The 246,730-nt window shown below is 37.4% G+C and overlaps 9 protein-coding genes across 22 annotated transcripts; 5 read left to right on the top strand and 4 right to left on the bottom strand.

The window, feature by feature from the left end:
• Window positions 1–9,802: 9,802 nt before the first annotated feature.
• Window positions 9,803–18,088, bottom strand: Smim9 (small integral membrane protein 9). Its single transcript, XM_046452446.2, has 5 exons — window positions 17,645–18,088; window positions 13,420–14,133; window positions 12,558–12,760; window positions 11,352–11,481; window positions 9,803–9,948 (listed from the first exon to the last, which is right to left on the bottom strand). Exons 3-5 carry the CDS (start codon window positions 12,697–12,699, stop codon window positions 9,921–9,923), a joined length of 300 nt encoding a protein of 99 aa, XP_046308402.1. The 5' UTR covers window positions 12,700–12,760; window positions 13,420–14,133; window positions 17,645–18,088; the 3' UTR covers window positions 9,803–9,920.
• Window positions 18,089–18,241: 153 nt separating this feature from the next.
• Window positions 18,242–116,652, bottom strand: F8 (coagulation factor VIII). 5 transcript variants are annotated; one of them, XM_046452400.2, is made up of 26 exons: window positions 116,304–116,651; window positions 102,658–102,779; window positions 99,566–99,688; window positions 95,098–95,310; window positions 93,872–93,940; window positions 92,371–92,487; window positions 91,012–91,233; window positions 88,191–88,449; window positions 87,359–87,530; window positions 83,218–83,311; window positions 81,252–81,466; window positions 79,861–80,011; window positions 78,272–78,481; window positions 74,724–77,478; window positions 66,798–66,951; window positions 64,013–64,225; window positions 63,519–63,747; window positions 63,147–63,329; window positions 61,864–61,980; window positions 61,413–61,484; window positions 60,458–60,543; window positions 59,309–59,464; window positions 36,200–36,344; window positions 35,644–35,792; window positions 34,303–34,479; window positions 18,242–19,147 (listed from the first exon to the last, which is right to left on the bottom strand). In XM_046452400.2, exons 1-26 carry the CDS (start codon window positions 116,447–116,449, stop codon window positions 18,992–18,994), a joined length of 6,705 nt encoding a protein of 2,234 aa, XP_046308356.1. In that variant the 5' UTR covers window positions 116,450–116,651; the 3' UTR covers window positions 18,242–18,991. The 5 variants fall into 5 exon arrangements, 3 of the variants coding, with proteins under 3 accessions (XP_046308356.1, XP_046308384.1, XP_046308365.1); XR_006853386.2 differs by lacking the exons at window positions 18,242–19,147; window positions 34,303–34,479; window positions 35,644–35,792 and having other exon boundaries at window positions 36,212–36,344; window positions 60,458–60,538; window positions 116,304–116,652; XR_006853387.2 differs by lacking the exons at window positions 18,242–19,147; window positions 34,303–34,479; window positions 35,644–35,792; window positions 36,200–36,344 and adding an exon at window positions 54,336–54,795 and having other exon boundaries at window positions 60,458–60,538; window positions 116,304–116,652.
• On the top strand, window positions 50,776–51,237 carry LOC131424478 (histone H2A-Bbd type 2/3; the record flags this gene model as incomplete). The annotated part of the gene is made up of 1 exon (XM_058582177.1): window positions 50,776–51,237. A coding segment is annotated over one exon (327 nt), but the record flags the coding sequence as incomplete, so codon positions are not given.
• On the top strand, window positions 52,556–54,122 carry F8a1 (coagulation factor VIII associated 1). Its single transcript, XM_046452435.2, has one exon. The coding sequence runs from the start codon at window positions 52,608–52,610 to the stop codon at window positions 53,757–53,759; it is 1,152 nt and encodes a 383-aa protein (XP_046308391.1). The 5' UTR covers window positions 52,556–52,607; the 3' UTR covers window positions 53,760–54,122.
• Window positions 116,653–119,007: 2,355 nt separating the features above from the next.
• Fundc2 (FUN14 domain containing 2) lies at window positions 119,008–137,724 on the top strand. The gene is made up of 5 exons (XM_046452394.2): window positions 119,008–119,164; window positions 122,196–122,346; window positions 126,262–126,337; window positions 131,253–131,384; window positions 132,773–137,724. The coding sequence occupies exons 1-5, from the start codon at window positions 119,035–119,037 to the stop codon at window positions 132,848–132,850; spliced, it is 567 nt and encodes a 188-aa protein (XP_046308350.1). The 5' UTR covers window positions 119,008–119,034; the 3' UTR covers window positions 132,851–137,724.
• A 1,074-nt stretch (window positions 137,725–138,798) lies between these two features.
• On the bottom strand, window positions 138,799–156,688 carry Cmc4 (C-X9-C motif containing 4). Of its 4 annotated transcripts, none has more exons than XM_046452385.2 (3): window positions 156,556–156,688; window positions 149,781–149,848; window positions 138,799–139,160 (listed from the first exon to the last, which is right to left on the bottom strand). In XM_046452385.2, the coding sequence occupies exons 2-3, from the start codon at window positions 149,836–149,838 to the stop codon at window positions 139,018–139,020; spliced, it is 201 nt and encodes a 66-aa protein (XP_046308341.1). In that variant the 5' UTR covers window positions 149,839–149,848; window positions 156,556–156,688; the 3' UTR covers window positions 138,799–139,017. The 4 variants fall into 4 exon arrangements, with proteins under 4 accessions (XP_046308341.1, XP_046308324.1, XP_046308330.1 ...); XM_046452368.2 differs by lacking the exon at window positions 156,556–156,688 and adding an exon at window positions 156,301–156,439; XM_046452374.2 differs by lacking the exon at window positions 156,556–156,688 and adding an exon at window positions 150,975–151,109.
• Window positions 138,972–156,417, bottom strand: Mtcp1 (mature T cell proliferation 1). 3 transcript variants are annotated; one of them, XM_058582267.1, is made up of 8 exons: window positions 156,301–156,417; window positions 151,863–152,014; window positions 151,559–151,729; window positions 151,426–151,477; window positions 150,873–151,339; window positions 149,781–149,848; window positions 149,368–149,462; window positions 138,972–139,160 (listed from the first exon to the last, which is right to left on the bottom strand). In XM_058582267.1, the coding sequence occupies exons 2-4, from the start codon at window positions 151,965–151,967 to the stop codon at window positions 151,430–151,432; spliced, it is 324 nt and encodes a 107-aa protein (XP_058438250.1). In that variant the 5' UTR covers window positions 151,968–152,014; window positions 156,301–156,417; the 3' UTR covers window positions 138,972–139,160; window positions 149,368–149,462; window positions 149,781–149,848; window positions 150,873–151,339; window positions 151,426–151,429. The 3 variants fall into 3 exon arrangements, with proteins under 3 accessions (XP_058438250.1, XP_058438256.1, XP_046308308.1); XM_058582273.1 differs by lacking the exon at window positions 150,873–151,339; XM_046452352.2 differs by lacking the exon at window positions 156,301–156,417 and having other exon boundaries at window positions 151,863–156,294.
• A 280-nt stretch (window positions 156,689–156,968) lies between the features above and the next one.
• Window positions 156,969–197,216, top strand: Brcc3 (BRCA1/BRCA2-containing complex subunit 3). Of its 5 annotated transcripts, none has more exons than XM_058582222.1 (12): window positions 156,969–157,234; window positions 157,861–157,877; window positions 158,801–158,858; window positions 162,752–162,872; window positions 167,897–167,983; window positions 170,508–170,596; window positions 172,129–172,184; window positions 180,543–180,617; window positions 192,094–192,225; window positions 193,353–193,396; window positions 193,725–193,893; window positions 195,776–197,216. In XM_058582222.1, exons 1-11 carry the CDS (start codon window positions 157,112–157,114, stop codon window positions 193,874–193,876), a joined length of 954 nt encoding a protein of 317 aa, XP_058438205.1. In that variant the 5' UTR covers window positions 156,969–157,111; the 3' UTR covers window positions 193,877–193,893; window positions 195,776–197,216. The 5 variants fall into 5 exon arrangements, with proteins under 5 accessions (XP_058438205.1, XP_058438213.1, XP_058438226.1 ...); XM_058582230.1 differs by having other exon boundaries at window positions 156,970–157,234; window positions 158,804–158,858; XM_058582237.1 differs by lacking the exon at window positions 180,543–180,617 and having other exon boundaries at window positions 156,973–157,234.
• LOC124097776 (ribosomal L1 domain-containing protein 1-like) lies at window positions 176,735–178,578 on the top strand (the record flags this gene model as incomplete). Its single annotated transcript, XM_058582262.1, is given in 2 exon segments — window positions 176,735–177,135; window positions 177,137–178,578. Coding segments are annotated over 2 exon segments (1,449 nt in total), but the record flags the coding sequence as incomplete, so codon positions are not given.
• Window positions 197,217–246,730: the final 49,514 nt, after the last annotated feature.

Here is a 246,730-nt window from a genome sequence, read left to right as displayed (position 1 = left end):
GATATACTGGGAAGAAAGAAGTTTTCATTATATGGATATATTATTGTCTATGTAAGATCTTATAAAATAGAGATTAATCATTAAAATTAATAAGCATTATTATAAGGTTGCTGACTCATCATTATATAGAAATCAATTGCATTTCTATGCACCAACAACCAACACACATATAACTTTAAAGGATATCACTTTATTATGGCATCTAAAACTATCAAATATCTAGGAATAAATGAACTATATATATGTATTTTATGGAGACAATTACAGAACTCTATTAAAATCTATTAAAGAAGAGCTAGTAATGAAGAGATAAATCAATATTCATGACTTGGAACACTTAATTTCTTTTAGATGTCCATTCCCCTAAAATTGTTAATGAAACAAGAGAGAGAGACTGGAAACAAATCAGACACTTAATGAGAGAAAGGAAAGGAAAGACTGTCACTAAGTGGTACTGGGCAGTATGACTTTTTCATTGATTATGTTCTGTGCCTTTATCACACTCCTGGTCTAAATTACTTTGGTTTTATTCTTGGTCATTACAACTCCACACAAACTTTGAAATTATCTGGCAAATTCCACAAAACAAATATACCTTTTGACAGCACCACATCAGAATTGCACTAAATCTATAGGACAATATAAAAATTTTACATGGACAATGTCTGTAGATAATGATATCAACAGATATCATTAGCAATGAGTCAAGAAGCAATCAACTCACCTCAAAACAGAAACTGAGACTAGCTAGAGGTAAAGCAATCAATTTTATCTAAACTACCATAGTTGGAAGAACTGAAGAGAGCAAAATTTAAAGTGTTTGCTGAGGCAAAGCTCAAGAATGGAAAAATACTAGAGGGCAAGGCAGCTGACTCAGAGAATGGATGCTCACAGAGTTTATCTTTTTTCAACATTCCTATGCTTTTTTATGGTTGGCCGGCTTCCAGGGCAAGGTGGTCATTGTTCAAAATCTGGTTTAGCTCCATGGAATTTATTGCTTCTTGGAATTTATGGCAACTATTTGCTTTCCTGCATTCCTAGAACTGCCTTTAGGCACAGAAGTTTAGTTCAAAGTTCATGAATGGAAAATTATGTATTTATATAATATGAAAAAATGAAATTGGACTCTACCTTATACCACAAAGTAATTTTCAAGTAGCTTAATGATTTAAATGTGAAAGGCTAAACTACAAAACTTATAGAAGACAATATAGTAGAATTCGTTTATGACTTTGAGGTAGAAAAGGATTTCTTTTTTTGGGGGGTGGGTACTGGGAATTGAACTCAGGGGCACTAAACCACTGAGCCACATCCCCAGCCCTATTTTGAATTTTATTTAGAGACAGGCTCTTACTGAGATGCTTAGTGCCTCACTTTTGCTGAGGCTGGCTTTGAACTTGAGATCCTCCTGTGTCAGCCTCCCAAGCCACTGGGATTACCATTGAAAAGGGTTTCTTAGACACCAAAAACACTAACATAAAGGAAATGATTGCAAAACAGCACCACATTAAAAGAACTATTTCTTTTGTAAACATATTTTTAGCTGTACATTAACACAATACCATTATTTATTTTTATGTGGTGCTGAGGATCAAACCCAGTACCTCACATGTGCTAGGCAAGTGCTCTACCACTGAGCCACAACCCCAGCCCCTAAAGAACTATTTCAACTCATCAAAATACATATCAAAGTGAAAATACAATTCTCACATTGCCAGAAAGTATTTTCCATATGTATATCTCATAAAATATTAGCATACAGAATATATAAGGAATAAGCAAAACTGCTTATTAGAAAAATAAGCAGAATCTATTAGCAGAAATTCCATAGAAAAGACAACTTTTCAGCATTCAATATAATTTCTAAAGTTATTAATATTAAAAAATAGCCTTCATAGAAGTGATAATGTCCATTTCTATTGTTTTCAGAATTTACACATTCATGTATTCTGAGAATTGTCTATGCACCAGGCTTGACCTTGGATGCTGGAGAGAAAGTGATCAATAGTGGAGGTCCTGTCCCCACCCCCCAAAAAAGGAAGACAATTGATAGATAAACACATGAAAAAGTCTTCAATCTCATTGGCTATCAGGGAAATACAATAAAACAATAGGATGTAATGTCTCATCCACTGAGTTGGCAAAAAATTAAAAGGCTGCTTATATTGCCTGTTACTGAGGTTATAGGACAATGGTATGATGACTTTGGGAAATTGGCATTGTATCATAACAAGTTATGTTCACTTACTCTTTGACCACCTGTTTAACAACAGGGTATGTTCCTTTAAGAAACTTGCACACGTGTACTGAGATAGCAGCTTTATTTAGAATAGATAAACCCCCAGAAGCAATATAAATGTCCTTCTACAGGTAATAGTCTAAAGGGTAGAGTTCTTTTCATGTCACAGGATATTATACAGAATGAGTTAAAATGGGCTGACTATAATTACAAGCATCTACCATGCATGAATCTCAAAACATAATGCAAGTAAAAAAAGAAAATTGGCAATAGAATAGAAGGTGACAGAGGCCCCAGGTCAACATCATTCTAAATGGAGAAAAATTGAAAGCATTCCCTCTAAAAACTGGAACAAGATAGGGAGATTCCCTCTCTCACCACTTCTATTCAATATAGCCCTTGAAACTCTAGTCAGAGCAATCAGACAGAGGAAAGAAATTAAAGGGATATGGATAGGAAAAGCAAAACTCAAATTATCACTATTTGCTGATGATTCTATACCTAGAATATCCCAAAAACACACCAGAAAATTTATAGAACAAATAAGTTCAGCAAAGTAGCAGGATATAATATCAACACCAATAAATCAAAGGCATTTCAGTACATCAGTGAGAAATCCTCTGAAAGACAAACTAGGAAGGCTACCTCATTTACAATAGCCTCAAAAAAAAAAAAAAAAACAAACAAACTTGGGAATCAACTTAGTGAAAGGGGAAAAAGGCCATTACAATAAAAACTACAGAACACTACAGAAAGCAATAAAAGAAGACCTCAGAAGATGGGAAGATCTCCCTTGTTCTTGGATATGCAGAATTAATATTGTCAAAATGATCATACTACCAAAAGTACTATACAGATTTAATGCAATTCCAATCAAAATCCCAATGACATCCCTCATAGAAATAGAAAAAACAATCATGAAATTCATCTGGAGAAATAAGAGACCCAGAATACTTAAAGCAATCCTTACCAAGAAGAGTGAAGCAGGTGGTATCACTATACCAGACCTTAAACTATATTACAGAGATATAGTAACAAAAACAGCATGGTATTGGTACCAAAACAGACTGGTAGACCAATTGTACAGAATAGAGGACACAGAGACTAACCCACATAATTACAATTATCTTATATTAGATAAAGGTGCCAAAAACACGTATTGGAGAAAAGATAGCCTCTTCCACAAATGGTGCTGGGAAAACTGGAAATCCATATGCAACAAAATGAAATTAAACCCCTATCTCTCACCCTGCACTAAAGTCAACTCCAAGTGATCAAGGACCTAGGAATTAAACCAGAGATCCTGTGCATAACAGAAGAAACAGTAGGCCCAAATCTTCATCATGTGGGATTAGGCCCTGACTTCCTTAATAAGGCACCTATACTGCAAGAATCAAAACCAAGAATCAATAAATGGGATGGAATCAAACTAAAAAGCTTCTTCTCAGTAAAAGAAACAATCAGTGACGTGAATAGAGAGCCTACATAATGGGAGAAAATTTTTACCTCATGCACCTCAGATAGAGCACTAATCTCTAGGATATATAAAGAACTCAAAAACCTTAACATCAAAAACAAACAAACAACCCAATCAATAAATGGGCCAGGAACTTAACAGATACTTCTCAGAAGAGGATATACAATCAATGAACAAATATATGAAAAAAATATTCAACATCTCTAGCAATTAGAGAAATGCAAGTCAAAACTACTCTAAGATTTCATCTCACTCCAGTCAGAATGGTAGCTATTATGAAGGAAAATAACAATATGTGTTGGTGAGGATGTGGGGGAAAAGGCACACTCATACATTGCTGGTGGGACTGCAAATTGGTGCAGCCAATATGGAAAGGAGTACGGAGATTCCTTGGAAAACTGGGAATGGAACCACCATTTGACCCAGCTATTCCACTCCTTGGTCTATATCCAAAGGACTTAAAAACAGCATACTCCAAGGACACAGCCACACCAATGTTTATAGCAGCACAATTCACAATAGCTAAACTGTGGAACCAACCTAGATGCCCACAATAGATGAATGGATAAAGGAACTGTGGTATATATACACAATGGAATATTACTCAGCATTAAGAGAGAATAAAATCATGGCATTTGCAGGTAAATGGATGGAGTTGGAGAATATTATGCTAAGTGAAGTTAGCCGATCCCAAAAAACCAAATGCTGAATGTTTTCTGATATGAGGATGCTGATCCATAATGGGGATGTGGGGAGAGCATGGGAGGAATGGAGGAACTTTAGATAGGACAAAGGGGAGGGAGGGAAGGGACAGGTCAGGGGGTAGGAAAGATGGTGGAATAAGATGGACATAATTACCCCAAGTACATGTGGTGAAGACACGAATAGTGCGACTCTACTTTGTGTACAACCAGAGACATGAAATATTGTGCTCTATATGTGTACTATGAATTGAAATGCATTCTGCTGTCATTTTACTATGTAAAATGTCAGCCTGCTGCTGAGGGCAAGGCAGCACAGGCAGAGAGGGAGAGAGAGAGGAAAGCATGGCAAAGAAAATTGGCTTGGGGAAACCTGTGGAATAGAGAGCAAGGGTGAGCTTAACTGACCCAGAGATGGCGGGGGAAGTTATTGTGTTAAACGTGACTAAAATTGTTCAGCCAAAGGGGTGCGAACCATTTTTGAGTGGCCACACAGCTACAAGCAGAGGCTGGAGATTGGAAATTGATAAAGGAAGTCGCCTGCCTGTCTGTGCTAGCAGTCACCTGTTGTGTAATCCAGAGTATGCCTGGTCCAGTGTGGTTGCAACAGGCACAGAGAGAAGATATGATGATAATAAATATTTATGTTCCAAATGTCAGTGCATCCAATTACATTAACAAATACTCCATGACATTAAATCTCAGCTAGACCCCAACAAGATATTACTGGGTGATGTTAACACATCCTTATCACCAATAGACAGGCCACCAAAACATATAATACAGGTATTTCCAACCTAAATAATATCATAAATCAAATGGATCTAACAGACTCTACAGAATATTTCATCCCAGAAACAACTGGATTTACCTTCTTCTCAGCAGCTCATGAAACTTTTTCCAAAATAGGTCACAGGTAAATAGAATATTTGCCTAACTGAATTAAAAAAACAATCAAAAAGATAATACACTATTATCAAGTGTGTCTTATTCCAGGGATGTAAGGTTGGTTCAACATACATGAAATCAATTAATGTAATTTACCACTTTAACAGAATTAAGGACAAGAAATTACATGATCATCTCAATAAATGTTGAAAAGGCCTTTAATAAAATCCACCACACATTCATGTTAAAAATGCTTGAAAAGCTATGGATGAAAGGAATGCACCTCAACATCATAAAGTCTATTTATGAAAAATTCAAAGCCAACATCATACCGAATGGAGAAATACTAGAAGTGTTTCCTCTAAAATCAGGAAAGAGGCAAGGATGTGCACTCTCAAAACTTCTATTCAACATAGTCCTTGAAATTCTAGCTAGAGCATCAGGCAAGAGAAGGAAATTAAAGTGATTCAAATAGGAAAAGAAGTCAAACTATCTGAGTTTGCTGATGACATTATCATATATCTAGAAGACTGTCCCCTCCCCCCCAAAAAAACCCCCAAAATCTCCACCAGAAGACTTCTAGCACTTATAAATGAGTTCATCAAAGTAGCAGGATACAAGATCAACACCCAGAAATTAATAGCTTTCATACACTCCCACAGTAATTAAGCTGAGGAAGAAATTAAAAAAATCATCCCATTCATAATAACCTCTAAAAAATAAAACACTTGGGAATTAATCTAACCAAGGAGGTAAAAGAGATCTACAATGAAAATAACAGAACACTGAAGAAAGACATTGAAGAAGACCTTAGAAGATGGGAAGACATTCATTCCTCCATATTCTTGGATAGGCAGAATTAATATTGTCAAAATGGCCATACTACCAAAAGTGCTATATAGATTCAATACAATTCCCATCAAAATACCAACGACATGCTTCACAGAAAAAAAAAAGTCCTAAAATTAATTTGGAATAATAAGAGATCCAGAATAGCCAAAGCAATCCTGAGCAAGAAGAGTGAAGCAGCAGGCACCACAATACCTAATCTCAAATAATACTGTAGTAATAAAAGCAGTGTGGTATTGGCACTGTAATATACATGAACACCAATGGAATAGAATATAAGACTGAGAAACAAACCCACATACTTACAGATAATACTTGACAAAGGTGCCAAAAATATATTTTGGAGAAAAGACAGCCTTTTAAACAAATGGTGCTGGAAAAACTGTATGGCTATATATAAGAAATGAAATTAGGTCCATCTCTCTCACTCTGAACAAAAGTCAAGTCAAAATGGATCAAAGACTTAGAAATTAGACCACAAACCTTGCAACTGCTAGAAGAGAACATAGGTCAACACTTTATCATATTGTTGCTAGCTCTGACTTCCTTAATAAGACCCCTTAGGTGGAAGAAATAAAACCAAGAATATATAAGTGGGACAGCATCAAATTAACAAGGTTTTGCACAGCAAAGAAGACAAGAATGTGAAGAGAGCCTAAAGAATGGAAGATCTTTACTAGCTGTTCCTCTGACAGGTGATTAATATTCAGAATATATAAAGAACTCAAAAAACTCAATACCAAAAAACAAATAACCCAATCAATATATGAACAAAAGTAATAAACAGAAACTAGTGAAAACAAACACAAATAGCCAACAAATACATTAAAAATGTTCAACATCCTTAGCAATTATGGAAATGCAAGTCAAAACTAAATTGAGATTTCATCTCACTATAGTTATAATGGCAATGATAAAGAATACAAACAATAATAAATGATGGTGAGGATGTGGGAGAAAAAGTACACTTGTACATTGCTGGTGGAACTGCAGACTAGCACAAGCACTCTGGAAAGCAGTGTAGAGATTCCTCAAAAAACTAGGCATAAAATCACCATATGGTTCAGCTATCCCATTCCTTGGTATTTTTCCAAATGAACTGAAATCATCATACTATAGCAATACAGCCATCTCAATGTTTATAGCAGCACAATTCACAATAGCTAAATTATGGAATCAACTCAGATGTCTGTCAATAGATTAATGATTTAAGAAACTGCCATTATATACACCATGGAGCTCTACTCGACTATAAAGAATGAAATTATGGAATTTGCTTGTAAATGGTTGGGACTGAAAGTTATCATGCTAAGTGAAATAAGCCAGGCTCAGAAACTCAAAGGTTGAATGCTTTCTCTCATATGTGGAAGCTACAGTAAAATAAAGGAGGGAAGGGCTAGGGTTGTGGCTCAGCGGTAGAGTGCTCACCTTGTACATGCAAGACCCTGGGTTTGATCCTCAGTACCACATAAAAATAAATGAATAAAGGTATTGTGTCCAACTACAATTAAAAAATAAATTTAAAAAAAACAAAGGAGGGAAGAACAGGATATCATATAGACAGAGGGAAGATCAGTAATACAGTAGAAGGAGATCTAGAATTAGAGTAGAAGGATAGAAATGGGGAGGCAGGGCTAGGGATACACCTCAGTTGGTAGAGTGCTTGCCTTGTATGCACAAGGCCCTGGGTTCAATCCCCAGCACTACTAGAAAAGAAAAAAAAAGTGGGAAAAAAGGGAAGGTAATGCAGAATGAATTGTTAAAAAATCATGTTACGTGAATATAATCATTATGGTTTTGAGAAAATAGTAATTTGTTTTATTTTCATTTCACAATCATTACTTTAATATTATTTAACAGAATGTTAAATATGGCATAGTTGATATGTATATAGTCTTAGAGGCAAATACCTGTGTTCATCTCAATTTTATTTGTTTCTATCAAATATATTTGGACTACCATTTTAAACCATGAGCCTTGTTTGTATTCATAACATATGGCTTATAAAAATAATCTTATAGTGTGAACATAAAGATATGAAAATGCTTGATATTTGTTGGGTCTAAAATAAAAGCTACTTTTCTCTTTTAAAAAATCATGTTATGTGCATACACAAATGTACCACAGGGAATTTGACCTATATGTGTAAGTACAGAGAACCAATCAAAAATAAATAGATGAGTGAAAGTAAGTCTAGCAGAGTAGAGGAAGGAGAATGGAGGGACGGGAGGGAGGATGGGAAGGAACAGGGGGATTATGAGATGAAATTGAGTATCATGTATGTTTGACAGGATGAACCCAACTGCTATGTATAACTGTATTGCTTTAATAAAAAAAGATCTACCTTCAGCATACACCATGCAAATGGCAACCAAGAGAGTAGGTGAGGCAATAGTTATATCTAATGAAATAGATTTCAAGTCAAAAGCTATTGCAAAAGCAATAAATATCATTATATAATGCTAAAGGGGTCAATTAATAAAGAAGACATGATAACTGTAAATTTTATATTAGAGCACCTAAATGTATAAATCAAATATTACTAGAATTGCAGGACAAATAAACAGCAATACAATATTAAAAGACTTCAACACCATACTCTCACAAAAGAACAGATTGGGCAAACAGAAAATCAGTAAGAAAACAGTGAATTTGAACAACATGCTTAGTCCCGAGTTTCCCCTTGTCTTGCCATAGTAGACCATGTCCTGCTACTCTGCTTTTTTTTTTTTTAAAGAGAGAGAGAATTTTTAATATTTTTTTTTTAGTTATTGGCAGACACAACATCTTTGTTTGTATGTGGTGCTGAGGATCGAACCTGGGCCACACGCATGCCAGGCGAGCGCGCTACTGCTTGAGCCACATCCCCAGCCCCAGTGCTACTCTGCTTTTCCCTACCTTATCTTCCGTGTCCTTGCCCCCTTATATTGTTAACATGGCAGATAACATGCCCCTTTTAAAACATGTGACAAATTGCATCCTTACTCTGATCGAAACCTCCTTTTGGCTCCCCTATCACCCTGCTGAAAAGCCCAAATCATTCCAATAGTCCACAAGGTGCTACTCTGCCCTGCACTCAAACAGGACATACATAAAAAAAAGGTTTGTGTATGCCACTCAAACATACCAGGTTATTGTCTGTTGCCTGTTTTGTAACCTGTGCAGAACAAGGGCCTGGCTCACAACAGATGTTTAATAAGTGTCCTGGAATGAATAATTTCAAACTCAGAACAGCAAAAGGGAAAAGCAAAATGATTTTTGAACTAATATGTACATTTATAAGACTGACTACACAGAAACACTGTATTTTTTTTTTTTTTGACAGTGCTAGGGATGGAACCCAGGGCCTCACACATACCAGGTAAGTATTCTACCACTAAGCCACATCTCCAACCTCTTAAATAATTATTACATGGGACATGATTAAATGACATATTAGATTCATTACATTAAAAACTTCCACATTCAAATTAGTTTGGGAAATCCTGCCTCTTTTTACTGTCTTGGAGAGATTTATATTATACTATCAAAGTTCTTAGAATTCTTAGAGCAAATAAAAATGTTTAAATTTGCAATAAATACTACTTTTATAATAAAACAGTAATAAGAGTATTGCATCTTTTGAAAGAAAAATTAAGGCAAAGACAATTTAAGACAGAATATAATTTAATAATTTAACATCATTTTAAGCAAACAATACATTTTCCATTGTCTTGAAATCTGGAAAACCAAACACCACAATTGCCCTAATCAGTCTTCTAGTTCTTCAGTGGACTGGTTCACCTATAAGAATACTGACAAAAGATAAAATGGTAAATGCTGAAGTAAGTGTACAGTCCTATACACTCTCTTGGTCTGCATGGAATTACCATGTAATTTTTCCAAGACTGAATTTTTAGACAGTTGCTTCTTTTAATATGAATCAAATTATTTAATACAGGGGCTGGTGTTATAGCTCAGTAGTAGAGTTCTTGACTGGCATGTGTGAGGCACTGGGTTCCATCCTCAGCACCACATAGAAATAAATAAAGAAAGGTGCACTGGTGACTAAATTTTTTTTTAATTATCTCATATACAGATTAAGTGCTTTGATGACTTGAGAAAACAGTAAGAGTGTGTTTCTAATACAGTGGGATTGGACGTAGTGATAGAGAAGTATGGTCACATAGTTTTTCTTCTTTCATTTAAAAGTATAAGTTAAAAAATGTACTGATCAAACAATATAGTTACAGAAAGATTGCAAGTTCAGATAAAATGATAAAAATGAAAATAACAATAATTGAAACAATCTATTCACTATCACATGGAGATAAAATGTCTAATATTTTGATCAAGTCCTGCACGTTTAGTTTTAAATTACAAATTGGATTAAACTGCATATCCTCTATTATAATCTGTTTTCCATTCAATATCATTCCATAAATGTGTCCACATAATTATTCTCTACATCAACATTTTATGACTATATAGTACTCACAGTATAAATGCACAATGGTTTTTTTATCCATCCCTAGAATAACAGACATTTAAGTTGTCTCCACTTTTTTCAATATTATAAACAGTACTAAAATTTCCTTGTATGTATATTTTTGTATTCTTAGTGCCAGTCAGTCCTCTGCCTCTACAGTACTGGGAGATTATCCAGGCTTCCATGCTGATTGCCTCAGGTAATAAGCTAGTGTAGAGATGAGCATAGAGGATATTTGCAATCCTTACTGTGAAATACAGTAAAAATCAAGGAGTATTATTGAGAGTCTTCTTTTATTTCTGCAACATTTAGAATTTTAAAATATTTTTCTGTTGGGTTAATTTGGTTCCTTTCATCAAAGAAATTATATGTCTTATTTCTCTTTCTAGCAACCAAGTCAGACAGAAATGGACAAGTGGTAATTTCTTGGTAAATACTGGTTCACTTAACAAATTTAGTTTAACTATATCTCTTTCCTTGGGAATCTCCTTGGCTTAATATGATTTATATACATAAATATTTTGTTAAATTTTCAGGCAACTGAGAACACAATTATACATGGTTCCTTAGCCAAGGAAAGAAAATTAGGAGTTAAATTAAGTTTTGATCCCCAAATCTTTTTCCTTAAAACTGTCCCTTAATTACAAATGTGCAACTCTTAGGGAACCTAAGTGTTTCTGTACCCCACCCCTAAAGTTTTCCCCTCTTCTCATTCCTACAGTATCTTACGTTAGGCAACAGAGGGTCCCCATTAGTGATATGGTGATAAGAAAAGCAAAAATGGCTGCTGGAGGTATGGAGCTCATGATGAGGTCCCACAGGTAATCCCAGAAGTCGCTCAGCCAAGACCTCTGGTCTCCTGTAGAAAGAGCATAGACATTCACTGCAGAAAGGTCAAGTAAATGATGGGGTTGGGATTTGAATCTCAGTTTGAGCCCAAACAGTTATCCAAGATATGTTCCTACAGTTACTCAGAATGTCTTACATATTTTGCTGTGCTGCCTCTAAGATGTTCAAAGAGTATACATTATTTTAAAGAGGTATCCTCAGGTGGATATCATGTTTGCATCCTTATAGATCAAATATGAACAATCAACTGCCCTAGATATCTCTGCCAATAGATATCTGCTCTAGATATCAATCTCTGTCCTACATATCTGAAGGGTTGAATTTATGGGGTACTTTGTGAAAGAGGAGCATAAACTGAACACAAGAAAATGATAATCTTCACTAACACATTGTTTCCTAGAGTATATCTGGAAGTTCTAGAGTACTTCAGGAGGCTTGGGGGAATTAATATCCCATGAAGAGAAAAGAAAAACCCACCAGCCCTGGGAGCAGAGGAGGAAAAGGCTAGGGCAACTGGAAAGAGAAACTTTGGGGGTATCTGCTGATCAAAGTAAAGCTTGAGATGTTGGGTATTTCCTTTAGAAAATGGGGACAGAAGAGTGAGTATATTGTGATTTGACTCTAAGGAAAGAGGCAGGGGAAAACAAAAGTGGCTTCACACTTAATTGAAAAAGTCCACCAGTCACCACAACCCTTTCCAGAACTGGAGCTGCAGCATGCATGTTGAAAGCATGGCTTTGGGAGCCTCTAGAAAGATCAGTGGACCATCATGTTTCCTTATTTCAAGTTTAACCTCCTTTTCAAATCTTCCCTATTTTTCGCCTGCCCAAACAACTTTGATTATCCCCATGTTCTTTGGGAGCATTTGTTAAATTCCATGGAAGGTTAGCATCTATGGTTTTGTCTACCCTACAAAGGGCTTGGTAGAAACTAGTTAAGTTAATGCTTGTTGAACTAAACTTAACCAAACCAGTATAGTTAGCTTTCTTGTGAACATTATTTCACATGAAATCAGTTTTTCCTGACCTGCAACATGAATCCTATGTCTTATGAAGATAGGAACATTCATCCTAACAGCAAACACACCCCTTGAGCGTGGTTTCAGTCCTGCGTTTTCTTGAATTCCAAAATCATATAATGGCGAAGGAGGGGAAGCTACTGTCACCAACAAGGAGCAAGTCAGTGAACACAACAGAAATACAATGCTCAGCAGCTTCTGGGGCTCCATGGACTCTTACTCTGCCAAAGGGAAATTTCTTTGTCCTTAGTTCTTTACACAGCAGCTTTGTCTGAAAAGTTAGAAAGCAAGGGTTTAGTTCTTCTTCTTCTTTTTTTTTTTGGGGGGGGGAGGGGTTAGTTCTTACTGAAAAAAAGCTTCCCACCTTTCACACACAGATAATTCATTGACTTATGTGGATGAATCCTGAACATGCTCAGTAGTCCAAAGTAAAATGTATTCCCACTCTAACATCAAAGCAAAACAAACCTTACTACACTGTGTCAGGTCAGATGTCTATACTGCTCCCCTATGAACCTTCCAAAACTTAATCAATGGGAAACTTTTCAGCTGTTCAAGCCAGTGCTTGTGCATCATCTTTGACTCTTTCACTTCCTCACCTTACTTACCAGAAAAAAATCCTGTCAGATTTATCTATAAAATATATCCAGAATCCTTCCACTTAACACTACTTCCACTGGTACCCACCATCATCTGAGAAGCCAAACAGATCTCATTAAATTGTAGGTCAGATTATGATCCTAGTTACTTGTCTGACTTCATAGTCTCTTCTCTTGATCATTTGGACTCACCCTCATTTTTACTATAATAATAATAAACCCCTATTTGATCCATTATATTTTGGGCTTTCTATTACTAAAGACATTCATAAGTGATACATTCATTTACTTGCTGATATACCTTAATCATGCCTGGTGGGGAGCCACTTACCTGAAAGTTAACTGAACACCAAGGTATCCAGAGAAGCCATAGAATTGGACCTCAGCACTCAAGAGTACAGCAGTCTTAAGAAGGTTGCCAGAGTCTTTCCTTTAGGCCTATGGAGTTCCAGACAGAATCCTACCACTCTTTATTATATCATCAACTGTATTTGACCCTCCCCCAGCCTCTATTCAACAGCTAAGCACCCAGACATCTTTTTTCTATCCCTGCATATCTGGGTTGATACTGAAAACCATTCTTACTGTAGTTATACTTTCTTAGGCTTGAAGAATTCTAAGACATTTTGTTTGCCACATGGTATTTGCTACATCTTAAAATAGTGTATATGTGGGACTTTAATACATGATACATGATAAATATGGCCTTTTGTATCATATGGGGCTGGGGGTGTATGGTACTTGCAAAGTATGAATGAGGTCCTGGGCTTGATCCCCAGTGCTGCAAAACAATTCTATATGGAGTCAGGATTACATGGATAAAATAGGGAATGGATATTTTTATAATCTTGGTATAGAAAAATATATTCTAACCATAACTGTTCATCACTGTCCAAAATACCTGATAAGAACAACCTAGAGTAGGAAAAGCTTATTTTGTGCTCACAGTTTCAGAGGTCTCAGTCCATGGTCAGTTGACTCCACTGCTTTACACCTGAGGTGGGTGGGACAGAGCATCATGGCAGAAAGGCATAGTTGAACAAAGCTGCTGAGTTTATGACAGCCAGGAAGAGGGAGGGAGGGAAAAAGGAAGAGAGGGAAAGAGAGGGAGAGAGAGAGCGAGAGAGAGGGAGAATGTGGGGGAGAGGAAGGAAGGAAGGAAGGAAGGAGAAGAGGAGGAAGAATAGGAGGGGGGGGAAGAAGGGAGGGGAGGGGAAAGGAGAGGAGAGGGTGAGGGGAAAAGGCAAGAGACTAGATAAACCCTTTCAGGGCATGCCCCAGTGAACAATGACCCATCCTTCAGTAGTCGGTTGAACTATCAACTGATTAATCCAACATATAGATTAATCCACTAACAAGATCAGAGCCCTAATCATAGCTTAAAATCCTTGGATATACTGGTGACCATGCTTTCAAAACATGAGCTTTTTTGGGGGGACAATAAAGAGCCATACCACAGCACATGATAAAATCCAAAGCCATAAATAAATATGCAGATAAACTTAACACATAAAAATGTAAACCTTTCATGCAGCAAAACAGTGTAAAAAGATAAAATATTAATGACAGATAAATTGAATTTCACAACATATATAACAGACGCTTATAAATTATTATTTTAATATTTATCTTTTTAGTTGTAGTTGGACACAATACCTGTATTTCACATATTTATTTTTATGTGGTGCTGAGGATTAAACCCAGGGCCTCGCACGTGCTAGGTGAATGCTCTACCCCTGAGCCACAACCCCAGCCCATAAATTATTTTTTTTTAAGTTTTCCATGTAATGGGCTGGAGTTGTGGCTCAGTGGTAGAGTGCTCACCTAGCACGTGCAAGGCCCTGGGTTCGATCCTCAGCACCACCAAAAATAAGTAAATAAAATAAAGATATTATGACCAACTACAACTAAAAAGTAAATATTTTTTAAAAAGTTTTCTGCCTAAGAGCTGGGCATTGTGGTGCATGCCTGTAATCCCGGCAGCTTGGGAGGCTGAGTCAGAAGGATTGCGAGTTCAAAGCCAGCCTCAGCAACAGTGAGGTGCTTAGCAACTCAGTGAGATCCTGTGTCTAAAAAAAATACAAAATAGGGCTGGGGATGTGGCTCAGTGGTTGAGTGCCCCTGAGTTCAATCCCTGGTACCAAAAAAAAAAAAAAAAGATTCTATGGAAGAATTAGCAAAAATTAAAAATCAGGATCCTATTAGAAAAAAAGAGCCAACTGTGTGTGTGTGTGTGTGAGTGTGTGTGTGTGTATATGATTTCTTTATAAGAATTTGACCTTATAGAATTGTACAATTTGTTTTTACAGTCTATAGGAAGCTGTTGCTTCTGTGTCTGATGCTGTCACCATTCATTTGTGGGTTCTTTTGCTCAATTAGGACAGGAATCACAAATAGGCAAAGTGTAGCTCCATTTGTGTTTGCAGCTCTCCCTACTGGTCTCTTAGCAAATGTAATCAGTAGCTATTGGCAGCTGTATGGAACTCTTCCAGCAACCAGAGCTAGCAGCTCCCACAGTTGTCCATTGCTTCCTACCAGTCCCCACTGCTCTCTGGATGTCAGCTGTTCTCACTTTTCCTTGCCCTGAGTGCTGGTCTGTTTCAGTACCAGCAGGTTTTACTGTTACCAGCTCTTAGTGCCATCAGCTTAGCCTGCTCTATTCAAGATGGAAATCAAGAATAGACAAGATAAAAACATCTGAAAGAAGCCTTATTAGGACTTGTGCTGCAGCATAAGAGGAATCAGTACATGGACTGATCCAATGATAGATGAAGTATGCTTCTATAGACAGAATGGTAGGCTCACACATGTGCAGTGTCTTGCTGGCTAACCATGGAACACAGTGGGACATCTAAGCAGCTACAAAGGGCAGAGATATCCAGAGAGGCTGCAGGGCCAATTATCGGCAACACAGCTAGGATGGAAGAAAAGTACCTTTTGGGGGAACATTTAACCCTTCTCTTCTGTCTGAGTGCTAGGGCTTTAAGTCCACACGATTGATAAGAATGGAAGATGGGGTGAAGTTTAAGAAAACAAATACACACTGGCAGTCTGTAGGTACACGCTGGAGCCCATAAGATGGGCTAAAATCTGCATTAGTTGCAAAGTTGGAAGCTTTAGGGTACTATGAATGAGAAGTTGACCTATTTCATCAAAGAGCTAAACACACACCTTTCCTAGGATTTGGAAAAGTTTAAGGATCCAGAAGGAGCTGGAGAACCTGCAAACTTGGTCATTGCCTTATGCCCATAAGTTAAGACAATAGATAGTGAGAATGTATACAAGCTAAAAATTGGTATTTTGGGCTTCTTTTCAAGTATAAAAAGAATATGGCTACTGTATAAGTTATCTATTGCTGCATGAAAAGGTAGCCCCAATCTTAGCAACTGAAAATAAAAATTGATTCTTATCTTATAGTTTCTGTAGCTCATGAAGTTTGGAGTGGATTAGCTGAGTGGATCTGGCATGGGGGTGGAGAGCTTTTGAAGAGGTGGTGACCATACCCTGAAAGGCTTCATGCTTACTTTAATGTTCTCATATCACTATCTGAAAATTTTTAGTAATTTTTATCTTTATTCTTGTATCTTTAAGTGAGGTTTGATAGGACAATGAAGCATGTGCATGAACACACTAAATAAATGTAGCATACAGGTTTCTTCCATTCTTTGCCACTCTACTTGTATGGTAGTTACAATGCCCATGAATGTGGAAGTTCAGTGAGATTCAAAATGGAGTATTAAGAAAGTATGCTACATCAGTGGCAGTCCCAAGAGGCCCCTTTCTATTTCAACCAGAAAGAAGACAATGGCATTCCAGGACCCTTATCATTTCCTTTCTTATTCCTGTTATTTTGGTGAAATTGATGACATAGAAGGAAAGAAAAAGATAAGGTGACTAGTTCTTCTTTTTCCTTTTAACCCTTCATTACTCATCTGTAAGCTAACAGTAATAAAGAAATTTAACAATTTAAATTAATTAGCATGAATTTTACTGTTCATATTGTGTAATGCCAGTTTAAAATGCAAATGTAAGAGTAGTTAACTCATTAGCTAGATCAGCCAGCTCATTATACACATTTTATGCTTTCCATGTTATTGAAGGTACTTTCTTTAATTACACAAGAATTCTTTCTCATCCAGTTTCTGATGACATGCTCCATATTTCTTTCTAAACATTCAGTGGTAGTATCCTCAAAATCTAGATTTTTTTGGGGGGGGGGATACTGGGGATTGAACTCAGTAGCACTCAACCACTGAGCCACATCCCCATCCCTATTTTGTATTTTATTTAGAGACAGGGTGTCACTGAGTTGCTTAGCACCTTGCCATTGCTGAGGCTGGCTTTGAACTGGAGATCCTCCTGACTCAGCCTCCCAAACTGCTGGGACTACAGGCGTGTGCCACTGCACCCAGCCAGATTTTTAATAACAGTCTATTATTGTACTCCACCTACTTCCAGGTTTCAAAGGAACTCTCATGTTTGTAGTTATTTTTTGGAAGAACCTCATTTCCAGGTACCAATATCAACCTATTGCTACATTAAAAATTCACCCATACCTTAATATCTTAAAACAGCAAGCACTGTCTCACAGTTTAGTTGGATCAGGAATATCCCAAAAGGCTGCAATCAAATTGTGTCAGTGTTCAATTTGGGGGAATATCTTTCCAAGCTCACTCATGAGTCTGTAATGAGACCTCATATCCTCACTAGCTTTTGGCTGAAGACATCATTTTCTTGCCATGTGGGCATTTCCATAGTATCGGTGACAATATGACACTGGTTTCCCCGAGATTGAGGACTCCATGTGAGAGATTACAAGAAGCTGAGCAAAAAGGAAGTCACAGTCTTTTGTAACCTAGTCTCAGAAAGAGCATTCCATCAGTTTTTCTATTTGTTAGAAGTGAGTTACCAGGTCCAGCTGACAGTAGTAGGGAGGAAATAGCACAATATGAATACCAGAAATCAGAAATCATTGGGACCATTTTAGAGGCTGCCTACCAATCTAGTTTTCAAGGGAATGACTCTATTTTAAAGATTTCAACATTCCTTATATTAATCAGTGAATTCAATTAAAATACCAACATGAATGCTCAGAACTGGATAACTGACTGTTTTAAATTTGGGTTGACTAGAAGCAGATTCTGAGATGAAGATTCCAGTGCATGTATTTATTGAAGGCATGTGCTCAGAAGAAAACTGTAAGAGAATGCAGGAAGGACAAAGGAAAGAACTACAAAAAATTCTGATTTCAGATGATATGCAGCTTTAGCTTGATTTCATGGAGTTCACTGGTGCATAATTTGTACCTCAGACTTGACCTTCCTTCAGATAAGGGATTCAGACTTCGTAACCTGTCCCAACTTGGTACTTGGCCATGATCTTCCAGGGGTGAGAGCAGGCTCTGTAATCTTCTGGGACCTCTGAGTCATGTCTAGTATCTTCCAGTTCATTGATCCTTCCCCAAAAGATCAAACTCCAGGCTTCTGGTAGTGCTGAGTAGGATTAAACTACTTCTCAAACAATCCAGACAGTTTCTCAAATAGTTTTTTTTTAGGTTTAACATTAACATTTACCTTGATTTCAAGAATTACTCAAAGTCACAGACTGCTTTCCCCACAACCTTTTTGAGGATTCTATAGTGTAAATCTAGTTGTTTCTTAGTCTTGGATTCAGCTTTCTTGGGTTTTCTGAGTTATTTGCCACTTACATGTCTTCATACAAATGGCTTCAGGGCATATCTAGTAGGACTGTATAGTTTAAATTCATAGAAAAATAATGAAACCATAGACAGTGTAGGGTAGTATGTAACCCAGAAGCCTGAGAGGGATATTGGCCTTAAGTTATAAATTGTCTTGGAGCTAACAAGGGAAGAGAGGGGACCAACAGGGACTGTCATGAGCCCCTCAGTAGACCTGCTGGGCCTCACATCCCAGAACCTCCAACCTCAGGGCAATCTGGTGTGTCCAACTCTGGGGGTGAATTCTAAGGTAGCGAGTCAGTAATGGTGGGTCTAGAGAGTTCACCACAGGTGTGAAGGAGTCTTGATTTCCCTGAAAAATCTGAAAGAGGAAAGACAGCATTTATTAGTTGTGTGACAAGAAAACAATTACAATGTTTATACCACTCCTCCTCAAGGCCATTAGCCTCCTACTCAGTCTCTCACCCATATTTCCTTTTCCAACATGGCCCTTATCCTTCTTGGCATCCACAATAATGCCTACCACAAAGCACAGGAATTATTGTCACTTCCAGTTGAACCCTGGGAAGTGACTAGATGACTCTGTTGCATGAATGTGGGCCAGGGAAAGTATGTGATGTGCACAAGTAAGAGCATCCTGATTGGGGCTGGGGTTGTGGCTTGGTGGTAGAGCGCTTGCCTCTCATGTGTGGGGCACTGGGTTTAATCCCTAGCACCACATTAATAAATAAAATAAAGGTATTGTGTCCATTTACAACTAAATTTTTTTTTAAAAAAAGAGCATCCTGATTGTCTGCTGTGAGGGCTTTTGCTCTAGTTATGCCTTATATTTGAAATGTTCTCAATCTCCCAAATCTCAGTGAAATTTAATGCTTTGCTGAGGGTCATACACAGCATGTATGATCAAGCCATCAGAAGACTGGAGGCAGGCCTCAGCCAGCTGACTTCTTAGTGCATTTGCCACTGCAAAAGGAGTATGCAGTAAGCACTCAATAAATGGTAGCTAGTGTTATTTCTCAGATAAGCTGTTTTCACATGTGTTGGTAGCAACTTTAGAATGATAGAAAAAGCAGCATAGCAAGGCAAACAATTTGATGGCCAGAGGGAGGGATACAGAAGGGAGAAGAAGAGGGAAGTGAGTCCAGACTCAAGACACCTTGCCACACTGGGACTTTGGAGGTAAGCCCACCTATGAGCCAGCAGATGTTTGGGAAAATGAAAGTGTGAATATTGAAAAGTATAATTCATAGCAACTCTGAAATGCTGTGGGGTGGTTTTGGTGTGTGGGGGTTCCATAGTAATCTTAGGGTAGAGACCCCAGGCAAATGCAGAGAATAAGCAAGAGTCTTGGAAAACAAGAACCCCGTATAAACAGGTGACTTCTCATCCCAGTACGTGCTCTTGTGAGGACAACCAGATTAGATGTTATCCAGAAGATCTGCAGAGATAGTCTCTGTGCAAACAAGGGACTTTGTGGGCCAAGGTAAGGGGAAAGAAGTGGTGAAATAGCAACCAAAGGGCTCCAGCTCCCTGGGGCTGCTAGAAGGACATTTCTCTGTAATCATCCTGCCTGCTCTATCTCTGCAAACTGTGTTGTGTTTCACTTCACATTCCAAGCAGGAAGGGACTTTTCCTGGCAAATGTGGTTTAAAATGTTTTTCTCAGTGTCCTGCAGTACAGATAAAAACACTAATCCCACAGAGGAAATCAGAACAAAATGGTAGGAAAAAAGTACAACGTGAGGGTAGACCTGGGGCACTAAAGTCAGAGAGGGGGAGAGAGAGGGGGAGAGGGGGGAGAGAGAGGGGGGAGAGAGAGGGGGAGAGAGAGGGGGAGAGAGGGGGGGAGAGAGGGGGGGAGAGAGGGGGAGAGAGAGGGGGAGAGAGAGGGGGAGAGAGAGGGGGAGAGAGGGGAGAGAGAGGGGGGAGAGAGAGGGGGAGAGAGAGGGGGAGAGAGAGGGGGAGAGAGGGGAGAGAGAGGGGGGAGAGAGAGGGGGAGAGAGGGGGGGAGAGAGGGGGAGAGAGAGGGGGAGAGAGAGGGGGAGAGAGAGGGGGAGAGAGAGGGGGAGAGAGAGGGGGGGAGAGAGGGGGAGAGAGAGGGGGAGAGAGAGGGGGAGAGAGGGGAGAGAGGGGGGGAGAGAGAGGGGGGGAGAGAGGGGGAGAGAGAGGGAGAGAGAGGGGAGAGAGAGGGGGGAGAGAGAGGGGGAGAGAGGGGGAGAGAGAGGGGGAGAGAGAGGGGGAGAGGGAGAGGGCGAGAGGGAGGGGGAGAGAGGTAGGGAGAGAGGGAGAGGGGGGAGAGAGAGGGGGAGAGGGGGGAGAGAGAGAGGGAGAGAGGGGGAGAGAGAGGGGGAGAGAGAGGGGGAGAGAGAGGGGGAGAGAGAGGGAGAGAGAGGGGGAGAGAGAGGGAGAGAGCAAGTCACAGCCTCATGCAGTCACTGCTCACATCATGCAGGCAGGCAGGGCATTGCTGGAAGGACACAGAAACCTGCTACACCACTCTTAGCAATGGAGTGCTTTCACTTGGCTAGCAGCTGCTCTACTTGTGGACTGTTTTGTAGTAAATGGGGCATGAAATAATACTGATCCTATGAAGAGGTTAGTTATCAAAACAAAGGACATCGAGGCCCTCTACTTTACTTTAGCTACATTTTCCTCTATGTTCCCAACCCTAGATGCTTACTGGAAAGCTCCTTTCCTAGAGATGCTGAATTATTTGGTCTACTCAACCTAGCCCCCTTAGGTGGCAGCCAGAAGAATCTTCTCAATATGATTCTGGAAATGCCATATTCCTGATTAAATCCTTCCATATCACTTAAAAAAATAACCAAACTTCTTAATTGTGGTCTCCAAGTCCCGCACAATAGGGCCCCTGCCCAGTCTCTTATCTCATTAACAATCGGATTCCCCATTTCACTGCATCACTGATCTCCTGGACCATGCCAGCTCCTTTTTTAACATGAGAGCTTTTGTATATATGATTCTCTCTGTTGGGAAAGGTTATATACCTCTGTTTCTCCTTCCTTTATCCATTATTTTTTATCCTTTGTGTTTCTGTTTAAATGACACACCTTGAGAGAGCTCTTTCTCATCAAAATAAGATTCCTGCTTATTCTAAATCTCAAAATCATATTTGTTTCCTCTGTGGAATTTACATATTAGAGACCTATTGATTATTTTCTCTGTCTTGGTTAAAATGGTATCCACCCAATCTCTCTATTATAAATTTAGGTAACAATTTCCCTTTCCTCAGAAACATTCTGTGGGGTAAACTTTGAAACTGTGTGAATGTTCTGTTCCCCAACAAGCTTTCATCCAATAGTTTTACCATCCAATAAATTTCCTTACAAGCATATCAATAGTTGCAAATTCCACTTCTAATTTTGTCATTTGTCCTACATTTATTAGTTGAAATCATTTTCTGAAGAAATGTTCCCTCTCCTCCTTTATTTATTTAGTTTTGTGTATGTGGTACTGGGGGTCAAACTCATGCCTTTACTCATGCTAAGCAAGTGCTCTAATACTAAGTTACAACTCTAGCCCCTTTTATTTTTTATTTTGAGACAGGATCTCACTAAGTTGCTGAGGCTGGTCTTGAACTTGAAATCCTCCTGCTTCAAGCCTTCCAAGTCACTGGGACTACAAGTGTATTCCCATACCTGGCCTCCTTTATTATTTTTAACATAATTATGGAGTCTTGGATTCTTTCTTTACTATGACTGCTGTAGTCTGTTACAACCATTATTCTTTTTGATGCTCAAATTGCTTCAAATTTGACCAATAAGAAGCCCTTCAAGTCAGCTGCTGTGTTCTTTTCACATGGGCCCCATTTGTCTTTGAGTGCTACTTTGCATTCTGGTACATCAAGATTTTCCAAGATCACATGGCAGTTTCTTTGCTCTAGCCTTGGAATCAGTCACTTCTCAAGGAAGCCCAGATTCCTTTTTACTGGGAAATGATAGAGACCAAGATCTGAGCATAGCATGTTCATTGCTACTGTGGTGTTATTTTTGCTAGGTTCTTTCAGGAGACAGTGCTAGAACAACTTTTTATAAATTCTACAACTCTTATTGACACTTTTAATTCAACTCTAATATTTCCTATATACTTGCATTAATTTTCTAAGGCAGTTATAACAAAGTATCACAAACTTTGTGGCTGAAAAACAAGTTTATTCTCTCATAGGTCTAGAGACCCAAAGTTTGGCATGAGGGACTGAGTGAAACATACCATCACATTTAAAGCATTTGTCATGTCCACTCACATGCTACTTACTGGTCAAGTTGAGTCATATGGCTCTGCCCAAAGCCAGTGAGGTTTTTGTAAGAAAAGAGGAAGTAAAAAGTCAAGAGCAATACAGTAATACAAGCTATCTCATATACACTTTTCTGTTCATTTACAAATCCCTTCTGTTTTCTTGTTTCAACAATAAAAGGTGATTTTATGTAGGCAAAGGTAAGAGGTTTGGGAAGCTTACTAGGTTTCTTAATCCAGAAGTACTCTCTACTGACTGCTACAATTTATTTAATAAATGGGAGTGGAAGAGGTTTGTGTGTCATGTGATTTAGTAATCCATTTCTGTTTTATAGGAGACTTAATGTCCACCATTTCTTTCATTCAGCATCTCTAGTCCCATATATTTTCACTCCCTTTCCTTATAGTTCTCCAGAAACCAATGCAGGTCTCAGAGTATTTAATCACTCAGATGAGGAATTTTTCTTTTTAGAAGTGATTTTATCTTGTCCTACCATTACTAGGCCCCATAATGACCTCTCCTCTTTTTTGCAGTCTCTGCTAGGCTCTCTCAAGAGCAAACTCTGAAGCCAGGTCTGTTACCTTTAGAAAATTTATTTCCTACTTATAAATGGACACTCACAGTATTCTTTGGCTTCTTCTTATTCTGTAGGTGAGTTATGGGTGAGTTTATTCCAAATTTTAAAGTGTGTGTGTGTGTGTGTGTGGTTTTTGAAGACGTGAAATATTTAGGTAGCTGTCAGCATCTGACAGGAATGGACAATTCAGTACTTGCAATTTTTATATGCTATTTTAAACTATTTTTCCCAACTATTTGGTTCTGGCATATATAAATACAATTATTTTTTGTATTTATTTTGTTTTCAATGAGCTTGGAAAATTCCTTTGATTCTAATGATTTATATATAGATTCTTTGGGATTTTCTCTGAATGCCACCATATCTTCTACATATAATACATTTGTTTTATCTTTTCTACACATTTTGTTTCTTTTACCTACCTCACTGTACTGCTTAGGGAATCCAATACATATTTTTAACAAAAGTGGATATGGCAGATTAAGGACTAGTATGAATTCTTTTATACTCCTCTTGTGGAAAAGTGTGTCTATTTGGTTTCATTCTAAATTTGGGCTGGCCATTGGCTCTCTGAATCATTGGAGTATGACAGAAGTGATACTAGATTAGTTCTGGGCCTGATCTTTAAAATGCACTGGAAGCTTCCATGCTGATGTCTTGGAATCTAGTTCTTATGTAAGAAGACAGACAATTCTAAGATGTTGTAAGAGAATAAAGACATGTGGCTAAGGGTCAAAAGGATAAGATACCATGTGGTTAGAAAGGTCAAGGAAAACCAAGGCACTAGACATATGAGTAAAGAAGTGGATCCATCCATCCATCCCCACTGATACTACATGGATCAGAGACAAACCAAGACAGTGTACAATAATTCATAGTCATCTTTAATCTGTTATATACAGTTTTGTAAAAAACTATATTGGATGGTCTAAGCAGTGCAGTAAGAAAAAGAAATAAAAGTTATAGGAAGAGCCAGCCAAATCCTTCACAATCTCCTGATCCACAAAATTATAAGCATTTTTGGGGTAGTTTGTTATTCAGAAATAAAACAGATAACTGGTACTGTGGGCATCCTGGTCTTAGTCTCAGTCTCCAAGACAAATCTTTCTGTGTTTCACCATAAAATACAATATTGTTTTATCTGATCAAATAATTTTTCTTCTGTTAATTCTTCTAATTTTTCTTTATTTTAGTTTATTAATTTTTAAAAATAAGAACAGATGTTGAGAGGATCAAAGATGGCAGATCAGAGAAATCCATAGTATTGTAACAGGCCTCCAACAGTGAATTGAAACAGTAATTCTGCAGCAGCAAACTGAGGTATGAAGACTGTAGGAAAACACCAGTAGGCAACCCAGAGAACTAGCAATCAGGTGAAAACCAAAGATGTTTTTTTCTAGAATAGAAGTATAATTCATAAAAGCAACAGAAGGTGGCAGCATCTGGTAAGCAGTGGCTAGGTGGGGGAGGGGAAACACCCCTCCAATAAGACAAAAGAATTTTTCTATTAAGATAGGCAGATGCCACTCTCCGGCACAGTTGCAATCAGAGAGTAAACAAACTCAGAAATAGCAGGCTGAACCAGCTGGAGAAAGCCCAGCTGGCACCCAACATACATGGATAAAGATACTTAAAAAGACCCTTTGTTTGGAGTTTCTAAGTAGCAGACTAAAAGTTGCTTCAGGTTACCTTTGTTTTTCATATTGTACTCTTTATTTTTTTATCACTTTCTTTTTTAAATTTTTTTAATGTTTTTTGGTACACTTGTGTTTTGAATACCCAATCAGCCACTGAGGCTCTAATATTCCCTGGGTTTGTAAGGGCTAATGCCTTGAGTTGATGTGGATCTATAACAAGAGACTGTAACAGAGACTGGGGAGGTAGTCAGGGTAGCCATAGCACCAGATTCATTTCAGCCTCCAGAGCAGAGAAGAGCAAAGGACACATTCATTAGCATCTGAAGGTCTGAAGTCTGGCATAAGTACTGTGACTCATGGGGTGGACAGACTGGGATGATCAGGGTCAGATGGAAAATAAGGTCTCTCAATCCACTTTATCCAATCCCAGAAGGGGCTGGAGTATCAGCTTAGAATCCTACATACCTTCCCCCAGCACACCCAGTTGAGGGACTGAGGGTCTCAGAAGGAGAGGTACCATAGAGTCTGTAAGGCAAGGAGAGCATGAAGCTCAAGGTACAGACTATCCTAACAAATTCAACTAGTTTGGGTCAGAGTTGAGGACAAATAAGTACCAGGAACACTGCAATATAAAAGTTTCCTCCTAGTAGATTCTAAAATTAAATTCTATTTCAAAAACCTCAGCAAGAAAACAAAACAAAAAACCACATTTGTATAGGACAGATATTGCATCAACTGCATATTAACCAATTCCTAGTGTCCCCCCACAATTCATGATTTTAAAAACTATACTTAATTTTATGTATTTTGTCAATTAATTGAATATTCTCTCAATACCTCTATTCTCTTCCATCTCCATTCCCTTACCCTCTCCTTCATCGTTTATACTCACCACATTTTAACTTCTTTCTCCCTTCTCTCCTCTACCTTTTCATTCCATTTTCTTTATGTTTTAGTTTTTCTATTTGTATCCCTTCTTCCATTGCAATTTAGTATACTTTCATTAATTCTTAACCTCATCTGGTTCTAAATGAACTCTCACTGATGTTCCTCTCAACAGAGTTGTTGACATCAGTAACAATAACTTGTATAGTATATGTTGATATCTGGTTTGATCATAAATAACCATGGTTACTAGCAGTTAATGTCTCCTTTCAATGAATTACTAGTAGTTGGAATTAACACTTTGGTGATGCAGATTAGATATATGAAAGCAAAGATATATTCCTAGCCTGAGACTTAGTATTAATTGAAGCCTATAACCCCTCAACAAATTCCAAAGAATTAAAAAAGCTAATGGTTAAAGTGATCAATGAACTGGGGGGAAAAAAGGAATGAACTGAGGGAGAAAATACAGGAAGTGAGAGCATTTTAATAAAGAGATAAAGATTCTAAAAAAAAAGAACCAAACTGAAATTCTGGAAATGAAAGACAGAATGAATCAAATAAAAATTCAATTGAAAGTCTCATCAATACATTAGTTCACATAGAAAACAGGATTTTAGGCACTGAAGACAAGGTATATGAACTTGAAACGAACTTACCTCAACATCATAAAGGCTATATATGACTAACCCAAAGCTAACATCATAGTGAATGGGGAAAAACTGAAAGCATTTCCTCTAAAATCAGGAGCAAGACAAGGATGTCCACTCTCATCATTCCTATTGATTATAGAACTTGAAATTTTAGCCACAGCCATCAGAATGAAATAAAAGGGATATAAACAGGAAAGGGAGATGTCCAATTATCACTACTTGCAGAGGGTATGATCCTATAGTTAAAAGAGCCAAAAACTCCACCAGAAGACTGCTACAGCTAATAAATTCATCAGAGTAGCAGGATAGTACAAAGCAACATATAAAAAACAATAGGTTTTCAATTCACCAATAATGAATTTGCTGAAAGAGATCAGGAAAAAAATTCCATTCACAATAGCCTCAAAAATACCTACAAATGAGTCCAACCAAGGAGGTGAAAGATCTCTACAATGAAAATTATAGAACACTGAAAAAAGGAATTAAAGAAGACACTAGAAAATAGAAATATCTCCTATGTTCTTACATAGGCAGAATTAATATTGTCCAAATGACCATACTACCAAAAGTAATATATAGATCCAGTGTGACCTCCATCTATATTCTTTACAGAATAGAAAAAAAAAACTGTCCTAAAATTCATTCAGAAGAACTAGAGACCCAGAATATCCAAAACAATTCTGAGCAAGAAGAATGGTGCTGGAAGAGTCCCAATATGTGGTCTCAAATTATACTGCAGAGCTATAGTAACAAAAACGGCACTGTGTTATCACAATAACAGACATGAAGACCAATGGGATGAAATACAAGACAAGAGACAAACCCACATCCTTACAGTCATCTGATTGATGCCAAAGGTACCAAAAATACTCACTAGACAAGAAAATCTTTTTAACAAATGGTGTTGGGAAAACCAGATATTCATATATAGAAGAATGAAACTAGATCTCTTTTTCTCACCATATATAAAAGTCAACTGACAGTGTATCAAAGGCCTAGGAATTAGATCAGAAACTATGCACCTGGTAGACAAAAACACAGCATGAACACTCCAACACACAGGTATCAATTTCTTCAGTAAGATGCCTAAAGCTCAGGAGATGAAACTAAGAATTAATAAACAGGATGGCATCAACAGAAAAGCTTTTGCACAGCAAAGGAAACAAGAGCATGGAGAGACAGCCTATGGAATGGGAGAAGCTCTTTGCAAGTTCCCAATGCCCCCAGTGATATAAATACCTCCTACGGGGCCCCACCTCTTAAAGTTTCCACCACTTTCTAGTAACACCAAGCTGTGGACCAAGGCTTTTCCCCATGGGCCTTTGGAAGACATTCCAGATCCAAATTAGCACTCCAGCCTTTTCCTTCCTATAAGTTCTTTAATTCAGGTGAAAAGCTGACTAACAATGTTCATGAATAATATAGGCCAACTGTGTTCCTTTCTAATATTGTCCTCACTGGATTTTGTTGTCAAGGTTATGCTAAAATCATAAGAGAGTTGAATAATGTCTCATATTTTTCCATCTTTTGGAAGAATCTTTGTGAAATTCACATGATTTCTCTCTTGAATTTTTGGTAGAACATTTTGAATACCATTTGTATCTGGAGTTTTCTTTGTGGGAAGATATTTGAATACCAATCGAAATCATCAAATGTAATAGGTGTTTCAAGGTTTTCTATTCATTCTTCAGAAAGTTATAATTACTATGATCAATTTTATAAATTTTCAAGTTTACCATTATAAGATTAATAAATACCAATTTATTACTTCAGGATCTTTATTGATGTCTCCTCTTTTATTTCTGATATTGACTATTTGTACTATTTAATCTTGATCAGTGTTCTCAGATGTTTGTCAATTTTCAAGGAACCAACCTTTGGTTTTGTTGATTTTCTTTATTGTGTGTGTGTGTGTGTGTGTGTGTATATATATATATATATATATATATATATATATATATATATATATATTTACTTTATTAACTTTAAATCTTGGCTATTTCCTTGATTATTCTTTCCTTTGCTATTGTCCCAGTTTCTTGAAATATACCTTAGCTCATTGTTTTCCAGCCTTTCTTCTTTTCCAATATATGTGTACTGAGAAGTTTATTATCAGGCAAATTGGTAAAACCTTGTATATTATTTGTTTTTTTTCTCTTGAAACCTTGAGAATCTTCTCTTTATATTTCACCTTTAAGAGCTTGATTATTTCTTGGGATGGATTTGGTGAGTTAAATCTGACTCATCACTGTTGACCTTCTTGTACTTGTATATTTGTATTCTTCTCTAGGTTTGGGAAGTTTTATGTTATTATTTCCTTTTCTTTCTCTCTTTTATAAACTTTTTAAATTTGCTCTAATTAGTTATACATGACAGTATAATGTATCTTGACACACTGTACACAAATGGAGCACAACTTCTCCTTCCTCTGGATGTACGGGGGGCAGAGTCACTCCAGTAGTGTGATCATACATGTATATAGGGTGATAATGTCTGTCTCTTTCTACCATCCTTGTCATCCCCATAATCCCACCCCTCCCCTGACTCCTCTTTAAACAAACCAAAGTTTCTTCATTATTCCACACACCCCTGCCCTACTATGGATCAGCATCCAGTTATCAGAGAAAACATTTAGCTGTTTTATTTCATTGTCTTATTTCACTTAGCATGATATTCTCTAGTTCTGCAAATGCCATAATTTTATTCTTCTTTAAGGCTGAGTAATATTTCATTGTGTATATGTACCACATTTTCTTTATCAATTCATTGTTGAAGAACATCTAGGTTGGTTCCATAGTTAAGCTCTTGTGAATTGCTATAAAAATTAATGTGGTTGTGTCACTGTATTATCCTGATTTTAAGTCCTTTGGGTATAGACCAAGGAATGGGATAGCTGGGTCAAATGGTGGTTCCATTCCAAGTTTTCTGATGAATCTTTATACTGCTTTCCATAGTGGTTGCACCAATTTGCAGTCTCAACAGCAATGTATGAGTGTGCCTTTCTCCCCACATCCTCGCCAACACTTATTATTGCTTGTATTCTTGATAACTACCATTCTGACTGGAGTGAGATGGAATCATAGAGTAGTTTTGATTTGCGTTTGTCTAATTGCTAGAGATGATGAACATTTTTTCATATGTTTGTTGATCGATTGTATTTCTTCTGAGAAGTGTCTGTTCAGTTCCTTGGGACATTTATTGATTGGGTTATTTATTTTTTTGGTGTTAAGTTTTTGAGTTCTTTATATATCCTGGAAATTAGTGCTCTACCTGAGGTGTGTGTGGTAAAGATTTTCTCCCATTCTGTAGGGTCTCTTCATTTTACTGTTTTCTTTGCTGAGAATCTTTTTAGTTTGAATCCATCCCATTTATTTATGGATTTTTATTCTAACTGGTTATATACGACAGCGGAATACATTATAGTTCATATTACACATATAGAGCACAATTTTTCATGTCTCTGGTTGTACCCAAAGTATATTCATACCATTCGTGTCTTCATACATGTAACTTAGAGTAATGATGTCCATCTTATTCTACCGTCTTTTCTACTCCCATGTCATCTCCCTTCCCCTCCCTCCCCTATGCCCTATCTAGAGTTCGTCTAATCCTCCCATACTACCCCCCCAACCCCATTATGAGTCAGCCTCCTCATATTAGAGAAAACATTCAGCATTTGTTTTTTTGGGATTGGCTAACTTCACTTAGCATTATCTTATCCAACTCCATCCATTTACCTGAAAATGCCATGATTTTACTCTCTTTAATGCTGAGTAATATTCCATTGTGTATATATACCACAGTTTCTTTCTAGGTTGGTTCCACAGTTTAGCTATTGTGCATTGAGCTACTAAAAACACTGATGTAGCTGTGTCCTGTAATATGCTGTTTTTAAGTCCTTTCCATCCCATTTATTGATTCTTGATTTTACTTCTTGCACTTTAGGAATCTTGTTAAGGAAGTCATGTCCTAATTTGACATGATGAAGATTGGAGCCTACTTTTTCTTCTATTTACGCACAGGGTCTCTGTTCTAGTGCTTAAGTCTCTGATCCACTTTGAGTTGAGTTTTGCACAGGGTGAGAGATAGGGGTCTAATTTCATTTTTCTACATATGGATTTTTAATTTTCCAGTGCCATTTGTTGAAGAGGCTACCTTCCTCCAATATATATTTATGGTGCCTTTGTCTAGTGTGAGATAACTGTATTTATGTAGGTTTGTCTCCATGTCTTTATTCTGTATCGTTGGTCTGCTATGTTATTATTTCTTTGCATATGTTTTCTACCCCTTTAATGTTCTCAGGCCCCTCTTGAACTTCAATAACCTGAGTATTGCTCTTTTAAGACTTTCCCAAAGTTTCTGTAATCTTTCTTCAATTCCCTTCATTCTTTTTTTCTCCCCCAACTCTATATTTTCAAATAGTCTGTTTTGGAGCTTACTAATATCTCTTTTGTCTGATCCACTGTGCTATTAATGCCTTCTTTTATGTTTTGGATATGAGATATCTCCCAAAAGCTCCTCTGTTGATACGAGGATATTCACAGGTGAAATGACTGGATTATGAAAGCTATACTCTAATTAGTCCACCCTAGTTTGAATGGACTAACTGGGTGGTAACTATAGGCAGACAGGGCACAGTTGGAGAAGGTAAGTCACTGGGGACATTCCCTAGAATATACCCTTTCTCTCTCTGCTCCCTGGTCAACATGAGCAGAGTAGCACTCCTCTGCCATGTCCTTCTGCCATGATGTTCTGCCTTACCTTAGGCCCAGAACAATGGAGTCAACTGACTAGTAACCACTATGAAAGAACTCTCAGAGAATTGAAAACAGCTGTTTTAAGGGAACTCAATGAGCTTGATGAAAACACAGAGAAATTATTCAATATACTATTAGAAAATTTTTCTTTAATACTGTCTGAATGTTCACGGTTGGCCACTTTTTCTTTTAGCTCTGACATTTTGTCTTCAGCAATGCCTTCTCTATAAAAGAGACTTTAAACAGAACATTTTATTTTATTTATTGTGTCTTCATTTCCATGATTTTTGTTTGGTTGTTTTTCAATGTGTTTATCTCCTTATTGAATTTTTCACTGATATCCTGTACTGACTTCCTTAATTCATTCAGTTGGGTTTTTCTGTGTTCTCTTGGAATTCACTGATCATTTTTATAATCATTATTTTGAATTCTTCATCTGATAATTCATTCACTTCAATATCTTTGGGGTCAGTTGCTGATGAATGATGAACTTTAGGAGGTATCAGATTACCCTGTTTTTTCCAAACTTTTTGTATTTCTGTGTTGGGTTTATGCATCAGTTGGAAAGATTTCTCTTCCAATTTTACATATAGGCCTTTTTAGGGCACAGCTTTCTCTTGCCAATGTGTCCTAGAGTGATATAGATTGAGACCTCCCCCCCCCCCCCGTAGGTGTGGTATCCTCAGTCAGTATTAATTCTGTTTTTTTCTGTAGTAATACACATACACAAGTAGAACCTGACCACCCATCCCTAGCCATTCCTACTTGGAGCCTAGTCAGGAGTTTGGGCTTTTGTCTCTTCTTTGTATTAAAATATAGCTGAACTATGAATGTCATTAATTTTCATATGGACCAAGGTGCACAGTCTTTTGGATGAGTTTAGTTCAGTAGGTAAGTCTCTACCTTGTGAACTTGTAGTGCCCCTGTCATTTACTAGCACCTCACAGAAAAGGTGGAAACAAATAATAGCAACACTCAATGCAAACAATATACAGCATTAAAATAAGTACTAGGTACCTACTGTAACGTATACAATACTAATTACCATGAAAACAGGAATGGTAGGGTTAACAATTGCTACCAGCAAAAACAACAAATAACCATGAACTAGATCTGGCATTAAAGCAAATAGCAGGTGTCAACTATTTCATCCACAGCACTAATAACTGCAACAAACTGGTGAGGGTAGGAGTTACAAAAAAAACAATTAGTTCTGAAAGATGGTAACAATACAGTTCATTAAGAAAAAAGAAAATGTGATAGGAAGGTGCTGGAGTGGCCTAAGACTGAGGCTGCCTGAAAATCAGCTTCCCTTCTCCCCAGTATAAGGTACGATGGAGTGGGAAGTGCTGTCATTTGGAGCCTTGTCTCCACAGACCAGATTGGTGCACTTCCAGGGTGGAGTTGCTGCAGAGTTCTATAAGGGGAGTTCCTGGGGCTAGGGCTTAGGGTTTAGGTGTAATCAGGCCTTAGGGACTTTGCTGGGTGGAATCTTCTCTGAAGGGATTAGATCGACACACCCATAAGGCCTGGCAGCTGCCAATGTCTGCTGGGAATCCGAAACTCAGAAGCCTCCCAAAGATTGTAGAGCAGCAGAGCCAATTTTGCATATCCTGTGCTGCCCACAAACACAGCTTTCCCAGGCTTAGTCCCTAAGTGTATTCATATTTACCTATTCAAATTCCCAACATTCTTCAGCTTGTCACATATATTGTCAGACTCAAAGGAAATGTGAGTTAGGTTAACCTTCATTTTCCTGACTTTTCTATATCTAATGTTTTAGATATGTCTCTTATAAAAGGAATAGAATTGCTTTTTCCTTCTGATTAATCTGACAATTGTCATGTCTTAAATGGAATATCTACTTCATTCATGTTATAAATACTTTTGGATTTAAACCAGCCATCCTATCTTGCTATTTTTCCTGCCTATTTTGTTTCTTTATTTGCTTACTTCATTAGATTTATTGAGTATATTTTATCCCTTTATAGTCCCATTTTTTGGAATCCTACACTTCATTTATATTCTATTTCTTCCTGGTTACCCTGATAATTGTAATTTGCATCAAATTATCAAGGTTTAATGTTAATCAACACTTATATCTTCTACATGACAATTTTAGAATCCCTTATTCTACTTACCCCCATCCTGACTTTTCAGCTGTTGTCACATGTTCTAAACCTTTTATTTTTAAAAGTTTATTACTCAGACATTTTTTATAGTAACAGAAAGATGAATAATACATAACATCATGGTTAATTCTTAGTAAAAAGGAATATTTAAAATACCACGGATATGAACTGTTCTTTTTTCCATTACTCACTGGATAGTAAGACTTTCTCATGCTTACGAGTGTGTGTTGACTTATTAAGCAAATCCATATCAAAATTGAAGACCATCTGGATCACTAAACTTAAATGTCAATAAGGCTTGGAAATGTAGGTTGCTGATGAGTATACAGGCATAATTAAGAATTTCCTAAATAGCTCTCATTGTTTAGTCCTCTGATTCTTGTCATCATCCTGGTTGATGTCAACCCCAACGAGAAAAATCAATTCTTGGCTCTACACTTCCTTTCGTTGAAATTTTTCTTTCTAAGAGTCACTGTATTCTCCTACAATACCCCTTATAGCATCCTGTTATTATAGGTACTGAGTGATTTTACCCTGAAATTTTAGCCACATATAAACCTGGTCATATATCTAAATGTCAAGCTCTAGGAGAGGTTTTCTGTTTTTCTTGTGAGAACACCATACCTTTACTTTGCCATTCTGTAAAAAGAGAGTCCAGTGATGGCCATCTTGACTGCTGGAGATAAGGAACTCCTTCACAAACATGCTGGTAAGAAGAGATTTCACTCCTTGTGTGATTATTCCTGTGACTTTCATTGTCTTCTGGAAGTCCACTTGCAGCCACTCTTTTGGATTATTTACCTAAAGAAGGTGATACTGTACTAGTATTCTATTGGTTATCATTTGCTTCCAGAAATCCACAAATTTCTTTTTTAGCCTTATCCAGCGCTTACCACTCTACATCTTATAGTTTATCGGTCTCCCTTATTTGACTAAGAAACTTGAGAGCCAAAATTTTTCTTACTAATCCCTGTGTCGTCAGGGTCATCTACTTAATAAGTGCTCAGTAAATTCTGAATGAATATAAAAGCCATATATAGGGGCTGGGATTGTGGCTCAGCAGTAAAGTGCTCACCTAGCACGTGCGAGGCCCTGGGTTCAATTCTCAGCACCACATATAAACAATAAAATAAAGGTATTGTGTCCAACTACAACTAAAAAATAAATATTAAAAAAAGCCATATGCAGACTGACTAGAGTATAAAAGTTTGGCAGTGTAGTATGCAAACTATTTTGTTTAAAATAAATCCCTGGAGGAGCAGAGACAATTCTATTCCCTCCCCTAAAAAAGGAACTAAGTAGGGCTGGGGATATAGCTCAGTTGATAAAGTGCTTGCCTCACATGCACAAGGCCCTGGGTTCAATCCCCAGTACATGCACACACTCTCAACTCAGTGACTGAACTGGGTGGCTCAGGAAAAAAAAAAAAAGAAAATACATATATATATTTTCCCAATGAAGTACATAGGACTATAAACTTTTCCTTTGATGTATTCAGAAACCTGGAAAGAAAGCTAATTGTTGATATTTATCTGTAAAACTAGACTTTAGCTACTTGTATTTTTAATATTTTTACTTATAGATGGACACAATGTCTTCATTTTATTATTTATCTATTGTTTAATGTGGTTCTGAGAATCAAACCTAGTGCTTCACACATACTAGGCAAGCACTCTACCACTGAGCCACAACCCCAGCTCGACTTTTTTTTAAAGATATTAGCCTAGTACTGGATACAGATTCTTCTTCCAGGAGGTCCAATTAAGGATCATCTCTCCCCAATGCATCTATGTGAAATCATGTACCACATCCATTACATGCCTGTAGGGGTGTCTGCCCATAATCAACCTTCCTAGATACTTTTTAGGAACAATATTTGAACAATCAAGCATTTCCACCAGTTTTCCCAACTCCTACCCCTTGCTCTATATCAGTTAAAAGGTAGGTAGATATGTTTCCTTTTACCTGAGGTCTCCAAGCATTAGTCCTTCCCTGAAGGTGAAGCCGGGCTTGTGAAGGAGACCAAGTGGCAAACATATTGGTAAAGTAGGATGAGGCAGTAATCTGTGCATCTGATATTAGTTTATTCTCCATTCCCAATGGTATGCTGCAACCTCAAAGAAGTCAAAGGAGAATGTTATCACAAAGACAGGCTGCAGCCTAGGTTCCATTGGACTACCTCTAATATCTAGGGCCACTATCATCATAATCATTTCCCAGGCATTAGCTTTTGCACAAATTCCCTTATTGTTAGCATGTTCCTGTTTTCTGGACAGTTCTCTTTAGCTGTTTGGCACTGAGTTTCCTTATTAACAGAATTACAGGAGGTGGTTACCGTGGGGGGAAATCCCATGGTTAGGGTAACAAATTCCTGGGTTTTCTTAGGACAGTGCTGGTTTTATTACTGATAGTTCTGTTTCCTGACAGAGAACCCCTCCTTTTAGTCTCAGGATAACAAGAACAGTTAGTCATCCTACCTAGGGCTGGGAAAGGAAAGGATACGAGATGACTTGGCACTTACTGTTTAAATCACAGCCTATCAACTCCATACGAAGAGTGCTGCGGATGCTATAATGAGTTGGGTGCAAACGAATGTACCGAGCAATAATTGGAGGATTAAAAATATTGTGTTTTATCCCAGATGAATCCACATTGCCAAAGAAAACCTATTGGGAGAGATTATCACAAATACATGGAAAGTGAATACAAAGTGAAAAGCAGTTCCTCCAATTGACATCTTTCTTCTAACTTTGCCTTGTACATCTGTCAATACTATCAAATATATTAAAACAAGGCTGGTAGCAGGGCACAGTGGCACATGTCTGTAATCCCAGCAGCTCAGGAGACTGAGACAGGAGGACCGTGGGTTCAAAGCCAGCCTCAGCAATGGCAAGGTGCTAAGCAACTCAGTGAGACCCTGTCTCTAAATAAAATACAAAATAGGGCTGGGGATGTGGTTCAGTGGCCAAGTGTCCCTGAGTTCAATCCCCAGTACCAAAAAAAAAAAAAATAGAAGGCTGTCTAGACAGATGTTAGGATAATATACATGAAGGAGAAAAGCATCAGGAAGAAGAATGGAACAAGATTAGGTCTTCTCTGGGGACAATGAAGCCATTTTCTACCTTGGGTCTCTGTAAAAGACTCATAAAAGAAGTTGAGAAAGCCATTTATGATTTTGTACTCCAACATGGTATCAACTGGGAGCAAAAAGACATGCATTATCAGGAGAGTTACATCAGTAAGTTGGTAGAACAGGAGGTCCTTAATTGTCATTCCCCACAAAGGAACAATGATGTGGCACTTATCTGTGGATAAAAGTACCTTTGTGGGAGTCTTGGGAATCAGGTAAAGGTTAAAGAGCCACATTTAGCCCCAAACCAAGTATGGCTCCTTTTATAAGGCAGACCTTCATCTTGGTGGCAAGCTTGCCAACTACAGTCTTGGCTACAAACTCAGAAGCAGGCTAACCCCTGTGGATTGAGGTTCAGCCCCACTTGTGTGTGGTCTTGACACAAGTTCCATTCACTCAGGGACCTGGTAGGGTCATCTTCCACTGGCATTCCCAAGTAAATGTGTCTAGGGTTTGGAAGTGGTTTGTCCCAAGGGTTCATGTGTTGGAAGCTTGGTCCCTAGTGTGGTGATACTAAGAAGTGGCAGAGCCTTTTAGAGTGGGAGCCTAGTGGGAAGTCACTGGGGTCATTGCTTTTGGAAGGGATTAAGGTAGTTTTCATGAGATCCCTGTTATTCTCACAAGGCTGAGTTATTATGGCTGAACAAGCCTGGCCCCTGAATTATTCACTGGTTTCTCATATTGTCACATCTTTACCTCTCATATACCACTCCTACTACTGTGATGCTCTTTGTAATTTTGGTCATCAGAGATAAGCCAGGCCACTGAACCTCCAGAACTATGAGCTAAATAAAGTATTTTATTTATAAAGTTTGTAGCTTCTGGCATTTTGTGATAATAACAGAAAATGGACTAGTACAGAGGCCCACCTATTGTGGACTTTCAAACAGACCTGTGACTCAGCTCTAGCCATGTACTACTATAGTGTGAAGGTACTTCTGCTTGCCCAGGAAACTGGTGGAAGCTATGTTAGTCCATGCCCCCAGAAAAAGGCCTGTGAAGTAGACCTGAACATGGACCCAGAATCAGTGTTGTGACCCAGCTCCAGTATTGGTGTTACTACAGTCTGGAGGAAATTCTGTCTATACATAGACCTAGTGGGAGTCATATTCGTTTGTTTCCCTAAAAACAGGCCAGCTGATCAGGGGACCCTGAAGCAGTACTGTGATCCAGTTCCAGATCTGCTCCACCATGGTCCACAGGCAGTTCTATTTATTTAGGGACCCAGCAGGAGGTATAGTCCTAGTAACAGGCCTACTGTTTGAGGGTCCTACTGTAGATTCAGAAGAAACCATCCAAATGCACATGTATCACTACAAGGCTATATAGATCATAAAGAATGTGGCAAACATAGTACCATCAAAGGAAACTAATAAAACTCCAGTAATCAGTGCTAACAAAATGAAAATCCATGAATTATTTTTTTAATATTCATTTTTTTAGTTGTAGGTGGACATAATATCTTTATTTCATTTTTGCTTTTTTATGTGGTGCTGAGGATTGAAACCAGTGCCTCATGAGTGCTAGACAAGCGCTCTACCACTGAGTCACAACTCCAGCCTCTCTATGAATTTTTTAACAAAGAATTCAAGATAATTGTTCAAAGAAGTTCAGTGAGGGGCTGGGGGATGTAGCTCAGTGAGAAAGTGCTTGTTTGTCTTGCTTACATGATCACAGTCCTGGGATCAATCCCAAGTACCAGCAAAAAAAAAGAATTAATTTGACGATATAGGAGACTAGAGAACACAGATAATTAAGAAAATCAGGAATATATGAACAAAATGAGAAGTTTAATAAAGAAATAAAAACTATTAAAAAGAACCAAACTGAAATATTGACTGTACAGAAAAATTTAAAAGCGGCTTTTGAGAACACATGTAATGTTGCAAAAGACGGAATAAATACACTTGAATACAGATGACTTAAAATTGTTCATTTAGAGGAACAAAAAAGAAATAAAAAAGAAACAGTGAAGAAAGCATATGGGACTTATGAGATATTATCAAGCAAAATAATTGACAGATTATAGGAGTCTTAAAACTTGAGAAAAAGGACAAAAGAAGGTTATTTAAAGAAATAATGGAATAGAGTTCCAAAGAGAGAACCAGCATGAAGAAAAAAAGGGGGATGCTACCGACCTGTGCTATGACAGTCTCCCGGAGTCCCAGCAACAAGATGGTACCACACCCAACTTCTCTAGGCACACATCATGCCACAGCGCCAACATAACAAGGTGCTGCATCTCAGCTAGGCCAGGTTTTCCCTCATCCCCAGCCCTGGGATCATCGTTCCTGCGCTGCCATGTTACACCTGGCAGTGCCAACCTGGCTGCAGTGGGAAGGAGAACAGAGAGACCTACGGACAGGTGGGTGCAGAGGCCAGGTTGTGGGGGCAAAAGGGTTTGAGGGGAGGACTATGGTGGGCCATTCTTCAGTCCCCACCATCCTTCGTGAGCTCCGGCCTTAAGAGTTCTGCACCTGGAAAACCCTCACCCCCCGCCTCTGCACGGGGGCTTCGGGTTTCCTTTTCTGTGGTTGGGGAGCTGCTCTTTGTCTAGTGAGCACCAGCCTGGATGGCTACGCAGAGCCCACAGTTGGTAGAACGTGATTTTTGTCCTTCCCAAGAGCTTGGTGGGCGCCCTTACTACTTGATACATATTTAGATCAGTTTGTGTACATTTCAGTTCTGATCCCATGGATCAGTATGGACCTTTTCTATGTTGTCGGTGAAATCATGTGACATGTGATGAAGAAAACCATTCCACAAATTACTTTATAACCCAGAGTATATGATGATTCATACTTAAAAAGAGAATGCAGATTTGGAATGTAATTGTTTTCTTTTTTGGTTAGCTTCTGTCTCTCCAAGAGACAACTGTTTTGTAAACATTCTGTGGGAGCTGCGTAATTGTTACCATAATTGCAGCCATTTACTTTCCCCTATTCTCACTTTATGAATATTGTTCTTATTCCCAAGAAATAGAAAAACTAGCCTGAAATAAAACCTACTGTCCTGCAGACGTGCTGGCCTCTCCCTGTTCTCTCCTTGAGAAGATAAAGGGAGATGCCGGTTTCCCTGTGCTCCTCTGAGAGATACGAAAACTGCCTGTCTGTGTTCCCAAGAAACAAACTTGCCTTCCACAATATCAGGAGATGCTTACTTTGTCTGTCAGGACTAATCCCACGCCTAGCCCACGGCCATGATTCCAGCCTCGAAAAGATGATATTAAAGGGGAGTTGCTGCTGCTCTCCCTCCTTGCTGCTGCTGTCCCTCTCTCTGCGCACAGCAGCCTTCTCAAGCTCCTGACAATGAAACGGCTTCCTATCCCAGGGGTGTGTGTGATTAGTCCTGCACCACTTTTCTTTCACTAATGACAATAGGGAAATTCAACAAATGACATCCTCTGTTTTTTTTTTTTTTTTTGACAATAAAATATACTTAAATTCTCAAAAAAAAAAAAAAAAAGGAAAAGGACAAGAATAAAAAATAATGGATGAGAACTTTACAAACTTTCCAAATATAGGGTGGGAAATGCACATCTCAATTAATAAAATCCAGAGGTTTTATTACTGATAGTCTTTGTCCTGTTATAAATATTTATTTTAATTACATTACAAAAGTCAACATCACAAAATTAAATGATCAAAAAACAAACAAAAATTTGACAGCAAGATAAAACTTACTTATCATATATAAGGAACCTTTCATAAATTACAGTACATTTCTCAGCAGAAATATTGCAGGCCAGGAAAGAGCAGGATGATATATTCAAAGTACGGAAACAAACAAATCCTGCCAAGAATACTTTTCTTGAAAAACTGTCCTTTAACAATAAAGAATAGGTAAAGACATCCAAACTCAATCACTAAAGAGGTTTGCTACTCCCGTACCTGCCTTCTACTTGAAATAAAAACACACTAAACAACAACACAATCCCTAATGATATGTATGCAGACAACTTCAATCAAGAACCACTATAAACTAAATTTGACAACACATTAAAATAATTATAATACATGAACTGGGATATATCCTTACAATGCAAGGGTGATTCAACATATACAACTCAACAACATGATATGCTGCTTTAAAATAATAAAACATAAAACACCACAATTATCTCAATAGGTACATAAAAAGCATTTGACAAAATTCAACATCTATTATAATGGAAATTAAAGACAACACAGATAAGTAAAAGAGATCCCATATTCATGGATCAAGAGAATTTCTCTTGTTAGGATATCCATACTACCTAATCTGTAGATTCATTAAAATCCCTATCAAAATCCCAACAACATTTTGTTACAAAAATAGGGGGGAAATCATAAAATTCATGTGGAACCACAAAAGACCCTGAAAGTCAAAGAAATATGGAGCAAGAAAAGAAAAACTTACAGGTGTCATACTTCCTAATTTCAATATATATTACAAGCCTATAGTAATTGTGACAGTACACTATTGTCATTAAAATAGATGTTATTAATCAATGGAACACAGAACACAAAAAAATTACGCACTTACTGTCAAAAGATTTTTAACAAAGATGCCCAGAACATACAATGAAAAAAGATAGATTCTTCAATAAACAGTTTTGGGAATACAAAATATCTACATATAGAAAAAAATTGATCCCTTTTCTCATACCATACATGAAATCAACCCAAAATGGATGGAAAACTTAATAAATAAGACCTGAAACTATAAAACTTCTAGAAGAAAACATAGGATAAAAGCTTACTGGGCTGGTGCTGTAGCTCAGTGGTAAAGTGCATGGGGTTTAATCCTCAGCACCACATTAAAAATAAATAAGGGCTGGGGTTGTGGCTCAGTGGTAGAATGCTTGTCTAGCATGTGTGAGGCCCTGGGTTCAATCCTCAGCACCACATACAAATAAATGAATAAATAAATTAATTAATTAATAAAAGATGCAGTTGGAAAATATTATGCTAAGTAAGCCAATCCCCCCCAAAAACAAATGCCAAATGTTTTCTCTGATATGAGGATGCTGATCCATAATGGGGTGGATGGAGTAGGGGAGGAATGGAGGAACTTTAAATAGGGCAAAGCGGGGGAGGGAAAGATGGTGGAATGAGATGGACATCATTACCCTAAGTACATGTATGAAGACACAAATGGTGTGACTCTACTTTGTGTACAACCAGAGACAGGAAAAATTGTGCTCTATACGTGTACTATGAATTGAAATGCATTCTGCTGTCATGTATTGATGGAGTTGTCTGAGATCTTGAGGACTTGTGCTGGAGCTACAGATGTTAAAGAGTTAATGTCCTCTGAGATCTTGGGAGGCCAGAGCAAGCAAGAATAGCAGACTGTTCTCAGGACATGCTCAGTTAACATGAGCAGACTTGTCACAACTTCCTCTTGAGACTGTGGACGTGCTTCATGTCTTTCCCTTGGGGTGGAGTTATTTGGGGAATGTTCCTGTTATCTTATGCTTAGTGGCTAGTATAGACCTTGGATAAAGACTAAGGAAGTAAATGTAAATGTAGCATTATTTTAAAAAAGATATTTTAGTATTTTGTCTGCCTAACCTCAAGGTTGTATTCCACAGTTGAGAACCCACTGTAAATTTTAAAATGCTGTCCTTGCCAATAATAAACGTTCTTAGCTGCACCAAGCTTTGGATCCCCTGAGTCACTTCTTTCGTCTCATTGGGCTCTTCAGTCCTCATCAAAAATGTATAACAAATTAGGGTAAATAACTTTTTTTAAAAAAAAGGGTATTATTTCCAACTACAACTAAAAAAATAAATAATTTTTAAAAAAGCTTCTTGACATTGTTCTGGGAAATATTACTATTAATAATATTTAATAACAATATATACATTATATTATTACATATTATGAATTATATAATAATAATTATTACTGCATATCACACCCAAAACACAGGCAATAAAAGCAAAAAGAGACAAACAGGATAGTATCAAACTAAAAAACTTTTGAAAACAAACAAAACAATCTACAGAGATAAAAGAAAACTTATAGGAAAAGGAGAAAATATTTTCGATCCAAATATCTGATAAGAGCTTTGCTATGGTATGAATGTCTTCTCTAAAACACATGTTGAAAATTAATTGATGTTGTAACATTGTTGAGAGATGAGACCTTTAAGAGGTGATTAGATCATGAGAGCATGGCTAAATTAATAATATTATTATTGCAGGACTGGGTTAATGATAAGAGTACCAGAAAATGTTATAAGATTATTGACTGTGGAGTATATTAATTAGTGTGTGTGTTAGATAAAGACTGTAAGCACTATGTCCATGATGTAATGTAAACTGCAAAACTTAGATAGATTTAAGTTAGTGATGTAAAAGTTTACACCCAGGCATAGATTCCAGACCTCACTCAGTTATCAGCTGCAAGCACAACTGAACTAGGACTTAAAATCCAGAATTCTGGGGCCAACAGGACAAATAAGACCCAGACAAATAGATCAAGATCTCTGTCACTGTTGTTCCCCCATAGCAGACTCCTCCAGCCCGGATCAAGTTCCAGTGACCTGGACTTAAGACATGTCACAGGTGTTGCCTGGGACCCATGGGTGTAGACTCAGTTAGGACTTAGATTTAGGATGTGTGTCTGAAGTGTGATGAGCATTAATAAAACAGATTTGATTGACTCTAACTGTGCCTCAGACTGAGTTGTAGAAACCACTCGTGACAGTTAGTATGTGAGGATTCTGATAAAGAATGAGTTCTTCCTCCCTTCCACACCCTGCTCTCTCCCTCCTCTCATCACATGCATGCACTCACACTCATACCCTCTCGCTTTGTGGTAACTTCTATGATGTTATTGACAGAGCAAGAAAGTCCTCACCAGATGCAGCCCTTTGATCTCAGACTTATCATTCTCCTGAGTTGTAAGAAATAAATACCTTTTATTTATGGATTATTCAGGCTGTGATATTCAATTATAGTGATGGAAAATGGACTAGGAGAGGATTACTATCCAAACAACTCAATAGCAAAAACAAAATACAACAAGTAATTCCTGTGGGAAGCCACTTCTGAGCTTTAGTGTCTTCACTTGGCCTTGAGCCAAGGAGATTTTGGTCTGGCATTGCATACTATTTTGTGGCCCCTCTCACTTAATGGATTATGCAATGCACATGACTTCAATCTTCGCTGGTCTAGGAAGGCTGCTGTTGGAGCTGTGGAATTGGGATGACCCACTGGAAACTGGACAGCCCACCTCCTACCTTATTTGGTGAAGAACATTCTATAGAAAGCCTTTGAAGTTTCCCCCAGAGAAATAAAGCAAACTCTGGCTCTTGAGCTCTTTCCAGTGTGGAACTCAACCCCTAAGGTCACAGAGCAGTCCTGCCACCATTTTCCAAAATTACTTCCTGTGTAGTGTGGTTTCTTCACCACTTCTTTTTCTTAGCTTAATTTTGCAGCCAGCCTACCTCACACAGAGGAGATCCAAATTCCATCACCACTGTGGGACGTGGGTGAAAAATTTCAATTAAAAACAGAAGAGAGCCCTGAATAATCATTTCTCAAAAGATATACAAAAGCCCTAAAGATATATAAAAAGGTGCTCAACATCACTATTATTCAGGAAAATGGAAATTAAAACCACAAAGAAATATCCTCTTGAACTTGTTAGATAGCTATTAAAAAGACAAAATGTAATTAGTGCCTGGTGGCGCTTGGCTGTAAACCCAGCAGCTCAGGAGGCTGAGGCAGGAGGATCACAAGTTCAAAGCCAGCCTCAGAAACTTAACAAGGTACTAAGCAACTCAGTAAGACCCTGTCTCTAAATAAAATACAAATAAGGGCTGGGGATGTCGCTCAGTGGTCAAGTGCCCCTGAGTTCAATCTCTGGTACCAAAAGTCAATAAATAAATAAATAAATAAATAAAATAAAAGTTAATGGGTATTGGTGGAGAAAGAGAAACCTTTGTACACTCTTGGTGGGACTATAGATTAATCCAGCCATTATGGAAAAGAATATTGCCACTTCTTTTTTTAAATATTTATTTTTTAGGTGGACACAATATCTTCATTTTACATTTATGTGGTGCTGAGGATTGAACCCAGTGCCTCATGCCTGCTAGGCGAGCACTCTACCACTGAGCCACAACCCCAGCCCAACAGTATTGCCACTTCTCAAAAAAAATAAAAATAAAAACAGAACTACCATATGATCTCTAGCAATCCTACTTGTGGGTATATCCAACAGAAATGAAATTAGTATGTCTACACTCTCATGTTCACTGAATAATCATATATTATAATCAAGATACTCTGTGTACAAATTAATGAGATGCATGTTAGTATCCAACATGTGGGATTCAGGATCTTTTTTTTTTAACAGTAGAATGCTTTTTGACATATTGTACACAAATGGAGTGTAACTTTTCCTTCCTCTGGCTGTACATGGTGCAGAGTCACTCCAGTAGTGTGATCATACATGTATATAGGGTGATAATGTCTCTTTCTACCATCCTTGCCATCCCCATAATCCCACCCCTCCCCTGACTCCCCTCTGCACAATCCTAAGTACCTTCACTCTTCCCTACTCTCCTGCCCCAGATCCATCCATATACTGACAAATGCCATGATTTCTCCTTGAAGACTAATATTCCGGGCTGGGGTTGTGGCTCAGAGGTAGACCGCTCGACTACCATGCATGAGGCACTGGGTTCGATCCTCAGCACCACATAAAAATAAAATATTGTTTTAAAAAGACTAACATTCCATTGTGTATATACACCTTATTTTCTTTTTTTTAAGAGAGAGAGAGAGAATTTTTTCAATATTTATTTTTAGTTTTCAGTGGACACAACATCTTTATTTTTTTATTTTTATGTGGTGCTGAGGATGGAACCCAGCTCCCCGCGCATGCCAGGTGAGCGCGCTACCGCTTGAGCCACATCCCCAGCCCCTACACCATATTTTCTTTATCCATTGATCTCTTGAAGGGCATCTAGGTTACTTCCATAGTTTAGCTATTGTGAATTGAGCTGCTATAAACATTGATGTGTCTGTGTCTCTTGTACCATGCTGATTTTAAGTCCTTTGGGTATAAACTGAAGAGTGGGATAGCTGGGTCAAATGGTGGTTCTATTCCAAATTTTGTGAGAAATCTCAATACTGCTTTCCAAAGTGGTTGCACCAACTTGCAATCCCATCAACAATGTATGAGTGTACCTTTTTGCCCACATCTTTGCCAACACTTATTATTGCTTGTCTTCTTGATAATTACCATTCTGACTGGAGTGAGATGAAATCTTTGATTAGTTTTGATTTGCATTTCTCTGATTGCTAGAGATGATGAACACTTTTTCATATGTTTATTGATCAACTGTATTTCTTCTTCTGAGAAGTGTCTGTTCAGTTTCTTAGCCCATTTATTGATTGGGTTGTTTGTTTTTTTTGGTGTAAAGTCTTTTGAGTTCTTTATATATCCTGGAGATTAGTGCTTTGTCTGATGTGTATGTGGTAAAGATTTTCTCCCATTCTGTAGGCTCTCTCTTCACATTATTTATTGTTTCATTTGCTGAGAAGAAGCTTTTTAGTTTGAATCCATCCCATTTATTCATTAACTTCATTTTATTTACTTTTTTTTAAATGTGGTCCTGAGGATCAAACCCAGTGCCTCACACATGCTAGGCAAGTGCTCTGCCACTGAGTCACAACCCCAGCCCCCATTAATTGATTCTTATTTTTACTTTAGGAGTCTTGTTAAGGAACTCATGTCCTAAGCCAACCTGATGAAGATTTGAGCCTACTTTTTCTTCTATTAGGCACAGGGTCTCTGTTCTAGTGCCTAACTCACTTTGAGTTGACTTTTGTGCAGGGTGAGAGATAAAGGTTTAGTTTTCCCAGCACCATTTATTGAAGAGGCTATATTTTCTCCATTGTAAGTTTTGGCACTTTTGTCTAGTAAAGAGAACCATATTTATGTAGGTTTGTCTCTGGGTCTTCTATTTTGTACCATTGGTCTATATGTCTATTTTGGTACTAATACCATGCTATTTCTGTTACTATTGCTCTATAGTATGGTTTAAGGTCTGGTATGCTGATGCTTCCTGCTTCACTCTTTTTGCTGAGGATTGTTCACTTTTTTGCTGAGGCTGTTCTGAGTCTCTTATTTTTCCAAATTTTTTTTCATGATTACTTTTTCTAGTTCTATGAAGAATGTCATTGGGATTTTAATTTGAATTGCATTAAATCTGTATAATAGTTTTGGTAATATGGCCATTTCAACTATATTAATTCTGCCTATCCAAGAGCATGGGAGGTCTTTTCATCTTCTAAGATATTCAATTTCTTTCTTTAGTGTTCTATAGTTTTCATGGTAAAGGTCTTTCACCTCTTTTGTTAGATATATTCCCAAGTATTGCCTTTTATTTATTTGTTTGTTTATTTTGACATGCTTGGTATCTGCAGAAAGGTATATGCCATGTTGAAGACAACTGGAACACAGTTTGAGAAATATGCTACTAATACCAATTCAGAAGGCCAAGATTTAACCATGGCATATAGCATTAGAAAAGTTGAAAATGATCTCTCTCATAGAATATCTGAGATTTTGTATTTGCTTAAATATCATACAATATGAATAAAACCAGGAGTGTACTTTGGAGTTTCAGTATTAGGGAAATTTTTAAAAATTGTTCTGCCAGGCAACAATTTTTGATCCTATAAAATAGAAAAACTAATAAGTATATGGCATTGTTCCTAAAAAAGTTATATCTGAAATCACAGCTTTCCTTGTTGTAAATATATCTGCATTTTTGTGTTAAGATAGGATGAATCACATATATAAATTATAGGACTCTAAAGATTCACCAAGGATTTTCTTATTTTCCCCTGTTTTCCTGTACATTTAGAGGGAAACCTGACTTTTTAAAATGGCCTTTAGACTTGGCCCTTGCAGAAGACCACCTATTTCCTCTGTCTGGCCATCTCCTACATAAGCAAGCACTGGAAGCTTTTGGTGGCCTCAATTTTATTTCTTACTGATTAAAACAACAAATACATAGTCTGACCTAGAAAGGGATAACTTGCTATTCCAGAAAAAAAAAAAAAAACACTTAAAGCACTATATATATTGACTTTCCCTTCATTTGTTACTCAATTTTTGTGCCTGGATTAGAAACCTGCTTGGGAAGACAATGTATTAAATCAACAAAGAATTAATCACTACACAAGTCCTAGATTTCATGTATTATGTGCCAGGCACTGTGTTAGGAGGCTTTACTAGTGAACTATACTAAATGTTTAAAGAAAGATTAATATAAATCCTTCCCAAACGCTTCTAAAAGAGAGAAAACTTCCTAACTTATAGTATGAGGCCAGCATTATCTGGATATAAAAGTCAAACAAATACATCACAAGGAAAAAAATTACAAACCAATATTTCTAATGGATATAGATTTAAAAATCCTCAACCAAATAAGAACAAATCAAACCCAGCAGCATATTACTAACATTTTTTTTCTTTGCTTAAGTTGAAATTTTCCCAGGAATGCATGGTGATTAAATATAAGAAATTAATCTGTTAACCACACATTAGTAAAATCTAGGTGGAAACATCCATAAGTTCATCTATGTTGGGGCAGAAAAATTGTTTCATAAAATTGAACAGAGTTTCATGATTAAAAACCCTAATCAAACTAGAAAAAGGAAAATTTGTCAATGTGATAAAAGGCAAAAGTAACATCATACTCAATGGAGTAAGAATGAAAAGTTTCCTCTAACATGAATAATAAGATAACAATGCTGGCTTAACTATTTCTACTCAAAATTGTACTAGAAATTCTAGCAAGAGCAGGTAAACAAGAAAAAGAAGAAAAAGTCATCCACATTGGAAAAAAAGAAATAAAACTACCTTATTCTCATATTATATAAGCTTATGTACAGAAAATCTTAAACAATCCACAAAAACACTATTAGAGTTGATAAATTAATTCAGTGAAAATACAAGACTAAAATACAGAAGTCAGTTGTATTTCTCTACATTATAAATGAAACCTGGGATTAAACGAAATAATTCTACTTAAAATAGCATCAAGAAGAATAAAATACTCAGAAATAAATTTAATTAAAGAGGTGTGACACTTATCAACGGAAAATGCCAAGACATTGTTAAAGATATTAATGATGACTTAAAAAGAATGACAAAGTTGGACAAACACATTAAATATAATAAAGGGTAAAGAAATAAACCAATAAATGCATTCATCAGTATGGGGGCCCAAAACTTAAAAAAAGTATTCAAATGGAAACTTGTAAGGGAATGCTCATTGTAGCATTAGGTGATCTAGGGGATCAAAATATACAATCCTAAAACATGCCATCCTGGTATATTGATTATTTTCAGTTAAAGGCACCTGAAAAACAGAAGATGAAAGAAGGGCACTATGACTTATTTTTTTGTTTTTTCCTGAAAGGAGATGATATTTTCATATATCCTTTCTGCATCCAGAGGAAAGAAGATGTTTGTATTACAAGAGATGGGGAGTGTAGGAAAAGCAAAACCTGTACAAACATTGCTAAACTAACCATTAACTTCCTATTGACTTTTACAAAATTTAATATCCTGACCCAAGCCCTCTGTATTGTCATGTATTCAGTATTTACTAGTTTGTCCAACATAGCATACACAAATTTGCCTGTAACTGCTTCTCTGGGTGTTCCTTTTTCTTGCAAGGGCTCCCATGTCAATATAAAACTTAGTAAATAAAATTTGTGTGGCCTTGCCCTGTTAGAATGTATTAAGTCCTGGTTGGATACCCTAACAAGGTAGGGAGAAATTTTTCCTCTTCCATAGTCAAAGTCACCCAGCTATCCACCAACTGATGAGTGGATACACAAAATGTGGTGTATGCATACAATGGCGTATTATTCAGGTGTGAAAAGGTACGGAGTGCTGATTCGTGCTGCAACGTGGATGAACCCTCATGCTAAGCGAATGTAGTCGGACACGAAAGGCCACACATTTAACTCTGATTGCACGTATAGTTTCCGTCCAGCATAGGCAATTCTCTATGGTAAGAAAGCACGTTAGTGGCTGCCAGGGGCCCTCAGGAGCAATGTGTGTGTGTGTGTGTGTGTGTGTGTGTGTGTGCGTGCACGCGCGAGCGCAGATGCGCACACACAAGGGGGGGGGGGCGGACAGCTTAAGGGGTACCGGGTGTTTCTGGGGGGCGGTGTAAGTTTCTTGGAAGTAGATGGTCCTGGCGGTGGTACAGCACTGTGATGGGACATACTTGACGCCTCTGACACGCACCCCCCAGTCCTCCTCTTCTTCCCTAGACTGCTCCCCTCCAGCAGAAAGTGAGAGCTCCTGTGCCAAGATGGGAGGGCCCTGGCCAGTGAGGAGGCTAGGAGGCTGGGAGGCCTGGAGGCCAACTGGCCGCCCCGTCTCGGCCCAGGCCCAGGCCCAGGCCCAGGCCCAGGCCCACACACTGCGGACCAGCCGGGGAGTGCTGACATCATCAGAGCGCGTCATCGCCGACCCACGAGGGGGCAGCCGGGGGTCGCTAGGATACGGGGCCCTGGAGCACTGGACCCAGACTACCTGCCGCACCCACCGAGCACCCACCGTTGGCGTCTAAACCGGCATCACATCGGGCCAGGCAAAGCCCAGTCCAGCCGAGCTGAGCAGAGGGAGCGCAGTCCAGCCGAGTCAAGCTGAGCAGAGCAGAGCAGAGCTGAGCAGAGCTAAGCAGAGGGAGCCCAGTCCACCTGAGCTGAGCCCAGCATGCCAAGGCAGAGGAGCCGTCGAGGAGGAGGAGGAGGAGGAGGAGGAGGAGGAGGAGGAGGAGGAAGAGGAGGAGGAGGAGCAGCAGCAACAGGAGGAGGAGGAGGAGGAAGAGGAGGAGGAGGAGGAAGAGGAGGAGGAAGAGGAGGAGGAAGAGGAGGAGGAAGAGGAGGAGGAGGAGGAGGAGCAGCAGCAGCAGCAACAGGAGGAGGAGGAGGGTCATCGTCGGGGTTGTCCGGTCCCCAGAGGCAGGCCCACTCCCGCACCGCCAGAGCTGAGCTGACCTTCTCCGTGAGCCAGGTGGAGCGCCGTCTGCGGGAGGGCCGCTATGCCCAGCGCCTGAGTTGGTCTGCGTCCGTGTTCCTGGCCGCCACCCTCGAGTGCCTGACAGCCAAGGTGCTGGAGCTGGCGGGCAACGAGGCCCGCCACAGCGCCAGGAGGCGCATCACCCCAGAGCTCCTGGACATGGCCGTCCACAACAATGCGCTGCTCAGTGGTCTCTTCGAGACTACCACCATCTCCCAGGTCGCCCAGCCCCGGCGCTAGCTGCTGCTGCTGGCTCGGGGGCCCTCGCCCAAGCACCGGCCCACCTGTCCACCAGGCCCCAGGCCCCCTCGCTCTCGGCCAGCCTCGCCCGGCCTGGCTTGTGCCTTCAGCCAGCCCTTTCATTAAAGCGTTTCAAGAAACCCTCCGCCTGCCTCAGTCACTTTGTGTTGAGGGGGGGTGGGGGCTCTCCAGGCCTCTGGAGTTGGGGGGACAGCCAGGCCAGGCGCTGGGAGTGCTGCGGGGTGGGCTTCAGGCCTGTGGCGTTAGGTACCTGGGACGGCAGGAGGAGTAAAGGGAGGAAGAGGAGAGAGAGAGAGAGAGAGACAGAGAGAGAGAGAGAGAAGAAGAAGAAGAAGAAGGAGGAGGAGGAGGAGGAGGAGGAGGAGGAGGAGGCCTTCTTCCTGGGGGTGGGAGGGGCAGCGCAGGGGGTGACCCTGGGTGGCAAGGGCAGGCCAGCGTGGGCATTGTGGGGTGGGCGTCGAGGTACAGAAGACGCCTCCCTATGGCCCTGAATGACTCAGGGCCTGCCTGCTTGCTTGCGTGCCTGCTTGCGTGCCTGCCCGCCCACCCACCCAAGTCGCCAGAAAGGGGGTGGCCACGACACTAGGGCCGTGGGTCGTGACACGACCCATGTCTGAAGGCGACCGGCCGCGGTGGGGTGGACAGGTGGCCAGAGTGGCGGGGCTGGGCGCCCACGGGGCAAGGAGCTTCGACGGCAAGATGGAGACGTGAGGGGGGAAGGGTCCAGGGAGGAAAAAAAAACAAACAGGGAACTCGGGTCAAGCAGGGTCATGGATTGAGCTTTGGTCACGTTCAGATGGAGAAGCTGCTAGGCGCCCTTAGCAACCGAGGGCCACTAGCTGCAACCTAGCAACAGCTGGCGCCTGCAGAGGCCCCGCAAGCCCAGGACCCCGCCTCGGTGCAGAGGCCCTCGTCTGGACCGCCCCGTAATCCGTCATTGGTGTAAGTACCTCGCGGGCAGCCGGCCGGCCCCGCCCCGCAGCCACTATTTGCATATGCCCCGGGCCGGGGACTCTGCGTTTGCCTTGGGGGGGGGGGGGCTACGGGAGGCCAGGCCCCGCCCCCTCGCCCTCGATTTGCAGGAGTAGCTCCCTGGATGGCCAGGCCACGCCTGCCCGGGACCCTCGATTTGCGTAGGAACCCGGTGCCAGGCCAAGCCCCGCCTCCTGACCCTCGCTTCGCAAAGGCAGCTGGCTTCACGCCTCTCCGGTCGCCTCGGTTACTGAAACCAGCCCCGGACCCGCCCGCGTCCCTGATTGGCATACGGCGCCTCCCAGCCAGGCCCTGCCTCTCACCTTTGCACATCACCAGGGCGACGGGGGACTGCGGGGGCGCCGCAGCTAGACGTGTGCTTCGAGGCGCGCGGTCGCGGTAGGCCGCTCCAGGCCGCTGCAGCGTGACGCACGGCACGTCGCGGCCCGCCGGCGGCGTGGCCGGGACCTTTGCCCACGTAGGCGTGTCCGGAAGTTCCCGGACCTGGCAACATGGCGGCTTCCACGTCCGGCCTCGGCGGTGGCGTCGTCCCTGGTCCCGAAGCCGGGGACTTCCTGGCCCGGTACCGCCTGGTGTCGAACAAGCTGAAGAAGCGGTTCCTGCGGAAGCCGAACGTTGCGGAAGCCGGGGAGCAGTTCGGTCAGTTGGGCCGCGAACTGCGCGCCCAGGAGTGCTTGCCTTACGCAGCCTGGTGCCAGCTGGCAGTGGCGCGGTGCCAGCAGGCGCTCTTCCACGGGCCTGGGGAGGCGCTGGCCCTCACGGAGGCCGCACGCCTCTTTCTGCGGCAGGAGTGCGACGCTCGTCAGCGCCTGGTCTGCCCCGCCGCCTATGGCGAGCCGCTGCAGGCGGCTGCCAGCGCCTTGGGCGCCGCTGTGCGCCTGCACCTGGAGCTGGGGCAGCCGGCCGCCGCCGCCGCCCTGTGTCTGGAGCTGGCCGCCGCCTTGCGCGACTTGGGCCAGCCGGCCGCCGCCGCCGGCCACTTCCAGCGCGCCGCCCAGCTGCAGCTGCCCCTTCTGCCCCTGGCCGCTCTGCAGGCGCTGGGCGACGCCGCCTCCTGCCAGCTTCTGGCGCGCGACTACAATGGCGCCCTGGCGGTCTTCACGCGCATGCAGCTCCTAGCGCAGGAGCATGGCAGCCATCCCGTGCAGCAGCTCCCGCCTCCACCACCGCAGACCCTGCTGGCCCCGGCGCAGTCTCATCCCCAGCCGCCGGGGCCCCAACCCGGACCTGGCGCGACCCCCTTGGTGCCCGCCGCACCGCTCCCCGCAAACCCTGGCTCTGCCTTGCCCTCTCCTGTCGCCCTGGGCGCCTTCTCGGAGGTGCTGGTGCGCTGCGAGGTGTCCCGTGTGCTGCTGCTGCTGCTCCTACAGCCACCTCCGGCCAAGCTTCTGCCCGAGCACGCCCAGACTCTGGAGAAGTACTCCTGGGAAGCTTTTGACAGCCACGGACAGGAGAGCAGCGGCCAGCTTCCTGAGGAGCTCTTTCTGCTGCTGCAGTCCTTGGTCATGGCTACCCACGAAAAGGACATAGAAGCCGTCAAGTCACTGCAGGTGGAGATGTGGCCTCTGTTGACTGCTGAGCAGAACCACCTCCTTCACCTCGTTCTGCAAGAAACCATCTTCCCCTCAGGACAGGGGGTCTAATAATCACTTTAACCAAAGACCCCTTTGCCTGGTAGTCGACCTCATTCATCCACCTTTGCATTTAGGGGGAAATAAAAGGCTTTGATCCAGGTTCTGCATCTCCTGTTACTCATTGTAATCATGGGAATTTAGTTGACTGAAGTTACCTCCCAAATGTGCTTTTCTACCATGGAGGAGAAGAAATAAAATGGAATATTATAGAATCACAGTGAAGGACATTTTATCTCTTCCAAAAAACTGCAACATTAAAATGAGAATCCTTTTAATCTTCTTTCTCTTTCACCCCCATCTTTCTTTCCTAGTGAGCACTTGGAAACATTGGGTTTACACAACTCTGAATAAGCTGTATGACTTTATGGCTCATTTCTTAGTCTGTTTCTGTGTGTGTTGGTGATCACTAATTTTTTCCTGTGTTTCATCTCACATGTTCATGGGAGTCATTTTATGGCTTAGAACCTTGTTGCTATAGCCCCAAATCCATGATAAAACTGAATACTCCTGCCTTGAGATTGAGATTTGCCTTATCTGTAGTAGACTACTTCACCAATGTGTCAGGAGGCAAAAAGCAGGACCAGATTCTTTGAGTCCCAGGATTTATTCATTCATTTCAAATATATACTTTTCCTGGTGTGGGGACCATGCTGGATAACAAATGAATCAATCTATAGCAGAGGCCATTTGTCATATTATTACTGAGAAAATACCTAAATAAACCTTCCAGCTTCCCTTGCTCTTTAATGACTTTAAAATCACTAATTTCAGAGGTCACATGACTGGGTAATACATTTACTCCCCAGCTGGCTTTGCTGGAGATGACACCTGAGTGTGCTATAAGGATAACGGTTACTTAAGTTACTCTTCAAGGGCCTGAGGCTGCTTTTGCTGAAAACACTGACTCTTCATTTGGGCCTGCAAATGTCCCATGCATGACTGGAATGAGATGAACATACTTAGCATCTCTATCTTCACTTTGTGATTGTCTCCTTTATTGCATCAGTTTTTGAGTGAAATTCTTCTCAGCACCACATGTCTGAAACTGTAATATAGGGTTAACTTGACCTAGACTTACAATTTCCTTTTAAAGCTAACAACACGAGCTGCCACGACCAGAAACAGACCATGAAAGAAATGAAAACAAATATTCCTGGAAGATCTCAGCTTATTCCCAGAACAGACATGAATATTCCTGTACTTTATAAGACTTTCCCTCTCTTCATTATTCCTATCATATATACATAACCCCTCAACGCCTTGGAGTGAGAAGCTTATTTATGAACAAGCTCTACTTCCTCCATTCTTTGACCATTGAAAAAATAACTTCTTTCTCTGTGGCACTCAGCTCACACATTGTTTTTTTTTTTTTCTTGTGAGACTAACTTCCAAACCTGGGTTCAGTAACAATATGGTTGTTACTCAGATTATTGCAACGAAAATGTGTACAGCTCATCAGTTCATCATTGTTTCTTTGCTGATTCTTTGTTTTGCAAAACTTTAAATATAAGCCATTCATAATTATGTTACCTACTTGCCTTGGAAGTCAAGGTTCTAGTATACTTCCAACAGGTACATATAATCTAACATTGCAACTTTTATTTAACTCAAGTTTGTGAACTCTGAGCACAACTCTTTAATTGTGGAATCATATATGCAAGGCAGGTCCTTGTTACCCCCAAAGCATAATGACATTCCACTATGCACATGAAATTAGTATGTACAAAAAATGCATGTTAATAAAAAGTAAACATCAAGTTTCCAAGGCTTATTGATCCAAAAGTTCCATACAAACCAGCTTAATAGATCTCGTTTGTAGTTATTTTTAATTTTTTAAAACTCTGAAATATAACTTAAAATTTAACTTTGAAAGCATGCATCCTTATACTGAAGTTATATACAATACTCATCTTTTGGAGTAATATTTACAGACATAGCTTAGTGGTAGATTTGTGTGTGTGTGTGTACTTTCTTGGGGGAGAATTATAGAGGGTTGCCATCTTGAAATGGGTGGGATTCTTGGGGTATTCTGGGCATCCATTTCTACTGCAAATGTGTGAAAGTAATGGGAAGTACAGGAGAGGTCCATGTGAGATAGAATCAGTCAAAACATTACTCTCTTGGTTGCCAGAAAGAGTAGTGCATACTCCTCAAAGCTTAGTCCAGCTGATTGCAAAGTGGCTATTTTTTGGTATGCTTCCCTCAACCCTAGCTGTGGGCCTGAGAGACTGACAAAAATATTTAGGGGTTATGGAGCAAAAGTGGTGAAGGTTTTTGTATTGGGGCACAAGAAAAGCGTATTTAGTCCTATTTAGGCCCTTGGTGACATGGAGGGAGAATCAGAGGGTCAGGAATTGGGTATATAATCATAATTCAAAATATTGTAAACTACAATAAAAATGAAGCAGTGATACTTAAAGAGGATAGAGATTCCCTTTACTCCATTATTAGAAATATTGCTTGTGAATCGATATTTTATGTGGGACTGGTATAAAGATACAAAGACATTGATGATAACTAGGATGGAGGAAGGTAAACCAGACTGAAACTGGGCAAATTTGTGATTGAAGGGTTCTGGTACCTGAGGATTAATGTTAACTGTCTAGACATCTTTTCCACCATTACACTAGACAAGCAGTCTTCAAACCTTTTTTCTTTAAATGTCCAAATAGGGATATGTTAGTCTTTACTGACCACAAATGGTCTCTGTGGTTGTTTCTTTGCTGGTTCTTTGTTTTTTTTACAAACCTTTAAATATATTATAAGCCATTCTTAATTCACAGTGCATACATAATTAGGCTGCAGGCCAAATCTATACGCTACAGTTTGCCCATCCCTGTATTAAAACCTAGAACATAAACCAAGTGTGGCAGTGCATGCCTATAATCCCAGTAACTTGGAAGTCTGAGACAGGAGAATTAGAAATTTGAGGCCAGCCTTGGCAACAGAGAGACACTGTATCTATGGGTATAGATGAGTGGTAGAGCACCCCTGGGAGGGAGGGAAGGAAGGAAGGAAGGACTGACTTAGCACACAGCAGTTGTTCAAGAACTGTTTAAAAAAATAACTCTTATGAGAGTACATAATAATTATTCTATCCTTCTCAATGTAAAATAAAGATTGAACATAAATGGACTAGACATTCAACTCCAGATTGTAGGAGTCAAACATAAATAAGATAAACCAAAAGAACATAAAAATGGTTTTTAAAGTGTTAAACAGAAATTAATTAATTATAAAGCATCACTTTCAAAACTAGGTTTCATTTTTAAAACCAGGAATTAATTCTTTAGAAGACCAATAAAATAGACAAAAACTTGCTAATCAAGGGGCAAAAGAGAAAAAAATAAATAGATGTGTATATACAGATACAGATATATGGCATGGGAAGAGAGATATGGCTATTATACACATCTTACAGGTAACATAAATGAGAAACCCAATAATCAGAGAAGGAATGGAAAAGATAGTCAAGTATCTACCACCAAAGTAAGCACAAAGTAAGTATCTACCACCTAGTTATCATCAATGTCTTTGTATCTTTATATCTGTCCCACATAAAATATTGATTCACAAGCAATATTTCTAATAATGGGGTAAAGGGAACCTCTATCCTCTTTAAGTATAGGTATACCTTCTAAATTTACTAAATGCAATTGTTACATCAATTAAGCTATTCTAGAGCAATAGTTTCATGGAAAAAAAATGGAGCTTACCAATTTACTTTCAAATTTAATATAATCCTCATGCCAAAACACAAAGAAGTAAAGCCCCTCCAAAAAGGGTTAACCAATTTTATTCATAGATAAATTCGAAATAAAATGTTGGCAAATTGGATGCAAACACATTTTAAATGATTACTACCCTATGAAAGAGGTTGTCCTAGTAATGTAGTACAGTGGTGTGTTGGAGCCCTCTTGCACTGGGTCATGAGAGCATAATAAATCCAAACCTTTCCTCAATAACCTCTCCCCACTTTGCCTTTAAGTTGATTGTTAATCACCTGCCAGCACACCACTTAATATAAATATAATTTAGCAATACAAAAGTGAAGAAATGTGGGCTGGGGATATAGCTCAGATGGTAGAGTGCTTGCCTCACATGCACAAGACCCTGGGTTCAATCCCCAGCACCCCTCCACACACACACGCACACAAATAAAAAAAAAGAATGTGATTATGTTAAAGATGGTAGAGATACTGCCATTCAGAATAAAGTAGAGGGGCTAGGATTGTGGCTCAGTGGTAGAGCTCTTGTCTAGCATGTGCGAGGCCCTGGGTTGAATCCTCAGCACCACATAAAAATAAATAAACAAAATAAAGGTATTGTGTCCAACTACTTCTAAAAAAATAAATATTTTTTAAAAATAGAAATAGATTGAAACTTTCTAAATATGTTAAATATTTGAAGCTAACAGTGAAACATGGGATCAATTCACATTAAAGTCAGGGACAAGGCAGGCTCATTTGGTGTGTGTGTGTGTGTGTGTGTGTGTCTGTCTGTCTGTCTGTCTGTTTCATAGAAGCAGGGTGATTGCTAGTTCCTGTTTATCAGGTTCTGTCAGCATAATGTCATCAACATAATGGGCAGGCATGGTATTTGTGGGATGTTAAGATATTTGGAGTTCTTCAAGTCTATGTTCTGACAAAGAACAAGGGGGCTGGCATTGCTCTGACATACGAGCAATAAACAATATTATCATTCCTACCTCATAAATGCAAATATGTTCTGATTTTGCTTCTCAATGGGAATGAAGAAAAAGCTTCTTTCTAGATAAATAGTTCCATATCAGGTGTCTGAGTCTGTGTTAATTTACTTTAAAACAGGTATAATATCTGGAATTGCAATTGTTTTTTGGTATCACCACCTGTTTGAATTTGTGGTGGTCTGCTGCCATGTTCTATCTCTCATTTGGCTTTTGTAATGGCCAAACAGGGGCAATAAGGAAAACAATTACTCTCTTGTAAAGCAACTATCTCAGTTTGGTCACTGAAAAGCTTTTATGCAAAGGAAGAATTATTGCTTTAGAGACTGGGGAGAGGTTGATTCCTCAGGCAAAGGTGGTTCAGGGGGATTTGGAATTTTGAAATTCTCAGCTTCATCCATGTCTGCCTAAGTGTCTCCATCCCAGGTCTTAGAGTTCCATTCTTTCCCACCAGTGCCCTTACCATAGCATAATGGAACTGGGGATGAGGAGAGTTGAGCATTTGTCACTACAACTCTGTAACTCTTGTCCTTAATCACTAAGTCATATCTGCCTACAACCATAGGATATAGAGAACTACAAAGATCTCTGTTCATAATTCCTTATAATAACTATTGACCAAAGGTAGAGATGGGGATATGGCTCAGTTGGTAGAGTTTTTGCCTCACACATACAAGGCCCTGGGTTCAATCCCCAGCACCATAATAATAACAACAACAACTATTAACCAAAGGTAGAAAATTCTTTTTTAAAGTTAAACTTACAGAATCTAAGACTGTTTGTCCCATATCTGAAATCCATCAGAAGATCTTTAAAGCATTCATTAATTCTCTTGAAAGGACTAAGTACATACCATTAAGGTGCCAGTAGAATTCCCTCGATAAGTCATCCATTTCTTCCCATCAAGACTATACATGATAATAAATTGAGAGATATAGAGGCTGGAGAACTTCTGACGGGCACCCTGGGTCTTGATGCCATGAATAATCATTGGTGCCAACAGATCTACCTATCAATTAAAAAAAACATTTTATTTAAATCTGTTTTTAAAAAGCATGTAATATCTTCTGAAATTAATTATGGGTTTAGGAAGAATCTACATTGCTACAGATGTGTGTATTGTTATCTTGGATATACAGGTGAAGCAGACACAAATTTTGAAAGCTGAACATATTTGTGTGGTTGTGGGATAAATGGTGGGAATGAGTAGAAAAGGTGCTTATTGAGCCCCTGCTTCCTAACAAACCAAATTCCAAATCATTGAATCGTTTCCTCTATATGAACATCCACTCTGCCTGTGGGCAAGGCTTTTTGCCTTTTAGGCCTTCTCACTAAAATAGAGGCCTACCCCAGCTTCCCTCGTTTTAGAAAATGAAAAATTAAACATGTCATTTGCGTTTGCAGCTCATGTTCTATTTCCATTGAACAGTGCTGCTCTAGAGGAAATAGGAAAGTGAGAAAATCTGAAAACCTAACCTATGAGAGGCTGGGGTTGTGGCTCAGTGGTAGAGTGTTTGCCTAGCATGTGTGAGGCACTGGGTTTTAGTTCTCAGCACCACATATAAATGAATGAATTAAATAAAGGTTCATCAATATCTGAAAAAAATATTTTTAAAAAAGCAATTGAGTTAAACTAAACACATTATTTGAAGTATTAATTCTATCTTAGTTCACCAGATTACACTAAATTTAAGTATGTATGAAATACTATCAAGTGGTGTATGATTGATGAAAAAGATCAACTTGGTTTTAGAAAGGTAGCTACGGTGTCTTTGCTTGAAAGGTAGGGGATTGAACCACTTGTTTTGTGTTAAAATGAAGAATTTTGGAGGACTGAAGGACATTTACTCGTTTAAAGGCATCTAACAATAGAATACACAGTCTTAGGTGTGATTGGAAATTACTGCAATATAAAGGACATGTATAATGCTTTGAGCTTGTAAGAGGATAATTAATGTAATCAAATATGATATAAATCCCCTCATTCATTAAGTTCTCTAACCTTGATCCATGAAAAGGGCTCCTTGGTACTCCAGGCATTGATTGATCCAGAATAATGAAGTCTGGCCAGCTTTGGGGCCCACTGTCCTTTGCCCAGGAAAGGGGAGAGGAGAGAGATTATATTCAACTAGGTTGGTCCTTAGACACGTGGAAACAAGATAGAGAAAGATATAAAAACTTTGAAGCCTAGCAGTATTGATAACTAAGACTTTTGCTTATTATTGTTGTAAACTTCTAAACTTTAATTCTTTAATAACTTTGTCGATTGTTAGCACCTGAATTTACTTGATACTGGAATTTGATACCAAATGATATTGGACAAATTATATTGTTATACTATATGCATGTATGAATATGTAATAACAAATCCCACCATTATATTTATCTGTAATGTACCAATAAAACATGGTAAAATAGAAAAGAAAATAGCCTGGCATGATGACACACACCTATACTTCCAGCAATTCAGGAAGCTGTAACTTGAGGATCATGAGTTTGAGGCCAGCATCAGCAATTTAGCGAGGCCCTCAGCAACTTAATGAGACATTGTCTCACAATAAAAATTTAAAAAGGATGGGGATTTGGCTCAGTGATTCAGTGCCCCTGGGTTCAATCCCCAGTAACAACAATAAATCCCCCAATATTTAAGAACTCTATAAATTCTATTCAACCATTACTTCTTACACAAAAGTGAAGAGAATGGGCTTAAGGGAACAATACTGAAAATGGAGAGAATATTTAAGGAGGCAGTGTCACTGTCTAGGTGAGAAATGAAAGTGGCCTGAATTAAGATGGTCACAGCACAAAATGGAGAGAACAAGATGGATTTGAGTTCCATTGATGGAGTATAATTAATAAAAGCATGGAGATGGATTAGTTATCTGCAACTATCCAACAGAAATTTTAAAAAGATACATTCATCTCAGGTTCTTGGAGTGAAAAATAATAGTATTTACCATATTGTCCTGAAGCTGTGATCTGAAAATCTCTAATGTGTCCAGAAGCCATTCCCAAGGGAATCTGACACTCTGAAATCAAACAATAATATTCAATTTAAATGTAATAATGGTATGAGCTTGTATTATATTTCTCAACAAAGGCAATAATTCCAAGGAGAAGGAAAGCTATACAAAAGTAGGCTGAGATTGGTGGCAGTAGTGCACACCTGTAATCCCAGCAGCTCAGGAGGCTGAGGCAAGAGGATCCTGAGTTCAAAGCCAGCCTCAGCAACTTAGTGTGGCCCTAAAAACACTCAGCAAGACCCTGTCTCTAAATAAAATAGAAAGAAGGGTTGGGATGTGGCTCAGTGGTTGAGTGCTCCTAAGTTCAATCCCCAGTACCAAAAAAAAAAAAAATAGGCTAGGTAGGTTAGGTAGGTAGGTAACCTCTGCCCACAGTGCTACTCACGCTTGCTGTACACCAGAAAAAGAGTGCTCATCCCTGCATGTAGGTGCTCTCCAATAAGGCATTGTATCCGCCAAATTCCAGGTTTGGATGGTAGCATTTCTACTGTCCCAAAAACACCTTTTCAAAACCAAAAGGAACAAATAAATGAGCACAAATATATCGACTTATATAGAATATCAAAGAATATCTACCAAATTCAGTTCCTCCACTGCTTTCTATGTGATTCCTCTAGTTGGAGCACTTGGAGATTGAATTTTGACCACTTCCCTCCCAGAAAATCAGACAGGGTCACTAGATGCTTTGATCATGGATACAGGAGAAGGCTACTCCTGTAATATTAGGACTGGCCTACACTCCCATGGGTTTTCAGAGCAAAAAGCCTGTTTCCTATTGATCTGATATGGGATCTAAGGGAGCCTATTGAGGGGTTGGGAGGGCACAATAAGCACAAAGCAGAGAAACAGAGGACTTAACCATGTTTCTTTTTTCCAATGCAGACTTCTAACTTGATGTAGGCTCAACTGGGGGTGGGAAGATTGAAGTTAAATCAACTACAGAATTTTTGTCAATACCCTGAAATGAATATTATAATTTCTGACTTGAACTGTATGTGACATATGAAGTACAGGTTTGTTTGTTACTTAAGAGTTACCAAGCTGGGTGCTGTGGCACACACCTGTAATCTCAGCAGCCGGGGAGGCTGAGATTGAGGATCGCAAGTTCAAAGTCAGCCTCAGGCAAAGCAAGGTGCTAAGCAACTCATTGAGACCCTGTGTCTAAATAAAATACAAAATAGGGCTGGGGATGTGGCTCAGTGGCTGAGTGCTCCTGAGTTCAATCCCCAAGTGAGGAGAAAAGTCACAGGGCTTACTGGAATATTTATGAGGAAAGAGGGGAAATTAATCCCCACTATTAAACCTGTTTTAGTGGAGGACCAAAATAGTGTTCAGTCAACATTGTCATATACACTGGTTAAATACTTAAATAAATCACTCCTTGAATAACTAGTGGTATAATACTGGATTTGAGAAGGAAAATGAAACTATTCCTGGGAAGATGCTGTGACATTAATCATCCATTTATTCTGTTCTAATCCCTTTATAATAATTTTTATATACTTGAAATAATCTTATTCATTTGCTAATTGATTTATCTTTCTGTACATTAAAGTTACTTGACTTGCTACTTGAAAGCAAGGAGCTTGTCTGCTTTGTGCAGTGATTGTATTCATGCAAAGTAAGTACTCAAGTACTATAAGTAAAAGAATACAAAGAAGGTCATACCTGGATAGAGGTTGTACACTGCCATTTTATACTCCTCTTTTTTCCGTAGAGTGAACACATGTCCACTGAAATGAATAGAATGGATGTTTTCATTGCTGCCCATGCTGAGCAGATACCATCGAATCCTTTGATCTTGAGCCATTACTAAACCAGGTAGTGTATCCATCACATAGCCATTGATTGCTGGAGAAGAACAGAGAAAGCTGTTAAAATTTATTGTAGAAGTTTCTTTCCCTCCAGACTACCAAAAATACTGACAGCTGTGCGGATTCCAGTCCTGCATCTATACTTTCAAGTCATGCAATGATCAAGTCTCTGGCTCAAGGCTCATTGGAATAAGTGCATGCTATATTTGGGTGTAGAATATGTTACCATGGAAACGATAATTCTCTTTAAAAGTTGGGTCTTCCATTTGGATATTGCAGGGTGCCCTGCAGTTCCTTTCCATGTTTTCACGGAAATACCAGCTCTTGGTCTCATCAAAGATAGTGAAAAACAGAGCAAATTCCTGCACTGTCACTTGTCTTCCATGAGCAGGGTTCAGAGTGTTAGTGTGACAAATCAGAAGGGGTCCAATCAAGCCTGAGTGCACATCTCTTTCCTAGGGAGGGAAGACATCAACACTATTAGTGTAAGCTCTCTCACTTACAAACCAGACTAGACTTCTCATCACCTTTCCTGCCATTTTAACCTGTCCCCCATACAACAGTTCATCTATTTCAGTAGGTTCTACGTGAAGTTTCTAAAACACAAAAATTTAAAGATTTTCATTGTGCTTAGGATAAATACCAAAATTTTTAGCACATAAACACAAAGATCATTTCTTTTAAACCAGAAAATACCCAGCACAATGAAGACCTACTTACCAGATCAACATCAGAGAAATAAGCCCAAGCTTTGCAGTCAAACTCATCTTTAGTGGGTGCCATATGATATTGTACTTTCCAAAAGTAAGTTTTTGTTTCATTCGGCTTCACAAAGTTTTTTCTAGGTTCTGTTCCTTGTCCTTGATCTTCCTTATAAGAAATTAGGCTAGAATAGAAGGAGTAGGGACGAGAGGCCTGGTTTTTGAAAGTTACCTGCAGAGAAAACACGCACACACATACACAAAAAAAAATCAAGATAACAACAATAACGAAACATTGAAAGAGAAAATTATTTTTAAAGCAATTTTTTAATACTTACTTTTTAGTTGCAGTTGGACACAATACCTTTATTTTATTTATTTATATGTGGTGCTGAGGATCGAACCCAGGGCCTCGCACATGCTAGGTGAGTGATCTACCACTGAGCCACAACCCCAGCCCCAAGAGAAAATTCTTGAATAGAATGGGAGAGAATGTTTGGTTGTTTACAATGTATAAAGCAAAAGACTCATGTCAAGATTATATAGGATACTTCTTGGAATTCATAAGAAAAAAGTAGATTATCCAGTACAAAAATTGGCAAAAAAAAAAAAAAAAAAACTTGGAGAGAAGCTCCACAAAAGAAGATATCCACATTACTGCTACTCATGAAAAGATTCTCAACCTTATTGATCAGGGAAATGCAACTTAAAGGTAATTTCCAAGTAAAAGGATGTATCTTCATGATACATTCCAGGATTAATGCATATTATCTTTGAAAAAGATTTGTTTTAAAGACTTTTTTTTCAATTTGAAAAAGTACACATATTATATAGCATGTGGAAAGTAAAATAAAATTCAAGTCAGAAAAAAAGTACCCATAATTTTAGATCCTTCTGCATCCTTACTATAAAAAATCAACTAGGAACATGGATGGCTATTTTGAACAGAAAATAAAACGACTTTGGTCTCACATGATGTACCAAAATAACATCTAGTTTATGGGAATTATTGATGGATTAAAAATAAAAATGTAAATAATTAAGGTATAAAAGAAAGTATAAGTGATTCTTTTAAGTATCTGGGTAGGAAGGGACTTTTATAAACATAAAGCCAATGAAAATGTCAAAAAGGAAGAATTTCTCAGATTATATCAGTCTTCACATCCACAGACCGGAATCTTCCCACTGCCTCTGTGCTTTCTGAAAACTCAGTGAAGTCTTACTAATTCTAGAAGATTAAAGCTTGTGTTCACTTAATTAGCACACCTAGAGAACATTAATTATATTTGTAATTTTTACAAAAGGGACAACCAGTTCTTAACTTGGTGTTTGTGCTTTCAGATGGGGAGGGCAAATCATTAATTAAGTTCAAAGTGAGAATGACTTTCAACTATGAATCTAGGTTCTGCATCATAAAGCCACAGAGTATTATCGTACAATAGTAAATACCTGTGACTGTTACAAAAGTAATCACTGGTACTTTTGTATTTCCTCACATGGTATGGTTATCTTGAAATACTGCTAATATAATTACTAGCTCTACTAAAGTAACATCTAAGAAATTTGCTTTACTACAAAACTGGCTCCCAGAAGTGCCCTGAAGAAAGATGAATATAGTAGAGTTCCTTTATTTATCCCAGCACAGCAAGATTTACTCTGTGTCCTGAAAATCCATAATGTACAATGGCAACCTGAAATATGTAAGATCACGTGGCCAAGTATGTCTTCTTTCTGCAATATGTTGATTAAAACTTCACTAGAAAGCTCCAGATTCTGGGGCTGGGGATATGGCTCAAGTGGTAGACGCTTGCCTAACATGAATGAGGCACTGGGTTCAATTCTCAGCACTACATAAAAAAATAAAATAAAGATATTGTGTCCACCTAAAACTAAAATATAAATATTTTTAAAAAGAAAGAAAGCTCCAGACTCTACCAAAAGAATTTTTTATATCACCCAAATCCTACAGTAGTCATTTTTCCTTAAAAATATTAATAAATATATAAGACCAATGAAAAAGGAGAATTTAATAGATAATTCATATGAAAAGGTCTTAAATTGTTCGTGGATTTTGATTGGACACTTACATAGTGAAAAAAGAAACAGTCTGAAACACTGATCAAAGTAAATGGCTAAGTAAACAGTGGTTCCATAAATTCATATAATAGATAATTATGTAATCATTCCTGCTTAGGAAGTGTTTTTGATGACATGAAAATGTTAATTATATGACATTTGGTAAAAAAAGAAGCAGAATTACATATGATATAATTTTCAATACAGAAAGAAAAACACATAGGAAAAAAACATAAAAATTAACTAAGGGGTTATTTTTCAACTTCTTTATTTTTCTGTACTTTAATTTTTTCAGTTGTTAGATTTCATCATATCTTTATTTTTATTTATGTATTTTTATGTGGTGCTAAGAATTGAACCCAGGGCCTCATACATGTGAGGAGAGCACTCTACCACTGAACTACAAATCCAGCCTTAGAGTACATTATTTTTATAATCAGAAATTGGGTGTCAACCTACTTTATATACAAACAGAGATATGAAAAATTGTGGTATATATGTGTAATAAGAATTTAATGCAAATAAACAAAGTACATGTATAAAGACATGAATTGGTGTGAACATACTTTATATACAAAGATATGAAAAATTGTGCTCTACATGTGTAATAAGAATTGTAATGCATTCCACTGTTGTGTATTTAAAAAAAATAAAATCAATATTTAAAAAAGGAAACAAAATAAAGATGTGGAATTAATTTTCTTGTAATTCCACTGTCTTTAACTCACCACAATATTGTCTTCAACTTCTGCTCTTATATATGGCCCCAAGAGTCCCAAGTGTTCATTTAGTTCTCCACGGTATAAGGGTTGAGTAAAGGAGCCATCAGTAAATTCCTGGAAAACTACCTTCTTGAACTGAGAAGCACTGCCACTCTGATCCCTGGAGAAAATGTAGAGGAAAAGTAGTATCCTCGTGGACCAAGTAGGTAGAAATGCCTCACATACTTCTTTTCCTGTATTTTAGATATATTTAATAGAATTGATGATGGATTGCAAGTGCAATGGGTCAGAGAGAAGAGAAAGAAGAATTACAGATAATTTGGGGGTTTCTGGTTGGGACAAATGAGTGGATGGCATGCAATTCACTGAGATGGAAAATCCTAGAGGAGGGGTTGGTTACGGTGTACGATTTTGGACATATGGTACATCTAGGTGTATTACATTGGCAAATACACAGAGGTAAGGAGTTCACAAAAGCAATCTAGATGGTATCCAAGTGAACTTTTATGTTCTCCTTTTACTAGACAGCTAAACAACATTGTGTTTAGTTAACCATTCCATCCTCTTGTACTACTAAGTTCCATGAAAGGAGGTAGTTTTGCCTGTTGTATTCACTGCTATATTCCCAGCAGCTGGAAGAGTACCTGACACAAAGTAGTTAGTACTCAAGAATATTTTTAAATATTGAAAGAGTATAGTTTATAAACATAGTCTAAATATGAGAGCCCCAAGATCCAGTCCTTGGACTTTTTTTCTTTACTTTTTTTAAAAAAAAATTAAATTGTGCAGCTGAGGTTGTGGCTCAAAGGTAGAGCGCTTGCCTAGTGTGTACGGGGCACTAGGTTCAATTCTCAGCACCTCATATAAATAAATGAACAAAATAAAGGTCCATCAATGTCTAAAAATATATATTAAAAATTTTAAAAATAATTTGTTGAGTTCTACAAAAGAAAAGACTTGTCGGGATTTTCATTCAAGTTGCACTGAATCATAGATTAGTTTGTGAATAATTTACGTTTTCAGATACCATGTTTTGAGTCCACATACATAGTATATCTCAGCATTTATTTAGGTATATTTAAGTTTCTCAGTAATTGTCATAGAAAATTCTTTTTTCACCCTTATTTTATTTATTTATTTTTCTGTGGTACTGAGGATCAAACCCAGTGCCTCACATGTGCTATGCTAGCACTCTACTGCTGAGCCACAAGCTTAGGCTCATAGACAAGTCTATGTAAACTTTTTGAAATACTTATTTCTAGGTATTTGTTACTATTTTATTTCATTCTGCATGTTGATTTCACTTCTGCATGTTGTTTCTCACGTGACCAACACACCTTCACCTAACTTGGATCCCAGTATGGGTTCTTCTGGAAAGTGACTATGTTAGTTTATATTCACTCTCAAGAGAGAAATCTCAAGACCAAATTATAAAGAAACCATAACAATAAAAATCATTGGACTGGGGCTGTAGCTCAGGGGTAGAGCACTTGTCTAGCACGTGCAAGGCCCTGGGTTCGATCCTCAGCACCACATAAAAATAAATAAATAAAATAAGGGTGTTGTGTCCAACTACAACTAAAAAATATAAATAAAAATATTTTCAAAAAATTATAATGGGAAAATACTTGGGAATCAACGAAACAGGTGAAAGATCTATACAATGAAAACTACAGAACCCTAAAGAGAGAAATCAAAGAAGACCTTAGAAGATGGAAAGTTCTACCTTGCTCATGGATAGGCAGAATTAATATTATTAAAGTGGCCATACTACCAAAAACAGTATATAGATTTAATGCAATTCCAATCAAATTTTCAGTGGCATTCCTCATATAAATAGAAAAAACAGTCATGAAATTCATCTGGAAAAATAAGAGACCCAGAATAGCTAAATCAATCCTTAGCAGGAAGAGTGAAGCAGGTGGTATCACTATACCAGACCTTAAACTATACTACAGAGCAATAGTAACAAAAACAGCATGGTATTGGCACCAAAACAGGCTGGTAGACCAATGGTACAGAATAGAGGACACAGAGACTTACTCACAAAATTACAATTATCTTATATTAGACAAAGGCACCAAGAACATATGTTGGAGAAAAGATAGCCTCTTCAATAAATGGTGCTGGGAAAACTGGAAATCCATATGCAACAAAATGAAATTAAACCCCTATCTCTCACCATGCACAAAACTCAACTAAAAGAGGATCAAGGACCTAGGAATTAAACCAGAGACTCTGTGTCTATTAGAAGAAAAAGTAGGCCCTAATCTTTATCACGTGGGATTAGGCCCCAACTTCCTTAATAAGACTCCTATAGTGCAAGAATTAAAACCAAGAGTCAATAAATGGGATAGACTCAAAGTAAGAAAATTCTTATCAGCAAAAGAAACAATCTGTGAGGTGAACAGAGAGCCTTCAGTTTGGGAGCAAATTTTTACCCCTCGCACATCAGATAGAGCTCTAATCTCTAGGGTATATAAAGAACCCAACAAGCTAAGCAACAACAACAACAAAATGACCCAATCAATAAATGGGCCAAGGATATAAACAGACACTTCTCAGAAAATGATATACAATCAATCACCAAATATATGAAAAAAATGTTCATCATTTCTAGCAATTAGAAAAACGCAAATCAAAACTACTCTAAGATTTCATGTTACTCCAGTCAGAATGGCAGCTATTATGAAGGCAAACAACAATAAGTGTTTGTGAGGATGTGGGGGGAAAGGTACACTCATACATTGCTGGTGGGACTGCAAATTGGTGCAGCCAATATTGAAAGCAGGTTAGAGATTCCTTGGAAAACTGGAAATGGAACCACTATTTGACCCAGCTATTCCTCTCCTCAGTGTGTACCCAAAGGACTTAAAAACAGCATTCTACACGGACACAGCCACATCAATGTTTATAGCAGCACAATTCACAATACCTAAACTGTGGAGCCAACGTAGATGCCCTTCAGTAGATGAATAGATTAAAAAATGTGGCATATATATACAATGGAATATTATGCAGCAATAAAAGAGAATAAAATCATGGCATTCACAGGTAAACAAATGGATGGAGTTGGAGAAGATAATGCTAAGTGAAGTTAGCCAATCTCCAAAAAAGAAATACTGAATGTTTTCTCTGATATAAGGTGACTGACTCTTAGGGGGGTAGGGAGGCAGAGCATGGGAGGAATAGATGAACTCTAGATAGGGCAGAGGGGTGGGAGGGGAAGAGAGGGGGCAGGGGATTAGCAATGATGGAGGAATGTGATGGACCTCATTATCCAAAGTACATATATGAAGACAGGAACTGGTGTGAACATACTTATATACAGAGATATGAAAAACTGTGCTCTATATGTTCATTAAGAATTGTAATGCATTCTGCTGTCATGTATTTAAAATATAAAATCAATTAAAAATATCACAATGGAGCCTGGCATGATAAATATCCCATGCCTGTAATCCTAGTTACTCAGGAGGCTGAGGCCAAAGTATCTCAAGTTCATGGCTAGCCTGAACAATTTAGCAAAGCCCTGTCTGAAAAAAAAAAAAGGACTGGAAATGTATTTTAGTGGTAGAATATTTGCCTAGCATGTTTGATCCCTGGATTCAATCTCTAGTATTGAAAAAAAATTCAGTGGGACCAATTTTCTGGCTTCTTACCAGAATGGCAATCACTCAGCAAACCTGCAAGCAATGTGAGCTGTGTCAATGTGAGCTGTGTCAGAATCTAGCACAGGTGCAGAACCATTATTGATTTGGTGCGCATAAGTCAGGATAATCTGCAGCCCTATTTTGTATTTTATTCAGAGACAGGGTCTCAGTGAGTTGTTTAGGGCCTCACTAAGTTGCTGAGGCTGGCTTTGAACTTGTGATTCTACTGCCTCAGCCTCCTGAGCTAGATTACAGGAGTGTGCCTTTGCGTCCAGCAGTACTTCCGTTTTTGCTGTCACCAGCCATGTTGCCACAATTAACATCTTTGCCACTCCTCCTCCTTCTCCTCATACTCCCCCTCCTACTACTCTCCACCATCACCTTCCTCTCCCTTCTCCTTCTTTGCAGTGCTGGTGGTAGAACAAAAGCCTTCTTGCTTGGTAGGCAAGTGCTCTACCACTGAGCCATATCCCAGCCCTTGACAGACACATTTTTGACACTGAGTCTCACATTGTCTTCAGGAAGAGTTTCACTCAAAACTTCATGATGTATTTCAACAGGTTTTTCTTCAATTATAACATTAATTGGGACAAAGGTGAGCACCTTGCTCAATGTCAGAGTACCAGTCTCCACTTAGCCCACAAGGACAGTATCAATACCACTAATTTTATAGACATCTTGAAGTGCTTAATATAAGGGCTTGTCAGTTGGATAAGTTGGTCACTGGATGCAAATTGGAGGTATGAGCAGCATGATTCCAGTGGCACTGGCATCTTTACAGGTGATTTTCCATCCCTTGAACCATTCCTGGTTCCAGCATGTTTTCATGATTTCAGTCAGAAATTGCCACAAAATACTACTGTGTTGGGTTGTATCTGATTTTCTTAAGGTAGTACTGACTTCCCTAATGATTTCTTCATATCTCTTCTGGTTGTAGTGTGGCCCAGTGGAATCTATTTTGTTAGCACCACCTAGTGTGTAAGTCAGAAGGGCATGCTCACAAATCTGTCCATTCTTGAAGATACCAGTTTCAAATTCACCAACAGCAGCAGCAACTATCAGAACAGCGTGGTCAGTCTGAAAGGTTAGCATGTTTTCATGTTTTTGTTTGTTTGTTTGTGGGTTTTTTGATACTGGGGATTGAACTCAGGGGCCCTTGATCACTGAACCACTCCCCAGCTCTATTTTGTATTTTACTTAGAGACAGGGTCTCAGTGAGTCGCTTAGCACCTTGCTTTTGCTGAGGCTGGCTCTGAACTCACTATCCTCCTGCCTCAGCCTCCTGACATGCTGAGATGATAGGCATGTGCCACCTTGTCAGCCTTGTAATCATGTTTTTGATAGTCTATATGACCTGGGGTATCAACGATGGTCACATGATACTTGCTGGTCTCAAATGTCCTCAGGGAGAATGGTGATGCCATGTTCATCCTCAGCTTTCAATTGATCCAAAACCCAGGCATACTTAAAGGAGCCCCTTCCCATTTCAGCACCCTCCTTCTTAATTTTTTGATGGTTCTTTGTTATCGCACCAGATTTGTAGATTACATTGTCAGTAATGGTAGACTTTCTCAAATCCATTTGTTCAATGATAATGATGTTGATATGAATCTTCTTTCCCAATTTTGGCTTACATTTTGCAGTGATTTCATGATATCTGTGTTTTGGAAGCAGACATGTTGTGAAAAAAGCAATCACATATATATTGATTTTTAAAATTTATCATTGTTTATATAAATAATGCTTATTTATATTTATCCACATAGTTCCCCGGTCTTTGCTCTTTATTCCTTCTTGCTTCTCATATCTTGTTGGAACCACTTTTGTAGTAAGTATAACATCAGAGTATTTTTTAACAAATACAACATTTTTTATACCTCCATTTTATTTATTCATTTTATGTGGTGCCAAAGATCGAACCCAGTGTCTTGCACATGTTAGGCAAATGCTCTACCACTGAGCTACACCGCCAGCCTATCATCAGCTATTTTTAATGAATCTTTGGTAGCAGGGAAGTTTGTTTCTGCTTGTCTGAAAATGTCCTTTTTTTTCAACTTCATTTGTATTTTGATGGATATAAAATTCTAGGTTAACAACTATTTCAACACATCCTAAATATCATCACCTCATTTTCTTTCTCTATAAATTTTGTTTAGCCCATCAAAAAATTCTTAGTTCTTATTGCTGTTATCTCCATTTCAGTTGTTTCTAGTCTGATCTTTGTTACTTCCTTCTTTCTGCTACCTTTGGCTTTAATGCAGGCAAGATGGTTGCAACTTAGAGACTATTAACTCAGGGAAAGCACCTGTTGATTCATCCTTTTAAATCCATTTCCCACACTTTTGTATGGCCATGGTAACACCTAGGGATCTTCTTTAGCTTATTGTCCTCTGTGACTGTCCATGGCTCTGGACCCTCTTCCTTTCCCTTCTCAGAGCTTACACTTCATGACACTACAAATGTTCTTCTGCAGGAACAAATAATATACCCACCAGGGCTTTTCTTTAAGTGCCTGCTCAAGCGGAATTTCTTGTTATTTAGTCTCTCTAATAAGCAAGAATTGTGTTGCCACTGTGAAGCAAAAGGTCAGTTCATTCAAATCATTTTCAATGACAGCAATTCATTCTGTAAATTTCCATGTACATTGACAGTAGTCTTATTCATACAGAAAGGGATATCTGATGGACAAGGCCTCTCCTTCTTTGTTCTTTTCTTAAGGCTATTTAATAATTTGTCCTCGTCTTCTCCCTCCATCTGCTCTACTTTTGCCAGGCAAGCATCTTTTGTCTTCTAAGTTTGGTGTCTCTCAACTGTAGTCCCAGCTATTTGGGAGGCTGAGGCAGGAGGATCACTTGAGCTCAGAAGTTTGAGAACAACCTGAGCAACATAGTTAGATCCCAACTCAAAAAAAAAAAAAACAACAACAAAGAAGCACACAGAAAATAGGCCCCCCAAAGCCACCACCATATAAAGACCAATGTTCCCACTCCCCACCCAGCCACCTTCCCTCTCTGTGCTGGACTGCCTGGTACTAAGGGAGCTCAGGGAAGGATGGAGGCAGCATAGTGATTAGGCCAACAGGCTTGTGAGTCTTGGGGAATGGAGTTCCTCTTCAGGGAACCACCTCCTAATCCTAGCTTGCCAGGCCAGTCTCTGATTTTATTATTTTAATAGTGTTTTATTATTACAGAAGCAGTGCATATGTAGTGCTAAATATAGGTGAATAGCATCAGCATGAAGCAATGAGAGCTCACTTCAGATAGAAAGCAAGGGGGATGAGTATATAATGAGTAATGAAGAGGGGATCTCCTCTAGGACCTGTATTATCTGACTGATGTTTGCGTCTACCACCTCATCTTCCCTCCATATACCATACCTTGGATTCTTCACTATACTCAAGTCATGTTTGCCCCATATTGTTTGGGCTGAACTCCTCAAAGAGGATTTCTCTGAGCACCACAGCTAAAGTACCCCCAGTCACTCTTTACCATATTATTCTATTCTATCTTCTGAATAGCACCATTGAAATTCCCTTATTTGTCTACTGATTTATTATCTCTTGCTCTCCTCAAGAGAGTGCAAGCTTCTACTATGCTGTACTCCAATGTCTACAATTGTACAGATACCATATAACACTTCCTGACTGACCCTCATGTTTGTCTTCCAAATTTGTCTCTGCTTTCTCTACCTTGACCAGCCTCCTTCTGCTCCCCTAAAAATCAAGTCACCCTATTTTACCCTCTGGATCTCGTACCTTGGAAAACAATCCTGCCTACATCTTCAACTTCTTTACTACATGCTTCAGTTCTTCCTCCCTCCTCTCTTACACCTTTCATAAGAATAAGATTTCTTCTGCAGCTTATGGGTTTGAGAGATGAAGATGAATTTCTTCCCCATTGCTGCTTCTTGCCCCTGACTCCTCTATTCCTCTTGTAAACTTCTCTCAAGAGAAAGAATTTCACAACATTTAAAAAAATTAGTTGTCAATGAGACCTTTATTTTATTAATATGTGGTGCTAAGGGTCAAACCCAGTGCTTCACACATGCAAGGTAAGTGCTCTATCACTGAACTACAGCCCCAGCCCCATGACATCTTCATTTGCCATTATCTATTCTCATTTATTCCTCAGCTTCATCTAGATTTTTTGCCACCTGGTTCTTAGGGTTCCTCTGTAAAGCAATCTCTGGTATCTCACTGCTACAAATTGGGGGTGCCTTTCTTACCATTTCAGCAGTTGGTAAAGTCAAAGATCACAACAGCAGAACAATGGACTCATACCTGTTTCTTAGAACATGAGGAGATCTACTCATCCCATAGTCCCAGAGCCGCTCCACTGCAGCAATAAAATAATGTCGTGTTTTCTTTTGAAAGCTGCGGGGGCCCTGGTTTTCATCCTCACCATAAATGTCAAAATCTTCCCTCTTTGTTACAAATGAGATGGTATCATCATAGTCAACGTCTTCTTGCTCTAACTGAAGAGTAGGACCCAGCAGCTTGGATGGAGTCTTTTCAGAGCTTTCCATTGCCACTTTAACAAAGGGAACTTCTCCAGGTCTATTTGTTTTATTCCCTTTGATAGGTCTTGGTGTTTTCTGAAGAAGGATATTTTCCATGACTTCAAGGTGGCCAGGAGAATCACGACTAGTTTCTCTAGTTAAAAGGTCTTTCTGATAAATGGGAAGTTTAAGAAGCAATTCAACTTTTCCAGATACTTTGGGCAAGACTGGTTTCAAGAGAACATTACTCTCATTATACTTACACGTGACTGAGTTTGTGGCACTTGTCCTCATGGAGCCAACCTTTCTTTGATCTTTGATCATCTCCAAAGATAGGATGGATAAAGAAAGGTTATTTCTTTTTGCTCCTTGTAAGAAATGACTGCTTTCTTGGGTCCTAGAACTTTTTGTCCTAAAAGTATAACTGTAGGCTAGAAAATGAGAAGAATTGTCTTGGGATGGGATCTTGGTCAAATCTGTAGGTATAATTGATGGAAATGGTGATATATTTGTAATGGGCAATGTAGAGCTATTCATCTGAGTGATGTCATGATTCATCACAGGAAAATCTGATAAGGAAGATTGAATAATGGTTTTCTCCTGCTTTTTATTATAGTCTATGTGCGTCAAATATTTCATGTTTTTGGATGACTGGGCTGAGCTGTCATTTGCAATTAGCCCCCTTTCAAGCTCCGTTTCTTCTAGTGGGAGTTTGAATTCCTTTGACGTCTGCTTACCATGTTGAACAATAACATTCTTCTGGCATGGATTAAGAGACATCCTTGTGGTGCTTATGTATTTCTCCATTATTTGCTTGGTTTGATTCACCAAGTTTGTTTCCTCTTCCTCCTTACTTTTTGATAAATGGGCCACGTGAATCTCTGTTCTATTTGTTGAATCATTTACTGACCTGGTGTCCTGAAGTAATGGTGTATATGTCCCCTCATCTAAACTTATATTCTGCCTAGTACTCAGTAAGAAAAGGTTCTTTAGGAAATTCTTATTGCCAGTCAGTGTATACCCCTGAGGCAAAACTACATTCTCTTGAATTAATGCTTCGTTCTTTTCTATATCTTCCTGAAATTTTTTTTCTTGATTGTGTGTATCGTTTTCTTGTACATTAGTCAAGTTAGTAAGAAATATGGTCCTGTTTCTCGGAAAAATCAACTCTTTGAGTTCTGTGTCCTTTGTAAATTCATCTTCTGCTATTACTACTTTATTTTTCTCTGACAAGAAATTCTGATCTTTTACAGACTTTTTTGATGCTAAGGATATTAATTGCTTCAGTCCAGAATTCAAGAAGTTCTTTGCATGGGTCTTTTGCTGCCAATTTGCTGACTCTGAATCTTGTAGCACAGGCCCCACCCTTTTTTGGTAACCTATTTCCATATTCTTTAATGGAGTAGTTTTATTTGACACATAATTTAGCCTCAAAGCTGGAGTATTTTTGTGCATTATTAGCATTTTGTCTTGGATCAAAGATGTCACTTCTTGAAGCCCAGTATTGCTTTCTAATATAGTGTCTTGCCAGACAGATGTACTATTCTCAATTAAGAACGTTGGGCTGTCAGGATAAGTTCTTCCATTCGATGTTGAATTATTAGATGTCTTGTTTGCTTCTATCAAAGACATATTAAATTTAAATAAAGCATTATCTTTGGTCAACAAAGAAGGTGTATGAATTATTTTCTTTTTAAGTAATCCTTTACTCTTCATTAATGATACATTTTTTCCCAGTGAGTTTTCTTTACTATTCATTAAATCTGCTTCCAACAACTTGGAATCATTTCTTTCACTCAAGCTCAGAGATACACCAGACCCAGTAATGGGAGATGACTTTGTATCAAATAAAATGGTGCTTAACTGACTACTAAAGTAAACTGGCATATTTGGGGTTCCTAAGGAATTCGTCTTTTCAGGACCTGCTGCCAAATTTTCTGATAGATTATTTGGAGAACCCAAAACTTTTGAATTAAATTTCTTCAAATCTACTGCTACAGTTGTTCCCAAATTCTCATTTGATCCTGATTGGAGACCTGGATCAGGAGTAAATACTATGTCTTCATCATCTTGGAGCTCAGGCCTGAGGTGTACCACTTCAGATGGACCTTCATTACTGTCTGTTGCTCCAGGTGAATAATCATCAGGAATAGTCTCATATGTGGCTTTTTGAAGATCAGATAAAGATAACCCACGTGGAGTAGGACTTTGTCCCAAGAGCATCAAAAAATCACTGGAGACACTTTGTACTTTGATGATCCCTGTTCTCTCTTCTTCAAACTGAGGGTCAATCTTCTTTATGTCATTTTCTTGTATTAAGATAGCTTTTAATTGCTTCCTAGGGCTCAGATGCCTTAAATTTTGGGAGAAGCTTCTGGGCTGAATAACATTGTTTTCATTAGTCAGATATGTTGGAATATCTTCATATGTGTTCTCATAATAATCACCAATGTTCCTGTCACAACTAGAAACCTTCAGTAAGGCTGTCATGCCTCTGTTTCGAAAGTCTGAGTTGTGGCATCCCAGAACCCACAGACCTGGAGATGAGAAAGAATAAGACTCTGGTTACTCAGAATCCAGGTTTGAAGTAAATTCTGTATTAAGAGGTTCTCTTCCATTTTTAGATAAATGAAAAAATATTGGTCAAGACCATTATATCACAAGTCATTGGGTTAAATTCTTGACACATGTAACAATCCAATGATGGTAGTAAAAGTGGATTTTGCATTGCTGCTATTGTGCCATACCTGTTTGTGACCACAAAGGGCTATAAATAAAAATGGAATAAATTGGAGAAATGTAATCAATACAAACAATAATGAAGACTATTAATAGTCACACAAAACTCTCTGACGCTGACAGTGACTTGAGGAAGGGTTTTATATAGGTTAAATGTTATTGCCATATTACAATAGTTTCTAGAGTCAGACTTCTTGGGTTCTACTCCTAGCTCTAAAATTTACTTTGAGCAATGCACTTAAGCTCTCTGAGCTCCAGTTTAAAAATTTGAAAATGAGGATAATGGTATCTATCCTATCATTCTATGCATTAAAATCACATATAATGCAATATGCTATAGTTTGGATGCAGTTTTTCCCCAAAGGCCCATGTGTTAGAAGCTTAGGAAGTCACAGTATTGGAAAATGGTTGAACCTTTAAGAGGTGAGGCTTAATGGAAGATCCTTAGGTCACTAAGGGTATGTTCTATAAAAGATTAAGGAAATTCTATGTTATCTCTTGGCAGTTCTCAGGAGAAGGTTGCTTTTATGCCTGAGCTTGGCAAGTGAGGTAATCACAGCTATTGTTGAAAGGAGAATATAAATAACTAACCTGGGTTTTCCATCGACATGAAGACAGTTTCTCCTGAGAATGGGAATAGAGTAAGTGTGTCTTCATAAACCATTTTGTGTTTGAAGGTATATCCAGAGAAGAAGACAGATAAGAAGTTGGTCTGTGCTCCAACACTTAGAATGTACCAATATGCCACCTCATGCAAACAAACTGACAACTGCAAGCTATCAAAAACATAGCCATTGATACCTGCAAAGCAATGGGGAATGAGAGGTTTAGAAATATTCTGGATTTCTTATTTTGGATTGTGTCTTCTCAGGGATTTTCCTCTATGCATGTACATCCCTGGTATATCTGTATGTCCAAATCTCCTCTTCTTACAAGATTGCCAATGAGATTAGATTAGGACCCACTCTAATAATTTAATTTTAACTTAATAATCTTTAAAGATATTATCTCCAAATTCAGTCACATGTGAAGTACCAAGGTTAGGATTTAACAAACGAGGCTCAACTCAAAGCTAAAGGGCTAAAACTTGGAGACAAGGGGTATAGCATTAGATGACAGAAGTCACATACTGGAAGGAGAGTATAACCCACTATATAAAATTTCAGGGTTCTCAGATAATGTCCATGCCCATTTTGTTCAGGATTTTTAGTCACATTTAGTGAAATAGATACAGTGACATGTGCTTATTCCATCTTAACCAGAACTGAAATTTCAAAAGGCATATATTTTTAATTTTAATGGATGCAACTACATTTGTTTCAAAAAGACTGTACCAGTGATCCACTAGAATACCTGTTTACCCATACAACCACTAGTAATAATGGTCTTGTAGTTTTGCCAGTCTGATAGTTATAAAGTACTATTTCTTTGGCATTCTATCTTGCCTTTCCCTAATGATAGAGAGATTGAAATTTTATCATGCTTTTGACCATTTAATTTGTGTGTATATATAAACAGTACACATATGTATATATGTGACAGGCTGAGTTGTGTCCTTTCCAATTCAGATGTTTAGTTCTAAACCCAGTACCTCAGAATGTGACTGTATTTGGAAATAGGTCTTTAAATAGGCAGTTAGTTAAAATAAGATCATTAGAGTGAGCCTTAATCACCTTATATGAAGAGATTAGGACACACACAGGTAGAGAGGGAAGATCACATGAGGATACAGATAGAAGATGCTACAAGGAAAGGAGAGAGCCTAAAGAAACCAAACCTGCCAACACTTTGATCTCAGACTTTCGACCTCCAGAAGTGTAAGACAATACATCTCTGTAATAATTATTATAGCAGTCCTAGAATATGAATACAATGATATAGTATATGAGAGTATTGTTATGGAGAAAATGTGTCTTTAAATTAGTGACCTAGGTATGGAAGGGTTGATGGAAAGGTATTAATATAGAAGGAGATAAAATAAAACTAAATGGGAGAGGGCAGTCAAGTAAACATTGAAAGGAAAACTGGTGACTGGGTTTTTGAAATATGTGTTATATGATTACTTTTTTTTTAAATGTGTCTCTTAGATGGCATTTAAATGCATTCATTATCTGGACATCAGTTTGGTGGCATCATCAATTTCCCTTTATCCCACTGGACTGAAGTGATGTTTTACTCACTGTGCATGACATTGGAGGCTTGGAATTCTGGATCATGGAGCTGTACTCCTACTGCATTGGGGAGAAAGCGCTGCATATTCTCGGTGAGGTACCAGCTTTGGTTCTCATCAAATACAGAAAACAGGATGACATTTCTTTTATCTGACATCATCTGTTAATTACATGTATTGAAAGGGAGAAAGAAATGCTGCTGATACTGTAAGGCAGGCACTAGAAATCTATGATGGAAGCAATGACATATATAACATATCTAAGCTTTTGGTTCAATTATATTTCCTCTTAGGGTCACTGTTATGGCATGTACCAGGACCTGGGAATGGGGATGGGTGTTACAAGCAGTGAATATATGTTTAGGCAAGAGGGTGACTGGATCCACTAAATTTAGTTTTTCTGGCTTTAAGGCCATATGCTGGCTGATTTTTTGGTATAGTCTGTAGTTTCATTCTCTCCATGTTCTGATTAGAGGATTTAACTCTTTAAACATGCATTTAGCAACTACTTTCCACAAGGCTACCAATCTATAAAAAAGTAAAAATAGAAAAACAGAATAAGATAAGGTGAACTACAAGAACAACAAACAACACTAATATCTAAGTTTTCTATTTAAACAAATCAATTTTTCAGAACAACTTATATAATGAACCAAATTTATGAGTTAGTCCAAGACAATTGAGTCTTGTTATAGTTTGGATCTGGAATGTCCCCCAAAGGCTCATGTGCTGAAGGTTTGGTCTCCAATACAGCAGTGTTCTGAGGTAGAGCTTTTGGGAAGTAACTGAATTATGAGGGCTCTGACCCCATCAATGCATTAATCCATTTGATGGATTAATAATTTCAATGGATTACAGGAGGTGATGGAAGTGGCAGTAGATGGGATCTACTTGTAAGAAGTAGGTCTGGAGGCATGACCTAGAAAAGTATATCTTGTCCCTGGGTCTCTTTCTTGTGCACATTTCTCTCTCTCTCTCTCTCTCTCTCTCTCTCTCTCTCTCTCTCTCTCTCTCTCTCTCTCTCTCTCTCTCCTTCTTGACTTCCATGAATTGAGCAGCTTTGCTCTGCTACAATATACCCACTGTGACATTTTGCCTCACCATGTGCCTAAGCAACGGGGCCAAGTGACTTATGGACTTAAATCTTTAAATAGTTAACCAAAATAAAATTTTTCCTTCCTTTAAGTTGATTTTTTCAGGTATTTTGTCACAGCAATAAAATTTTCACTTCATTCTAAGTGAAACCCAGTTTATTTCTTTTATTTTACTATAAAACAGACTACTGTATTTTATGCAGGATACAGGAGGACATACATTGAGAGAATAAAAAATATCTGGAAGTTCATATGCATCTTCCATTTTTAAGTTTTAAACCCAGAACTTGGAAAGGATAACACTCACCTGGTTTCCTCTTTGATCTACAGATTCTTTGTAGCAGATGAGGAGAGGGCCAATGAGCCCAGAAGCTAGATCTCTCTCCAGATTAATGAAACTAGAGTAATATCGGGTCAGGCATCGAGGATCTGATTTAGTTGGCCCATCTTCTACAGTTATTGTCCATTTATACTTGAATATTTCTCCTGGCAGTATTGGCAAATCCTTCAAATGTTTTACACCTACCCACAACCAAATCCAGAAATAGCTCAATTAGAATATAACAAGCCACATATTAGTAATGTTAAGTTGAATAGTTTGGCTTAAAACTGGTTCCATACATATTTTAAGTTTGTCTAAAGGTTTTCTTTAAATAGTAACCATGTTGCTATTGCAAAGGTTCTACAAATCTGTATGTATGTAAGAAATTTCTCAGTAAATGGAAACTAAAATGGCCCCTGGTATAAGATTTACTAAATTTTTTATCAATAAAAATGGGTCCAGCAGACTTTTGTTTAAAAAATATATATGAAGAAGAAAAATATTCTAAGGGCCACAGGGAAATAAAAGACATTAAAGAGAGTGGCATTCCAGAACTGATTATCCAGTTGATTGTGGTACGGAATAAGGAAGGAGAACTTATTTGATTTTTAATAGTAAAACCATTGGAATTATAGACAAGAGAATAATCAGAGTTCAGAAATAAGCATAAGTATAAAAAGTAACTTATTTAAAAAACACAAATGTTGTTTTTGGATTTAAAATTTTTAGAATAAATATTTAAACAAAGCAAGCAAATATATAATTGTGAAGTCAAAAAACAGAGAATTAGCACTATAAGCAATGTTTAGAGATTTTGAGATGAAACACCAAAAATCTAAAACAAAAATGATTAAAAATGAATGCTTCAGCTGTGAGTGGTGGTGCATGTCTGTAATCCCAGGGGCTTGGGAGGCTGAGGAAGGAGGATTGTGGGTTCAAAGCCAGCCTCAGCAATGGTGAGAAACTATGCAACTCAGTGAGACCCTGTCTCTAAATAAAATACAAAAAGTGTTGGACATGTGGCTCAGTGGTTGAGTGCCCCTGAGTTCAATCCCTAGTACTCCCCTCAAAAAAAATGAATGCCTCTAGGAAGTGGAACTTACAGCCCTTCAACAGCTTAAACCTTAAGCAACTATGATTTTGATAAAATAAATCATTAAAATTAAAATTTAGAAAGAATATTTATAGTATAAATTTCATTAAAAGAAAATATTTTACTCAAACTACTAAAAAATGAGTAATTGTAATTGAAATATAAAATTACCAGACTATCAACAAGCATATCAAAACTAACACAATATGGCCAGGTTAAAATCTCCAATTGATAGATGGTGATTGGGTAAACTAATAAAAACCATATGTATGCTTTTTATGTGGACAAGACCTAACATGAAATAAACAAACATATGGGAAAATAATATCATGGAAAAGATAAACTAATTAAGCATATGTGGCAATACTAAAATTAGAAAAAAATAATTTAAGTTAAGGATCATAAAAGACAACCAAGGACATTTTATTGATAAAAGGTGTAATCCATGACAAAGATATGTCATGAATCTTTTTTTTTTAATTTTTTAAAGTTGTTGATGGACCTTTATTTTATTAATTTATTTATATGTGGTGCTGAGAATCTAACCCAGTGCCTCACACATGCTAGGCAAGTGCCCTACCACTGAGCCACAACCCCAGCCCTATGTCATGAATCTTTAAGCAACAAATAATGAAATTAAAAGTAGAAATATTAAAATATTAGATATCAAAAGTCTGGAATGAAGCCAAAAACTAAACTCAGAGAAAAAAACATGACCTTCATATCAGAACAATCAGCTTTAAGATTTTAGGGCACTTAAGAGTTGCAATCTAAAGTTACACCACATCAATTCTAGGAAGCCTTAGGGGTGTTTTACATAAGCTATCAAAGAGTCACTTCATGTACTTTTGTTATTACCTTTTGGCAATCTCCCTGAGTATAAAGGACTGACATCAGTGATTCCATGAGGGTAGATGTTATATGGCCGGCTTGCTTGATTCTTAAATATAATCTGAAAAGTAAAATGAGATATATAAGATACCCTAAGACAAGTAAGGTCAACAAGAAAACTGTGGCCTATCTCCAGAAAACCAAAAGCTGCCTTTATCCATATTATAAGAATTTGAACCTAGATAAAATTAAAAAACTTTTTTTTTCATGAAATTGTTTAGATAGCAACTTATGTTTCTCATTGAAGGTCCCTTTCCATTTCTCCCCCCCCCCCCATTGCTGAGGCTGGCTTTGAAGTTGTGATCCTCCTGTCTCAGCCTCCATACCCCTGGGATTACAGGCATGCACCACCACCCTGGTGCCTTTTCATTTCTTTAAAAATGATTCCAATTGTTTCAATAAATATTTCCTGCACCTTCTTATGCTAATTGCATGAGGATACTGCTTCCTCTCAGTCTTTTCCATTGTTCAGAGAAGGAGACAGTGATTCAGATGATAAAATGTTCTTTGAATGAGCAAACCTGACTAGAAGGACAGTTGATTATAGCATCAAGCAGGACTGGCAAGTGGTATCATCTGATTTAAAAGAGCTTTAAAAGAGAGGAAGGAAGCAGAGATGAAGACCCATGGAGACATTAATTATTCCTCTACATCTGCAGATGTGTGATAATGAAGGTTAAAAAATCTACTTTTGGGGTTGGGGCTGTAGCTCAGTGGTAGAGTGCTTGCCTAGCATGTATGAGGCACTGGGTTCAATTCCCAGCACCATGTAAAAATAAATAAAATAAAGGTCCATTGACTTTTTTTTAAATATATTTTTTAAAAATCTACTTTCACTTGCACTCGTCTTAAAAGCCCATTCATTTGGTAAAACACATATTTCTTTTTTCCCCACATTTTTTTTGGTGAATTATATTTATACATACTGATGGGGTTTGTTGTTAAAACCACCTATTTCTTATCATATTAACACTCTTATTTATTCCTTTCAAATATTAAAATTTTCTTTCCCTTTCTTGTAAGAACACAAGCTAAGATTTCCAGTATAATAGATGTGTTACCTTTCTTGTCCTGATCTTAAATAGGAGGATTTCTGCATTTTACCAAGAATGATACTTAGTGGGTTTTTGTTGTTATTGTTTATATCTTTACCAGGACAATAATTCCCTTATAATTCCAATTTGTTGTTAAATTTATGAATAGGTGCTGAATTTTGACAAATGATTTTTTCTGCAGCTATTGAAATTATCAAATGGTCTTTTCCCTTTTTATGCTTTTATGTGTTAATATGCTGGATTACCCATTTGATTTTCTTAGATTAAGCTAACTTATTATTCCCGGGATAATTCTGTCATAATGTATTATCTTTTATATACATTACTGTGTTGGGTTTACAGATTTTCATTTAGGATTTTTTTAACCTGTGTTTATAATGCTACTGATCTGTAATTTTAATTTTAACTTTCCTTTCTCATATTGTCTTGGTCAGGTTTACAACCAATATTTGTTGAACTAGAAAAATAAGCTGTCGGTCTCTATGTAAGCTTTGAAACATGGCTCCCAAATTCATTGACATTCTTCCCATGAAGAGATGGACCATATTTTCTTTTCTTTCATGATAGGTGGGTGGGCTTTGACTAATCTCAACTAATAGATCATGTCATGAAGTGCTATGTTACTTCTGATGATGGTCATAAAAGGTGATAAACCTTATGACTTGCTTACTAGAACACACACAGTTGGAACCCTGAGCCAACATGAAAGAAGTCTCACTATGGTGTGAAGAAAGCCAAGCCAAATATTTTGAGTCTTATCCATGTTGCAGAATGTGAGTCATCTCTTTTACTAAAAGGCAAAATATTTATATAATTTGAAAAGAAATCAGATTATAGCTCATTTCTTTTAATTGCTGAATAATATTTCAATTTTATGGACATAACACCTTTTGTTTATCCATTCACCAACTGGTGAACATTTCTCAGTTTGGGTACTGAGGTTTGAATCCAGGGGTGTTTTACCACTGAACTACATCCCCAGCCCTTTTTTATTTTGAGACAGGGTCTTGCTAAGTTGCAGAGGGTTTAACAAAGTTGCTGAGGCTGCCTTGAACTTGCCATCTTCCTGCCTCAGCTTCCCAAATGGCTGGGATTATAGGGTACACCACTGAACCCAGCCAATTGGTGAATATTTAAATGATTTTCACTGTGCAGCTGTTATGAAGAGTGCTGCTATAGTCATTTGCATACACATCTTTGAATTGACCTATATTTTCATTTCTATTGGTTATATTTCTAATTCTATAGGTGTAGAATTAGTAGGTCACATGGTCATTCCATCTTGAACTTTCATTATTCATTAATGGATTCATTATTTTATATTCCCACCAGAAATTTATGAGTGTTGCAGTTTATCCATGTCCTCACCAACCCATGTCTGTCTTCTTGTTCATGGTCATCCTAGTAGATATGAAGTGGCATCTTATTGTGGTTTAGATTTGCAATTCCCTGGTATTCAGCATCTTTGCATGTGTTCACTGATTACCTTGTATATTATCTTTGGAGAAATGTCTATATAAATCCTTTGCTCATTTTTTAGTTGGGTCATGTATTTTTATTGTTTATTTGTAAGAGTTCTTTATATATTTTGGGTATTAGATCAGGTATATGATTTGCAAATATTTTCTCCTATTCAGTGGGTTATTGTTTCACTTTTTTGTTGGTATCCTTCAAGGTACACACATTTTAAATAGTGATTAAGTTATTTATAAAGGCTTTTTTTTTTCCCCTTCGGTTGCTTCTGCTTTTGATGTCATATCTAAGAAACCATTATCTAACACAAGGTCAAAAATTTATTCTTTTTTTCGGTGGGAGGGTACCAGGGATTGACCGCAGGGGCACTCGACCCCTGAGCCCCATCCCCAGCCCTATTTTGTGTTTTATTTAGATACAGAGTCTCACTGAGTTGGTTAGCACCTCACTTCTTTTGTTGAGGCTGGCTTTAAACTCAGGATCCTCCTGTCTTGGCCTCCCGAGCCTCTGGGATTATAGGCATGTGCAACCACACCCAGCTCATAACTACAAATTTCTTGTAATGAAAATAAACCACTACTTATTTAAACCATGTTCATGATTATTATTTGCAGTGCAAGCATTGTTTCTTTCTTTATTTTTTTGATACTGGGGATTGAACCCAGGGGCACTTAACCACTGAGCCACGTCCCCAGCCCTTTCTATTTGTGTGTGTGTGTGTGTGTGTGTGTGTGTATATATATGTATATATATATATATATATATATATATATATATATATATATATATAGTAGGTGGACACAATACCTTTATTTTATTTATTTTATGTGGTGCTAAGGATCTAACCCAGCACCTCACATGTGTTAGGTAAGTGCTCTACCACTGAGCCATAACCCAGCCCTCATTTTTTATTTTGAGACTTAGTCTCACTAAGTTGATCAGGGCCTTGCTAAATTGGTGAGGCTTTGAACTTGATATCCTCCTGCCTCAGCCTCCAGAGCCATTGGGATTACAGGTTTGAGCCACTGTGCCTTGTAAGCATTCTTAATACCCTAGATCAGAGGTCATCAACCATTGTCTGGGAAAGGCTAGATAGTAAACATTTACATTGTCTCTCTGTCTTCCTCCACTGTTCCTCTTCTTCCTCTCTTTGTAATCCTTTAAAAACATAAATTACCTTCTAAGCTAGTAGGCTCTGCAAATATCAGGCCATAAGCTAAATTGGTGTAGGCTGCTGACTCGTAATGTATATAATCAGGAAAAAAGTTCAGGAAGGATATGTATCAAAATCTAATCCATGAGTAGTTTAAAGGAGTGGTGAGTTTAATGGGTGATATTAAATTTTATTCTACATACTTATATAATTATATTTTAAATATATCCATATTTATTATTATCATAAACAATAATAAATATGGATATATTTAAAATATAATTATATTTTATTATTTATTATATTATTTATTATTTTTAAAAGATCATGTCCATTAGAGGCAAGGCTGAATTATGAATGTTGTATAAATTCAAAATCTTCCATACTTTTTCTTCTTACTTAATCCCAAATATTATCCTTAACTTACCAATAGTGTGTCTCCAACTTCCCCATAAAGTAAAGGTCCCAAGATTCCTGATTCATACTGAATAGTTTCACGAGTCTTAAACGTTTTATCTGTGTATGCCACAAATCGGACTTTTTTGTACTTCCTACCAATCCGCTGAGGACCATTATTCAAATATTGACTTTTATAACTTCTGTATGAGAGACAAAAATATGAGGGGTTGGGATAGAAATAGGAAAAATAGGAAAAATCCAACTCTTAAACATGTGATGTGATTTAATGGGAGTGAGAAAAATATAAGCATCTCTACTACTTAGCTATGTCTACTACTTAACTACTTAGTAGTGTCCAAATATGTTAATACCTACTATTATTTGGATCTGAAGTGTCCCCCAATGGCTCACATGTTAAGAGATTAGACAGGAGCCTGCAGCACTATTGGGAAATGGTGAAACCTTTAGAAGGTATGGCCTAGTGAAAGGAACTTAGGTCACTGGAGCTGTACCCTTGAAGGGATATTGTGACTCCTGGCCCCTTCTACTCTTTGTTTCCTGGCCTTCATGAGGCAAACAGGCCTTCTACACTAGGCACTCCTACCATGATATACTGTGCCACCATAGGCCAAAAACGATGTGGCCAAGCAACCAACCATGAACTGAAATCTCTGAAACCAAGCCAAAATAAACCTTTTTTCTTTTAACTTAGTTGTTCAGTCATAGCAACCAGAAAGCTAACACTAACCCTTGCCATTTGATTCTATACCTGTACTAACTCTTAAACATAGCTTCAGGATTTCTTGGTTTGAATAACTGAGAAACAAATTTTGAGTAGGAAAGAGTCAAAATGTGTTTACGTGTCATTGGAGGTGAGGACTGATGGGGCATAGTCCCAGTCCTCCTCCTCAGCAGCAATATAATGTATCCAAGTTTTAGGATGCTTCTTGGCAACGGAGCGAATTTGGATCAAGGAAGAAGAATTGGCATCATCAAACCTGAACACATCCATTTCAGAATCAAGATACTCATCATATTCTTCTTCCTCTTTGGTATTTTTCATCCGTAGTTCAGGTTCCTCTGGGCAGCTATCTACTTTGATGTAAGCTTCCATACCATCTGGAATCAAACAAACCAAATAAAGTCAGATTCCTATAGGATTCTCTTGCCTTAAATGAAAAGAAAGTACCTTAAATTTCCTTGTTCTATATTTTTAGTATTTGAAAGCCTAGGGCAGTCCAACTCCACATCCCCATATCAACTAATGATTTCTATATTGTTATGGTTTAGATGTGAGGTGTTCCCCAAAAGTTCATGTGTGAACTTTTGTGTGAACAATGCAAGAATGTTCAGAGGAGAAATGATTGTGACAGGTGTCATCTAATAAAGGATTAGCCCATGGAAATATATTAATAGGATGGTGACTGTAGGCAGGTGGGGTGTGGCTGGAGGAGGTGGGTCACTGGTGATGTGCTTTGGGGTTTATATTTTGTCTCTGGTTAGCAGAACTTTCTCTTTCTCCCTCTGCTTCCTGCTGTCATGTCCTGAGTGCCTTTCTTCTGCTATGTCCCTCTGCCAGGGTATTCTGCCTCACCTCACGTGCAGAGCAATGGAGTTAGCAGAGTATGGACTGAACCTCTGAAACCATGAGTCAAAATAAACGTTTCCTCCTCTAAGTTGTTCTTGCAGATCTTTGGTCACAGTACTGAAAAAAGCTAACTAGAACATATTTACTCCAGTGACTTACCATATAAACTATTGATTTAATAACAGCTTACCAGGAAAAATATAAAGTCCCTGAAGTCTCCATTTTTTAAAAAAAAATTCCTAGGCTCAAAACCAGTTCCAAAAGAGAAATATTTACATTTTTTATCAGACAAAATTAACAACTTTTTAAAAAGGAGCAAGAAATAGATGGAGGAGTGTCAGGCAAAAGGAAAATGGCCAAAGCAAAGATCAGAGGAAGAAACCAGGAAATATCAGATAATCCATTTTGTTGGTCATTTTTTACTCCCTAATGTCTTGTTAAAATTCCATAAATATGTAACTGCCAGGAAAAAGAAGTTTCTATTCTTAATTACTATAGAGGACTATAAACATGTTAACTCATAGAAAGTAAGGGGAAAGGGTGGATACACAGCCAAGATCAAATATCTTTCCTACAGTAATCAAGGAATCTGGAGAGAGGTTAGCATAAGAGTGATATGGCCAAAGGATTGCCTCCTCAACGTTTTTCTCCAACAGCCCTCTGTATGGTTTGAATATTTGTACCCTCCAGAACTCATGTTGGCATTAATTGCTATGGTGATGGTATTGGGAGTTAGAACTTTTAAGAAGTGTTTAGGCTCCACTATGTGAGGAGCCACAATGAGTTCCACACTTTCCAATCCTGATGCACCATGGGGATCTGAAAGATCACTGTAGTCTGGCACAGTAGTGCAATGAGTCAGGACTCAGTCTCCCCCATCCTCTGATAGCAAGGGCCAGTCTTCTGAGTAGGCACACCCCTGGGGTTGAGCTACACTCACCTATTGTTTTATAATCCTACCCTTTTGCTCTGTTTGGGATAGAATGTTCCATGGAAACTCCCTTTGTGTGTCCCCTTTTCTTGCTTTGCCTGCCTTTGGGTGTGACCTTCCTACATGTCAGCCAATCTGCTGACAGCAGACATCATAAAGCTACATTGAACCCCCTAAAACCTGACCCCTTGCCTGATTTGAATGGCTTCTCCTCAATAAAAGGGTTCAACACATGCATTCTCTCTCTCTCTCTCTCTCTCTCTCTCTTTCTCTCTCTCTCTCACTCGCTCTTTCCAGGGACCCCTAAGGTCGCAGGAGCCATCACAGGACCCAAAGAAAAAGGTATTTCTCTGTCTCTGTGTGGTTATTTTGTACAGCCCAGTTCAATGGAGTGACCCTGAGTGTTTTAGTCGTGAGAAATGCAATACCACCCTGATGAATAGACTAATGCTGTTAATGTGGGAATTGGGTTTCTTCCCCCCTCTCTATATACATAGGAAAAAATATATATTACCCAGTTTTGATATTGTGTTACAGAAGCTCAACAAGGACAGTAGAGTAGAAAAAGAAGCTGAGCAAGTTAGCAAGGTCCTAAAACAACTCAGTGAGACCCTGTCTCTAAATAAAATATAAAAAGGGACTGGGGATGTGGCTCAGTGTTAGGCACCCCTGGGTTCAATCCCTGGTACCAAAAAAAACCAAAAAACCCAAAAACAAAAAAAAAACATTCCCATCAGGTAGTCCTTAAAAACCTCATGTGGTGCCTCATTTGCCTAGATTTCCCACAAAACATCTCTTCACCTACAACCTATAGTCTCTCTTTCCATAGTATTGAAGGCTAGTTAATGATATCAGGCCACGAAACCAAAGAAATATTGTCCCACTCATTTTCCCCAACTCACCCATCCCTAACTATCCCTTCTTCCTCTATAACAGACATTCAACTAAAAATATACTACTAATACTCAAACCATCTTATTCTCAAGGTAAAATACTGACTTGGATACTAGCAACTAGGGGATTTTAGTTGAGGTCTAACATAATCCAAACTCTATAATGGCACTTTCTGTAACATACTATATTCCTATACACTGCCCAGTAAATCCCATTGAAAGTAGAACTGGATATTCACAATATTCATTTTTAAGTTCCAAGATATTACCATGTTGGTGGGAAGAGATATGACAAAATAACAGAAATTGTCCAAGGTCCATCAAGACTGTCTGAGCAGTAAGGAAAGTTACTGAAGATATCTCTAGGGAGGCCTGGCGATGGTTCCTCACAAGAAATGTGTGACCTTCAAGGAATATTGAGTGCACTTCAGGGGTGGTGCCCATTCCGATAACATGCCAAAAGACTGATTTCCTGTGGCATCCAATCAGACCTGTTAAACAAGAATAAGACAACTATTGCTTAGAAGTAAATAACTGGAAAATACTTTTGTTAATTGACAAACACCTGTCTGGTTCTGTTCAGACTGACCCTTCTTTTGTGACCCATTTCTGACCTCTCCTAGAACTTATATAGCCAAATTACCATCTCAAAATTCCCACCTGGATAGCTCATAAAACCTACATTTTTCAAAACCAAATTTGCTCTTTTTAAAAAATATTTTTAGTTGTTTATGTACCTTTATTTTATTTATTTATTTTTATGTGGTGCTGAGGATTGAACCCAGTGCCTCACACATGCTAGACAAGCACTTTACCACTGAGCCACAACCCCAGCCCCCAAATTTGTAATTTTCAATACCTCATTCTCTTTCAACTTCCCTATCTCAGTGAATGGCACCATCCAGCAATTATACAGTGAGAGATTTCCTTGTCACCATCGTCACCTCTCATATCCATTGTAACACCAACCATGGCAATATAGTAAATAATAGTTATTCCTTATCTTGTTCTAAAGCTCACTTCACTTCATGAAGAAAATATAGTCTAAGTCAGTTTCCTTAGTTATATACTTATATATACAATTATGTAATTTTCTTTCAGAGTAATTGTTGATTTGTAATTTTGCATTTTTATATTGATTCCTTCATTATTATCCATCTCTTAATCTATAAGGTATGTGAGAGCATGAGCTTGAATGTTTCAAAAATAATTTCTTTCTTAACTCTAAAAGAATGAATATTCATTATAGAATTACTGAAAAATATAGAAAATAATTAAGGAAAATAAACCTGAGAGGGGTGATACACACACATACACTCCTCCTAGCAACTGAGGAAGCTGAGACAGGAGGCTTGCAAGTTCAAAGCCAGCCTCAGCAACTAAGTGAGGCCCTAAGCAACTCAGCAAGACCCTGTCTTTAAATAAAAAATAGAAAGGGCTAGGGATGTGGCTCAGTGGTTAAGCACCCCTGGGTTCAGTCCCCAATACCAACAAAACAAAACAAAAACCCAGAGGCCAGATTTCAGTGGGCTTTCTATTGTGATGCACAGTTGTCTGAGAATTGGAGAAGAGAGCTCTAATGCTGAATTCAAAAAACTCTGAGGATTATTGAGCAGGCATGCACATACCTGGAAGAGACCTGTTTACGTAGCCATTGACTGTGTGCATTCTAGGCAAGGGCCCAGCAGATGGAGAATCCATAGCCTGTGTCAAGGGGCCCTTTGTTTCTGAGTGCCAGCTCTTCCCTGATGAGAGAGAAGGTTAAAAAAAAGTCACCTAACCTTTCTTTCATGAGTGATTCTCCTTCTGTTCTTTCCTGCCTCCCTCCTTTCAGAAAAAGATACTCACAACTTAAAAATGTTTGTCACAAAATGGGAGTTCATAACCCACTTGAATCAAATGTATGAAATATGATATGTCAAGAGCTTTGTAATGTTTTGAACAACTAACAATAAAAAAAAAAGTTTGTCACAAAAATAGACATGGAAGGGCTGGGATTGTGGCTCAGCAGTAGAGCGCTCGCCTAGCAAGTGTGAGGCCCTGGGTTCAATCCTCAGCACCACATAAAAATTTAAAAAAAATAAAGGTATTGTGTCCATCTATAACTAAAAAATATATATTAAAAAATAGACATGGGTGACTTATCCCCTCAAAATCAATGAGAGGAGGGAGAAAACATTAACAAACTGATTGTCTCTCCTTATATTTGTCCATAACAATAGGTTGGAAAGAATAATGACAAATAATAACTAGGGAAAGGGAGAATATTGGTTAGTTTGAGCCATGATTTAGTTAAAGGGAAGTAGATGAAAAGGGCTGTCAGTCCTTGTCTCTGTCATAATTGCTTCATTTCAGTTTATAATGAAACTCTACACACCTGAAAGCTTCTCAACCTCCTCTCTAAAATTAGAGCTAAAGTACTAGACATTTCTCAGACTGCTGTAGTAATAATGAAGGGTCAAGAACTCAAAAGTCAGGGAGACTAGTCATGAGAAAAATTATGGAGGCCTCAATTAAGAGCATAGTAGTTTACCAGGTGTGTTGGTGCACACCTATAATCCCAACAACTTGAAAAAGAGGATAAAGAGTTTAAAGCTACCTTCAGCAACTAGCCCCAGCAACAAAAAAGGCTAAAGTTTAATCCTCATAACAACTGTTTGAGAAAATATTTTAGATTTGAGGAAACAGATGCAGAGGTTAATTTGTCAAAAGTCACATACTTAATGAGAGATGAAGATTAAACAATGTATTTAGGAAGTACAATCAAAAGTCTTTGCTTATGGATTTAAGGAGAGGAACAAGGAAAACCTGTGACCTAGTTCCTCTATCTTCCTACCTCATAGCTGATGCTAGCACCATGCTCTTGAATTGTTGGAACTATGAGCTAAATAATCCTTTTTTATTTTTAAAATATTTTGCCTCTGGTATTTTGTTATAGTAACCCAAAATGGACTAAGACAAATAGCATCATCAAGTTCATGCATCTCACCATTCTATTTCTAGGATCTATCCTGAATAGTAATATTGTTTATCTTTCTATAATCACCTACTCTGAACAGAAGCAGTCCACATTCTCAAATACAAAATTAAGGTAATAATTTGACTTCTTTCAGATTGGAGCTCACTAACCTTCATCAAATACAGCAAAAAGCAGTACAAATTGGTGCAACATCTGTGTTCTTTCTTTGGCCAAGCTCCCTGGGGGAAATAGAGTGGGGGGAATATGAATGAATTTATCTTCTATATAAAATCCCATCATAGAAAAAATCACCACTAGGAGGAGACATTTTTTTATCAACTGCTTGAGAATAAGAACAAATGTAGTCTTGTTGTTAGCTTTACTGTAACACTGTTTCTTTGATATAAAGTTTCCTATTCCACAGTTTATAAAACCATCTGTGATAAAGGGTTATTTATTTAAATTTCAAATTTGTTTTGGACTATTACTTTTATAAAATACATTAAAATGAATTACTAGAAAAACGGAATTTAAAAGACATACAAAAACACAAGCCAAATATAATCTCTCTCTCTCTCTCTCTCTCTCTCTCTCTCTCTCTCTCTCTCCACACACAGACATACACGCACATACAACAGAAAACAAAAACATTACAAAATGGATGGAAAATTTGTAACGTTTATACTTTGCAATTTTAAGTGATACTACTTCATACCCACTAGGATGCCTATTTTATTAATTAAAGACAAATATTGACAAGGATGTGCAGAAATTTCAACCCTCATGTAAAATAGTGCTGCTGCTGTGGAAAACAGTTTGGTGGTTTAATCAATTATTGTTGTCATTTTAAACCACTAAATTGTGGGGTTATTCAACAATACAGAACTAGAACATAAGAAAGTTCAAATGAAGCTGATTGCACCATAAAAACAGGATTAAAACTAAATTATACAAAGTTTAATTACCTAATTTACTTTATGCTATTAAGGTATAAATTAAAAACACATGAATAAAATTAAGATTTTTTTTTAAAGATAATTAGTTACAAAAATAAACAAACATCTACATTACTCAAATTTTATATACTTTTGACTTATAAAAATTAAGCACTTGAACCACTCACTGATGTGTTTACCTCCATAAAGCTTTCCAGGAAAAGAAAAGAATCTTTTTTCAGAGAAAAGAACACAAATGCTGTTATTAAAAGATCCTGTCCTGGGCTGGAGTTGTGGTTCAGAGGTAGAGCGCTCGCCTATCATGCATGAGACCCTGGGTTCCATCTTCAGCACCAAATAATAATAAAAGTAAAGATATTGTGTCTACATACAACTAGGAAAAAACCCTGTCCTTATTTATGTCCTTATTTCATTTCTGTCCTACCCTTTCACATACTTACCTTCTCTACATACCAGCAGAGCTCCAATGAGGCCTGAATTCAGGTCTTTTACCAGATCCACATGAGAAAGATATGAGTAGGTGAGACATGGTGGATCAGAGGCCATTGGACCATTCTCTTTCAAGACCTGCCATACATAAGTATGCCTCTCGCCAGGAAATACTTTATCATCTTCTTTCTCCCTTTGGCTAGTCTGATCATCATATTCAGCTCCTAAAGAAAGAAGGTAGAAAACTGTCCTTTTTATGCCCATTGTCCACTCAGAGGAATATATCAAGCTCATTGGAACAAATGGATTCTACATAAGAAATAAACTTTAAGTATTTTTAATGTTTTTGCCATAAAGAAATTATAAATGTTTGAGGAGACAGATGTGTTTAGTGTCATTTAAACATAACACAAGGTGTACATGTTTGGAAGTATTGTCACTCCCCATTAATATGAACAATCTTTATGTTATAATGTAATAGTTAAAAATAAATTTAATTTAATAAACAATGTATAAAAACATCCAAATGTACTCCAAAGGATATGCTATTATTATCTGTTAATAAAGATCTTAAAAATTAAAAAAGAAGGAAGTGGGCTGGGCTTGTGGCTCAATGGTAGAGTGCTTGCCTAGCATGCCTGAAGCTCTGGGTTCAATCCTTAGCACCACATAAAATAAAATCAAAAAATTAAGAAAAAAAAGAATAATTGACTGTATGAAAAAAAGAAGGAAGCAATTTAATTTGAAAAACTAATAAGCAGCAGCTATAAATAGGAGAAAGCCTTATGTATTCCAGAGGAGCTTGAGACCACTAACCCTAACATAAGTGGTAAAAATCAGGTTCTTATTCACATCTCTAGATTCTGTTAATTAATAATATTGCCTCCATTCTTGCATCATTTTGATCAATTCAAGTCAATTCATCAACAAACATGCATTGGATATATACTTTGTTAACACTCTTTGATAGGCAGGCATGGTTAAGATACAGAGATTTAAAAATTTTTAACTTGGTTCTTCCCTATAGGGCCAACACTATGTTTGATGGGGAATGTAGAAGTACAATTATAATACAATGTAGAAATATTCACTCAATGATCTGCTTTGTATTTCTATAGGTTTGCAAGTCTGTCATTTTTACCTCCCAAGTCAACTCTGGTAAGCCATATTACTATTTAACCCATTTGCCCAGACCTCACCAGGTTAGGGTACACAAGAATTGTGTCTATGCTTAGCCCTTGCTACAAAATTGTAGGAACCATGACCTCTCTAAAATCTCCCTGTGGGGCTGGGGATGTGGCTCAAGTGGTAGCATGCTCGCCTGGCATGTGTGCGGCCTGGGTTCGATCCTCAGACCACATACAAACAAAGATGTTGTGTCCGCCGAAAACTAAAGAATAAATATTAAAAAGTTCTCTCTCTCTCTCTCTCTCTCTCTTTAAAAAAAAATTTTTAAAAAATGAAATTTCCCTGTATCATTCTGAAAACTCCCAAGTGGATAAAGCTCATAGAATTAGCCTAATCATCTCCAGCAAAAACATGGGTGACCTTTTCTCTATACTGTCTATCCTCTCTTGTTACTTTACCCCAACCCAAATTTGATGTGGATTCATGAAAGAAATCCAGAATATTAAGGTAATCTCATTTCAGAATAAGAACTTAGTCAACATGTAAACATAGTTAGACTGTATAATATAGAGTATATATGCCAATAATGTATTAATGACTTACTTGAATCTTCTTGACTTACATATGCTATCAACTATATGAACAGTGTCATCATCAACTTTGGCACCCTCTTCACTCATTTTCTACATTGTGAAGGTTAAGGAAATGCTAGCTAGAGTAAAGGGTATTACCAAACAGGTTGTTTGTTTCAATGAGCTCACCTTGTGCTTCTGCTAGGTGGTGAGGAAGTGCCTGGGAAGTCAGAGAAAAAGGAGAAAGAAGGAAAGTTCCTCCCTAGGAAGTTTTCTGGGCATGAGAAGGCAGATGAGATAGAATTTTTATGATTCTTGTCCTGGCTCCACAAGGGAGAACAGGAAATCTAAATCAATTTGGGGGCTTACATTAAAATAGTAATGTTCCTGACTTCATGAAATTTTCTTCCACTAGGTCTCCAAATAAATACCTTGACAAAGCCACAATGAAGATTTGGGTCACACAGCATGATGAAACATGTTCAAACATGAGTCACCACATCAGGAGCAGCAGCTTCAACATATGTTAAATGACATTGTTTTGGGAGTGTACAGATGAGTGCTGTCCAATAGAAATATAACGTGAGCACATGTGTAATTCTAAATTTTCTCATAGACATGTTAATAAAAGTAAAAGAAAATAGGTGAAATTATTTTAATTATGTATTTTACTTAACCTAATATATCCAAATATTATAATTTCAATATGTAGTCATAGACAATGAGTGGGATATTTTACAGTCTTCTTTTGTACTACGTATTTTAAATCCAGTGTGTATTTATAGTATGCCTCAATTGTGACTCACCACATTTCAAGTGCTTGAGAGCCACAGTAGCTTAACTTGGACCAATAACTATGGCCAGGAAGGAACAGGCTTTAAGAAAATGGCAGGTTTTATTTAAAGTGCATTTAGAGGAAGCGATTTTAAGGAGTGAGGAATATGTGTAATTTTGGAAGAAAAAGTAACTGGTGTGTGCAGGATTAAAGAATATGGTCATTTTTTTTCTTCCTGTTACTTGCCCATGCTAGGCCAAATAAACATTCTGTCCTCCAGGTTATAGAGACCTATATTTGTAGATACGTGACATATTTTTTTGCTTCCATTTTCCATACCACTTGACATCAGAAAGTACAAGGAAAAAGTTTTCCTTCCCACTCTTGGATCACTATCTCTAAGAACAAGGCAAGCCAAGAGCTTTTAGTGGTTTGCCATTATGTGAGAAAAGCCTGCCTGTGAATGACACTATAAAGAAGAGCTGAGATTGCAAGAGAAAAACAATCATTGCACTGTAGTGTAGTGGTTCAGAGTACAACTTCTGGAGTTAGATGTGTCTAGGTCTGGATCCTGATTTCACTACTCACTAACTATATGACCTTAAACTCAAGTACATTTTAGTCATTATTGTTATTGTTGTTGTCATATTTTTCAGTAAGTTTGCTTTCAAGAGAATGAATTCATTTCCAGGTGTCCCACTGTTATGGTTTAGATATGTTTTGTTCTCCAAATGTTCTTATGCTAGAAGTTTAGTTCTCAATGTAATGGTACTAAAAAGTGGTGGAACCTTTAAGAGGAAGCATGCGTTAGTCAGGTTTCCATTACTGTAATGAAATACCTCAGATAATTAACTTAAAAAGAGGAAAGCTTTGTATTAGCTCATGGTTTCAGTCCATGGTTGCTTTGCCCATTGCTTTTGGGCTTGTAGCAAGGCAGTACATCATAGTGGTAATGCATGGTAGAAGAAGCCTTTCACCTCATGTCTGACAAGCAGAGAAAGCAAAAGGAAGGGAGCAAGGTCTTAATATACCTTCAAGAGCTCACCCCAATGACATAACTTCTTCCCACTAGGCATCACCTCTTAAAGTCCAACCACCTCCCAATAGTGCCACAGGCTATGAACTAAGCCTTTCACACATGGGACTCTGGGGGACATTGCAGACCCAAATTATAGCATGAGGTCTACTACAAGGTAATTATGTCGTGGCAGCACCACCTTGGGAAGACATTAATACCAATGTTGAGACTATGGGTTAGGACACATGGTATTGTTAAAAAAATATATAAATTCAGCTTTCTTACCTCACTCTGTTGCTTCCTGTTTCCCCATGTGATGCTATCTGCCATGAAGTCCTCACCAAAAGCTAATCCTGGCATCATGCTCTTGAACCCTCAGAACTATGAGCTCTTAAGAAACCTCTTTTCTTCATAAACTGTCAAGTATTATTTGGGGGGGGGGAGGGTACCAGGGATTGAACTCAGGGGCATTCGACCACTGAGCCACATCCCCAGCCTATTTTGAATTTATTTATGGACACGGTCTCACTGAGCTGCTTAGCACCTCACTACGTTGCTGAAGCTGGCTTTGTACTCACAATCCTCCTATCTCAGCCTCCCTAGGCACTAGGATTACATGCATACGCCACCGCGCCTGGTACTGACATTTTTTTTAAAGTAGGTATTTCATTTTTTTCAAAGTTAAGGGGAAACTCCAAGTCAGCCCCCCCATTTCTTTCTCTTTTTAGCACCAAACTGATTTCTCCAGACAGAAAATATATGTGCAATGAGAGAGGCTTTAAGAATAGACAAGCAGGACAAAGACAATTTAAATAAGCAAGATCTATTCTTGGTCAGCAGATGCTCTGAAGGGGCTAATACCTGGATAGTCTCAGGTATTTTGTTGTAACAATCCAAAAGGAACTAAGGCAGCCACCCTCATAAACAAGTACATCTCACCTTTCTATCCCTAGCATGGCAGGACAATAGAAAGGCATTTCACTTACCCTCAGAAGCTTTCCAGTAAGATACACCAACAGCATGAAGACTGACAGGATGAGTAGCCATGTTGTTAAGTGTAATAACCACTGTGTCATAAACCTCAGCCTGGATGGTCGGACCCAGCAGACCTGCAAGAATGAGATGTCCCTCAAAGATCACTTGAAAGATAGCACTCGAGTTGTTACGAAAGTGAGGATCAATGTCACAATGGAGAGGCAAGCTCCTGTGATTATTAAGAACAAGTAGTTATGCCAAAACCACCCCAGCCTCATGGTTGTTCTGAGGAAATATTTCTGGCAATTCATTAAGTGCATTCATCAGTTCAACTAATATTTGAGTTCTTACTATATTCTAGGAACTGTTCTATGTACTGGATTTCACATTATAGAAACATTAAGCATGTAAAGAAATAACAAGAATATTTGAAGTTATTATGATTTCTATAAAGGACAACAATGTGTGCTAGAAAATAATGAAGCAGGAGGTAGGAGATACTTTAAATATAGTGGTCAAGAAGATCCTCTCTGAGGACATGGCATCTGCAAAGAGATCTGACTAATAAAAAAGAAGCAATAGTTTCAAAGACCTAGTGGAAAATCATTAAAAACAGATAAAATGCAAATCTTCTGAGATAGGAATAAGTTGGTGAAACAAGGTGAATAAGTAATAGAAAATGTGGTTATAGAGATAGGGAACATAACATGTAGGACCTTATAGGGCATAAGAGCAGGATAAATCTTGATTTTACGGAAGTAAAAGAGGACAACTTGGAACTTGTTTTGGAGTAACAGTCAATAGGACTTGTGGATGGACTGGATGTTGGAGACAGAATAAAAGAGAAAGAGAGGAGTAAAAATGATTTGTATGATCTGTGGCTTGTACACTATGTCATTTGTTAATTCATGACACAGAAAAAGCAAGAGAAAAATTAAGAGTTCTATTTTGTGGGGCCTGGACTATAGTTCCATTGGAAGAGTGCTTGCCTCACATGCACAAGGCCCTGGGTTCAATCCCCAGCAACACACACACACACACACACACACACACAGTTCTGCTTTGTGGATATTATAAGATGCCTATAAATGGGGCTGGGGCTGTAGCTCAGTGGTAAAGCTCTTGTCTAGCATGTGTGAGGCACTAGGTTTGATTCTCAGCACCACATAAAAACAAATAAAATAAAGATATTGTGTCCATCTACACCTAAAAAATTTTTTTTAAAAAAATATGCCTATAAATGGTTTATTGAATTAATAGGATTCAATGAAAACATAAAATAGCTTTGTTTTTAATTGCAGTATATGGAATTTTCCTCTCTTACACTTTGATCCTAAATCTTTTCCAGTAACTTTCAAGTGTTAGCAAACAGCAACGTTTTTAGTATTATAAAACCAGTCCAGTCTAAATATAAAATTTTGATGTCCTCTGCAATTAAAAGTTCCCTTTTTCCTCCAGCTAAATTCTGGACCCTCTAAGGTAGAAGCAAATGGAAAGAGGGTGGGAGTGGAAAAAGAGTCTTGATGATAGGGACTTGCTTTGAAACAACACTGGCAGCATTGCATTAGTATCTCTTGGTTGTAGCACATGCCAAAATTCTGCCTCTTTTTGTGGGAATATATCTGAGTCCTTTGAAGACCCCCTCCCCAACCCTCAATATGGTGACATCATACTATATCTCTCTCCATGGGGTATACACTTTTTAGCTGGTCACTTGCATCTTTCCCCTTAGTTTATGTTTCTGGCAGTACAACCCACATGGGCCTTTTCTCTTGGGCTCACCTAGGCTAGGTAGGGTCTTCTTAAGACAGGTGTCATCCTGTGAACTTTCTGGCCTCATGCCTAACAATGATAGTGCAGTCACATTCTACTATATCCCACCCTCCCTGTTATGCCATCAGGGGAAATTACTCCTAGTCTCTGACCTTGAAAGTTTTTTTTTTAATATTTTTTTTAGTTATACATGGATACAATATCTTTATCTTATTTATTTTTATTTTTATGTGGTGCTGAGGATTGAATCAAGTGCCTCATCTGTGCAAGGCAAGTGCTCTACCACTGAGCCACAGCCCCGGCCCTAAAGTTTTTAGAGACAGAAATCAGGCACTAGTCAGTATGTCAAGTTCCAGAAGTGCTATGTCTAGTCTTCTAAGTTGTTCTCCTGAAGTCTTCATTGTTATAGCTTGACATGAGGGAGATTTATTCCCCTCACATGGTAAGGGATATCCCAAAAATGCTCTCCAAAAAAATCTTTAAATATAAACTTCCTAGCCTTCTTTTATTTAGGCTTATAAGTGAGTCATGGTCCAAGGGTTACATAACTAGTTTTGAACCACTATATGAACAAGTCCTGAATAGGTGGGCTAATATCTGTTTTCAAAATATAGGAATATTTGTCACCTATAATTCTCCCAATAATTCTTTTTTTAAGAGAGAGAGAGAGAGAGAGAAAGAGAGAATTTTTTTAATATTTATTTTTTAGTTTTCGGCAGACACAACATCTTTGTTTGTATGTGGTGCTGAGGATCGAACCCGGGCTGCACACATGCCAGGCGAGTGTGCTACTGCGTGAGCCACATCCCCAGCCCTCTCCCAATAATTCTAAGACAGAGACATGGAGTATAGCTCAGTGGCAGAGTACATGTCTAACATGTGCAAGGCCCTGGGTTTGATACCCAGTGCCACCAAAAAAAAAAAAAAAGTTATGACAGGAAATGTCTCATCTGAACATCTTGTTGCATGTTTATTCAACATCTAAGTGAAAGTATGCAGTTAGTGTTCACGGAGAGGTGTAAGTGGAAGATAGAAATTTGGGAATTATTAGCATATAGATAATATTTTAAAGTCATAAAGCTGGATAAGATCACCTACGGATTGATGATAGAAAGAAAAGAAAAGAAATCCAGAATAATGCTGCAGGAGCACTGCAACATTTATAGAAGACACAAGTGTCAGCCCTAAGTGTGGCAGTAAGGAAAACTGAACAAAAGAACATTCTTTTGACAGCTGCCATATTTAACTGCACTCCCAAGATCGGAGAATCCTTGCTAGGAAATAAGATAACCAGTGTCATAATTAGCATTCAATATTGTTTTTTCATTACCCATCCAGGGTGGCCTGGGCTTGGCAATGTTGAAAAGGTGATCCGTGAACTCTACAAACACAGTCTTTTTATACATGACTGAGGTGTTGAACGGAAAAGATCTTTGTGTTCTAGGAGGAAATCTGTATGGAGAAAGGAAAAGTCATTCAAAATTCAGCTGCAACTAATGCTCCCATCCCATTCCCATCTACTGTTAACAAATGTTCAGTTACTAAATTAGTAGTTGTACATGAATTCCTGAAAGCCACCAAATCAAACACTGTTTCTACAAGTCAACTGATATATTAGGTACAAAATGATAGATCATAAAATCAAGACCCATACAGTACATCAGCCAAAAATTTTTCTGCCAAAGCAATAACTATTGAATCTTTCAATTTCACCTCTAAAACAGACTATAACTTTAACCTAAGTATCTTACATGAAAATTTGATCTATATGTACTTAAAATTATACTTTCTTCCTTAGGGGCACCAAGAATATCACAGGGACAATTAACTTTCAATGAAGACTATATACATTGAGACCTTCTGGTACCAAGCATTATAATTCACAGACAATTATACATTAATGCTCATTTTTGTGTCTAGTCTAATACTCCCAATTATATAATTATTCATGGATCAGTTACTAAATTAGAAATTATTATTATAATTAATTATATAAATGTTCCTAAAGTGTTATTTTTTTCATAAGTCATCAAAATTCTTTTAGGTTCCCAGATTTTCCTCTTTCCCTACCTGACAAGTTAGGCTGTCATGTCCTGAGCCCCCCATTTAGATTGAATAATCAAAATAACCAATGTGAATCCTAGTGAAGATGGGACACTGGACCCAAGCAAATTGATAGAAATTATGAAGTAGCTGAACGTGAATATTTAAACTCACTGGTTTTCATATGCTGGTAACTTTTTCACACCATGGAACAGTTCTGTAGCTTTCTATATGCCATAAAGAGCCTCTCTTCCTCATTTATGCTTTCAACATCTAACTTTTATTTTCCATTAGATTTTACCAGTTGGTATCATTTTAATAAGACATGGGAATTCAATTAATTCTCATGAGGAAGAAAACTTTCATGTATAGATCCTGGTCTTCAAACTTCAATCAATCAAAAAAAAAATTAAGCACTTGCCCCAAACAGATGTATACTGACTTACATATTATAAGGATAGCCTTAGGCCTTAGCCTAAGCAACTCCATTCTAAAACTCCATTTTAAAATAAACCTGCAGTCTCACCAGGCAAGCCTACAGAGCCCTCTGATATGCCATCAGGCATAGCCTGATAAAAGCAAGTCAGTTTCCACAATCCTGGTAAGAGTCAGGGTGAAGTCACATGTCATTTGTCATAACCCTGATAAGAGTCAAAAGTGTGATATCAGGGCAGAAAACACCAGACCATATGTCCTGACTCCAAGATGTAAGATGTTACTAGGAAACCTGGTAACAGCTGATGGGGACCCAAAGGGTGAACAGAAGCTCCCAAAAATTAGTATAAATAATGGAACAAATAAACAGACATTCAGCCAGCTGACACTGATGCACAAATGAGGACCTGGACTGATATTCCAACTCTTCTCATCATCAGCCTGATCCTCTGCATCATCCTCACCACTCTCAAAGTCTTCAGCAGACTTTACTCTAGTGAAAAAGGCGACCTCTCCTTACTTCTCCTTCTCTTCAGCCAGCCATCAGCTCCACACCAGGAGAAGCTTCTATGGGTTCCTGACTGGTCACTGCAGTCTGAGTGAGTGTGCATCTGCTGGACTTGAGACCTAAGACTTTAGACTTTAAATCTAGCACTTAAGCTCAGCATGCAGAGGGAATGTCTGTAATAAGTCTGTCATGATGAGGTGTGTTTGCAAACTTAGAATTGTTTGCTTTGAATTGATTATGTCTATTGCAATGCCCAGCATTAAAGACTGTCATTCCTTGATTAAGAACCTATAGAGTGAAATTGTATTGAGTGATTTGGAGTGAATAAAGCATTGAAAAGGGCATAGCGAGTGGACATTCTTTCTCTCTCCCCTCAATTGCAGATGTTGCACCTTTGCCCATTGTGACACATATTAACCACATACTATGTACCTCCTCTGTGCTACCACAAAACACACATCAGAAATGATTAGGGAAAATGAAAGCTTTTTAAAGACATAATTAAATGTGGAAAAGGTGTTGTTTGAGTCTCCTATATTATTGATTCTCAGGAGTTTTTGAAAAGTGAGAGATGTGAGAAATGGACTATAGCACAAATAAAAGATGAATGGGGGACACAGAAAAAGGAGCCCCCAAATATCAGCCAGTGAGACACCTTCACTGTTGTAAATGACCACAATAAGTATGAAATGGGAGAGATAAGGGAAAGCTTCTGATTGTATTTATAAGCCTGGAGCGGGAGTCCATCATGCCTGAGATTACCAGGATGTGAAATGAATGAAAGTAAGTCTAGGTATTGATCACTTATTTGTTTCTTTCTCAACCCTGTGGTGAAATAACCAAAGTCTCATTGTTTCTTTCGGGAGCAGCCACACCTGGTTATTTTTGTTTGTTTGTTTTTAGTTTTTATTGCAATAAAATATGATAATGTGAAAACATATAGGCCACATTTTGATTAACCATTTATCTGTCAAAAGACATGAAGAGCTATTATGAATAATGTTGGTATGGACGGCAATACACATATAACATGTAGTATATCTCTCCTTTTTGTTCTGTTTCTTTGGAGAACCCTTAATAATACAATGGATGTACAAATACCTCAAGTCCCTGCTTTCAATTCTTTTGAATATATACCTAAAAGTGTAATTGCTGGACCAAACGATAACTCTAGTTTTTAGTTTTGGAGGAATTGCAGTACTCTTTTCCATATAAGCTGTAGAATTTAATATTCCCAACAGTACATAAGGATTTTAATTTTTCTGTATTTTTGCAAACACTTGTAATAGTTTGTATTTTTAGAGTAGCCATCATGGTGGGTAAGGTGGTATTTCTTTGTAGTTTTATTCATATTTACTTAATAATTAGTGATTTATGTCCTTTTATGTGCTTATTAGTAATGTGTATATTTTCTTTGGAGGAATCTCTATTCAAGTCGTTTGTGCCCCACAATTTTGGGATGCTGGGGATTAAAATTAGGGGTTCACAAATGTTAGGCAAGTGGTCTACCACTGAGTTCTATTGCCAGGCCATATTTCCCCTTTCAAATCAGGTCATTTGCTTTCTTGTTATTGGGTTTTAAGAGTTCTATACATTGGTTAGAACTGGGCTGGGGTTGTGGCTTAGTGGCAGAGCACTTGCCTAGCATGTGTGAGGCACTGGGTTCCATCCTCAGCACCACATAAAAACAAACAAAATAAAGGTCCATTGACAACTAAAAAATATTTTTAAAAAAGAGTTCTATATATTTTCTGGATAGTAATCCCTTATTTAAATCTAACATAGTATTTACAAATAGTTTATGTCATTCTGCAGGTTGCTTTCTGACTCTGTTGTGTCCTTTTATGAACAAACTTATTTAATTTTCATGAAGTCCAATTCATCTGTTTTTCTTTCATTGTCTTTGCCTTCAGTGTTTTATCCAAGAAAGCACTGGCAAATTCAAAGCCATGCAGCTTTACCCTATATTTTCTTCTGAGAGTTTTATAATTTTAACCTTACATTTAGGTTATGGATTCCTTTGAGTTTATCTTTGCATATAGTGTTAGTTTAGGCCCAGTTTCATTGTTGGTTTTTCATATGTGGCTTTTATTATATTGAGATAATATCCTTTTATTCCTAATTTCTTTTTTTTAAAGAGAGAGATAATTTTTTTTAATGTTTATTTATTTATTTTTTTTTTAGTTTTTGGTGGACACAACATCTTTGTTTGTATGTGGTGCTGAGGATCAAACCCAGGCCACATGCATGCCAGGTGAGCGCACTACCACTTGAGCCACATCCCCAGCCCAATAGTCCTAATTTCTTAAGGGTTATTAACATGAAAGGGTGTCAAATTTTTTCAAATGTTTTTCCCACATCAGTTGAGATGATCATATGTTTTCCCCCATTCTGTTAATGTATTACAGTGGTAAATTGTCATATGCTGAAACATCCTTACACTATAGGAGTAAATCTCATTATTGTTGTATTATATAATCCTTCTAATATACTCCTAGATTTGATTTACTCATATTTTGTTAAGAAGCAACGGAAAAGTCACAGGCCAGGGGCACAGGCTCACCTAAATACTAAGAAGGAGAACTATAGAGTGCATGCCCTGCCCATCACCCCACCAACACATCACTAAAAGCCTATTTATAGCTGTTCCTTTTACCCAGTATATCATGTCCAGAAAAAAATACAAGACATTCTAAAAGGAAAACAATCCAGTTTGATGAGACAAATTCAACCCAGAACCAGAGCCAGATATGACAGGAAAGTAGAAATTACCACATTAGAAACTTTTAAAAACAATGACCTATATGCTAAGGGTTTTAATGGGGGAAGTAGAAAATATATAATAACAGATATATATTGTAAGCAGAGAGATGGAAATTCTAAGAAAGAATCAAAAAAATAATTCTGGAAGTAAAAAAAAATACTGTAACAGAAATAAAGAATATCTTTGATGGGCTGTTTTTTTTTTTTTTTTTTTTTTTTTGATACTGAGGATTGAACCCAGGGGCACTGAACCACTGAGCCACATCCCCAGTCCTATTTTGTATTTTATTTAGAGACAGAGTCTCACTGAGTTGCCTAGCGTCTCACCATTGCTGAGGCTGGCTTTGAACTGTGGTTCTCCTGCCTCAGCCTCCCAAAATGCTGGGATTACAGGTGTGTGCCACCACAAGTGGCTTGATGGGGTCATTAATAGAATAGAAGAGGAAAGAATCTCTGAGCTTGAGGATATGATCATAGAAACTTCCAAAAATGAAAGAAAAATTACTGGAAAAGCAGAACAGAATATCCACAATCTGTGGGACAACTATAACACATACAAATGTAAATACCAGAAGAAGAGAAAAGAAAGAAATAGAGGCCAAGTTTTGAAACAACACCAAGAAGCAATTGATCTCCCCAGATTAATACTATACATCAAACCACATATACAGGAAACTTACAAGAAGTATAAATACAAACAAATAAAAACTGAATTTGGGTATATAATATTCAAACTTCAGAAAAATCAAAGAAAAACTCTTGTAAGAAGTCAAAGCAGGAGGAAAACACTTTACCTACATCAACCTAGGATTGTATACTAAATGAAGTTATCCTTCAAAACTTCAGAAGAAATACTTTCTTAGATAAATAAAAATTCGAGGAATATATTACCAATAGACCCATCTTGCAAGAAATATTCAAAGAAGTTGTTCAGAGAGAAAGAAAATGACATGGCAGAAACGTGAATCTACATAAACAAAGGATGGCAACAGAGAATGAATAAGTCAAGAGAATATTCACCACACAAAAGGCACTGAACAACCAAGTACACTGAATGCCTTAACCAGTCAAGTGTTTGCTGGCTTCTATTGTTGTTACCTCAATTCTAGCAAAATGGACCTAAGAATGAAGGGCCATTGCTGAGGCTATAGTGGGCTATGCAGGCAAAGCTGATCTAGGTATTGTTGCTGTGAATATCCAACTTGCCAGCAATGGAGTCCAAAAGCAAGCCCATGTCATCATTCATCAAGGAAACTATCCAGCTGTGGGGAGCCACTCCAAATGCATGCACCTTTAAGTCCTGATTGATACACCACGGGGAATCTGCTGTAGTCTGGCTGGGTAGTGCCATGACTCAGGACTTGGGACTAGGTGTTTTCCCTCACTTGGATGATAAGGTGTGACCCTGGGAGTGGCCACAGGAATAGGCCACAGCCACAGGGGTTGAGCTACCCTCACCTACCTGTTCCCTTGTAATCCTCCCCCTTGCCTCATTTGAATGGCTTCTCCCCAATAAAAGGGTTCAGCACTCACTCTCTCTCTTTCCATGGACCCCTAAGGTCAGAGGAGCTATCACAGGACCCAAAGAAAAAGGTATTTCTGTCTCTGTGTGATTATTTTGTGCAGCCCAGTTCACCTGGAGTGACGTTGAGTGTTTAGTCATGAAAAGCGACATTTAGCCATTTGGTGAGCCTAAGTAATCAACACCAGCCAAGCCCTTCCACTAGCACAAGATCTTGCATTTTATCATTGCATCACACCAAGAAATCCATTTTAAAGCAAGGAAATACATGACCATGGGATCCAATAGTCTAATCATATACGATATTACTGGAAAATTGCGTTGCCCATCTGATAGAGTGTAGAATAGCTTGTTGAAGGAATAGCCAAGACACCAGTTTAGAGATAATATTCTGTAAGAATAAGGCACAATCTTCCAGGATGCAGTATATTCCATAGTTTAATGGCTATCATATAGTGCTATTTTCCTAACTAAATTACATGGATCTGGGAAATGAGGGGTGTCAGTAGGAGCAGCTTCAAATTAACATTACTCCCATTGACCCCATTGGGGAAACTGCCTCTAAATATGGGCTCTGAGGGCTTAGGAGCCCTGTTTTTTAAAAGGCTAGGAGTAACTTACTGTTATGAGCAGTGGCAGGAAGTGTTATACAATAGGAAAAGAGAAGAATGCATTTGGAACCAAGATCATTCACTTGGATATCTCTTGGTACTCCATTGCCCAATTTGGATGATAAATGGGCAAGCGCAACCAAGTTCTGAGAAGGGCACAATGACCAGGCACCTCATCAGGTGACCCAATTGAACCAGCAGAAGTACAAAATGAAAGGTAGTGGGAGGAATCCAGAGTGGATACTAGAGGAGAGAGGCAAACTGCTGGAAATGCTGACAGCTGATGGCTTTCATATGAGTTCCCCTTAGGAAACTACCTTTGTCTGAAGTCAGCAACTTCACCCAAAGAAATGTCCCTTTCCTGGTCAATGTGAGGGTGTATAAAACTGCATCCATTCAACTTCTCCCTCTATCCAATCCTGTTTCCATTACTTCCAGTGGATTGCCTACCCCAATAAACTTCCTGCATGCAAAAGGAGGAAAGAAGAAAAAAAAACTGATGATTTTTTTCCTATTCGCATTTTTCAAAAGCTATAAAATCACTTAAGAAGGCATACAAATTGTGAATATTTGAACAATGTTGCCTGGAAATGTTTTCATCTGGTTTACTTTCAGATAATTCACTGCCAGCTATAAATTTGTGAAGATGCTGTCACAAAAGCTTAGCAGATATGATTAACAGAAACCTGCTAAGAGATACTGAAAACTTAAATGTTTTATATAAAAAGGGTGAATGTGACTCTGTAAGATCTGTATCATGAGCTACACAGTCACCTTCCCATCATGCAAACCTGGAGGAGATGCTGTGGTAAGTAGAAAGATGCAGCTAGGCACACACCCCAACAGAACCAACCAGAAGGTCCCCAGGGTTGCAGCCCTTGCCATACTCTGATGAGGAGACATTATTTTTGCACTAGTTTGGAGAAAAATTGCATCACACTGCAGACAGCAGATCTTGCTACATGTATCTGCAAGAGTCATGCCCAATGGGAACTGTAGGGAATCCCTGAAAACACAGGGACAGACACAGACAGCACCTTGCAGAGGGAGGCTCTCTGACTCCCAGATGATGTCAAAGTTGAAGCAGAAAGGACTAACCCAACAAATGAAGCAGATTTCCTTCTAAGAAAGGTAACATCCAGAAGAGATCTCTCCAACGGTGAGCAGGACAGCCTCCACACACATAAAGCAAAAACTGCTGCAAGCACAATCCATAGTCAGGCAAGAAGCCCTTCACACCCCTTCCTGGGATCTAGCAGCAAACTGGCTGGAAAAGCTCCTTGGGGATGCTCGGTTTTCACAGACCTCTCTCAAGGGGACCAGCTAACAGGAATGGGGCAAAGGTGGTGCAGACTTCATGCTTACTTCTCTTCTCTCCCACGTTTTACTCCATTCTGGAGTTTGCAGGACACCCAAGAAAGCATGTTGCTTGGGGAGCCCTTCTGCCAACTCAAGGCCATGACAAATGACTTTCTGTACTGATTTTCTCCTATCTTAAGGGAGCAACACATTTCAAGGTAACTTAAGAAATATACATTCAAAGGAAAATGCAGACCATCTGCAGAAGGAGAAACAGAAACCTCTTGGTGTAGGCTGTTAATATTTATGAAGGAACAGAAGGAACTAGAGATGGAGCCAGGATGGAGTTACACAATTTCACTCCAGTTTTTCTAGTGCTTGCATATTGCCCTCATGTTACATTTTGTAGGCAAGGGCATGGCCTTTTTTTTTTTTTTTTTTTTTCATTTCAAAGTTTCTTGTGCATTTCTTGCATTCCAATAGCTAGGCCGCTTCTCTTTGGAGAGAAGGTCTGTCTTTTTCTGTATCCACAAATTCCTATATCAACAGGACAACAATATACAGCTTCCCAGCCTAAGACCTTTTCCACTAGAAAATATTTTCCACTGAATCAGAAATACGTAATTTATTTGCGTGTCTCAGTTTCAGAGTAATCTGCACAGTAAATGATTAAAACATTCCAGGATTCACAGGTTTTGCTCCTTCCTAACTTGTGTGAGCTTTTTGTTTGTGAGTTTCCCTTGGGATTCAATATATAAATTCTGCCAAATATATTTAGCAACAATTGTCCCTGACATGAACTGTTTTTTCACATTTTATCTAAAACTGATCGGAAAACCTATTATTTTCCTTGACCCTTGCTTAGAAGAAGCTCAGCAGCTGCAGGAACAGATAATATAAAATTGAATTACCCCAGCTGTTTATTTCAAACCTTGGCAGAAGTTTTCAGGATGTGTCCAGAGTCAGCTTATCCTGTTAATCAGTATCAAAATAATCAAGATCATAAACTAGTATTATTGAAATAAAAATTTGATCAACTTTTTCTTGGTAAATACATGTGACTGCCTACACAACAACAGAAAGTTAGGTAACAAATGAGTTTACTCCATTAAATTCCTCACACATTCCACAAAATTTAACTCAACGTGGGTCAAAGACTTTAATATAGGAGCTAAAAACATAAAACTCTTACAAAATGTAAGTGAAATATTTGTGACCTTAACTTTGACATTGATTTCTTACATATGACACCAAAAGTACAAGCAACCAAAGGGAAAAATATATAAATTTGACTTCATCACAGTGAAAAACTTTGGTTTCAAAGGATAATATTAGGACAGTGAAAAGACTACTCACTGAATGGGGAAAATATTTCCATATCATAATCTGATGAAGGTGTAATATATCAAGAATATCGAAAAACAACAAATAAAATGAAAAAAATATATATAAAGAACTTTTACAAGTCAATCCTAAAAGACAAATAATCTAATTAAAAGATAAGCAAAGGAGTGAATAGACATTTCTGCAAAGAAGGTACACAAATGGTCAATATATACATTAAAATATTTGATATCATTAATCAGATAAATCTAAATCCAAACCATTTTATCCCCTTTAGGTTAGCTAAAATAAAAATAACAACAATGATTATTGGTGAAGATGTTGAGAAACTGATACCTTTATCCACTACTAGTAGGAATGTAAAATGGTGCAGCTGTTTTGCAAAACAGTTGGGTAATTCCTGACAATTAAATAAAGAAATACCATTTGACCTAAAAACTCTACTATTAAAGAATATGCCTAATAGAAATGAAAACATATGTTCATGTAAAGATTTGTATATGAATGTCTGTACTAGTATTCTTCATAATGGCCAAAAATGTCCATCAAGACATAAATGCAGTCTTATTAAGCCAAAAAAAAAGGGCTGAAAAAGGAATATATACAGACTCAGTCTGTTTTATTTTGTTCAATAATAAATAGTGAGATTTCTTATGCAAAAAGTGAACATTTCAAGAGCTAATATAGTTGACACATTCACTTTTTGCATTAAGAAATTAATGTGTGAGGGGGCTGGGGTTGTGGCTCAGCAGTAGAGAACCCACCTAGCACGTGCATGGCCCTGGGTTCAATCCTTAGCACCACATAAAAATAAACAAATAAAATAAAGGTATTGTGTCCAACTACAACTAAAAAATAAATATTTTTTAAAAAGAAATTAATGTGTGAACATTGCATAGGTACATGCCAATAAGACAACACAGATAATGAATCAATAATTTCTTTGCTCAGTCAAGATAAAAAGAACATGATTATTACCCAAACTAGTGGAATTTCAGAAAAAGATGTATAGTTTTAAATGCCCTCAGCATCAGAAACAAAGGAACAATAAAAGAGAAAATAACATATTACTTTGTGGTGCTGAGAATTGAGCCCAGTGTTTTACGTATGCTAGGTGAACACTCTACCTCTTGAGCCACAACGCCAGTCCCAGCAATTATTATTTTAAATAGCAACATATTAAGAGTATTTCAAGGGAAACCCTGGGACACACAGGAATGCTGTGTTTATTGTTATCTAATGTTTTTCATGTTTTCTAATAAATTCTATCAGATAAGATCATGAAATAATTGGTTATAAACATTAGAAAGATCTAAAATCTGTCTCATTTTATTAATGATATGATTGAATACCCACAAATATTAGGCTAAAATTATTATGATTAATATGGTATTGGAACTAGGACAAGATGAATATGCACAAAGTAATAGCTTTTCTCTATTTTAGTACTAAGCACTTACAAATGAAAACTGGAGGTTCAACCCAATATTAAAATGGGCTTCACACATCCTAGGCAAGTGCTTTACCACTGAACTACATCCCTAGTCTTTTTTATTTTGAGACAGTCTTAGTAAATTGCCTAGGCTGGCCTTGAACTTGTGATCCTCCTGCCTCAGTCACCCAAGTAAGTGGGATTATAGGAGAAAACCATTTTATTAACAATAGCAACAGATTTATAAATGCATAGGCATGATGCAATAACAAAATTACTTAAATATATTAATAAAGTTAATGTGAAAATTTAATGAAATTTCAGTTAGAATCACAACAGCTCTTGGGTCTTTTTAATCTGATAAATAAGTTAATTTTTTTGTTCTAATGATTGAACCCAGGGGTACTCTACCACTGAAGAACACACCCAGACCTTTCTATTTTTATTTTGAGACAGGGTCTCACTAACTTGCTGAGGCTGATCTTGAACTTGCAATCCTCCTTCCTCAACCTTCCTAATCTCTGGTACTACAGGTGTGTGCCAGTGGGCTGACTGTGAAAGCAATCTGCACTGTTTATTTTGTACTTTTCTTAGTTATTCTTAGGCATTTTATTTTTCCACAAAAAAAAAAAAGCTTTAAGATATTTACCTGGCACAGTGGCACATGCCTGTAATCCCTGAATCAATGAATAAATAAATAAGTAAATAATAAAGGTTGCTTTTACCAGATATCAGGATATATTAGAGGTCCACTATAATCACCTCTATATGGTAGTGGTGTAGCAAGATGATAGTAGGTCAATGAAATAGCATAATAAATCCAAAAACACACATTGCTATGTGAGAATTTTTATAAGATCAATGTGTTATTTCAAATTAATGGTAAAGCTGAATTATTTTATAAATGATGCCATCACAATAGGTCATTGATATGGATAAAATAAAGCTATACAGATGCTTCTCTTATTCCCTATAGATAACATAATTAGCAAATGAGTTGTAAAAAGCAAAACAGTAAAAATCTTGTAAGAAAATCTGGGAGAATACATTTGCAACACTGAAGTGTGGAAGACATTTTTAAACAGCCAACTTTGAAGATATGAAAGAAAATATATAGTTGACTATAAAAATTAAAGCCATTTTGTCAAAATTATAACGAAGGGCAATAGACAAATAATAGATCTTGGGAAATTGCAATAATCATGAAGCAAATTAAAACTTGAAATAATAAGAGGGGTCTTGTAATTAATTAAAAAATTAAAGAGCCCAAAGAAAAAAATAATAAACAAGTTCCATTTTAGAAGTTGCTTAAGCTCAGTAGAAATAAAAATAATTCAATTAAAGTAATGTTGCAGGGCTGGGGATGTGGCTCAAGCAGTAGCGCGCTTGCCTGGCATGTGTGTGGCGCTGGGTTCGATCCTCAGCACCACATACAAGTAAAGATGTTGTGTCCGCCGAAAACTAAACAATAAATATTAAAAAATTCTCTCTCGCTCGCTTTAAAAAAAAAAAAAAAGTAATGTTGCAGCATCACTCTACATATGGTAGTGAGTGCAAAGATATAGTGCAAAGTGAGTGGAAAGGTGTGTATAAGTTCACACTTATATAAAACAAACTGGAAAAGAAAACCCTGGTGGGTAGGTGTGTATTATCATCTTGGGATGCCTGATTGGGATAGGCAAGAAGGGGTGTGTGTAAGGAGAATGCGGAAAATCAAACAAAGATGATAATTTAGAGCTGGGGCTATAGCTCAGTTGGTAGAGTGCTTGCCTTGCCTGCACAAGGCCCTGGGTTCAATCCTCAGCACCACCAAAAAGAAAGATGATAATGTATAACATGACTACATTTAGTATTTACATTAGCATAAATTATGTATTGTGTTTAAATCCTTATAGTACACATTTAAGGAAAAAACACAAAATTTAAAATAAATAATTCCAGCATTCCACTCAATAAAGCAAAAGTAAAACAACAAAATAAAGCCAATGAAATTGGAAAAAAGGAATGAGCTACATAAAGAAAAAAAGAATTGATAAATCAACCCAAAAGATTGTTCTTGGCAAGACCAATAAAATCAAGAAAATTCTGGAAGAATTTTGAAGACAGAATGAGAATAAACATCATAAGGAAATGAAAAGGTAATATTACAGACACAGAATAGGTCAACCAAAATCACAGAGACTGATGGGCCTGGTGGTCCATGCCCATAATCCCAGCAATTTGGGAGGCTGAGGCAGGAGGATCTATGTTCAAAGGCAGCCCCAGCAACTTAGCAAATCTCTAAGCAACTTAGCAAGATACTTTCTCAAAATAAAATCATGGCTAATATTAAAAAGGGTGAAGATGTAACTCAGTGATAAAGTGCCCCTGGGTTTAATCCCTACGACCTAAAATAAAAAATCACAGAGACTGCTATGTAACTCAATGCCAATACATTATCAAATCTGGGGATAATAAATTGCTTTCTATTATTTCTAAAACATATATAACCAAAACTGACTGGAGAAGAGGTAGAAAAATGTGAATGAACCAATGACTGCATGTAATACTGTAAAGATCATCTACTTTCCTCAGAGTAAATGAGTAAATGCTCCAGAACCTCCAAAAGAGGAAAAGCTTCTGAAATCACAGCTAATATTACGAAAAAGCATATCACATACACACATCAGAGAACTGGAAATTAAACTCAGTTCAGTTGATTGGATCTCATTGTCCTGATTTTGCCTATGAAAGTTTGGGGTAGGTCAAGGAAAGTTTGGTTCTTTTTGCTTTGCTGCTTGTCTCTCTACCACACTCTGTACATTTCAGAGTTGCAGAATGTGACAGAGATGCAATGGGCAAAACAGAACAAAACATCAAGTAATAGGTTAGATGTCTGAAAAGAAATGACACCTTACCTGGAAATGTTTTTTATCAGGGTTTAACTAAGCATTATAGCCATCCTAACTTGAGGTCAGCAACTTTCTCCAACCAGAATCACATCCCCATAATGCTGTAGGAATATAGGTATAGCCTTTACCTTGTGTCAACATGCAGCTCACTGAGCAGGTCACTTTTCATATAGTCCCAGGAGAGTTCCACAGCACCCAGGTAATATCTTCGGATGGCACTAAAGCTGAATTGTAAAAGGCACAGAAAGAAGCAGCTAGAGAGTTCTATTTGCATGGCTCTTATTGCTAGAAAATGTTCAACAGCAGAAATAAAAGTCTAACTGTTCTCTAAAATATCTTTAGCTCCCAGGAGAAAGAAGGTAAATTTTCTATGATTTTGTGAAAAGTCCCAAATGTTTTGAAGAGAAATGTAGGGGACTTCATCTGCTGGATGTGACAGCAGCATGAACAGTAAGCAGTACCAGACAGAATTGCTTCCTTTTGGGCATTGGGAAGCAGCCACAGGAAAAACTGGAGTAGGAAAAGGGTGCATGAGCTAATGCTTAACCCATTCACTTCTGAAGGCAGTAGAGGCATGAAATGTCTGCTGTAAATTAGAATTTTGGAGGAAAGGAAAAGAAGGAGGGAGGTCACAGTGAAGAGGTGCTTTAATATCTACTAATTTTCCTGGTCTACTCTGACTCTGTTCCTTAGGGGCAGCAACAAGAGAAGTTTCAGGATGTGAAAGGTTCTCGACTCTCATATTAGTTACTCTGCTTTCACCCTTGGGTCTTGTGTAACTCCCACAATGTGATTGTGTGTGTGTGTGTGTGTGTGTGTGTGTGTGTACTGGGGACTGAACCAGGGACAGTTTAGCACTGACCTACATCCCCAGGGTTTTTGTTTTTAATTTTGAGGCAGAGTCTTGCTAAATTGCTTAGGGCCTTGCTAAGTTGCTGAGGCTGGTTTTGAACTTGCAATATTCTGCCTCAGCCTCCCAAGCTGATTACAGATGTGCACCACTGTGTACAACACAAGTGACTTTAAAACTATGAAGTGGGTCATGTGAATTCTGTGCTGAGAATCCTCCAATGGCTTCTTACCTTCTTAGGTAAAATCCTGTAACTTGGACTGGGATTGTGGCTTAGTGGTAGAGCGCTCACCTAGCACAAGAGGGGCCCAGGTTCAACCCTCAGCACCACATAAAAATAAAGGTATTGTGTTGTGTTCATCTACACCTAAAAGTAAGTATTTAAAAAATTGTATAACTTTACCATGGCCTAAAGCATCTCACATTGTCTGCATGTTGCTTTTATGTACTTTTTTAAAATCTGAGCTTGCTCTTGCTATGCTGTCCTCCTTGCTTTTTCCTAGAGGCATGAAATGTCTCATGGCCTACAGTACAGTATTTCCTTTGCATTAAACACCTTTCTCTGTATCTTCATGTGATTCCATTCCTATATTTCCTTTGAGTTTTGGCTCAAATTTTGCCTGTGAGGTTTGAAATGGAACCATCAAAATTACATGGTTGAGATGTTCACTGTTATTGAATAAGTCTGTCAGTTTCATTTTTCTTAAAAGTATTCATGAGTATGTGTCATTGATTTTGTTTATTTATTATGTGGTCTTGTTATCTGATGTATTTGTTTGGTTCAGGTATAGGATATATCTCCTTACTTCAAAATGTAGCTATGCTGAGGTCAAACAGAGAGTGTATTCAGGTTAATATGTATTAGAGGGATTGAGTGCCTTCCGAAATGTCTCAAAGTGCAGGAGCTAAGGTAAAGAAAGTTTTTCAGCTATAAGAAATGTTATCATTTAGTCCACTTCTGCATGAATGAGAATGCTTATTGAGTAATTGTTGAGCTTTTGTCTAGCGTGCAAAACAAGTAGCGAGAAAAATCTGTTTGATAGACATTTGGTGAGACCTCCCATTTCCAGGAACCGGCATGCAAAGATAATAGCTGGCAGGTAGTATATGCAGGAAGTCGATGTAAGTAATTTCTAACATATCTGCTATTCTTGTGTTCATTTCTGGGGCAGTGCAACCAAGCAGAAAGGGGTTCGGGAACTTGGTCGTGGTCACAGTTTTTAAGCTGTAGTATTGAAATATATATAATTGAGCTCTAGAAATCATGCTCCTAATTAGTGTGGTAAAGTTTTCTGCCCCAGAAATGAATAAACCCTGTTGGTGTCATCTGAGGGTCACAGTTTAATGGGAACGACAAAAAAAAAGTAGACATGTACTCACAATATAGGGTGTGCCAGGTGTTTAGCACTTACTGATTTCATCCTCAGATAACATCGTCAAACGGGTACACCTAAACAACTGAGGCAGAGGGAGGTTAAAGTGTTTTCTTAATGCCAATACCCATTTGTCCTAAACAGAGATCGTTGTACGCAGCGGGTGCACAGCAAAGAAAAATAGAAAGAGACAATAAGTAGTAGTTAAGACACATAAGTATATTGTGATTGGAATGTTTTAAATGTGTAAATTGTGTTTTCCACCTTGAAACAGTTGTGGGCATATCTGAGGAGATGATATATCGAGCAGATATGTGGTCAGGGATTACAAACTAGACGAGCACGGCTTTAGGTGAAAAAAAATTGGGGGGGCGGGGGTACTGGGAATTGAACCCAAAGTGCTTTACCACAGAGCCACATCCCCAGCCTTTTTTATAACCACGTCCAGTTTCGGGTGAAATATTCTTATTAGGGAAGGGTAGCGTGGTGGTTACCAGAGCAAGAGTATCTGCGCAAGTCATTTGGGCGGGGCTATGGGGCTTGTGACGCCGACCGCAGAGCCTTGTGACGCAGCTGTTAAGGGGGCGGGCAGGTGCTGCCGCGCCTAGCCCGCCCTCTTCCGCTGCCGCCGTGGGAATGGAAACATCTGCCCCACGTGCCGGAAGCTTGCTAACCACACCAGCGCGGTACTCCGTGTCCTGCCGCGCCGATCCTCTGCGAGTGGCCTCGCGAGAAGTGCTCGCCGAAATGGCTGCGTCCAGTCAAGGTAAGGGCTGGAGCGCGCGCGAGCTGCGCCGTGGGGAGCCGCCTTCCAGGGCTCGGGAAGTGGGAGGGCTCCGCGCCTGCCAGTCCGTGACGAGCTCCCCAGGGGACCCTAGTGGCAAGGGGAAGGATAAGGCGCCGTGACCCTCCCCTGGCCCAGTCACTCCAAAGTCCGGCCAAGGTCACGCGCTGGGCTGGGGCTGAACTGCCTGGGATGTTGTTTTCGTGGCGAGCTCATGCAGGCTTCCGGTACCGCTCCCAACTGCTGAGTCCTGGAGACATTCCGTCCCTGTTGTCGGAAGCGTTCCATTCCCTCGAGAATAGCCTCTTTGTCCCTTTGGACGTTCATATTAAATGTTGGGCGGGTGTCATTCTCATTCTGGGCTCCCCATCTGCGTTATTTATGATTTTTCAAAGAAGAACCACATATGACATATTACTTTCAAATACTCCATTTAGTCAATTTACTAACAGGGACCTGACCTTAACATCATTTGCAGTAACAGGGCTTGGTGGTGCGCGACTATAATCCCAGGGACTCGGGACACTGAAGCAGGAGCATTGCAGGTTCAAAGCCAGCCTCACAATTTAGCAAGACCGTGTTTCTTAGGAAAAAGAAATTGGGGATACTGTATTAAAATGAAAGTACTCAAACCTCATCATCTCATTATTTACCATATTTTACAGTTATCTATGCCCCTTCAGTAATTTACATCTATTTTATATGTGCATTTCTTCCCAGTACTGGTTTCAGTGATGTCACAATTTATGCTCAACAAATGCACCATAGAAATTGGTATGTACTATAAATGAATTCCTACCCAAAGCCAATAATTAAGCATTTTTCAACACCACTTAATTTAGGTGACTCCAAGCAATTGGAATATACAATCTAACCATTGTTGTCTTGCAAAACAAACTGCAGGCACTCACTTAAAATGTACACCTTGATCAGATAATGCTACTTAGGGATGCTTTTGTGAAATTTTTTTTTTTGTGTGTGAGATTTTTAAAAGGGGGATACTGGGAATTGAACTCAGGGACACTCAACCACTGAGCCACATACCCAGCCCTATTTTGTATGTTATTTACAGACAGAGTCTCACTAAGTTGTTTAGTACCTTCCTAAGTTGCTGAGGCTCACTTTGAACTCGTGATCGTCCTGCCTCAAGCCTCCTGAGCCACTGAGATTACAGGCATGTGCCACCACACCTAAAGTGAAAAATTTTGAGGTTCACACACATTACAATCTTTGTCATGCTGATGATCACATGATAATAAACATGGCTACTATTTGATGAATAGCCATGTTTCATGAATGACTAAAAGAAATTAGATAAAACCCACAGTTCCCTAATTTAATCCCCCCCATTTTTAAACATTTTTTAAAAAATTTTCCCTGATTAAAATCAAAGAGTTTTGTGAATTATAACAAGTTGATTTTAGTTTGGGAAGAGTTATATACAAAACTAGAAGACAAGAAATTAAAAAAGATTTTTTTAGTTTTAGATGGACGTGATACCTTTATTTATTTATTTTAATATATATGTTTTAGTTGTATTTGGACACAATACCTTTATTTATTTATTTTTATGTGGTGCTGAGGATCAAACCCAGGGCCTCACACATGCTACATGAGCGCTCTACCACTGAACCACAACCCCAGCCCCTTTATCCCCCTTTTAACTGGAACTAATTATTGACCTTAGGAGCTTGGTAAAAACACATTGTAAGAAAACCTCAAAACTCATTCATTTTCACTGATCATTTCTTCTTAAACAGTAATGTTTTCTTGTTATATTACACAAATTTAATTACTGTTAAAATCTTACAGGATCTGCTTCTTCACTCATCCATATTATGGCTCTGCTAAATTGTGATATACAGTCTATCCTAAATTAATTTTTTTTCACTACTGAAAATAAAACCAAAGGATAACCTACCACTGACCAACATCACTACCCTTTTTACTTTTTATTTTCAGACAGGTCTCCCTAACTTGATGAAGCTGGCCTTGAACTTCTAATCTGCCTACCTCACTCTCCCAAATTGTTGGAATTACAGGCATGTGCCACTATGCCCAGCCTTCAATTAGTTCTTGAATTTTTATTTTATATATGGTACAAACTACAACTTAAAATCCTTTTGGTTTTTAAATATTAATATTTACTAGGTCTAACACAATTTGTTAAGAAAACTCACTCTATCCCATTGACTTACCTTGGTTCTTTGTTACTAAAAATCATATGACAGAATGTGTGAATCTATTTCTGGATGTGGTGTTCTCTTTCACTGGTATATTTGTGTATCCTTAGATCAGTTCAACAGGTATTGAATACTACACTTTTATAAATCTTGAAATTGGGTAGTTGTAAATTGTAGTGCGCCCTTACAATAAGTTTTGAAATTCCTTAAATTTTCTTCTTTTCAGGTTCCATGGTGGCACAGGCCAGTAATCCCAGCTACTCAAAAAGTTGAGGCAGGAGTCTCACAAGTTTAAGAGCACTTAGCAACAAACTTTCCTAGCTAAAATATCAGACCTCACAAAACAAGAGACAAGTCTTAATGGCATGGCTGAAAGTCTGACCCATAGAATCTGAGAGCATAATAAATGGTTATAGTTCTGTATGTGTTTTGTTTGTTTTCTTTTGTATCAGGGATTGCCCTCAGGAGGTTTAACCACTGAGCCACATCCCTACCTTTTTAATTTTCATTTTTAAAATTTGACACAAAGCCTTGCTAAATTGCTTACTTCCCCCCTAAGTTTTTGAGGCTGACTTTGAATTTGCGATCCTCCTGTCTGAGCCTCCCAAGCTGCTGGGATTACAGGAATGCACTACTATGCCCAGTTTATGGTAATTTATTGTACAGCCATAGTAACCAAAACACTATTCTGTCCTTGTGCACTTTCATATAAATTTTTGAACCAGTTTATCAGTTACAAAAACAAAACAAAGATCTCTTAATCTAGTTTAAAATGGTAGTGATTCACTTTAAAATGAATATTTTCTTATTTTGTATGTTAATTCTTGTAGGTAGCTTTGAGGGAAATTTTGAGTCGCTGGACCTTGCAGAATTTGCTAAAAAGCAACCATGGTGGCGCAAACTGTTTGGGCAGGAATCTGGGCCTTCAGCTGAAAAGTATAGCGTGGCAACCCAGCTGTTAATTGGAGGTGTCACTGGATGGTAAGTGATGTGAAAGATATCCAGTGTCTTTTGTGCATGATTTAGTATTGCAGTTATAGGAACCATCTTCTCTAATTAATGAAAGCACACTTGACTTTGGCAAAATTGGTCAGCCTCTGAAATTTTACAGAAACTGAGGCTCAGAAAGATTCATTTGCCCAAGGCAATATAGCTATTGATACAACAAGGAGCTAACCATTTATTAGCTGTCAGATGATAATGTGACACAAATTATGTTTTCATTTGTCATATGTATGTATATATATGTTCTTTTACTTTTATATATGACAATATAATTATGTTATAACTTACAACCATGGAATATATCTTATTCTAGTTAGGACCCAGTTGTTTTTTTGGGGGGGTGTACTGGGGATTGAACTCATGGGCACTCAACCACTGAGCCACATTCCCAGCCCTAGTTTGTATTTTATTTAGAAACAAGGTCTCATTCAGTTACCTAGTATCTTCATGTTGCTGAGGCTGGCTTTGAATTCATGATCCTCCTGCCTCAGCCTCCTGAGCCACTGGGCTTACAGGCAAGCACCACCATGTGCCTAGCAACCACCATTCTTAAGGATGTAAATGATGGTGGGATTCACTATGGTGTGTTAATATATAAGTACATAGAAAAATTATTTTGGATTCATTCCACTGTCTGTCTTACCTTTTCTTATCCCCCTCCCTTTCGTGTTAATAGGAAATTTAGTAAGTGTATATTGAATCCTTCAATTTCAGAAACTCTTTATATTTGAAAAATCTTCTTATACAATCTAACACAACTATAGAAAGTGTACATGGTAAGCGTTCATTTTCATAAATAGGGAGTCAACTCGTATGGGGGATTAATTCCAGGATCCCTCATGGATCAAAGTCTATGGATGCTCAATTCTTTTATATAAAATGATATTCACATTTAACCTATGTACATCCTCATGTATATTTTAAATAATTTCTAAATTACTTTTATACCTGAGATAATACACATACTATATAAATAGTTGTTATTCTTTATGGTTTATGGAATAATGACAAGGAAAAATGTATGTATATGTTCAGTACAGATTTTTTTTTCAAATATTTTCAATCCCTAAGTGGAGAACTCTCAGATATGAAAGGCTGAGTGTACCAAAGATACTTTCTTATGTTTCAGTTTTTGTTTTTCTTTGTAAATATAATATTACAGAACATTACTAGATCTTTTATTATTTTTATTTACAATCTATATTTTTAATTGACACATAGTAATTATGCATATTTATAGGATACAACTTGACATTGCAACACACATGCAATGTGTAATGATTAGATCATACTAATTGGCATATCTGCTACCTCAGACATTTATCATTTTTTTGTGTTGAGAATAAATACATCTCTAATAGCAAAAAAAGAAAAATGAGAGACTAAACTATGTAACAACCACTCAGGTTAAAAAAAATGTGGGGGCTGGGGTTGTGGCTCAGCAGTAGAGTGCTTGCCTAGCATGTGTGAGGCCCTGGGTTTGATCCTCAGCACCACATAAAAATAAATAAATAAAATAAAGGTATTATGTCCAACTACAACTAAAAAATAAATGTTTTTTTTAAAAATGTGGCATCTTAAGAGGATCACAAGTCCAAAGATAACTAAAGAATAATTGTTGAGTTACTTCCTTTCTTTTCTTTTTCTTTTTTTTCTTTTTCCCCTTTTGGTACCAGGGATTGAACTCAGGGGCACTTGACCACTGAGCCACATCCCCAGCCCTATTTTGTATTTTTTTTAGACACAGGATCTCACTGAGTTGCTTAGGGCCTCGCTGTTGCTGAGGCTGGCTTTGAACTCACGATCCTCCTGTTTCATCCTCCCCAGCAGTATGTATTTTTTGGTTCTTTTTTTTTTTCCTTATTCAATCAGTGTTTTGTATATTCATCCATGTTGTATGTAGTTATAGTTTCTTCATTTTCATTTGTATTTATAGTTGCATTGTGTGAACATGGCATGGTATATTTATCTAGTCTATTACTGGTATTGGACTTGTTTTGACTGTTACAAGCAATGCTCATATGAACCTCAGTTAGAATGGCTGTCATCAAAAAGACAAAGTTAAAATGCTGTCTGTCCTGTAGAGAAAAGGGTACATAGTCTGTTGGTAACTGTACAGACATTATGGAAAACTGAAAATAGAACTACCATATGATCAGCTGTACCATTACTGGATATATAGCCTAAGGATATGAAGTCAGCATACAAAGAGATATCTACATACCTATGTGTATTGTGGGTACTATTCACAAAAAATAACATGATATGGAAATAGTCCAGGTACCCATTGCCACAGTCTGGCTGGGCATAATCAGGAGCCACTTGTCAAAAGAAACTAACTTTATTTTTAGAACCACACACGCCAAACAAAATAGCCTCTCAGGAAAAACCCTCAGAGCCTCAACTGCCACCACCGGCTTTCCACAAGCCTCTCTCTCCCCCCACAAGCTTCTCTCCACCTCCCACAATCCTCCTGCTCTTGAGGCCGATTGGCTGGGTCACGTGGGCGGAGCCAAAAAAGTCCCCCAATGAGCAGCTCCGTGGTCTGAAAGGGCAGGGAAACAGCCCAATGAGCATCACCGCAGAGGAGCCAATCAGCTAGATGTTGCTGGGGCCGCTGTGAGCCAATCATCAGCCGGCAGCTGGAAGTTTGCTGGGGCCCCTTCCCCTGTGGCTCTCAACAACCCATCAACAGATGAATGAATAAAGAAAAGAGGGTGTGTATTCACAGTGGTAGATGAATGGTAAAAAATACATTATATAAACATGATGGCTATTATTCAGCCATAAAGAATAAAATCCTGCTATTTGCCTAGAACTGGGGACATTGTGTTAAGTTTAATAAGTCGGGGCTGGGGATGTGGCTCAAGCGGTAGCGCACTCGCCTGGCATGCGTGCAGCCCGGGTTCGATCCTCAGCACCACATACAAACAAAGATGTTGTGTCCGCCAATAACTAAAAAATACATATTTTTTAAAAAAAGTTTAATAAGTCATTCACAGAAAAACAATTAGCAAATGTTTTCTCTCATAGGAGGAAACTAAAAGTCAAATAAATAAAAATAACCATACAATGGTAACCTAAAGTTGAAGAGGGAGTATTAGGGTGTGAAAAGGCAGTCAAGGAGAGTGAGGAAAAGGGAAGGACATGATGAAAGCTTGATATATACATGGATGGCAGTGCAACATTGAAACCCATTAATTTATACAATTACATGTACAAACTATATGCAGGTTCTTCACGTATTAAACATAGAATAACAATATGATTCAGCAATCCCGGTACTAGTTACACATACAAAGGAAATGAAATCAGAGAGACGTTTGCACTACAGCGATCATTGTAGCACAATTCACAGTAGCTAGACAAAATCTCTGCCCCCTTGAAGCTTATGTCTTAATGAAGGTGGAGGCAGAATGATAGACAATAATAAAGAAACAAATAAAATAGTTATATTAAACTGGCAACTGGAGGTAACCACTCAGATTCGTGGACATTTCACATTCCGCATTTACAAAATAGCATTATATTTTCCCCTCCCCTTACCTACCTTTTCCTATGGTCCTCTTTCTTCTTTTCATACCATAAAAATGCTACTTATTGTCCAAATAGTCTTTTGGGACAAAATTCTATCCTTTTTACCCTGCTGTCACTCTGTCCCCAAATCTAGTCCAGCAACATTTCTCTTCTGTGTTGCTTCTGCCTCCATCTTTTTAGTCAGTCAGGATTTTATTTCTTTATGTCATGCTTCCTTTGGGACTGCCTTTCTGTAGAGGGTAGGCAGGAGGTAGATCATCTCAAGGTAAGGAAAATAAGACCATGATCAGAAATGAATATTTGTGTACATCCGACAGTGTGTCTCCTCATCTGATGTTGGTTTGGTTCTTGTAGGTGCACTGGTTTCATCTTCCAGAAGGTTGGAAAATTGGCTGCAACAGCTGTGGGAGGCGGATTTTTTCTCCTTCAGGTCTGTATATATATATATGGCATATTCCTAGATGTCTGGAAATTCTGTGTATGCCCATTGAGGAATGTTGTGTGAAGGGTTGTAGTGAAGTCCTGGCTATATTATGCTAGAATAGCTTTTACACCTTATTTTTATGTAATATTTTAAATGCTAGTAACTATGTGAGTCAAATTTTATCAAGTCCTACTCACATTTTATTTCCTCATAACATAGGACAGAAGTACATATTCTTTATAGCTTCCTTAAGAATTACTGAAATATTAAATGCATGTGATTTCAAAAATACACAATGTAGCATAAGTACCCTGTGATATAATTTATTCTCATAGGGTAATATATTCAGCTTTAACATTGGGGACATTCAGCTCCCTGTTAGAGCCCACAGTTTTCAGAACCAGTGAATGTGGGTTCTCTCAGTCTAAGGAAAGAAATAGGGAATAGCTTCTCTAAAAACAACAAAAAAATCGCTATTTAATTTTGTAGTTCTATAGCATTGGTGTTCAAATTTGATTTCATATCGTAATCACCTTGTACTTAAAAAAAAAAACGATGCTTGTAAGTAGGTCTGATTTCATTGAAGGTTGGCATGGCCTGATAGCAGAATATTTAAAACCCGCAATATGACGCTAACGTGCATCTGTATGTGAGAACTGCTACTCTGTAGGAGCCATAACTTGTTGAACATGCAGGTATCTGAATTCACAGCCCTTTGTTTCCTCCAAGAATTGGCATCCTTAATTTTGGCAAGGTAAGTTCTGTACTACAATCATAATTGCATGGACTGGGATTGTGGCTCAGCGGTATAGCGTTCATCTAGCACGTGTGAGCCTTGGGTTCAATCCTCAGTACCACATAAAAATAAATAAATAAAATAAATAAATAAATAAATACAATAAAGGCATCGTGTCCAACTACAGTGTACTTATCTGGTTTTAAAAAAAAAAGAATCATAATTGCAGTGAGTTTTCCAGACAGGTCAAGTGAAAATTTAATGTGTGGAAGAAGAAAGTTGATAACTGGCTGGGGCTTGGTTGAGGTATAGTACTGCTGCGTAACATACCCCTTCAAACCTAATGGCTTCAGACAACAATCATTTTGTTATCTCTCATGGATAATGAGAAGTCAGGAGTTTGGCAAGGGTTAAGGTGAGTGCTGTGGCTCAGGATCTCATATGGTTGGTATGGCAATCATGGCAAATGGTGGCTAGAATCAGATGAGTAGAGGGCTGGGGAAGGTCTGGGCTGGCTGAGCCTCTGTGTCTGTCTCTTTTTTTTTCATTCTAGTACATCCTGTGATTTGGTTTTATTTCTAGATATCTTATAGCTCTAGTCATTCTTGTATATGATAAAAATTTTAAAATTGCATGTTCTAACTCATATGTTGAAATGCAGTTGATATTTTATGTTACCCTGATAGCCAACCACCTTGCTGATGCCTCTTATTTGATTTGTATGAGATTTTTTGAGGTTTTATGTATAAAAATATACCATATATGAACAATGATATTTTTACTTGATAGTATTTGTGAATTTAATTGCTTCTTGTTTTTTCACCAAGCTAAAAATTGTTTCAGTTACTTCTTGCAGCTTTCCAGCCAGATTTCAGTCAATACACAGCAACAATACCCATGACTGATTAATGTGCCACTTATCAACATATCCAATTTCCTGTTTGCCCTGGTGGACTGGACTTCAGTGTTTCTCCTTTGCAGTGAGGATCATGATGCTTTGTCAGTAGAGGTGCTTCTTTTCCCAGTTTTGTTTTTTAAAATCCTTCAGTGCATTATACAGTTGTGCAAGTTGAGAGCACAGAGACATCTCATAGTCGTGGCTTGGTCTTATGGGACACTTCACCTACCTCCATTAACTCTTTTACATTTTTGTTTAAAAAAAAATCATTGTTTATTTGTGTAGTCTGTTTCTATGCATTTTATTCTAGTCCATTGATCTGTATGTGTCTCTCTTCTTCAGTACCATACTATGTCTTGACTGCTGTAATATTATAGCAAATATTAAAATCAGGTAGTATGATTTTTCCAGTTCTGCTCTTTTTCAAAATTATTTGGGTGATTCTAGTTCCTTTCCTTTCCATATAAATTTTAGAGCCTGCTTTATATCTATAAAAATCCTACTGGTAATTTGTTTCACATACACAGCATGCCTTTCCACGTATTTGGATTGTCTTTGAGTTCTTTCTTTGCATTTTGTGTTTTTCAGCATATAGACCCTGTACATTTTTGCTGGATTTATGTGTAGTATTTAATATTTTTGCAGCTACTGTACATCATTTTAAAATTTCCATTTCCAGTTCAAATTGCTATCATAGGGAAATTCAGTTGCTTTTGTATGTTGATCTTGTATCCTGTGACCTCGCTAAACTCACTTTTTTAACTTGCGGAATTTCTGGGTTTTTGTTGAATTCTTTGAGGTTTTTTGTTGAATTCTTTGAGATCCCCTGTGTAGACAAAGATATCTCTACACAGGGATATTGTGGCTTCTACCTTTTCAATCTGGATGCCTTCCTACTTTTTCTTGTCTATTGCATTGAGTATGACTTCACTTCTGGCATGATGCTGAGTAGAAATGGAGAGATGGACTCTTTGCCTTGCCTCAGCATTCATTATTTAACATTTTTTACAATGTTAGCTGTAGAGGTTTTGTAGATGTTTTTTATCCAGTTAAAGAAGTTTCCCTCTATTTCTACTTTCACTGAGAGTTTTATCATTAATATGTATTGAATTTTGTCAGATGTTTTCATGTCTTCAAGGAGAGGCCAGATGGGACTGCAGACAAAATAGGAAACATAACAAATTTGGTGGTACTTTGAATTCTGGTCTTCTCCAATCTGTGTGCTGCTCTTTTCTTGTTATAGTCCTCAAATAGCTATTCTATGTATTCTGTTGGTGTAATAAGAGGATTCTGTGGGAGGAACTGGGTGAAATGAACTGGAGCCTTCATTTAGCATACAATTTTTGATATTCAACTCTGTTGCTACTATAAGTAGCTTTATTCTTTTTAGTACTAAGTAATATTTATTGTATAAACATGACATAATTTGTTTATCCTTTCACCTACTGATAGATTTGTGAGTTATTTCCAGTTATGCCTATAACAAGTAAACCTACCATAATATAAATAACAGCATATGGAGATTCAGTGTTGGTAGATAATGCCAAGTTATTCTCTTTTAAAAGTGTCCACTGAGGGGCTGGGGCTGTAGCTTAGTGGTAGAGCACTTGCCTAGCATGTGTGAGGCTGGGTTTGATCCTCAGCACCATATGAAACTAAACAAATAAGGCATTCTGTCCATCTACAACACCAAAAAATATTTTTAAAGTCTCCAGTGAACACCCTCAGAACATAATAACAGTGTCTGCTTTTCCACATCCTCACTAACACAGGATATTTTCAATCTTATAATTTTCTCCAATCTGATAAAAATTGTAAGTAGCTCACCAGGCACTGTGGCACATGCCTGCAATCACAACAGCTCAGGAGGTTGAGACAGGAGATCCACAAGTTCAAAGCCAGCCTCAGCAATTTAGTGAGACTCTGTCTCAAAAAATGAAAAGGGCTTGCAATGTGGCTCAGTGGTAAAGTGCTCCCTGGTTCAATCCCTGGTAAGCCATACCCCCTGCAAAATTATAGGTGGCTGACTTGTTATTTTAATTTTAATTTCCTTCATTATTTGTGAAGTTGAATTTTTTCCTTTTTTGCCATCTTATTTTGTGAATTATCTTTGTGGATTTTTCAAGTGTTTTTTTTTTTTTTTAACTAATCTCTAAAAGAATATTTTATGAGTATTAATGTTTTGTGATAGTGCATATATTTTCTCCAGCCTGTTTGGGTGACTAGGTTGGCTGGTGGTATCATTAAATAGGGATGAGAAGAAAATAAGCAGCTGGAGGAAACATTAGAAGGGTGAAGAGTTTCAGTTTTAGATGACATATAAAAAATTTGATAAACAGAAATGATATTGTTGGGGATAGCTACAGTCATTGTCTTCATTCCTTGAAAGAAACTAACCCATCAGACAACTACATAGTTGAATTAATTTTATCCTATTTACAATTCTTTGATAAAATTGTGGGGCTGGGGTTGTGGCTCAGTGGTAGCACACTAGCCTCACATGTGAGAGACCCTGGGTTCAATTCTCAGCACCACATAAAAATAAATAAACAAAATAAAGATATTGTGTCAATGTATAAATTAAAAAAAAATATTTAAAAAAAATTGTTTTCACTAAATAGGAGACCAAGAGGAAAGAGGAAGGGAGATCAAGGAGAGGCACTAGGGAATAAAACTTACTAAATTATATTATTATATTCTGTGCATATATGAATGTGTAACAATGAACCCCACTTTTATGTATAGCATACCAATAAAAAATTTTTAAGAGTTGTTTTCACATACCTGTCAACATTGATTTTCATCTTAGTTTTTAAGCTAACTTAAAACTGTAAAGGGACAAGAATATAAGTAAAAAAAAAATTGCCAGCAGTTACTAAGGACCTATTTCTTTTTTTTGGTGGGGGAGTACTGGAGATTGAACTCAGGGGCACTCGACCAGTGAGCCACATCCTCAGCCCTATTCTGTATTTTATTTAGAGACAGGGTCTCACTGAGTTGCATAGCACCTTGCTTTTTGCTAAAGCTGGCTTTTAACTCATGATCCTACTGTCTCAGCCTCCCGAGCCTCAGGGATTACAGGCATGTGCCATTGCGTACCGGCCTATTGAGGGCCTATTTCTAGTACCAAACATAGGACATTTCATATAGGGTCGATGCTACAGAGATGTTGAGTGAATGTCATCCCACAAATAACTTGAGCAGCTGTCTGAAAAAATGGAAAGTAATTTATTCTGAGAAAAAGGAATAACGAGCTTATGTTTGTTTTGTCATTGTTCAAACTATAGCTTGCAAACCATACTGGGTACATTAAAGTTGATTGGCAGCGAGTAGAAAAGGACATGAAAAAAGCCAAAGAACAGCTGAAGATTCGTAAGAGCAATCAAATACCAACTGAGGTCAAGAGTAAAGCTGAGGAGGTGAGAATTGTTTTGTTCAAATACAGTATACAAAGGATATAGACAGTTTTGTATGTATAAAATGGGGTAGATAGATATGCCAGTATCTCAGAGATGGATAAGGCTTAAAACTTAAAAAGAATTTGGAGTAATGAGACAAGAGCTTTATTGTGTAGTTAAGCCTTAGTTGGAATATCTTCATTTCAGAGGCATTTTTTAAAGATACATAATTGAAGTATTTGTTGACCTTTTTCAGTCAGTGAAAGTACAAAGTGATATAGATAGTACTTGTAGTTAACTTGGATGTGTAGACGTGGGGGCACCACAGTGGATGTTAAAGGATGTATTTTCAGTGTGATCATTTTGAGTTACATTTATTTCCATGCCTGCTTATGTCTGAAACATCCATACTCTGCTTGTTCTACATGTAAATAGTAGGTAAGTAGCTGAGGGGTTGACAGACTTTTTCTGTAAAGGGCCAGATGGTATTTTCAGCTTTGTTGCTCATATGGTCTTTGTCACAAATACTCAACTCCACTATGTAGGGTGAAAGTAGCCATAGATGATATATAAACAAGGGGATGTGGCTGTGTTGCAGTAAAACTTTATTTAAAATAGCAGAATAGATATGGACCATGGGCTGTAGTTCTCTGACCCCTGATCTACTGCAAAAAGCCAGGTTAAATTATATTGGCTAGCATTAAAGGGACAGTTGGTACTTTGACCCATAGTGGAGTGTGGCAGAGGTGGATATCTATGGGGAATCATACAACTTATGGTCTGATTTAGGAAGCAGGGTGAAGATGATAACTTCAGTTTTTAGCAATAAGATGACTTCATTAAGAAGAGTTTTAGTTTGCTGGTGGAGTTAAAAGCAAAACTAGCAAGTTGAAGAATGAGTAGAAATAAAGTAAAAGTAGTAAATGAATGCAGTTATTTTAAGTGCTTTGTTTAGGGAAATAAGATCTAGGAAGAGTTAGGCACCAGAGCAGAAATGAGGCAGGAAGACATAGGCATTGTGGCAGTGAGGGGACACCAGATGGTTTGGAAACTGGTTCAAAAAGGATAGAATGGCAGAATGATGGGGAATGCCAAGATGTGAGTCCCTTGTATGGTTGGCAGATAAAGCTACTGCATTGGAGTTCAAGAAATGATTAGGATGTATTAAGGAAAGTGGTCAGGAGATTGCTAGCACATAGACAAAGGAGCCATAAAGGGTGCCTAAGTGTATGTTCTGAGCCTCAGATGAATGGGCGCTTTTGTAGGAAGGTAGGTGAATGGTGGGAATCTTTGGCAGTTTAAGGAAATAAGGACCTCACTTGTTAATCAACAACAGTAATTGAAATGATTCCTAATATTAACATTCTTAGCATCTAACTTACTCATTGTGCCAAATCTTTTATTCACAGGTTGTGTCATTTGTGAAGAAGAATGTTCTAGTGACTGGAGGATTTTTTGGAGGCTTTTTGCTTGGCATGGCATCCTAAGGAGGACAACTTCACTTCCATTGTTCTGATTTTTTTCTAATCAGCAGCCTCTACACTCCATCATAGGACATCAAGTCTCTCCTGTTCTCCCATGCCTTCCTCCCTGTTGTGTCAAACCGGAATTGGCTTCTATAGGCATCTGTTGGTACAAGTTAATACAAGCCCTGCCTGCTGTGAGCTTGATGGTGATGGAAGAGACATTAGACATTAGCTCTCCACCCAGTATACTCCCCACTTGGTCAATCTGTAGGTCAGCAAAAATGTCCTTTCCCTTATAAAATACTTACCAGAATACATTGCAAGATCATTTGCCATGAATGGGTCCTCAAAGGTTGTCCCACACTTGATTTGGAAAAGAAGCAGATAGTTACCTCATGTGCTGCATGGGAAGGAAGTGAATACATTTGCCTTTAAGCATGAAAGATTTTGGTATCTTGGTGTGTATTTTATTTCTAGTTGGTTTTAGATTACAGAAAGAGAAGCTATTTAAACCTGTTATAATTATTCTGACAAAAATGGCAGTCTAAGAATGATAAATGACAGAAATCTGAATATGAAATGAACTTATGCTAAAGGGTATATGCTGTACTGAAGGTATTGTATTTGGTAGGAAGATCTCTTAGGGAAACCAGCTGTTAGAAATACATTGTTGGGTGGTCAGAGAAATCATTTAGGAACATTAAGATACTATTCAGGAATGTTTTCCACCGTATCAGATAATGCATTTCATGGCTATTTCCAAAGATTTGATTTATGGTAAAATGAATGATTTAGATAGGAGAAGGAAGAAGCACTTGGATTTTTATTTCATAGAAAAGGCTTTGTGCTTTGAAATGTGAAGTATTATTCCTGTGTCACAGCACTAGGGGTAGCCATAGATCCTCGTTGTCAATTCTATTTCTTTATCCAGTTTGTATGAAATGCAGCATTTAATCCAGAATTTTATTTTATTTATTTATTTTTTGTTGATTTTTTAAAAATAAATGACAGTGGAATGCATTACAATTCTTATTACATGTATACAGCACAATTTTTCATCTCTTAAACCAGAATTTTAAATAAGCAACATTTCAGACATTCAGAATTAAGAAAAATAATGATAGCATACATGAAATGAATTATTTCTGTCATCAAGTGAAGTCTGTGTCACTTGATGACACTCCTCCATTTCTCAGAATTATTCTTTAAAAATTTACACACACTTAACACATTTTGTTGTAATTCCAACTAGAATATCAGCTTTGGATGGTAAGTGAAAACTCCTTGTCCCAGGCCTTGAGAGCCCTTTCCCCATTTGTGCCCTTCAGTACCTGTCAGCATGTTCTTCTTCTCCATTGTCTTCATCTTTATGTCACAGGGCCTAGCACTTAATAAGTTCTGAGTATTTGCTGAATATATGAATTTTAACCTTCTAGAACAAAAACTTACTATTAAAGGTTAGTTTTACTCAGATATAAATCTTAAAACTTGCAGTCAATCCATGTCAAAATGGGGATATAGCTCAGTTGGTAGAGTGCTTGCCTAGCATGTACAAGGCCCTGGGTTAAATCCTCAGCACCACTACAAAAAAAAAAAAAGTTTGCTTTTTAACCTATCTTGAGAATGATGCATTGAATCTGAAAATTGAAACTACCAGTGGATGTGTAGAACTTTATAGAATTCACCTATTTGCATTTTCCTCATTAAATTACAGTAACATTTAAGGCAACAAAGTTATTTTGCTTGCAATATGTATGAATCATCGAATCATAATGGTATGAGCACCTCTCTGCTACATATTTTTTCCATGAACTTAAAAATTATTTTCACTTTTTATTATGGAAATTTTCAAGCACACATAAAATTAGAGAATACACTGACTTCCCCATGTATCTATCACCCATGTAAAACCACCATGAAATTTTAACTAACCAATTATTGTAAAACAAATACCAAATAATCATTTTATTGTATTTCAGTATATATTGTTAAAAGGTAAGTACTTTTTAAAATCATAAGTACAATACCTTATTATCAAGTCAAAAATCAATAATTCTCTAATGTCAAATATCTGGTTCAATATTTCCTCATCTCAAAAGTGTTTCACATTTAGTTCAAATCAAAATTTAAGGTCCATATTGCATTTGGATGGTATAAGTCTCTTTAATTTATAGGTCCTCCTTTATTTTTGCTTGGAGTGTATTTATTGCTAACAGTTCCGATAATTATATATATAAGTTCTTCCCTTATTCCCTACATCTTTTTTCTGATGCCAGGGTCTCTGGTTTTGGTATTTACGGTGAGCATTGTCTACATGTATGGCCAGATAAACTTGTTTTGGATGTGTTTGGGGTTTTGGCACCTCCTGCTGGTGGGTATGTCTGAACATTATCCGTGAATCTTCAAGTTTGTGGACCCATGTAGTGAAAACTCCTTGTCCTGGGGCTTGAGAGAGCCCTTTCCCCATTTGTGCCCTTCAGCACCTCCAGCACGTTCTGCCCTCTCCCAGGTCACTACAGCTCTGCACTGCATTTTCACTACTCTGGCAGCCCTCCAACCCAATGCCCCTCCCAGGATGGGACAGGGTAGGATGAAAACTTGGGACCTGTTAGATCGGAGCTGTAACATTTGTCTCTTTGCTGAAGTTGTCCCCAGAGTCAGAGGAGTGAGGTTAGCGGTCAGGGGCACTTTCTGGCAGCTGCCTGCTTGGGCTCAAAAGGTTTGACTCTTAAGCTTCTAGTCTCCCCAAGCTCTGATTCTCTTTGCTGACCTTGAGTTCAAAGGAAACCTGCTTGAGCAACCCCACTGTTATAAGTGTTACTGGCATTCTGATGATATGGTAACAAGACTATCCTTCATTCAAATGGCCATTGTTTGCTTTGGACCTCCCACCACTCAGCTTCTGGATCTGAACAGTTACTATCTTGTGGATTCTGGAAGAAGACCAGACATATTCAAGATGGAGGAGTTTAACATAATTCTAGCTAACACTCCCTTAGGGCTGGTGCTTGTGGTTTTGAAAGGCAGAGTTCCTGTGTGGTTAACTATTAATGTGTTTTTTGTTCATTCTTTTGATCAATGTTTGCCAGAAAGATAGGCATAAAAAATGGTTGAGTTTTTATTTGCATCTTGTACTTTTTTTACAGTTTGGGAAAATACCATAAGTCTCTGCTTGAAAAAATAGTATAGAGATGGATTTAGAATTTTTGAGTATCAGTGTTTTGGATGATCTGTTTCTTCCATGAGGGAAACTCCTACACGCAGTCCTGTAGGAAAATTAGACTGCTCCCCTGTCATGCATGTCTAGTATGATTTCTTGGAAATTAGGTCCAGAACTAAAAAGGGTTCTCTGCCCAATAGTCACTTACATAGTATTGTTACTGCTGTTGACCGGTGACGAGTCCTTGCTTCCCCAATGTTGAAGAATAACACCAAAGAAGCACGCCGAGGCAAGGTCAGAGTAGAAATTAGAAGTTTATTAAAGGACAGCAGAAAAGACTTCTCCCGGAGGAAGAAGGGGACCCAAGAGGTGGAATCCGTGGAAGGGATGTTGTCTCCCCTTTTTATAGTTCTTTCAGTGATGGAATGTAGGTGGGAAGGCCCGAGGGGTGGGACACAGGTGGGCCAAAGAAGTAATCTGGTCAGGAAGGACTTCTGAGTCAGCACCTTTTTGCTGGGGGCTGTTCATTAACATTTCTTTGAGGTGGACTTTGGCCTAGGGCCTTTTCGGGACTTCATTAACATTCCATGAGCTGTCCTGCGTTTCCCGGAATCATTGCCAGCATGGCCTCCATTTTAGATTTCACTCGGCATTAGACCCGATTTATCTAACTACACTGGCTACCTAACTTTAAATCTGGCTTCAGTATTAGTGTGAACTCTTGGAAAACAGGATGGAAACCTAATTTATTTCTTGACCTGATTTCCCAGAAATCTTACAGTGTGGCTTATATCTGTGATGCCTTTATTCTGAAGGGATCATGAATTTACAAACTATTTTTCTAAAGAAAACAGTGTTGCACTTTTTTCACATTTTTGACTTGCCAAAACTTTTTCCAATTTTAAAATGTTAAGAAATGACATGATTATTGAGAACAGTGCTTCTCAACCTTTTTTGCACATGGGTGTATCATCTGTAGAACTGTAAAATCTACTGATGCCTGGCTTTCATCCTAGAGATTCTGACTTCAGTGGTCTAGGGTGCTGTTGTGGCAGCCTGAGGTTTCAAAATGTTGCAGATGTTTCTAATGAGCAGCCAGGACTGAGAACCACTGAAGTAAAAGAGTTGGTAGCTGGTACTAATAAAATTATAGTTCTGCTATTAATGTGACTACTTAATAGGACTTCAATATCATTATAAATTAAGTGCCCTACAACTTGAGATACCTGCTACATACTGAACAAGAGTACGATATTACAGTTCACAAAATTTGAGTAGATGCAAGGAAGGGAATTGTACTGTGGTGCTTTTTTTAAATCTCTAAGATAGAGGATATCATAGTTTCCAACTTCCCTGAAGACTGAGTTTCACTGTTAATATCAACTCCTATCACAAAAAACATTTGAATGTTAAACCTTCTCTAATGGCTATTGTATTTTTATCTACATCATAATAATGGCTAAAGAGAATGAGATTGATTAAACCAATGGCTTCCAATAGATCTGTTTAAAGGAAGGAAAATTGTTTTGAATCTTTCAAAACTCTAAATACTGGCAGCAGGGGGACATTGTTAAGAAAGCCACAACTAAAACACAGAAAAGCCATCTATTTGATTTGTAATGGTAATGTAAATCTTAGCACCACAATCTATTGATAATTTTAAATGTAATTTAGATCCATAGATGATGTAAACATTATAGTTGTAAAATGCTTTATTAAATTGTTTTACTATTAACATGAGAGTTTATTTAAATTATTTCATGGAAATTTAGCACTGTTTCCCTGGTGTGTGGACCAGACATCTCTAAAGCAACATTTCTCTTGTCTGCAAACTGGATTCACAATGGCAATACAATAGTCCTTTCCAAAGAATCATAATTCACATTAACATAGGAAAAACTCCAAAGTCCAACAGGAAAGAAACCTGTTTACCTGTGTTTAACCTAGTATTCCCCAAATATCCAAAGATTTTTTTTTTCATTACTATTCCTAGAAACACTTTCAGAAATGCTGCTTTAAAGAAACAGTTTGTCTAGGGGCTGAGGTTGTAGTTCAGTGGTAAAGGGCTTGCCTAGGACATGTGAGTCACTGGGTTCAATCCTTAGCACCACATAAAAATAAATAAAATAATAAAGGTTAAAAAAAAAGAAACAGTTGGCCTAAAATAATGGCATTTAGTCATCAAGGACCTATCAGAATTTGCTCATAAAGTCATCTTTTTCTTTTTGGAAGGAGGGGCAATGGCAGTTCTAGTATCTATTTGAGCCAAGTGGATGGCCATAAGGTAGCTGTCAATTGCCAAAAGGCTTCATTCAGTAGATTTTTATTAATATCTGGATTTATTAGAGCAGGTTTTGACTATAAGGATATAAAAAATAGGTATATGAACTAAGATTTTTTATTTTGTTCCTGCTCGCCTGACTTCCAATGGAATTTTTTTCTTCATTCACAATAAATTAGGGATCACTAAACATTACAAAAATCATTTCTATGCCTTTCATACCACTGAGTGAAAAAATATTAAGCACCTTCTTCTGACTAGGCACTGTGGTGGGGATGTAAAGGCAGAAAGAAATATTCCTACTGGCACCTAGAAGGACATTTTGTATTATTGGAAGTACAACAGGTATGGAGTTAGGTTAAAGGAAGTTTTGAGTTAATTCAGCACGTAATTTATGCTTGTTACCCTGGAGGCATGAATCTTCACCTCCTGTCTCATATGACTGGTGGTATGAATTCAAGTGCTAAAGAGAATTCATTAGTAACCTGTACTGAAGATCCTTAAAATACACTTAGTACCAAGCCAAAATTTTTCACTTAAACAGGTTTATTTTAGCAGCTCAATTTTATGACATTCTACACATGTCTTAATAAAATCATCTGTTCTGCATAGATGGCATATTCCACTAGCTCTTACAGTTGATTTTTCTTTTGCTATTTGCTGCTACCTGGCCTAAAGAAAGGAGGATAAATAAAATGTGCTTGGTAGAAACATGGAGCAGCATTTAATTAATTCTTCAGCAGAACTTTACTTTGCTGGAGACTTCAGTGTCTGGTTTTCTTCTTTTTCAAATCCTGAACAGACGAGAGATCTTCCCTTGGGATATCGAGCACAACACTTACGCAGTTCTTCGATAACAGCCTGACACTTTGATTCGATGTAGTTGTTGGCTGCAAAATAGACAGGGAGACCCCAGTCATGATCTCACATGGCTGAGAAGGTAAAAAGATCAGCACTTACTATCTCTTTTAACTATGGAACTGGAAGAAAAAAAGACATATCTAAGTCAATGAAATTCTTTTTGATTTAGATACCTGTCAATAGGTCAATTAGGGAAAAAAAGTATGATGTACAAAGTACTTGAAAACTTTTAGTACATCATTTCCTTTTACTAGTGAGTTAATAGATTATCTTTCTTCTAAGGCAGTGGTTATTATTAGTATTAGTAGTCACTGATCTCTTGGAAATTTGATAAATTAGAAAAATGTACAGGACCCACATATGTAAGCATGATTTTTAAAGGTTATAAATACACATAGAGAATATACAATAAAGACCTTATGGCCTCCATAGCCTAAAATATTATCTGCATGGCTCTTCACAGAACACATCTGCAGAGTCCCTAAGTAGGGAGAACTTGATGTAAAAGATTTTATGTCAGCTGCAGGTAATCTGAGAAGCTGCATGGAAGTTAACTATACCACTTACTAGTTATGTGACCCTGGACAAGTTACATAATTTCTGAGTCTATTTTTCCAGCTCAAAAAGGGCAGTCATAGTAGTGTCCATCTTGTGTGAAAGGATTAAATTTTTTACCATGTGTAAAGCCCTTCACATCTAGCAAGTGTATAGTCTTTTCTGCTTTCACTGTTTCATATTGCACCAAGAGTGTGGAACCAACTTTTTAACTTGGTTCTTGTTCTCCTATTGTCTTATTGTCCTTTTGAGTTACTACTTCAAATCATATAAGGATTTATTTAGGAGAAGAAATTATAAGCAAAAAAATTAAAAGCCCACATTTTTTCCTTTTTTATTAAAGTTGGAGAAAATAAAGAAAATTATGACTAAAATGATATTATTATGCTTTGTATACAATAAGAGACATGAAAAATTGTGCTCTATTTTTGTAATATGAAATGAATTGCATTTTGCTGCCATATAGCAAATTAGAATTAAAAAAATTAAAATGGTATTATGCATCAACATTTTAGAATAATCTAAAAGACTATAAAATAGTGCTTCCATCATAATATGAACCAAGATAAACGAAATAAGGGTTTTCTTTAGGTGGTGGGTATTTGGGGAATCCTTAACCATTTCTCCTTTACTTGTTTCTATAATTTCAAGAGCATCCATCTATTACTTTAATAATGGGAAAATTACCAAAAAGCCAATTTTCAGGTAGTTCTATAGCTTTTTTTTTAATTTGTTCTGGCAATAATCATTTGCTGATAAAAAATAAAATCCTCTAATATGAATTGAAGCTAAACAGGCAAATAACATCAAATATTCCTTAATAGAAATTCACTTTTCATACTGAGTGAATTGCTGAATCTGGCAGCCTGAATTCCAATTGTATTTTCAAACCACCTTATACCAAATTGGTTTAAATAAAAGAGTGGTCAGTTGCAGCTTCAGTGAAGCCTGGTTTACTCTTTTCTTTTGTCTTGCAGTGCTGGAGACCAAACTCAATGCCTTGTACATGCTAAGTAAACACCACTGAGCAATTCCCCCTGCCTTGAAGACTAGTTTTAAAATGAGTCAATTTACAAAGGACTTTGCTCCACATAAGAATTAGAACCAAAACATTAAAAATCAAAATGGTAAGAAATATTAAGCATCTCTATAATAACTTTGAACGAAAATGGTCTCAATTCTCCAATTAAGAGACAGGCTGGCAAAATGGGTTAAAAAATAAGACCCAATTATATATTGTTTGCAAAAGACTCACCTTGCAGGCAAAGACAGCCACTGTGAAAGTGAAAGGATGAAAATGGATATACTATGTGAATGGAGTCAAAACAAATTACTCTCATCTGACAAAACAAACTTCCAAGTCAAAATTAACCAGGAGAGAAAATATCATACTGCTAAAGGGAAGAATCCAACAGGAAGATATGATAGTATATATTTATGCCCCAAATGTTGGTGCACCTAATTATATAATGCAGACACTACTTTTGGTATAAAGACTTGGATAGATCCCAGTATGAAAATACTGGGTGATTTCAACACACCTCTCTCACCAACAAATAGATCATTTAAACCTAAAAAAAATACTATAAACCTAAATGAAATCTATAGAAAATTTCATCCAATAATACCTGAATACACTTTCTTCTCAGCTGCTCATGGAACCTTCTCCAAAATAGACCATATTTTAAGTCATAAAGCGAGTCTTGGCAAATATAAAAAAAAGATTGATATATTCCCTTGAATCTTATCAGATAATGGAATGAAATTAGAAATCAATACTAAGAAACTGTAGAAACTATATAAACACATGGATATTTAACAATAAACTTTTGAGTGACAGATGAAACCGGTGACATTTGAGGAGAAATTTTAAAATTCCTAGAATTGAATGAGAATAGACATAAAACAAACCAGAAACTGGAACACTATGAAGATGATTCTAAAAGGAAAATTTATAGCTATGAATGCCTCCCTAACAAAATCATAAAGATTCAAAATAAATAACCTAATGATGTACCTCAAAGGTCCCAGTGAAACAAGAACAAATCATTCCCAAATAAGTAGTAGGAAAGAAATAATTAAGAGCTGAAATTAATAGAGAATAAAAAGTAATACAAGGGATCAATGTAACAGATTTGGTTCTTTAAAAAGATAAACAAGATTGATAAGCCCTATGTAAACTACCCAAAAATAGAGAAGATCCAAATTAATAAAATTAAGAGATGAAAAAGGAGATGTCATCACAGAAAACTCTGAAATTTCAGAGACTACTTTAAAAACTTACATTTTAAATCAGAAAATCTAGAAGAAATGGATATGTTTCTAAACACATACAAGGTATCAAATCTGAACCAAAAAGATTGAAAATCCAAACAGACCTAATAAGTAATGAAATTAAACTAGCAATTAAAATCCTTCTAACAGCCAGGTTTGGTGACACATTGTAATCCTAGCAGCTTGGGAGGCTGAGGCAGGAGAATCCAAGTTCAAAGTCAACCTCAGTAACTTAGCGAGACCCTGTTTCAAAATGAAAAATAAAAAGGGGGCTGGGGATGTGGCTCAAGCGGTAGCACGCTCGCCTGGCATGCGTGTGGCCCAGGTTCGATCCTCAGCACCACATACAAACAAAGATGTTGTGTCCACCAAGAACTAAAAAATAAATATTAAAAAATTCTCTCTCTCTCTCTCTCTCTCTCTCAAAAAAAAAGGGGGGGCGGCTGGGGATGTGGCTCAGTTATGACTCAGTGGTTAAGAACTCCTGAGTTTAATCCCAAATACCAAAAAATAAAAAAAAAATCCTTCTAACAAAGAAAAGCTCAGGATCAGATGGATTCATAGCTGAATTCTATCAGACCTTTAAAGAAAAAAAAAAATAATGCCAGTGTTCCTGATAGTAGTCCATGAAGTCAGAAAAGGGGGACACCCCCAAATTCATTCCACGAAGCCAGCATCAACTTGATACCAAACCTTATAAACACGTCAAATAAAGAAAACCACAGGCCGATATCCATGATGATCATAGATATAAAAAATCTTAATAAGATGTTAGCATTTCATTAAAAACCACATTAAGAAGATTGTACACCATGATCAAATTATTTTTATACCAGGGATGCAAGGATATTTCAACATATGCAAATCAATAAATATAATTCATCACATAGATTTAAAGACCAAATCACATGATCATAATAACAGGAGCAGAAATAAGCCTTTGATGAAATCTAGCACACATTCATGTTAAAAGCACTGCAAAAAACTAGGGACAGGAGGAACTTACCATCGCACCATACAGGCTATATATGTCAAACTCAAAGCCAGCATCATAGGGAATGGGAGAAAACTGAATGCATTTCCTCTAAAATCAAGAACAAGACAAGAATATCCACTCTTACCACTTCTATTCAATATAGTCTTTTAAACTAGCCAGAGAAATTAGGCAAGAGAAGGGAATCAAAGAGATAAAGTAGGAAGAGAAGAAGTCAAATTATCACTGTTTGCAGATAGAATTCTATACATGAGACCCAAAAATACTTCAATAGAAGACTTGTGGAGCTGACAAACACTAGTCAGCTGATATTCATCAGCATTTATTGATTTTTGTATGTTGAAACATCCTTGCATCCTTAGAATAAAACCAATTTAGACAGGCGTGGTGGCATATGCCTATAATCCCAGTGGCTGGGCAGGCTGAGGCAAGAAGATCACGAATTCAAAAGCCAGCCCCAGCAACTTAACAAGGCCCTAAGCAACTTAGTGAGATCCTGTCTCTAAATATAAAAAGGGCTGGGGATGTGGCTCAGTGGTTAAACGTCCCTGGGTTCAGACCCTGGTACAAAATCAAATCAAACCAAACCAAACAACAACTTGATCATGATGTATACAATCTTCTTAATGTGTTATTGAATATGAAATGCTAATATTTTATTAAGGATTTTTATATCTATGTTCATCAGAAATATCAGTCTGTAGTTTAATTGATGTGTTTATATGGTTTTGGTATCATGGTGATGCTATCTTCATAGAATTAATTTGGGAGTCCCTACCCTTCTCTACTTTATGGAATAATTTGAGGAATACAAAATCCACTTTAAAAAAACCAATAGTTTTACTATACACCAATAATGAACTGCTGAGAAGGAAATCAGGAAAAAATTTCTTTCATGATACCCTGAACACCAACCAACCAACCAACCTATGGATAAATCTACCCAAGGAGGTGAAAAACCTCTACAATGAAAACTATAGAATATTGAAGACCTCGGAAGATGGAAAGACCTCCTGTATTCCTGGACAGGCAGAATTGAAGTTGTTAAAATGGCCATATCACCAAAAGCAATCTGTAGATTCAATGCAATCTCCATTAAAACACCAATGACACTCTTCACAGAACCAGAAAAAGCGGTCCTGAAATTCATATGGAAGAATAAAAGACCCAGAATAGCAAAGCAATTACGCGCCACACTACCTGATCTCAAATTATACTACAGAACTACAGTAACAAGAAACAGCATGATATTGGCAACAAGATAGACATAATGACCAATGGAATAGAAAAGAAGGCAGAAAACATATTCATACAGTCACCTGATCCTTGACAAAGGTGTTCAAAACATACATTGGAGAAAAGGCATCCTTTTTAACAAATAAAGCTGGGAAAACTGGTTATTCATATGTAGAAGAATAAAACTATTTCTCCGTATCTTACCCTACACAAAAATCATCTCAAAATGAATCAAAGACCTAGCAATTAGACCAGAAACACTGCAACTGCTAGAAAATAGGAGAAACACTCCATCATATAAGTGCAGGCAATGACTTCCTCAATAGGACTGCTAAAGCTCAGGAAATAAAACCAAGAATTAATAAATGGGATGGTGTCAAAGTTTCTGCACAGCAAGGAAAACAATTAAGAGTGTAAAGAGAGTGATGAAAGAGCAAAGAATTATAATGCATTATGCTGTCATATATAAATTAAAAAACATATAGTCATCTGAAATATATAACTTTAAACCAAAGAAATTTCACAGCATTTTTCAAAATAAATAAATAAATAAATGTAGGTATATAACTTCTGCCTCAGTATTTCCACAACAAAGAATATGTTCTAGATTTACAAATTCCTATGTTCAAGCAAGATACACTTATGATGTCATTCATTCCATAACTGTAATCTAAAAAATGAGGAAGGAAGCAAGCAAGCAAAAAGAAGGAGGGGATGAAGAAAGAAAGAAAAATGGAAAGAAAGGGAAATTACCTATTGATAAAAGATTGATTAGTTAAATAAATAACGCAATATGCAGCCAACTGGGAAAAAAGAGTGTGAAGAGAAAGTCTTTGGAATGGGAAAAAATCTTTGCCAGCTACTCTTCTCTAACACAGGATTTAGATCCAGAATATATAAAGAACTTGAAAGAATTATCACCAAAAAACAAACCAATCAATGAATTAAACAGACATTTCGCAAAAGAAAAAAATACAAATGGTCAACAAATAGGAAAAAATGTTCAACATCTTTAGAAATAAGGAAATTGCAAATCCAATCTACACTGAGATTTCATCTCACTTCCATTAAAATAGCATTCATTAAGAATATAAAAAAATACAAAAAGTAATAAATGCTGGTAAGGATGCAGGGTAAAAGGAATACTCATTTACTGTTGATGAGACTGTAAATTAGTACAACCACTATGGAAATCAGTAGGAGGTTCTTCAAAAGACTAGGAATGGAAGCACTACATGACCCAGCCATACCATTTTGAAAGAACTAAATTCAGCATATTATATCAATATGTATATATTGTGTTTGATTCTCAGCACCACATACAAATAAATAAAGGTCTGTCAACAATTTTTTAAAAAAAATTAAAAAGAAGAGTAAATTATGTCATTTGCTGGTAAATGGATGAAACTGGAACACATCGTGGTAAGTGAATAAGTCAAACTCAGAGAGTCAAGAGTAGATAATATGCAGAAGCTAGAGAGAAAACAGGAATAAAAAAGGGGATCTCATGAAAACAGAAGGGAGACCATTAGAAAAGAAAAAGGGGACCAGGATATCAAGGAAGGGATAGAAAGGGCAATTGTTAGGGAACAGAGTTGAATAAATTATGTTATATGCATGAGTGAACATCTCACAATGATCCCACTAATATATATAATTATAATGTACTAATAAAATGTTTTTTTAATGAAAGTAAAAAATTAAGAGTATTTTTGCGTTTTTAGATATATTAATCAAGGAGCATGCTTTAAAAAATAGTAAGAACACTAAAAAAAAAAAAAAATTGAGGAAGACCTTAGAAGAGGGAAAGATCTCCCATGCTCCTGGATAGGCAGAATTAATCTTGTCAAAATGGCCATACTACCAAAAGTGCTATATAGATTTAATGCAATTCCTATTAAAATGCCAACTATACTAAAATGACATTCTTCATAGAACTAGAAAAGAACAATCATGAAACATATATGGAAAAATAAGAGACCCAGAATAGCCAAAGCAATCCTTAGCAAGAAGAGTGAAGCAGGAGGCATCACAATATCAGACATTAAACTATACTACAGAGATATAGTAACAAAAATAGCATGGTATTGGCACAAAACAAACACGTAGACCAATGGTACAGAATAGAAGACACAAAGACAAACCCACATAAATACAGTTATCTCATACTAGACAAAGGCATCATAAACATTTATTGGTGAGAAGATGGCCTCTTCAACAAATGGTGCTAACAAAATGAAATTAAACCCTGATCTCTTACCCTGCATGAAACTCAACTCAAAGTGGATCAAAGATTTAGGCACTAGAACAGAGAACCTGTGTGAAATAGAAGAAAAAGTAGGCCCAAATCCTCACCATGTCAGCCCAAGTTCTGACTTCCTTAATAAGACTCCTAAAGCAAAAGAAGTAAAATCAAGAATCAATAAATGGGATGAATTCAAACTAAAAAAGATTGTTCTCAGCAAAAGAACAATAATATGAAGAGAGAGCCTACAGAATGGGAGAAAATCTTTACCACATACACCTCAGATACAGCACAAATCTCCAGGATATATAAAGAACTCAAAAAACTTAATACCAAAAAAAAAAAAAAATCAATAAATGGGCCAATGAACTGAACAGACACTTCAGAGAAGAAGATATACAATTGATCAACAAACATGTGAAAAAATGTTCAACATTTCTAGCAGTTAGAGAAATGCAAATCAAAACTACTCTAAGATTCCATCTCACAGGCTGCAGTTGTGGCTCAGTGGTAGAACGCTCGCCTAGCATGTGCAAGATACTGGGTTCAATCCTCAGCACCACTTAAAAATAAAATAATGGTATAAAAAAGGATAATGACTTAAACGTGCATGCAATTAAAAAAATAAGATTTCATCTCACTGTCAAAATGGCAGTTATCAAGAATACAAGCAACAATAAATGTTGACAAGGATGTGGTGGAAAAGGTACACTTATACATTGTTGGTGGGACTGCAAATTGGGGCAACCACTATGGAAAGCAGTATCAAGATTTCCTCAGAAAACTGGGAATGGAACCACCATTTGACCCAGCTATCCACTCCTCAGTTTATACCCAAAGGACTTAAAATCATCATACTAAAGTGATGCAGCCACATCAATGTTTATATCAGTTCAACTCACAATAGCTAAACTATGGAACCAACCTAGGTCTCCTTCAACAGATGAATGAATAAAGAAAATATGGTGTATATATATACACAATGGAATATTACTCAGCCTCAAAGAATAATGAAATTATGGCATTTGCCAGTAAATGGATAGAACTAGAGAATATCATGCTAAGCGAAATAAGCCAATCCCCCCAAACCAAAGGCTGAATGTTTTCTCTGATATGTGGATGCTAATTCACGATGGGGAGTGGCTAAGAAAGAATACAATTACTTTGGATTAGGTAGAAGGGAGTGAAGAGAGGGGAGGTGTTTAGGGGTAGGAAGGATAGTAGAATGAATCTGACATTATTACATTATATTACATATTATTACATTATGTCCTATGTACATAAGGACATGTGATTCTACATCACATACAACCAGAAGAATGAGAAATTATACTCCATTTATATATAATGTGTCAAAGTACATTCTACTAAAAAAAATAAGATTTCATCTCACTGTCAGAATGGCAGTTAGTTATACAAGCAATAAATGTTGCTTGTATAACTAATTAAAACAAATAAAAACAATACTTGTGGGGTGGGGTTGTGGCTCAGTGGTAGAGCACTCATGTAGCATGTGGGAGGCCCTGGGTTCAATCCTCAGCACCACATAAAAATAAAATAAAGGTACTGTGTCCAACTACAACTAAAAAATAAACATTTTTTAAAAACTGTTTGGAAGACTCCTTTCTAGGTCCTATTAGAAATACTATATAACTAGTAGCAAAAACAAATGTTTTAATGAGCTAAATGGTTATCTTTAGAAAAATAAAAATACTTTGTATGTAATTTATCAAATGTAAAATACTATACTAGATCTTATTTTAAATTAGAAACAGAACACTAGAATCACCACCCCTCTAGGAACAGTTTGGTAAAAGAATGAGATCTAGACCAAAACCTACCACATTTAAGCATGTAATCATCACCACTACATAATCATCACACTTTTTGTTTATTGGGGGTTTTTAGGGGTTCAAAAATTGGTTTATAACCTTTAATTGTGTAATCATTGCATGATATGATTCTGTTCATCACTATTATAAACAAAGCATCAATGTAAATATATATATGTGTGTTTGTGTATATATAAAGATATGTTGTAAAATTTACTCATATTATCCAGTATTATTTGAAAAGCAACATTTGATAAAATCTGGCAAATATTATGTATGCAAGATTTTTTTAAATATTTTTTTTGAAATTTATTTTTAGTTATAGATGGGCACAGTACATTTATTTATTTATTTATTTTTATATGGTGCTGAAGATTGAACCCAGTGCTTCACGCAAGCTAAGCAAGTGTTCTACTACTGAGCTACAGCCCCAGCCTCTATATGTAAGATTTTGATAAGAAAAAACTGGCTCTTGGGAGGGGCTAGGGTTGTGGCTCAGTGGGAGAGCGCTTGCCTAGCATGCACGAGGCACTAGGTTCAATCCTCAGCACCACATAAATGTAAAATAAAGATATTGTGTCCACCTAAAACTAAAAAATAAATATTTAAAAAAAGCAAAAACTGGCTCTTTAGAATAATAGACATGTGTTAATTGTAGGAACTACTTCCCAGGAATTTTTTATTCACAGTCATTTTTTGTCTAAGTTTTACTCAAATTCACTGTTTTTCTTTTAGCCTAAATTTTTCATTTTAATTATCTATTTGGCTTTTTTTTTTCAGTGCTGGGGACTGAACCCAAGGGTGCTCTACCACAGAGCTACATCCCTATCTCTTTTTTCTGTTTTTTGAGACAGAGTCTTGCTAAGTTGCTGACGCTGGCCTTGAACTCTCCATCCTCCTTCCTCAGCCTCCTGATCAATAGGATTGGAGATATGCACCACTGCGCCCAGCCATCTGTATGTATTCTTGTTGCCATGTGTTTAAAATTCCCTCAAAATTTATGTGGAAAAAACAAAATAAAAAGAACTTTGCTCAGCTCAGGAATTCTCAACTCTGGCTGTGCATTAAAATCATCTCATGCAGGACATGGTGGTGCATACCTGTAATCTCAGTGGCTCAGGAGGCTGAGGCAAGAGCATCACAGGTTCAAGTCAGCATCAGCAACTTGCAAGGCTCTCAGCAATTCAGCAAGACCCTATCTCAAAATAAAAAAATACAAAGGGCTGCGGATGTGCCTCAATAGTTAAGCACCTCTGGGTTTAATCCGTAAAACAACAACAAAAATCTGCTTAACTCTCCAGAATGATTCATGTTCAGACCCTAGCTCCAGGAATTCTGATTTAATTGTTCTAGGCAAGTCGTTAAAACTCTCCAGATGATTCTAATGTACAATTAGGATTGAGCTCCCCTAACTTAGAGCATATCACTTTTTATTTTTTGTATAAAAGAATAATTGGTCTCTTACAGTTTACAGATAAAGTCAAAAATATCTTAAAAGCATTTTACATACTACCTTGTAAACATTTCTGTATTGCACAGGCTTGTTTCTGGCACGGATCCTTTTGCGGCATATCCAGAAAACTAAAACAAGAAAAATGATTTTTATTTTGCTTTTTTACTCATAAATAAAGCTCCTTACATGGAATTTTCTTCAGAGACAATTAAAAATTACACTATAAATACTCTTCCCGTGTAGGATGAACCAACTGTATTTTTATAATATCCAGTTCTTTAAGGTTAGAAGAAATAAATAGCTTTACATGGGAAAAAAAATCCTTAAATTCAATGTACTCGTCCTGCATATTATAAACAAATGTTGGGCCAGAGGAACTGATGCTGCAGGTCAATGGGCCTAGACAGCTGCCCATTTGTATCATTCAGAGAGGAAACCCTTAATAAATGATTAAATTTCCTCAGCCTTTTTCCTCACTACTCATGTGTAAAATGAGATCATACCTACCTCAAAGGATTGATGGAAGAACTAAATGTGATAAAGATATAAAGTGTATAGAATAGTGTCTAGAAGGCAGTAAGTAAAGATTCAAAACATGGTGATTATTATTACCAAGACTCTTTTTTTTTTTTTTGAGACAGGGTCTTGCTATATTGCTGAGGTTGGTCTGGAACTCCTGAATTCAACCTGCCCTCAACCTGCCCAGGAGCTATGATTATAGGCGCATGCCACTGCACCCAGCCCAATGCTTTAAAAAAAACATTTTAATGTATATAAACTGTTATAATTACTTTGACTCAGGAAATTCTTTATAGGTGGTAAGTCCTTTCCTAGAAATCAGCAATGTTTGTCTACTATGTCCTGAGAAAGGTGCTTATTGATTAAGCAGCTAAAATGAGTTTGTGGAGCTCTTATGGAAACCAGCCTATTTAAAATATGTAACCAAAGAAGGAATTTTAGTGCCTACAATCTTGATGTGCAACTTCTAATAATTGGAAGACACAATTTCAGAAAGAAAAAAGGCCTAGAAGCCTTTGTAGCTAATTTCATCAATGCAAATAATTTTTTTTCAGAATCCCCTAAGTTCTCAATAGATACAAATTAGGTCAGTACTGGGATGGGAAACACCAGAGCAAAACCTAGGATATTTACAGGATGGGAGAAGGAAAGGCAGGTGAATGTGCTGCAGGGCAAATAAGCGACAAATAGATGTTGATGCTGCTAGGAGCTGCTCTCTTCTCTCTAAATCAGTACCAAGTCCTTGGTGATCAGGGCATCTGTTCTGTAGCACGTGCTGATTTTTGTGGGATTCATCAGATCCCAGTTCCAGCCGATGATGTCCATTAAAGGTTCTATGGCAATTTCCAAAGGAGTCAATTTCAAGTTATGTATCCTTACTAAATGCTTTTGTTGACTCATTTTGTGCCTGTATAACCCTCTCTTTGCAGTGTCACTTGCAGTATTCTTCATAACCCTTCCTAAACTTCTGTGTTCTTGATGAGTTTTTCAACCCATGCCCTCCCCCCTGGGCCCAAGGGTGGGTGCACTGCAGTGGTGGATGAAGTGATTGCCATATACTGAACAGAATAGAGGAGCATATCTTCCTAGAATCCCAGCACCTGGAAAAAAAAATCATTAAAATCACCACAACAGAATAGAGTGAAAACAAAGAAGGGGAGGAAGGTGGAGAAATAGAAATACATACCGGGTTAATCATCAGGCAAAAGCTTAAGCAACAGCTCCTGTACTCCCCTGACCTGTCAGGAAAAGAAAAGTTTATAGAGTACTCTGTTATGAGAGTTCTAATACAATGAGAAATGACTAAGCAATATGTGTACCATTAAATGATGCTGTATCTGCCACAAGCGAGAGTTGTTATCCATGTAGCGCTCCTCTGGGTAGAGTTGCCACATGAGAGGTAGCTGGGAGGTTAGAAGATGACTTGGCCTAGCTGCATTACCTAAGGGAACCTGAATTTGCTGGACTCGTGCCCTTAGGAAACTTGTCTCCTAATGGAAGAGAATGATTAAAAAAAAAAACACACACACACACACACACACAAATATTTCAGAATATTGAGACTGGTTAGAAACCAAGTTACTTGAAAGCAAAATCAAAGAAATAAGCAAAATGAAAAGTTACCTCTTCCACAACGGCCACCCATGTGCGCTGGTATTCGTCGCGGTAGATACCCTCTTGGTGAACCCAGAGGTGATCGGGTGGAGCCCCCACATCCTCTCCTGCCATTCTGGGCTTTGGGTTCCAATTCTAGCCCTGCTTTTCTCCACCTAAGCCTGTAGCACCCGTGCACAGGACACAGGTGTGACTTTTGGGGTTTGAATAACTCACCAGTGAGTAAGGTGCCCTGTGACTAGGAACCATCAATCAGAACCAAACCCCATAGATGTCTATTTGCACAGCCTAAATAGAACTAAGGACATCTGAAACTTTCTGCAAGACTAAAAGTGACACTGAGGAAACATTCAGGCAAAGCCTCAGGTAATGCTAACTGTTGACTGCAAAGCACTCAAGAATTCGAAGTGAGTTTCGTGGAAACCTAGGATAAGCAGTACAGGAGGCTAGGTACTGGTCTCATATTCTTTGCATTCACAAAGAAATGTCTGACAAAATGTAAGCAATAGAGAATGCACAGGAGAGTGCCTAAGGATGCAGTATTTTGGCAGGAAGTCAGTAACATGGACATATGCATGCCATATTCCTTAGGTAAAAGCCACTTCCAAGCAGTTTCCATTTTAATAAATGTAAGATTCTGAACCACATGCATGGATTTCTAAACTGGAATTTAAAATTTAAGGACAAAGGACCTATTTATCAGATCACTAGAAAAGGTTACTTATATGGGGATTTCTAGATGATTTCCATGTTTGAAAAAATATTTAGGGTAGCTTCATGGAGTTTCTGAGCTGCAAGAGACTTTAGGGATCATGGTGATGTAGAGCTGAGTGAGAACAAATCATAGTTATCCATCTAGATCTTTGTTTCATTTTAATAATGCTGCAAGATGTTACAAGAGTCCATTTTTTTCCCATTGAGGCATAGGTTTAAATTTTTATCTCCCAAGCCAGAAAAGCCCCTCTACCCTTTGAGAGATCTAAAGGAAGCACAATTCCCAAAATATTTGGGTGGCAGGACAAGCTCTTTGCATAACAATCCTCTGCCCAGGCTGGGATCTCATTTTAGGAACTTACAATAATTTGAGATGCATTTTGCACGAATGAATCTTTTTGTCCTAACTCAGCATTGTGGCATAGTTTCAAAGGTAAAGGTCTACCTTTTTCAGAGAAGATAGGGCAATGGGGAATCTGTTCCACTAAACAAAGACCTCCTATTCACATTAGGTGGCCATTAGGTGGGAAAGAAAATGTAGCATAGCTTGGGAGGTTGTTAGAGCCTTCAGAGTGAGATTGTCTAGAGCAAACCAGATGTCAGAACTCATATGATGCAGGAACAGGAAAAAGTCAGAAATAAGAATTAAACTAAACCAAGCCCTCTTTTACAAGGATAACAATCTGAGTCTGATTTTTTCCTTAATAATGTTAAGTTTTCCTTTCCTAAAAAGGAAAATAGAAAAATACTTTTATACAGGTAAGGAATGGTTTGACTTTTGTGAATAATTTGAGAGCATCACAGTTGTTTCACCCACCATACCCTGAGTAGATCTGATTCTGAGCCTGGCGTATGCTGCTGTTTTCACATGAATGTGCTTCCTCATTTCAAACTCATTAAAGATGAAACTCTTTCACCTTAACCAAATCCTGACAATAGTTCTCCTGATCCTGTACACTCAAAACTTACAAATTATCTTGGATTTCTTCTTCCTTCTTCTTCTTCTTCTTCAATTCTTATATCCTATCTGTCACCTATTCCAGCAAGCACCACCACTACCACTGTATTCAAAATAAACTTTCCCCCAAATACCATGTTCATTTCAAGCTTTATACTTTTCATCTTCCTTCCGACTTGTCTAAAATACATAAGTCTCTATATTTTAAAGCCATTTTTTCCATATACCAGATAACAATCATTCTGCTTCTCTTCCCCAGAGCTTTGGAAAGAAAAGTCACAAACAATATCCAGTATATGCTATTATCAAAATAAAAAGTTAAAACCTTGATTTTGAGCACCAAAAACAAAAACAAAAAAAAAAAAAAAAAAAAAACCATAATTGTTGCCAATATATTTTTTTTAAACTAGAAGCCAAGTGTTAAGGGTTTCAGGACCATATCAACTTCATAGATCCTATCACAACAACACATTAATGTTTAAATTTCTTTTGAATGAAAACAAATTTATATTGGATATACTATATTAAAGTAAAATAATTACAGTGGCAGAGAGGGTAAACAAATTGGAGATGATGTTTTGAGTTACTATGAATCAGTACAAAGGGTTCTTATGAGTTACTACAAAATATTCTCAGAAGAAAGGCAATGTGCTGTGTTGCCTTGACCCAGAGGTTAACATGCTGGGCACTAGGCAAGATAAGCCTGGAAACAAACCTCAGAACATTACCCTGAACTTGGGCTTGCTACGAATCAGAAAGCATGGTGACTCAGAGAAAGACAACAGCAGTGATCAAGGGACAGAGAAGCCACCATAACCAGGAATGAACAACATTCTCAGTAGAGAAATGCAAAGGCTGAGCAAGAGGAATCAGATCAAAGCCTATAAAAATGACAAGCTGTATGAATGGAACACCATTTCCTTAAACATGATTCTTAGAACACTTGTTCTCAACATTTTCCTTAGTCAAATAATTTTGGGAATATTGGAGAGTGATACTACCACAGCAAAAGCTCCAGCAAGTTATGCAGTAAAAAAAAAAAAAACAAAAAAAAACAAACAACAACAACAAAAAAAAACTATGCTGTTTAATGTTTCCCAAATTTATTTGACTAGTGATTTTGGGGTTTTTGCATAGATCCTTGTTCACAAAATTTAGGACTCCTTGAACCAAAATGGTTAAAACTTCAAGATAAACTTAGGTACAAGGTACAAAACAATACAGAGAATATAAACCTTTGCAATTCAATTCAAGCAATATAACCATCTGCAAATAAAAAAGTATTTTAAAATGTTTAGATATATTTATAGCTATGTTATCCACTAAAACAGATTTTCCCCAAGGAGGTTACATTGACACCAGAGACCATATTAGCCTAGACAGATTATTTTTAGGCATTTTGTAAATTAGGTTCTAAATGGATAATATATAATCTAGAAGAGCTTCCTTAGGTAGTGATCTAAGTAAAACCATCACTTTTTTTCCTTTAGAGAATAACTGTTTTGTGCCTTTTATGAAAAATATAATTTGTTTAAATTTTCAGATGTTTGAACAGTTTTTAAACATTAATCAGTTGAATATGCATATTTTATTTGAAGTCTTTTAATAAACTCATCTAATAACATTGGGTGAAATTATCAACAAACCCTCAAATCAGCCTGACCTGTGTATGATCTGTGATTCTGTAAGTCATAAACTTTGTGACTGTGGACAAGTTAACTTCTCTCCATCTCAATTTCCTGAGGTGTAGGATGAAAATTATGTCTAGCACATAATAAATTTGCTATAAATGTTAATAGTTTTTTTGCACTCCATTAAAAGTTTGGAGGTGTAAAAGGTAGGCATAAGAATTATAAAAGTTAGTTAATGTCATTCTGTTATGAGATTGACGCCCACAACAAAAAGACATGTTTTTCTCTTTGAAGATGCCTAAATAAACTTTATAAATTCAAAATATCCCATTTGAACAAACAATAACGAGAAGAATAGCTGTTGCTGTCCCATCAGGACAGGGTGCACTAGCCATATACAGTAACTGAAAATAATATATAACATAAAATGAAAACTTAAGAGAAAATGTTGATAGTTCCAATGTAATCGTACAGTTGGAAAATTTTCCAACCTTCAGTATTATCAAAATTTATCACGGAAAGCTGTGCCATGTGATCTTTAAGCATTAGGTAAAAATGGAGGTTGCTGGCATGTACATTACAGCTAGTTCACTGATTTGGAGCCCTATTTGTTGGGAAACTTGGGTTGGAACTGACTTGGGAGAAAAGAGCATAGCATCAACACCTCTTCAAGTAGCAGCTTGGGAATGTTCCCTTTCCAGTACTGCCATATCTGCCTGTCTACAGAAATACACAGGAAATAGAAAATCAAATCAGAAACATAAACGCGGATGGACTGTGGAGGCAACATGGCATGTAATTTTCTTTTATATAGAATCGTTCCTAAAATCCTCGTATAAACTTGTGACTTGGAAGATCTGTACTTTTAACCCTGGCACGATGACATACCGCAAAATAAAATTACTTTCATAATGTAATTTTACAATGTCTGGTACCATTGAGACAAGATCTGAGGAAACTTGTTTTCTGGATATCTGATGTGATATATCCGAACGTGAATACAACCTGAAGTCCCCTAATTCCTCTTCCCCGTATCAAACAAATAGATACCTAAAAGCCTTTGTAAAAAGTAGCAGCAGCCAAGCTCAAGAGTGATACTTTTTTCAGATACAGTATAGCACTGTTTCTGCAAAAGGTTACTCACATGAATATAACGTTTCTTGGGCTAATTTCTCCGCCACGAGAACAGCTAGGCTAAAACTTCCAGGTCTCCCACCCCGGGCCACTCGAACCAAGATCGTGACGTGAGCCCGGGAAAAGCCGAGGGGCAACCCCAACCGAGGTCACTAAAACTGAAGTTGCAAGGCGCTGGCCGGCAACCGGAAGTAGTCCAGGGAGAGTTGTACGAGATTCATGGGCTGTGACTTGGAAATAAAACAAAATAAAACAAAACCTTAACTGTTTTAGGACCGACTTTCAAAAGAGCGTCCCTCTGGCTCAAGAGGCCGGCGTTCGCGGAGATGTCGCCTCAAAGGGCTGTCCCCAAAGCGTGTAGGCCGCGCACCGCGCTCCTCAGCGGGCGGGCAAAATGGGCGCCGGCGCTCAAGAAGCGCCTGCCCAGGCGCCCGGGCGCCGCTCACAGACCACTCCGCCTGAGGATGGAGAGCGCCGCCTCCCTGCCGCCCCCGCCGCGGGCCGGATACCGCGACCTCCGCCAGCCACCGCCCTTAGCCCCAATGGCCACGCCTGCCCCAACCGGCGCGGGCGTTTCCCAGGTGCTGCTGGGCAGGCCCCGCCTCCGCCCCAAGCTCCGTCCCCAGGCAACCACCAGCAGTCCCGCTCCCACAGCCCCCCCGCCCCCACGCGCCCCCAAGCTCCGCCCCCGCGGAACCCGAGCGCGGAAGGCCAGGCCTGGGAGGAGCTCAGAGCGCCGGTTGCTGGAGAAGCTGAGCTGGAGCACCCGGTTGGTCAGGCCAGAGTGGGCCCGAGGCGGACGTGAACAGGGTCGGATCAAGATGGCGGTGCAGGTGGTACAGGCGGTGCAGGCGGTTCATCTCGAGTCTGATGCTTTCCTAGTTTGTCTCAACCACGCTCTGAGCACAGAAAAGGAGGAGGTGATGGGACTGTGTATAGGGGAGGTGAGTAGGTCATTCTGCGTAGCTGGAACCCTGCTAGCAGTCCCCAGTAGTCCCTGAGGCGACTGGTAGGCCACAGGAACCTATGACTTAGATCTTTGGACATTTTTTAGGTGGCTCAATCGCGGTGGCCTTTTCTTCTTGTCGCATGACACTTGCTCATCCTCCTGCAAGCCCTCAGCGATTTGCATAAACCCACGGGGTTGGGGACTTGCTTCAGAGATGATCACCCATTGCCCAAAATTGCAAGTCAGACCAGAAATACATTTGAGTGGGATGAAGGCTACAAAGTATATGAAGCAGACCTGCAGACCAGGGTTAGAGCCCCTTGCTTTGCCACCAGCCTTCCTTCTAGAGAAGTGGAGGTACCGAGAAAGCGAGAAAGCTGTTTAAAGCGTCGCAAAGATCCTAAGAAAGAAGAAACCCTTTCAGAGACTCGAAAGTTTTCTTTGTGTTGCAGAGGAGAGAAAGTGGATGAGGAAATACAATTCAGCTGTTTATTCTATAAATTCTCCAGTCTTTCTTGTTGATATGTATGAACTCATGACCTAATTTTCATATAATCTGCATCCCTGTAATCAAATAAGCATAATGTGATCAATAATATTTTCTGCTCTTTTCCACTCTAGTTGAATGATGACACAAGGTAAGACCTTTTGTTTACTCATATTTTATTATCTCTAAGGCATTCTTAAATAAAAATTATGACAGGTTTGGCAGTATTGTATATTGATTGGATCTTAAATTACCTTTATGAGTCTGGAACTCTATCAGTGATACACTTTGAGTTCCACCCCAACTCTGAAGGTTCATTTCCACCTTATTTCTTACTAGAAGGATTTTCAGTTGAGATGTATATGCCCTTATGTGAAAGACATAGTGGAGGAACCAAAATCATAAGTGAATGTATGAAAGCACTCATAAATAGAATCTTATTAACTGCAATAAAGGCAACATATTAACAACACTACCAGTGTATTTACATTTGGTACTATTATTTTTCATTTTCTTGCTTGATGTGTTTTCATTTGCTATTTTCCCTGCAATGCCAGTAACACGCCAGTATTTTTCTTTTTATCTGATATTTTATGCGTTTAGGGCTTTCCCCCTGTTAATCCAAATTCCTCTCTGTGTAAATGGTCAGTGGCCTTCTCCTTGGTGGCCCCTACAGTGATCCCAAAGATCTATAATAGCTTGAATGCTATTATAGCTTTTCAAAGTATAGTTTAATGTATTTCTCAAGCCCACCTCATATCTCATATATATATATATATATATATATATATATGTAATCTTAGTTATTGATAGACCTTTGTTTTTATTTATTTATTTATATGCAGTGCTGAGGATCAACCCAGTGCCTCACATATGCTAAGCTAGCACTCTACCACTGAGCCACAACCCCAGCCCACCTCTTTAATAGTTAGAAATCTTCAGCTCAGTTCACTTTCCCTCCTCTTTTGTTTCTACTAAGTTCGCATTGCAAAAACTGTTAATCCTGTTATTTTGCTTTAACTTCCATTTTCTATTCCAAACCTTAGTTTCTTTTTTTCCCTAATTTATCCCCAGTAGGAGTGACTCCAAATTTGCATATACCGGAACTGAAATGCGCACAGTTGCTGAAAAGGTATTGTGCTAGAATACTGCATGACAGAAAGTTGTAGCTGGGGAGGGATATCTCTATTCTCTATTCTGATGACCTCAGGAGAATATTAATAAATTTTATAGCTGCGTAGGATGTTCTTTCTAATGAAATCAGACAAAGAATTCACTCATTGAAAATGGAATGTAATTCATTGTTCTTTGAGGCAATTTATAATACTTGATCAGAATGAATAATCACTATCATACCACCCTTTTCCACTCCTCCTTGCCATTACTGCCTTCATTATGGCCCTTTCTTTAAGATTTTGACATCTAGTTCACATTGTTTGTTATCTCTTTATCCCGTGTCTCAATATCTGCTCATGCAATCCCTCTGTTCTCAAATACAGACCATCCATAGTGTCATAGTTATTAGTCCACTTTGGCTTTTCTCCTGTCTTCACTCCCACCCCACCTTTTTGCCATGCTCTAGCCTAATCATGGTATAATGTTAATTCCCCCAATATATCACACACCAATTCTTTTGTAAAAATATAATTAAAATGAATCACTTCCTCCTAGCTATTAGGTAAAAACCCCACTTACTTCTTATTCTTATATACAAACTTCTCAACTCTAAGCATTAGCCTCCTTTCTTCTTCTATGAAGAAAAAAAAACCCTCTTCCTATTCAGAGCTGCAACTTACTCATAGACTTTTCTGGATCATCAGTCTTTTCATGTCACCTGGCTCTTTTCCCTTAGGATACAAATACTCATGTTTAAGTTACTCTCATTTTCAGAAAGGAAAAAAAAAAAAAAAAACAAAAACCCTACTCGGTCCTATATCTTGCTATAGAAACTATTCTACATACTTCCTTTAATAGCTAGACTTCTTTCTTCTTTTTTATGGGTGTGTTACTGGGGATTGAACCCAGGGGCAATGAACCACTGAGCCACATCCCCAGCCCTTTTTATTTTTTATTCTGTGACAGGATCTCACTAAGTTGCTTAGGACCTCACCAAGTTGCTGAGGCTGGCTTTGATTCTGAGCTGCTGGAATTATAGGCATGCACCTGGCAATAGTTAGAGGTCTTAAAAGAATGGTCTAATATAATTTCTTCACCTTCCCCAGTCAAACCCACTGCAGACTGGTGTCCAATTCTACCTCTCCAGCTATCTCCTCGTTGCTGCATCCAACAGATTATTTCTTGATACTTCTCTTTCTCCCTGAAACTCTGAACTCTCCTGGGTTACTGATTTGTTTCTTTTACTCATTTTCCTTTCCCCAACCTTTATGGACCCTTCCTCCTCTGTGTGTGCATTAAATGTTGCTCATTACTTTTAGGCACTGAAACCTTCTCTGATGAGAGAGAGTGTTTGTGTGAATTGGTTTACCCTGAAAATATATTCTAAATCTTAATAATATGATTTTTTCCCCAAGAGTTCATGACCTCATCTTGAATTTTGTATAAATTTGTACTGTTCAAATTAGATATTAAGCTTAATGAATTTAGAAGTCTTGTCTTTTTAGCTAGTGTTGGCATCTTTTTTTTTAATCTATAGATGCTTCTTGACTTATAATTTGGTTATGTTCCAGTAAACCCATTGTAAGTAAAATATATTGAGGCCCAAATTACATTTAATACACTTAAGCTAGCAAATATCATTGCTTAGCAACATAGTACACTGTAGAATACCTGTTGTTTCCCCTGTTTGTGTCACTGATCGCAAATTACAGCTCCTTGCTGCTGTCCAGCATTGCAAAAGAATATCACATATTGCTAGCCTGGGAAAAGATGAAAATTCAAAGTATAGTTTCTAGTGAATGTTTATTGCTTTTATACCATAGTCAAGTTGAAAAGTCCTAAGTTAAAATAATTGTAATTTGAGATCATCTGTACTAGAATCTTAGGACATTTTATTTTCATGTATACCCTCCTGCCTTTTAGATTATTGCTATCCTGCATTTTAATTTTATGAATATTTAAGCCTCTTGTGACATTGTGATAAATGTTTCACACAGTTAGTATATATTATATATACCCAAATGTTTACTCTTTATGGTGTTCATCATTCCTTTCTTCATTTCTGGGATTTTCTTTCTGCCTGAAGAATTCTGTGCTGGTAATGAATTCCCTCCATTGTGCATCTGAAAATGTCTTTATTTTTCCTTCATTTTTGAAGGTTTTATTCTATGTATAGGATTCTTGATTTGCAGATATTTTCTTGTAGCTCTCATAAGATGTCATTCTGTTTAGCTTTCAAAAGTCAGCTATTTGTCTTATTGCTCCTTGAAAGGTTATAAATCTTTTTATCCCTGCTTTTAGTTTTATTTATTGTGGACAATGTGGTTGCTAGACACAACAAATAGTTGCTAGTGATAGAAAATAAATAAAATGAAGTCCCTGCTCTTAAAGGAAATTGCATTTTAGTAAGGGAGGAAATTGTATAAATAATAACTGTGGGGTGGGCATGGTGGTACACGCCTATAATCCCAGCAGCTCAGGAGGCTAAGGCAGGAGGATGGTGAGTGCAAAGCCAGCCTCAACAATGGAGAGGTGCTAAGCAACTCAGTGAGACCCTGTCTCTAGATAAAATACAAAATGGGCTGGGGATGTGCCGATGTGGCTCAGTGGTCAAGTGCCCCTGAGTTTAATCCTTGGTACAAAATAATAATAATAATAATAATAATAATAATAATAATAATAATAGGGCTGGGGTTGTGGCTCAGTGGTAGAGTGCTCACCTAGCATGCACAAGACACCAGATTCAATCCTCAGCACCACATAAATGTAAAATAAAGATATTGTGTCCACCTAAAACTTAAGAATAAATATTTAAAAATAATAATAATAATGTGTACATATGTGTGTTATAAAAGAAGTCATACATGGTAGAAAACACTTCTTTTTTTTTCATTTTATTCTTTTTTTGGGGGGTGGTACCTCAGATTGAACTCAGGGGCACTTTTGTATTTTATTTAGAGACAGGGTCTCACTGAGTTTCTTAGCACCTCACTGTTTCTGAGGCTGGTTTGAACTTGTGATACTCCTGCCTCAGACTCACGAACTGCTGGGATTACAGGTGTGCACCACTATGCCTGGCACAATTCTTTTTTTTTTTTTTTTTAGTAGGATTATCAGGAAACTTAAAAGAATTTAAAAGGTCCACAAAGTGAAAAAAGGCTGAAAAACAGAAGGGAAAGTGTGAAAAGGCACACAGCCATGAAATGGGACCATAAATAGGGAACTACAAGTAGCTGAACTTAAAATCTTTGAGATGCTTTACAAAGGTACTCTTAATTGCTTTTCAACAAATCATCACTTGAACAGCTTTTTATTTATTAAAGAAAATGTGTATTGGGCTGAGGTTGTGGCTCAGTGGCAGAGCACTTGCCTAGCACATGTGAGGCACTGGGTTTGATCCTTAGCACCACATAAAAATAAAGAAAGAAAGAAAGGCAGGCATGCTGTCCATCTACAACTATAAACAAGATTAAAAAAAGAAAAAGAAAATGTGAGGGGACTGGCTCAGCGGTAGAGTGCTCACCTCACACTTGCGGGGGCCCTGGATTTGATCCTCAGCACCACATAAAAATAAATGAGTAAAATAAAGGTATTGTGTCCAACTAAAACTAAATATTTTTTTTTAAAAAGAAAATGTGAATTAATTCAAAGAACTGTCAGCATTTGATAATGCAAAGTTTGTCTAAATACTAACTTTTATATTTTTGTTTCTGAAATATGTATATCGAGGAAGGATTTCTTTATTTGAAACATTTCATTTTTCATGAGAAAAGTGTCAGTTTCCTGAAAGGGAATCTTTAACCTGATATCATAATAAAATGCAATCCTATAACTAATTGACAGGAGATTGGAGAGAGAAGTGTTACTGGCCAGAGACAGAAGTAATGATTTCTCTGGGTTTTCCTTTAGGTTGACACCGTCAGAATTGTTCATATTCATTCTGTCATCATCTTGCGACGTTCTGATAAGAGGAAGGACCGAGTAGAAATTTCTCCAGAGCAGCTATCTGCGGCCTCAACAGAGGCAGAGATATCCTTATTGATCTAAAAGAATCTCTGGGGCTTCTGTGCCACATTGATTTGTTTGCTGCAGGCATCTGACTTTAGGTGGTTTCACAAATTTTCTTCCTGATAACTATTCCCCAGTTTTCACATTTACCCCTCAGATGCAATTGTTGGGTTAATTAGAATTTCTATTTCTCCTTTTGAGTGGCTTTTATTGGAAGAATTATATATTTATGCTCCTAAATGTCAGAAGATTCCAGGGTCAAATATTATGACAATGAATTATATGGGGAATCCCCTTCACCTTCCTCCACATTCCCCACTCTCCCTTCTTTCCTTTGTGCCCCTCTTTCCTTTAGCTCAATAGCAGCACAAGGCTAGGTAAGTAAGAAAAAAAAAAAAAACAGAAACAAAAACAAAGAACAAGGCAATAGCACCAATTTCTATGATCCCATTTCTTTCTTCTCTTTCTCTCCCTCTCTCCCTCTCTCTCTATCTCTCTATCTCTCTAGCTCTAGCTCTATCTCTCTTTTCTTTTTTGGTACTGGCCCCTCCAGAGACATAACAATGATTATCAATTTTTCCTATATACTAAAATATATATGGATATTTTTCTTTCTGAAAAAGAAAAGTATTTAATACTTATGATAGCTTATGACATGCTGTATCCATCTTTTTTCACCTAACAGGGTATCATCAGATTTGTTCAATTCAATATACAGAGGTGCCTCATTCTGATGCCATCACTTATTTCACCTGTCCTTATGAATATGTTTTAAAGTGCAGCAATGAATAACCTTGTAGAGACAGCATTTCATAAACATGTGCATATCTATAGGATCAATTCCTAAAGGTACTTTTTATTTGTTCAAAATGCTTGTTTTTAAAGTTAATTGAAGTTAAAAATGGTTTGTTTCCAATGAACTGTTAATATCCAAACATGTTAAATTCTTTATTAGGAATTTATAATAAAATAAAGATATCAATAGTACTACCTGATATTTCAATAAAAATATATACACTATACAATGGCATCTAGGCATCTGTTCTTTTTATTATAGCATAATCTCCCAATCAGACATAGAAATGCAAAAGTAACAATGTTATTTTCTTTTTCCAATGTACTGGATTTAAGTTTCTAGAATTTATAACTCAAAATGTCTACACAAATAGAGTATTTCCTCTAAGAAATTTTATGTTATAATATAAAATTTGAAATTTGAAAAAGATGGAATTTTCTGAGTTACATATACAGCTTTTACATTCTTTTAGAATGTTTTTTTAAATATCAAAAATTATATATCCATAATACATGTCCTTGCTATTCACATAATTCTATAAGTAGTCATCAAGTGAACCCTTTCAATAAAACTTTATCTACAAATATTTAATATGCGAGACAAAATCATTATGAAAAGTTAAACTGCTACTATAGCTTTCTCATCTTCCATTTTATGCATTTCCTGCCAACCATGTAATTTCCTGTTCTAGAGGGATGTTGATATATTTTTTATGTTTTAAATCTCAACACTGCTGCTTTCCCAGATTGGTATAGCCATTGGTTCCAGGGTTTCTGAGTACACAATATTCACCCTGTGTATCAGATATAGCAGTGAAATCTGATACCAGTTCCAGTTATTTCAACTTTCAGAACTACCTTATTAGCTGCTTCCAAGGGATTTATGACTGCAGCTCTTCTTTTACTCATTTCAACAAAAATATAGTTGTACTTTTTCTTTTATATCTAGATGAAAGTTTAAATGGCATTTGTAATATAGCAATCTTGTTACTAGAAAGGTTTAACTGCCAATCAAAATCCTGTAGGTGTCCAAAGAAATTACCAATGATTTTTTATTGTTATCAATATGATGAGCAAAAATTGTGCTTATTTAAGAGTCATTTGTATTTTTATCTGAATTATCTGATTGCTTCCTTTGTCCTTTTTTCTATTGATTTCATAATATTCTTTTTGTTAATAGGGCTAATGTGGTCTTTTTCCTCTTTCCAGATTTTTATTGGTGCATTATTGTTGTACTTAATAATGGGATTTGTTGTTACAGATTCATACATACACAAAATATAACAATATAGTTTGGCTAATCTCACTCCTCAACACTTGATAATGTTCTTTTAATGACTTATAGGCACTGTATATATTAAGGAAATTAACATTTTGCTATAAGGGTAGTGATTTTTCTCAGTTTATTTATGGTATGTGTTTGGGTTTTCCCTAGTTAAGTTATTGCATTATTTTATATTTTTTTTTAGTTGTAGTTGGACACAATATGTTTATTTTATTTATTTATGTTTATGTGGTGCTGAGGATAGAAACCCAGGACCTCGCACATGCTAGGCGAGTGCTCTACCACTGAGCCACAATCCCAGCCCCAAGTTATTGCATTTTTATTTAGTCAAATTTATCAATTTCTAGTGTATATCTTGTATCTTGGTTTTTTAATTATTTCTTTTTAAATAATTATGGATTCATGAGAAGTTAGTGAAAGTTCTCTGTGTGGGTTGGTGCTGTGCCTCAGTGGTAGCACACTTGCCTGGCATACATGAGGCACTGGGTTCGATTCTCAGCACCACATAGAAATAAATAAAATGAAAAGTCTATCAACAACTAAAAAAAAAATACATTTAAAAAAAAAGTTCTCTGTAACATTAATCTGGTTTCCCCCGAAGGTTATATTTTACACAATTGTGGTATAATAAACCAGGGCATTTACATGGATAGAATGTATATAATTGTATGCTATTTTGTCACATGTATAGATACATGTAATCACTACAGCAGTCAAGATACAAAATTGTTACATCACTACGAAGATCCCCTTCATGCTGCCTTTACAGACAAACCCATGTTCTTTTTGCTTACCAGCCCTATCCCCTAGCAACCACTAATCTTTTGTCTCTGTCCTCTCTATGAGTTGCATTTTCCTGCTGCTTTGTATCCCTGGTATCAGACGTCCCGTTCCACCTTCTTCCTGGACCGCTGGGTATTTCTGTATTCCTAGACAGAGCCCTGAGCTGTGTGCTGGGATGCTGTTAGAGTGACTTGGAAAAGTTTTTTTCCCTCTGGGTCTTGCTTTGAGGACGAAGGACATGAGACCAGGGCAGCTCAGTGTAGGAGACATATTTCTGCGCTGACAGGGCACGGCCCTCGTGAGTGCCCTGCCTGATGCCTCCCTGACAATGTGACCTTCCCCACCTGGTGGGTGGGGAAAGCTGCTGGTCTCTTTCCTCCCTGAGTGCTGTGCAGTTACTTGCATCCTCTTGAGGGGCAGAGCCTTTCCCAGGCCTCAGGTAGTTTCCTCACGTGCTTGTGCTCCCCTGTGGTCTGCTGAATACTCACATGGGACACACTGGGGATGTAGGGTTCTCTCCCTCTGCAGTTCCCTTCGCTCTGGTTCTCTGCCCTGGAAAGCTCCACCTGTCTAGACTCTGTGGCTCATCTCCTAAACTCTGGATGGTCCACTCAGCTCCACTTTAAATTCCCTCCTATTCCGTGGCCTGGATGTCTTCTCAAGGGCTCACCTTATTCATTTCTCATCTGTTGGCCTTCTTTGCATGATGATCATTGTCTTGAAAATGGTTGGTTCATATATGTTGTCCAGTGTCTTTGTATCTGGCTTGGCTAGAAGCAGAAAATCTATTCATTGGTATTCAAAAAACAAAGGCAAACTTGGGCAAAGTAAAAATTCCTAATTGTGTAAAAAAGATGTTTATTATTGGAAACACATATTTTACTTTCAAACTGAAATGAGCCCATTTCCAAAATTGGGTGACAGGTAGATACATTGCTCCACTTTAACATTATAATCACCATTTATTAAGTATTTTCTAGGAGCCAAGTTCCATGCTAAACATTTCCACTGTTGTGTAAAAGCATGTTTCTGCACAGTGTACAACAGAAGAAACAGGCTAAGAGAAGTTAAGTAATTTCTCTTGGCATTGGAACATTTAAAAATGCATTTAAAATATTGTTCTCAGGTTTAGTTGTATGAATAGGATTATTGTGTTTTAGTATAATTTGTAGAAAAATTAATCAACATCTTATAGTACAGCAGCAGTAGTCTTGAGAAAATTTTTTGAGTAATATTCTCATGTTTGAACTTAAGATAGTTATTGGAAACTTTTATTTTTATAACAAAAGAGGAAGATATTCTTTTAGGGGGATGTTTCTAAATAAGTAGGGAGAATTAACTGGGGTTTTTGCTCTTTGATCTCTGGATTCACTGTATTTGCTGTTGTTCACATTAATAACCTAGCTGGGCATGTGGCACATGTCTATAAAATCCCAGTGGTTCAGGAGGCTGAGTCAAGAGGATCTCAAGTTCAGAGCCAGCCTCAGCAAGGGCAAGGTGCTAAGCAACTCACTGATACCCTGTTTCTAAATAAAATATAAAATAGGGCTGGGGATATAGCTCAGTGATCGAGTGCCCCTGAGTTCAATCTCCAGTACCAATACCACCACCACAAACCACAACAAAAACATTAACAACCTGCCAAAGAGAAATCAAATGAATAAAACAAATTGTTAGGCTGAGGGGTAGAGTACTGAAGTGCTTGCCTAGCATGAATGAGGCCCTGGGTTGGGTTCCATCCCCAGCACCAAAAACAAACAACCTTTGTGTTTCTTTTTTCAAAAATGGAAGACACAAATTGGTGTCAATATACTTTACATACAACCAGAGATATGAAAAATTGTGCTGTATATATGTAATAAGAATTGTAATGCATTCTGCTGTCATTTATTTTTTTTTAAAAAATCAGTTAAAAGATGGAAGTAAACCAGAACTAGAGAGACAGGACAGAAGATTCAAGCTGATAATGTAAGTGACATCTGAGGATTTAAATAAGCTTCTTTTCATATAACAGTGGTAAGGATTTGAGTGACCAAACATTAGCTAAATCGGATTAGGAGGATTTACATCAACCTTATTTCATTCTTCTGTTGCACTTAAATTGTAATGGCTTCACTTTAAATTTTAGGATGCTTTCTGAGCCCTTAGTTTCCACCTTTTGAAAATACCTTGACAAACACACAGGTTGGCTGAATTAACAGGTCGCCCCATGAGAGTTGTGGGCTGGTATCATTCCCATCCTCATATAACTGTCTGGCCTTCACATGTTGGTGAGTATTATGGGGTTGTAGCATTTATTATCTTCAGAAATGAATATCATTTTTCCTTCATTACATAAACCATGGCTGTTTTAAATCACAAATTAATTGACTGTCCTTAAATAGATGTCATTCTTTTGATTTATTTTCCATGTTTTAAAAAGTAATGATTCATGTCATTTTTATTAGTGAGAGGGAAATTTTCAGTATTCAATTTTTATTTCTATTCAGGAAATCAAGAATAAAGCCCAACAATGAGCTGATATCAAAAGTAATGTAACTGAAATTGCTGATTGCTATCTAGTACATGCCCATTCTGAAGGCTCACAGGTGTAAAGTGTTAATTTAGCAAAATTGGTTTTTACAATCTCTGTTTATACATAATCAAGTTTAGCTGTTGGGACTATATTCTCACTCCTCTAATTAGTATAATGTAACTAAATTGCTTTTACTCTTTTTACCAACCTTTTTCTTGCAAATCATGATTGATTTTTGTCTTTTTCTGACACTCTAGAAAGAAGTAGAATAACTACTTGGTGGGTTAAGTAAGTGGCAGAACTGAAGTTAGAACCTGTATCATCTATATCACTAAGCACATTGTTTAGTTCAGTTTTTTTTTTTTTTTCCTTTAAGAAGGCTTTCTCAGGCTGTAGCTCAGTGGTAGAGTGCTTGCCTTGTACACGTGAGGCTCTGGGTTCGATCCTCAGCACCACATAAAAATAAATAAATAAAAATAAAGATATTGTGTTCATCTACAACTAAAAAAATATTTTTTTAAAAAGAAGGCTTTCTCACTGAAGAAAGCAGTACATTAATTGTACTCTATAGTTCAAGTTCCTTAGCTCCTTGGGAATAGGTAACAAATAGTTCAGAAATTTGAGTAGCACAGCATTGTTTTAAGACAACCAAGTTAAAGTGTCACGTAGATGATTGAAGAGATTAAAAAGGTAAGGCCATGGAACTAGATGAAATTCCTCAGTGAGTGAGGGCACATAGATTCAAAGACAGAAAAGTGAGCCATGACAATATTTTGAGTGGAAAGATAAGAAGAACCCAGCAAAACAGATTGGAAAAGATCAACCAAGACATTAAGAGAACAGGTAGAAAGAATGAAAACTGAGGAGGGAGTGATCAGCTGAGATACCAGGTAAATTGAGGACCAAGAATAGATTATTAGTTACCTTGACAAAAGCAATGTGAGTAACATGATAGGGACAGTCAAACAGTATTCTGCTTCTATCTAGAGGTTAGGAAATAATTGACAAAAAAGGGGTGGGGGTAAGGAGAGAAAAAGCAATTTTCCATGGTCATGTATAAAATGAAATGGAATTAATGCCCAGGAAGTACCTTTGATAGACTAGGCATTGTGCTAAAAGTAAAAAGTCTTGCAATTTTAAAAATATAAAACCCTGTGAGAGAAGGGATACTATTTATTATCATTTAATTCATGAGGATGTAAGCTTAAAGATATTAAGAATTTTACTCAGGTCATATAGCAATACAGAGATAATTTACACAATGTTACATTTTCAGTGATGTTTTCAGCAAATATTTACTTCATTTTCACTCTTGGGTGCTGTTTATTCTTGATCATTACTTGGGAATACATTGAAAAGTCCTAAGACAGATCAAAATGGCGAAAATACTAAAACTGTTGGCCAAATAGATTGCCAAAGTAAGACAGCATAAGTTACAAGACCCAGTTTTGCTCTGCAGTATTTTGTCATTATACCTGATCTTTTTTGTATCCTTTTTGCACAATGGCCTCAAGATTTCAGCTTTTCAAGTTAGCTTCTCTTTAGTTTTGGATATTTAATCTTTTAACTAGTCCTTATCTTCTTTTCAAAAATTGTGTAAATTTTAAATAGTGGGGTATTGTTTCTACTTTCTGGAATGTTTGATTCAATTATACTACAATAACTTATTTTTTTATTTTTAATTGTACATGGACACAATACCTTTATTTTACTTATTTATTTTTATGTGGTGCTGAAGATCCCACATATGTGTCCCACATATGCTAGCGCTTTACCACTGAGCTACAACTCCACACCCTGCAATCACTTCTATGATAATTTCTTCAAAGAAGTAGTTCTATAGTAGTTCCACATTTCCTGTATTTAGTAGCAATTCTAATATATTCACTGACATAGAAGCTATCCATCAAAAGACCTTTTTTTCCCTAAGAAATATTTTTGTCTCCTTCTAAAGCCTTTCTGTTTGAATCCCTGTGGAGGAAGTTATCAAGTTTGGCAAGGGTTTAACTGAAAGTTTTAATATTTTTATGATACATTTAAAAGCAGGACTATTCTTAGGATAGGCAACCTAGAGTTATTAATGTTTTATTACTTAATAGCATACTTTTCATGGTATTTCCTTAACCCAGCAAAAACATTTATACTTGGACAGTCATAGTATTCTTAGTATATATCCCTGTACTCACTATAGAATCTGAATCCTGGGAGAATTTCATACCACTATTATCTTTAAATGGAGTCTATGAAATACAATTTATTGACAGAATTTTTTTTTTCAGATGTTCGCACTCAAGCCATGTACCAGATGATGGATCAAGGTTTTGTAGGACTTATTTTTTCCTGTTTCATAGAGGATAAAAACACAAAGGTGTGTGTGTGTGTGTGTGTGTGTGTTTGTGTGTGTGTGTATGTGTGTTTCTACATAGAGTAGAGAAAAATCTCTTTGTAAAAATTTTAATAGGATGGCCAGGGAAATTTTCAATGAAAAAGGTTATTGAGTCAGGACCCAAAGAAGGTGAGGGAGCAAGTCTTGTGGATTTCTTGGGGGAAGAGCATTCCAGGCAGAGGAAATAGCCAGTGCAAAGACCCTAAGGTGAGTTTGACATGTTCAGGGAACATTGAGGAAGTTGATATGGCTGGAGCAAAGTGAAGAAAATCACAAATGTACATCCAAGTGTACGTCAGAGAGTCTTAGTTTTACACTATTACCCCAGTCTCCTATTTTCTTAGCCTCTTTTCATCTTGGGAGTATCTGGGTTTATATGATAACCCAGTTGGTTATTATAAGGTCTGAAAGACAATTGGGCCAGATCTTGTAAGATCTTCTATTTGACTCTCATTTGGGAAACCACTAGAGGGCGACTTTATGTTTTAATAGGATCTCTGACTACTGTATTGATAACTGACTAAATGGGAATGGAGGGTATGAAATCCATGGCATCAGTGAAACCAGATAGTCAAGAGATGATAGGGCTTTGATCATGTTGGTAGAAGTGGAGATAATGAAAAGTGGTGAGATTAGTTACATTCTCAGAATCAGTGTTAATAATGAATATTTTCCATGAAATCACTCTTTTCCAGAACATTAAAGTTCAATATCTAGAACTTTTTACTTCATTTGAAATGCTTTCTACATTGTTATCATAAGTATTTATTGAATGAGTTTGTCAGCTTCCTGCTGCAGTCTGGCTGGGCACAAAATCACGAGCCACTCACAGCCTTGTAGATTCAAACAGCAATTCTTTATTCCCGAACTCACACCGGCACTCTACAAACACGTTCTGTGCCAAATCCACGTTCTGGGCAAAATCCACACACTCCACCGGGCTCTGAATACCAAATACTCTCTGAATCCCGCGAGAACTCAATGGGAACTCAAGGAGCAGGCGCGCCTGAGGCAGCAGGATACGCCCTATTCCCAGCAGGGTACACCTTAAACCTGGAACCGCCCTAAACCCAAGGAGCGGGATACTCCCTAATCCCAGCAGGATACACCCTAAACCTGGATCCGCCCTGGTCCTTGAGCAAGGTCACCTTACATGCAATGCCACTGCAAATGACCTGGGTCATGCCATGTGTCATACCTACTTGGCAATGGCTCTCAGCAGCTTCCAACATAATTTGTTCTGATTCTTACTTTTTTCGGATTTCATATTTATTAGCAGTTGTATCACATGAGCAGATGTTTGGTTGTGACCATTTTATGTTGACAGAGTATATGTTCCCTCTTAAAGGAATTCATTTATGGCATATTCCATCTTCAGAATCTGTGTTAGTCTTCTACTTCCAGAAGGACCTTTGGGTTTTAGGTTAGAGTAACTAAATTGCTATGAAATTCTCAGTACATAAAAATGATCAGTCCTTCTTTCTGTGACTTTTTTTTTTTTTTTTAATAAACAGACTGGTCGGGTACTCTACACTTGCTTCCAATCCATACAGGCCCAAAAGAGCTCAGAGTAAGTATGACAGAGACATGTGTATATAATGACGGGTTAATTTCTCATTCAGGGAATTGATTGTTTCATTTCATTTTATTTCTTTCAGTGGTAATCATTAACAACTCTGTTTCTAGTTATATTTGCTAATGGTTTTATGAGGAATTAAAAGCTCTTAGCAGCTTGGATATTGAGTATATAGGAAGCTAATAAGAGGAAGACTGAGTATGCAGAGTGATACTGATTTTTATAGATTCTTGACTTTGCTATGCCATTAACTTGATTTCAGATTTACAGTTATCTCACTTAAATGTTTACATAACTTAATTTCTTCATTATAATTTAACTCAATTTAAATTAGCAAATCTTAATTGAATACTCGATATATGCCAAGCACTATGACAGACACCAAAGATACAGAGGCAAAAGACAAGTGTATTGTCTATTTGGGAGATGTAAGCAGATTATCTTAAATTTTTTTTTCTTGTAGTACATATCAATTGATTATAGCATTGTTTGAAGTAACAAAGAGTTGGGGAAAAGCTTAGATGTTTATCAGTAGAGAACTAATTAAATGAATTATGATTTATCCATATAAAACAACTATGATAAATCTTACTTGGAATACAGAAATCTCTAAGAAATAATGTGAAATGAAAAAGGCATGGTATAAGAAAAGTGTGTATAGTAGGCTACTATTTGCAAAAAGGTAGAAGAGAAATAGATGCACAAACATACCTGTATATTTGCTTATAAATACATCAGTCACTTCAGTAGATGGAAAGTGGGTATGAGGGAGTAGAGAGAGTGGAGAATTCATTATATACTTTTCATAGGTTTGGAATATGGAACCATACATAAGTGTTATCTTAGCTTGTTCTCCACTGTGACCAAAAGACCTGACAAAAACAATATAAAGGAGAAAAGGTTCATTTGGGGCTTGTGGTTTCAGAGATCCATCCATGGTTGGTCAATTCCATACCTCTGGGCCCCAGGTGAGTCAGAACATCATGGTGAAAGAGCATAGAGGAGGAAAGCAGCTCGGGACATGGCAAACAGAAAGCTGAGAAAGCTTCACTCTCCAGGGACATACTGTAAACCTCAAATGTACACCCTCATTGACCTACCACCTCCAGCCACACCCTACCTACCTATAGTTACTGCCCAGCTAATCAATATCTGTGGATTAATCCACTGATTAGCTTGTACCTCACTTAATCATTTCACCTCTAATAATTCTTGCATTATTTCACACATGAGCTTAGAGGGGATAATTCATATCTAAACCATAATAGTTATCTAATCAAGAAACATTAATTTTTTAAAATGTCAGCAAATGAATAGATAACATGCATAAAAATTAGGTGGTATAGAATGGCTTATAATAAATAGCCTCACTCCTCAAAAGGATCACTGTCTCTAATTTTGTTTTCGGGTCTTCTGATATTATCTTTGTTATCTCTAAACAGTATACTTAAACTCTTTTTTAAAAACTTTTTTCTTAGCTGTAGATGGACACAATATCTTTATTTTTATGTATTTCTTTTTATGTTGTGCTGAGCATTCTACCACCAAGCTACAACCCCAGCCCTTAAACTCTTTTTTGATTTACAAAATTTGGATAGTATTTATTATTATTAAGATAATATTTATCATCATCATCATCATCATCTTTTTAACTTGATCTCACAAATGAAGATTTACCCCACTTGCACTACCCCATCTCAATTCCGTTGGTTAGTTTTCTAATCTTAAGTTTGCCTTTTTTTTTTCTTTTTTTTTTTTTTTTTGGTATTGGGGATTGAACTCAGGGGCACTGCACCACTGAGCCACATCCCCAGCCCTATTTTGTATTTTATTTAGAGACAGAGTCTCACTGAATGGCTTAGTGCCTAACTTTTGCTGAGGCTGGCTTTGAACTATAAGTCTTCATATTCCCAGTTGCAAATACCTGTGTACTGCATTATAACCATAATTGTTTTGTCTATTGATTAATTGTAAGGGTGGGAAGTCAAGTGTTTATATTATGATGGTGTGAATATTATTCTCTGTACAATTAAGCAGTGTAAAGTAGTGTACTATGATTCCACTTCCTTTCTTTTACAGCCTTTTGTTTTTATTTCAAATTGCTTTTTCCCCTTATTTTTCTGCTTTTATCACCTTCCTGAATTCCAGATTCTTGATATTGTGACATTTTCTTTTATATTCCCAGATAAAATAATCTACAATCTACCCAGTTCATAGGAAAAATTCTTAGTTATAACTCAGTTTAGTTCCATAATTTAAACAGTTTCTTCAAGTTTAAATCAGTCTTTGAGGAGAGGAATTTCTCATTGCTTCAGTTACTTCCCTTACTTCTGCATTTGACTCTTAGATGACATCTGAAGCATTGGGGCATTGATTTAAGTGATCTATGCTATAGGGAAAGGAAGCTTCCTGGTCTTGTGCTGGTTGTGAGAATCAGGGTAGAAGTTAAGGTTAGTATTCTGCTTAACTTGTTCAATATACTTTTCTTTTGTGGACTTGCAGTCTTAGTAAGAGATACATCTCCAACTCCTCTCTTTCAGCTCTGTCCCTCTTCCTTATAAGCTATACAACAGGTCTATCACATCCTTTTTTTTTTTAATTCCTCCCCATTTTCCCTTTCTCTTTCTACTACTCTGATTGTTCAAATATTAAAGGTCCTAGATTGACCTTAGTAACACTTTTCACTTATTTTCTATCTCTTTTCTTCCAGTTTCTTGGGTATTTTCTTGACTCTTATTTTCTAATTCCTTCATTGATTGTTTTGTTTTGTTTTTTGAGACTGGGTCTCACTGTATTACCCTGGCTAGTCTCAAACTCTATACAAGGAATCCTCCTGCCTCAGCCTTCCCGGTGCTAGGACTATAGGTGTATGCCACTGCACCTATAGCCTTCATTATTTTTTTTGGTAAATTTTATGTTCTTAATTTCCCAGAATTTGGGCATTTAAACAACTTTCTTGTCTTTTTCCCCCAGTACTGAAGACACTCTACCAGTGAGCTCTGTTCCCAGCTGTTTTTATTTTGATCTAAGTTGCCCAGGCTGCCTTCAAAATTGCTGTCCTCCTGCCTAGGTCTCCCAAGTAGCTTATCCATCCATATTTAAGAACAAGGCAACAAAAAGCTCAGGAAGCTTCACTTTAGGGAGAAAGGGTTGGGAGCAAGATGTTTTATTCAGGTATCACTAAATGGTAGACTTAGATATCTTATTTTAAGACACAACTATTAATAACTGCTGTCATATTTCCTCACAGTTCATTACTTTTATTATAATTATTACTTAAAAGAACTCTTGATTCTGTACTGTTGTTGCTAATGATGATGATGTTGATAAAGCAACTCCATAAACTTGTTTATGAATATCTGGGCTCAAACTTGAGCAATGCATGGATCTGATCCTAATTCACATAATTGTGAACAGGATTAACCAATAGATAATCATACCCTAAAAATCCTGGGGTAGCGGAAACCCAGTTCTCCATTGAAAATAGGCAATGACCAGTATGCCCATGAAAAGATGTAAACATCACTAATCATTAGGAAAATACAAAGCAAAACACAATGATATACCACTCTAAAACCATAAGGATGATTACTATACTATAAAAAATGGAAAATAATAAGTGTTGGGAAGAATGTGGAGACATTTGAACCCTTGTGCACTGTTGGTGGGAATGGTGGTTCATCAGAAAATTAAGAATGAAATTATAATATGGAGCAGCCATTCTACTTCTGGCTATGTACACAAAAGAACTGAAAGTAAGATGTCTAAAAGATATCTGTACACCCAAGTTCATAGCATCATTATTCACAGCTAAAACATGGAAACAACCCAAGAGTCCCATACACAGGTGAATGAATAAGTAAAATATGATATATACATACAATGGACTATTATCCAACCTTAAAAAGTAAGAAAATTCTGCCATGTGCTACAACATAAATGAACTTTAAGGACATTATGATAAGTGAAATAAGGTAGCCATAGAAAGACAAATGCTGTATGATTTCTTTATATGAGGTACTTATTATGAGGTCCAGTTCCAAGAGACAGACAATAGAATGACACTTGCCAGGGGCTCAGGAGAGGAGGGAATAGGGTATTAGTGTTTAATGGATATAGAATGTCACTTTCGTTTGTTTTTTGGTAGTGCTGGGGATTGAACCCAGGGCGTTGTGCATGCAAGGCAAGCACTCTACCAACTGAGCTGTATCCCCAGCCCTAGAGTGTCAATGTTTTTAAATTTTGTTTTTACTTGTAAAGGGACACAATATCTATCTATCTATGTATCTATCTTTCTTTCTTTATTTTCATGTGGTGCTGAGGATCAAACCCAGGTTCTCACACCTGTGAGGCAAGTGCTCTACTGCTGAGCCGTAGCCCATCCCTAGAGTGTCAGTTTTATAAGATAAAAAGAATTATGGCAATGGATAATGGTGATGGTTGCACAACATTTTAATTGTACACTTAAAAATGGTAAATTAGGCGTGCGCACGAGGAAGCGGCGCCGAGCTTCTGCAGCGAGTCCACACGAGGTGAGGGCGTGATGGACGGCGCGGCCTCCACCCCAGCGGAGGCCTCCGGCTGCTTCTGCCACCTCTGCTTCGACCCCGGCTGCTCCGACCTCGAGGAACCAGCTGGACCAGGAGCAGATTAAAAAGGCATTGGAAGCTCTGTTGATGCATTCCAGGTCCAGGAAGAACGACAATGGCTTGCTTTTGAATGAGAATGAAAATTTATTTTTAATGGTGGTATTATGGAAAATTCCAGAAAAAGAACTGAGGCTCAGATTGTCCTTGCCTCATGGTATTCGATCAGATCTGTCAGAAGTCTGTTTATTCACTAAGGATGAGCGCCCATCAATTGAAGAGACAGAACGTTTCTACAGAAAACTTTTGAACAAGCATGGAATTAAAACCATCTCTCGGATTATCCCTTTCAAAGCCTTAAAAAGAGTATAAAGCCTATGAAGCCAAGCTCCGCCTTCTGAGTAGTTTTGACTTCTTCCTCGAAGATGACAGAATCCGGCGGCTTTTGCCCTCACACATAGGGAAGCATTTCTACCGCAGGAAGAAAGTTCCAGTTCCTGTGAACCTTCTGGCAAAGAATTTATCGAAAGAAATCAACAGCTCTGTAGGTGGAACCGTCCTAAACATCTCCAAGAGTGGTTCTTGCAGCACTATACGCATAGGTCACACTGGGATGCAGATTCAGCACATTATTGAAAACATCATTACCATCACAAAAACTCTCTCAGAGAAACTGCCAGAGAAGTGGGAGAGCATGAAGCTTCTCTTTGTGAAGACTGAGAGGTCTGTTTCCCTTCCCGTCTTTTCCTCTTTTGTCAGCTGTCAGAATGAGAACGACAGAGTGTCCTTCCGTAAACTGAAGGAAAAAAAGGAAGCAAAGCAAAAAGAGAAAGAGAGAAAACTCCGTGAAAAACAGAAGTTGAAGAAGAAGAAAAACAAGAAGTTAAGGCAACGGGCTAGGGAGGCTGCAGCCCTAAGTAAAGGTGACGCTGCGGCACCTAAAACTGGGGGTCCAGCGAAGAGCCCTGGGTCCCAGAAGAAAAAGACCAAACTGGTAAAGCCCCAGTTAAAAGCAACAGATACATCTGATGAGGAAATTCCACAGCTGGTACCAATAGGCAGCTCTCTGGCTAAAGAAAATGTTAAGGCCACAGGAAAGAAGTCTCCCAAGAAAAGTCTTGGTCCCAGCACCCCTCGTGCCAAGAAGAGAAAGGCCCCGCCAGCTCCAGAGACCCCAGAATCTGCAGAGCCCGAGACCCCAGGAAAAGGCCCAACAAAGCAGCCAAAAGTGGAACAGAAGAAAACAGAAAGAAACCCTGCACTGGGGAAAAAAGACCTGAGACAGACTCCAAAAAAGCCAGAGGCCAAGCTCTTTACCACTCCCAGCAAATCTGCAAGAAAATCTCCCAAAACCCCCAAACAGTGGCTGAAGAAGGCCAAAGTAGCCCAGTCAACCCCAAATCAGTGACTCGCCCAGCCGGAGCGGCGATCACCCCAAGAGTTTTCAGAAATACTTGGGCCCTGGGCTGGGTGGAGTACTAGAGGAGCACACCCACGGCCCTGCGTGCCCTCCCTCGCACCACAAAGAACCAATTAAAAACTCAGTCCTGACCCCCTTGCAACCTTCTCCAAAAGGGTGGCCTATACCTAAATATCTTAGAAACCTGCACTGGGGATTCTGACATGTGCTTTGAAGCCAGTGCTTTGAAGTGAAGTCTATTTTTTTAATTTTGTCCTATGTATTTGCTAATGTAATAGAGGGAAAGTAGAGTGCTTCTCCATGGTCGTGTTGGATTATTAAAAAATAATGTTAATTACAGTTTTGTTATTTTACTATTAAAATGTAATGTTGGCAGCGTCCAGTTTGACTCAGAAAAAAAAATGGTAAATTATATAATTAAAAATGTATCTGATGTATATTTTATTACAACAAAATATTTGGGAGAAAACAATCCTATTCTCTAAAATATTTTACACTTAAATAAATTTTTACTATTATTCAAAATAATACAAGCACATACATTTAATAATAAAAGGCTTATTAAAATAGTACAAACAAACAAATGAAACCCAGAACACCTGTGTCCAGTGCCTTCTGGGGAATTGATTTTCCTTATTATTTTGATTACTTCTTTGGTTTTTTTTTTGTTTTTTTTTTTTTTTTTTTTGGTGATTTTCTTTATATTTTCTACTCTTTCTTGAGTCAATTATTGTAACTTATAGTTTCCTAGGACATTGTCCATTTCATCTAAGTTTTTAATTGTTTTGACATGAAAATCTATATCATTTTTAAAAATCTATTTTGTTTTCTTTGTAGCACCTAGCATTCATTTAAATTACTTATTCATCTACTATTTATTACCTCTCCTTTCCCCATTAGGTTATTGTCTCATGACTGTGAGGAACTTGTCTATACACACAGTACCTTGTGTAGAGCCTGCCACATAGTAGCCACTCAGTAAATATTCTTATTGAATGAATGAATAATTGTGTGGTCTCTTTGTATGTCCTCTTTTCCATTGCTACTACTATTTATTTGTGTTTTCTTTTTTTTTTTCATTTTATTACCACAGACTTATCTTTTTTACTATCTTTAGGTTTTATCTTTAGGTTTTAGGTCTTTTTTGACCAGCTTTAGGTTTTCTGGATAAACTATTTCTTAGCTTTTTTTTTAATTTATTTTTTGTTCTGCTTTTCTCTTCATCAATTTCTTTTTTCCCCTTTTTTTATCTTTTGTGTTTTATTTTTGTTGTATTTTTATTGTTATTCTAAATTCTTTTGTTTTTATTTTGTCTTCAACCCAAGAATTGTTTAGAAGTGCAATTTTTAGATTGTTAGGTGTGTAGATTGGGAGTTAAACACTATATTATGGTAACTGTGGCCCGTGTGATGTCAGCTTAATGAAGTATGTGTTTGTGTTTATGTAGTTTTCCCCTTGTTATCTGGAACAAAGGTTCACAAACTATAGTCTGTTGAGCAGATAAACCTGGGACCTACTTTTCAGCTGCATTTGCAGAGCTGAGTGTTGTGATAGAGATTGGGTGGCTCACACAGCTTAAAGTAATTACTGTCTGGTCTTTACCTTAAACTTTTGCTTACCTCTGACTTAAAACAATTTTTATGGCTTTATTTGTTTATTTTTATGTGGTGTTGGGGAACGAACCCAGGGTCTCTCTCATGCGTGTGAGGCAAGTGCTCCACCACTGAGCTGGAAACAAGTTCTTCATATCCATGTTAGAATAAGCTTAAATTATGTTACACCAATCCTTGTAGCCCTCTTCATTAGTTTTGGTTTTGATTATAGATATATAAACCTCCCATCACAACTAGATTTGTCCACTTTTTTCATATTTTACTCAGGATTATCATAATATATTTTGGAGGTATTTTATTAGTGCATAAAGTGTACATAATGGCCAGTTGTTTGGGAGCCTGAGGCAGGACAATGGCAAGTTCCAGTCCAATTTCCACAATTTAACAAGACTCTGTCTCTCTCTCTCTCTCTCTGTCTTTTTTTTAAAGAGCATATAAAAGTCATAACGATTATATCTTTCTGCTGGTTTTTCTTCTTACAATATGAAAATCCCTCTTTGTCCTATATATTTATTTATACCTTGGATTCTTTCTCTCTATAGAATATTATTATTATCCCTGTAAGGGCTAGGTTTAAAAAGAATGATTTTTTTCTTTTTTCTTTTTTTATTTATTTTATTTTATTTTTTTTGAGTAGAAGTAGTCTGGAGATAGATATCTCTCTGTGATGTCATCAGAGACCCAGGCTCCTCTTTTCTGCTTCACCATCTTGGTATATGGTTTCCATCCTAAGGTCCCCTCATGGTCCACAAGACTTCTGGAGCTCCAGCCAGCACATCTCCATTGAGGGCCAGAAGGAAGAGGAAAGGTAGGAAGACAAAAAGGGACACATCCCAGCTCAGCTAATTTCCAATAAGTGACCTTGCCAGAAGTCCCAGAAAACAATTTCACTTTCATTTCATTGGCAGAATTTAGTCAAGTGGCCATACTTAAGCTACCAGAGAGGCTGTAAAATCTGGTCTTTTACTTCAGGTAGGTCTATCTTGAATAAAAATCGGCATTCTGTTACCAGGAGGAAGGTGAGAATGGACATTTGGGATAGGCACTACTCTCTGCCACTACCTGTTCTTGTGATTAGCATTTGTTTGCCTGTTATAACTTTTTCTATTCCCTTAATTTCAACCTTCCTCAGTTATTTTATTTCAGGTATGTCTCTTATAAAATATAGCAAGATCTTGAGTTATTCGGTTTTAAACAATCAGAACATCTATTAATAGGTGAGTGTAATGTATTCATTTTACTATTATTGTGTGATATATTTCTGCTATCATCTTTTTTTGCTGTGTGTTTACCATGTTTTCTTTTTCCTCTTTCCTGACACGTGTTAGATTGATTGGGGTTTTTTCTTATCTGTTTTTTTTTCCCTATTTTTCAATTGTCCTTACTGTTTTGATTCTTTTTGTTTTTACTCTTACTATTCTTTAACATTTCTGTTTTGAAATAATTTCAGACTTACAGAAAAGTTGTAATTATAGTACCAAAATACTTTATTTTTATTTTTATATGTGTAAATATTTTTTAACAATTTGAGAGAAATTGCATACATGATGCCCCTTCAGTAGATATTTCCTTATGTATTCACTAAAGAAAAAGGACATTCTTTTACATAACCAGAATGTCCTTTTTTCATACAATATTGTTACCTAATCCATAGTTTCAAATGGCTATACAAATGTCACCAGTTTTACTAGTAATGTGCCATATTTTCCAAAAAAATAAAGCAATACATAAGCACATGATAATTATACTTATTAGTTGGCTTTGATAGCATGTGCCTTTAGTCCCTGCTACTTGGGATGCTGAGGCAGGAGGATTGCTTGAGCCTGGAATTTGAGACTAGTGTGGGCAACTTAGTGAGACCCTATTTCTCAAAAATAAATAAATAAATAAGAAAGGATAGGGGTACAGTGCTTGACTAGAATGCATAAGGCCCTAGGTTCAATTCTGAACACTGCAAAAAAAAACTACATATATATATGTTTTCAGTACTGTTTTCCATGGTGGCTGCACTAATTTACATTCTAAGAGAGTACCATGTGATGTTTTGATACATGTATACATTATGTAATCTTTAAATAAGGTTAAACATATTTGTCTCCTCAAACATCTATAATTTCTTCATGGTAAAACCATTCAGTATCCTTTCTTCTTTTTGCAATAGACAGTGCATAATTGTTCTATTCTTCTAGTTTTTTTTATAGTCCATAATTGTTATCTCTAGTCATGATACTGTGCAATAGTACCCCAGAGCTTCTTGTTACTTAGTACCCATTGATCAACCTCACCCAATCCCCACTTTCCCCAACCTCTGGTTCCCAGCATTTTACTTTCAAATTTTATGAGATCAATCTTTTTTTTTTTTTTTTTTTTTGGTACCAGGTGGAGCTGCTTTTCCACTGAGCCACATCCTTAGCCCTTTTATTTTGAGACAGGGTCTTCCTAAGTTGCTTATGGCCTCACTAATTTGCTGAGGCTGACTTTGAACCTGCAATCCTCCTGCCTCAGTCTCCCAACCCACTGGAATTATAGGCATGCACCTGGCAATACTTAGAGGTCTTAAAAGAATGGTCTAACATCATTTCTTCACCTTCCCCAGTCAAACCCACTGCAGACTGTCCAATTCTACTTCTCCAACCATTTCTTCATTGCTGCATCCAACAGATTATTTCTTTGTGCTTTTCTTTCTCCCATGTATGGCCAAAATCAACTTTTCTAGATTCCAAGTATGAGTGAGATCATACAATACTAATCTTTTTGTGCATGTCTTATTTCACTTAACGTAATATACTCTAGTTCATCCATGTTGTTACAAATAATAGGATTTCATTCTTTTTATGGCTAATTAGTATCCTATTGAGTATACATACCACATTCATCAGTTGGTGCACATTTAGGTTGATTCCATATCTTGGCTATTATGAATAGTGCTGCAGTAAACATAGGAATGCAGATGTCTTTTCAAAATACTGATTTCATTTCCTTTGGATATACACCCAGGTGTGAAATCTATGGGAGGTATACACACACACACACACACACACATATATATTCTATTTTTAAGCTTTTAGGAACCTCAATACTGTTTTCCATGGTGGCAAACTAATCAACAGTTTGCAGGAGTTCCCTTTTTCCCATATTCTCGCCAGCACTTGCTATCTTTTGATAATAGCTGTTCTTAGTGGACTGAGGTGATAATTCACTGGTTTTGATTTGCATTTCCTAATGATTGATGATGTTGATTATTTTTTTCATACACATCTTGGCCATCCATATGTCATCTTCTTTGGGGAAATGTTTATTTAGATCTATTGCCCACTTAAAAAACTGAGTCATTCCCTTTTGAGTTCCTTAATATTTTGAGTATTAACCCTTTGTAAGATGTATAGTTTTCAGACATTTTCTCCCATTCTTTAGAATGTGTCTTCACTCTGATAATTTTTCCTTTGCTGCAGAAGCTTTTTAGTTTGATGAAATTCTATTTGTCTATTTTTGCTTTTGTTTCCTATACATTTGAGATTTTGTCAAAAAAAATCTGGACCTATTCTAATGCACTGCTATGTTTCCCCTATGTTTTCTTCTAGAAGTTTCAGTTTAGGTCTTTGATCCATCTTGGAGCTGTTTTTGTAGGTGATAAAAGGACAGATTCTAGTTTCATTCTTCTGTAAATGGATACCTGATTTTCCCAGTACTAGGAATGAAAAAGACCTTTCTTTTTCCAATGTATGTTCTTAGCACCCTTGTTTAAAATTAGTTGGCTATAGATGTATAGGGATGTTTCGGGGCACTCACTTATTCATTGGTATGTGTGTCCACTTTTATGCCAGTATTGTGCTATTTTAGTTACTGTACTTTTGTAGTATATTTTGAAGTCAAGTGTTATGCCTTTACTTTCTTTTTGCTCAAGATTGCTTTGGCAGCTGGGTGTGGTGGTGCACGCATGTAGTCCCAGTGACTCAGGAGGCTGAGGCAGGAGAATCATGAGTTCAAAGCCAGCCTCAGCAAAAGCAAGGTACTAAGCAACTCATTGAGACCCTGTCTCTAAATAAAATACAAAATATGGGGCTGGGATTGTGGTTCAGTGGTAGAGTGCTCACCTAGCACATGCGAGGCCCTGGGTTCAATCCTCAGCACCACATATAAATAAATAAATAAAATAAAGATATTGTGTCCAACTACAACTAAAAAGTAAATGTTTAAAATAAATACATAAATAAATAAAATACAAAATAGGGTGGGAATGTGGCTTAGTGGTTGAATGCCCCTGAGTTCAATCCCTAGTACCAAAAAAAAAAAAGAAAGAGAGATTGTTTTGGCTATTAGAGGTCTTTTGTGCTTCCATATAAATTTTAGGATTGTCCCTTCTAGTTCTGTGAAAAATGTCATTAGTATTTTGTGTTGCATTGACTGTAAATTGCTTTGGGATATATGAACAATTTAACAATATTCTTTAAACCATGAACATGGTAAGTCCTTCCTATTCTTTATTTGTATGTATCCTTCAAGTTCTTTCATCAGAGTTTTATAATTTTCATAGTAGATGTTTTTACTTTCTTGACTAAATTTGTTCCTATGTATTTATTTTTTGGTAATTATCATGAATGGGATTCCTTTCATGCTTTCTTTCTCAGCAGTCTTATTATTGATGTATAAAAATGCTACTGATTTTTGTAAATTCATTTTGTATTCTGCAAGTTTACTGGATTTTTTATTGGTTATAATAGTCCTTTAGTCTTTAGGTTTTTTTGTATTAGAATCATGTCATCTGCAACAGGGATAATTTGACTTCCTTCCTTTCTATTGTTATGCCTCTTCTTTTTTTGTCTTTCCAATTGCTCTAGCTGTTTCCAGTACCACGTTGAATATTAGTGGTGAGAGTGCACACCCTTCTTATTCCAGATTCATCATGCTACTATGATGTTTTCTGTGGGTTTCTTTTTTAAATATTTATTCTTAAGGCTTTAGGTGGATACAATATCTTTATTTTACATTTATGTGGTGCTGAGGATTGAACCCGGTACCTTGTGCATGCTAGGCGAGCATGCTACCACTGAGCCACAACTCCAACCATTCTGTGGGTTTCTTATAGATAGTCTTTAATTATATTGAGGTGTTGCTTCTGCAGTCAATTTGTTCAGTGTAGATAAAAAATGCTTTTTCTCAGGCTGGGGTTATCACTCAGTGGTAGAGCACTTGCCTAACACATGTGAAGCACTGGGTTCAGTTCTCAGCACCACATATAAATAAACAAAGGTCCATTGACAACTAAAAAAATACTTTTAAAATGCTTTTTCTCCATCTCCAGAAATAGATATGATTTTTGTCCATCATTTTGTTGATGTAAAGTATTGAATTAATTTATTGAATTGTATATGTTTAATGATATTTATATGCTTAAGGAAAATCTAGCTTAATCATAATGAATGATCTTTTTGATATGCTGTTGAACTCAGTTTGCTGGTATTTTATTGAGAACTTTTACATCTACTTTTATTTGAGACATCACGCTAATAGTTTCTCTCTCTTTCTCTCTCTGTGTCTTTATGTGATTTCAGTATTAAGATAATAGTCACCTCATAAAATGAATTTGGAAGAATTCTCTCCATTTAATTTTATGGAACAGAATAGAAGAATTGGTATTAGTTCTTTCTTAAAAGTTTGATAGAGGGCTGAGGTTGTGGCTCAGTGGTACAGCACTTCCCTAGCACATGCAAGGCCCTGGGTTTGATCCTCAGCACCACATAAAAATAAATAAATAAAGGTATAAAAATTATATTTAAAAAAAAAAAGTTTGGTAGAACTCAGCAGTGGAACCATCCAATCCTGGACCTTTATTTGTTGGGAGACTTTATTATGGATTAAACATCACTACTCACTATTTATCTGTTGGGGTTTTCTGTGTCTTCATTATTCAAATTTGATAGGTTATGTATTCAGAAATTTATCTATTTCTTCTAAGTTTGCTAATTTGTTGGCATGAATTTGTAATAGTCTCTAATGCTGTTTTGCATTTCTGTGATATCATTTGTAATGTCTCCTTTTTCATCTTTAATTTTATTTACTTGTAGGGCTAGGGTTGTGGTTCAGCGGTAGAGCACTCACCTAGCATGTGCAAGGCCCCAGGTTAGATCCTCAGCACCACATAAAAATAAATAAATAAAATAAAGGTATTGTGTCCAGCTACAACTAAAAATTAAATATTAAAAAAAAATATTTACTTGGGTCTTCTCTGTTTCTTGGTTTGTTAGTCTAGCTAAAATTTTGTTGATTTTGGTTATGTTCTTAAAAAACACCTCTTTCTTTCACTGATTTTCTTATTTTTTACTTTAATTTTTTAGTCTCATTTCTTTCTACTTTGATATTTGTTATTTTTTTTCTTCTTCTAATTTTGCTTTCCTAGGTCCTTGAGATGCATAGTCAGGTTATTTGTTTGAAATATTTCTTTTTTTTTTTTTTAATATTCTTTTAGCTATAGTTAGACAAAATACCTTTGTTTTATTTATTTATTTTTATGTGGTGCTGCGGACTGAACCCAGGACCTTCCATGCGCTAGGCAAGCACTATATTGCTGAGCCACAACCCCAGCCCCCTATTTGTATTTTATTTAGAGACAGGGTGTCACTGAGTTGTTTAGTGCCACTGTTTTGCAAAGGTTGGCTTTGAACTCTCCATCCTCCTACCTCCAGAGCCGCTGGGATTACAAGCATGTGCCACCATTTCTGGCTCTTGAAATATTTCTACCAATAATTTTTTTGTTTCCATTTTCATTTTTTTTAAGAAATGTTTAAATTTTGCTTTGCTTCAGTTGACTCATTGTTCATTAAGTAGCAACTTGTTAAGTCTCTGTGAATTTGGATAGCTTTTAAACTTTCTTTTGTTGTTGATTTCTAGTTTTATTTCATGATAGTCAGAGATGATACATGATATGATTTATTTACTTTATTTATTTATTTTGTTATTTGGGATTGAACTCGGGCACTCGACCACTGAGTGTCATCCCAAGCCCTTTTTTGTGTTTTATTTAGAGACAGGGTCTCACTGAGTTGCTTAGCACCTTGCTAAGTTGCTGAGGCTGGCTTTGAACTCACAATCCTCATGCCTCAGCCTCCCAAACTGCTGGGATTATAGGGGTTCACCACTATGCCTGGCCATGATATGATTATTAAAATTTGTTGACTTGTTTTGTGGCTGTGTGTGTGTGTGTGTGTAGAAGGGAAGGAGAGAGAGAGAATATATGTACATATATACTAGATAATGTTTCACGTGCTAAAGAAAGGAATATGTATTCTGCAGCTATTAGATGAAATGTTCTGTTAATGTCTGTTAAATCCATTTGATATATAGTATAGTTCAACTTTGAGGTTTTTGTTGATTTTTATCTGGATTATCTGTCCATTGATAAAAGTATAGTATTATGGTATTGGATCCTATCTCACCCTTTAGTTACAATAGTATTTGTTTTATAAAATTGGGTGCTCTGGCATTAAGAGCATATACATTTACAATTGTTTTATCTCCTTATTGAATTGATCCCTTGATTATTATACAGTAACCTTCTTTATCTGTATTTATAGTATTTTTTCTTTAAGATTCTTGGGAGGAATTTTAACACTAAGTGATGATCTTTCCTAAATTATTCATTACTAAAGTGGTTGTCAAATGATAGTATTCTGATTCTGTCATTCCTTTTACATTTACTAGTTATTTCTATTCCCAGAAAAAATTTTCCATTCTTTTCCTTTTTCCTCTTTGGCTCCTACAGATGAGAGAAAAGTATGACCCTTGATTATCTGAGTTTTGCTTATTTCACCCAACATGATGCTTTCAGGTTCCATCCATTTTCCTGCAAATGACATAATTTCATTCTTCATTATGGCTGAATAAAATTCATTGTTTATACATACTACATTTTCTTTATCCATTCATCTGTTGATGGACACCTAGGCTGGTTCCATAGTTTGGCTATTGTGAATTGTGCTGCTATAAACATGAGCATGCATGTATCACTAAAGTAAGATGACTTTAATTCTTTAGGATAAATGCCAAGGAGTTGTGTAGCTGGGTCCCATGGTGGTTTTCTTCTTATTCTTTTGAAGAACCTCCACAGTGATTTCCATAGTACTTATACTAATGTACAATCTCATCACCACTGTAAAAGTGTTCCTTCTTCTCTACATCCTCTTTGGCATTTATTATTGTTTGTATTCTTGATGGCTGCCTTTCTAACTGAAATAAGATGAGATCTCCATATAGTTTTGATTTGCATTTCCCCAATTGTTAATGATGTTAAACATGTTTTCATATATTTGTTGGCCCTTTTATTTCTTCTTTTAAGTGTCTGTTTAGTTCATTTGCTCATTTGTTAATTGGATTATTTGTTTTTGTTTAGTTTTTTTAATTTCTTATGTATTCTGAATATTAATCCTCTATCCAAAGAGTAACTAGCAGAGACTTTCTCCCATAGATTTTTTCTTTGTCATGCAGAAGTTTTTAAATTTGATGCCATCCCATTTACTAACTCTTGACGTTATTTTCTCAGTGAAAGTTGTTGCCTGTACCTATATGGGACTGTGGACGCTACATTTTCTTCAAGGAGTTGCATAGTTTGTGGTCTAATTCCTAGGTCTGTGATCCACTTTGAGTTGATTTTTTTATGCAGGGTGAGAGGTAAGTGTCTAGTCTCATTCTTCAACATCTGGCTAACCAGTTTTCCCAGCACCATTTGTTAAAAGGCTGTCTTTTCTCCAGTGTATGTTTTTGGCACCTTTGTCAAGGATCAGATGACGGTTTCTGTGTGGGTTTGTCTCTGTGTCTTCTGTTCTGTACCACTGGTCTATGTATCTGTTTTTATGGCAGTACCATGCAGTGTTCTTACTATAGCTCTGTAGTATCACTTAAAGTCAGTTATTGTGATGCCTCCAGCATGGCTGTCTTAGCTCAGTATTGCTTTGGCTATTCTGGGTCTTTTATTCTTCCAAATGAATTTTAGGAGACCTTTTTGCTAGTTATCTGAAGAATGTCATTGTTCTTTGGATAGGCTTTGTGTTGAATCTGTAGGTATAGGATAATATCATCTGTAAACAGTGATCACTTGACTTCTTCCTTTTCTGTTTTTATCCCTTATATTTCCTTTTCTTGCCTAATTCCTCTGACTATAATTTCTAGCACTATATTAAATGGGAATGGTGAGAGCACATCCTGTTTTGTCCTAGATTTTAAAGGAATTGCTTTTACTTTTTCCAGTTTATTATGAGGTTAGCTTTGGGGTTTTTTTGTATATAGCCTTTGTAATGTTGAAATAAGTTCCTTCCATCCCTAGTTTCTCTAATGTTTTTATTGTAAATGAGTGCTGAATTTTGTCAGAGATTTTCTCTGAATATGTTTAGATGCCTAAGTGATTTTTGTCCTTAATTCTATTTATGTGACTAATTATATTTATTGATTTGAATATGTTAAACGATACTTGCATCCCTGGAATAAAACCAATTTGGCCATTAAGCAAAATCTTTTAGCATCACATGATTTCTATGTTTTATACAATTTCTTAATGTTATTAAATATGATTTGCTGACATTTTATTAAGGATTTTTTTGCATCTAACTCAATCAGGGATATTTCTATTGATTTTCTATTCTCTATTCCTTTAATCTCTAATCTTTACTATTTCTTTCTGCTTGCTTTAGGTTTATTTTGTTCTTCTGTGTCTACTTGCTTGAGGTGTAAAGTTAGATTATTGATTTGAGATTTCTTTTTTAATGTACATGTTCACAGTTATAAAAGTAATATTGTGATTTGCTCTTAGCACTGCTTTTTCTTCATCACATGAGGCTTACTATGTTGCCTTTTTAGGTTTTCATTTGTCTCATGGTTTCTTCATATGATTTTTCTTTTGACATATTGGTTAAAAGCAATGTGTTTAATTCTGTTTAATTTACACTTCTGTGGATTTTCTAGTTTCTTCCAGCTCTTCATTCCTCATTTCCTTAGACTGTGATTAGAAAAGATAATTTCTATAATTTCAGTGTTAAAATTTATTAAGTCTTGCTTTGTGGTCTCACATGTGGTCTATCCCAAAGAGAGTTCCATGTACACTTGAGAAGACTATGTATTCTTTTGTTGTTCATTGGCTTGTTCTGTATAGTCCATTAGGCTCAGTTGATATATAGTGTTGTCAAAGTCCTCTACTTTCTTATTTACCTTCTGTCTTATTGTATTATCCTTTTTTGAAATTTAGATATTGAATCTCTTGCTATTATTATATTGCTAATTCTCCCATCAATTCTGTCAAACTTTGCTTCTTTATATTTAGGAGCTCTGATGTTTGGTACATAAATATCCTTAATTATTAAATAAACTAGATATTAGACTAAATACTATTTCCTGGAGAGGTGTGCCCTTTCTTATATCATGCAGCTCAGATAGGAAGCTTATCACTTCAATCCAATCAGAGATTGTCTATGTCAGAACTGTGTTGCTACTTTAGTTATTTTCTGGTTTACTTTGGTTTCATGGGATACGAGCACAGAGTAAGTTCTGCCCTATGATTATCCATTTTCCACCTCCTAACAGGAATTTTAGAGCTAAAAAATATGAAATAATGAAGATTTATCTGCTTTTTAACACAAATCCCAACATCCTAGGATTCCACATTCTTAGCAAGTCCTGTTGGTCAAAATGGACAGGAAGGAGAGTTAATTTTGTGTTTAGGGCTTCTGCAGATTGCAGTCTGTCACATACACACTCATGATTGTTAAAATCCACACTGGTTTCTGCTTACCCAAGCAAAGCTGTCTATGCCCCGAGATAAGACAGATGCAAGACAGGGAGAAGTATCACTACTGGTGTCTACTCAGGTTCATCTCTTGATCATGATTCATTTAAAATTGCCATTGTATCCACAGCACTCTTGCGTTATAAAAACTCTCTTGAACTTTTTATCCTTTAAATTTCGTCCTCTGGAAGTTGGGGTTGTGGCTCAGTGGTAGAGTGCTCGCCTAGCATGTGCAAGGCCCTGGGTTCAATCCTCAGTACCACATAAAAATAAATAAATAAATAAATGAAGGTATTGTGCCCAACTATAACTAAAAAATAAAATATTAAAAAGTAAATAAATAAATTTCCTCCTCTGGAATCAGAAAGTACCTTTTCAGGAAAATTGTCTTAAACTCTGAAGTTCATATCTCTGGATTTTCTTGCTTTTCCATTTATTGACCCTATAATTGCTGATTGAATCAGTAGTTTTTCCAATGATTTATAACAAATGCTCTTTTATTTGGTCCAAAATCTAGTTCATTAACAGAAGCAGATCTCTACCTTCCTTGGTTCTCATATTATAGTATCAAGTAAACTAACAGAAGCTGCAGAAGCTTCCTCTAGCAATTTATTAAGATGTATATCCAAAGCCAGTAGACTACTGGAATCATTTCTGTTCATGCTCTTGACAAACTCAAATGAATACCTGTAGACTGACTTCTTCAATATTGTTGGAACCATCAGCAATGATAGTCACTCTGTAGTATTCCAAAGAGCCTTCTTCAAAGCACCTGGCACATACCTGTAATTCCAGCATCTCTGGAGGCTGAGGCAGGAGGATCACAAGTTCAAAGCCAGCCTCTGCAACTTAGCAAGGCCCTAAGCAACTTAGCAAGACCCTGTCTCTAAATTAAAAATAGAAAGGGCTGTGGATGTGGCTCAGTGGTAAAGCACCCCTAAGTTCAATCCCTGGTGCTAAAACAAAAAGCATATAGCAGATATGGCATGTTCTTTCATGAATTTTTTCCTGACTACATGGTTATGGGGAGGGGAGGGAAGGTTGTAATTCCTCAATATTTGTGCTCCATTTAGGTTGTGCTATGGGACGTAGATACATGTTCCTGTGTGGGGAAGAGAACAGGGAATTAGATCTTATTCTGCTTTATCACCATGTACCAATGGGCCTCTTTACAACAAGTGTCCTCAACCTGGATTCTCTGCTGAGCCCAAGAGTTTAGGTGTATTTAATATGAGAAGTGTGTAGAGGTGAATTGGTTGGTCTTAGTAACATATATACCTGGTTCTTCCACTGTAGCATGAAAATGCAAGTATATGTGTATTTCTTACCTTTTTCCCCAGGAGACAGTGGGAAATGAGGGCTGCTAGTGAACACTGAGTTAGAACAAGTGACCGTTTATGAATCTGATGGAGTCAATCTTTGAAGTATGCCATATCCTAGAGTCAATTAAAAAACTATAGAGAACTTCTGATTATATCTAAGGATTAAAAACTGACCTGAACTGGTTGCCTTGCAGGTATGAGAGAATTGAAATTCCAATCCATATTGTACCCCATGTCACCATTGGAAAAGTATGCCTTGAATCAGCAGTGGAGCTGCCCAAGATCCTTTGTCAGGAGGAACAGGATGCATATAGGAGGATTCACAGGTAGAGCCTCTCTTTGTCCCTCTTTTCTACTTCTTGAGGCCTAGTCTTTTTATCTGTAGCATCTCAACTCACATGATTCCCTTGTCTTTCATCTCTCTCTGAGAAAGCTTTATAACAGTCCCTAACCATGTTTCTTACACTGTAGGATAACAATCTTCTTTGGATCATACAAGGGATAGGATATTTTTTTGGGGGGGGGTTATGAAAACAAGATAAACTACAACATCTTAGTATCCCTGTTGGCAAGCACTGGGTCTTGTGCAATGAACATGTATTATATCAAGGCTTCAGTGAGTGAGAAGCAGTGACTTAAATAAAATCACATCCCCCAAATCATTTAAAAATTAATAATAACAATGAGAGCCCGGCATGTTGGTACACACCTGTAATCCCAGCTGCTTGGAAGACTGAGGCAGGAGGATTGTGAGTTCAAGGCCAGCCTCAGCAACTTCAGAAGGCCCCATCTCAAATTTAAAAAATAATAATAATGGGAACTTGAATATCATGCAAAGGCCTGGTGTTGTTTATTGCCAGGTTTCTGTTCGCGACTAAAAGGCTCAGGGCTCACTCCAGGAAAACGAGACACAATACCTTTTTCTTTGGGGTTGCTGTGACGGCTCCTCTGACCTTACGGGTCCGCAGAAAGAGAGAGAGGGAGAGCACGCGCTGACCCCTTTTATTGAGGAGAAGCTATTCAAATGAGGCAAGGGGTCAGGTTTCAGGGGGCTGAGTCTATCTTCATGATGTCCACTGTCAGCAGGTTGACTGACACCTGGGTAGGCCACACCCAAGGGCACAGTAAGAGGAGGGGACACACACAAGGCACTTCCATGGAAGATTCTATTCTAAACAGGGCAAGGGGTTATATTACAAAAGGAACAGGTGAGCATAGCTTCACCCATGGGGCTGTAAGGAAGAGAAGCCTGGGCAGGAAGACACAAATCACTCGAACCCTAGAAGAGTGGGGCAGTCTAGCAGCTTGGGTGTCTGATGCCACATCGTCCAGCAGGGGAGTTAATTCAGTCACGTGGGAGGTTGGACTCCCACAGTTTTTCATTTTGTTCAAAACCATTTTGTTTTCCTTTAGTGCTTCTTTGCTACTAACTGTAGCTATTTTATCCCTTTAGCCTTACACATCTGGACTCAGTAACCAAGATCCATAATGGTTCAGGTAAGATTTATGTTTTAGTCAGCCTTTTTTATTGCTGTGACCAAAAGACCTGACAAAGACAATTGTAGAGGAGGAAACGTTTATTTGAGGGCTCATGGTTTCAGAGGTCTCAGTCCATAGAGAGCTGGCACCATTCCTCGGGGCTCGAGGTGAAGCAGAATATCATGTTGGAAGAGTGTGTTGGAGGGAGGTAGCTCACATGCTGATCAGCAACAGAGAAAGAGACTCCACTTGCCAAATACAAAATATATACCCCAAAGGCACAGTCCCAGTGCCTACCTCCTCCAGCCACACCCTACCCACTTAATCTGTGTTTTTCCTATTAAAGTGTTCACCAAGAATCTGTGCAGTCAGATGTCAGCAGTCAGCGGGCCTCTCCTACAGTGGTTGGAGGATAGATTGGAGCAAAACCAACAGCATTTGCAGGAGTTACAACAAGAAAAAGAAGAACTTATGCAAGAACTTTACTCCCTAGAATAAAGGAGGAGACAAATGGGGTAAAAAGCATTTTCCTTTTAACTTTGTACTGAACATCATCCCCAAATGCACACACCTCACTTGTAAGCAGACAATGAAATAGCATTTTTTATACCCCAATAGATAAGTTTTATTCATGCAGTAAACATAAGATGCCATCCTAAAAATTTCACTAGAGCTTAGGAAACCTTCCTACTTATAACTAGCCTAAAAAGGGCATATGCAAGCTGGGAGCAGTGGCACAAGCTGGTAATCCCAGCAGCTCAGGAGACTTGAGATAATCACAAGTTCAAAGCCAGCCTCAGCATCAGCATCTTAGTGTGGTGCTAAGCAACTCAGTGAGACCCTGTACCCTATATCTAAATAAAATATAAAATAGGGCTGGGGATGTGGCTCAGTGGCCAATGCCCCTGCGTTTAATCCTTGGTACCAAAAAAAAGAAAAAAAAGGCTTATGCTAGATGATTTAATTGGTTATATTTTTAATTGGTGCTTTATAATTATACATAATAGGATTAATTATGTCATATTTATACATGCACATAACATAATTTGGTCAATTTCATTCCCTAGTTCCTTCCCTTTTTTCCCTCCTCCCTCCCCCTGACCTGCTTGCTCTACATTACTGATCTCTTTTCCATTATTCTTAGTATTAGTATTAGTATTTTAATTAGTGCAATATGATTTTATATATAAGGATTCATTGCAGTATATTTGTATATGGACATGGTATAATTTAGTAGATTTCATTCACCAGCATTTTCCCATTCCCTCCTCTGAAAGTTATTTTTTAAAAGGCTGTGGGAGGTCATTGGCAAGGGATATCTTGGAGCAAAATATCTGGGGAATGAATTTTAAATGATTATTTTATCTCCTTTTTAAACTTGAAAGTTTTGATTTTTCACATATACCTACACACTAAACCCAATCAGCTAAAGGAATAAGAGTATTTTATGTTTCTATTTTGTAGTTATAATGCTTATGTTGGACAAGTAAATAGTATACTATTGTTGGTGGGAGGAAGTATAGGTAACTCGTCAATATCTTACCTCTATTCTTTGCCCTTATTAAGAAACATATGTCTCATGTCTTCCTCCTCTTTTTTTTTTTTTTTGTACCAAGGATTGAACCCAGGGGCACTCAACCACTGAACCACATCACCAGCCTTTTTTTATATTTAGACACAGGGTCTCACTGAGTTTCTTAGGGCCTAAGTTCCTGAAGCTGGCTTTGAATTTGCAATCCTCATGCCTCATACTCCTGAGCCACTGGGATTACAGGCATGTGCCACTGCACCCAGCTTCATGTCTTCTTTCTTGATCTCTACAATATATATTCTGATACACTTACCAAAGGTTGAACCTATATAGCTGCCCTTCTTAAATAGATGAGTTCTAGCATATTTGACTCTGAAGCAAAGTACTATTGAGAAGAACCTGTCTGTCTACAAATTTCTGCTAAGTGTTTTTCCAGAAACATTTAGGATTTATAATGTAATAAGAATCATACTTTTAAAAGTTTGATTGTATTATTTGTATCATGTATAGACACAAATGATAATGCATCTTCAGAAAATAGTTTAGGGGGGGCTGGGGTTGTAGGTCAGTGGTAGAGTGCTTTTTAAGTGGGAATTGGAAGAGGTTGAAAACAAAGAAAACAGAGAGCCTCAATCCCAACAACAGTGATAAAGGTTGCTTTTGAGTTTCGGTTTTTCTTTTCTTGTTTCTCCTTATATTATTGTTTTAAAAAAATCTAGAACCAATTGTATCAGAAACAATTGGAAATCAAACTCTGTCTCAGGGTGTAGAACCCAGAAATCTGCATGAACTGCCTAACTGTTCTTAGCATACTTATGTAAGTTTCAACTGCCCATTTCTTCTCTATTCTTTTTCTTTCCTTTTAGGACAGAAGAAAATATCCAGTATAAAATTAATCAAGCTAAATCAATTTTGATGAAGAAAAAGTTGGAGGACTCACATTACCTGACTGAAAGCTACAGTAATCAAGATGTTAAAGTGTTGCCAGAGGGATAAACACATAAAACAATGGAACAGAAGAGAACCTAGAAATAGACCCATACGAATATTCGAATATGCCAAACTAATCTGACAAACATAACAAAGACAATTCAATGAAGAAATCAAGCTGAAGCAATTGAATACACATTTTTTTTTTAAAAAAAAGAACCTCAACCTAAACCTCACTAAAAATTTCTATAAAAGTTACCTCAAAATGTATCATGGATTTAAATATAATATGTAAAGCTACAACATTAGTAAAAAAAAAAAAAAAAAGGAGAACAATCTTCAGGAGAAAAGTTGAAGAACTTCACTTCAAAAGCACAATACATAATAGAAGACGTTTCTATATTTAGCCTCATCAAAATTAAAAAGTTTGATTCTGTAAGAAATTTTTTAAGAATAAAATACAAGCTACAGATTGAGAGAAATTATTTGCAAACCATAGAATATCTGATCAATTTGGAGTATTGCGCTCAAAACTCAACAGTAAAAAAACAGTCCAATTAGAAAATGAGCAAAAGATATGAATATACATTCATCAAAGAGGGTATATGGATGGCAAGTAATCACATGAAAAGATGTTGAACTTCATAAGTCATCAATGAATGCAAATTATAACCACAATGATATATGACTTACACCACTTTTTAGAATGGTTAAAGAGAAAATGGTTTTGAGGATACAAACTATACTTCTCATATATTCATGATAGGAATATAAAATGGTACACCCACTCTGGAAAAGAGATTGGAAATTTCTTTTGAAGTTAAACATATATCAACATACAAACCAGCAATTGCCTTCCTGGATATTTATCCCAGAGAAATGAAAACCTATGTTGGCACAGAAGCTCATACAATAATTTTCATAGCAACTGTATTAATAATATACCCAAACTGAAAACAACTCCGATGTCCTGCAATGGGTAAATGGTTAAACAAATTGTCCATATCATGGAATACTGCTCTGTAATGAAATTAACAATAACGTAAATGGACCTCAGGGGTATTATGTGTGGTGAATGACAAAAAAAAAAAAAGAATCTTGAAAGTTCACATACTGTACAATAGTGTTCATATAACATTTTTGAAATAACAAAATTATAGAATGAATAGATTAATGGTTGCCAGGGACTAATTGGGGTGTGGCATATGCATGATTATACAAGGAGTTCCTGTGTGCTGATGGAATAGTTTTGTATCTCGATTATGCTATTGAGTACATAAATCTATACCTGTGCTAAAATACATAGACTTATACAGATATGAATGCATGTAAAATCTCTTAAACTTAATAAATTCTGTAGTCTGTTTAGCAATATTATACCATTGTCACTATTTTGATTTTGAAGTTGTACTACAATTAAGATCTTAGCATTGGAGGAAAATGAGTAAAGGGTACATGGGACTCTCTGTACTATTTTTTGCAACTTCCTGTAAGTCTATTACTATTACAAAATTTAAAACGTGAATTTTAAATAAAGGACTAGGAAGTATGATACCATTTATGAAATAAGAAAAGGGTGACAAAGAGAAAATCTGAGGAGAATAAAATGATCTGAGAATTTTTTCATGCCAACCTTGAACATAAGTCCCTTTCCTTTCCTTTTCTGTGCTTCATTTTCTTCCACCAAGATTTCTTTTAGCTCAGTATCCAGTCTTCTTTAAAATGTCAATATCACAAGGAATAGCAAATATGAATGAAAGGTATCACTTTCCCATTGGCACCAATCTGGCTTACCTTTATCCGAATATTAAATTTCAGTACAACCCTGTAGCCTCTTCTGGACCCCAGAGTCTACATTTTTATTCATAGCCAAGACTCTGATGGGAATAACATACTTGTTCTCTCCTCTGTTTTCTTCTAAACATGCAACTTACTGCGTTCTGACCTCTACCCACACCATGCCATTGAAATCACTCTCCTACCAAAATTATCAATGACTTCCACAGAGTGAAAGCCAATAGGTACTTTTCCTGCTGGGTGTGGTGGTACACACCAGAAATCCCAGTGACTCTGGAGGCTGAGGCAGGAGGATCACAAATTCAAGGCCAGCCTCAGCAACTTAGCAAGGCCCTGTGGGGAGCCATTCTCACACGTGACTGGGCAACTCCCGGTTTGGGTCTGAGGCACTCTGGCTAACTGTGTCAGAGCTTTCCCGGCCCTCTCCTGATGAGAGAGCCTGTCCGTGTGGGGGTGTGACTGACCACTGACCCCGGGGGCCAATCACTGACCCTGACCTTGGAGTGCAGCCCCCCTCAACCTTCATTGGATGGAATTCTCCCCTGAATTTCTTGTTCCCCAATAAAAGGCTACTCCCTGGCGTGCTCCCTCTCTCTCTCTCCTGCTAGCCCTGAGTAATCCTTGCTGCCCTACCGGGTGGTTCCAGGTGAGAGCCAGAGGGGGAGCCGTCAGATTGTAAGCCAATGCCCTAAGTGTGTTATTCACACTCCATCTCTGCCATCAGGGGTAAATCCCCATGGATTAAAACCAAATCAAATATGGCAAATGGATGTAACTCATATTCCTCAATTTGGTAAGCAATGTTATGTGCATGTCATAGTGGACACTTATTCTAGATTTATTTTTGCCACAGCACGTACTAAGGAAAATACTCAACATGTAATTTCTCATTGCCTAGCAGCTTTTTCTGTGTTAGGGTGCCCTATGCAGATTAAAACAGATAATGCTCCAGCTTACGTAAGCTCTTCTTTTCAACAATTTTGCCAAGAGTTTCAAATTAATCATAAAACAGGAATTCCTTATAACCCCCAAGGTCAAGCCATTGTGGAACGAGCTCATTTATCTATTAAGCTTCAATTACAAAAATTAAAAGGGGGGAATAGGGTTATGACTCCCCAAAATAGCCTCAATCATGCTTTGTTCGTTTTAAATTTTTAAAACTGTGACGCAGAAGGTCACACTGCGGCTGAGAGGCAAATGTCTCCCTCAGTAACAGGCCCTTTAGGCAGAGTTTTGTGGAAAGATTTACAGACCGGTCAATGGAAAGGCCCAGATCCAGTGATTATGTGGGGCAGAGGTCATGCTTGTATTTTCCCAGAAGGTGCTTTTCGTCCTATTTGGGTGCCTGAACGCGCAATCAGACATGGAAGAGCTAGAACCCAGATTCAAGCAACTGAAGATCAACCCGGAGGAGCCCCTATCCAAAAGGAAGAGATATCGGAAAAAGACAAAGAGAAACCAGATTGACCCAGCCAAAAAGCTGATTTCATGGGAAGACGTGAAGAAGCTAACAACCCAGGCTTCCTGAATACTTCGACACTTAGGAGAGAACAGGACCCCAGTGATGATGGTAGCAACAGTAATTGCCCTGATGGGCTGTCAGGTAAAGGGGGATCAAGTAGACACTTACTGGACATATTTCCCAGATCCACCCCTGGTACACCCAGCTGTGTGGACTGGAGAATCTATTCCAGTATTTACTAATGACTCATTCATGATGGGAGAATTTACAGATACTCATATTACTCCCAATCATGTGACTAGATTTAATTATTCTGGCTACAGTGCCCAATTACCTTTGTGTTGGTCACACGATAAACATGCTGGCTGTCTGAAAATATCATTCAAAGAAAAGACAGCGATTGGTAGACCTAGACTGACAAATAATTCTATTTATGGAGACTTAAAACCTTCTACTAGATCAGTAATTAAGATATGACTTTCCCATAACAAGCCAGTCATTTCTGCAAAACCTCCACGGATACCCCACTGCCCAAATAGTTCTACAGTTGAGATTGGCACCTTTCCTAGATGGATGGATTGTGTAAATACCTTTCCTGTACAACATAAGGTGTCTAAAGATAGTGAGTATATTTTAGACTGGTCTCCAAAAATTGATAAGAGACAATTACGAAGAAATTCTGCTATGACACCTGCAGGATTTGTTAGTAATATTTTGATTTATAGTGAAGGTGGTGTTCAAAAGGATGTTTGGCGCTTAATTGCTGCCTCAGAATTCTTACATTTTACAGATAAGCCTTTACCAAAATTTGTTGGCAAGAACTGTAAGGAGGGATCTTGCTATGGCTTACGAGCCTGTGTCCAATCTCCTTATGTTTTAATTATTGGAAATGTAAAAGTTAAATGGATAGATGACAGATATATTGTTACTTGTAATAAATGTAACCTAACCAATTGTATTACTAGGAATAATGGAGGAAAAGGAGTGCTGATACTTCATCAGCCCTCTTTCGTTTTATTACCTGCTAATATTTCAGAGCCATGGTATGCTGATACTGGTTTACAAGTCTTGCAGCAAATTCATGCCCAGCTAGCAAGACCTAAACGTGCTATTGGAGTTATAATTGTTGGTGTTTTGGCGTTAGTCTCTTTTATTGCCTCCACTGTCTCTGCGTCTCTGACATTGTCTCAAAATATTCAGCATGCAAAATTTCTTAATAATTTAGCTCAAAATACTTCCAAGGCTCTGCGTAATCAAGTAAATATTGATGAAAGGATTGAGACTAAATTAAACACCTTAGAGGCGACTGTTATAGACATAGGTAATAAACTTTCAGCTTTAAAATTTAAAGAAAGGCTTAAATGCCATGCCAATTATAAATATGTGTGTGTTACAGCTGCCAAGTACAATGCTTCTCTCTGGGATTGGGAGAAGGTTAAAAACCATTTATTAGGTATTTGGCAAAATAGTAATAATAGCTTGGATATTCTGGAACTTCATCACCATATCCAAGACATTCAAAATAATAGAGCTGATTTTTCAGATCCTTCTTCCTTGGCTAACCAAATATTGAAGGAGTTGAATGGATTCAACCCTGGAAATATTCTTAAACACTCGGCCTGGTACATTATTGGATTATTCTCTTTGCTGTTAATTCTCTTTTGTGTTGTAATTATAGGATGGCGAGTCTTCGGAACAAGAATACAGAAACTCCAAAGAGTGAACCGCCGCCTCATTTTTAAGAAAAGAAAGGGGGAATATGTGGGAAGCCATTCTCACACGTGACTGGGCAACTCCCGGTTTGGGTCTGAGGCGCTCTGGCTAACTGTGTCAGAGCTTTCCCGGCCCTCTCCTGATGAGAGAGCCTGTCCGTGTGGGGGTGTGACTGACCACTGACCCCGGGGGCCAATCACTGACCCTGACCTTGGAGTGCAGCCCCCCTCAACCTTCATTGGATGGAATTCTCCCCTGAATTTCTTGTTCCCCAATAAAAGGCTACTCCCTGGCGTGCTCCCTCTCTCTCTCTCCTGCTAGCCCTGAGTAATCCTTGCTGCCCTACCGGGTGGTTCCAGGTGAGAGCCAGAGGGGGAGCCGTCTAGGACCTGGTCATAGAAAAAGGTAACTGAGTCTGTGTGTTTTATTTCGATCTCACTAGTTAACTTTTATGCCAAGAACCTCTTTAATGAAACCAGTGCACTGGTCGCATGGTGGAAGGCCCTATCTCAAAATGAAAAAAAATAAAAAGGGCTGGGTGTGGGAAGCCATTCTTGCACGTGATTGGGCACCTCACTGATTGGGTGTGAGGCGTTCTGGCTAAACTGTGTCAAACTAATCCCCACCCTCTCTAGGTGCGAGAGCCCATCCATGTGGGGGTGTGACTGACCATTAACCCTGAGCCCAATCACTGACCCTGACCTTGGAGTGCTGCCCCCCTCAACCTTCATTGGATGGAATTTTCCCCTGAATTTCTTGTTCCCCAATAAAAGGCCACTCCCTGGTGTGCTCTCTCTCTCTCTCTCTCTCCTGCTAGTCCTGAGTAAGCCTCGCTGCCCCACCGGGTGGCTTGAGGCAGGAGCCAGAGGGAGGGCCGTCTCAGACCTGGTCAAAGTAAAAGGTAAATTGAGTTTGTGTGTTTATTTTGATCTCACTAGTTAACTTCTATGTTTCGAACCTCTTGTATGAAGCCAGCGTGCTGGTCGCGCAGCAGAGCTGGGGATATGGCTTACTGGTTAAGCACCCCTGGGTTCAATCCTTGGTACCCCCTCAAAAAAAAAAAGATAGTTTTCCTGTCCTTGATGAATCTCTCAACACAGTTGCTCATTCCTCTTTAACTCATTTGGTTTCTAATATTCTATTCTTTTTTTTCTCTTTCCTTTCTCAAATTGATTCATAAGCTTCTCTATCATTGCTTACCTATATGCATTGAAAGATAAATCCATATCTCCACCATACCTCTATTTCCACCTGCCTATTAGATATTTTCAGTTAGCTGTCTTAATGGCACATCAAACTTAAAACATCTACATCTGAAGTCATGAATTTTAATCTAAACTCTATTACCTCAGAGGTAAGAAACACAGAAAGGAAATAGTTTAGATTAAAATTTTACAGAAAAGGGCTGGGGCTGGGGCTGGGGCTGGGGCTCAGAGGTAGAGGTCTTGCCTTGCATGCATGAGTCACTGGGTTCAATCCTCAGCACAACATATAAATGAATACATAAAATAAAGATATTGTGTCCATCTACAAGTACAAAAAATATCTTTTAAATTTATGCAAAAAAACTGAATAGTCATCCTCACATGTGTCACCTTATAAACTATTTACATTGATAGAGTTATAGCAATTTGAAATTATTTTTCTAACTTGATAATCTGAGTTGCAATGTGTAGGATATTGTATGTGGGATAAGGGGTGGTACATGGAGTATCATAGTACCTGGTGGCTGGGATTACTGCATGAAGACATTAGAGTTCCCAGCCTTCTGAGAGAGGGGAAGGGAATTGAAAATTATCTTTTGCCAGGGTGAGGAGGGAGACAACAATAATATATTACATTAAGCAAGTAGGTAAATTGATTAAGCATATATGTTGAAGAAAATGGGAGCTGAATTTTCCATTGTCACAGACATCAATAGGAAGGATATAATGAACCCCATGGTGTTGAATTGAAATTGAAAGTGTTAATATGAACTCTTTCCCAAAGGAAAAATATATAGAGAAAGATGGATGTATATATCGTTCCTAGTTCTATTCTCTAAGAGGGACTAGAATGGAAAAAGATTAGCTTTTCAACAACTGGTGATTGGACATTTAGACATGCAAAAAAGTTGGACCCCTAACCAACACCATACATGAGTATTAACTCAAAATGTATCAAAGACTTAAATGTAAGAACTTAAAACTGTAAGAACCTTATAAGAAAACTGGTATAATTTTATTTGTTTGTTTGTTTTGTGGTGCTGGGGATTGAACCCAGGGCCTTGCGCATGTGAGACAAGCACTCTACCAACTGAGCTGTGTCCCCAGCCCTGGTATAATTTTATGATATTGATTATGGCATTAAGGGGCTGGGATTGTGGTACAGTGGTAGAGCAGTTGTCTAGCATGTGTGAGGCACTGGATTCAATCCTCAGCACCACATATAATTAAGTAAATAAAATAAATATCTATTAACAACTAAAAATTTTTTTAAAAAAGAATAATAAAATTATGGCATTTGCAGGAAAATGGATGGAGTTGGAGAACATCATACTAACTAAATAGGCCACACCTGGAAAATCAAGGGTCAGATGTTTTCTCTCATGTAGAAACTAGTGGGAAAAAAAGAATAAAAAAGGATCTCATGAAAATAAAAGAAGATCAGCATATTAGAAGCTGGAGATCAAGAGGGAAGGAAGAGGGGTAGGAAACTGAAAGAACTGGGGAATGAACCAAATTATGCTATGTGCATATATGAATATCACAATGCATCTCACTTTTTTTTTTGGTTGTTGGTATGAAGGATTGAACCCAGGGGTGCTTAACCACTGAGCCACATCCCCTGCCCTTTTTAATATTTTATTTACAGACAAGGTTTTGTTGAGTTGCTAAGTTCCTTGATAGATTGCTGAGGCTGGCTTTAAATTCACAATCTTCCTGCCTCAGCCTCCCTAGTTGCTGGGACTACAGGTGTGTACCACCATGTCCAGCTTCACTTTTAAACATTACTAATACACCAATAAATAAATATAAGACTAACAGAGTAAAGAAATGAAATGGAGGAGGGAGAAGGGAAGGAGATAATATTGGGAAATGAAAGGGAGAAAACTGTGTAATATGCATTCATGAATATATCAAAATGAACCCCATTGTTATGTATAACTATGATGTTTTAAAAAATAAAAAAATGCTCAGCATCATTGTCATCAGAGAAATGCAAATCAAAAACATGAAATATTACTTCATTCCCACTAGAATAAAAATGTAAATGCATGGTGGTGCACACCTTAGTTGCAGATACTTGGAAGGCTGAGATAGGAGAATTACTTGAACCTAGTAGTTCAAAGCCAGCCTGGGAAACATAATGAGACTTCACCTCAAAAAACAATAAGGATGTACAGAAACTGAAGCTCTTTCATACTATAAGTAGGAATATAAAATGGTGCAGTTTGGAAAATAGATGTTCCTCCTAAAATCAAACAGAATTACCACAAGACTTGGCAATTGTTCTCCTAGGTGTACAGAAGAGAACTGAAAACAAACAGAACTGAAAACAAACTCAATCAAAATCCTGTATATGAATGTTTATAGCAAAACTTCACAGTGGGCTAAAGGTGGAAGCAATCCATATGTCCATCAATTGATGAATGGATAAACAAAATGCAGTGGACCTATAGTGGTAGGATATAATACTGATATAGCATAAATGAATCTTGAAAACACATTAAGTGAAAGCAACCAGACACAAAAGTCCACATATTGTATAATTCTATTTTTACAAAATGTTCACAAAGTTTTAATTCACTGTTTGCCAGAAGCTATGAGGAAGGGGCAAAGAGGGATGGTAGCATAAAGGAACAGAGTTTCTTTTAAAGGTGATTGTATTGTAAAGCCACTGAATTTTTCACTTTAAGTGGAGTAATTCTATGAAAAATATGTATCAATAAAGCTGTTTAGAAGGAAAAACAAAAGAAACTTTTGTGCCTACTAACCTGGCAGAATGGTCTCTTCCGCTCTTTCCTCCCTTAGCTCCTGGCCCAGGAGATAAGTGGGCTCCTGGTGGCAGCTGTTGTTCTATATAGCATCTCTTTTTGTATTTTTAGAAAAGGGGCTACAGGTGTAGCTCAGTGTAGAGTAAGTTTGTCTGGCATGCATAAGTTCCTGGGTTCCATCCCCAACTGCAAAAACAACAGGGGCACTCTACCATTGAGCCACATCCCCAGCCCTATTTTGTATTTTATTTAGAGACAGGGTCTCACTGAGTTGCTTAGGGCTTCGCTTTTTGCTGAGGCTGGCTTTGAACTCATGATCCTCCTGTCTCAGCCTCCCAAATCTTTGGGATCACAGGCGTGTTCCACCTTGCCCAGCTGTAATTTCTTTTTTTAATCTTTGTTCTATAGTTCAGTAGACCGTATGTTGTTTAAATGTTTGAAAAGTTTATACAGTTAAAGATTTTTCACTTTAAAAATTGAAAAAGGAGAAATACAAAGAATTCCAAGAGGGATAGCAAAAACAGATCTGTATCTGGACATATCATATTCAAAATGAATAAAACCAATGAAAAACTCCTGAAAGCAACAAGAGAAAAACAACATATCACATACAACGATCCTTTAATAATCTTGACAGCTTAAACTATAGAGGTCACAATGCAGTGGGACAACATATTCTCACTGCTGAATGGAAAAGTGTCAGTGATGAATTCTGTATCCAGGAAAATTAGTCTTCAAAAATGAAGGTAAAGGGCTGGGGATATAGCTCAGTTGGTAGAGTGCTTGCCTCACGCGCTCAAGGCCATGGGCTCAATCCCCAGCATCACACACACACACACACACACACACAAAAAAGTAAAATAACATTTTCAGAAAGAAAAACAGAGGCCTATATAATAGGAAATATTAAAGAGAGCGTTTCAGGATAAAATGAAAGGATACTAGGCAGGAACTGAAATTCACATAAAGAAACAAAGATCAGTGGTAAACGTATATGGATAAATATAAAAAGCAGTATATTGGGGGCTGGGATTGTAGCTCAGTGGTAGAGCGCTTACCTAGCACGGGCAGAGCCTGGGTTTGATCCTCAGTACCATGTAAAAAAATAAGGGCATTGTGTTATGTCCATCTACACCTAGAAAATAAATATGAAAAAAAAATAAATAAAAAGCAGTAAGCAGTATATTGTATTTTTAAATATATTTATTTTTTCATTAGAGGTAAACACAATATCTTTATTTTTTATTTTTATATGGTGCTGAGGATCAAACCCAGTGCCTCATGCATGCTAGGCAAGCGCTCTACCTCTGAGCCACAACCCCAGCCCAAGTATATTGTATTTTTATTTGTGACAATTTTCTTCTATCTCATTTAGAAAACATGTGCACAAAGAAACAATTGTAGGATATATTGATGTATATGGTTGAATGATATTAAAATATGTAATTTGTATGACAGTAATAGCCCAAAAGCATGGATAAGGGAATAGAGCTATATTGAAACAAATTTTTATTTGTCATTAAAATTAGTTATGTATTAAAACTAGGTATTTTGCCAGGTGCAGTGGCACATGCCTGTAACCCCAGTGGTTTCTGAGACTGAGATAGGAGAATCATGAGTTCAAAGCCAACCTCAGCAGCTGTGAGGCACTAAGAAAATCAGTGAGACCCTGTGTCTAAATAAAATACAAAATAGGGCTGGGGATGGGGCTTAGTAGTTGAGTGCCCCTGAGTTCAGTGCCCAGTACAAAAAGAAAAGAAAAAACTGGGTAATTTTAGCCAGGTGTGGTGGTACATGCTTGTAATCCCAGCAGCATGGGAGGCTGAGGCAGGAGGATCGCAAGTTCAAACCCAGCCTCAGCAATGGTGAGGCACTAAGCAACTCAGGTTGGTATGAGGGAATGTTGAGCCTTTCTCAGAAACGCCCTTTAGTGGGAAAGCGAAACTTTTTCCTTAAAATGGCAGCTGTCACTTAAGATGGCCATCCAGATGCTAAATAAAATAGAAAATAAAATAAAATAGAAAATAGGGCTGGGGATGTGGCTCAGTGGTCGAGTGCCCCTGAGTTCAATCCCCAGTACCAACAAAAAAAGGTAATTTTTAAGTTATGATGTGAATTATAATCTTCAGGAAAAACACTAAGGAAATTATTTGAAAATATAGTAAAGAAGCAAAAATAAATAAATAAATAAATAAAATAATATAGCAAATGAATTGGAAGAAGAAGATCAAATTAAACACAAAATTAGAAAGGTTGCAATAAAGATTTGAGTGGTGAAAAAAAATAAAAGAGAATAGAAAAACAATACATAAAAAAATCAATAAAACCAAAAGTTGATTCTCTGAAAAGATCCAAAAAATTGACAATCTTTGGATAGACTGACTATTAATAAAAAACAGAAGATTCGATTTGACCACTAAGCCACATCCCCAACCACATCCTTCACTGAGTTGCTTAGTGCCTCACTTTTGCTGAGGCTGGCTTTGAACTCTTGATCCTCTTGCCTCAGCCTCCTGAGCCACTGGGATTACTCGGCTCGATTTAGTGATTTTTAAATAAAATTGATAAAAATCATTTATTTATTTATTTTTTAGTTGTAGGTAGGCACAATACCTTTATTTTATTTTTAGGTGGTTCTGAGGATCAAACCCAGTGCCTTATGCATGCTAGAGGAGCACTCTACCTTTGAACCACAACCCCAGCTCTGATTTAGTGTATGCCTATAATGTCTGGGTGCTTGCTTCTCAGCCTGCTCCTTACAGTAGCTGAGCTACACAAGCTCTTTGGAAAGATGCTGAACATGGACCTACAGGATTGTTTTCTTGGCTAGATTTCGGTTCTGCTTTGGCCCCAATTCCCTCTTTCTTTCTTTTTTTTTTTTTCTGAACACTTTTTTTATTCTAATTTGTTATGTATGACAGCAGAGTGCATTACAATTCATATTACACATATAGAGCACAATTCTTCATATCTCTGGTTGTACACCCTTCTTTCTTTAAAAAAAAAAAAAATTTTTGTTGCCAAAATGTCAGTCCTTGTCCCTGTTGTGAATCCAATAATGAGAACCTGTTTTTCATTTGTTTGTTTTGTTTTAGTACTAGGGATTGAACTCAGGGGCACTCAACCACTGAGCCACATCCCCAGCTCTATTTTGTATTTTATTTAGACACAGGATCTCAATGAGTTGCTTAGCATCTCACCATTGCTGAGGCTGGCTTTGAACTCGCGATTCTCCTGCCTCATCTTCCCAAACTGCTGGGATTACTGGTGTGTGCCACCACACCCAGAAAGGACATGGTTTTGATAAAAAGGAAAAAGAAGGTTTATTGCTTTGTTAAGCAAAGAAAAAGCACAGAGGACTTCTGTCCCACAGGCTGTGATTCTGCCCATCAGCAGAAATAGGGGGCTTCTAAAGAGATGATTCAAAGGCTAAATTGCACGTGTTCTCTGTTGGTGTTGTAATAAATACACTTGTTAATTTGGGAGACAGTCATTTCTGAGATCTTCTGGTACTGCCTGAAAGTCTAGATGACTTCCTTCCTATGGTGGGTGTGCACTCAGGGAGAGAGAACTCTGCTGAGGATGGAGAGGAAAGGTGATCCTGTTTTCCCTGAGATTAGGGAGGGGGAGAGATTAGGAAGGAGCAGAGAGAGAGGAAGAGAAAGAAACATGTCCATTTTAAAAATAAGTGGCAGTGGCAGAGCAGCAGGGGCTACTTTCAAAGCATAAAGTGAACCACTGTTACAGATACAGATTATGTATGTTTATTATAACTATTATTATTACTTTAGATTTTCAAGCCCAATTTTTTAATCATCATAGCAGCATGGTTTGGCATGCCAAGTGTTTGGACATATGTGATTATTTTTACTTAAAGATGATGATCATAATACAATTCAGAACAGACAAATATAAACCTGAAAATAGGCTACCATTGTTAATAATTTTAGTTTGGAGGACACCAGTTTGGTAGTGTGTTATCTTAAACTTTTGCACTTTAGAAGGTAAAAAGTGTATTTAACATTCAAAAGCCAGTAATAGCATCATAATTATGCAGAAGTTGTAATGGCAGAGAGGCAAGGGCTATATTCACAGTATAAAGTAGACCAAGGTTAGATACCTTCTTTAACTATGCCGTTATTTTTCTGAATGGAAATGTCTACTTCAAACCTTTATATATTGGATACTTACTTGTAAATTGCTTTTGGATTTTATAGGAACTCAGGCTGAGAGTTTGAGTCTCAGAGGAGACTTTATTACTGAGCTGGGGACTTCTTGGAAACTGAGGCAGCACAAAGCTCCCCTCTTCAATTGCTGATTTTTTAAAAATGTTTTAGTTGTAGATGGACACAATATCTTTATTTTATTTACTTTTTTAATGTGGTGCTAATGGGGAGCTGGGGATGTGGCTCAAGCCGTAGCGCGCTTACCTGGCATGTGTGGGGCACTGGGTTCAATCCTCAGCACCACATTAAAAAAAAAAAAAATAAAGATGTTGTGTTCACTGAAAACTAAAAAAAAAAAAAAAAAAAAAGAAAGAAAAATGTGGTGCTAGTGGTCAAACCCAGTGCCTCACAGGTGCCAGGCAAGCACTGTACCACTGAGCCACAACCCCAGCCCTGTCAATTGCTGATTATTGCAGTCAAGTCAGAAAGATTTCAGACATGTCACTCAAAGTAACAAGAATGAATTATTGCAGGAAAAGGGGAAAGGGGACACTCTCAAGGGATAGAGTAGGTCCTTTTGTTGTAGGGACAAAGGAGGCAAGGCACCAAAGATAGCAGGAAACAGTTTTATTTGGCTGCAGCCAGGTTCAGAGGGTACAGCCTTTGCTGTAATCAATCCCCTGAACCCCGAGTTCAGGGAGTTTCAGAGTTTTATACCCAGCATGTAAGGGGAGGAGCTCAGAAGTTCACAGTCTGCAGAAGGTCACATAAAAGCAGCTTTTTCTTTCACTGTTGTGGGCAAGTTAACCCTTCAAGGACAACACCTGAGAAGGGGAGAACTTCTTCTCCCCTCTCTCTCCTCCCCCTGCCAGCTGTTACCATGGAGCCCATTTGTAACTTATCTTCAAAATGTAGACCTCTCTGTGAAGCCCAGCTCAAGGCCAGAGGCCTTGTTTGCACATTTCTTCAAAGTACTATACTGGATACGTTTGTGAAAAATCAGTAAGAGGGTGTCCAGCACCTGGAGTGTTGGTGTCTTCTCGGCCAGTGGCCAAGAACACAGGGCCTCACGAAAATAGGAAGTTTATCTACAATGAACTCTTTTTGCTGACAGTCCTAAAATCAGCCATGGTGAAGAAGGCTTTTCTGTGGAGAAAGGGGGTGCCACTTCACTTTCAGAGAGGAGAGAGACAATATGCTTTTCCCACACTTAAGATCTTTTTTTTTGGCGGGGGGGGGGGGGGGGGAATCCCAGGGAAGTTTCCAGAGAGTCCCACCCAGGTCTACCTCTTGACTTTTGACTGACAGTAGCATGACATCAGGCTTTCAAGTCCACACTGCTATGACAATTCTATGTCACCTTGGCTCATGCTGAGCAGTTCCAATTGGATTCTTACTAATTTTTACAGGTTTTATGGTTAGGAGGAATTATCCTTATATTCTAAGATCCAGTGCATGAAAAGGGTCATAAAAATCTCTCTCTTCAAAGTAACTTGGGTTCCTCTTATTTCTGCCTGAATTTCCTTGCAGATAATAGGTAGTTTGCTGAGGAATGTGACATAGCCTTTTCACTTAGGCCACTCAGAGTTTCAGGTAAATTGCTTTTTGGCAAAGAAAGCATGTAGAGGGTCAGCACAGTTAGCTCATATAGAATTATTCCCTTAACCTAGTGTTCCCACGTCCTCATCTGTCTAACAACTTTGGCCCTGAACTTTTGGGCAATCTTGGAACTGTTGAAAATATGGAGACTCTTGAAAATGACCTAACTGTACTTTGCATTGTGATATAGGCATAAGCTTCTGTGGGCCAGGGACATAATATTAGGGTTTGGATGTGATGTTGAATAAAAATAGTCAATGATCAGCAATCAGAAATGATGCGCCCCAATTGAGGTCTTGCTAAAATGCAAATGCCACACCTGGAAGCTAACACAGAAATATTAATTAGCACCCTGAAGCCATATTTCAAATGCAAAAGGCTATAAGGCTCACCTCTGAGAACAACTCCTCTGTCCCAGGAGGTGAAAAGGATTAAAACTCAAAGACTAGAGTTTTGGTGCTGTTTTCAATGCCTATATTACATTAAAACTCAAAGGTCAGAGTTTTAATGCTGTTTTCAATGCTTGTTTTACATAAAGTTTGTTTCATGTCTAACCAGAACCACATAATTTCCTAAATTAATGCACCCAAACTTTTGGGTTTTTGGTCTTTGGTCCCTTCCCACATAGCAGGATTTCTATTTCTTCTCCTTTAAATAAATCCTGCTCCATTTACTCTGTTTTAAAAATATTTTTAGTTGTGGATGGACACAATACCTTTATTTTATTTATTGTTTTTATGTGGTGCTGAGGATCAAAGCCAGGGCCTCATGCATGCTAAGCAACTGCTCTACCACTGAGCTACAACCCCAGCCCTTCCATTTACTTTTGCCTTCCATTATTGTGCATAGATTAAAAAAAAATTTTGTAGTTGTAGATGGATAGAATGACTTTATTTTATTTGTTTATTTTTATGTGGTGCTAAGGATTGAACCCAGTGCCTCACATGTGTGAGGCAAGTGCTCTGCCACTGAGCTACAGCCCCAGCCCTTGTGCATGAATTTTGTTGTTCAGATTTGTGACACCAAAACCTAGAAGGAAATTGGTGAAAAATCTAGTCTCATCTCAAAACTCTGTTTTTTAGGTGTCCCCCAAAAGCTTATGTGTAAGGAAATGTAAGAACATTCAGAGGTGAAATGATTGATTTATAAGAGCTTTCACCCAATCATTGAATTAATACTCTGGTGGGGATTAATTGAGTGATAATTGTAGGCGACAAGAGGAAATGGGTATTGGGGGCGTGGCCTTGGGGTACATATTTGTATCTGGTGAGTGGAGTCTCTCTCCTTTCTGATCATTATGTGAGCCCCTTCCCTCTGCCACACTCTTGTACTATGATATTCTGCATCATCTTGAACCTTGAGGAATGGAGCTGGCTGTTGATGGACTGAGATGTCTGAAACCATGAGGCCCAAATAAACTTTTCCTCCTGTAAAATTGTTCTTTTCAGGCCTTTTAATCACAGCAGTGAAAAAGCTGACTAAATATGAGCAGTGATGCATGCCTGTAATCCCAATGACAAGGGAGGCTGAGGCAGGAGGATCAAGTTTGAGACTAGCCTCAGCAATTTAGTGAGACTCTGTTTCAAAATAAAAAGTAAAAAGGGTTGGGAATGTGGTTCTGTGGTAAAGGTTTTCTGGGTTCATTTACCAGTACTGGGGAAAAGGAAGGGAGGAAGGGATGAAGGGTGGAGGGAAGAAGCTGGGCACAATGGTACATGCCTGTAATCCCACCTACTTGAGAAACTGAGACAGGGGGATCATGAGTTCAAAGCCAGTCTTATGGAAGTCCCAAGCAAAATAAAAAAGGGCTGGGGATCTGGGGCTCAGTGGTTGAGTCTCCCTCAGGTACTTAGTGAGATACTGTCTCAAAATAAAATGAAAAGTCAAAATGGGGATTGAAATGAAATTCCTTGCATATATTATTTCATCAAAATATATGTAAATACTATGCATAATTATAATGCTGTAAAATAATTAAAAAAAAACAATGAAAAGAGCTGGGGAGGGCTGGGGATTTGGCTCAAGCGGTAGCGCGCTCGCCTGGCATGCGTGCGGCCCGGGTTCGATCCTCAGCACCACATACAAAGATGTTGTGTCCACCAATAACTAAAAAATAAATATTAAAAAAAAGAGCTGAGGAATGTAGCTTAGTAGAGTGCCCTAGATTCATTTCCCAGTGCTGACCAAAAAAAAAGAAAGAAAGAAAGTGAAACCAATAACCAAAGAATGGAAGAAAATATTTGTAAAGCATGTTTGTCATAAGGGACATGAATGTAGAGTATTTGGAAGTTTCATAATTCATGAATCAAAAGACAATGTAATTTTCAAATTTTGGGGACTGGAAATGTAGCCTATTATGCGCAAGGTCCTGGGTTTCATCCCCAGAAGTAGAAAAACTAAATAAAGAGGATGAAAGTTTAAAAATTGGAGTGTCCAAAGTAGACACACAAATTATCAATAAGGTTATGAAAAAATGCTAAAAATCATGAGTCCTTACTAAAATGTAAATGAAATTTGCAGTGATATACTTCTTACATTGTAGGATGAGTATAATCAAACAGAAAGCAAGTGTTGGCAAAAATGTGAGGAGATTTAAAGTGTCACATATTGCTGGTAGCCATGTAAAATTGTTCAGGTTCTGCTTATATCAAAAGTAGTTTAGCAATTACTTACAGAATTAAGTGCAGATTCAGTGTACTTCCACATAATTGCACTGTTATGGATATACCCAAAAGAATTGAAAAAGTTTTGAAATAGTTGTGTGTGTAGAAGTATTCACCATAGTCCAAAAGTTTAAATAAGCCAAATGGCTATCAAGAGATGAATGTGTAAACGCTATGGTGTACATACATGGTATGATATTATTCAGATATAATGAGGAATGAAGTGCTCATAGTGCTTCAACATGAATGACCCTGACAATATTATGGTAAATGAGGAAAAAAGGAGTTACAAATCCATATTGTTTATAATTCCTTTTGTATGAAATGTGTAAAATTGGCAAGTGAGAAGAAAATTGATTGGTGGTTTTCGGGGGCTGAGAGTTTTTGGGGACAATGAGGAGTTGCTGGTAATGGGTGTAGGGATTCTTTTAAAAGTGATGAAAATGTCATAAATTAAGCTTGGTGATATTTGCAATATTCTGTCAGTATAGCATTTAAGTGTGTAGTAAATTGCAACATGGTATAGTATCTGAACTAAGTATTAATACCAGTTAAAGAAAATATGTGTTGGTAAATATCAATAACAATTAAAGGAATCATTTTAAAAATGGTTTGAAAGTAGATTGGGGTGTAGTTCATTATTAGAGTGCGTTCCTAGTGTGTGAAGTGCTGGGTTGGTAATTTGAAAGTAATGTTTGTGTTGAAAGTCATGTATGAGCATTTCTTTTTAAAAAAATTTTAATTTTTAAAATATCTAGTTTTTCTTGTAGTTGTTCAGAATATCCATACTTATTTGTTTATATGTGGTGGCGAGGATGAAACCCAGGGCTTCTCATGTGGTAGGTAAACAGTGTACTGCTGAGCCACAATCCCAGCCCATGCATGTGCATTTCTTAACAAAGTTTAGCATTGTTTAAAGGAAGTTATGAAAATATAGTACTCAACAAAGTCAACAATATGTGTTATTGAAGTAGAGATTAGTTGATATATGAAAAAGTAGAAAAGTGGAATTGATATACAAGATAAAAGTGAGGAGAAGCATGTTGCAAATTTTAATGGTGATAGTATTATAAGAGCAGCATTTTAAAACAATTGTAAGTATTATGGAACACAGTTAAGAACTTAAAGGAAAGTGTGAGTATAATGAAGAGTAATGAAAGATATGTTCATCATATTGGAAGTGCAACACGTTGTGTATGGGCTTAAGAACAGTTTGCAGTGTGAGAAAGAATATTAGCATTCATTAAATTGCTGTTGTTTTATTGTCATTAAGTATTCAGTATTGAAAAGGTCAGTTCCTGTGTGAAACAATGCAAGAGGGTCTATGTGTTAAATGATCGGGTTATGAAAGGTGTAGCCTAATCTGTGTATTAATTCCTGATGGGCTTGACTGAGTTGTAACTGAAGGTAGGTAGGGTGTAGCTGGAGGAGATAGCATTGGTGGTGTTATCTTGGGGTACGTATTTTGTTTCAGGGCAGTGGTGCACATGTAAAACCCTATGAATTCGGGAGGGTGAGGCAGGAGGAAGGTAAATTTGAGACTAACTTCAGGAACTTAATGAGGCCCTCTGTCAAATGCAAAGTAAGGAGCTCTGGGGATGTGGCTTAGAGGTAAAGCGCCTCTGAGTTGCATTCCGGGTAATTGAAAAGAAAACAAAGACTCGAACAAAGGGTCTCCCCTCTCCTGTGGAGATGCCGCGCCCCAGGGCTGGAGGCTGCCCCTACTCTGGTCCCTCGCCATCTTTTCCAGCAAGTTCAAATCCTGCCCTCATAATGCTAGAGGTCTGCGTCAGGCTGCGGGAAGAAGAGGTCGCCTGGTGAGGGCCACCTACCTTTCTTTCGTCACGTAGTCACTTAGGGGAGCTGGTCCCTCGGTCTAGGTGCCCGGTCTGGAAGAGCAGGGACTGGACACCTCAAGCACCACCCTCGTGTTCGGCAGAGTGCGACGCGTCCATGGGAATTTCTGCGTCGAAGGCTGCCCTCGGGGCTACCACGGATGAGCCCACAGAACCAGAGCCAAAACACCTGGCCGGTGAGTAGGGAGGGTGGTGGCAGACTCTTAAAACACACTCCACAGGCCTCCACAGGATGGGAAATTCAAACACTTCTGGTGATCTTCCGTTGAGAATAGACGGGGACCACTGGCGTTTTTAGCACCGGATTGTAAAATATTTAGAAGTAATTAAAATAACTTAAGACACAAGGGGATAGTGAAATGCCAACTCAAACTTCTTAGAAGTATCTTAATTCTCAAATTCACTCCAGCCCCTTTATAAAAACTCTATTTAACATTTGTAATCTAAAGGTCAAGAATAGGCCTGAAGCTGTCCTGGTAGCAGATTTCTGCCCTTGTGTATGATTTTACAGGGAATGTTCATGTTTGAATCATCCGTACTACCTTTCATTTTCTTTATTTCTCTTCCTCCCTCCCTCCCTCGCTGCCTCCCACGCTGCCTCCCTCACTGCCTTCCTTCTTTCCCTTCATTCCTTCTTTTCTCTTAGTGAGGATTGAACCCAAGGGCACATTGCCATTGAGCTCCATCCCCACCACTTTATATATTTTTTGTTTAAATGTTCAGGTAAGGTCTCACCCAGTTCCAGAGGGCCTCACTAACTTCACGAGGCTACCCTGAAACTCACATTTCTCCTGCCTCAAACTCCCATTCCCGGAATTACAGGTGTGCACTACCACACCTACCTAAATCACTATTTTGATAACCCTTTTCATTGAGACATTTTCCTTACAACTTATTCAATGGCTTAATTTGTATTTGACTACTGAAGTTTTATCAAATCGTTATAATTTATGCATGTGCTATAGAAACTGACAGTTTACTAACTTTTTTTGTATGTGTGTAGTATTGGGGCTTAAACCTAGAGCCTTTTCCTTGCAACACAAGCATTCTATAAACTCAGCCATATCCCCAGCTCCAGTTTACTAACTTTATATATTTTTGAAAACTCTATTAACCATGATTCCAGAAACACCATACAACACATTTTAAAGAAATATAGTATATTTAATATAGTATATATATATATATTATATATATATATAGTATATTTAAATATACTATATTTATCTAATCCTTGACCATTATAAAATATATACCAGAATTGGCTCCTCAAGAATTAAAAGAAGCGATCAATAAATCAGGACTACAGATGAATGTATTTTTTTAAAAGTATTTTTTTTAGTTATAGATGGATACAATATTTTATTTATATGTGGGGCTGAGGATCAAACCCAGTGCCTCACACATGCAAGGCAAGCACTCTTCCTCTGAGCCACAATCCCAGCCCCAGATGAGGGTATTTTATAATGACAATTTTGAAAACAGTGAGTGTATTGAATTGATAAAAAAATAAGGAATAATTGCATGTTCTGGAATATAAAAATGAAATGATGAAGCAAATTGAAAATTATTTCCTAATCTGTATTTTAATGCTTGTCACTTTCTTAATTTAGATCTAATACAGTACATAAATGAAACAAATATGAGTGTTGTACATCTGGCTAATATTCTTTCTGAGAAAACTAGGAGCAACAGCTGGGTGGTGGTGTTCAAAGCCCTCATTACCGTGCATCATCTCATGGTATATGGGAAAGAGGTGAGCATGGTGAATGTACCAACAATGTCAGTTGTTTCCTTCTCTTTAATACAAAAGACTGTAAGCACAAAATTGTGGAATATTGTTAGTTTGTAAAGGACTTACTAAGTTTAACTTTCATAAGTGACTAGTGGCATAAATGAATATTAATAGGTATTATATTTTTTTGCTTTCGTTAATGACTATTTTTAAAATTACTATCCTGGTAGAATCTGGATAATAAAGTAAACAATAGAATGGATATGTAAATAAGTCTTTAGAGATTTTATAGTAAACCCCCCCCCCAACAAATGTATTACTCCATACCTACTTTATATTCCAAGGGAGATTGGATACAAGTGTGTTACATAATCACTGTTCACCTCATCCCATACACACACTTTGTATTTCACAAAAAACTAAAATGCTCTATAACATTAAATAACTTATTTTGTATTTTAATTTTACATTTTGTCTTAGTAACCCTTGCATTCAAAATTACTGTTTATAAATCGTCTGCATTTCAACTTATTATAAGACAACAGTAACTACACAGTATAGTATTGGTAAAAACAGAACACATATAAATAGAACATAATAGAGAGCCAGGCATGATAGCACACGCACTTGTAATCCCAGTGGCTCTGGAGGATGAGACAGCAGGATTGTGAGTTCAAGCCAGCCTCAGCAATAGCAAGGTGCTAAACAATTCAGTGAGGCCCTGTCTCTAAATAAAATGCAAAATAGGTCTTGGGACGTGGGGCTCAGTGGTCGAGTGCCCCTGGGTTTAATTCTTGATTCAAAACAAAGGAACATAATACAGAGCTCAAAATCAGAGCTACACTTCTCTTGGAGTTTGGTGACTTTAAAAACATGTGGCAAAATCTATGATGAAAAGAATTGAAAATACAGCCTGTTAGCACAAATGGCATCCCAACAGAAAAAAAAAAAGGATGAGATCCTTATTTGATATTTAAAAAAAAAATTTCACATGGATTAAACATATACATTTGAAAAACTGATTTTAAAATTAAAAATGTAGGGAATTACTTTTATGACATATGGGCCAGAAGGATACCATAAAGTTGGAAGAATATATTTCCATCGTATGTTACAGACCAAATATTAATCATTAGAATACAGAATTATAAGAAAAAAGCAAGACAGTGAACTAATTGAAATAAACAATTAAGAGGCAAAAACTATGATATCTGATAACCACCTGAGAACATGCTCAAATTAGCAAAACTTGAAATTTCTGGCAACATAGATAATTGAGAATTAAGGAAATGAGAACTTTTATACCCTATGAATTGTGTGTAAATTATTTGCTTCTGTAATTTATTACTCTGGAGAGGATGACATTAAGATGACACATTTACCTTTAAATTCAATGAGTACTTTAGCATCATCTGTAATACTTTATTACTGTTATTTAAAAATAATCAGACTCAAAATCAAAGGAGGAATGATTAGACAGAAAGTCTTAGGAGAGAAGTATGTATTCACATGAGCTTTAATGTTTATCCCATTATTATTATTTATATAAGTAGAAGAGATTTGACAACACTGCAGATCTTTATGTAGATGACTTGTGATATATGTGATCATACTCAGCTTAATCAATGGTCTGAAATAAACAAAAACAATGTGATAGAATTATGTTAAATAATTCAGTAATAATGACAAAATAATTAGTGAACTATCTTTGTGTACAGAAACTAATTTTAGATTTTGGCACTTTTTTTGACAGCGTTTTATCCGACATCTTGCATCTCGAAACTCATTGTTCACTTTACACAACTTCCTAGATAAAAGCGTTACAGAAGGTAAGATGACTCTTTCATGGAAATATATCTATGTAGCAAAAAGGAAAACATGTCTAGTTAAGAAAATGATTCTATATTATGAAAAGTGTGCCATATATTTTATAAAGGTAAATAATCCCTAAATTCATTGACACAACTCGTATTTGAGTGGTTATTGTGAATAACAGAATATGCTGTGTGCTAGAGACAGGGACACTAAGGAGACCTCCAGGTCTTTACTCAGTGAAGCCTGGTCCAGCCTACAAAAAATTGCAGCACATTGTTATTTATGAGGGTGGGATTTTTTCTGTTTTATTCACTGATGAACTTCTAGTATCTAGAACAGGCCTGGCTCAGAGTCAGTAGAAACAATAGTTTCTGTTGTAAACAAGAAAGAAACTGATAAAATTGAATTATTTCCTCTGTTTAGGAGTTTCCACCATCAACAACAACAAATCATGGGGTAATTTCAAGGCTTTAAGGAAGTAAAAGTAATCTGAAACAGAATGTGTAAGGAATATTAGACTAGATAATTAACAAATTCTAGACTTTGTATTTCAAAGAAATTAAGGTATACAGGTGAAAGTGGACTGATACATCTTTGCATTTATAAGTTTGTAACTAGTTAATATTGGTTGAATTGGAAATTATCAACATATCTTGTTTTTAGGCTATACTATGTCAGCCTTCATCAGACGATACAGCAGATACTTGAATGAAAAGTCACTCGCGTATAGACTGATTGCATCTGACATCACAAAAGTCAAGAGAGGGTCAGTAAAATATTAATTTATAAGCAAATACTAAAATATATATGTAGTCTGCTGTGTAGTTTATCAAAAAGCACAGCTTTATTTCAAGATGCTGATATTACAGTGTTTCTCAAACTCAATTATTGATTTTTATGAATTTCATTTTTTTATAGGACGGATGGTGTGATGAGAATTATGAATACCAAAGATCTGCTAAACACACTTCCAGTTATTCAAACCCAATTGGATGCTCTTCTTAATTTTAATGTAAGAGCTTTATAAATCTTTCTTTTAAAATGATAATAAATGGCATCATTTAAGTGGGAGAAGGAATTGTTTTCAACTGTGTGGTAATTTGATTCCTTTTTAATTTTCAGGCAAAGCCAGATGAACTAACTAATGGTATAATACATGCTGCTTTTATGCTCCTTTTTAAAGATTCTCTTCGTCTCTTTGCAGCCTATAATGAAGGGATCCTTAATCTTCTAGGTAAGATAAAACCTTGCTTTTAAAATGATAAAATAATTTAAAAATAATTTTTGTAAATACATATTATCTCTACATTTAAATTCATATTTTCTGTAGATTCAAAATATGAGAATCTTCTTTTTCAGTTAAAATTTATTTGGCTAACTTGCTACAGAAATTTTCCTTTTTTTTTTTATAGAAGTGGTAACTTCTATTTCTGGGAAATTATCAGAGAATCAACATGGGTTGCCTTTTTTTCCTTTTTCTAGTAATAAGAATTGAACCCAAGGGACATCTATCACTGAGCTACATCCCTGGCTCTATCACTGAACTACATCCCTGTCCCTTTTTATTTTTCATTTTGAGGCAGGGTCTCGCTAAATTACCCTGGCTGACTTTGAACTTGCCATCCTCCTGCATCAGCCTCCAGAGTAGCTGGGATTACAGGTTTGTGCCACATCGCTGGCTTGGATTGCCATATTTATCTATTACACACTAATCCAAATGACTACCAAGATCAAATAATACAGTTCTGACTTGCCCTTCATCATAATTTTTCTATTTTTAGATAAGTATTTTGACATGAGGAAGAACCAATGCAGGGAAAGTTTGGATATTTACATCAAGTTCCTTGGAAGAACAACCAAATTTGCACAGTTCCTGAAAGTTGCAGAGGTACAGAAATCCATTTCTATCCAAGAATTTTCTGCATTACTTTAGTATCAGGTATAACTATAACTATACCTCTTTCCATCATCATCATTAGTACAAAACACAGAAGTTGGTTGTAGTCTATTAATAAAATGTTTTTATTTCCATTTTAAATGAGGTAAATCTCATTGTAAATTAGGTACTTACATTGTTTGTTTTAACTCTTTTGGGCACAAAAACGGGGTTGAAAAGATACACTAAAATGAAGAACAACAGAAGCCACATAGTGTAAGCTGTTACAAGATACCTAACAAGAACACTAAATGTTTCTTGTGCACCATGTGGCAGTGATGGTCAGTAATTATCCTAGTTGATGCTGGCTTCATGCCTGAAGCTGTGAGAGAATCCAGGAGCAATGGCAGAGGCTGCTTTATAGTGATATTGGGAGTAATTATCATAGTAATGAAGTCCATTTTGATCACTGCTTAGCCAGCAGATGGTGTCATCTTCAAATTTGGTTTCAGAAGTGCTAGTTCATAGATGCCTGACTCCATGTCTCTGGGCCCAACATCATGAGGCAGAACATCATTGTGAAAGAACATGGAGAAGGAAAACAGCTCAGGGCATGACATCCGGAAACAGAGCTAAATTGGTAGTAATTTTTATCTATTTTGTTAACAGTAAAATTAAAAACTAAAATTAGGTACTACTAATGTACTATTCAATGCATCTATTCTCAAAAGCAATCCCATAAGGACCACTATTTGCAACTATGAAGATAATCAATAACAAGCTTACTTTTCCACCAGAAAGAGCTCCCAAACTGTACCCAAATGTATATGACACAAGTCTTTTCAGGCAGTGGACAATAGGTAGAACAGGCCTGCGGTAAGAGAAAGAAATACCTCAGGGGAGTTTCATGTTTTCCTGATGCTTAAAGAAATCCATGCAAGACAGATATAAAGAAAACCACTTTAGACAAGTGGTGGTAAAACTTCCGGAAACCAAAGAGAATAAGCACATATTACTGAGAAGAGAACAACAATATGAATAATGGCTGACTTCTGACTACTTGAAAAATTAGAGAACATTTATATGACAGCTAAAGAACAGCTTAGATCTTCACAAAACAGTACAAACTCAATACCTGGTAAGTTTTTTGTTTTTGAGTCTATCCTTAGAATAAATAGAAAATTGTTTTCAAATGTATTTTTGTGCAGGATATTTTTATTGATCTAGCCCAGGAAGGCATCATGCTCTTGTTGCCACTTCTTGCTGTAATATGTACTCACTATTCTTTTCTTGTGATTTCAGCAAGTTGGAATTGACCAGAGTGACATTCCATATCTTACTCAGGTTAGTGCCCTATATATTTAAGTGATTTTTGTTTATATATTTGTGTGTTTAAAATACTGATCATCTGAGATCATCTTTTGCAATATACTTACATGTGTGTATTTTTTTTCCCACAAGTAACATTTTATATACATGCGCACACACACACAGTGTCTAATGGTACAATAGCTAGATCATGTTTTTAAAGCTTACCAATGGAAATAGTAGAGCATTTGGAACAATGAGCTTAGGTTTGAGGGTTGCCTTGTCTACTTTAGGTGATGATCTCTGTTCTTATTTCTGCAACTGCAACAGAGTATAATGTTATTGCCTATCTTAAAATGCTGCTGTAAGAATCAAATGAGCTCACAGTTTTTCCTTCTCCATCAACTGGTCTTCAGGGATCTCCCACATGGCTGTGAGTGTGATTAAAGAAGATGTGGTAATGTAGCAGGTGTGGACAAAATAGGCCTCTGGTAACCTCCTTGTCTGGCCTGCTTACACATCTGGACCTGCTAAATGTACTGTGGGGCTTAAGTTGCAGGGTTTCTGCCCCAGACTGGACCTATCACAGAGTGTTTCCTATTCTGGTCCCTCATTTAAGGTGCAAAGCTTTTAGGTTACTTGGAATATGGGTTAGAAGAATCTTCTCTGCTGTGGGAATATGCTATCTCTAGGGCAGCAGAGAGTCTTACTAGGTGTCACATTTTCATTTTTGGTGACAAATGCAAGATGCAAGTTCTGGTAGGCCAGTGACTGATTTATGTGGCAGCATGTGTATAAGAAAGATACTGTGAAGAGAGAGAGAATGAGGATGTAGGAGCAGAGAGGGGTTAGTAGGTTGAGTGAGGTTCCTTGGTAAATTAAAGGATATTGGATCCAGAAAAGAAGTGGAAGCAGTGAGTTCAAGAGGATAAAGGAAGCAAGGAGAAGAGGATGGTTGCAGATGTGAATAAAATGTTAGGTTTGGTGGCAGAGAAAGATGGAGTTTCTTTTTTGGGGGGAGGGGTACCAGGGATTGAACTCAGGGACACTCAACCACTGAGCCACATCCCCAACCCTATTTTGTGTTTTATTTAGAGACAGGGTCTCACTGAGTTGCTTAGGGCCTCGCTTTATTGAGTCTGCTTTGAACTCACGATCCTCCCACCTCAGCTTCCTGAGCCACTGAGATTACAGGCATGCACCACTACACCTGGCTTGAAAGATGGAGTTTCTATCTGATGATTCATAAATCTTTGAAAGAACTATGGTATCTCAAACATTCCATCATGTACATATAAGTACAAAGGGGACATATATATAGACATCAAACACCACATGATTCATGATGGGAACCACCATAGAATGAAATAATACATGGCTTCCTAAATGACCACTCAGGTGACCACAGAGGTGGGAGACAGAGAAAAAAAGAATGTTTGGGTTACTAAGGGAACAAGATGAGTAAGACACAATCTCGGCCCCCAAGTTCCTACAAAAGATGGAACAGAAGCTACAGAAAATGTGTAAATATCTACCAGAATGTAGTCTTCTGATTTTTCTTTACATTGACTTAATTTTCTGGAAGAGGTGATGGGGGCAGGAAGGGAACTTTTGCTGATAACCACAACCTTTGCCATTGTTGGGGCACAGATGAGCATTAACCAGCCAGTATCTATGGTTCTGAGCTCTAAGAAGACATTTGCCAGGAGGAGTACTCAGCTGCAACGTCACGTTTTCCATTGGGCCACCCTCTCTCTACTCCTTACCTCAGCTGCAGTCCTCAGGATCCCTGGATCAGAAATTAAGTAGATGGATACTATAGAGAATTTAAAAGGCAGGTGAAGGTCTTGTTTGTAAACTTTCATGCTGACCCCATGCTTCCTCTGTAAATCAAACCATTTACTGCAAGAACTTGCTTATCAGTAGGCTGTCCCCAGCCCTTAGCTAGTACAGAAAGTCATTTGTCATGGCCTTGAGTTGGCAGAAGGGCTCCCCAAGCAACATGCTTTCTTGGGTGTCCTGCAAACTCCAGAATGGAGTAAAACGTGGGAGAGAAGAGAAGTAAGCATGAAGTCTGCACCACCTTTGCCCCATTCCTGTTAGCTGGTCCCCTTGAGAGAGGTCTGTGAAGACCGAGCATCCCCAAGGAGCTTTTCCAGCCAGTTTGCTGCTAGATCCCAGGAAGGGGTGTGAAGGGCTTCTTGCCTGACTATGGATTGTGCTTGCAGCAGTTTTTGCTTTATGTGTGTGGAGGCTGTCCTGCTCACTGTTGGAGAGATCTCTTCTGGATGTTACCTTTCTTAGAAGGAAATCTGCTTCATTTGTTGGGTTAGTCCTTTCTGCTTCAACTTTGACATCATCTGGGAGTCAGAGAGCCTCCCTCTGCAAGGTGCTGTCTGTGTCTGTCCCTGTGTTTCCAGGGATTCCCTACAGTTCCCATTGGGCATGACTCTTGCAGATACATGTAGCAAGATCTGCTGTCTGCAGTGTGATGCAATTTTTCTCCAAACTAGTGCAAAAATAATGTCTCCTCATCAGAGTATGGCAAGGGCTGCAACCCTGGGGACCTTCTGGTTGGTTCTGTTGGGGTGTGTGCCTAGCTGCATCTTTCTACTTACCACAGCATCTCCTCCAGGTTTGCATGATGGGAGGGTGACTGTGTGCTAAAGCTATCAAAGAGTAAATATTTTATAATAACTTTTTAGGCACCCCACAGTTTCATTGAAGCACTAAAACAACATTTAGCTTCTTTGGAAGAGAAAAATGACATTTTACCTCCTTATGGGTAAGTTAATGAATGTGTTAATATAGGTTATTTTTTTTCCTCTAAGTAATTTCCCTCAGCCTAAATATTTAAAAATATGAAACTGACAAAAGGAAGGGCTATAACTATGATGGAATACTATTCAGATATTTTAAATGGTGATAGGAACTGTGTTTTTAAATGTTTTGTGGGATACCATACTCTTCACAAGGGAACGTGTTTTATTAAAGTGAATGTCTGAGATTGAGATGGAAATGTCACTTTTCAAGAATTAGCTTCCTGGGACTGGGGCTGGGGCTCAGTGGTACCTAGCACTTGTGAGGCCCTGGGTTCGATTCTCAGTACCACATAAAAATAAATAAATAAATAAAGGTGTTGTGCTAACTACAATTAAAAAATAAATCTTTAAAAAAAAAAATTAGGGGGCTGGGGATGCGGCTCAAGCGGTAGCGCACTCACCTGACATGCGTGCGGCCCGGGTTCGATCCTCAGCACCTCATACAAACAAAGATGTTGTATCCGCCGAAAACTGAAAAAAATAAGTAAATATTAAAAAATTATCTCTCTCTCTCTCTTAAAAAAAATTAGGTGTAGATGGACACAATACCATTATTTATTTATTTATTTAATTTATTTATTTTTATGTGGTGCTGAGGATTGAACCCAGTGCCTGACACATGCTAGGCAAGTGCTTTACCACTGAGCCACAACCCTAGCCTTGTGGAAGATTATTTAATGGCACAGTAAACTGTTCATTTACAAAACAGAATAACGTTCAAAACATGTCTGGTGCACAGACACACACATTACATACAAAATTGAATAATAAAAAGTTTGAAGTCTATCTTCTGAAAACTTCCACTATTTCTGAGTGGAACAATTATGGTTGATTTCATTTTTCTTTTTATACTTTTCTGTATTGTCCAACATTCTACATGGGTCATGTAGTATTCATTCCCCTTTTCATTGTTTGGGTTTTTGTTTGCTTATTTTTTCAGTATTGGTGACTAAACCCAGGACCTTGTAAATGCTAGGCATGTGTTCTTTCATTGAGCTACCCAGTCCCTCATTCCACTTTTGTAGATTATGTTGACTGTAATTGATTTTATTATTATCCTCTCTTTATCACAGATCAGTATACAGTTACTACATAGTTAAATAGATGAAAGAATACATGGATGAATCAAAGAAATGTTGGCTCTGCTAGGTAGGATAATTGCTTTTATTTATCTTCCACTGTCCCTCATCTTTCTTATGATTTCTTTAGTTTCCAGCATGTATTTATTCCATCCATCCCAGCTGGTCCAGTTTCAAAAGCTTCAGGAAGCACAACTTTGTTTGAAGGTAATATGACATTATTACATGATTATGTCAATAATAATTAAGACAGGAGTAGAATCTTTTTTTTGGGGGGGGGGTGCTGGGGATTGAACCTAGGGCCTTATGCATGCAAGGTAAGCACTCTACTAACTGAGCTATATCCCCAGCCCAAGAAGTTTATTTTTATGTACTGAGATGGAATCATCTCCAAGATGTTTAATGACAAATGAGTAAGGTGTGAAACATAGTATGCTAAAGAGAATATGTAAGAAGTGAATTAAAATGGGCTGCCTTCAAGAATAATATGGTGGTTTATAGAAAGAGATGGGTGGGAGATTCTTCACTGTATGCCACTTTATAACTTTTGAATTTTGTACCATGTAAACAATGATCTTTTAATATATAAATTTTACAAAGAAACAAATTTATATATATATATATATATATACACACACACACACACACACACACAGTGTGACACCTTGTTTTTTTTTTTTTTTTGGCAGGGGGAGTACTGGGGATTGAACTGAGGGGCACTCGACCACTAAGCCACATCCCAGCCCTATTTTGTATTTTATTAGAGACAGGGTTTCTCTGAGTTATTTAGCATCTTGCCATTGCTGAGGCTGGCCTGAACTCACGATCCTCCTATCTTAGCTTCCTAAGCAGCTGGGATTACAGGCGTGTGTCACCTCAATCAGCATACAGTGTGACACTTTGTAATTTTAAAGTAGGAGTCCTTTGCAGTCCCTTAAGGTCATTAAATTTTTAGGAATTTTGTTAGGTGGTTGATGTCATTTTGGTAGCTTGAAATTGACCTTGGTGGTAGTATTTACATTACAGAAATTAGTCCTCCTCTTTTTAATCTGGAGAGCTGGTTGTTATACATTTAATGGTACATGGCTTCTCATAGGCTGCCAAATTCTGTTTTTTATAGTAGGTTATGTTATTTCAGTGATGTTATTTGATTATTTACTGTAGACACAAATCCATGTAATAATGAGCTATATTATTATAGGGTTTATATGTTCTGAATTAATTTTTCTTAATTTAACTTAAAGACTTAAATTCTTTTTTTTTCCTTTTATGCATATACTTCCAATGGAATTCTGCATTTTAATGGGTGAGTTTAATGAGGGAGTTTGACCAAAACTATGATGAACCTTAATCCTTTGAATAAAACCATATATATAGCATATATTAACATAAATTAACATAATTAGCATAAATTAAACACTTGCTTAATTTCAATTAGATTTACTACTGTCACTTTTCTGAGTCCTATGGTTTGGGAATCATTATTACAACAGATTTTACAATATAGTTAAACATAGTGGTCAAGAGAACAATCTCTAGATCCAGTTCAATGTGAATGTAAGTGAATGTAAGTCCCGAGTATTGGGAGAACTACAGTATAATGAAAACATATGGACATGATTCCTGCCAGACCAAGACTGGCCACTGGTGATCTTCATACATGCCATCTTCATTACTTAAGCCAATTCTATGAACAATTGTGGGATCAGCTGAAAATACTTCGTCTCTTAAGTCACTGTGAAACTCTGATTTTAAAATGTTGGTCATGGGGTCAGAGTGGGCTCAAATTTCACTACACCACTCATAGACTGTGTATTTTAGGGAGGTTAACTTAACCTCTCTGTGTTTCAACTTCCTTATCTTCATAAGGTTGCTGTCAGGATTAAGTAAGTTGATACAGGTAGAGTGCTTAGAACAGAGTGTGGCCCATAGTAAGCGCTGATCTTTTTTTTTTTTTTTTTTTGCTTCTGTCTTTTCTTAGTCTCACCACAGATTAAAACCTGTATAATAATCTCTCCTTTACATTTTGCTCACCCTACACTTCTCTGTGGCTTCTTTTCTCTGGCTCTACTTTCTGCTTTTCTCATTTTTCTCAAACCTTCCAACTGTCCTACCCACTTCCTTTCATGGTAGAACAAAAGGTCAGTATCCTTGGTGGTTTCTTTCAATGTTTTCTCTGGCCTTGGTTGAAGATATTTCCCTCATGGTTTAAATTACTATCCATATTCTGAATATATAGATAGAAATAATTTATATCCCTGCTTATATTCATATCTGGAGCTCAAAACTAATATATCCTGCTGTCTACTTGACTTCCCCACTTGCATGTTCTGCAGTTATCTCAAACTCAATTTATTAAAAATGAACCTGATGCCAGGCATGGTGGCCCACATCTGTAATCCCAGTGGCTTGGGAAGCTGAGGCAGGAGGATTGAGAGCTCAAAGCCAGCCTCGGTAAAAGTGAGGTGCTAAGCAACTCAGTGAGATCCTGTCTCTAAATAAAATACAAAAGAAGGCTCAGGATGGGGCTCAATGGTCGAGTGCTCTTGAGTTCAATCCCTAGTACCCCCTCCAAAAAAAAAAGAAAAATTGTTTAGTTACCATCTCCTAAACCTTACTCCTTTGCTTTTGCCTTGGGCTCAGTAAATAGCCCCACCATCCACCCAGGGCCTCAGTTGCTATCTGTGAGTTATTTTTTTAAAAAATAATTTTCTCTCCTTTTACTCCAATCCACTATGAAATTCTATTCATTATACTTCTCTGAATTCTCTCTACTCCTCTGAAACTAAAATGCTATAGACTTAATTAAAACCACCATTATTTCTCTCCTGGAATACATAATAGCCACCTAACTAGATTATCTACATCTATTCTTGCCCTTCTCTGATTCCTTCTCCTTATTACAACCACAGTGATATTTTAGAGACTGGAATATAATCATGACATTCCATTGTTCAAAATCTTTCAGAGACTTTCCATCATCCAAGGATAAAGCCCCAAATCTTCATTTATTTTTTGTCATTCTTGCCCAACTTTCTAGAATACTAGAGTTCTTTCACTTACTTAAACATCCCCAGGGTCTTTCTATTCCATTTGGAATTCTTTGTCCTCCATCCCTAGGCCGCAACCCCCATGGTTTGTTTAACCTATATTTTATCCTTTAAGTTTCAGATTAACTAACACAGAGGAGTTATACTTGACTCCATAAATGAAGTCAAATGTCCTTCATACATTCATATAGCATCCTGTACTCCTTTCAAAGTATTCAAAAATTATAATTTTCCAGCTAAACAATACAAACCATGAGACAGACATGAGTTGTGTTGTTGACCATATTTTCTGCTCTGTATGTAAAATATTTACTTAGAGACTCATTGAATTAACAATGTTTTACAGTAGTCTAAGATATTTTGAAACATGATTAATACATTATATAATAATTTCTGTATTAGCAATTAGTGACAATGACTTTTTGGAAATATTTCATTCTAATAATCATTGAAAAATAAGATTTATTGCATATATATATTCTGATATCTGTTGAAAATTGGTAGTGAAAATTATTTTATTTACTGAGACAGAAGGATTGCAAATACAAGATCAGCTTTAGCAACATAGCAAGGCACTAAGTGACTTAGTGAGACCCTGTATCAAAACAAACAAAAAGGGCTGTGGAGGGCTGGGGATGTAGCACAAGCGTTAACGCGCTCACCTGGCATGCGCGGGTCGCTGGTTTTGATCCTCAGCACCGCATAAAATAAAATAAAGATATTGTGTCCACCAAAAACTGAAAAATAAATATTAAAAAAGGGGCTGTGGATGTGATTCAGTGGTTAGGTGCCCTAGGTTCAATCCCAAATACAAAAAATTAGTTTATTTAACAATGATAAAAAATTTTATTGTAATTGAATAGATATATTATAAATGCGAACTATTAACAGTTGCATTTAGGTCATTATGTGCAGCTACAGTTTTTGAAAATATATTCCATATACTTGAATGCAATACTGCATTTAATTTCCTCATTCAGCAATTATTTATGGACTTGCTGACTTTGTGATTGTCAGTTATGTCCCTGGCACTGCCTCGGCACTGGGAAAACAATAATAAGGCAGAAACTCATCAGAGACTGCTGCAAGAGCCTCCTTACCACCTCTCTGCTTCTCCTATAGCCCCTGTACTCCATTCTTCCCACAACAGAATGATCTCATTAAAATACAAGTTAGAGCATGAGCATGCCTCTGTTCAAGTCCCTTTAACGTTTACCCACCTCAAGGAAGTTGGCCTGGGGTGGTAGTTTCCAAATAAAAGTCAAAATCCTTACAATTTCTTAAAAGGACCTTTATGATCTGAACCCTCCCTTGCCACAATTGCTTTTTTGATCCCTTGGATCACTCCAGCTACAAAAATGTTGGTCTTCTCATTGTTTTTCAAACAAACCAAACACATTCTTTCCTCAAGGTCTTTTCTCTTCTGTTAGATCACAGTGGTTTACTCTCATATCCTTCAAGTCTTTACTTAAAAGTTCAGTTCTCGGGCTGGGGATGTGGCTCAAGCGGTAGCACGCTCGCCTGGCATGTGTGCGGCCTGGGTTCGATCCTCAGCACCACATACAAAGATGTTGTGTCCGCTGAAAACTAAAAAAAAATAAATAAATATTTTAAAAAAATTCTTTCTCTCTTTAAAAAAATTAAATAAATAAATAAATAAAAGTTCAGTTCTCAGTGAGCCTATCCTATTTAAAATCTAAACTACTGCATGCACGAAGTTAAATACACAAAGCAAAAATTATTAGGTATATATGGAGAATTTGAGAAAATATATCACAGTAGGTGCTTTCAAACCACCACTCATTATTGGACAGATCTTTATGAACAGATCATATCCCTTTCCATGATGTTCTTTTTCTTAGGACTTATCACTATCTAACATAAAATTGATTTTTCTTGGTTATATTCTGTCTCCAATACAACGTAAACTATATGAAGGTGTGCATTTTTGTTTTGCTCACTGCTGTATTTTTTTTTTTTTGGTGCCAGGGATTGAATTCAGGGGTACTTGACCACTAAGCCACATCCCCAGTCTTGTTTTGTATTTTATTTGTGACAGGGTCTCACTGAGTTGCCTAGAGCCTCACCATTGCTGAGGCTGGCTTTGAACTCAGGATCTTCCTGCCTCAGGCTGCCAAGCTGCTGGGATTATAGGTGGGTGTGATGTGCTTCACTGCTCTCTATCTTTAGCACAGTACAGTGTGGCACATAACAACTACTCAATTAAGATTACTGTATTAATAACAACATCACTTTATTTATATTCATTTACCTAAATATTTGAAATCCTGTTAGTTTGTACCAGGTGGGTACATATATGTCATTACTGTTCTGATGTAAATTTGGTTTATGTTTTTATCTTATTCTGTCTCTTATTTTCAGATTGTTTCCCCTACATGATGTGTTACAACTTACATTACCTTCAGCAGCCGGCAAATCTGTTGGAGACAAACAGCAAGGTGCAACGATAATAGCAAACAACTTGGACGGCTCACTTGTTAGCCTCGTAGGAAGTAAACAACTATTTTTGCAATTAATATTTTAATATATTTTTACACATTTTAAGAAAACAATATTTGCACAAAAATAATGTAAAATTTGTATTTGTTTTATGAAATAGATCTTAACTTTGGAGAAAGCCCCATTGACAAGTAAGTTTTTATTTTTAAAAATTACAGCAAATACATATTCCATGAAGTGACTCATAAAAGTAAAACCTCAAAAATCACTTTTATTTTATTTTTATTTTTTTAGATGTTGATGGACCTTTGTTTTATTCATTTAATTATATTAGGTGCTGAGAATCAAACCCAGTGCTTGACACATGCTAGGGAAGCACTCAAGCCACAAGTCTAGCCCTTTAAAATCATTTTAAAATTAGATATAGTAATTACTTGTTAGAAAGAGAGAGAGGAGAGGCTGGGGTCCTAATACACCCTTCAAGGGCATGTCCCCAATGACCTAGCTTTCTTTCACTAAGCTTCATCTCCTAATGGTTCTACACCTCCCCATGACACCTCAGGCTGGCAACCTTCAACACACAGGCATTTGGGGGCATTTAAATCCAAACTATAGCAAGCGATTTTAAAGTATCAGGTCTTAGTTTTAAGTGTTCAATCCATTTTGAGTTGATTTTTGTAAATGGTGTGAAGTAGGGTCTAATTTCATTATTTTCCATGTTGATATCTAGTTTTCCCAACCCAATTTATTGAAGATATTATCATTTTTCTATTAGAACTGAAGTGAAGTGCTGTCAACCTTCAGAAATGGAAGTTAATGGTGGAATGAACTGGCAGTTGAATACCTCCTCTTGTACATCAACCATATGGAATTCTATTTCTGCTCCTCTTGTTCCCCACATGGTAATATTTTGGCTATATTATTACTTTTATCTTTTAAATATAAGTGTATAACATAGAAATTTGTTTTAAGGAAGAAGGTAGAGCAAGACAGTTTTTCTTTTTAATCAGTTTTAATGTATTGCACCAATGTTGTATACATATTAAACTATTTTATAAAAACTAAAGCATGAAAATTAAAATTTTGGACATGTGTAAATCCTAAAATTATTTTCCCAACCCAGAATCTTCCATCATTTTGCTTCATGTTTATTAAGTCTCTGTTAGTTCCAAACAGTGTGCTGAGTGGTAAAGATACAGAATCCAATAGGAATATGACTGTTTTAAAGGAGCTGTGAGTGTAGAGAAATATCATGAAATAAAGGTATTGAATATTATAAGTACTAGCATGGAATACTTGAGAGGGTTTGTTGGTTAATTTCATAAAGGAGGTGAAGATGAGATAAAAGATGAAGTAAATTAACAATCATCAATTGACAAATTAGAAAATACAAATAATACATATTATGTAATAGCCCTAGGAGAGGGATAGCACATATTCATCAAATGCATTAATATTTTTTCAGCAAAATGCACAGATGATAATGTATGAATATTTGCATGTAGTAGGATAAATAATGACTATAGCCTCATTATAGCTTGGGTAACATTTTGCAACAAACATTAAGAAATAAACTTGGGCTGGGGATGTGGCTCAAGTGGTAGAGCACTCGCCTGGTATGCAAGCGGCCCGGGTTCAATCCTCAGCACCACATACAAACAAAGATGTTGTGTCCACCAAAAATTAAAAAATAAATATTAAAATTCTCTCTCTCTCTCTCTCTCTCTCTCTCTCTCTCTCTCTCTCGTATGTTTAAAAAAGAAGAAAGAAAAAGAAATAAACTTGTTTCCCAGAGCTTTTGGGATATTAAAATTGCAGATAATTATTGGGGAAATCATATTTTAGCTTTTCTGGTTTGAGAAATACATTTGGCCCCAAGGATTTAAAATAAAGGATCGTGAACCTCAGCTATTTTTTGTTATTTTGCTTTAAAATATTCTTTGTCCAATGATAGAACAAACAGCATATTAATTATTGAGTACATAGCGACTTATTTTTCTAATATCCAGCTGAAATATATATCTTAGTAATAAGATTTTTGGGAGGGTTTGGGAAGAAGGAATAAGTAATTTTGAAACATAGTGCGGAAAGGTGTGGCTGTGCTGTTGAAATACACTTGAAAATGACTAGAGCAATTTGAGGGAAATGGATGCTTAAGAAAAAAACAACACAGATGATTAATAAGCTAGAGAAGCTATAGCAAGGAAGTTTGGGGTCAGAATAAAGAGAATGAGATGTAGAAATAACATAAATTTGGGTCAAATTTTATGTTCATACAGCTGTTCTTTAGAGATCTCTAAACTATTATCTTTTATTCATTTTTGGGTGGTCCAGATTTATATAAGTGTAGGATTTATTCAAGTGTGAATAGAAACAGAACTCCTGCAGGGCAGGGTAAGAGGGAAACTGATAGGGGTTGCCCAACTCTTTCTGTTGGTGACTAATGTCTTCTTTTATTTCTTTTTCTCAGTTTTGCTTAGAGGGTTATCAGTTTTATTGATTTTTTTTTTCCTCCAAAGAACCAGCTTTTAGTCTCATTGAATTTTCTCCATTTTTTTCCAATCTCCAATTGTTTTGATTTCTGCTTTGTTGTCTTTTTCCTTTTGCTTGATTTTGGTTTCCTGTTTTCAGATTATTGACTTCATACTTTCTTTTTTTCTTTCTTTGTAGTCCTGGGGATTGAACCCAGTGTCTTGTGCATGCAAGCAAGACAAGCACTCTACTAACTGAGCTGTATTCCTAGCCCAGACTTCATACTTTCTAATAAAAGTGTTTGATGCTATACAATTCACCAATGCTATAAAATTCACTCTAAGCCCTGCTTTAGATGTAAGCTAAATGTTTTATTATATTGTATTTTCATTTTTATTCAATTCAGTATATTTTCTACTTCTTTTGACCCATAGATTATTTAGAGGTGTGTTATATAATTTCTAAATGTTGGAAACTGTTGTTGTTGTCTTTCTGTTATTGATTTCTAGTTTGATTTCTTTGTGGTCAGATAAATGTTTTGTATATTTCAAATTCTTTTAAATTTACATTTTGATTTATGACACAGTATATGGTATGTCTTTGTGAACATTTTATGAAGGCTTGAAAGCAAATGTGTTCTGCTATTGTTGGGTGATATGCTCTAGAAATGGCAATTAGAATTTGTTCTAAAACTGCTAATTTTCTGTGTAATTTTTCTGTCTACAGAATTCAGAGACGTATTAAGTCCCCAGATATGCTTCAATATGTAACATTCCCCTTTACCCTGGTAATTTTCCTTGCTCTGAAGTCTACTCTGATGTCAGTATAACAACTTTCTTTTGAGTAGTGTTTGTATGTTTTTCTTCATACATTTACTTTTTTTACATTGTTTTTATAACTTTATTTTTAAATTTATTTTATGTGGTGCTGAGGATCAAACCCAATGCCTCACCCGTGCTAGGCAACTGATCTACCACTGAGCCACAACCCCAGCCCTGATACATTTACTTTTAAGTTGACTATATCATCATACTTGAGTTGAGTCTCTTGTGTATAGTATAGAGTTGGGATATTTTAAAAATTGATTTTGACAATTTCTGTTTTTTATTTGTTTAATCCATTTGCATTTAATTTCATTATTGGTGGACTTGTAGTTAGGTCTGTCTGCTGTTTTATTGTTTTCTATTTCTTCCTTCTATTTGTTGTTGTTGTTGTTCCTGTCTCCTCTTTCTTGCCCTCAATGTTCTTTTATATATATATATATATATATATATATATATATATATATATATATATATATATATATATTTGGTACTGGAGATTGAACTCAGGGGCACTCAACCACTGAGCTCTACTTTGCATTTTCTTTAGAGACAGGGTCTCAATGAGTTGCATAGGCCTTGCTTTTTGCTGAAGCTGACTTTGAACTCACAATGCTCCTGTCTCAGCCTCCTGAGCCAGTTGGATTACAGGTGTTTGCCACTGCACTTAGCTTATTTTATTTTTTTCTGGTGCTGGGTTTTGAATCCAGGGTCTTGTGCATGTGAGGCAAGCACTCTACCAATAGTGCTATATCCCCAGCTGCCATTTTTGTATTTTATTTAGAGATAAGGTCTCATTGAGTTGCTTAGCACCTTGCTTTTGCTGAGGCTGGTTTTGAACTCGCCATCCTCCTGCCTCAGCCTCCTGAGTTGCTGGGATTATAGGTGTGTGCCATTGTGTCCAGCCTCTCTATTTTATTATACTCAGTTTTCATTTATATATTTTGATTTGTACTATATCTCTCTGTATAGTTTTTTTTTTTCAGTTGTTACTCTAGAAATTAGAAAATAAATACATTTTTAGTCCATTGAGATCAACATTTTACCATTTCCATTTTGGAATATAGAAACATTAGCACCATATAGGGGTCTTATCTTTCTTTTTTAAAATATTTATTTTTTACTTATAGGTGGACACAATGTCTTTTTTCTATTTTCATGTGGTGCTGAGGATCGAACCCAGGGCCTCACGCATGATAGGCGAGCAATCTACCTCTGAGCCACAACCCCAGCCCGGTCTTATCTTTCTTTATGTTACACTTTTTACTGTAACCATCAAACAAGTTCTATAGAAATCAAGAGTGAAAAAATATTCTGTGACATTTACCGAGGTATTCAGCATTTCTATTATTCTTCCTTTATTGCTCATATTCCAAGTTTCTTTCTGTTATCATTTATCTTCTACCTGAAGAACTTCTGGTGTCAGAAATTTTGGCTATGAATTCTCTTTTTATTTTTCCACTTGAGAATGGCTTTATTTCATCTCTATTCGTTAAGCAAATTCTCACTGAATATAGAATTTTGAATTTATTTTTCCTAGAGCACCTGAAAATGTGCTGCTTTATTCTGGCCTGTATTGGTTTCTCATAAAAACAACAACAACAACAACAACAACAAAACTATGGTCATCTGAATCATTGGCCTCTATTAAATGTCTTTTCCATGCAAAAAGATTTTTGTGGTTCATCATGTGCCAAGTAACTTTGGATGGTATCCCGTATATTTTGAATATTACTTTTTAAGACTCTGTTTTATTGAATTTTATGATTATTTATTTATTTTTTGGAGGGGTTGGGGACTGAAGTCAGGGACACTCAGCCACTGAGCCAATCCCCAGCCCTATTTTAAATTTTATTTAAAGACAGAGTCTCACTGAGTTGCTTAGCACCTCACTTTTGCTGAGGCTGGCTTTGAACTCATGATCCTCCTGCCTCAGTCTTCAGAGCCACTGGGATTAGAGGCATGCACCACCATGCCTGGCTGTTTTGTTAAATTTTATGAAGAATGTTGATTTTTCTATTTTAACTGGTACTTGACCTACATAGGTTTAAGTAGCAAGTATTGAGTACCTCTTTGGCTTCTGGTTCCAGTGTCAGCTCAGTTTCAATATTTTTTGTGCTCCTCTTTGGGACTGTCTTGTACATGTACCATATAATGATCAGCTTGTGATCTGGACATTGGTCTTTTCACTGGTTTAGTGATCACAGTCTTTGCTCTGCTCAAGATTAGGTCAACTCATGCACAGTTAGAAGTTGTCAATGAACTGAGGAGTTCATTAAACATCTTCCCATTGGTATTTTCCAGTTTTCTAACCAGACTACAACCACTTCTGTGATTGAAACAAGTGAGGTCTTAAGTGGTTAAAATGGAGAATTAGAAAAAACAAATAGTTTTTATGTCCCTGTCCTTATGTAACCACAGCCTGCCTAATGGAAAAGAAAGTTCTTCCCTCTCTGATATTTGGCTCTTTTAAAATATTTGTACTTTTGTATGTCTCTTATTTCAGATGACATAATGTCTTCATGGTTTACCCACATTAGAATATGTGTTAGAATTTCATTCCCTTTTCAGATTTATTTATTTATTTATTTATTTGACAAGTAGTTGTACATTTTATGGGGACAATGTGATGTTTTGATGTGTGTATCTATTATAGAGATGTTAAATAAAGGTAATGAATGTATCCACCTCACCTCCTTATGTTTTTGTGGTGAAAATGCTTCAAACCTAGTCTTTTTGTAGGAAGAAGGAAGAAGTAATAATTCATGCCACTTGCTGGCAGGCCTTAAACCAGGAGGGATTTTATGTCACGTTGTAGTATAGTGCTTGAAAGTACAGGCTGTAGTGCCAGATTGCCTGAGTGTGAAACTAGGTAGAGCCTACTTAATATCTGTGTGACATTGGGTAAGGTACAGAACATCTGCATGCCTCAGTTTTCTTACCTGTAAAACACATATAAAATAACATCTACTTATAATGTTGTTATAAGGATTAAATAGGGTAAAAGATGTAAAGTACTTGGAATAGTGTCTAGGGCACAGTAACTGCTCAAAAAATATAATATATATGGGATATACATATACACATATATGTATCTATGATAATGGAGATGATGATGATGATAATGATGATGATGACATATGGTAAAGATTTTGTGGCACAATACTCCAACCCACTAGTGTATAACACATCAACTATTAAATTTAATCCCCTGAACCCTCAGTGAAGGTTATTTTTTTTCAACCAAGAGATTTTATTGGGGGGGCTACCCAAAGGGAGGAAAATGAGAAGAAGAGAGCAGCAGAAAGGAGAGAAAGAGAGCAGAGAGGAAGTGGGAGGAGAGCAGAGATCAGGCAAGGTTATAAAAACAAAAATTTTCCTGTGGGACTACTATTGAAATGTTGTTCTGTAGTACATATTATAGTTCTTTTATTAAATAGTAGAAAATATATAGTAACTGAAACTTTTCTTTAAGGTACTACCTCCAGTGGCCTATCCAGTGACTTCACAGCAAGCATCTACGTATGGAATGGTAAGAAAAACTCCTATGGGATGTCAATAGTGGTTAAAAGTCATCATGATTTACACTGATATGAAAAATTATATAGATGATTTAAAGTGGTAATCTAGCCACATCCTTTTCATTGGAAAATGAAATGATGTTTTAGTCAGGTTTTTTGCTGCTGTGACTAAAGGACTCGATCAGAACAAGTGTAAGGCAGTTAAAGTTTATTTGGGGGCCCTTCATGGTTTCAGAGGTCTCAGCTATGGACAGCCGGGTCCAATCCTTGGGGCTCAAGGTGAGGTAGGACATCATGGCAGAAGAGAGTGGGAGAGGGAAGCAGCTCACATGGTGATCAGGAAGCGGAGAGAGAGAGACACCACTCTCCAGACACAAAATATATATACCCCATAGCTATGCCTCAATTCCCGCCTCCTCCAGCCTCACCCTACCACTTCAGTTACCACTCAGTTAATCCCCATCAGGGGATAAATTCACTGGTTGGGTTAAGGTTCTCACAACCCAACCATTTCTCCTCTGAACCTTCTTGCACTGTCTCACACCTAAGCTTTTGGGAGACACCTCACTTCCAAACCAAAACAAATGGCAACATCCAGAAAAAAAATAGAGCAAAGGCTTTGGGAGAAGACTAATGAGAATAGAGAAAGGAACCCAGGAAATGAGAAGGCACATGAAGAAGTGGAATAGTAAAAGGTAAACTGTTCCAGAATTAATAGATAATCCAAAATACAAATAATAGTATGTGCATAATGCAGATTAAGTATAATTCTTATTTTATTCCAAGCTACCTTTTCTCCCTTTTTGATGAAAGTTTATTGTTTTGTTTGCCATTTTGATATTTTAACTAACTACTACTTTATATTAATCAATTTATAAAAAGTAAATTCACACCTTGAGGCTGAGGGAGGAGAATTGCAAGTTCAAGGCCAGCCTTAGCAATTTAGCAAAGCTGCAAAGAACTAAGTAAGATCCTGTCACTAAATAAAATATAAAAAAAGGGCTGGGGATGTTGCTCAGTGGTTAAGCACTCCTGGGTTCAATCCCTGATACCAATTTAAAAAAGTAAATTTAACAAGGCTGATTTTGTTCTTATTGTATAAACTTCCAGTTGGAGAAATTATTGATATAAGTAGAACACAAACTTTCCTGATTTCACTCTTTTTATCTCTTGACTTAAACAAACCCCTCATTTTTAAAATTCTAATTTCTTATATCTGAGAGCAGAATGCATTACAATGCATATTATACATATAGAGCATAATTTTCTGTATCTCTGGTTGTACCCAAAGTATATTCACACCATTCATGTCTTCATACGTGTACTTAAGGTAATGATGCCCATGTCATTCCACTGTCTTTCCTACCCCCCCAATTTTTGAATACATATTTATTTTAGTTGTAAATGGACCTTTATTTTATTCATTTATTTATATGTGGTGCTGAGAATTGAACCCACAGCCTCACACATGCTAGGCAAGTGGTCTACCCCTGAGCCACATCCCCAGCCCTCAAGTGAAATTTTTTAACTTCTCACTTATCCTCCATCCCATGCATGTGTGGGTATTCTTAGAAGATCCAAGTGTAAGACTCTATAAATCTTCATCTTATTCAAATGGCAATCTATCCTATCATGAACATTAATGTTTCTGATTATATTTAATGCGTTCATTATCCTTTCCAATATGTTATTCACATGATCAGAGAGCATGCCATCTACAACATTTTCATTGATAACTTACATGAAGAAGAGACCAATATAGGAGGGAAATGGTTACTCCTATATTAATGGGTCTGTGCAACCTCCTTGTTCTTCATTAAATGACCTTCTTTTGTCTTCTGGATATATTTTAAAACTTGAGCTTATCTGGTCACTGGGAAAATGATATAAACTAGAGAGATGTCAAAATAAGAATTGATGAGGCATTAATTCTCAGTCCTGAATGCCTTTAACCTGATGCGACTGCCCTTCCCTCATTACTTTCATCCCACGAATCATGTACATTCTTCACATTTACCCTTTAAGTGGACTTGTCAAATCATATACTCATAATGAAGTATATCAAAGATATACATATATCAGTATATATTCAACATATTCTACATATACTTGCACACTTCCCTTCAGTTTCCCATGAAGATTATTGACCTTTAGATGGCAGAGTTCTCTGTTTTTAAAAGAAAGGCTGTTGCATTTTTTTAAAAATATATTTTAGTTGTAGGTGGACACAATGCTTTTATTTATTTATTTCTATGTGGTGCTGAGGATCGAACCCAGTGCCTCACCCATGCTAGGTGAGCACTCTACAATTAAGCTACAACCCCAACCTGGCTGTTGCAGTTTTTAAACTTTATCTATCTATCTGTGTATTTATTTTTATGTGGTGCTGAGAATCAAACCCAGGACCTCACACATGCTAGGTGAACATTCTACCACTGAGCCACAACCCCAGCCCAGAGTTCTCTTTCTTGTAAAGAATTATTTTTATTTCTGATTTTCCTTCCTTACACTAGCAGCTCCTTCACAAATTTTCCCCCTTTTTCTTTGTATTTGGAATTTAGCATTCTTTTCAGAAGACATTAATGAAATGTAGTATTTATTATAGATGGGCTACTTGTCCTCTTGGTACTATTGTATTAGGAGAGCAATTTAAAAACTAATTATCACTTTTTCTTTTCCATTCAAATGTATAGGTTCCCAGTCCAACAGGATGTCCTTCCGTAATGGCATCTCAACCCATGATTTATACCCAAGAAGACTTCAAGACCAGCCCTCTTTCTATTCAGTCCCCAGGCCATCAGGTATGTTTGATCTGTTGTTGCCTAGGGCTTTGTTAGAGACTGAAAATCGCTGGAAGAACAACCCAGTGTTAAAATTGAATTTTACAACATATGCATCTTTTGTGTAGTGTTGGTCTGTCACTGGACAAAAACTAATTCTAACATTTTTGGTATCATAAAAAAACAGAAGTGTGCAAACCTCTACAAACTTGTGTTGTTAAACCTCAACTCAGTTCTTATGTCTATTCAAAAATCCTTTCATTCATTCACTTGTTTATTCATTCAACAAACTTAACTTTGGTCAGTGCTGGAAGCAAGTAATCCAGCTTGGAAATTTCAGGGACAACTTCTCAGAGAACTGATTATTCAAGTTGAATGGGGAAATAATGCTCCACAAAAACAAAGTAATAAGCAATTAGTGAGAGATGTAAAAAACAACCTGGGAACACAAAGGATAGAGCAATTAATTAAGTGGTAAAAGGTTTCAAGGCAGTAAGTATTGAATAGGGATGAGGATGTAAGTAGTAAATATACAGAGGGCATCAAGCTTGGCATTATAGGCAAGAAAGAATAGGTTCAACAAAGAACTAGAAGCAGGTAGTGGTAACATGGATGAGTGTAACTGAAGCACATGGGAAAGTGTCATGATTACAATGTTCATTGCCTCCAAGTATTGTTTTTTAGAAAACATGGTTTTCTAAAAAGTTAAGTTCTCAGCTGATATGTTAGGCTCCCTCCTGAACATGTATTTTAGGAGACCTGAAAAGCTTCAGGTATTAGATAGTGAGAAAAACGATCAGAGTTCAAAAATATTTCTAATTTATTCATAATCACAAAGAAAAATATATAGAAATGGTCAAAGATTTACATACCTATCTTTCTTTCACTCAGATGCAGTCCATGTAGAGATACCAAAGCAAAAAGATTCAGATTCAGAGGTGAATAAAATGGTGATCTTTCTGCAGGTTGAACTGACTCATCCACACCTTCCAAGTACAATAAACATTCACTTGGATATTCAATATAGTCTTGAGATTCTTCAATTCAGTATTTTGGAGAGCATGCAGTCTATTTTTCTATTTTAAGAGTCATTTTGAATATTTTTCCTCAGGTGTCCTATATAGTTCCCTATGTAGAATGTCTTGTAGCACAAATTATATTATACAAAAGTTGCAATTTATTTGGATGCTCTAAACAAAGTTATCCTTGAAAATGTATCCTGTAAAACCACCAAAAAACAACATTAATATCTTTAAGTCCACTTCCAAATAACACAAAGAGGTTAGAACACTTTAACTCCAGGCACCCTCCTGACTGACTGACTGTGGTGATCCATAATATGGTAATCTTGTCCCCTTCTTTAGCTCCTGAAAATTAAAATAATAAGTAATAATATTTATAGTAGCAGATTTTATTTAGATTTAGCCACATACTTACAAATTCTTTTTTCACCTTTTATTTTTATTTTTTATTTTTTTGGTGGTGCTGGGGATTGAACCCATGGCCTTGTGCATGTGAAGCAAGCACTTTACCAACTGAACTATATCCCCAGCCCTGTTCACATTTCTTTTGGTATTATATTCATTTTTCCCCTTGAAGAACATATTTTAGAAGTTCATTTAGCATAGTTATGTTCATAATAAATTCAGTTTTTGTTTATCTGAAAATATACTTTTATATACTTATTTTTAAAAACTAAACTAAATTGATGTTCATATACAAGCTGCTATAAACATTCCTTCATGTGTCTTTTTATAGAAAAACATGGATATATTTCTTGGGTAAATGCTAGGGGTAGAATGGCTGTATTATACAGTAGGTGTTTATCTTAATTTAAATTAAATTTAAATTTAGAGGCTGAGGATGTATCTCACTGGTAAAGTGCTTGCCTAGCATGTGCAAAGCCCTGGTTTCATCCTTATTACTGTAAAAAACAGACAGAACCACTGGCTAGGCATGATGATATGTGCCTGTAATCCACGCAGCTTGGGGAGGCTGAGACAGGAGGATTGTGAGTTCAAAGCCAGCCTCAGCAACTTAGAGAGGTCCTAAAAAATTTAGTGAGACTCTGTCTCTAAATAAAAATTAAAAAGGTCTGAGGTGTGGCTCAGTGGTTCAGTGACCCTGGGTTAAATTCTCTGTATCAAAACAAAATCTCTGCATTTAAACCATCCCTCTCTCCAGTTTTTCAGCATTGCCTCCTGTCTTCCACACCAACTTACCTTACCCTTTCCCAGTTTTCTTTTTAAAATTTTATTCTTTATATATATATATATATATATATATATATATATATATATATATATGATAGAGTGTATTTTGACATATCATGCATACATGGAGTATAACTGATTCTAATTAGGATCTCATTCTTGTGGTTGTACATGATGTGGAGTTTCACTGTGATGTATTCACATATGAACATAGGGAAGTTATGTCCAATGCATTCTACTGTCTTTCCTACTCCCACTCCCCCTCCCTTCCCCTCATTCCTCTTTGTCTAATCCAGTGAACTTTTATACTTCACTCCCCGTTATTGTGTGTTAGCATCCACATATCAGAGAGAGCATTCAGCCTTTGGTTGTTTAGGACTGGTTTATTTCACTTAGCATGATAGTCTCAAGTTCCACCCATTTACTGGCAAATGCCATAATTTCATTCTTCTTTATGGATGAGTAATATTACATTGTGTAATATTTTTTTTATTTATTTTATTTATCCATTTATCTGTTGAAGGGCAACAGGTTGGTTTCACATATTTGCTGTTGTGAATTGAGCTACTATAACATTGATATGGCTGTGTCACCTTGTTATGCTGATTTTAAGTCCTTTTGGTATATACCAAGGAGTGGGATAACTGGGTCAAATGGTGGTTTCATTCCAAGTTTTCTGAGGAATCTCCATGCTGCTTTCTAGAGTGGTTGCACCAATTTGAAATCCCACCAGTAATGTATGAATGAACCCTTTTCCCCACATCTTCACTAACATTTATTGTTATTTGTGTTCTTTATAATTGCCATTCTGACTAGAGTGAGATGGAATCTCAGTGTAATTTTAATTTGCATTTCTCTAATTTCTAGAGATGTCCTTCTGTAAAGAGCCTGTTCAGTTCCTTTGCCCATTTATTGATTGGGTTATCTGTTTTTTGTTTTTTGTTTTTTTTGTGTGTGTGTGTGTGTGTGTTGTGTATTAAGTGTTTTGAGTTCTTTGTATATCCTGGAGATTAATGCTCTATCTGAGGTACAGGTGGCAACGATTTTCTCCCATTCTGTAGGCTCTCTCTCATGTTTTTGATTGTTTCCTTTGCTGTGAAGAAGCTTTTTAGTTTGATACCATCCCATTTATTGATTCTTGATTTTACTCTTCTTGCACTTTAGGGGTCTTGAGAGGAAGTTGGTTCCTAAGCCAACATGATGGAGAGTTGGGTCTACTTTTTGTTCTAGTAAGTGCAGGGTCTCTATTCTTTTTTTTAAAATATTTTTAGTTGTTGATGGACCTTTATTTTATTTATTTGTATATGGTGCTGAGAATCAAAACCAGTGTCTCACGCATGCTAGGCAAACACGCTACCACTGAGCCACAACCCCCAACCCCTAGCAGGGTCTCTATTCTAATGCCTAAGTCTTTGATCCACACATAATTGAATTTTGTGCAGGGTGAAAGATGGGTTTGATTTCATTCTTCTACATGTGGATTTATAGTTTTCCCTACAGCATTTGTTGAAGAGGCTATCTTTTCTTCAATGTGTGTTTATGGTGCCTTTCTCTAGTATGAGATAACTGTATTTATGTGGGTTTGTCTCTGTGTCTTCTGTTCCATTCATCTTCATGTCTGTTTTTGTGCTAAAACCATACTATTTTTGTTACTATGGCTCTGTAATACAATTTAAGGTCTGGTATTGTGATCCCTCTGCTTCACTTTTTTTTTGTTTGTTTTGGTTGTGGGGTTGAACTCAGGGGGGCACTCAAACAATGAGCCACATCCCAGCCCTATTTTGTATTTTATTTAGAGACAGGGTCTCACTGAGTTGCTTAGCGCCTCACCATTGCTGAGGCTGGCTTTGAACTCATGATCCTCCTGCCTCAGCCTCCCAAGCTGCTGGGATCACGGGTGTGTGTAACCACACTGGGCCCATGTATACTTCTATAGCCTTCTGCATCCCAGTCTGTTTCAATTTTCTCCTTAAGTATGGCCCTAAGTATTGCTTTGGCTTTTCTGGACCTCATATTTTTCCAAATGAATTTATTTCATGACTGCTTTTTCTATTTCTTTGAAGAACATCACTGGAATTTTAATGGGAAGTGGATTAAATATGTATTATGCTTTTGGTAGTATGGCCATTTTTTTAAACATGCTTTTTAAAATACCTTTATTAATTAATTATTTTTTTTATGTGGTGCTGAGGATCGAACCCAGGGCTTCACATGTCCTAGGAGAGTGCTCTACCACTGAGCCACGATCCCTGTATAATAGTATGGCCATTTTGACAATATTAATTCTGCCTATCCAAGAACACTCTTCCCCAGTTTTCTAAGAGGTTCCTGAGAGTGCTTGCTTACAAGGCCCCATTCCTCCCACCCTGCTAATTGTGTGTGTGTGTGTGTATGTGCGTGTGTGTCTGTCCTTGTCTTCCCCCACACACACATACACACACACACACACACACACACACATACACTTCCTTTAACTGGACTGCTTAAAGTCAGACTGTCTGTCATCCCCACCTTTTTTATCTTCTCTTCTTGGCCCTTCACCTGCAACCTCTTCCTGTTCAGGTTTCCTGAGGGTGATCAGAGTACCCCACACTATTGAAAACTGTTATACTCCCTCCTTTAGCTGGGCTTATTATCCTGGCAAGTTTAGTAGCTCTTTCTCTGTGTTACTTTGTCCCATACCCCTACCTGCTGATATACTCCTCTAGCCTCTAGTTTCATCTCTCCCCAGTTCTCTGGTCTTATTCTGGTTTTCTTTCCTCTTCCCCATCAGTCTTCAGCCCCATCCCCTTTACTTGGCCTTTTAATTCTACCCTTTCCTTGTACATGTTTTGAGTTTATCAGAAGGTCACAAACTAATACACACTGGTCTTACTGCCCTGGCAGCAGCAATAGCTTCATCTCAGTCTAAGTCACTGTTTCCTCCTACATTTCCTTCTTCTAAGACCCTCTCCTCAGTTTTCTAGTTCTACATTTTCTCTTTAGTTTTCTGCCCCTCCTCCAGTCCTTTGTGTCTACATCTATCCTTAATCATCTATCCCAACCCTTCTCCTTTAGTCCTCCACTGTCCCTTTCAATATCTGGTGGCTATGGATGCCTACATGTCCAAGAATGGACACCAAGTTCACCTGTCCTAGGCCTCCTGGTCTGGCAGCAGTAATAGAATCAACAATAACTCATCTCTGTTTCACTCAAATCCTTCCATCACGTTTGTTAATTAGTTCCTCTGTGAAATTTCCTGGCTTTGCAGTATTTAACAAGGATTTCTTCTCACCTATTAAACATTGACTTAAGTGTCTTCTGCTTATAGTTTGCTGAGATAAATTTTAAAAATTAGGAATGGGTATTAGATATGTTTATCAAATATGTTTTTGGAATCTAACAAGATCATATTTTTATCTTGAATACAAGGTAAGCACTCTTACCAACTGATCTATATCCCCAGCCTATCTTATATAACAATAAATTATTGCATTCTGGGACAAACTTTAATTAGGTACTTACATTTCTTTTAATGTAGTTCCTGGTTCAATTGATTAGGTATCATTAAAATGAGATTTTTAAACACATAAGTGAGATTGGTTGGGATTGATAAATATTTTTCTGTAAAGGTCCAGATAGTGAATACATTAGGCATTCTTTATAATTGTACTTCTGTTTTATACTCAATATAAATACGTAAGTGAATGACAATTGGCTGACGGCCT

The sequence above is a fragment of the Marmota monax genome, unplaced genomic scaffold (genome assembly GCF_021218885.2).
Source record: "Marmota monax isolate L192 unplaced genomic scaffold, Marmota_monax_Labrador192_F-V1.1 WCK01_AAM20220418_F8-fsc00142, whole genome shotgun sequence".
In the NCBI taxonomy this organism is placed as follows: Eukaryota; Metazoa; Chordata; class Mammalia; order Rodentia; family Sciuridae; genus Marmota; species Marmota monax.
Note: the sequence above shows the minus strand (reverse complement) of the source record. Positions and strands in the feature narration are given on the sequence as shown.

Excerpts from the sequence above, each read along its gene's own strand:
- F8 (XM_046452400.2), bottom strand. The coding sequence starts at position 116,449 with ATGCAAATAGAACTCTCTAGCTGCTTCTTTCTGTGCCTTTTACAATTC. Across the intron at positions 91,234-92,370 it reads CGTAAACAGGTCTCTTCCAG|GTCTGATTGGATGCCACAGG; the intron begins GTATGTGCATGC and ends CTTGTTTAACAG. Across the intron at positions 83,312-87,358 it reads AAGTTGGAGACACACTATTG|ATTATATTTAAGAATCAAGC; the intron begins GTAAGTTAAGGA and ends TTTACTTTTCAG.
- Cmc4 (XM_046452385.2), bottom strand. The coding sequence starts at position 149,838 with ATGCCGCAAAAGGATCCGTGCCAGAAACAAGCCTGTGCAATACAGAAA. Across the intron at positions 139,161-149,780 it reads AATACAGAAATGTTTACAAG|CCAACAACTACATCGAATCA; the intron begins GTAGTATGTAAA and ends TCTATTTTGCAG.
- Fundc2 (XM_046452394.2), top strand. The coding sequence starts at position 119,035 with ATGGAAACATCTGCCCCACGTGCCGGAAGCTTGCTAACCACACCAGCG. Across the intron at positions 119,165-122,195 it reads AATGGCTGCGTCCAGTCAAG|GTAGCTTTGAGGGAAATTTT; the intron begins GTAAGGGCTGGA and ends TAATTCTTGTAG. Across the intron at positions 122,347-126,261 it reads ATTGGAGGTGTCACTGGATG|GTGCACTGGTTTCATCTTCC; the intron begins GTAAGTGATGTG and ends TGGTTCTTGTAG.
- Mtcp1 (XM_058582267.1), bottom strand. The coding sequence starts at position 151,967 with ATGGCAGGAGAGGATGTGGGGGCTCCACCCGATCACCTCTGGGTTCAC. Across the intron at positions 151,730-151,862 it reads GGGTGGCCGTTGTGGAAGAG|GAGACAAGTTTCCTAAGGGC; the intron begins GTAACTTTTCAT and ends CTCTTCCATTAG. Across the intron at positions 151,478-151,558 it reads AGATACAGCATCATTTAATG|GTCAGGGGAGTACAGGAGCT; the intron begins GTACACATATTG and ends TTTTCCTGACAG.
- F8a1 (XM_046452435.2), top strand. The coding sequence starts at position 52,608 with ATGGCGGCTTCCACGTCCGGCCTCGGCGGTGGCGTCGTCCCTGGTCCC.
- Smim9 (XM_046452446.2), bottom strand. The coding sequence starts at position 12,699 with ATGGAGCCCCAGAAGCTGCTGAGCATTGTATTTCTGTTGTGTTCACTG. Across the intron at positions 11,482-12,557 it reads ACTGAAACCACGCTCAAGGG|GAGACCAGAGGTCTTGGCTG; the intron begins GTGTGTTTGCTG and ends CTCTTTCTACAG. Across the intron at positions 9,949-11,351 it reads GGGACCCTCTGTTGCCTAAC|TATTCTTATAGGTGAACCAG; the intron begins GTAAGATACTGT and ends ATCTTTTGTCAG.
- Brcc3 (XM_058582222.1), top strand. The coding sequence starts at position 157,112 with ATGGCGGTGCAGGTGGTACAGGCGGTGCAGGCGGTTCATCTCGAGTCT. Across the intron at positions 162,873-167,896 it reads GGCCTCAACAGAGGCAGAGA|GGTTGGCTGAATTAACAGGT; the intron begins TATCCTTATTGA and ends GACAAACACACA. Across the intron at positions 192,226-193,352 it reads GCATATAGGAGGATTCACAG|CCTTACACATCTGGACTCAG; the intron begins GTAGAGCCTCTC and ends TTATCCCTTTAG.